The 273,703-nt window shown below is 46.7% G+C and overlaps 29 protein-coding genes and 2 long non-coding RNA genes across 57 annotated transcripts in view; 11 read left to right on the plus strand and 20 right to left on the minus strand.

The window, feature by feature from the left end:
• The first annotated feature begins 453 nt into the window (after positions 1-453).
• Positions 454-8,648, plus strand: LOC146236914 (glutathione hydrolase 5 proenzyme-like). The gene is made up of 12 exons (XM_084687199.1): positions 454-638; positions 2,929-3,056; positions 3,350-3,445; positions 3,747-3,942; positions 4,995-5,155; positions 5,382-5,528; positions 5,885-6,015; positions 6,271-6,455; positions 6,762-6,853; positions 7,511-7,623; positions 7,794-7,904; positions 8,066-8,648. Exons 1-12 carry the CDS (start codon positions 466-468, stop codon positions 8,210-8,212), a joined length of 1,680 nt encoding a protein of 559 aa, XP_084543325.1. The 5' UTR covers positions 454-465; the 3' UTR covers positions 8,213-8,648.
• Positions 8,649-10,826: 2,178 nt separating this feature from the next.
• Positions 10,827-19,223, minus strand: LOC146236915 (glutathione hydrolase 1 proenzyme-like). 2 transcript variants are annotated; one of them, XM_084687220.1, is made up of 12 exons: positions 19,057-19,223; positions 18,018-18,148; positions 17,710-17,799; positions 17,137-17,329; positions 16,656-16,816; positions 16,290-16,439; positions 14,862-14,998; positions 14,560-14,747; positions 12,613-12,740; positions 12,241-12,353; positions 11,988-12,101; positions 10,827-11,221 (listed from the first exon to the last, which is right to left on the minus strand). In XM_084687220.1, exons 1-12 carry the CDS (start codon positions 19,221-19,223, stop codon positions 11,075-11,077), a joined length of 1,719 nt encoding a protein of 572 aa, XP_084543346.1. In that variant the 3' UTR covers positions 10,827-11,074. The 2 variants fall into 2 exon arrangements, with proteins under 2 accessions (XP_084543346.1, XP_084543347.1); XM_084687221.1 differs by having other exon boundaries at positions 17,710-17,794; positions 18,013-18,148.
• Positions 19,224-23,523: 4,300 nt separating this feature from the next.
• lrrc75bb (leucine rich repeat containing 75Bb) lies at positions 23,524-47,137 on the plus strand. Its single transcript, XM_084687922.1, has 4 exons — positions 23,524-24,098; positions 29,711-29,839; positions 31,890-32,002; positions 44,891-47,137. The coding sequence occupies exons 1-4, from the start codon at positions 23,811-23,813 to the stop codon at positions 45,492-45,494; spliced, it is 1,134 nt and encodes a 377-aa protein (XP_084544048.1). The 5' UTR covers positions 23,524-23,810; the 3' UTR covers positions 45,495-47,137.
• Positions 47,138-51,788: 4,651 nt separating this feature from the next.
• Positions 51,789-64,573, plus strand: rnf34b (ring finger protein 34b). 2 transcript variants are annotated; one of them, XM_084687067.1, is made up of 8 exons: positions 51,789-51,905; positions 58,138-58,356; positions 59,930-60,409; positions 62,022-62,084; positions 62,567-62,768; positions 63,149-63,178; positions 63,649-63,690; positions 64,352-64,573. In XM_084687067.1, the coding sequence occupies exons 1-8, from the start codon at positions 51,900-51,902 to the stop codon at positions 64,534-64,536; spliced, it is 1,227 nt and encodes a 408-aa protein (XP_084543193.1). In that variant the 5' UTR covers positions 51,789-51,899; the 3' UTR covers positions 64,537-64,573. The 2 variants fall into 2 exon arrangements, with proteins under 2 accessions (XP_084543193.1, XP_084543194.1); XM_084687068.1 differs by lacking the exon at positions 63,649-63,690.
• Positions 64,574-66,625: 2,052 nt separating this feature from the next.
• On the minus strand, positions 66,626-94,093 carry kdm2bb (lysine (K)-specific demethylase 2Bb). Of its 6 annotated transcripts, none has more exons than XM_084686260.1 (21): positions 94,021-94,093; positions 92,708-92,852; positions 92,535-92,613; positions 92,354-92,400; positions 91,654-91,832; positions 91,243-91,349; positions 88,189-88,282; positions 87,196-87,349; positions 86,717-86,832; positions 84,649-84,775; positions 83,694-84,106; positions 83,494-83,580; positions 75,223-75,468; positions 74,532-74,675; positions 74,210-74,297; positions 73,604-73,995; positions 72,118-73,217; positions 71,630-71,793; positions 70,543-70,704; positions 69,535-69,753; positions 66,626-68,380 (listed from the first exon to the last, which is right to left on the minus strand). In XM_084686260.1, exons 2-21 carry the CDS (start codon positions 92,835-92,837, stop codon positions 68,199-68,201), a joined length of 4,230 nt encoding a protein of 1,409 aa, XP_084542386.1. In that variant the 5' UTR covers positions 92,838-92,852; positions 94,021-94,093; the 3' UTR covers positions 66,626-68,198. The 6 variants fall into 6 exon arrangements, with proteins under 6 accessions (XP_084542386.1, XP_084542383.1, XP_084542385.1 ...); XM_084686257.1 differs by lacking the exon at positions 94,021-94,093 and adding an exon at positions 93,455-93,622 and having other exon boundaries at positions 75,223-75,465; XM_084686259.1 differs by lacking the exon at positions 94,021-94,093 and adding an exon at positions 93,455-93,622 and having other exon boundaries at positions 73,604-73,987; positions 74,211-74,297.
• On the plus strand, positions 93,700-95,717 carry orai1b (ORAI calcium release-activated calcium modulator 1b). Its single transcript, XM_084686264.1, has 2 exons — positions 93,700-94,403; positions 94,680-95,717. The coding sequence occupies exons 1-2, from the start codon at positions 94,290-94,292 to the stop codon at positions 95,259-95,261; spliced, it is 696 nt and encodes a 231-aa protein (XP_084542390.1). The 5' UTR covers positions 93,700-94,289; the 3' UTR covers positions 95,262-95,717.
• Positions 95,673-97,848, minus strand: morn3 (MORN repeat containing 3). Its single transcript, XM_084686263.1, has 6 exons — positions 97,507-97,848; positions 97,264-97,410; positions 96,997-97,154; positions 96,710-96,869; positions 96,415-96,599; positions 95,673-96,327 (listed from the first exon to the last, which is right to left on the minus strand). Exons 2-6 carry the CDS (start codon positions 97,406-97,408, stop codon positions 96,265-96,267), a joined length of 711 nt encoding a protein of 236 aa, XP_084542389.1. The 5' UTR covers positions 97,409-97,410; positions 97,507-97,848; the 3' UTR covers positions 95,673-96,264.
• tmem120b (transmembrane protein 120B) lies at positions 97,696-103,787 on the plus strand. 2 transcript variants are annotated; one of them, XR_014740855.1, is made up of 14 exons: positions 97,696-97,753; positions 97,890-98,131; positions 98,751-98,869; positions 99,068-99,184; positions 99,288-99,347; positions 99,475-99,570; positions 99,735-99,824; positions 99,941-100,006; positions 100,112-100,173; positions 100,389-100,481; positions 100,997-101,061; positions 101,173-101,254; positions 101,672-101,740; positions 101,902-101,970. XR_014740855.1 is itself a non-coding variant. In XM_084686262.1 (13 exons), exons 2-13 carry the CDS (start codon positions 98,069-98,071, stop codon positions 102,016-102,018), a joined length of 1,017 nt encoding a protein of 338 aa, XP_084542388.1. In that variant the 5' UTR covers positions 97,696-97,753; positions 97,890-98,068; the 3' UTR covers positions 102,019-103,787. The 2 variants fall into 2 exon arrangements, 1 of the variants encoding a protein (XP_084542388.1); XM_084686262.1 differs by lacking the exon at positions 101,173-101,254 and having other exon boundaries at positions 101,902-103,787.
• Positions 103,788-104,410: 623 nt separating this feature from the next.
• Positions 104,411-108,878, minus strand: rhof (ras homolog family member F). Its single transcript, XM_084687593.1, has 5 exons — positions 108,476-108,878; positions 108,003-108,090; positions 106,467-106,576; positions 105,688-105,822; positions 104,411-105,350 (listed from the first exon to the last, which is right to left on the minus strand). The coding sequence occupies exons 1-5, from the start codon at positions 108,608-108,610 to the stop codon at positions 105,186-105,188; spliced, it is 633 nt and encodes a 210-aa protein (XP_084543719.1). The 5' UTR covers positions 108,611-108,878; the 3' UTR covers positions 104,411-105,185.
• Positions 108,879-109,448: 570 nt separating this feature from the next.
• Positions 109,449-112,492, minus strand: LOC146236923 (uncharacterized). 3 transcript variants are annotated; one of them, XR_014740903.1, is made up of 2 exons: positions 112,111-112,492; positions 109,449-110,588 (listed from the first exon to the last, which is right to left on the minus strand). It is a non-coding gene; the product is annotated as an uncharacterized LOC146236923 (long non-coding RNA). The 3 variants fall into 3 exon arrangements; XR_014740904.1 differs by lacking the exon at positions 112,111-112,492 and adding an exon at positions 111,265-111,931; XR_014740902.1 differs by lacking the exon at positions 112,111-112,492 and adding an exon at positions 111,052-111,931.
• Positions 112,493-113,907: 1,415 nt separating this feature from the next.
• Positions 113,908-131,337, plus strand: setd1ba (SET domain containing 1B, histone lysine methyltransferase a). Its single transcript, XM_084686591.1, is given in 18 exon segments — positions 113,908-114,612; positions 114,806-114,960; positions 115,278-115,376; positions 115,739-116,009; positions 117,028-117,143; positions 118,104-118,722; positions 118,725-119,191; positions 120,889-121,650; positions 122,086-122,259; positions 122,416-122,709; positions 122,884-122,956; positions 123,591-124,004; positions 124,141-125,408; positions 125,795-125,962; positions 127,393-127,518; positions 127,773-127,892; positions 128,232-128,369; positions 128,630-131,337. Coding segments are annotated over 18 exon segments (5,499 nt in total). The 5' UTR covers positions 113,908-114,551; the 3' UTR covers positions 128,804-131,337.
• A 3,264-nt stretch (positions 131,338-134,601) lies between these two features.
• car15 (carbonic anhydrase 15) lies at positions 134,602-139,145 on the minus strand. Of its 2 annotated transcripts, XM_084688031.1 has the most exons (9): positions 138,352-139,145; positions 138,220-138,246; positions 137,534-137,563; positions 137,222-137,398; positions 136,138-136,283; positions 135,866-135,958; positions 135,701-135,767; positions 135,375-135,535; positions 134,602-135,199 (listed from the first exon to the last, which is right to left on the minus strand). In XM_084688031.1, the coding sequence occupies exons 1-9, from the start codon at positions 138,404-138,406 to the stop codon at positions 134,978-134,980; spliced, it is 978 nt and encodes a 325-aa protein (XP_084544157.1). In that variant the 5' UTR covers positions 138,407-139,145; the 3' UTR covers positions 134,602-134,977. The 2 variants fall into 2 exon arrangements, with proteins under 2 accessions (XP_084544157.1, XP_084544158.1); XM_084688032.1 differs by lacking the exon at positions 138,220-138,246.
• Positions 139,146-139,242: 97 nt separating this feature from the next.
• On the minus strand, positions 139,243-149,816 carry dgcr2 (DiGeorge syndrome critical region gene 2). 5 transcript variants are annotated; one of them, XM_084687563.1, is made up of 12 exons: positions 149,657-149,816; positions 149,466-149,480; positions 148,193-148,228; positions 147,161-147,283; positions 146,375-146,461; positions 145,855-146,065; positions 145,581-145,657; positions 145,211-145,393; positions 144,454-144,657; positions 144,084-144,236; positions 143,483-143,719; positions 139,243-143,090 (listed from the first exon to the last, which is right to left on the minus strand). In XM_084687563.1, exons 4-12 carry the CDS (start codon positions 147,237-147,239, stop codon positions 142,852-142,854), a joined length of 1,470 nt encoding a protein of 489 aa, XP_084543689.1. In that variant the 5' UTR covers positions 147,240-147,283; positions 148,193-148,228; positions 149,466-149,480; positions 149,657-149,816; the 3' UTR covers positions 139,243-142,851. The 5 variants fall into 5 exon arrangements, with proteins under 5 accessions (XP_084543689.1, XP_084543688.1, XP_084543686.1 ...); XM_084687562.1 differs by lacking the exon at positions 148,193-148,228; XM_084687560.1 differs by having other exon boundaries at positions 149,466-149,816.
• A 670-nt stretch (positions 149,817-150,486) lies between these two features.
• Positions 150,487-151,552, plus strand: LOC146236927 (testis-specific serine/threonine-protein kinase 1-like). Its single transcript, XM_084687641.1, has one exon. It carries the CDS (start codon positions 150,586-150,588, stop codon positions 151,471-151,473), a length of 888 nt encoding a protein of 295 aa, XP_084543767.1. The 5' UTR covers positions 150,487-150,585; the 3' UTR covers positions 151,474-151,552.
• Positions 151,553-151,638: 86 nt separating this feature from the next.
• On the minus strand, positions 151,639-155,218 carry ess2 (ess-2 spliceosome associated protein). The gene is made up of 10 exons (XM_084687631.1): positions 154,852-155,218; positions 154,540-154,708; positions 154,350-154,439; positions 154,063-154,229; positions 153,661-153,778; positions 153,274-153,404; positions 153,004-153,106; positions 152,565-152,674; positions 152,344-152,459; positions 151,639-152,205 (listed from the first exon to the last, which is right to left on the minus strand). The coding sequence occupies exons 1-10, from the start codon at positions 154,996-154,998 to the stop codon at positions 151,926-151,928; spliced, it is 1,431 nt and encodes a 476-aa protein (XP_084543757.1). The 5' UTR covers positions 154,999-155,218; the 3' UTR covers positions 151,639-151,925.
• Positions 155,219-155,389: 171 nt separating this feature from the next.
• Positions 155,390-156,563, minus strand: LOC146236929 (uncharacterized). Its single transcript, XM_084687648.1, has 3 exons — positions 156,274-156,563; positions 155,888-156,123; positions 155,390-155,598 (listed from the first exon to the last, which is right to left on the minus strand). The coding sequence occupies exons 1-3, from the start codon at positions 156,500-156,502 to the stop codon at positions 155,521-155,523; spliced, it is 543 nt and encodes a 180-aa protein (XP_084543774.1). The 5' UTR covers positions 156,503-156,563; the 3' UTR covers positions 155,390-155,520.
• Positions 156,564-159,353: 2,790 nt separating this feature from the next.
• LOC146236930 (uncharacterized) lies at positions 159,354-160,745 on the plus strand. Its single transcript, XR_014741007.1, has 3 exons — positions 159,354-159,454; positions 159,659-159,737; positions 160,194-160,745. It is a non-coding gene; the product is annotated as an uncharacterized LOC146236930 (long non-coding RNA).
• Positions 160,746-161,198: 453 nt separating this feature from the next.
• On the plus strand, positions 161,199-162,857 carry LOC146236931 (uncharacterized). The gene is made up of 2 exons (XM_084687642.1): positions 161,199-161,376; positions 161,928-162,857. Exons 1-2 carry the CDS (start codon positions 161,247-161,249, stop codon positions 162,647-162,649), a joined length of 852 nt encoding a protein of 283 aa, XP_084543768.1. The 5' UTR covers positions 161,199-161,246; the 3' UTR covers positions 162,650-162,857.
• A 186-nt stretch (positions 162,858-163,043) lies between these two features.
• rnf185 (ring finger protein 185) lies at positions 163,044-166,556 on the minus strand. Of its 2 annotated transcripts, XM_084687645.1 has the most exons (7): positions 166,412-166,556; positions 165,728-166,007; positions 165,439-165,457; positions 165,207-165,319; positions 164,822-164,876; positions 164,157-164,274; positions 163,044-163,897 (listed from the first exon to the last, which is right to left on the minus strand). In XM_084687645.1, the coding sequence occupies exons 2-7, from the start codon at positions 165,898-165,900 to the stop codon at positions 163,800-163,802; spliced, it is 576 nt and encodes a 191-aa protein (XP_084543771.1). In that variant the 5' UTR covers positions 165,901-166,007; positions 166,412-166,556; the 3' UTR covers positions 163,044-163,799. The 2 variants fall into 2 exon arrangements, with proteins under 2 accessions (XP_084543771.1, XP_084543772.1); XM_084687646.1 differs by lacking the exon at positions 166,412-166,556 and having other exon boundaries at positions 165,728-166,393.
• A 2,358-nt stretch (positions 166,557-168,914) lies between these two features.
• LOC146236933 (chemerin-like receptor 1) lies at positions 168,915-171,001 on the minus strand. The gene is made up of 2 exons (XM_084687638.1): positions 170,785-171,001; positions 168,915-170,615 (listed from the first exon to the last, which is right to left on the minus strand). The coding sequence occupies exon 2, from the start codon at positions 170,599-170,601 to the stop codon at positions 169,585-169,587; it is 1,017 nt and encodes a 338-aa protein (XP_084543764.1). The 5' UTR covers positions 170,602-170,615; positions 170,785-171,001; the 3' UTR covers positions 168,915-169,584.
• A 940-nt stretch (positions 171,002-171,941) lies between these two features.
• Positions 171,942-175,176, plus strand: LOC146236934 (uncharacterized). Its single transcript, XM_084687647.1, has 5 exons — positions 171,942-172,106; positions 173,052-173,165; positions 173,359-173,469; positions 173,668-173,746; positions 174,536-175,176. The coding sequence occupies exons 1-5, from the start codon at positions 171,999-172,001 to the stop codon at positions 174,625-174,627; spliced, it is 504 nt and encodes a 167-aa protein (XP_084543773.1). The 5' UTR covers positions 171,942-171,998; the 3' UTR covers positions 174,628-175,176.
• Positions 175,177-175,631: 455 nt separating this feature from the next.
• On the minus strand, positions 175,632-178,893 carry tmem119b (transmembrane protein 119b). Its single transcript, XM_084687640.1, has 2 exons — positions 178,708-178,893; positions 175,632-176,899 (listed from the first exon to the last, which is right to left on the minus strand). Exons 1-2 carry the CDS (start codon positions 178,711-178,713, stop codon positions 176,009-176,011), a joined length of 897 nt encoding a protein of 298 aa, XP_084543766.1. The 5' UTR covers positions 178,714-178,893; the 3' UTR covers positions 175,632-176,008.
• Positions 178,894-181,197: 2,304 nt separating this feature from the next.
• LOC146236936 (uncharacterized) lies at positions 181,198-183,796 on the minus strand. The gene has a single exon (XM_084687632.1). It carries the CDS (start codon positions 183,794-183,796, stop codon positions 182,372-182,374), a length of 1,425 nt encoding a protein of 474 aa, XP_084543758.1. The 3' UTR covers positions 181,198-182,371.
• A 2,893-nt stretch (positions 183,797-186,689) lies between these two features.
• coro1cb (coronin, actin binding protein, 1Cb) lies at positions 186,690-203,229 on the minus strand. Of its 2 annotated transcripts, none has more exons than XM_084687624.1 (11): positions 201,499-203,229; positions 196,731-196,930; positions 192,038-192,160; positions 190,853-190,982; positions 190,448-190,629; positions 190,032-190,151; positions 189,784-189,888; positions 189,227-189,372; positions 188,804-188,861; positions 188,178-188,420; positions 186,690-187,849 (listed from the first exon to the last, which is right to left on the minus strand). In XM_084687624.1, exons 1-11 carry the CDS (start codon positions 203,180-203,182, stop codon positions 187,730-187,732), a joined length of 3,111 nt encoding a protein of 1,036 aa, XP_084543750.1. In that variant the 5' UTR covers positions 203,183-203,229; the 3' UTR covers positions 186,690-187,729. The 2 variants fall into 2 exon arrangements, with proteins under 2 accessions (XP_084543750.1, XP_084543751.1); XM_084687625.1 differs by lacking the exon at positions 201,499-203,229 and adding an exon at positions 200,203-200,341.
• Positions 203,230-210,873: 7,644 nt separating this feature from the next.
• On the minus strand, positions 210,874-225,189 carry ssh1b (slingshot protein phosphatase 1b). Its single transcript, XM_084687623.1, has 15 exons — positions 224,829-225,189; positions 223,421-223,458; positions 219,148-219,248; positions 217,604-217,668; positions 217,253-217,374; positions 217,016-217,084; positions 216,297-216,362; positions 215,653-215,847; positions 215,457-215,550; positions 215,088-215,216; positions 214,743-214,789; positions 214,296-214,442; positions 213,677-213,877; positions 212,374-213,055; positions 210,874-212,094 (listed from the first exon to the last, which is right to left on the minus strand). Exons 1-15 carry the CDS (start codon positions 224,907-224,909, stop codon positions 210,874-210,876), a joined length of 3,258 nt encoding a protein of 1,085 aa, XP_084543749.1. The 5' UTR covers positions 224,910-225,189.
• A 311-nt stretch (positions 225,190-225,500) lies between these two features.
• Positions 225,501-233,383, minus strand: svopb (SV2 related protein b). The gene is made up of 16 exons (XM_084687047.1): positions 233,322-233,383; positions 232,824-232,978; positions 231,785-231,870; positions 231,269-231,367; positions 230,623-230,694; positions 230,289-230,413; positions 229,315-229,378; positions 228,877-229,002; positions 228,111-228,239; positions 227,740-227,813; positions 227,531-227,607; positions 227,207-227,311; positions 226,693-226,804; positions 226,439-226,520; positions 226,205-226,294; positions 225,501-225,951 (listed from the first exon to the last, which is right to left on the minus strand). The coding sequence occupies exons 1-16, from the start codon at positions 233,381-233,383 to the stop codon at positions 225,718-225,720; spliced, it is 1,692 nt and encodes a 563-aa protein (XP_084543173.1). The 3' UTR covers positions 225,501-225,717.
• A 403-nt stretch (positions 233,384-233,786) lies between these two features.
• Positions 233,787-239,408, minus strand: LOC146236940 (forkhead box protein N4-like). Of its 3 annotated transcripts, none has more exons than XM_084687634.1 (9): positions 239,175-239,408; positions 237,617-237,774; positions 237,411-237,517; positions 237,205-237,285; positions 236,401-236,537; positions 236,061-236,157; positions 235,538-235,742; positions 234,997-235,338; positions 233,787-234,353 (listed from the first exon to the last, which is right to left on the minus strand). In XM_084687634.1, exons 1-9 carry the CDS (start codon positions 239,213-239,215, stop codon positions 234,130-234,132), a joined length of 1,392 nt encoding a protein of 463 aa, XP_084543760.1. In that variant the 5' UTR covers positions 239,216-239,408; the 3' UTR covers positions 233,787-234,129. The 3 variants fall into 3 exon arrangements, with proteins under 3 accessions (XP_084543760.1, XP_084543762.1, XP_084543761.1); XM_084687636.1 differs by having other exon boundaries at positions 234,997-235,308; positions 239,175-239,406; XM_084687635.1 differs by lacking the exon at positions 239,175-239,408 and adding an exon at positions 238,504-239,161.
• A 161-nt stretch (positions 239,409-239,569) lies between these two features.
• myo1hb (myosin IHb) lies at positions 239,570-258,528 on the plus strand. Of its 3 annotated transcripts, none has more exons than XM_084687626.1 (34): positions 239,570-239,801; positions 240,103-240,266; positions 240,378-240,497; positions 247,615-247,776; positions 248,958-249,073; positions 249,360-249,558; positions 249,831-249,911; positions 250,055-250,234; positions 250,450-250,548; positions 250,779-250,892; positions 251,261-251,332; positions 251,574-251,693; positions 251,854-251,921; positions 252,011-252,116; positions 252,372-252,452; positions 252,585-252,676; positions 252,828-252,922; positions 253,388-253,434; positions 253,757-253,837; positions 254,350-254,455; positions 254,702-254,819; positions 254,917-255,030; positions 255,136-255,212; positions 255,368-255,436; positions 255,535-255,619; positions 255,785-255,947; positions 256,170-256,253; positions 256,448-256,541; positions 256,640-256,695; positions 257,043-257,178; positions 257,412-257,482; positions 257,637-257,734; positions 257,830-257,929; positions 258,019-258,528. In XM_084687626.1, exons 3-34 carry the CDS (start codon positions 240,480-240,482, stop codon positions 258,043-258,045), a joined length of 3,129 nt encoding a protein of 1,042 aa, XP_084543752.1. In that variant the 5' UTR covers positions 239,570-239,801; positions 240,103-240,266; positions 240,378-240,479; the 3' UTR covers positions 258,046-258,528. The 3 variants fall into 3 exon arrangements, with proteins under 3 accessions (XP_084543752.1, XP_084543754.1, XP_084543753.1); XM_084687628.1 differs by having other exon boundaries at positions 240,127-240,266; XM_084687627.1 differs by lacking the exon at positions 239,570-239,801 and having other exon boundaries at positions 239,812-240,266.
• A 13-nt stretch (positions 258,529-258,541) lies between these two features.
• LOC146236942 (BTB/POZ domain-containing adapter for CUL3-mediated RhoA degradation protein 3-like) lies at positions 258,542-262,978 on the minus strand. The gene is made up of 7 exons (XM_084687639.1): positions 262,830-262,978; positions 262,017-262,230; positions 261,520-261,689; positions 261,239-261,325; positions 261,088-261,140; positions 260,786-260,981; positions 258,542-260,175 (listed from the first exon to the last, which is right to left on the minus strand). Exons 1-7 carry the CDS (start codon positions 262,830-262,832, stop codon positions 259,957-259,959), a joined length of 942 nt encoding a protein of 313 aa, XP_084543765.1. The 5' UTR covers positions 262,833-262,978; the 3' UTR covers positions 258,542-259,956.
• Positions 262,979-264,210: 1,232 nt separating this feature from the next.
• LOC146236943 (high choriolytic enzyme 1-like) lies at positions 264,211-265,254 on the minus strand. The gene has a single exon (XM_084687643.1). The coding sequence runs from the start codon at positions 265,169-265,171 to the stop codon at positions 264,380-264,382; it is 792 nt and encodes a 263-aa protein (XP_084543769.1). The 5' UTR covers positions 265,172-265,254; the 3' UTR covers positions 264,211-264,379.
• Positions 265,255-266,476: 1,222 nt separating this feature from the next.
• LOC146236944 (fibrosin-1-like protein) overlaps positions 266,477-273,703 on the minus strand; it is a 20,649-nt gene continuing 13,422 nt past the window's right edge. Inside the window, exons 8-19 of one of the 6 annotated variants that reach the window (XM_084687619.1) lie at positions 272,218-272,536; positions 271,549-271,769; positions 271,187-271,407; positions 270,645-270,686; positions 270,239-270,334; positions 269,866-269,922; positions 269,675-269,704; positions 269,482-269,553; positions 269,215-269,341; positions 268,715-268,783; positions 268,210-268,513; positions 266,477-268,084 (exon numbers count right to left, since the gene is read on the minus strand). In XM_084687619.1, the coding sequence (XP_084543745.1) occupies positions 267,049-268,084; positions 268,210-268,513; positions 268,715-268,783; positions 269,215-269,341; positions 269,482-269,553; positions 269,675-269,704; positions 269,866-269,922; positions 270,239-270,334; positions 270,645-270,686; positions 271,187-271,407; positions 271,549-271,769; positions 272,218-272,536 (2,594 nt within the window). In that variant the 3' untranslated portion in view covers positions 266,477-267,048. Of the gene's footprint in view, positions 268,085-268,209; positions 268,514-268,714; positions 268,784-269,214; positions 269,342-269,481; positions 269,554-269,674; positions 269,705-269,865; positions 269,923-270,238; positions 270,335-270,644; positions 270,687-271,186; positions 271,408-271,548; positions 271,773-272,217; positions 272,537-273,703 lie in introns of all 6 variants that reach the window. The other 5 variants (XM_084687617.1, XM_084687618.1, XM_084687620.1 and 2 more) reach the window with 5 other exon arrangements.

Raw genomic sequence — 273,703 nt, forward strand, 5'->3', positions numbered from 1 at the left:
TCTCGACTAGAGCCGTTGGGAAGTTAGGCCTATATCAAACCCACCAACATAAGTCAGGATGCTTTTCTCAAGCGCCTCATTTATTTAGTGACAATAGGGATTTTCCTTGTAATCATAGGCTACTGATTCCAACTTTATGTAGGCCTAGAGTTATTGTTCAGTTTGATGTAGGCTATAGCTATTCACCACTATTCATTTGTGGTTGTGTTTTTATCCACCTGCCCATCAGGGACAATAAATCTAAATTAGTTGCTAACGAACTGTGGTGGAATTAGCCTACATCACTTTTTAATTATGCGCTACTGTGTGCGCTACTCCTACGGAAAAAACCCATTGGGGGTTGGTTCTTGGTGTTGCAACACTGCCGCGCTCACTGGGAATATCCAAACTTCATCTGCGGGAGGTAAACCAACACACCATTTAGGCTACCTACCACTCCACGGAAAGTTGCTCTCCACGTAAACAATGGCCAAATATCAACCGCGGCAGATTCGATGCCTTTATGTTGTCGTTTTGTTATGTGCTGTGGCAGTTATTTGCGTGTGTGTCGGCGTTTTCCTTCACCGTGGATGTTCAGACGGTAACTTCAAGCACGCGGCGGTGGCTGCAGACTCCCAACGTTGTTCGGAAATTGGCAGGTAATATAGGCATGCATCCGTCTCCTTGCCCTGCTAATTGTAACTACATAAAAATGTTATGTTCTACCAATTTTATTTGGGAAGCACATTTTGTGTAGCCTACTTTTAGTTTAAATTTCAGATAGTGAATATGGAATATGCGTCTTTAACTGACAATAAAGTTTTGAACTTTTTGCAAGTTTGAAGAGAACTTAATAACAGACAACATCAGTGACAATTTCAGTGTCTGAGGTTTGAGATAGTAAGTTCAGTGAACAGTAGCCCATAAGTAGTTTTGAGAAATTTGAAAGACTCGCTAATAGGGATTATGTCAATGGTACAGACATATTCATTGCCTGTTAATTTACAATGGCCATACTCCTGAGTTACACAAGTAGCCTGCTGCATAGTCATTCTAATAAAAAGTACTTAATAGCCATGATATCTGCCAGCATTAAAAGCAAAAAATTTAGAATTCTAACACCTTAACCTGCTAGGGCACATTTAGTGGGTGAAACGTATAACAGACCCATTTTGTTAAATTGAGTGGAACAGATTTTTGGGCATCCCTTTACTTACACTATATAAATTGTTCATGTGAAGTGTATTGTGATTTTCAGTCAGAGCATGAAACCAGGATTGTGCAATCGTGAGCCAACCAACAGCATAGAGCCTACTTATGAAAAAAGAACAATAAAAAAAACAGGTTTCACCTTGACTTTTCATTCAGCTCAGCAAGTATCTGTGTGCTCTGGAGTTACTTTTGTCTCCTGCCAAGAACAACCACCTGTCCCATCATCCGTTATTTGAATGAAAGAGAGTGTTTACAACACATTTCTTCGTTTAGCTGACAATTCAACCCAAAGGTATGTACTGTACAAAGAGTGCACATGCAGAGGACATCAAGAAACATCAACATTCAGATGTCAGACGTGCATGCTCCAAACTGGATTTAAGGAACGGTTGTAGTTCCAGGCCCTGTGCAAAGTGAGCACATCAGTAGTAGCGGGACACATTGCGAGGGCTGTTTCCTGAGATTGACCCCCCCCCCCCCCCCCCCCATTTGGGATCAATTCTAACGCCGTCTGCAAGCCAGGTCTAATCACCCAACATCAGTGCTCAACCCCCATAATGCTCTTGTGGCTGAATGGGCACAAATTCCCACAGACACGCCGCAAAATCTTGTGGACAGCCTTCCCAGAAGAGTGGCAGTTCTTATGGTAGCAAAGGGAGGCCCATCTTCACATTAACACCCATGGTTTAGGAATGGGATGTCTAACCAGATCATAAAGGTGTGATGGTCAGGTGTCCATATAAGTTTGTGCTTAATATGTATAAGATACTATACTTTGGTTTGACTTCTCTGGAACTCAGATGCCGTCTAAAGGCCTGTAGATCTGCGTTCAGGCCAATGACTTATTTGATAGACTGGAAATTACCATTGCTCAGGCAAATAGAATTTGAGTTAATGGCTCTCTGCTTAATGACATGCTTCCTGTGTTCTGTAGTCTGTGTTTCGTGGAAAGAGGATTATTATCAAAAGTTATTCCCAGGAATTTGAATCACTTTACGGCAACCCCCCCAACCCCCCCCACCTTCCCTAAACACTCAAACACTCCTAAACGCTCACAGACACAAACACCCCACACACTCATACAAACATCCCCCACAAACTCATACACACATCCCCCTACACCCCCCCCCCACACACACTCATACACACATCCCCCCTATGTTTTAGTTTCTACTGTACAAATGACAGCTGTCTTTGGGAACCAAATTGAAACCAGAACTCTCTATCCATATGTTTCCTGTTAGCTGAACTGTGTCGTGGGGTCAAGTGCAAACTTGTATCCGGATAATGTTCAGACCCAAAATCTGTCATTCTGACACACAAATATTTCCCAGAACATCTGAAATTTCACACAGCAGAGTTTGTGTCTGTCTGCATGACCATAAACTGGAATATACTGGTTAAGTGTTCCCCAGAGCTTTTAGTCATACAGAAGACTGTTGTGTATTGTAACCCCTTGCATTGTTGCTTGCTTTTTCTACAGGTACACTCTTGCACTTCTGAAGTTCCTGTTGTTTAATTGTAACTTGTCTAACTACATGCTCTTATAGTTTTTCTCTCACGGATTTATTAGTTTTTTCACGATGTATGTTTCACGTTTTGGCTACCCGCAATGTTTAGCGCTATCTCGTTGTTATGATCAGTGACCTATGCACTTTTGTAATGCTCTCTCTTGGAAGTCGCTTTGGATGAAAGCGTCTGCTAAATGCATAAATGTAATGTATTGATTTGTTGCAGGGATATCCTGCAGCAAGGAGGATCAGCTGTAGATGGCGCCATTGCTGCTTTGTTGTGCACGGGGCTGGTCAACCCCCAGAGCATGGGTCTGGGTGGAGGGTCCATATTTACCATCATGGATAAATCTGGTATGTCTGCCTACAATATTGTCTTTACTGTATTCTATTCTGCTCATGTACCCTGTTCTATGCTGAGTCATTTAGCATACGTCCATCTACGTGCAAGTGTACATTCTCATTTAATTCATTCTACTGTATATTGTGATCAATAGAGAATCACACTATCATACCATGATCTGCCCAACCTTGTGTTCTGTACAGCAGCGGGAATGGCTGCTCTAGAGAACAGGAAAGTATTTTATTGATCCAACAGTGTCCAGTCCGCCCCCAGTCCTTTAACTCCACCTGTCTGCTGTCTCCAGGAAAGGTGAAAGTTTTCAGCTCCAGAGAGACCGTCCCTCTGGCCTTCAAAGCAGACCTGCTCAAGGACTGTCCCTCCACTCTCCAGCTGATCACAGGTACAACTGTCAGTTCATGTGTAGTCTGGAAACTGACCTGAGCTCACGCAATATCGATAATGATATATTCAGATAGCAGATGCTTTTATCTGAAAAAAGGGCATTTGAACCTGGAAATATGCAGGCAACTGCTCTAAGACTTAGTCATAATCATCATTGTGACATGAAATTCAGTTCTGGAATTCAGTCACGTATCAGATCAGTAAGACAAAGTATCTTCAATGACAACAATCAAACCTGGCCATTTCCTAGTCAGTTAGTACCGTGTCCTCACGTCTGCTCTCTCTGTCGCCCCCTGCAGGTAGTCAGTGGATCGGCGTGCCCGGGGAGCTTCGTGGGTACCAGGAAGTCCACAAGCACTACGGCCGTCTTCCCTGGGCGTCGCTGTTCAAGCCCACCATCAGACTGGCCAGGGAGGGATTCCCCATGCCGGCCTACCTGAGTCGATTCCTCTCCGTACCCATGATAGCCAGCGCGGTGAAAGCCTCGCCTCTCTGGTAGTATAATAATGACAACAATATACACACATTTACATTACATTTAGCAGACGCTCTCTTATCCAGAGCGACTTACAGTAAGTACAGGGACATTCCCCCGAGGAAAGTAGGGTGAAGTGCCTTGCCCAAGGACACAACATAATTTTGCACAGCTGGGAATCAAACCAGCAACCTTCTGATTACTAGCCCAATTCCCTAGCCACACAGCCACCTGAATCCCACACAAGGGACTCATGGGGGGGAAACGAAATGGTTTTAGGGTTCCACCTCCTTATAAGGGATCCTTGGTGTTGAAGGAGGTGCTCCTAATCTTAAACACCTGGGCTTTGCTATGCTGTAATAGCACGTCCGCGGGGCGCTAATCGACTTACATTTAGGCATCCCAGCTGCAGTCTGCATCGGTGAGCCCCCAGGACCTGTCCTCTCCTTATGGCGCCGTGACACATCAATACAGCAGATGCCATCTCTGAGCCCATCCCCGAGATTAACTTCAGAGCTTTGAAACCCCCCCGCCCCCCCATCCGGTGGTTCTTCTCCCCATCCCCTCTCCTCTGACTGGGGGCCCAGATGCCCAAGGAGAGGGTCTCCTGGCACCAGCAGATGGGGAGGGAGACTCACATAAGCGATTCCCACAGAGTCAGGGATGCGCTGCAATAAGAAATAGGTCAGGCTATACTCACACAGAGTCTTTTCCCGCCTGCTGGGGTGATGGAAGTATGCAGAGTTTAATTGGTGTGTTTGCTGTCGGTTGCTAACGACGTACTGTCACCGTAACCCACGGAGGTCACGCTGCTCCTGTTTAATACCTTCACACTGAAAACAGCTGTCTTGGTTTTTCTCTGTTGTGCGAGTTTGTGTGTGTGTGTGTGTGTGTGTATATGCGCGCGTATGCATGTGTGCATTCATGTGCAGGAATCCGTGCTTGCATGTGTGCGTGTGTTTATATGTGTGTTTGTGTGAGCATGCGTACGTGTGTGTGTGTGTATGCGTGTGTGTGTGTGGGTGGGATGTTTGTTTTAATGATTCGTTCCCCTGTGCTTGTTCTATTCTAGTGAGGTGTTCTGCAGGGAGAACAGGACGGTTCTGAAGACAGGGGACACATTGAAGTTCCCCAAGCTGGCAGAAACCATGGAAACCGTGGCAGAACAAGGAGCAGACGTCTTCTACACAGGCAACATAGGACGTGACTTGATCCATGACATTAAAGCTTTTGGTGGGTGGCTTCGAATGTGTGGAGAAAAAAGAGTGAGATTGAGAGGAAACATTGAGGTTAGAGAGAGAGAGAGAGAGAGAGAGACAAAGAGAGAGAGAGAGAGAGAGAGACAAAGAGAGAGAGATAAGAGATCTATTAAAACTGTAGGAAACTTTCCTTTACGGAAAACTTTTTCCTTGTTTTCTAACCTGGATGGTTGACTGGTATGCCTGTCTGTTTGTTACAGGTGGGAACCTCACCATGGAGGACCTGAGGTTGTTTAAAGTCAGGGAGGAGGACGCGTGGACAATTACTCTGGGAGATTACCAGATGCACATCCCCCCTCCACCAGCAGGGGGAGCCTTGCTTGCCCTCATTCTCAACATCATGAAAGGTATTTACATTTAGCAGACGCTCTTATCCAGGGCGACTTACAGGAAGTACAGAGACATTCCCCCCGAGGCAAGTAGGGTGACACAATGTCATTTGGCACGGCCAAATGACATTGTGACAAATGACATCGATCTGGCAACCTTCAGATTACTAGTCCGATTCCCTAACCGCTCAGCCATCTGACTCCCGCGTATTTGACAAGCCATATTTCTCTTTGTTATATTTACTTATATATCCACTATTATTTCTTTCTATATGCAACCACTACGTTAACGATTAGTCACAGTAGTTCCACTGTAAGGTTAAAAAGTATAAAATAGTGTTCCTGAAGAATTCTGATTGATCTCTGATTTCCAGGGTTCAATCTCACCCCAAGTTCCATGGATGGTGAGGAGAAGGCACAGTTCTACCAAAGCTACATTGAGGCGGCTAAATTTGCGAACGGCCAGCGGAGCAGCATTCGTGATCCCATCTTTGGCACTGCGGCAGTGAGTATCTCCAGCCTCTTGATAGTAACTAAGCTGCCAGAGTCTCTCTTACCCTCCTTTTCTCTTCTTCATTGCTCTCTCTCTACCTTTCTCTGTCTACCTCACCTCTTTTTCCATTCATCCGTCTGTCTCTCTCAACATTTCTCTCTCTCTCTCGTTATGCATCACCAGATCAAAGCAAATGTATTGTATCTGAAAATCTACTTGCCAATTAACATAAGTACATTAAGGTTCAGAATATCCACTTCCTTGCAGAATGCATCGTACTTGGTGAGCTCGGACTTTGCGGCACGCGTCAGGGCGAAGATAACCCAGGACGGCACCCATAACGACTCGTACTACAACGTCACGCCGTCGTCAGACCGCTACGGGACCACTCACGTGTCCGTCCTGGCTGAGGACGGCTCAGCCGTCTCCGTCACAAGCACCATCAACCACATGTGAGATGCTACCCTGAGGACAACGTGTTGCCGTGTCAAGCGTTGGCAAAGTCCAAAACACTGAAATGGACGAGTTTTGCGACACACAAGTGAACGTTCGAATTCACTTAACTCTGAATAGATAAACAAACTGATACCCACATCTCCACAAACACACATCTACACTCTTTTTGTGAAACTGAAAATAAACCCCTTTATCAAGTGGAATTGGACAATAGTTGGTACACTCAGGTCCACATGCCAGCTTGTAGCGGTTGTAGCTGTCTGCTCCTCCGTGCTAACACACGTGTTTGTCTCTACCTCAAGGTTTGGTTCGATGGTTTACTCCCCTAGGACTGGCATCATTCTCAACAACGAGCTGGCAGATTTCTGTGGAAGGGCAGACCGCTTCAGATCGGGTACCGGATAAACGCATGTCTCGTATATTAACGTACAGTAAATGTTACATGAAGATTGATACAGAACTGCGCAAAGGTTTTAAGTAAAGCAAACATGCTTTAAGAAATAACTAAATGAAAGTACTAAGCTGAAATGTTCTCATCATTGCACTTGATACTGCCGCTCCAATACAGAAGAAGGATTGCCGAAACATACTATATTGTAATTGGCTGGAAAGTAGAGGCACGCTCCCAAAATTATAAACTGACATTTCACTTGCACTGAGCTGTCTGTGATTTGTAAACAAATCTCAGGGGGCCTCATTTGCACACACAACATAGGAGATGGAACTTTTTTACTGTAAAAAACACACTTATTGTACCTTAAAGGATTGATTACCATATTGACATGCAGTAGATTATGTGTGGGATGGGTACAGCACAGCATTTGACTGCAGATCAAGAGAGCAGGTTTGAAATCTCCCTCATATATTGCTTTGGATGAAAGCTCTGGCTAAAATGAACCCTGTTATTATAATGATTACATAATTATTCTCTCACATATCCTGAGATGTTAATGAAGGGTTAGGTTTAGGGTTATCCTGAGATGTTAATGAAGGGGTCTCTCGGGGTTTTGAAAAGCTGATATCAAATTTTCACTTTTGATTATGTCCTCAGGTGAGCAGCCCCCCTCCTCCATGGCGCCTGCGATACTGAAGTCTCGGTCAGGGGACAGGACCCTTGTGATTGGTGGATCTGGGGGTAGCATGATCACCACAGCGATGGCCTTAGTGAGTGCAATTAACTGGATCCATCTCCTTGGTGTGGTCACCTCTGTTAGCAATTATGGTTGGAAACTGTTATTTCATATTATTCTCTCCTCTCTCTCTCCCTCTCTCTCTCCCTCTCTCTCTCTCTCTCCCTCTCTCTCTCTCTTTCTCTCTCTCTTTCTCTCTCTCAGTCGATTATGAACCACCTCTGGTTGGGTATGGGTCTGAAGGAAGCCATCGCTGCACCAATTGTGTTTGTAAACGGCAAGAATAAGGTCTACAAAGAATCATGGTTCGATAAGGTAATTATTCCGTCTCCTACAATCACCATGTAATCACTTCAGAGTGACGGCTTGATTGCACTAGGCTGATAAATACAGTTATTTAGCAATACTCCACTGTTTAGAACAGTTTTTCCAGACATATAATCACATTTTGAGATTTTAAGTGTTTGCATCTCCAGTCTGTTTCTGAGGTCCTAAGAAGGATTGGCCATAGAGTGGAAGACTGTGAGTTCTGCTTCAACGTTGTCAACGCTGTTGCCAAGGAGCGAGGTTGCATTTCCGCCGTGTCCGACGCCAGGAAGATGGGGCAGGCGGCAGGGTTCTGACCCGTTGGCCAACCGAACAGGAACCCAGAGTTCACCAGCTTCCTTAACGTCCCGAATGACATTCTACTGGATGTTTATGTGCACCGTTATTTACAAAGGATGGATACATGAATGTCCCTCAGTCGCATTTACATCTGAATTCAAGTGCTGTTTCGATATTTACAGCTTTGCCCTAAAAGCATGATTAAAAGAATAACATGGGCCTCATGGAACTCACAGATAGGTTATCTTTGGGGTGAAATAAAGGGGGTGCTCTAAGTTTGGCTCTGAGGGGGATGGAGTTACTAATTTTGACCAAAGTCATGACTGTCTGTTGTTGGTGAGTCATAAGACGGCACCAGCGGCGTCCTGACGGGCAGTGAGAACAGAAGGTCAGTCCAGCTTGTCAGCTGTGGTAACATTGGACTCACACCAAGACCACAGGGGGTCCATCACTTCCCGTGGGGAGGGGGGGGGGGGGGGGGTCGACTAAGAGCAGCATGATGTGCCGTGCAAGACGCTACGCTTGTGGGCGTGTGTGGGTGGAGGATGGGTGTAGCTTTGTAGCTCGGCAAGGATGAGTGTAGCTCAGTGGTTGAGTGTTTGACTGCCGATGAAGAGGTTGAAGGTTGAAATTTGTCCCTGTATGTCACTTTCGATAAAAACATGCTAACTGAATACATTATTGTTACTATATTATTATAAGAAATTATATCTTACTGGGGGCTGTGAAAATGGGATTGAGGGTTTGGGTTGTTGAGATAGTTGTTGATTCATACAGTCCGTTTTTTATACAAATGTATGTGAAATATATTTGATACACAGCATATATGAAATGTTTATAAAAATATTTTTTCAAACTTTATAAACTTTTTGTTCACACAGGTAGTGAAAGGAGATAATAGTTTGTTTGTTTTTGTAAATAAACGTTTTTTGTAAAAATGAAATTCTAAAAAAAAGTTGCCATCATTGATGAGGACTCCTGCAGGACTACTGTAGTCTAGGTTGAAAACATTTTTTCAACAAAAGTTTTGTAATGTTTGGGGGGGTTTTGTGTGAGCAGAAAAGTTTCTCAAAAAAATATTTGTGCAAATAAAAAATTAAAATAGTGAAATAAAACCACAAAAAAAGTTGCTAATTTGGACTCCAAAATCGCTAAAACGGGTTTGTCCTCCGGAGAAGCCGGCTGTGCTACTTTTTGCGCCTAGCTTCAGACCTGTCCCCTGAACCCCGGGTAAGTAACTTGACAATTGAGCAAACTAGGTCTAGCTCTACTGCTGTGTGGGATTGCTAGACCTATCCAGTACAAAAGGCGACAATACAGGGTGTTGATATAACAACCTGGAAACATAGCTAGGCTAGCTATAAGATGTTATCACCATGGCCTGTGCCTGTAGCGTTTCTGCAGCTGTCTGTTTGCAGTTTTAGCTAGCTAGCTATCTCCTAGAGGCTAATAAGCTACTGAACTGATGCCAAGTGTGATCGTTTGTCTTCTATGCTATCCTGCCATCTGCAGACAGTTAGTAATAGCATCTTCAAAAGTGAAAGAAAGTCATCTGAACCTGTACAGTTAGCAACAGACAGTAGCCTATATTTATCCATATATACCCTGACCTAACTAACAATTAGCATTGTGTTTCCTGCCCTAGATTAAAGGGATACTGTGTGCAAAGCCCTTTGAGAACAGAAACAAAGGATGGGGGTAATGAGATGGCTTTTCGTAGTGGCTCATGAATGAGTAATGATCCCTGAAGGAGATTCTGAGTAGGCCCCTTCTAGCGCTCACTGGGAATTATAAAAACATGCAAATGATGTTCTGTTTGGCGTCAGTGTTTGTTAAAGTGCCTGGAAACTACACCATGTCTGGTTTCAAGCCTTGTCAGTTTCTATGTGTTAACTTCATATTGATGTTACATGTGAACATGCAAAAGCTATTTCTTCTCATCAGTTTACAAACAACTGTCATCAACACGTGACTGTGCTCCATGGCTGTGAATAGCCCTCCAGAGTATTGTTGTATAACTTTATTGACTTTGTAGCCTGACGTGTGTGTATGTGCATGCCAGTGGGTGTGTTTGTGTGTGTGTGTGTGTGTGTGTGTGTGTGTGTGTGTGTGTAGAAGTCTCAGAAGGCTGCTATGTCACCAGGGGTGGTTGACCTTTGGAGAGCTTTTAATCCTCCAAGCATAAAGAAAGATCAACACCTCGAGTCCTTGTCTGTAGATAGAGATTTACAACCCCAACCTCATTTTTGTCACCAGCTCAGTGAACTCTTTCAGGGGCATTGTGGGATTATGAGTCTTACACTGCTATAGGACAGGACAGCCTGTTCCTGACTTATACAGCCTGTGGAACTTCTCTAACTCTATCTGATGCCACACGTGCTGTGGAAGGACTGCCTCCTTGTGACACCGTTCAAGCCATGCATAAAACGTGGCAAAGACAGTGCTGTTTTCCAGTACAGTACATGCAATACGTTTATAGCAGGCATGTGACCCGGAGAACGGCCCACTTTTAATATTTTTCTCACATGGGCTTTTTATTACCACTCCTTGGGCTTTATTGGCAAATGCACCAGTACATAATACAAACACTGAGTTGATACATTTTGTAGATATTTTTTTTCTTCTCAAAAGTTATAGGACTCTTGGTCTTTATAATAACCAATGGTCATTAATAAATAAACACTTTATTCAAAATTCGACAATGGCCAAAAAAAACAATTACTCCTGTGATTTGGAAATAAATGTTTTCCGTACAATACTTTGCTTTAAATCTTGGATGTGTTTCTCAGTGTTTTTCCATCTTTAACGTCGTGTGACACTGAATTTGAATTTATTCAATTGATTTTCAACATCCCTTATTCGATACAATGAGGTTTGTCTTAGTATCCAGCAGCGTATCCCCATTTCCTGGGGTCTGATTGGGCGTACAGTTGGTTGCCATGACGCACCACCGCCTGCACCACCGCCGCGGTGGATTTGAGTCGTTCCACCACGTGGTTCTTTGCCGCCAGGCCGTCCAGGATCCTCTGAAACCAGGAGAACACAGGAGCTGGGTCAGGCCTGCAGCCTACCTAACAAACCCTTACCCAATCACCCTTACCCAACACTCCAACCCCATCACTCTTACCCAACACTCCAACCCTATCACCCTTACCCAACACTCCTACCCCATCACTCTAACCCAACACTCCTACCCCATCACTCTAACCCAACACTCCTACCCCATAACCCTTACCCAACACTCCTACCCCATCACTCTAACCCAACACTCCTACCCCATCACTCTTACCCAATACTCCAACCCTATCACCCTTACCCAACACTCCTACCCCATAACCCTTACCCAATACTCCAACCCCATAACCCTTACCCAATACTCCAACCCTATCACCCTTACCCAATACTCCTACCCCATCACTCTAACCCAACACTCCTACCCCATAACCCTTACCCAACACTCCTACCCCATCACCCTTACCCAACACTCCTACCCCAGCGCCCTTACCCAACACTCCTACCCCATCACTCTTACCCAACACTCCTACCCCATCACCCCTACACAACACTCCTACCCCATCACCCTTACCCAACACTCCAACCCCATCACCCTTACCCAACACTCCTACCCCATCACCCTTACCCAGCACCCCAGACCTCCCCAACACCCCAATCCCAACATCCATACCTCTACCCAACAAACCTACCCAACATCTCAATGTGAACAGCCCAACACTGACAGCGTGTTCTAACCTTCTGGTGTAGAGTGTGAGGTAGCCGCTGCATGAGCCCTACCTGGTCAAAGTCCGGCTCAGCCACAGTGGTGTTGGGGTTCAGCTGGTTGTGGACTCTGGACGCGTTCACGGCTGTTTTCAGATCATACTTAAAGAACAAGGCGTTCAGAATCACCTTTAAAAAAAAACACATTTTAAATGTAAACACATGGGCATCATCAGTGGTCAGAGCATTTGGTTACATATTAAGAGGTTGCAGGTTCAACTCCCTCCCTGTACCTTGCTGTAGATAGATGGCAGATGTTGTGACTCACCTGGGCAATGGAGGTTGTGATCTTGGTTCCTCCGGAGCCCCCCACCACCATCTTCACCTTGTTGCTATTGTCAAACAGAATGGTTGGACACATGGAAGACAGGGGTCTTTTACCTGATGTGGAAATAAACCATAAAAAGCCAAGTTTAGCATAAAACCCCAGCATAGTCCAACCTCACCCTGATAACACCTCTCTTCAACACTATGCATAGTACATTATGTTGTGATGACTGGGATGAACGGTAAGTATCTTGTTACCACAGACAAATTGTCATAAGGGGTTTAGGAGAAAACCAACTGTCCCAAAATGACCAAAAGTTCAATATTACCAAGTTACTTTTTTTTAAACCAATGTACTTGGCATTTACATGACCTGGTCTGATGAAGTTGTTTGGCGAAGGCGGTACCCCATAGCCGTTGGTGATGAGTGGCGAGCTGAAGTCATCCATCTCGTTGTTGAGGAGGATCCCAGTGGAGGGGGACATGAACTTTGACCCCAGGCTGGGGAGGGACGGGGGGGGGGGGCGGGTGATCACTATCGCTTTGAATAAAACCATCTGCTGATCAGCCTGGTTGCCCACTTTGTTAAGCTAAATGAGTACGCTGTTTCACCATTTGATATGTCAAAGGTCACAGCACATCAAAGGTGACCTTTGACTTATGGAAAACATCCAAGGTGACCTTTGACTCACCCATCCAATCATGAAAGCCATCAGGTACATCCATCATTTTATCCAATAATGCTCACAAACCCATGCCCAACTACTTTTGTTCATAAGTGGTATGCATAAGTGTTTTGGGTCAGAGGATAGGTATAGGGTGTTGGGTCAGGGGGAAGGTATAGGGTGTTGGGTCAGGGGGAAGGTATAGGGTGTTGGGTCAGGGGGAAGGTATAGGGTGTTGGGTCAGGGGGAAGGTATAGGGTGTTGGGTCAGGGGGAAGGTATAGGGTGTTGGGTCAGGGGGAAGGTATAGGGGGTTGGGTCAGGGGGAAGGTATAGGGTGTTGGGTCAGGGGGAAGGTATAGGGTGTTGGGTCAGGGGGAAGGTATAGGGTGTTGGGTCAGGGGGAAGGTATAGGGTGTTGGGTCAGGGGGAAGGTATAGGGTGTTGGGTCAGGGGGAAGGTATAGGGTGTTGGCCAGGGGGTAGGTATAGGGTGTTGGGTCAGGGGGAAGGTATAGGGTGTTGGGTCAGGGGGAAGGTATAGGGTGTTGGGTCAGGGGGAAGGTATAGGGTGTTGGGTCAGGGGGAAGGTATAGGGTGTTGGGTCAGGGGGAAGGTATAGGGTGTTGGGTCAGGGGGAAGGTATAGGGTGTTGGGTCAGGGGGAAGGTATAGGGTGTTGGGTCAGGGGGAAGGTATAGGGTGTTGGGTCAGGGGGAAGGTATAGGGTGTTGGGTCAGGGGGAAGGTATAGGGTGTTGGGTCAGGGGGAAGGTATAGGGTGTTGGGTCAGGGGGAAGGTATAGGGTGTTGGGTCAGGGGGAAGGTATAGGGTGTTGGCCAGGGGGTAGGTATAGGGTGTTGGGTCAGGGGGAAGGTATAGGGTGTTGGGTCAGGGGGAAGGTATAGGGTGTTGGGTCAGGGGGAAGGTATAGGGTGTTGGGTCAGGGGGAAGGTATAGGGTGTTGGGTCAGGGGGAAGGTATAGGGTGTTGGGTCAGGGGGAAGGTATAGGGTGTTGGGTCAGGGGGAAGGTATAGGGTGTTGGGTCAGGGGGAAGGTATAGGGTGTTGGGTCAGGGGGAAGGTATAGGGTGTTGGGTCAGGGGGAAGGTATAGGGTGTTGGGTCAGGGGGAAGGTATAGGGTGTTGGGTCAGGGGGAAGGTATAGGGTGTTGGGTCAGGGGGAAGGTATAGGGTGTTGGGTCAGGGGGAAGGTATAGGGTGTTGGGTCAGGGGGAAGGTATAGGGTGTTGGGTCAGGGGGAAGGTATAGGGTGTTGGGTCAGGGGGAAGGTATAGGGTGTTGGGTCAGGGGGAAGGTATAGGGTGTTGGGTCAGGGGGAAGGTATAGGGTGTTGGGTCAGGGGGAAGGTATAGGGTGTTGGGTCAGGGGGAAGGTATAGGGTGTTGGGTCAGGGGGAAGGTATAGGGTGTTGGGTCAGGGGGAAGGTATAGGGTGTTGGCCAGGGGGTAGGTATAGGGTGTTGGGTCAGGGGGAAGGTATAGGGTGTTGGGTCAGGGGGTAGGTATAGGGTGTTGGGTTAAGGGGTAGGTAAAGGGTGTTGGGTTAGGGCAGGGGATAGGTATAGGGTGTTGGGTTAGGTCTGCTGGGTATGGGTAAGGGTGTGAAACCACAGATGGAAGCGACTTGGTTCCTACAAGTGGTTGATGGTGCTGGTGATCGCCACGGCACTGCCGTCCTCCGCCACCACGGAGGCGTGAGACGTGCCGTGGTCGTCGGGGACGAAGTACTCCGGCTCGTAGTAGCTTTCCGGCTGCGTCGTGTCGTCTGTGATCTTCTGACGGATGTTGTTGGCAAAGTAATCTGAGGTAATATTTTGGATGAACTGAGAAGGAGGTAGAGGATGAGAGTCTTAAAGCAGTATCAGAGGTTGACATAAAGAGGGAGATTTGCGGTGTCGGTGTTGACACTGAGTGTAGAGGAAGCACCCTGGACTTACATCCGTGATGTTGAGGAAACCTGGATCACCCAGAATGCTTCGCTTTGCGTAGGCGAAGCGGAAAGCCTCGACAATGCGATGGTAAGTCAGGATCTTTTTCTCATCACTTGACACACTGTCAGGGCTGAATTTGTACCCTGAGAAAAAACAACAACTTTGTATTAATTCTGTCAACAAAACCACCAAAGACCAGCTCTATAACTCTAAATTGGCTGGGGACAGAATTTCAACGTTTCAAATTGATTCAGTGGAAAAGTGCCATCTCTCTGTTAAGACTCAAAAAGACTGAGAATTGGAGCGGTTTTAGCTGAGAGCCGAAGTGGAATGAGGGTTTTGTGGGGAAGGAGCAGGAAGTGGGGGTTTGGGGGAGGGAGGGAGATTGGGGTGTAGGATTTGATGAGTTTCAGCTGACAGGCAGTAGCATGAGTCACACTGCACAAACTTGGAAGGGTCTGGGAATTCTTGCAAGCGCAAGATCCACCCGCATTCAACTGTGTCCAATTAAAGGTAGGTATTGGTCAGATTAGTCTGTTGAAGGCAGGGGGTCGCACAGAGTGGGTGTACAGACGCAGGAAAGGAACACTGACAGAGATTCATTATTCAGGAATAAAGTTATTTCTAATCCCCCAGTCCAGTGACAGACACTGTCACTGGACTGACGATTAGCAGAGAGGAACAGTCTGGGTGGTGGCAGCCGACTCACTTTCCATAAATCTACAGCCGAAACTGTATACCCATCACTCTCTCTCATGGTTCAGTAGGAATGTCATCCATAATTCATTCCCCAGACGATTTTATCCAAAGCAACATACAGGGGATATTTGAACCTGCAACCTCTTGATCTGCAGTCAAAAGCTCCAACCACTGAGCAATACTCGTCGCTAATAGAAAGACAGAGACAGACAGATTCAGCATCTTTGGGGGACGTTATGAACATGCCTCATCAGGACTAACACGGTGCACACAGCACACTGAGATGATAGGCTCAGGCAGTCCCAGAGCCAATGAGTGAGTCAGCATCATCTGCTGACATGAACCTTGCTGACAGAGCAGCGCCCCGCCGACCAGAGACAGGCTCGTGCTTGACGATGCGGAAAACAATCACCTCGGCTACTTAATTGTTTTCTTCAAGCGCAGCTGTCTCATCAGAAATCCAATCGAGAGAGAGAGAGGGGGCTTTTCCGTTCCCTGGAGTATAAGCCATTACTACCAGAATGTGTACAGGGGGCGATAGACATAGCTCAGTGGTGGAGCATTTGACTGCCAATCAAAAGGTTGCTCCCCCCCACCCCTACCTCAAACGTAATGTCTTTGGATGTCAGCTTCTCGAAAGTAAACAAATTAAGGTGTCTTCGTCAGTGCCCCCTGTGGGCCAGGTCTGCGTTTACCTTTCAGGATGTTCAAGATGAGGGCAAGGACTGCGTTTACCTTTCAGGATGTTTAAGATGAGGGCAAGGACTGGGCCACTGGCGGGCGCGTTGGGCATAAGCATGGTGTACTCCCCCACTTCCACCCTGAGGGGGTTCTCCTCCAGAAGGGGCTTGTAGTCTCTCAGGTCCTTCAGAGTGATGATCCCACCTAGAACACACACACAGAAACCAGGCAACATGTTGTGAATCATTGCTAGAGCAAAAAGGAACAGGTCTTACTTCATCTTTTATTTTACAAAACAACAAACTATCCATTCATAGATTGGCCTGGATTATCTAAATAGATTATCTTTATGGCTTTCTGATACAAAAAAGGGTTGTTATGAAAACAAAGAGGTGATTGACTGGAGGTTTGAATAAGAACCTGCTGCCTGGATCTCTCTGGTGAGGTTCTGAGCCATCTCTCCCAGGTAGAACACATCCGCACCTCCCTCTGCGATCCTCTCATAGGTGTCAGCCAGCTTGATGTACCTGATGGTCTGATTCTCTTTCAATACTTTTTTGTCGGGGCCACAAAATACCTCACTGCAAGAGAGATTGTGAGTAGTTGGGGTCAGATAGTGGTAAAGATAAACAGGAGATTAGAGAGTTAGATACCAGTGTGCTTAAAGGTTTAAGAAACGGTGCGATCTGGTATCTTGTCCAAATCGAATAAAACGTAACATACAATACAAGCACTTTTTTACAATAACAAGCAGTGTCAGTGGAGACAGATGAACAGATAGATAGATAAACAGACAGACAGATAGACAGATAGCTATGCACTTTATAGCAGTGCATCAAAACAAGTAAAATAAAAACACCATTAGCACAACCGACAGCAGTGAGGAGATCTGATCTCTCACCACAGAGCCGGGTCCCTGGCGATGGTGTTTCTGTTGCTGTTGAGGGCCGAGGCCAAGGCCCTGCCTAACGGAAACCCCTCTCGTGCCAGCTTGATGCTGGGCAGGAAAAGATCCTTCCATGGCATCTTACCATGGCGCCGGTGTGCCAGTTCGTACCCACGTATCTCCCCTGGCACAGCGATGGACAACCCTCCTGTCATACAGAGGAGAGATTGTTAGTGGTAAAAAACAATTAAAAATACTAATTTGTTCATTCAAACAAACATACCGATAAACAGCTCTTGAATAATGATAAAGAAAAACAGATGTAATCTAAAATGCTGCTCAGATACTGCTACCCACTCCTAATAAATAAATAAATAAACTCATTTATCAGATGTTATAATCCAAAGGGATATGCGGGTGTGAATTTGACTTCGACCTCTTGATCGGCAATTAAACCATCTAACCACCGAGCTACAACCATCTCCCCTCTTATCTCTGCGGCTCATGCTGAAGGCCGTCTTTTTCTCCCTTTAAGGTTACAGACGTCAAATCATCTCTTTAAGGATTATGTAACTAGTTATGCATTACCTTTCCGGGAAAGGTCAGTGCTGTTACCAAACATGTTTTCAGAGGCGTTGTGAGGAGCCGTCTCTCTGGCGTCTATGGTCTCCACCTTCCCTGTGACGTAGTCAGACACATCCACACTGTACAAGGTACCTCAACATCCTGTTGACTGTTTACATTTGATGTTTCGTTCGTTTAGCTTCGAGTTGGAGTTATCCAAAGCAACATACAAATAGAGCATATGGTGTATAGGGCTAACACTAGGCCAGTTATCTGGGTTCCAGTAGTTGAACTGGGAGGCCAGGGGTTAAAGGTGAAGGCTGAGACTGTACCAGTAGTTGCGTTGTAGATGGTAATGAAGTGTCCACCTCCTATGCCGGCGCTGTGAGCGTTCATCAGCCCCACACACAGCATGGCAGCTATGGACGCATCCACCGCTGAGCCCCCTTTCTGGAGGATGTCCCTGAGGATGGCATTGTGTACACGCACACACACACACACACACATGCAAGAAAGACACATGCACGCATACACACACACACACACACACAGAGACATAGAGCAAAGACACAAACAGAAACACATACACATACGCATACATAGAGCAAAAACACACACAGAAACACATGCACATATACATACGCACACGCACACATGCAAGAAAGACTCACACACAGAAACACATGCAGACATCCATACACACACACACACACAGAGACAAAGAGCAAAGACACACACAGAAACACATATACACACACATACATAGAGCAAAAACACACACAGAAACACATGCACGTATACATACCCACACATGCAGACATACACACACACACACACATGCAGACATACACACACACACTCGCAGACATGTACACACCGACAGTCCCACATGTACACATCCACATCCATTCAGACATGAATATCCCACACGTACACACGCCCCCACACACACAGACACAACGAAGCACACAGTTTTAATCAAGGGAAAAGGCAAGACGGTTTGCAGACTGGCTGAATTACAATAACAGAAGCTTCAATGCTGGAGAAGATGAAGCGGGGAATTTATTTGTGTACGGAAGCAAAACTACTCTCCAATTTGGCATCTGCTATTTCCGGGCCTTTTTAAGTGACACTTTGATTCTTGCATTTAATCTTAATTTTACAGGACTTTCTAATCAACTGTGTTTAAAAAAATTATGTTTATGTTAAAATAAATAAAGATATGGACTGTGTCTTTGTGCGTTCATTAGCTCAGTTACGACCTGACATAGTGTAGACTATAATATATTGTTTGTGATATATTATAGTATATTATATATATATATATATTGTCATATATGTAAACGTGTCGTGTATTATCGTAATTCTGACCTGCCTATCTCGGAACACGGGCCAGCGTCGGCGGCCACGGCCGCTCTGGAGAAGGCCTGGTCAGTGGAGGGGCTCCTGGTGTCCTCACTGAAGAACACCCCCACGAACGTGCCCACGGCCGCCGCCAGCAGCACCAGCAGACCAACCACCACAGACTTATGGACCATGTCTCTGTTAGGGCACACACCGTCAGGTCAACCTGGAGGGAGGGAACCAGGAAAAAGGTATATATTTTTTATAAAGGTGTATATATATATATATATATAATATATTTTTATATAATATGTTTGTATATATATACTAAAAATCTACACACAAAACCTACATTACTTCTGCCAGTCAAAGTGCTATATTTATCAAGTGCACAGTATAACACAATTTTGTTCTGAACAATGACATTCTTAACTCATGGCAAGCAAGCCACAGCAAAGTAGTAGGCATAAAAATACATATAAAATTGTTGAAAAGAGTCACAAGTCACAGCAAGAACAGCAAACATGTCATTAAAAACACCAGCAGCGGGTCCCACGTGCAACAGAAAAACAAGACAGTTAATAATCATCAAACAACTGCGAGGAAACTATCTCCTACTCCATAAAAGACTAGTTAAAAAGAGCTTTTATAACTGAAACGTCACGCTATCGTTATGGAGGCGCAGCGAGTTTCCTTGTGAAGGCCAGGTTCTCGGCAGAGTGAAGTTGGTATACTGCTTTCTAATCAGTTGATGAACTAATAAACCATAACGCAATAATCTGAATAGAATATTTAAATTATTATTTTAATAAAAATGATCATTGGTAAGATTACAACAGGTTATTAGCTGTTTGGGTTGTATAATACTGTTAATCGCAGATGCTGGTCTCTGCTCTTGGGACTAGAATTCCTGGTACCACAATTATAATAAGTCAGTAATCAGTAAACTATCATGGTAAGAGTGTCAGAGAAGCTACCGAAATTCACAGTGTTCCCTAGGCCTGTCGATGATTTACATATTCTATTCAACACTGTTTATTCAGATTTCAGCCTTTTGGTGCTTGTCTCTGGATCATGAAAAGTTGAGGAAGTGAAGTGACACTGCGTTCACTCAAGTCATCGTTACAAGATTCTTTGTTCCATTTGACGTTGAAGTCATTTAGCAAACACTTTTATCCAAAGTGACTTAAAAATAGTCCATGCCAGTTTCTCTAACTCACACATTGGGTATACATGTACTTCAAGTAAGACTGTGACTAACATTGAGTAGTAAATAGTAAATAATTCCCAGTGGCAGAATAAAGTTCTAAAATGATGAAACTGCTGTGGAAAGTTTCTCTAGGGAGATCAGTGCACAAGAGCTTGGATGTTCTCCGGAGAAGGATCAGGAGGCGGCATTAAAAAGCGTCTAAAGACTCTGGCAGGGGGCCCTTGTTGCCTCTGTGGCGATTTAAGAGACCGCCATTGTCCCCAGCTGATTACATCCCAATGTAGCGTGTGCACGCGAGACCACGCTAATACAACACAGTGAGCTGTGAGTCACAGCAGACCAAGCCAATCCTTAGATTAGAGAAATAAGACGAGAGCAGAGCCAGCCTGACAACGGTGCAAGGCGACCATTTTGTAATGGAAGACGTCAAAACTCCGCCATAGAACACTGAGGGAGAGAGAGAAACAGAGAGTAGTGTGGGATAGTGGATAGAATCACTTCCAGAACCCTTTGTGATGGTCACAGTCTGTACAATTGGTCTGTTCCTATTAAATTGACAATGCTCATTCACATGCTGGGGTCTGCTACTCTGCTCACATCCGACGCTTCAACAGCCAAGTCAGGAAGCAGGCAGACACACACACACACCCCCAGTCTCCCACGCACCATCCTGCCTGACTGCTTTCCTGCCAAGGGGATCTGCTGCATGCTAAATGACCATTCTGCATATCACACTACAGCACATGTAGGCATGGCAATGTGTTTCTGTGTGACGTTCGATGAGAAGAAATGCAAAGAGTTCAATATCAGAAAAGAACAGTAGGTTTCAATGCACTGTAACTAAATGTAAAATGGCTAAATTAAAAACTGAAAATGGCCGCATAGAGAGGAAAACAGGAAAGCCGGCACAGACACCTGATGAAATGCGATGTTTGTCCAATCTCAATCAATCATACACAATACTTGGATATGAACATGTCTCTCTGGTAAGCATTAACTGAATAACTGTCGGAATTTAACCATCACAAAACTGTAGAACTAACCACTCGTGATACTTGATACTTCTGCTGAACTTTCTCAGCAAACTATTTATAATTCTTTACTAAATATACACAATGTCAAATGTGACTGTTGTCAGAATGTTTCTGTTTGTGGGGATCGCGTCCTGTTCTTTGCATGGCAGCCCTACAGTGCTGGATGAGAACAGGACTTCAGTGTAGTGCAGTACGTCCTCCTGTGAAGCCTGTGCTTGCCTGCAGCAAAACTAAATTAAACCAGCAACACAAGAGACTGGAATATCTCAGCTCCACAACACATCCTCTTCCCTGGCTGCTGTTCAGATCCCCCTCTCCGCCACCCCCCCCCCTCCACCCCTGCCCTGTCCAAATCCCCCACATCAAAGCATGTAACAACACTGGACACTTCATTAGGTGTACAGCAGCACAGGTGGTCCGGATGTAAACACATGAAAAGGATCAAACAGACGGCTCTCCCCACATCCATTTTGTTTGTTGCAGGAGTAGAGTGGCCCCTTCTCCCTCAATCCCCCCCTGAATTCAAACCCCAAAACGATTGAGTCGTCCACCTGGTCGCTGCGAGAAAATGTCTCCCCTACCTTTCTGTCTCCTGGGCCTCTGCAGTAGACCGGTGTTGCTGTTAAGCTCCTCTGGTCAGGATGAGATGTACAAGATGTACAAGACGCTAAGCAATACACTGTAACTCTTAATGTGTAACTATTACAATGCCATTAATCTTTAACCTCCCGCTCCATAAACATACCTGCAGTGATCACAAGTGAAAGAAAGGAGGACAAGTGCTACTGAAGGCTGGGTGTCACCCTGCCCCCACCAGCAGGTGCCCCCAACAGCCCCCACCTGCCCCCACCTGCCCCCACCTGCCCCCACCTGCCCCCACCAGCCCCCACCCGCCCCCACCAGCCCCCACCTGCCCCCACCTGCCCCCACCTGCCCCCAACAGCCCCCACCTGCCCCCACCTGCCCCCACCAGCCCCCACCAGCCCCCACCAGCCCCCACCTGCCCCCACCTGCCCCCACCAGCCCCCACCGCTCATATGCTCAAATTGTTTGAGTTGCTGGACTTGATGGTTCTCACAACTCATTGTGTCACTTATTGTAGCATTGTTGTTTGGCCACTATTTAACACCTTACACAATTGTATTTGCTCATCACACAACACTTTCGACAGGGAGAGTTATTATCTGTGTTCATAATTATCACACCAAAAGCAAGCATGGTTTACAGTTTGAATGATAGCATGGGGTAAAATTTGAATCAATTATCTATTTTGTGTTTTTAGGGATGGTTTATCCTTAACTAAACAGTACAGAAAAAATTAAAGATTCATCCCACAGATTACTACATATGTTGGTGATGATTACACAAAAAAAGATTAACTGATAATGTTTGTTTTTTAGAAACCTGATTTGAATGTGTAGCAAGGTACCACTCTCTGTGGCTTGTGTCATGTGCTTGTGACATATCAGTCAGTCCTTGTATGAACAAATCTTGTAATGATAAATTGTTTACATTGTTGCAACATCCACCGCAGGTTAATATACAGATGTTAGAAAGATGTTTTGTTTACAAAAAAGCAACAAAGTTAAACTCCAATTCTTCTAGGCATATCTTTTTTCGTAGATGGCTTTTAAATCAAACTGCACAATCAAACTGTATGGCTGGAAATCCCCCATTAATGATGGAAGATATGGAGAGAGATATATAGCTAGATAGAGATTGAAAGAGATTAGAATGAGAATAAACCAAAATAATCCTTTTTATTTATTTTTGTTTCTATGTCACTACTCTGCCTGGTGAACTTGGAACCCATTACTTCAATGTCGATGTGTATGTGGACTCGACGAAAATGTTTCAGTCACGTTTTATAGAACATAACCATGATAGTTACACTATAAACTTGGATATGGAGTTAACGCTGTATTCATATTTCAAAGACATGAGCTGTTTCGCGAAAACATGCGAAACAGCTGGTTCAGATTGAATTGTAATGGACATTTAAAACATGATTAATTATCAAGTTATAAATTAGCTTACAGCGTTTGTTCATTAAGAGTTCCGATTGGGATCTGTTAACCCAAACCAAGTCGTATTTTAACTCCATCTCTTTGCAAAAGACAAAACCGGTCTGGGAACAGTTGTAATATGACTCTGATGTAATTGGGTCAGTGGCTGATCTGATTGGACGCAGAGAGCAGAAAGCACGCGCCTAGTGTGAGACAGTATAGTAGTACTGTAAGCTACAGCAGTGATAGCAGCACGAGCTCTGAGAGCGCATGGAGGTGGCTGCTGGAGTCTCGAGGAGCAAAATGCTGTTCTGCGCACGAAATAGGTTTTATCGTCTTTCTTTTGGAAATAAATGAATAAAATTAGGAGACTCTTCCCGCGTGTTTTCGCGAAACAGCTCATATGTCTTTGAAATATGAATACAGCGTTAACTCCATATCCAAGTTTATAGTGTAACTATCATGGTTATGTTTTATAAAACGTGACTGAAACATTTTCGTCGAGTCCACATACACATCGACATTGAAGTAATGGGTTCCAAGTTCACCAGGCAGAGTAGTGACATAGAAACAAAAATGTCTAAAAGGAGACGCCAGCGACATGACAGCTCCGGAGAAGCCGAGAGGAGTTCAGGCAGAGGCGGCAGAGACTTCTTGTTTACGTCCCTTATGCTGAAATCGGACAAGCTCCCGGGGATGCTGCGGAAAACGAACCACAGCCCTTATGTGAGACGAGTGGCGTGGATCAGGGAAATACAGAGGCTTTTCCGTGAACAGAAAGTAGAAGAAGCAACGGAAGTGCTCCAATTATTGAGAAAGGTAAGTTGTGGAATCAAGAATTGTTTCCTTAAACTTTGACATATCAGAACGTGATACTTCATGAGCCACCACAGGTGTCATTTTTTTGGGTTGCATACCTTAAGTCAATATTATTATTTTTTCCTGGTTTATTCCTCTGTTACGACATATGTCAAATGCGATGCCTTCACTTTTGCAGATCTCATAATTTAACGAAGTGTCACATAGAGACAGCCTATTTACATTCTGTGTTTTATGTGTGCTTTATTTGGCGTATGCTGCCCTGTCTCAAGATATAACATCCGCAGCAACAAAAAAAAACAAGCTCTTGTTTCCTACAACATGTGAAGACATACTGTAGCCTACATGTAGGTGCACCTGCAGCATCCTCCCGGTTCGGTTTAAATGCGAACGTCACTTTTCCCAGATTTTAATGAAACTACTGTTTAAGTGATGATTCTGTGCAGTAATGAGCGATCGTGAGTTTTCCCCTGTGCTCACGGTGCCCTTGTAACTCAGTGTATTGATCTAACAGGAAAGCCTCATGAAGTTCAGGAGAAATCGTGTCTGATTGGGAGGACTCCCCGTTGGTACGGCTCCCTCCCTCATTACCATACCCCAGAGGGGATTAGAGGTGCACTGTTGCTTCCCGTCTGAGGCAGTGCGTGACCATAGATGATCCATGTCAAAGGAAGACCTATTTCTGAGACTTGGAGGGGAAACCCTCTTTATAAAATATTTACATCTTACATAACGTTTCAAATGTGTTTGGGTAAAACATATCGGGAAAGAAAAATGCCACAACGTTTCTTATTTGATTGTTTGTGTATTTGGCAAGTTATGCACCTATAACTTCATTATCTAACCACAATTACACGACTATTCCTGAGATATTCAACATCTGTGGCATCACACGAAACCCCAGGATGTCCTCTGAATTTGAGAAAAATAAACGAATACAACAGGGGCCACAGGATAGTTTCAAAGTGACAAACCCCCAAATGGATATCCAGTAGTGGACCCCTGGAGGGTGTAACTCCATGCAGTCTGAGGCAACAGTGTGACAGTTTGGACAGGTACGACAGTCATGTCTGACATTCTGCCAGCTGAGATTGTGTTGGGTACTTCAGACTTGACAGTCCAAGAGGAGCCCCAGGAAGCCTGTGCTGGAATGAGGAGGGTCAGAATACCCAGAAGACGTTAGGGAGGAGATGTGAGACCTCTGTGTGTGATGACCTCTGACCTTAATGGTTTGGGTGGTAGCTCAGTGGTGGAGCATTTGACTGCAGATCAAGAAGGCACAATGTAGAATCCCCGTCTCCCCCTGGTCGTGATTTTACAGTTTATTCTTATAAACAGTATAATAAACACTAATGTAAGATTCAGGCTTTATCATAACACAAATCATATGTTATGCCAGCTAATTAGTTGAGACTCTAAACCGGTGGACCCTTGCCCACACACAATCCAGAGCTCATCTGGCCATGCAAATCAGTATCGTAAAGAATCATGTTGTCAGGCCAGGCAGCTGAGGTAGTTTGGATACGGGAAAATAATAATTTCCTCAAAGGGATTTCTTACCTCCAGTGCTTTCCTCAGGAGCCTTTGTTATACCGGATCCCTGCCTCGTCAACACCACGAATTAGTGCAAGAAAAATTCAGGCTTTACTCAGTTTCCAGTATTTGTCAAACTAAGTAATTCAATGTTGCAACACAGAGAGAGATAATACAAAATACAACGACTCTCTGAAGCAGTCAAGCCAAGCAAGAGGCCATGCCCTGAGAATGCTTTGTCTTATATATAGTACATCACAAGAAGAATCGAATAGTTGTGTGGTCAGATTGCTCCTACAAAAATCAAGGTTTGGCAGTGTTCAGGTTCTAGGCTTCGAGCCAAATTACAGTAGCCTATCTAATAAAATGTTTATATTTTTGTTGCACACGTCAAGGTTTTAGGTCGAGCGCAGCACTAGCTGAGAGATGACTGAAACATTCAGTTCCAGATACTATGAGTACATATCAGAGATCACAACACCACAGATAAAAGAAAACTGTAAATCTTTCGGTTTGCTTCATCCACAACTTCCTGGGCCAGATTATTCTGTTTCTGTTCTGATTCTGTTTGTGCTTGGGGTGTAAAGCAGCTTTTTTGATGCTGCGCCAGTATTAGGTTGGATGGGTAATTATCGTAATTATTTTAAGGATGTTAGTTAACACAGTCATTGCATTTATTTATGTAGTCATTTGGATTTAGCATTGTAGTCCTTCTGTAGCATTTGGACGAGCCTGCCTTCTCCAGCATACAGAAAGTCAGCATACAGGAAGTCAGCACACAGGAAGTCAGCACACAGGAAGTCAGCACACAGGAAGTCAGCACACAGGAAGTCAGCACACAGGAAGTCAGCATACAGGAAGTCAGCACACAGGAAGTCAGCACACAGGGGAGGCACAATGGAGGAAGCAACATCAGCAAACTAATATCACCATCACTAAGCCTTCTGGGAAATTTAACTACAAAGTCAATAATCTGTCTCTGAGTGTGTTTGTGTGTGTGTCTCTGAGTGTGTGTGTCTGTGGCTCGATTACTAAAGAAACGTGATTTGCATCAAGTTGTAATTCAGCAGGTGTCTTTCCCAGCACCCCAGGAAGTGTGGTGCGAGAAATGAATACAAGCGCTTTCTTCACCGCGATGAGCCACAACAAGCGATGGAGGCATGGATCTCGCAAGAACGGGCACTGCACGAGCATTCACCGCCAACAGGCTCTGCACTGACTTGCATCGCCAGCGGGCAGTGCACAAGTTACCTTGATTAGCTGGAGCCTTCTTTATTGACTCATCAGCAAACACACACACACAGCAAGCTCAAAAGGAAAATGAGGAAAATCCTGCTTTGAAAATGTGAACTGGAGTGAGGGGCAACATTACTGTGGGAGTCAGATGGCTGAGAGGTTAGGGAAATGTGGATTTAATCAGAAGGTTGACGGTTCGATTCCCGGCCGTGCAAAATGACGTTGTGTCCGTGGGCAAGGCACTTCCCCCTACTTGCCTCGGGGGGTATGTCCCTGTACTTACCGTAAGTCGCTCTGGATAAGAGCGTCTGCTAAATGACCAAATGTACTGTGAAAAGCTCCTGGAGTTGTGTTATGGATAAACCTGATGAGTTGTAGAATATGATTTCAGGTTTCCATCTCAATTGTAGTAAGACACAGTTGTAATGATATAGGAAAATAGGCTACAGTGCAATACAGTGGACTGCTTTTCCCCAAGCCTCCCCAGAAATACAGCTGAGGGTTTGCCATCACAGTGGGCTACATTGTGCTGTTCTAACACAAGTGTTTAGATCATAGTGTCCCCGTGAGTGAGATACCAATGTGGAACTATGTTGTTCTTTAGATAATATAGAGCATCACCCAGACGGAGCTGCGCTCTGTGTTGTCCTACTTGTCAACAACTCTGTTTGTGCGTTTCGTCTTGTGAACAGAGACCCTGATAGCTGGATGTGCTGTGGTTTGAATGAACAGATTTCTTAATAATCAGTGGAAGAGTGGGCTCACGTGTTCAAATGAAGACTTGTCAGTATTCACCCCTGACTTTGTTGACAAGACGGGCATCAGATGAGACACGTGGCTTCAAAGGCGAAGGAAAAGCTTTGTGACTGCAGTCTGAAGACTACTGAAACATTTCACACACCAACTGTCAGTCAGAACAAATGGAGCACCAGACTAACCCTAACTACTGAAATGTTTCACACACCAACTGTCAGTTCAGTCAAAACACTCACGTGATTGATTTCACCATTTATTCTCACACATGACAAATGGTTTCACATTGGCGGAATGGATGTACATGGGGAAGCGCTCCCCGCCTTCACTGCGTATGCAAGACATGAGGCAGGGAGCAACGAGTTCAATCCCCCACGGGGAGCACAGACAGACCACACGGGGGTGAAGGGGACGGTGGTGGGAGGCAGCAACGCAGACGGCAGGTTTGACAAAGCGTGTGCGTGCATGGAGCCACTTTATAGCGCCGCCTATCGAGCTACGCCTGTGGCCTGAGGGCACAGTGATGGGGTGGTATGACGCGCGCTGCCCCAGTGCCTTGCCTGAACCTGCTTCGCTCAACAATTGGAGCACCATACGGAGCATTCCGGAATGTGTTTGTCACTTTGATTAATCCATGCCGTACCTGCATGAAACCAAAGCAAGATGACACCAAAATCAAAATCCCACTTACCAGTGAGTTTAGAACAGGGGCAGTATTCAAGTGTAGGGGTGTGTGTGTGTGTGGGGGGGGGGGGGCTTTGTACAGTACGTGGTTATCTGAATCTCAAAGAAAAGTGATGATTGCATGTTTGATGTTGTAGATTAACCACGTTCACACCAAATCCCCCCAAAACAACGACCCGGTATGTCTACTTCCCTGCATCCCATGATGTGGCCGTGGAAAAGGGGGGTTTGTTTCCTCATCATGTGGACTAAAATGGATGCTAGACGGGGAGCCAGGGAACCCCAGAGAACTCCAGAGTCATAAATCAGCTTGAAAGCCGGAGGAGGAGAGAAAGTGCTGATGGGAGTATTTCCTCCCAGCCTTCACTGTACCTATCAGCCTGTCAAGCTGGGCTGTTTGCTTTGCATAAACGCACACAATACCATTTTCTGTTTTTCTGTTTCTCTTCACTCAGCATATAGAAGGGCTGTCTCAACCCACACAAGCATCTTGTTTGGGGGAAAAACACCTCGGGGCTTAATAAGGGAGGCTATTAGTCCGTGAAATCAAAGAGCAAACAATGCGACAAATTGACTTAATCTGAAATGAGGCATGTTTGTTCATTGATTATGGCCAATGTCAGAATGATCCAGATATGGTTTTAGTTTACTAAGTAGACGTGCTGAATGCGCAACACTGAGTTAATAAGGAGGGGAGGAGTTCTAACTCATTTTTACTTTCACCTCTTCCCAACATCAGTTTTTCATCCTGTGTGAATCCTGGGAGTTCTTAATGCTGTGTACTCTTCACCTTGCCCGCGGTCTGTTCCAGCACAGTGTATGCGTGTGTGTGTGTGTGTGTCGGTAGTTGTCATCTTGATGATCACGGTGGCGAGTGCAGGCCGCATCCAGTGCTTTTGATGTGTCTCAGAGCGTTCCATCTCAAACTGGAGGGCGTCAGTGACAGGCCCCTCCCCCTGGCAACGCTCAGAGTGCTACCTGAAGATTGCTCTAGCCTGGTGTTTTGCTCTGTCACTCCAGATAGCTCCGACCAGCCGGCGACACGAAAACAACAACCTCCAGGGAAGGTTTCTCAGTTCTCGATTTATTAAAGCAGTCTGCGCTCAACATTTTCCTGCCTCTGCAGTTGAACAATGGCAACACCATCAAACACCACTCAACACTACCCAACCGAACACCATCTGCTGGACGTGAAAATGAAGGAAGTGGAATATTATGAAAAGTATTATATAAGCCCTGACCATATATATGAATTAGGCAGGCCATGTAATGTCACCTAAAGATGGAATTTCCTTCCCGTTTTGAAGTATTATCCTTTCTTCCTCAATAATGTGACCAAGTACTCTTTCATTCTCTCTTTCTTTATTTCTCTCTCTTTCCGTCCCTCTCTAACTCCCTTCTCACAGGACTTGGGTCTTCAAGGAACGTCCCTGAACGATATCCTGTATAAGAACGCAGCCTTTCTCAACCTGGTGGACCCCATATCCCATGAGCTGCTGCTCAGCCTAGCCAAGGACATGCAGTGTCCCAAGAGGGTGAGTCCATCTGTCAGTCTGAGGTCATGAAATCACAGCTGCGATGGCTCGTAGGGATCAAACAGAGGACACTGAGTCTTCTGGATATTTGACACGCCGTTTGGTTGGGTTCTTGCCAACCCTGCCAACATCCATCAATCAAACCCACTCACCCACGTATCCATTCATGCATCCATTCATCGTCTGGTTTCCATCGATATTAATCTCGTCACCCTTATATTCTAAAGGACCGCGAAGACTGTTTTTGGTGGACGACAATTTTGAATGGTGCATTCACCGCCGGGTTTGAATGAGCGTGGCATGGTTTTTCAGGAAGGCAGACGATTCCCACGGACAAGAGAAAAGCTCCCTCGCTTAGGTAGAGAGTGGTGTGTCTGAGATCAGAGGGAGAACAGGCACACACTATCCACCCACGGCTTTCAGAGAGCGGTACAGACCCCGTCGTTAGCAAGAAAAACAAGGTTAACGTGGTTGGGTTGTGTGTTGAGGGTGGGGGTGGGGGGGGGGGGGGGTAGCAAGGAGTTGGCAAGGTTGTTAACTGGCTGGCTGGACACTCCTGGCAGAGTTTTGTGTCAAATGTGACAGGGGTTTAGAGAGTCGCTGTGCCTTGCCTGAGGCCTTTCAGCTGCTCTCTTGTCCTACACCAACGCTGTCCAATCCTGCTCCTGGAGATCTACTCTAACCTCCTATAGGTTTACACTCTGACCCTGCTCCTTGAGATCTACCCTCCTGTAGGTTTACACTCTGACCCTGCTGTATGGAGGAGACAGGCCTGTCCTACATCAAAGATGACTACGTCAGATTCATTGTTTCCTTCAACTGTTTTTCACTCCTAAAGGGTTTCCAAATACAGCCTACTGTAACTAACATTAAATACATTAGTAAATGTACGAAATCCATGTTTGGAACATGGATGTTTCTGTCTGTTGCTGTAAATCATTTGAGCATTGCATTGTGACCGCGAGATACTTCAGCATTCTGAAAACACGAGTGGAACCGTGGATTTTCGGAAAGCGTAGAGCAAATGAACATCAAACAGAATATGTTTCTCTGAGGCTACAGAGGAACCCTTTGTCTGTGCCAGCTTGTATAATGTAAACCCGTTATCATTAGGGCTTTAAGTATGGTGGGCAGCAGTGTGGTCGAGTCTGCCAAGCCACTGTCTGAAAAGAGAACAGCAGACGGTTTGAAGTATGAGCTTGTGTGTGTGTGTGTGTGTGTGTGTGTCCACAGAGTGGGAGTGGGAAGGGAGCCCTGAGGCCAGCCCTGTTTCTCTGCATTGCCTCTATCTTGTTGTTGTGTTGTACCATTAATTAGATTTGCCCAGCTCTGCTCAACCCAATCCGTTTAAAGTCTTTGACAGAGGAAGGGAGAGAGAGATAGAGATAGAGAGAGAGAGAGAGAGAGAGAGAGAGAGAGAGAGAAAAAAAGGGGAGGAGGAAGAGGAGGAGGAAGAGGAGGAGGAGGAGGAAGGGAGCAAGAGATGGAGCGAGAAGGAGGAGGCATGAGGGAAATTGACATGCGAGATGCGCGAAGTGTATTTTGATGCAGAAAAGGCTCCAGGCAAACATCATTCATGGGACGAGATGGAGGAGCCTTGAGATGATGTGAAGCCTGTTGTTCTGCTGTTGGTCAGACTATTATAAATAACCTTCACCTTTGCAACAACACAGGCACATAGACTGGGCTACAACCCCACTGAAAGCACCACTCTTGAAAATAGCACGAGCATTCTTAAGTAAAAACATGTCCAATTGAAGATTATGTCTCTCTAATTAGTTCTCGGAATGTATTTCACTTTGGTATAGTTTAACTTGTTGTGATAAATGAGTAAAAAAAAATGCTTCTTGCATTTTGTTCCCAAGAACTTGAAGAAATGTGTATATTCTATGCCACATACCTGTATTCATCTGGTACAATTGTGGCTATTTTAATCGTTATTTTTTGAGTTTGGAGCTTTATTAGTCTCCATGGAGCAATTAGTGAAATGAGCACAAGCAGACACAAGCCACTAGAAAGACAGTAATTGTGTGCTTGTGTGCGTTTACAGGAAACCGATGCCCTGAAGTCGTCAGAGAAGATCTGCAGACAGCTCACCTATCACCTGACCCCTCACTCCAAGTGGACGAGACAGAGCGTGCCCAGAAGGAAGACTCAGGCCTGGTGAGTCTGGCCCTCCCTCTGTCCCTGACACCCTCCCTGGCAGGGACATACCCTGCCGTGCAACACTCACACAGGCAGACACACGCACACATGCACACTTCCACACACACTCATACAGGCACTGTTACGTCCCAACCCCAGTGGCCCTGTGGGACGAACAAACATTCCACCTCTGACCCTAAACAACTACTTCAAACACCTTTGAAAGTACCAAATCCATGGGATTTATTAATACAACATCATTTAACAAACATAACGGTACAACAAACTCCCAGGCTAAGTGTCAGCAAGACCACGGCAGTCCCCAAGCTAGAAGCCTCCCTCTGGCAGCAGGGAACTGTAGTCTTTATCTGCTGCTCGATCACCTGGCCAGGTGCATCTCATCTGGAAGTCATGGGGGACACAACCTGGGCGGAGCTACAGAAAAGGGAAGGGAAAGGACAAACAAAGAACACAACACATGTGGCCGTAACAGGCACACACACACACGTCACAGACGGGATTGTATTGCCTGCGTGTGTGGTAGAGATTAGTCGTTTAAGACGTTTAACAGCTCTATACTTTAGGACGTGTTGGCTCCTTATGTGAGAGCAGACCAGATGCTACCAGTTATACTGTCCATGTTGTTGTATTGCCTAGACGCAAGTCATTTTGGGGGTCTGACACAGCGGCCACAAACAGCAGGCATCATGGTTGTTGTACATAATGCAGCCTTGGGGAGAAGTAAAGGTAGCCGTCAGGATAGACAGAATAGAGAGAGTTGGTCGAAATTGAAACATGAAAACACGGTCTAATAGACTCCACTGCAAGACTCCCTTGGTGTGATTGCAGAGCAGGTGCATGATGGAGGAAGGTCACTTTAGGAGGAGAAACACTGTCATGATCTTCATGGGGTCCCCTCTCCCTGAGCAATTAACCTAGTTTGTGTGGTTTTGTGACAGCAGACTGCGAACTTCCCTTCCCAGACTCCTCGCTGCCATATTTCAAAAATAAGACTCGACAATAACGAGGCAGGGTTCTCCCACTGTGTTCATTAGTGGCTCTGCTGAGACAGACTGCTGGATACAGAACCTCAATCTTCACTCCCAGCCTCCAGATGTTCTACCCTACTGACCCCAGCCTCCAGATTTTCTACCCTACTGACCCCAGCCTCCACACTATCTACCCTACTGACCCCAGCCTTCAGACGATCTACCCTACTACCCCCCACCCTCCACACTATCTACCCTACTACCCCCAGCCTCCAGACTAACTACCCTACTGCCCCCAGCCTCCACACTATCTACCCTACTGCCCCCCACCCTCCAGACTAACTACCCTACTGCCCCCCACCCTCCAGACTAACTACCCTACTGCCCCCCACCCTCCAGACTAACTACCCGGACAGCTGTAATGAAGACACAGTTGGTTTGGGCTACATGACAGAGGTTACTAATGATGTGGGTACTTGATACAGATAAAGAGATTCTCTTCCTACGTGTTTCTCATCTCAGAGTTACACAATACTCCCTCAGTATCGGAAAGGTTTCTTTCTCTTTCTCTCTCTCTTTTCCTCCACCCCTTCCTCCTATCCTTTCACTTACTCCCTCTCGGTTTCAACTATTTTACAGTTATTCTCAATTTCATAGACACATGACTTGAATGTGTACTGTGTTTTCTCCAAACTCTAAACATACATCTTTATACTTACTGTTTTGGACAAACCCTTGACTTTTTACCTAAAATCAAACATTGTTGTCAAAATCATATTATCTGTTGTATAAGCCAATCTTTGCACTCAAAATACAAACAAAGCCCTCAAATAAAATCAACCTTCTGAACACCCTTTACACACTGCTGGGAGCAATTGAAAACACTACTAATACTAATATAGACTTTGACATACAGCAATTGCATTTTGAGCTCTTGTTACTGTAGTGGTCTCAGTATACAAATAGTAGTACTGTTAGTCAACAACACAAATCTGTACATAGGTATTTCTGTCATAGTGTGGCCAAATCTAATTAGAGATTGTTGTTCTTCTTCTTCTGCCTCTTCCTCTCCCTTGTCCACCTCCTGTCATTCTGACAATTCTGCCTCTTCCTCTCCCTTGTCCACCTCCTGTCATTCTGACAATTCTGCCTCTTCCTCTGATATTGGCATCCATATGTAACCTAATATACAGTATTCAATTTGAAATATGTTGTGATTTTCTGCACAAAATGCAACCTTTACATAGACAATGTGGAGAAATACAGTAAATATTTTCAGCAGTGTGCAGTACTGGTCTTGTGTATTGTGTTTGGTCAACATATTCATGTACTTGTACGTACTCTACTGGAACAATATCTCTGACAAAATCAAGCAGGTTATATCATTAGAAAAGAATAGTTGGTGTAAAAGTGTTTTCAATTTTGCACTAGCTTGTAACTGGTTCAAACAGAGTGCAATTTCATGAACCATGTGTGTGGCATACGGTGACAGAAATGTGTTTTTTTATTCATGATTGTATAGTTTTGAACTAAGTGTTTCATTTTGCAAAAGACTGGAGGTGTTCTGCTACTTGTGTGTCTCGTTGGGTGAATTGTGTGTTGTGTTTTGACAAAGTGAGCTCTGTTTTCAAAATTGTGCTTAAGCAATTGGAAAAAACGGTATTTCAAAGTACAGGTGCGCTTACCTTTGTATTCATTCCAAACCCGATTGCTTGTTGAGTATTTTTGTTTGTTAGTGCTTACACATGGATATTTGGTTGTTAGGGGTGTTTGAATTGCGCTGGTTTGAGTTCACTTATCAAATGGCAGTGTTTTCTAAATGACATAATGGTGACGATTGTGTCTTAAAGTGAGATGTGTGTTTAGACTTTTGCAAAGAAGTGTGAATGAAGCTGAGTAATGTGTCAAAAAGGGTAAATTGTGTTTAAAGAATAGGGTTCACGGTTTTTCTGCTGGGAATTGGCTAAATGGTTTTGTGGGGATGACTTACACATACCATTTTTGTGTGTTAACAATTGAGAAAAACTGTAAGAACCTTTTTCTCTTACATCGATTATTTTTTTTCTTCTCTTGCCTCTCTTATGGGATTTTTGCTGCTTTCTTTTAAGAGTCCATTTTGTTCAACAGTTTCCTCACAGAGAGCATGGAGCTCTTCTGTGGTCTGGGTTGTCTGCTTGTCTCTGGGGAAGCCCTTCTGTCAGAGAGAGCAGGGGAGCGAGGGAAAGAGGGGGGAGGAGAGAGGAAGAAAGCTAGAGGGAGAGAGAAGGAAAGAGGAAGAAAGAGCGAAGGAGGGAGAGAGAGATGGAGAAAGGGAGGGAGATGGAGTGGGAGAGAGAGAGAGAGAGAGACAGAGAGACAGCGAGAGAGAGAGGAAAAGAAAGAGACCGTGTAGGACTGCATATTACAACAGTGTGCATCTGTTTCTCGGTCTTTGCTGCCCTGAATGCATTAGAGCTGGAAATGTGGTCTGCGCTATGTGCAGGAACAAAAATTCATATGGATGTTTTAAGCATTAGTATTTTCACAATAACCCTGTGTGTCACTTGCACAGCCTGCTTTGCAATCTAGGATTAAAAGGAGAATTATTGCCATTGAGGATTTGCAATCCCATAACACTATTGCTGCATGAGCTCATGCATAAATCATTACCAGGCCTTTATTACATCACTCTGTTCCGTTCTAGCGTAGAGCGCAGTTCTGCTCCAACTAGTGCTTTATTGTTTAGATTGTATCAGAGAGGCTTCAGGCCTCAAATTAATTTGAGAAATACCATGTTCTTGCTGCCTGAGGTGTATTTAAAGTTCCTCAGAGAGATTTGATATGGTTGTGTTTTTGTTTGTTTCCAAATCAGTATTGGATTTAGAATTCATCACCCCTGTGTGCTTTATTACCCTGATATTGATCCTCCAGCACGTTAGAAGGAGATTGTTCTCACATGGCTGCTATTCTCGCAGTACTCGTTCGATGCCCTGCTCTTCACAACCTGCTGTGCCTGAGGTCTTAGCCCTGCTCTTCACAACCTGCTGTGCCTGAGGTCTTAGCCCTGCTCTTCACAACCTGCTGTGCCTGAGGTCTTAGCCCTGCTCTTCACAACCTGCTGTGCCTGAGGTCTTAACCCTGCTCTTCACAACCTGCTGTGCCTGAGGTCTTAGCCCTGCTCTTCACAACCTGCTGTGCTTGAGGTCTTAGCCCTGCTCTTCACAACCTGCTGTGCTTGAGGTCTTAGCCCTGCTCTTCACAACCAGCCAATCACAAGACCCGTTTATGTCCTACAGAACATAGTAGCTCAGAGGAAGTATTACATTCACTCATACATCACACAGCACAAAGGTATTGTAATGTGGTTTCGAAATGCATCGTTTCAAAGAATCATATTCAACTTTATTGTGAAGCTGTGGACCAATATGTAAAGTTGTTGATTGCTAATTCTTACTTCTAAAACGTCAGCAGCTGCCAGTCAAGGACTTGAAGAATTAGTAAAGATAAATGTTGTGTGACTTGTAATGCAGACTTCTCTTAGCTGGAGGTGAGCGGGAGACCGAAAGAGGTACAGGGTGGGCGTGTTAGAAGACAGTGGGCTGTGATGCTAGCAGGTCTTATCAGGCGTGGGTGTGGGCTGTGAATATACGTCTCAACCATCTGCCTGCAGCGCGTGTCTGACCTCCCAAGCACTGGTGCAGACGAACTTAGGGCACACCCAGACCACACACAGACCTCATCCAGACCACATGTAGGATAACGCGTCTCGTAAAATCTCAAAACAACCCCCCCCCCCCCTCTCTCTCTCTTTGTTGACGGCGGGCAGAGGCTCATGTGTTTACACGTGCTCTGGCCTATTTCTAGAGAGGGAAGTTGCCCCCGGAGGTGTGGTGAGAGAAAGGTCACACAAGCTCTGACTCAGCTCCACTGACCCACTCGGCAAGTCCTGAGCTGACCCGTCGCCTCCAGGTGAGAGAGACCTGAGAGGGGCTGATGGAGGCGGGGACAAAACTCAACTGTTCAAAACAGACGACAGTGACTCATCCCTAAACCTTACACGGAATACTAACCGGAATATGAAACAAGATGTGCGAGCCACCTGCACACTTCATTAAGGTCCTGTTTCAATAGCCTGATAGATTTTTTTCTCCCTCTTTTATACTGTCTGATTGAGGATAATTGTCTCCACTTGTAGATTAAGTGATGGGACTGGATGTGTTCATTAGCTAATCCAGTCAATTATTTTCTGTCTGAGCTCCACCTCGTGGAAAGACTTAAGGACCCAGCCCTGGTCTTCATCCATTATTAATGACACACTTCCCTACAACCAGCCTGTCCAGGAGGACCAGAGATGGGGGAGGAGGCGGGATGGGAGAGGAGCAGGGATGAAGGGATGGGAGAGATGGGAGGGATAGAGGATGAGGAGGGAGGTGGAGAGATAACAGACGAGGAGGGGGGGGGGCAGAATCTGAATCACCACACATTAAAGTTCACAATAATAATTCATTAATTCAAGTATTGATCACATTAATGACCAGCAGTAAAAACTACTTTCAACGTCCCTTCCGTCAATTCCAGTCTTGGTTGGAGGAACTCTTTCATGAGGAAAAGCTCTCAGGTCTTTTGTCGTTCCTGGTTCTCCTGGTGTCGTGGGTGAAGCCAGCATGCCTCTCCCGTCTACTGCTGACTGGACCTCCAAAAGCTTTACTGATCTGAACGCTGTCGAGCTGTAGGGTTTAGGGAGGACGGTTGGAGAGGAGTGGAGGGAAGAAGGGAGGAAAAATACAACACGCACCAGGAAGACCCAAGCTGGGAAAATAATATACTTAAATCGAATAGAAATGACTAAATGAGACCTTAATCCATTTTCATTATATTTATATTTTTCTACACAATCGTAAATGAACTTGAAATATTGTTGTTATATTCATATTCTTATTAACAACATATACAGTATAACAAACACATATACAAGTCAAGTTTACTTTGTAAGTAAATAATAAGTATTCTTTAGGTGTAATATTATTTTCAAAAAATGCTTGGGGAGGTTTTTTGTTAGCGTGCCTCCTCTATAGAGTCTCCTCCAGTCTCTCTTGTCCTGCATTTTAATGCCAGTTTCATAACTGCACCGTCGTCCACGGTTACGTAACCCGGAGTGTTTTCTATGCATTATGCCTCTCCCGTCTCTTTTCTTAGAAGAACCCAGTTTGTCTGCTCAAGTCTTTGGGGCTGTTATGATGCGTACATGCACACATGTGTGTGTGTTTGTGTGTGCAGTGAGGTGTTTCTTGGCTTGGGCCGAGGGTGCATTGATCCATGGATGAGCTTCACCACAATCTTTAATATTGTTTTATTATTGGATTTTTAATAGCTCTCAGAGAAAACTGCACAGGGAAATCTATCTGGTTGGCTGTGTGGATTTAATTGCTGCTTTGTTACTTATTCTTTTTTTTAACTTTCGTTGTGTTGCTAGTTTAAAGCCTGTTCCTCATTCCCAGCCCTAGCCTCAGCCCCGCCCTAAGCCTCAGGGGTGATGTCAGGAGTGCCCTTGAGACCTGGAGTTACTGAAGGGATGCGATGAGAGTCTGTTGCCTTCCTCCCCTCCACCCCATCCCCTCCACCCTCCCCCTAGCCCCAGAGCTCTGGCTGACCTTCTCCTGGCTAATTAAAGCACCTTGACAGCAGAAACCTGGGGAGCTCGGATCACAGTGTGTGTGTGCACGCATGTGTGAGTGTGTGTCTTACTCTGACGGAAGAGCATTAGAACCCCCCACCTCCAACGCCACCTCCACCCCCACCTCCACCCTCACCTCCACCTCCACCCTCACCTCCACCCTCAGGCTCTCGGCAGGCTACGCACAGACGCTGCTGAATGTGTAATACAGACTGCCAGAGGCAGAGCAGGACGATCGATGTAGTGAATAAACAAGCCAGGACCCAAGTGTTGATGAAGCAGCCTGGGATCAGGCCTGGTTCCCCCTGGGCCAGGCTGGTTGGGAGAACGACCTGCACACCCAGCTCTCTCACAGGCTTCTGTCTCCATGTCTGTGCTGCACCACTATGTGGAGAGCTGTCCGATGTATACTGTGCACTCCAAAACAGACAGGAGGCCCATACAGTAAGCCTCACAGCCTCCCAGCCTCCATCAGCCTCCCAGCCATCCAGCCTCAGCCTCCCAGTTGTTTATAACTTCCCACAGCCTCCCAGTGTCCCACAGCCTCCATCAGCCTCCCACAGCCTCCATCAACCTCCCACAGCCTCCCACAGCCTCCATCAACCTCCCACAGCCTCCCACAGCCTCCATCAACCTCCCACAGCCTCCCACAGCCTCCATCAGCCTCCCACAGCCTCCATCAACCTCCCACAGCCTCCCACAGCCTCCATCAGCCTCCCACAGCCTCCATCAGCCTCCCACAGCCTCCATCAGCCTCCCAGCCTCCATCAGCCTCCCACAGCCTCCATCAACCTCCCACAGCCTCCCAGTGTCCCACAGCCTCCCTCAGCCTCCCACAGCCTCCATCAACCTCCCACAGCCTCCCACAGCCTCTATCAGCCTCCCACAGCCTCCATTAGCCTCCCACAGCCTCCATCAGCCTCCCAGACTCCCACAGCCTCCATCAGCCTCCCAGCCTCCATCAGCCTCCCACAGCCTCCCACAGCCTCCCTCAGCCTCCCAGCCTCCCAGCCTCCATCAGCCTCCCACAGCCTCCATCAACCTCCCTCAGCCTCCCAGCCTCCATCAGCCTTCCACAGCCTCCCAGCCTCCATGAGCCTCCCACAGCCTCCATCAGTCTCCATCAGCCTCCATCAGCCTCCCACAGCCTCCATCAGTCTCCATCAGCCTCCATCAGCCTCCCAGGCTCCCAGGGCATTACTGATTCATGAAGGGAAATGAAGGGGAACGTGTGTTCTGTGTGGGTGGACAGATTACAAGTTTCAGCCGCCACTCGCAGCGCTTTCAGCAGCGCTCACCCACCTCCGGAATATTTAGGCACAGTGTGAACTCTCTTGTAAAACCTAGCAGCGTTACCTTCCAAGAAATATGTGTTTGTGGTGGCAGCAGTATCTTGCCTGCTACACCCTGTTTGTTTAGAGACTCTGCTGTCCTGGAAGAAAAGAGAGGAGAGGAGTGGAAAGAGGGAGGTGAAGAGAACGAGATGGAGTGAGAGAAAGAGAGAGGAAGACATACCAGGAAGCTCTCTATAAGCTCAGTGTGTCTCTCACCCTCCATCCCTTCTGTCTCTCTTTCTTAGTCTCCCATCTGTCTCTCTTTCTTAGTCTCCCATCGCCTCCTTTTATGTCCTCTCCTTTCTTCTCCCCATTTCCAGCTGTTACAGCACCTGCAGAGGTTTCTTGGTATGAGTTTGATAGCAGAACAGTCTAAAAGAATCACACACACAGATTCAACAGCCACGGGTAAACAAGTGTTTGATGCCAGATAAATACTGTGCATTGTTAAAATGGCTATAAAAGTAATCACTTCACATTCCTTTAAAAAATAGTTATAGCTCTCATGTTGGCAAAAATCAAGCAATTCGTTGCAGATAACTCTGTTTTCTGTATTAGACAGTTAACTTAAAGGTGTATACACACTGTTCCCCTCTCCAGGTCCAGGAGCAGAGGTTAGATGTCAGAGACGTAAGCAGTCTCTGTTTGGAAGGATGTGTCACGGGCGGGCGGGCGGGCTTTGTGCTTCCTAGGGAAGTATGTGGACTACAGATGGCTGTTACCTTAAGCTTGTCTTTACAATCTGAACCCTGTGAAAACTAAGCTGTCTCCAAATCCCAAACCTCAGGTGACTCCCCCTCTCTCTCTCTCTCTCTCTCTCTCTCTCTCTCTCTCTCTCTCTCTCTCTCTCTCTCTCTCTCTCTGTCTCTCTCTCTCTTTCTCTCTCTCTCTCTCTTTTTCTCTCTTTCTCTCTCTCTCCCTCTCTTTCTCTCTCTCTATCTTTCTCTCTCTCTTTCTCTTTCTTTCTCTCTCTCTGAACAGACTGTTCTTACTTAAAGGCTTTAGGGAGTGACAAAGCTCTTTTTTATTAACTGAGCTCTTGCCCCTTTGACCTGTGTTGTCACTACCACACCAGTGTATTTTATGAGTCTACAGAGAAACAGAGAAGAAAGATGTTTTCCCCCAGTAGGGAAATCCTGAATAATAATGTGCTCCCTCAGAAAACAAAGTGACCAGTTAAGTAGGTAGCAAAGCCCTCAATCAAGCAACTGCTAGTCTGACTGGGGAGTCTATTCCCATGTACTGTCTGTGTCGCGATATCTGTTTTCTCCTGATGAAGTCGAAAGATATATTACTGTTGGGTCATTTGCTGCGTACGGGACACCTGAAACTGTGAGTGGCTCTGTGTTTTCATAACGCAGGCAGAAGCAGTCTGAAGTAGTCAGAAGCAGTCAGAAGCAGTATGAAGCAGTCACAAAGCAGTCAGAAGCAGTCTGAAGCAGTCTGAAGCAGTCAGAAGCAGCCTGAAGCAGTCAGAAGCAGTCTGAAGCAGTCAGAAGCAGCCTGAAGCAGTCAGATGCAGTCTAAAGCAGTCCGAAGCAGTCAGAAACAGTCTGAAGCAAGCAGGGCTCCATGTGATGGTTCTGTTTGGGGGTGAACTGCTGGTCCGGGTGGGTCTCCTGTCTGGTGACAAGACGAAAAGAGACTAAAAGTCTCCTAAAGTCTTTTTTTAAATGCTTTTCAGTTTGATGGTAACAGACTGTGGCTGAGACTGTGGTGTTAAAAAGGCCAGTGCTGCCTGTGGGTGTGTGCCTTCCCTCCCCCCCCTCCCTCCCCCCCCCCCCCCCCGTGGGTGGCTGGTTTGGGATCAGGATGGCAGTTGGAGATCGTCTTTGCTCAGTCTCATTAAAATCATATTAGAGGCTCTCTCCATCTCTCTCTCCTCCCTCCCAGCACTGCCTCTCTTTACAGGAGAAGCCTCTCTCTGCACCCTCCTCCCACACACACACACTCACGCACACACAGACACTCATACACACACACACCGAGGTGAGAGGCAGACGGCTCCAACAGGAGCCGGGAAATACCTCACCGTGCCAAAAACACGGAGACGGAAAACAAAAGTTGCTACATTCTCAGTTGTGAATTCAGCAGGTTGTGCACAACAGTAAAGCCCTACAGCCCATCTGTTTGAGAAAGAGAGAGACAGACGAGGGAGGGAGGGGGGGAGGTAGAGAGGGGAGGAAGGGAGAGAGAGGAGGGCATCGAGGGATGGAGAGAGCGAAGAGGGAGGGATGGAGAGAGGGTAGAGGGGAGGTAGAAAGAAGGAGAGCAAGATAGAGATGTAAGGAAGCAAAGGGAAGGGAAAGAGAGTAAGTCCATCTGCTAGAGAGAGAGAAGAGAGAGAGAGAGAGAGAGAGAGATAGGGAAGGGGAGGGGAAGGAGCAAGAGGGAGAGGAAGATAAATAGAGACAGAAGAGGCAAAGGGAAAGATAAATTGACATGGAGAGAGAGGATGCAGAAAGGCAAGAGAGGGGAGGGGGGAGTGCGGGTGGGCATCCCATGCAGAGAGGAGGGTTAGGTGGATAGATACTTCATGCCAGTGAGGTTCGTTCCAGTCTGTTTGGGTGGGTATTACAACCTTTTCTTCGATGTGAAAAATCATCTTGACATTTCTCTCCCAAAGGATTATAAAAGAGTTGGCTGGCAGGCTCTGGAATTAAACATAGAGGCCCCACAATATCTACAGCACAAGAGAGAGAGGAGAAAAAGAGAGCCTGGAAATGGAGGAAGGTGGAGTGGGGGAGAGAAGGGGATGGAAGGAGGGAGAGGAAAAGGCGGGCTGGCGGGGGGGGAGGGAGGGCTGAATTACAGCCCACTCGAGGAATCAATAACCACACAAATCTGAGCTCCAGTTAGCTGCAGGTCTTCCCACGTCTGCTCCCCAGCACGGAGGGTGACTGATCGCAGGACCACAGGCTGTGGATTCATGACGCTCCCACACAACCTAGGGGAGAAGGAGGGGGGGAGGGCGAGAGACAGAGAGAGAAGGGGGGAGAGAGAGAGAGAGAGAGAGAGAGAGGGAGAGGGAGAGAGATAGAGAGAGAGAGAGAGAGAGAGAGAGAGAGAGAGAGAGAGAGAGAGAGAGAGAGAGAGAGAGAGAGAGAGAGAGAGAGGAGAGAGAGAGAGAGAGAGAGAGAGAGAGAGAGAGAGAGAGAGAGGGAGAGAGAGAGAGAGGGAGAGAGAGATAGGGGTGGGTGAGAGCTTAGGGAGGGAGGGGGGGGGTGAGGGGGAGTCAGGAACAAACATCCAGCCCCTGTGGTTTATCAGTTCTCCCTCCCAGACATCTGCATTCTGCCTCTCACTTTAATCTCTGTGTCCTCCTCTGCACAGCCATGTTGCTGTACTGTGCTGTAAGAAAAGCCCCTGTTGCCTGTGGGTGTGTGGCCTCCTCACCCCCCCCCCCCAACCAGAGAACCGACAACTGTCTCCCCCCCCACCACCTCACCCATCTCCCTCAGGAGAGAGCCCTGCACCCCACCTCCCCACCTCCACCCCCCACCCCTGCCGGACTCTCACTGTTGATCCACCTTGACTACCTGTCAACTCTCTCAAAACGTAATCCCCCCCTCCGGCAGAGAAAAGGGGGTCTTGTTTTAGGTAGTCTCCTGTCTGAGCCCCCCCAGTGAGGGGGGTGAGGAGGACACACAGCGACAGCCCTCCCTCCTGGGTGGAGTCAGGGGGGTGAGGAGGACACACAGCGACAGCCCTCCCTCCTGGGTGGAGACAGGGGGGTGAGGAGGACACACAGCGACAGCCCTCCCTCCTGGGTGGAGTCAGGGGGGTGAGGAGGACACACAGCGACAGCCCTCCCTCCTGGGTGGAGACAGGGGGGTGAGGAGGACACACAGCGACAGCCCTCCCTCCTGGGTGGAGTCAGGGGGGTGAGGAGGACACACAGCGACAGCCCTCCCTCCTGGGTGGAGTCAGGGGGGTGAGGAGGACACACAGCGACAGCCCTCCCTCCTGGGTGGAGTCAGGGGGGTGAGGAGGACACACAGCGACAGCCCTCCCTCCTGGGTGGAGTCAGGGGGGTGAGGAGGACACACAGCGACAGCCCTCCCTCCTGGGTGGAGACAGGGGGGTGAGGAGGACACACAGCGACAGCCCTCCCTCCTGGGTGGAGTCAGGGGGGTGAGGAGGACACACAGCGACAGCCCTCCCTCCTGGGTGGAGTCAGGGGGGTGAGGAGGACACTGCCACTCCAGTCAGCTAGTCAGACACGGCGCCTTCCTAGCTGGTCGTCGCCCTGGTGACTCCATGTCTGCCGTCTGTTCATGCTGACAGACTTCTGGACGAGGAGTGACTCCTCGCTGGTGCCCCGTGGAGAACCACTCTTGGATTTTTGTGAAGGATTTGCTTCTCTAAGGAGAGAGAGAGAGAGGGAGAAAGAGAGAGAGAATGAACACATGAATATGCCCCCGAAATATCTCACCAGCTTGCCAAGTCCACTTGTGTTTGTGCGGTTGCTACACCAGGAAACTTGCTTCCACACTGTGCAACACAACATCCCCTGTCCCCCCGGAACAGATCCATAAACACCGGCTTTTTACATTAGGATCATTAGTTCTTACCTGACTGTCAACGCAGCTGGTCAGTCCTCAGCAAGGTTAAATAGTCATCAGGACTAGTATTCAACAGACCCAAATAGTCATTTGATCTAAATAGTTTCGTTTTTTCACAATGTATGCTTCATGTTTTGGCTGCTTGCAATGTTGGGACGACCTCGTTGTTATGATCAGTGACCTATGCTCTTTTGTAAAGCTCTCACTTGGAAGTCGCTTTGGATAAAAGCGTCTGCTAAATGCATAAATGTAAATAGTCCTCATTGGGACTAATTTGTCTTTTTCAGTGGTCATTATCAGCACTAAACAGTCACCGTCAGGACTATCTAAACTCTAACACTGTCTCCTTGCCCCCTCGCCAACAGTCTCAAGACCACCCTGAAGAAGAGGCTGTCGGGCGACGTCGTCAACCTGTCCGGGATCCCTCTCTCCTCGGGGGACGTCCACCGCGTGGCCGTCTACCTGCAGAGCAACGGCGAGGCGGTGTCGGCCGTGGACCTGAGCTTCACCCAGCTGCAGGACGACAGCCTGCGCCAGCTGCTGCCCTGCCTGGGCTCCCTGCCCAAGCTCACCACTCTGGCCGTCAACGGCAACCGGCTGACGGTGTCCGTCCTGAAGGACCTGACGGAGGTGGTGAAGGACCCGCGCCAGTTCCCCAGCCTGGGCTGGGTGGACCTGGGCAACAACGTGGACATCTACACCGTGCCCCAGCCCCTCCTGGTGGCGCTGAGGCGCCGGTTCGGCCTGAGGAGCAGCCTGCCCACCATCTACGAGTACAGCGAGGGGCAGGCCTACGGGCGCTACGCTCTGGAGAGCTCCCTGGAGGAGCCCAGCCTGTACGGGGATGGGGAGGGGGGCGCAGGGGAGGAGGAGGAGGAGGAGGAGGAGGATAAGCTGGAGCTGGCGTCGTGGGCCGTGGGAGAGCCGAGGTTCACCAAGAACGTGGCCGTGCACTACTGTGAGAGGTGACGGCTCCGAGGCCACGCCTCCAGGGTCGCCTGGACGCTCCCGAGGTATGAGACGTGACAGCCTGGCCCCACCCCTCCCCCTCCGGTTGGCCTCCGTAGCCACGCCCCCAGTCAGCATGCGTCATCATGGCATTAACGCCGAACACACCACCCTCCGAAACTCATCCCAACTCATCCCATCCGGCAGGATGAAGAACCGGGCTGTCAGAGACAGAGAGAGAGAGAGAGAGAGAGAGAGAGAGAGAGAGAGAGAGAGAGACAGAGAGAGAGAGAGACAGACAGAGAGAGAGATAGAGAGAGACAGAGAGAGAGACAGAGAGAGAGAGACAGAGAGAGAGAGACAGAGATAGAGAGAGAGAGAGAGAGAGAGAGAGAGAGAGAGAGAGAGAGAGAGAGAGAGAGAGAGAGACAGACAGACAGACAGAGAGAGAGAGAGAGAGAGAGAGAGAGAGAGAGAGAGAGAGAGAGAGAGAGAGAGAGAGAAAGAGAGATCCCACCAGCTGAAGAGTCTCATTGCTACAGGCAGCAATGATGCAGCATGACTGGTGTCGTTGATGCTGGCAAAAAGAGTTGGAAATGAGTGTTGAGCTTAAAGATGACCGAAAGAGACAGAATGGTTCCAGCTGTGTTCCGGTGTGGGGGGAGGTCTCACCGGGCTGTCAGGGTGTGAGGAACCCGGCAGTGAGGGCCTCAGAACAGACATGCTGCTGACCTACCTCACACACACACCGTTTTAATGACATATCCATCCAATTTTATTCAGTAATTTTTTTCTGTAAGCGGGGCGGCTCCAGCAAGAGTGTGCGTGCGTGCGTGTGTGTGTGTGTGTGTGTGTGTGTGTGTGATTCTGCTGATGGCTGCCTGCGTCAGGTCATGTTAGAGGTGAACAGTCACAGATGGTGAGAAGCCATCGTCTCTTAGCTAACAGTGTTACTTCCAGATTGCATCTCCAACCACGGGCTAATCATCTCTATTTGTGAGCCTGGACACAACAAACTGAAGGGCGCTCGTCCAATGCTAGGTCTAGAACAAAGAAAAATTCAGTTGGTCAAAGGGTTCTTCAAAGTGTCATTCAGGGCCTCTGTGCTGTTACAGTGTGCACATGTGACCTTTTGTTGTCAGACAGCACTTCATATGAGGCTTCACAGTAAGTGTTCTGTACAGCCATCTTCTTCTGTTATATTTCTGTGTTCTTTCTATAGTTAGAAGAGTTTACTGCAGCTTAATGAAGGGCTGCAGAGATGACCTAGTTGAACTTCATGCGATTGTGTGTGTGTGTGTGTGTGCGCACATGTGTACGTGTTCAAGAGTGTGTGAGGGTGCATTGAAATCTGAAGACCTTGGGTCTTAGAAATGAACGCTTTACTCATTTTGCACTTTAAATGCAAGTACACTCAAAGTCACAAATATTTTCCTGTACTTTCCTGTTCTGGAATGAAACTCTCTTTTAACTGTTTATCATCATCAAAGCCAGGGTCATCAAAGCCAGGGTCATCAAAGCCAGGGTCATCAAAGCATGACTGTCATGACAGAATTTTGACTTGTGTTCCTGTACCCCAAAACATTGTGGATTTCTTTCAAACTGAATACAAATGTGACTGTTCTTGCAACAAAATAAATACCAATTACAAATGTGCAGTTTAATGTGTGACTTTGTGGTTTAATGGACTGTTGTTACCAAGTGTTTCTGACCCCGCATTAAACTCTCCACACAGAGATAGTATTAATGGTTCACACATGGCACATTTCAAAATGCTAATTAACACCACCAGTACCCAGTGAGATGGACTCACAGAAACACCTGGTGTTAAATTAGCACCTCCAAACTTGCCGTGCAGAGAGAGACGGAGCTGAAGGAAGAGGGTGTGATCTGGGTCGTTCGCACCACCAGTGCAGCTCCGCTGACCCCACAACAACCAAAAATACCACGTCAGTCATGACCTCCGCCGAACCCCGGCTCTCAACCCACATCCCCCCTTCACGATCAAACACCACATCCCTCCTGATGAAGCCCTGTGAGTTATTAACTCCACTCTCTCTGCATCAGAGGGGATATCCACTTACAGCTTCGACTCCTGCACGTCACCTGGTCTGGGACGCCAGCTGTAGCGCTAGGTGTGGATGGTCCGGCCCTGTATGGGCCTGCCGGAGGAACAGTCGTCTCAGCACTGCTGTCTCCAGGGAGCAGCGCTGCCTCGGCACATCCACAGGAGGAGCGTCGTGTCGGGCCCATCCATCACAGGCTCTTATTAGACGTCGGAGGGAAACTCCAGCGACCGGTGTCGGATGACGCTGGATCTTGTGCCAATTTGTAGCTGACATTGACACAGCCTGCCACATGGTTAGCTGTTTCCTGTTCTCCCAGCAACGCTGCTTGTCACGTCGCCCAGGCGACGAGACGGAACACTGGGACACAAAGCCATCAGTGGCGCGAGCCGAGCAGGGACTTCTTCTGATTATTGTTCCAGTTCTGACAGGAATTGGGCTTCGTTTTCCAGAGCTTGTAAAAGTTTTGACACATTCTATGGTGAATGATATGAGAGAGCCTGGGATCTTGACTGTTGTGTTGGTCAGGGTGAGCTCAGGCCCAGTCTTCCGGTCAGTGGCCAGTCATCTTTGGTGCCCCGTCGGGGGGGGGGGGGGGCGTCTGGGTCTGAGGGTTAGTGAGGGCGCTGATGCATGGCAAAGCAGACAAAATGTCCTCTCTTTCTGGAGGCTGGTGCTGGGGCTGGGGCTGAGGTCAGGGTTGGAGCTGGGGCTGGAGGCTGGTGTTGGGGCTGAGGTCAGGGTTGGAGCTGGGGCTGGAGGCTGGTGTTGGAGCTGGGGATGAGGTCAGGGTTGGAGCTGGGGCTGGAGGCTGGTGTTGGGGCTGGGGCTGGGGTCAAGGTTGAAGCTGTGCAGGCATGACGTCGACCTAGAAAACTAGGAACACAGGACACAGGAAGGCTCACAGTAGAAATACTTCACTGCCTGGTTTCCTTCACACAGTGGACGTACTCCCTCTGGTGGTCACATCAGACACGACCAAGACACATGGACGCGTCCCGGACTTAGATAAGCTCGTACAATTAGGCTGTTGACAATTATCTGTCAACATCTGTGTGTGTTTGTGTATACACAAGAGGTGGCAGTGAAACTGGAACTTCAACTGGAAGTTAATACGTTTATTATTTCCAGATCAACCGTAGTTTCTCGTTGTTTTTCCCATGACAATGCTTCAAACAAAACTCCCCCCGGGGGAACTTTCTGAGCTGCAGTGTCTTAAAGAACAAACCCAAGGCGACATGCCAGCCAGCAGACGTATCTCCACATCTAGAGGAGATTTCACAAGCAAACTCAATGGGGGAATTCCAAGAAAAGACAAACGCCTATAAACCTTATACACAAGGTTTTGATTTATTTTCCTGTTCTAAAATTGAGTTTCCCCCCCCCCCCCTTCTTAAGACGTTGTCCTTTTCCCGGAAATGGTTATTCATTTAGGGGTTTTTCTCCAGATGAACAAAGATAAACATTCCCTTGGGTCACTCTATCAAGCGGAGTATAATGTTTATTATTATTAAGGTTAATAAGCCAGAATGTTTACTGCGTTTACAGCGCTGCAAGAAGATAATGGAATCAGACAGTAAAACGGATCTTCGAAATCGGAGTGGGGGTGAAGGGACGTTTTGTAGCACCTCTGGGGTGATATGTTTAATTTATCTGACGGGGACTTCCCTGAACTCGTTGGCAAAGTCCCTGAGAGGTCAAAGGTGAAGTAATGAGTTCAGGGCGAGATGTGCGCTTCTCTGGCAGGGGTCAGGGAACTGGCCGAGAGGCTGTAACTCTAGCTTGTGTTGAATTATTCCTGTGGGACGTGGACTATATACCCTCTGGAACAGGGCCAGGCCAACCCAATAAACAAACTGAACCAATCGTGGGTTCAAACCTAAATTGCGTACAAAAAAATTGCCCAATCAAAGGGCCCCCTGCACTATTTTTGTTTAGGTTCCCCAAAACCATGGGGCCGGTCCGGCTCTGCAGTGGAACTCTTTGTGCTTTCCTTTACTAAATAAGTCAAGAACATTAGCTGGCCTACGACGTCCTCTAGTGGCAGAAAAGTAGGAGGCACATGACCGCAAATCTTCGATATTAACTCCTCAAAAAAAGTTCGGAAACGTTATTTCATTCCATTATTCCTCCCCTTCAATAATACCAATTGGTACTGTATTTTATATCGTTGGAAAGCCTTACAACAAGGTACAACTTGTAAGGATCGTGGATTCGTGGAATGAGCAACACAGCTAACCGTGTGGGTAGCGGCCCCAAAAAATCCCCTGGAATATTTTTCTGTTGGTATTCACTCTCGTTTTGACTTGCTTGGTGGATTGGATTGCATAAGAATGTACAAACAGTTAACATAGGGCTTTATATACTGATTTTGCCAACCATCTTATTGTTTTTTATTGGTGTGGACCATACCTGTGAACTAATATACAATATTATTATTGCTGCACCTTGCCTGGTAAATTGAATTTGAATTAAAGTGTCTGCTAAAATAATAGTTTTTTTTCTGTACCATGGGCAGTGAGACCAGGTTCTAAACAGTGCAGTGTAGGATACATGTGACCACAATGTCAGCAGCAGGCCTGTGATTGAATAGAGATGTTGATCCGAGATGTTGATCCGAGATGTTGATCTCTCTGAGGGGTCTGCTGGAGCCTCCGGGTACACGCCCACAAACTGTCCCTGATGGGGTTAGGTTGGTTGTGTGTGTGTGTAGTTGTGGCGTGTTTTTGTGTGTGTGTGTATGGTGGTGAGGGTGGGGGGGTTGAAGGTGTGTGTGTGTGTGTGTGTGTGTGTGTGTGTGGGAGGGGGGGTGATGGTTGTGTGTGTGTATGGTTGGGGGGTGTATGGGGTGTGTGTGGAGAGTGTGTTGTGAGGTATGTGTGTGTGTATTGGATTGTGTGTGTAGTCAGATTAGACTACACACACACTGCTAGTGAAGCTCAGCTGTACACGCTCACACTTTTGTGCACAGGACAACTTCGCTCTTCTGACTCCTGACTTTCTGCCGTACTTTATGTGCATGGCGCTTGGAAGGAAATTAGCGTCTGCCAAAACGAACGAACCGTGAAATGTAAACAATCCGAATCTATTGACAGTGTTACAACGACAGTGAATGTTCATTAGTGGTGCTTGAGCGGCTGTTCTGACAGGCAATCCCGGGGTTTTCCAGCGCGTCAGTGGGTTGCACTCGGACACTGGGTCTGTCTGTCTGTGGTTCAGAGTCGGGGGTGTGTCGCTGTGTGCCAGTGCTGCCTCACAGATGGTGTAGGCGCTGGTGGTGTAAACTCAGGTCTCCAGAACATCTGTTAGGCTTTGGGCCATTTGCATTTCTTATATTCTTATTACACACTCTCTCCCCCATGCTGACCCACGACAACCACGGCAACCATATCAGATCAGCCCAAACATATCTTTGAATCATTGCCAAATAAAAACATTGTTGTAGGCCTATCTAATTGCTTCAAGGTTTATTATATTGATCTAACAGTACGGGATGATTAAGACTTTATCGAGTGACCGGATTGGATTTTACAACCTCTTTCTGAACCTTCTAAATGTTGATATAATTATATCGACTTTGCCAGAGATTCTTCAATCACCGAACATTATGAGGGGCCGTATTGGAAATACGTCAAGACTGTTGTTACACAAACACATGAAGCAGACACATTCACATGTTGAACGTTCACACGCGCATCCCACTGCACTGGAACCTCACAGATATGTGGAACGCTCGTCTGAAATACTTCCTAAACGGTCCCTCGTAGAACATAATTTGACTTGCACATGTATTGTACTGATCACACCATTAGATGGAGCACCATACTAGGAGACGGAGAGTTGTTATAGTGGTCATTCAAAACGCTTGCATTTCGTTCAAGCATTTTTTCTTCAACCCTGTGCAAGTAATCAGCAGCCACAAGTGTTTACGTAAGTGTTAGAACCACCAAATAATAGTCAAGGGATCTCGTAGCTAGTTGACTGTCACCTAAATAAAAGTATCGTTAAAGCAGTTCTTCTAAATTCACGGATTAAGAGAGAGCATTTCAACCGCGTGAATCTACGTGAATCATTCACGTTCTGTCGAAACTCAGCAAAATCCAGTCTATGAAGTGTGCGTGCCTACGCATAGCGCAGAACGCCCACTATGCTGTAATTGTAAAGGGGATTGGCTGCTAAAGATAACCGTGGCTCTATCTTTTCCGTGATTGGTCGAGGCCGAATTGTCCATTACGTTATGCTTGTTCTACAAATACACTGGGAGCTCGAGAGAGGGAAGACGTAATGGTGTTATTTCTTGTGCCCTTGCAATGGTCATCGTCCTAATATTACTTGACAATTTCCACAACCGTGATTCATCATGAAGGTACGTACAATGTTTATACCTCTGTGGAATTGTGATGTATTCAATCTGTTTTTATAAAGGTTAACTTTAATAGACTTTGCGAGCAGAAAGAAAAATAAACAGTATAATAGACGCATGCAACTGACAGTTGAGAATTCAGTATATGATGTTATTATAGCTGATTATTTCACACGATGAAGCCGACAGTGGCGTTAGAGTGGTAGATTACATTATATGTAAAAATCGTTTCTATTATAAAAATCTGAGCGCTTCCCCTAGTGGTAACTGTAAATGTAAGTGCATCGCTAAACTAGATGATAATATACGGTGTTAATGAGCTTCCTTGGGTCTTCTGATTCCCACTCCTGGATGCTTCAGTTCACTTGCACTAGAGAGTGGAGTGCAGTGCTCATTCAACCGCGAGCGAGCGTTAATCTCTAATAACATAATCAGTTTACTGCAGTCAATGAGTGAGAGAATATTTCGAGACGTCTGGTTCTAGATAATCACCTGTACCAAGTGAAGGGAAATGTGTAATCCTTACAAATCACTGCGCAGGAACGCCACATACTTAAACAGCGATGATGATGATGTTTACCATTAGTTTTTTTTTTCCAGTGAGAGGATTCCAATCTCAGTAAATAAAAGTAATGTACGTCATTTTTAACCAGTTATGTCCCTCTTTCTGACAAGATATGCATGATTAACAAGCCAGTAGATGTAAACGTAGCAGTAGACGATAAATTATCAACAGTTTATGATTGGCTCACTGCCAATAAGAATGCAGCAGCACGCAGTTTTTTTTAAACATCTGCGAAATCTTCAAATGTAAACACGAAATTGGCTTTAGCAGTCATTGTTCTTCTATTTCAGTCATTTCTGATATCCATTCAAAAATTGTAAAGGCTTTACACTGTAGCCTACCCTTTTCGCAATAAACAAGATATTATCTCGAAGACATTTAAAAGTTTAGTCAAGCTTTATTGCGTGGTGCATGGTCAAGACTGTAAGGGCCTGTGTAACGTGTGATCGGGGTCTATTAGTGACTGAAGTTGATCTCTCTCTAGAATGAAAGTATCTTGTTTCCTAGAAATGGGCTATGGAATTATATAATACATTTTATCTACTGGTTAACATCGGAAAGAAGATTTTCAGCCTGGGAACAATCCCTATCTGAAGCTCACTTCCGGTGTGAATAGTCTCTATTTCAGGCTTTGACGTTAAGGTAATGGTGATTGTCCATGAACTAGACAAATGCTTATCTTCACATCTTCATCAGAGATATCAGAGAACACAAGATATGACAAGAAAGGAGCTGCTGGAATTAGAAACTGAAATTGTACACATTGTATATATTTAGCTTCAGGAGGATTTAACCTACTTTCAGTTGTCTCCCAGCTGTTTGCCTGGCAGAGGCTCCAGAATATTTAGTAGCTTCACTGACACAACCCCCAAAAAATTGATTTAGAAATGTACGACCCTAAGTGACAGCGTGAATCTATTGGAATTAAAGACCTCGTCACCGCTGTATCAGTCTGGTTGTTGGTATTAAATGTGCCAGTCAGATTTTAATAACACAGGATCATCTTCTCTAGAGGACAAGCTTCAGTTTTATTGCTGCCCTCCGAAAAATATTCCCTCATCTGAATCCATTTTCCTTAATATTAGGCGCCTGTCCTTTTCCCACCCTGAAGGAAAGTGTTTTTTTGGGCTGGACTTCATTTCCTGACTGAGCGAACACAACCTGTATTCGCCACACTTCCAAATGTGCCAGAGATTGTCTGACGCCATGGATATGAGCTGCTTAGCTAAAACAGGCTTTTGTGTTTTTATGTGAGTAGAATCTCCCACGGTCACTTCCTGAATGCAGATCCAATGCAGATGTCCAGAATGGACATCGTGTTGATGCGTGAGGAAGAGAGGAGGAGGAGGGGAGGAAGAAAGGAGGGGAGGAAGAGAGGAGAAGAGGGGAGGAAGAGAGGAGAGGAGGGGAGGAAGAGAGGAGGGGAGGAAGAGGAAGAGGGAGGGGAGGAAGAGAGGAGGGGAGGGGAGGGGAGGAAGAGAGGAGGGGAGGAGGACTGCTGTTCAGACCCCTTTGTGTGGGGCCTGCCAATCGGAGACACTCTCGATTGGATGAGCTGGGACTTCCTGTCAGTCACTTCCTGATCCTGGTCTGGGTGGAAGTGCAGTGCTTGGAGCCGGCTGAACGCATGCCTCACTATGTCAAGACCATCTCCATGGAGATGGAGTGAGAGGAGGGGGGATGGAGGGAAAGAGAAAGCAAGAGAGGGGGAGAGCAAGGTTGAAAGAGAGAGAGTGACAGAGAGAGAGTGACAGAGAGAGAGACAGAGAGAGAGAGATACAGAGAGAGAGTGCTGGGATGGAGAGAGAATGGATGGAAGGATAAATAGAACACTAACTATGTGAATGGTGGAATATGGAATATTGAATGGTAAGAGAGGTTCACTGCTGTGGGTCAGTGTTTATACAAAAAAAAAAACGAACCGCAGACATAGAGCCTCTGTTTATATCAGTTTCATCCGATTGAATATTTGAGGCCTTTTCTCCCAAAACACAGAGGGAAGAAACAGACCCTTATCTCTCCTCAGCATCATCCAGGCTACAGGCTGACATTTATCCTGCCAAATGGCTCAAAGTTCAGCAGTATTTAGAAAGTCCTAGATGTTCATAAGGGAACCTCTGCACAGCCAAGGCACCCTGCCAAGACCCTGTCTGACAGGAGAGTGTGTCAGGATGGAGGATTGTCCTAAACCTGCTGCAAAGGAGACCAGGGAGAGACTGTCCTGAGAGGAGAGACTATCCTGAGAGAGATACTGTCCTGAGAGGAGAGACTGTGCTGAGAGGAGATACTGCGCTGAGAGGAGATACTGTCCTGAGAGGAGATACTGTCCTGAGAGGAGATACTGTCCTGAGAGGAGAGACTGTCCTGAGAGGAGAGACTGTCCTTAGAGGAGATACTGTCCTGAGAGGAGATACTGTCCTGAGAGGAGAGACTGTCCTGAGAGGAGATACTGTGCTGAGAGGAGATACTGTCCTGAGAGGAGATACTGTGCTGAGAGGAGATACTGTCCTGAGAGGAGAGACTGTCTTGAGAGGAGATACTGTCCTGAGAGGAGATACTGTCCTTAAAGGAGAGACTGTCCTGAGAGGAGATACGGTCCTGAGAGGAGAAACTGTGCTGAGAGGAGAGACTGTCCTGAGAGGAGATACTGTCCTGAGAGGAGATACTGTCCTGAGAGGAGAGACTGTCCTGAGAGGAGATACTGTCCTGAGAGGAGAGACTGTCCTGAGAGGAGATACTGTCCTGAGAGGAGAGACTGTCCTGAGAGGAGATACTGTCCTGAGAGGAGAGACTGTCCTGAGAGGAGATACTGTCCTGAGAGGAGATACTGTGCTGAGAGGAGATACTGTCCTGAGAGGAGAGACTGTCCTGAGAGGAGATACTGTCCTGAGAGGAGAGACTGTCCTGAGAGGAGAGACTGTCCTGAGAGGAGATACTGTCCTGAGAGGAGATACTGTCCTGAGAGGAGAGACTGTCTTGAGAGGAGATACTGTCCTGAGAGGAGATACTGTCCTTAAAGGAGAGACTGTCCTGAGAGGAGATACTGTCCTGAGAGGAGAGACTGTCCTGAGAGGAGATACTGTCCTGAGAGGAGATACTGTCCTGAGAGGAGAGACTGTCCTGAGAGGAGATACTGTCCTGAGAGGAGAGACTGTCCTGAGAGGAGAGACTGTCCTGAGAGGAGATACTGTCCTGAGAGGAGATACTGTGCTGAGAGGAGATACTGTCCTGAGAGGAGAGACTGTCCTGAGAGGAGATACTGTCCTGAGAGGAGATACTGTCCTGAGAGGAGATACTGTCCTGAGAGGAGAGACTGTCCTGAGAGGAGATACTGTCCTGAGAGGCTCTCCTGGTGGCGCCCTGCCAGGCAGGAGTCGTTCCAGGCTGCCTCCCTGCTCCTCGTCAGTCTAGCAGGGGACAGCTGAGGAGCTGGAGGAGGAAGAGGGGAGCATGTTAATAGGCCGCCTCCTCTCTTTTTCTCTCCTGGGTCCTAGCTCCCTCCTCTCTTTTCCTCTCCTGGGTCCTAGCTCTTACCACTCTTTCCCTGGTTCCTTTCCTCTCTTCTCAACTCCTCTGCTGGGTTCAAGTTGCCCGCCTCTCCTACCCTCTGTCCTTGAACCTTCAACCTCTTAATCTGCAGTCAAATGCTCTAACCACTGAGCTTCACCCACCCTAAACACACCTATAAACCTTTGCCAACCGTCCAACTGCAACTCTGTGTACCTCTGGTTTAGCCGGCCTTCAAGTTCACCTCCCTCTGCTCCAGCAGGCTCTCCCTCTGTAGCGCTCAGCTCCTGTGTTACGTAAGCGCTGCTTAAGCTGATAGAGGAGGTGAGATCAGAGGGGTCGTGGTGTCCCGGGTCACAGCAGACGCTGAGCCCTCTCCCTGTAAACACCAGAGCGAACCCTGCGTGAAACGGACTCTGTCTTCTTCTGCGGTGAGCCGTGGGAGACACTGTCTTCTTCTGTGGTGAGCCACGAGGCCCCAGTATATCGGGCTATAAGCTCATGTCAGCCTATTGATTCCCCAGACCCTGGAACAGAAGACGTATTCTCCTCCCTCCTCTCCTCCCCTCCTCCATCCCTCCCTTCCTCCTTCCTCCCTCTCTCCTCTCCTCATCAGTATGCTCCAAGCAGCTTCGGTTTAGATCACGCCATCTTGGCTGCCAGACCCTGGGCAGTGTTGTGGTCAGTAAACAAGAGCCGGATAGGCCTGTCACATGCAGTTCTTTTGTTCCCGCACCATGACAGATACTGGGTCAACTTTACCAGAGCACTGGTCACTCACACAATGAGCCCAGGACTGTTGAAAGTACTTCAACTGGTAAAGACCACTGAAAATCTGTTGATACAGGAGCTATGCACTCCTGATCCTAAGTCTTCCTCTGTAGTAACTAAATGCAGTATTTGTACTTAGCTTTGGAGACAAATGTTTGTGCTACTCATAATGATTGCTGGGTTGCAGACCCAGCACTCTGTCCAGCCTAATACTGAGAATAAGAATCTTCTTAATTGACTTGCCAGGTCAAATATAATACATGTTAAATAAATAAAACATGTAAAGACTGTTGTGTTCTCAGAGCGCAGGCTCTGTGCTTTTTATATAGGGAGTAGGAATAACATGTACTCATGTAGGAGACACTAAATGGTAGAGGGGTAATATGAACCTGCAACGTCTTGCTCTGCAGTCATACGCTCTAACCACTGAACTATACCTTCCCAGGACACACCGAGGACAAAACTCCAGAGAGGGAGGGATCCGCTGAAACTATTTCAAGTGCATTGTGGGAAACGGTGATGAATGACAAGTGGAGTGGCATGTTAGAGATGCCCCCTTGCCTGCTCCCAGACTCGCTCCCTTTTAAACACTGGCTGTCAAGGATTTCAAACTGTGGTTGGGCTTATTATTAATCTATGAGCTCCTTTCTGTCAAGGCACTCACATATCGATTAAGCATTTATTGACAACCATAGACGTGGAAATAGATTTAGTTTGGCGGAGTGGGTGTATCTCGGGAAAGCAGTCCCTGCCTCGAGCATTTGCAAGCAACATACATAGAATATGAAGCAGGGAGCAAGATGAGTAATATTCCCCTTGATGGATAGAAACGTAAACATGGGGGAGATGGTGGAGGGCGGCAGCAGCACAGATCATACAACACCTGGAAGTGAGTGAGTGTCCACGTGGGCCTTTTAGTGCGCCTTATCGGACATGGCCCAATGGGTTTGAGCGGGTTAACACAGGTGTAGTTAATGAGCAGATGAAGCGCGTTGCCCGAGGGCCTGAACGTGGCTTCGCTCATGTCCTACTGTAATTAGGGATTCAGATTCAGATGGCTGAGCGGTTATTGAGTCGGGCTGTTAATCAGAAGGTTGCCGGCTGTGCCAAATGATGTTGTGTCTTTGGGCAAGGCACTTCACCCTACTTGCCTCGGGGGAATGTCCCTGTACTTACTGTAAGTCGCTCTGGATGAGAGCGTCTGCTAAATGACTCAATGTAAAATGTAAATGTAATTCCTTTCTGGTCAGTTAAGGCTCTACCTTGGATGTGTTGGACACAAAAGAAGGAGGGAGAAATGTATCCAGTGTGTGTGTGTCTTTCAGTGTCTGTTTGTGTACGTCCTTGTGTGTTTTACCGTGCGTGTGTGTGTCTCCTTGCGTGTGTGCCCAGGCGGGGGCATCGTCGATGTGGGCGTCCTGCTGCGGGCTGCTGAACGAGGTGATCGGGACAGGCACGGTGCGGGCGCAGCAGCCTGGCTTCGGCGCCGGGGCGGGGCCCTTCCGCTTCGCCCCCAGCGCAGGGTACTCCACCTACCCCCCCACCAGCTCAGGGAGCGCCGGGCAGCTGTGCAAGGCCTGCGGACTGGCCTTCTCTGTGTTCAGACGCAAGGTAGGACGGGGACCTGAGGAGGAGGAGGAGGAGGGTGGTGGTGATGGTGGTGGTGATGAGGGTGGTGATGGTTGTGGTGATGAGGGTGGTGGTGATGGTGGTGGTGATGAGGGTGGTGATGGTGGTGGTGATGAGGGTGGTGGTGATGGTGGTGGTGATGAGGGTGATGGTGGTGGTGATGAGGGTGGTGGTGATGGTGGTGGTGATGAGGGTGGTGGTGATGGTGGTGGTGATGAGGGTGGTGGTGGTGATGAGGGTGGTGGTGATGGTGGTGGTGATGAGGGTGGTGGTGGTGATGAGGGTGGTGGTGATGAGGGAGGTGGTGGTGATGACGGTGGTGGTGATGAGGGTGGTGGTGGTGATGAGGGTGGTGGTGATGAGGGTGGTGGTGATGAGGGAGGTGGTGGTGATGAGGGTGGTGGTGGTGATGAGGGTGGTGGTGATGAGGGAGGTGGTGGTGATGAGGGTGGTGGTGATGATGACAGTAAAGGTAACGGAGGTGCTGATACGAGAAGGTCATTGGGGATTTTCAAGATGTCTGTTCCCACTCCATGCTTCCTTATCCCAGGGTGTCCAGCTGAGACCACAGGTCACCAGCAGAGTGCCTCTCACTGGTGTTCCTGGCATCAGTGCCTACTGGGACCCAGATGAGAGCTCTGGGGGTCTCCTGACAGCTCCCAGCCCCCAGCTTAGATAGCTCTATCATCACAGCCACACCTGTAGCCAGGCTTAAACCCCCGAATACACACCCGTGTGTGTCCCAGCTTGGTATTTCCGTCATGAAAGGAGGGACACTGGAGGAGGTCTGCACACAGGGGCTGAAGAATGGATCTGTCGCCGTGGAAATGGCCTCTTTCTGGACTGGAACACGTTTGCACACCAATGATATGGAAATGATTCCCGGTGCATCCAATCGTATTCTCTGCCCGCTCAGGGGTAGTTAATTTGTCTGTCTATCATCAGTACACTGAGATAAGGCTGGAAATGTCATAAATAAACATAAATATTATGCATGGGTAATTTGGATTGTAGTTTTTTTTTTTTTTTTTTACCTTTTTAGAATGTCATGACATCTTCAGTGAGGGACACAGAAAAGTAGTTTGGTAGTGCTGATGTGCAATGTCCCTCTCATTAACCGTATTGAATACAAAGTCTGGATAATTGAAAGGCTCAATTGACTCAATGATGGAAGTAAAGAATTCTGCTGGGTGATTAAGTGCTAATGAGGAAGGTGTGGCGAATTACCATCAGCAAGAACAGGATCATCTCTCTCTCTTTCCTCCCTCCCTTGACACCTCCCCCCCCTCCCTAAATGTCTCCACCCCACCCCCTGTCACACCCTGCCCTCTGCCCTTCCTCACCCTCCTACCCCCCAACCCCTCCTCTTCCTCACCCTCCTACCTCAACCCCTCCCCTTCCTCACCCTCCTACCCCAACCCCTCCCCTTCCTCACCCTCCTACCCCAACCCCTCCCCTTTCTCACCCTCCTACCCCAACCCCTCCCCTTCCTCACCCTCCTACCCCAACCCCTCCCCTTCCTCACCCTGTCACACACCCCCTCCCCTCCACGCAGCACGTGTGCTCAGACTGCAAGAGGAGCTTCTGCGCTCTGTGCTCGGTGCCGCAGGAGGACCTGCGCTGCTGCACCACTTGCCACCTGCTCCGCGCCACCTGCTTCCAGCGGCCGCGCCTCATGCAGCTGCGCGTCAAAGACCTGCGCCAGTACCTGCTCCTGCGCAACATTCCCACGGACACCTGCCGGGAGAAGGAGGACCTGGTGGACCTGGTGCTCTGCCACCAGGGGGCCGCGGGCACTCCTCGACCCCTGGGGGCCAACCCGGAGGAGGAGGAGGAGGGGGAGGAGCTGGAGGCGGAGGAGGGGGAGGAGCTTGAGGAGGAAGGGCCGGCTGATACGGACAGTCTTCACTCGCCGGCTCACTCGCTCCAGGCCACGCCCCCGTCCCCCGTACGCTCCCCGTCAGAACTGTCGGTGGTGTCTGCTTCTCAGGAAGACGCACTCAGCCGGAGTGACAGCTCAGGGACCCCTAGTCAGGTGCGTACACACACACACATGCTGACACACACACACAGACTGAACGTACACATAACACACACACACACATGCTCACACACGTTGGCTAATACACACACGCAGGCAAAATATCTCTACAGAATCCTTATCACGGGAGATTATGGGTTTTAAGTGGTCGGTTGTGGCATAGCTCTGTGGTAGAGTAATGCTGATCAAGAGATTGCAGGTTCAAATCCCCTCCCCGTACGTTGCTCTGGACAAAATCGCCTGCTAAATGAATACATTCCATTAAACGCGCTGTGAGATGGAGAGACCAAGGCGATGTTCAATTCAGTGAGCGCAGGTTCTCCGAGGTCTCCTGGTGGTGTGGCTGTGGGACGTGAACGAGCTGGCGACGTGTGTTCCCTTCCTTCTGCACCTCATCGTCCTCTCGAGAACAACCCTTAGGTCCACGTGACAGCAGGAAACAGCTGCACTCAGAGTGTGTTTGTGTGCAAGGTCCTGGGAGAAGCCAGCGACAGCCAGGGATTAAGCAATTTGCCTTTTTTATTTTTTTAGGGGGTCTGTTGTGCGAAGCCTGTTACATAACGCTCGCTCTCTCTCTTTCTATCTCTCATTCGCACACACACACACACACACACACACACACACACACACACACACACACACACACACACACACAGGTTATCGTATGAATCCCCTCCAGCCCCACAGTTGTGTTTTCAGAGAGAGAGAGAAGGGGCATCACAATATCACGCTACACTCTGTCCCTGCCAGTGTTCTTTTGGCAGCCTCAACGTCAGCGGTTCACATCCTGGTGGGTCGTCAAGGTTTCAGAACCCGACGAGAAGAAGCTCGTCCCGTCGTGGGTCTGGCCGGAGAGAGCGGATTCTAGAAGTAGAGAGAGTCGAGGTGTAGCTTGACAGTAGGAATGGGAGGGACGACGCCACCGGATCCACTCATGCATTCATTATGAACACAGGTGCATTGTGGGAGGCCGTGTCTGATTGGTCTGGTGGAATGTGGCTGACCCCCCCCACAGACACGCACACTCCATTCCTCATTGTGACATCACACAGGAAGAGCTGCCTGCAACCATTAGCTAATTGCCTTTTTGTGCTGTGGGGGAGGGAGGGGGGGGGGGGGAGGGGATTAGAGAGGGGTTAGAGGGAGGGGTGGTACTCTTATGACCATTTCTGTTTTATGACTTTTCTTCATTGCACATAAATGGGTTGCCTTAATGCAGCAATGTGCCACATGCTGGGAGCACTTCTGCTGGCTGCAGCCATCGTGAGCCACTCCAATTATAACCACCGGCTTCAAAGGGAATTATTCACTGCAGAGTTGAGATAAGAAGTTGCAATGTTACTGAATAGTTAATGTAAAATACATATATATATATGGTCCTGAGAGGACGTTGTTTAAGTTACTTTGCTGTTATAAAACGTCTGAAGAGAGAGGTTTTCCCTGTGTTTGATTTGTCTTCTTGTGTTCTTCATGCGAGGGGCAAGGGCTGTTTTGTCGTCTGTGAAGAGACTGAGCATGCTGGGGCTGCAGCTTCCCCTGTGGTTATCCAGCAAACTGCAGGTTGTTACATTTCTTAAATCCTTCTGTGCGCTGTTTTGACTCTCAGGACCACGTGGAGATTCCGACTGTGTCGCTCCTGAACCTGGAACCCGTTGAGAACATCCCAGAGGTGAGGAGACCCCGCCCCAAGCCCTCTCTGCCGTAGAAGTCCTGACACTGTCTTCAAATCCCTCTGATGTGTTGTGTAAAGTACTGTCTGAGTACAGCAGTGATGGGCATAGCTCAGGTGTAGAGCGTTGCACTGCAGATCTTAAGGTTGCAGGTTCAAATCCCCATCTATACATCGCTCAGGAGGAAAGCATCTGAATAAAAAGACGTCAGTAGTAGTAACACTTACCCGCTCTCTTCCTGAGTTGTGCTGAGTGCTACAACAGAAGAGAAGATGTTTATTGATCCCTGGGGGAAGCTGCTGTGTAATAGTAGCAAAATGTACAGTGGGGATTGAATCCAGGTCAGCTGAATAGTGGGGGCAGTGATTCTCACCTCTACACCACCAGCACTAGAGGAACTGAAGCTGTCTGAGGTGGGATGGCTGGCGTGGGATAGTTAGTTTTGTCAGAAGTGAAGTCTTCAATGTGTGGTCTCCTCCAGGTCAGCCCGGCCACTCAGAGGAGGGTGCGTGCCTCTCTCTCCGACCTGGAGCACGAAGGAGACATCAAGAACCTGTCTGTCCGCCAGCTCAAAGAGATCCTGGCCAGGAACTTTGTGAACTACTCGGGCTGCTGTGAGAAGTGGGAGCTGATGGAGAGGGTGCATCGCCTCTACCGGGAGAACGAGCACAACAGGAAGTCCAGTAAGCCTTGTTATGACATCATGCCCTTGATTGTGACATCGTATCAATTATGACAGTGAAGGTAAAACGTTTTCAAATAAATAAATAGTGAAGTACTGATACCAGAAAATGGTAATAAAGTAAATATGGTAATAAAATATTTGTACTTCATTACTTCCCATCTGCGCAACAGTGAAATCACAGTGTAATAACAGTGTAACAACAGGGCAACAATGGTATAATAACAGTAATCACAGTGTAATGACAACATAATAATGTAATGTCAGATTGATCATGCCACCAAATAAAGATTAAAACTAAAAACGTAAACTTTTCACACTGACCTGTGCTGATTTTGCAGTATCATTAACAATGTGTTTTTTTGTTTGTTTTTATTCTAGTGGAAAATGTCAGCCACAGCATAACAGCAGGTGAGACAACATGATCACGAGAAATGTTTTTATATTTACGCCGGATGTTTCCATTCTACCTGAGGAGAATCCTAATGTAGCTCCGCGTGGCGTTTTGCACTGTGCACATTCTGTTATGTCTGACATACAGTTATATGTGAATAGCATGTATTGAATGGGCATAGCCACAATACATTTAAAAAATCTTAAAATGAGGGTGCAAAAAAAAAATGGATACCAACTTTCTCATATATATATATATACATCCCCCCCAAAATTGTGAGGGGCTGACATGTAAATGACGGGGCCTAGGCAACATTACTGATCTAGCCCTTAAACTGTGCTAGTCTCGCTGGCAATACAGTTACCATACGAGTAATCTGAGACCATTTTACTTCACAGCTTCACAACTTCAAATTTATAATGATTTAAACTAGATTGTTTTGAGTCACTAATAGATGTTTTGTCACCGCCCCTTTTTGTAACTAAAGTGGTGGCGTATCCTCGTCCAGGGTGTAATGGCGGGGTCGGAGGTAAGATGGCCGCCTGAAGGCATGTCCACCTCCACCATCTTCCCAGTCTCTAACTGTTCATTACAGACTGTATCCCCCATTGCTGTGTCATGCTAGCATGCTATCTTGATAGCCCGCTGCTCCAGCTTTCACTGCAGGGCCAAGCTAGCATGCTAGCATGCTTCTACAGCTCTGCGTGCAGAGTCATAAAGCATGCTAGCACACTGCTGCAGCTCTGAGTGCTCATTCCCCCCACGTCATTGCACACACACACACAAGTCCCATCTCCTCCGCCTCGCTCCATTACATTTTCCACATTTTTCTCCTCTTATCTCTTTCCTCATCCTGCTTGCCTCTGGTGGCTTGTCTCTCATCTTGACGCTGATGTGGTCCCTAAGAGCTTTTCCCTCTTTATGACATATCATATTCTTTTAATAGCAGCGCCCTCATCAGGTTTAATTACATTTACCAGGTTGCGTTTTCGCGGACACGCTCGCTAACAGACAGGGCTGGAGAGCAAGCCTGCTTGATACTCTGTAAAGTGTAGCTCAGGGCAGACCCTGGCTCATGTTGCGGTCGAAACCAGTTCTGTGTCCCACGTCATGTGACTCAACCACCAGCAAGCTGTCTCGTGTTTCTAACCTTTGAACCCCGTTCGCCCGCGCGCTCTCTCTTTTCCCAGACGGCACGAGGACGCAGCTGGCGCTGGACGACAACCTGTGCCGCATCTGCATGGACGCCGTCATCGACTGCGTGCTCCTGGAGTGCGGTCACATGGTCACGTGCACCAAGTGCGGCAAGAGGATGAGCGAGTGCCCCATCTGCCGGCAGTACGTGGTGAGGGCCGTGCACGTCTTCAAGTCCTAGCTCTGCCGAAGGGCGCGGATGGAGAGGACGGGGGCGGGGCGGGACGGGGGGGTGGACGGAGGAGCGTGCACGTGCCAGACTCGGTAGCGGGTTCGGACAGGCTGAGGCCGTGCACGTCGGCAAGACCCCTCCCTCGTCCTGATGGTCCTCACGGACAACTCATTGTGGTACTGACCCCTGCCCCGCCCCCCCCCCCCCCCCCTCACTGCTGCCGCACACACACACACTCCGCCCGGACGGCGTTCCTCTCAGCCAGGATCCAAAAAACAACCACCACCTGTTTTTCTTTTGCACAGCTCTTCACCTCATGTAGTAGCGTTGTGTACACGCGCGGAGAGCTAATGGGTCTCACGAATACTTGAAGAGGTTTGGTCGTGCTCAGTGTCGGTCTGTAGAGGGTTAGGGGGGGGCTGACGGAGGAGAAGCAGAATTCCCAGGTTAGAGTCACTATGGTTTACACACTCATTTCCTGTCCAGCCACACCGCACGTCCCCTCTGTGTTCTTTACTATGTGCAATATGAGAAGAGAAAGATGCTTTTGTTGTGAGTTTTCCGTGACGTTTGTGTGACTGAAGATCTGACTGTCCATATGGCCCTATCAGGCTGCATATGTCTAGACAGATTTAACGGTGTGGTGTTCTAAACAAAGACTATACACACACATATATATTTAGACACACACACACACATATATACACACACACAATGGTGTACAAGGTGCCAAACCTCATTCCACTTGTGCAGAAAGTTCTAGAACACCTTGTCATGCTGCCATGTGTCAGCACCCACCTGGGAGGAGCCTAAAGTGAAACATCCGGAACAGACAACTCCAGGGATTGTCTGGATTTGAGCCTACATTAACCCATATTAGCACACATTAGCATACTGTATAACCACTGCAGATGCAGACCTGCACTTGACAACAATCCCACCCTCTGAGAAAGCCAAGAGAAAGGCCATTCAACATCGGCAAGTCTCGTTCAGCTTGGAAAAGTCTCGTGTGGCGTCGTTGGTGTTTCGCAGTGTTTCCTGTGTTATTTGTACGTGTGTCTTTTGTTTTGAAGTCTGACTAGTTGTGTGATTCAGCTGTTTAACTCAAGCAATATCATACCACTTCCTGTCCACTTCCTGTCCACTTCCTGTCCCCCAGGTGTTCGTCCGCTTGTGCTACCCATCCACTGTGTCATACCTTTCATGAAGTAGGTATCAGGTGCTAATTCCCATTTTTCAGCTTTGGTTGTTCACATATATTTGATCATGTTGTGGATGTATCTTTTGATATGCACATTTTAAGAAGAGGATACCTATTCTCAATCTGTTTAAATTATTTTTGTTTAATTCTACACTGCTCAACTGTCTGTAAAGTATCTACTTATGCCTGTTAACATAGAGAAAAAGCTTACTGCTGTAAATGAATTGCGTATGATAGCTAATATTGTTGTTTGCCAATATTTAATAAGTTATTGAATGATAAATGTATATTTTTCCATTTGCTTTGGAAGACTCAATATACTTTATTAGCATTAGAGGTTTCAAATGCAGTTCCAGAATGTAAAATGCCCTTATTTGGTCAGAGAAATATGACTCAACCAATCAAACGCCAGAGAGCTGTCTGATCATGTGACATCTCACAATTAAAGCGTCAATTTTCCTTTGAAGCATTTTCTGTCGTCACCTGCTAGATATCACTATACCCGACACAAGGTAGCAAACGTCTATGTGTATACATGTATGTCATGCTGCTATTTCTTAAAAACATGTCACTTGTGGGCAGCTATATCTACGTTCAATGAGTTCATGTGCACTCCATGAAACTGGGATCTTTGTATTTTGGAATGTTAAACTTTTTATTTTGGTAACTAAAATAAAATAATTTACTAGATTTAATAAAATACTGTGCATTAAACCAGTAAGCTAAAATCTTGCTCTTTTGATTTCATGCTCACCTCCAGTTTGGATATCCTGTCCATGAAAGTACAAAGCAAATTATTGTATATTATTTTGCATATATAGTGCCTATGTAACTCAAATTAAAGTCAGTGCTAAGTAGCTAACAATATTCACCCATATTTCAGCAACGCATTCAATATAATTCTTAACGTATTTATTTCAGTGTAAAAAACAGTAATATATATTCCAACATACAAACTTATTTCCCAGGTTGTTAACATATTGCACAGAATGCTTAAAACAAAGGACTAACATGACAACAAATGACAAAATGTAGAGTTTAACACTGAGATTAAAAGTCACATTCAATTTTTTCAACTTACACATTATTGTAAATACTATTAAAACCAGTCACTAGTACTAAAATATAACAGTAAAGGTTAGACATAATGACTGAGATTCTAATATAAAACATAGCTTTATCAAATCTTTGATACATTTCAACCCCGATCCATACATTTCTACAGCATCATATCCATTTATGTAAATTACACTAGTACTTGGAGGGAGAACTGAATAGAAGCATAGGTATGATGGTATGAAGGATAACTCTTTGTGATATCCTTCAAGGTATGAATGATAACTGTGATATCCTTCATGGTATGAAGGATAACTGTGATATCCTTCATAGTATGAAGGATAACTGTGATATCCTTCATGGTATGAAGGATAACTTTTTGTGATATCCTTCATGGTATGAAGGATAACTGTGATATCCTTCATGGTATGAAGGATAACTGTGATATCCTTCATGGTATGAAGGATAACTGTGATATCCTTCATGGTATGAATGATGATGAGGCAGGATGCTCCACTGCAGCATGCACGGGGTTGTCCAATCACTTCCGGAAAGAACTTACAAACACATTGTGTTGGGAATTTAAATTCACTGAACAATTTCCGTTTGCTATAGACACATGGCATTATGGCTACTGTAGAAAAACAACAGCATCTATGCATGTCAAACAGTGCAAAACGTGTTTTCGGATATTATGAAACCAAAGTGATAATAGTTGTACAGAACATAGTCCTATGTAAAAGCATTAAGTACCTGTGTACAAAAACATCAACTTCAAACGAATTATCACAAATAAATAAAATGTAAAACACTCAAATGCACAAGCTATGAGTTGAATTGGTATAAACCTGTGGAGGGCGTTTGCATGAGAGGGATCAAGAGTAAACAGAGATGCTGATATAGAATATTGTAAAATGTTACAGTACTGTACATTGGTGCATTCAACGCTGCACATAAAAGTATGAAACACTTTCTGATACAAAAATATTTCAGTATAATGCATTAAGACTGCATTTTAACATAGGGAACATGAACCACCAAAACATAAATCCTGTGTCTACACACATTTCGTTAAACAGTCCGTTAGGTACAAAAACAATAGCTTTAAATGGTGCAAATGAGGGGGGAAAAAACCACACTGAAACATGCTTTGTCAAATTTCACATAAGGCCGGATGTCAAAACTGCCTTCCTGGCTGAAAATGTTGTTTTGGAGGAAAAAATTGTATTTTTACTTGAGCAGCATGTGAACTCTATTATGACACAGCACATTCTACAGCAACATCCACTTCCGGTTTCCTCAGTTCTCCAAGATTCCAAGGTGAGTTTGTTTTGTGACACTTTACATCCACAAAGGTAACCCCAGCAGGATGGAGTCGAGCCAGTGCTTACAGTGATCCAGTCCTGGCTGTCCACTAGTTGAGCTTCTGCAACAGTTTCTCCTCCAGCAATCCGAACTGCACGCTCACAGACATCTCTGCTATGAACTGTTCACAGCCCTCCCTGGTCACCTGCTTGCAGTAGCGCAGGTCAATGTGACAGATGCTGCCACAGCGCTTGAAGTAGGTCAGAGATTGGTCCGTAACGCGGTTACACACTGCAGAGAGAGAGACAGGTGGAGGTTAACACTGCAGAGAGAGAGAGAGAGAGAGAGAGAGAGAGAGAGAGAGAGAGAGAGAGAGAGAGAGAGAGAGAGAGAGAGAGAGAGAGAGAGAGAGAGAGAGAGGGAGGACTAGGCTCAGACAGCAGCACAGACAAACAGCAGACATCGAACAAAATGGCTCTTAAACAGTGTTCATTGATCCTTCATATGATACACAGGATGTAAGACTCAAAGACCTCGCTAAGCATGTCGGGATCTTGTTCATCCAGGGGTCACCTCCAGCCCCACCTCCAGGCCCACCTCCAGGCCCACCTCCAGCCCCACCTCCAGCCCCTCCACCAGGCCCACCTCCAGCCCCACCTCGAAGTTCTCGGTTCAGTGAGTGACAGCGAGGCCTTGTTCGTGGAACTGCCACAGCGCTCCATCCCACCATGGGTCTGATGTTTATTGATCCAACCTCTACCACCACGGCGGCGCCTTGAGAGACGAACAAGAGTTTTCATGCTCCCTGGAGAGTAGCAGTGCCGGGGCGATTCACTGTCAGCTCAATTTTTTACTTAATCCCAGGACTCCCCCGACAGCGTAACGCAAACAGATACGACAAGCTTCTTATTGGTATCCCGGGGACTGCTTTACCAGTTCATAGGAAGCACACATTTCCCCCGAGGGCGCGATTTGATATTCATAAAAACCCCTAAGCCCATGTGATGTTGTTAACACGTTTAAAGACTGCTTCATTCGGAATGCAGACATACCAGCTAAATGGGTTAGAGATGTATAAAGCAATTACGAAGGAGCAAAATATAAAGAAAAACAATTATATTACAAGTACTATTTTAGTGAATTAATACAGTTGTGAAGACATGTGTGTGTGTGTGTGTGTGTGTATGTATATATATATATCTGTGTGTGTGTGTGTGTGTGTGTGTGTGTGTGTGTGTATGTATATATATATATATAAATCTGTGTGTGTGTGTATATGTATATATATATATATCTGTGTGTGTGTGTGTGTGTGTGTATGTATATATATATATAAATCTGTGTGTGTGTGTATATATCTGTGTGTGTGTGTGTGTGTATGTATGTATATGTATATATATATACATATATCTGTGTGTGTGTGTGCAGCTTGTCTGGTCCCTCACCTGACAAGTTGACGTCCGTGAGCGAGTCCCGGGTGGTAGTTCCGGCGGTGGTCAGCAGGTTGACCGACTGGTCCGTCACGTGGTTACAGTAGCTGAGGTCCAGCCGGGAGAGCAGGGGCATGGAGCGGATCAGGAGGTGCAGGGACGCGTCCGTGATGTCCAGCCCCGACAGGCGGAGGTCCACCACGTTCCGCAGCTTACTCCTGTTGTCCAGCTGACCTGCGAGAGGGGGAGAGAGAGAGAGAGAGAGAGAGAGAGCAGGAGAGAGAGGAGGGGAGAAAGAGAGAGAGGGGGAGAGAGAGGAGGGGAGAAAGAGAGAGAGGGGGAGAGAGAGGAGGGGAGAAAGAGAGAGAGCGGGAGAGAGAGGAGGGGAGAAAGAGAGAGAGGGGGAGAGAGAGGAGGGGAGAAAGAGAGAGAGGAGCAGAGAGAAAAGTAGAGAAGGAGAACAGAGGGATAGAGAGGGAGTAAGAACAATGGGGAAAGACAGATGGGGGAGAAAGAAAAAGACGAGAGTGAAAAAGACAAAGATGGAAAACGACAGAAAGAGAGAGGGGGGGGGGGAGTAAGAGAGACATAAGGAGAGGACGCTCGTTTAAGATCTCTTGATATGAATTACTATAAGTCACAAATGGCAAGTAGGAATCCTTCACCAGCATGTCTTCATGGTTATCTCCTTAGGCAGCCTACTTCATTACTCATGGTTGAAAATGAAGCGTGTACCTCAAGTAGAGCTTTGTACACAGGGGGGCACCAGAGAGCCTGATTACAGTGTTCATCCAGTATCCACGCTGAGTCCAGGTATAGGGAGTGGGGGTGTGAGGGGGTTGTGTGAGGGGGAGTGGGGGGGGGGGTTGTGAGGGGGAGGGGGGGGTGTGAGGGGGAGGGGGGTGTGAGGGGGAGGGGGGGGGAGGTTGTGAGGGGGAGGGGAGGTTGTGAGGGGGAGGTGGGTGTGAGGGGGAGGGGGGGGGCTGTGAGGAAGTGGGGGGAGGGGGGGTGAGGGGGGGGTACCTGGCCTGTGGTCTGTCGGGGGGGAAAGCAGGTCTCTCATCTGGGCGTCTTTGAGCCCCTCCACCCACTGGACGTCCAGGGTGCGGAGCAGAGGGCAGCTGGAGGTGCACAGGGCCGACACGGCCACCCAGGAGCAGCCTGACAGCAGCAGCACCCTCAGACCTGACACACACACACACACACACACACACGAGGAAGGAAGCATGCACACACACACAAGCATGTACGCACACACACAAACACATTTTCATTAATTTAGGTGCTTTCATCCTAAAGCAACATGAAACAGCTGAAAGCAACATACAACATAAGAAAATCCAAAGATCAGTGGTCTGCACTTTACCAGCCACAGTGGAACGGTAACAGCAATCACATCTCAACTACAGTGCAACAATATCAACTTACAGACACACACAAGGCCAGCTGATACAGCCTCTGTAGTGGCCGTGAACCCTTCCACTACAGCCCTACAGCTCTGAGAGAGCCTAACCTTAAACAGGTGAACTGGCCGCACCTTCTGGCACCTCTCTCTAAGAAGCTGTAAACACCACACCTCCTTATTAATGTCAAACACCCTTTAATTAACCTGAGGGTGCGAAACAAACAAACAACAGCATTAACTATGCAAATGTAATTTGAGTCACAGCAGAATCCTGGGTGGAGATAGATAAGTGACAAAAGAAATGGTCTTTCAGACTCGGATGTCCCTGGGGATGTCATTATCTGTGCTGAAAGCCTTCGCTGAAAGCAGCTCCACTACGCTCAGCTGAGACATGAGAACCATACATTCCAATTTCATTAACCTCATATATGAAATATCTTTATATTATACGCTTTAGAATAAATAATACATTATGACTTGTGTATAAATAAATACATATATATACACATATATATATCATAATCACATGAATGAATATAAACACAATGTGCGTATAACAAAAAAAAATATATATATATATATATACACACATAGTGTGTGTATAAATATGTAAATATACAGTGTGTGTGTGTGTGTGTATTTATTCATGTGATTATGTTGATGGACCAGGCTGGTAGGACTTGCAGGGTCGGGACCAGAACCCACCTGGCAGCCTGTTGATAATCCAGCTCAGCTGTTTCTTCGAGATGTTGGTCCAGCTGAGGTCCAGAACCACCGGCTGCCTCCGGATGATTCCGCTCAGCATCAGAGGGGTGATGGACTTGCAACGGCTGAGGTCGATGCGCTTCCACAACCTCTTGTCACAGCACCTGGGAGAGGCAGGGTCACACACCATCACATCAGTGACAGACAATGTTACACACACACACACACGCACACACACTACAGACATCAACATCATCCACACCACCACTTCTACAGACACCATCACCCACATTACTTTATCTGTAATTAGACAAATAAGTCAACTTTCTACATGCACTACTTGTATGACACGTTGGATAAAAGCTCAATTAATAAAAACGGAAATGCATTGTGATCAGACGAATCAGGAATTCAGTACAGTATTCCATCCGAACGTGTCATATAAGGTCGCAGGCCTCGGCCAATGAGAACTGCCGTGTCACACTCACCATCTGTTCCAGGTCTTGCAGATGCACATGCAGACACACAGGTCTCTGTGGCTCAGCTGAGCAAACACCGCCATCCACACCTCCCTGCTCATCACATGGGTCTGTCCGTCATCCAGCGGCAGCCTATCAGGAGGAGGGCTGATGGGAGGGGGCCGGATCACATGGCGTTCCATCTGGATGCACTTGGGGGGCGAGCGACATGGGGGTGGTCGGGGGCATATGGGGGTGATCGGGGGACTGCGGTTCCACCCCAATGGGGAGAGCTCGTGGGGGGTCCCGTTGACCCCCCGACCCCTAGGGTGGAGCCAATCTCCGAGGTCGCTGCTGCCGTTGTTGAGCGGCCTCCTGGGTTTAGGCTCCTCCCCCTCGCTCTCCGGCTCTATCTTCACAGGCCTGTGGTTCTGATTGGCCGGACGATCATCAGTCTTCAGAGGCCGACGAATTGGATTGGCCAGGCCATCCTCAGTCTTTAGCAACCTGCGATTGTGATTGGTGCTCGAGTCTTCTGTTTTGAGCGGTCGACGATTCTGATTGGCCGGTGAGTCCTCCGTCTTTGGCGGTCTTCGGTTGTGATTGGCCGGGCTGTCCTCTGTCTTAAGAGGCCTGCGGTTCTGATTGGCCAAACAGTTCTCGGTCTTCTGGATCTCCAGGTTGAGCTCCTTGCTCAGCTCCTTGCTCAGCTCCTTGTTGGGGAGACGTCGCCGTTGCTGTCGAGCCTTCAGCTGGGCGGGGCTCTTCTCCTGGGCATCGCTCGATTCGCTGCTCGGTCCGGCGCGAGGAGAGCTAGAAGATGATTGGTCGCTTTCCCTGGTCGCAGAGGTTCTGAGTAGGGGATTCAAAACAGTCTTGGCTTTCTCCTCTACTCCTCTGTCTTTCTCTGGTGCTGTTTCTTCCTCTTCCTCCTCCTCCTCCTCTTCCTCCTCTTCTTCCTCCTCTGGTTCCTCCTCATTGTCCCCCTCTTCCTCCTCTGGTTGATCCTTGATGGCTAACCTTCCCAGAGTAAACCTGTCCTCCTCTTCATCGTCTTCATCTTCCATCTCTGTCTTGATTGGCCGGTGCATTTTGGCAGATAAAGGATCCTCAGGTTTTATAGGCTTCTTCTGTGAAGGAACATGAAGCACAAATGACTATTGAGTGGAATAAATCATGCATTGAATATTCCAATAAAATTGGTAAATAATAGAATAATAAAAAAAGAAAAGATCAGAATATACACACACATACAGCTTGGAAAATCCAAAAGATGAAAGACTGCACCTTTTTCTTTCCTTTCCAAAAACTTTGAGGAGGAACCTTTTGAGTGAGGAACAGAAGGGTTCAATTTAAGAGGTCACTGCAAGTTGAACCGTTCTGTTCCTCACTCAAAACTTTCCTTATCTAATGATTCGGAAAGGAAAGAAAAAGGTAGTCTTTCATCTCTTAATTTATTCCAGAGCTGTATGTCTAGTCAAATCTAACAAGTACACCTTTTTCAGGGACTTCCTACCTTTTTCTTTACGACGACAGGTTCGTCGTTGATGTCAAACAGTTTCCTCTTCTTCCTTAAGGGGTTGTCCTCGGGCTTGGTCCGGGGCATACCATCGAGACACAGCTTGGTCCGGGGCATACCATCCAGACACAGCTTGGTCCGGGGCATACCATCCAGACACAGCATGGGGGGCCGTTTCTTGGGGGGCTCCTCCGCCAACTTCCTCTTGGGGGCTTCCTCCCGCTCCAGCTTCCTCTTGGCGGCTATCGCAGCGTTACCAGTCGGCGGCGCGGGCGCCGCGGGCTGGTCAGGCTCCTCCTTGATGTCACGGGCCAGCCGGGGCTCCTTGAGCAGAGACCCTGGAAGGTTGGACGCGTATTTGAACCCTGGTCCTCTTTTTTGCTTGACAGCCAAGAGGGGAGAAACAAGGAGAGACAACTTTATACCTTTTGCCATTTGGTTTTCGGGACACTGTTGCCATTGCTAATAGCTTGGTAGGCTGGCCAACCATGAGCTATTAAAAACAAGGTAGGCTAGCCAACCGTGAGCTATTAACCTTAAGTGTTTCAGCCCAGTGAACAGGTGGTATGCTACTCTGTGAATAGACAACCACGTAGATGCTTACTTTCCCTGTTTTCCCTGCATGGTTGCACTTTGGACACTCCCAGCAGTTTGGCAACTCATCGTTGACGACTCCACCAGAGTCTTTCACCTGTGGAGACCAAGAGAGCAGAGAGTCTAAATGAGGGCATAGAAGAGATGAAGAGAAACTCAAAACAAAACATTTCTAGTTTCTGGAATCAAAATTCATGCAGGCCTTTTTTTTTTTTTTTTTTTTTTTTGAGGGATGTCAGAGAGCTTCACAGCTACCCACAGAACAACGTGGAAAATACGGAGACTAAATATATATTTAAAAAAAAAACGTTAAAAAAACACTTCATTTGACCTTGATGCAGGCAGGATGGACGATCTCGTTGCAGATGGAGCACTCCATGAGCATGAGGTTAAACTTGTCGTCCTCGTCCTCCACCGTGTCCTCCTTCCCGGCCTCCCCACAGACGAGGCAGACGGCTGTGTGGGGCAGCACCGGCTGGGGGGGCAAGACACAGGGCAACCGCACATCAGCACTGCCAGCCTCACCTACACTTTTACAAACACCGGTGTTCCTCCACACTTCATGTTGATAATCTAAGTACTCTTGAACCCTACACACACACACACACACACACACAGGATGCATTCCAATACCCATACTACCTGGTAGGTCTCAAATATATTCTGTCTGTCCCATACTACCATACTATTTAGTATGCCTCAAAAAGATACATAGGACTTCAAGATCTAATACCAGTATATGGTTTGTCTAATACAGTGCACCAACAATACCAGGATATCTTACTAGTGTGTCTTACTACAGGAATCAGGTGGCTGAGAGGTTAGGGAATCGGGCTAGTAATCAGAAGGTTGCTGGTTTGATTCCCAGCTGTGCCAAATGACGTTGTGTCCTTGGGCAAGGCACTTCACCCTACTTGTCTCGGGGGTAATGTCCTTGTACTTACTGTAAGTCGCTCTGGATAAGAGCGTCTGCTAAAATGACTAAAATATAGAATATTTCATAGTGCCCCTTGGGGACCTACCGCGATGCACTGTCTCATGATGCAGGACTGCTTCATTCGCCCGGGCCCTCCGAACTTCTTCATGTCTTTGCAGAAGTGGCATTCTCCGCACTCGGTCCTCAGACACGCCTCGCACTTCCTGCAGCGCGTCCTCCTCCGCCGGGCGCCAGACGTGCTGCGGCTGGCCGACAGCTTCACCGCCGCCGCCGCCGCCGACGAGGCGGGGGACGCTGCCATCTTGGGTTTGGGCCGGTTGACAGGCCGCTGCTGAGAGGACAGGAAGGGGAAGAGGACAGGAAGGGGAAGAGGACAGGAAGGGGAAGAGGACAGGAAGGGGAAAAGGACAGGAAGGTGAAGAGGACAGGAAGGGGAAGAGGACAGGAAGGGGAAGAGGACAGGAAGGGGAAGAGGACAGGAAGGGGAAGAGGACAGGAAGGGGAAGAGGACAGGAAGGGGAAGAGGACAGGAAGGGGAAGAGGACAGGAAGGGGAAGAGGACAGGAAGGGGAAGCAGGACAGGAAGGGGAAGCAGGAACGGTTAGGCGTCTGGAAGGATTGGGTGAAACTCGGTGGTAGAGCTTTTGCATTTACGTTTCTTAATTTCGCTTTTATCCAAAGCGATTTCCAAGAGAGCTTTATAAAAAGTGCATAGGTCAATGATCACAAACAACAAGATAGCCCCAAAAAACATTGCGGGAAGCCAAAACATGAAGCATAGATTGTGATAAGCAACCAAGTGCCAATGGGAAGAAACATAAGAGCAAGTAGTTAAACAAGTTACAAATTAAATGTTACAAATTACTGGGTTTTTTTCCCAGCAGATCAAGAGGTCCCCCGGTTCAAAGCCCTGCCCCTTGGATTAAGTAAATTGCTAAATGAATACATTGTCGATTATAACGCGACAGAAGAGTTGGTTGGCGGGACGACCATGACTCTCGGACGGCTGTGGTTGTTATCTCCTGTTTAGAAGACACTGGTCACACTTGTCAAAACAGGCGACAACCTCTATGTGTTGGCTTCTGAGGAAAATCATTTTGTTGAGTCTGCCGCACAAACGGTGCCTGGTTTGTCAAATAGGACTGCGGCCATTTTGGATGGGCTTCACTGGCGTCACAATTTGCCTTCGACTTATCGGCTATCAGACATCTAATTGAACATTGTCTAAACAGAAGACGTTGTGAGTGTATTAGCGTCAACAGAGCCACGGCGTTGCTGCCCAGGGAGATCAGAGAGCCCGAGGTAGCATTGCTGCCAGAACGCCCTCCTTCCTCAGGAAAACATCTACACAACCAAACAGGACATCTGCACTGCATTAAGAACATGCCATTTTTCAAACACAAATCATCCACAACTTAAGCATCTTAGAAGCTCAGCTAAAGAGTAACTTGCTGCGTTTCCTTAGCAACGTGTACTGTGTACGTCCAAACATTAACCACTTGAAGGCGTCGTTATGCAACGGAGAGAGGGCATATGTTGAGAATGGGCTGTGAAATCCGATTGGAGGTCGGTGAGAGAGTTGTGAGGGAGAGGGGTGTCTTTGATGTTGATGCTTCCCATGTTTCAGTCTATTTCCTCCTGACAAAGTTTATTTTCCACCCTGATATTCTTGGCTCCAGGCCACAGGCTCAAACAATGGCTGTGTGTATCCTTGGAACAAACACAAACACACACACATACTGCACCAACACTCACGCACAAACACATCACAGCTTATCAAGATGTAAAGTGCAGGAACAGGAACATTATGCATGGCCACCAAGAGCCAGAGGCAACTACCCACTGAGGCAAGCTGGTCTATATATGAACTCAACTCACCATCAGAGGGGACGATTCTCACACACTCCTACCCTAAACACACACACTCCTACCCCAAAACACACACACACACACCTACCCATACACACACACACACTCCTACCCATACACACACACTCCTACCCATAAACACACACACACACTCCTACCCATACACAGACACCCCTACACACACACTCCTACCCATACACACACACACCCCTGCCCCTACACACACACCAAAGTGTAACTATGGTAATGAGCTCCTGACTGAAGCACCAACCTGTCCATAGGACACAGGTCACACTGTTCACTGCCAAGAAACTACAGTGGACAGCGCCTGTACCTCAGGAGGACGAGGCACACAGACAGTCGACCAAACCGTAGCTAACTTTGCAGAGCTGTTTCCATGGCAATCGCCAAGGAGGGTATGTGTTCCAGAGAGAGAGAGAGAGAGAGAGACAGAGAGAGAGGAGGGAGAAAGAGAGAGGAGGGGAGAAAGAGAGAGGAGGGAGAAAGAGAGAGGAGGGGAGAAAGAGAGAGGAGGGGAGAAAGAGAGAGGAGGGGAGAAAGAGAGAGGAGGGGAGAAAGAGAGAGAGAGAGAGAGAGAGAGAGAGAGAGAGAGAGAGAGAGAGAGAGAGAGAGAGAGAGAGAGAGAGAGAGAGAGAGAGAGAGAGAGAGAGAGAGAGAGAGAGAGAGAGAGAGAGAGAGAGAGAGAGAGAGAGAGAGAGAGAGAGAGAGAGAGAGAGAGAGAGAGAGAGAGAGAGAGAGAGAGAGAGAGAGAGAGAGAGAGAGAGAGAGAGAGAGAGAGAGAGAGAGAATGCTTTGCTATTGAGAACCCTGAAATATATCAACTGGTATCCAGTTCTAGTGTGCATGGTTTGCTGCAGGGACAAAGTGTTTTTCATCTCTCTCCTCCCTGCTCCTTCGCTCTCCCTGCACCAACAGGAGGAGCAGGTTCTGTCACGGCCAAAGCAAAAACCCTTAAGGTAATGAGAATGATACCAATATCTCAGGTGAGATGAGGAGGCGTTGTGAAATAAGTAGAATAGTGACGTCATCTCATACTCCACAGAGAAAGAGACGTTTGATGGAAATAAAAGAACAACGTGATCACTACAGTACTAGATTACTACAGGACACTACTACTGCTAAGTGAATACATAAATAAAATGTAATCTAGTGTTGGTTACAGTAGTGAAGTGCAAGGTTAGATATTTCAGTACAGTACCAAGTTAGATATTCCAGTATAGTACTAGATTAAATATTTCAGTACAGAACTGTACTAGGTAAGATAATAAAGAAAATAGAGTACAGTACTAGGTTAGATATTCCAGTACAGTGCTAGGTAAGATAATACAGAACAGTATAGTCCAATACTGATTTAGACATTACAGTACAGGAAGTACTGGCTACACTGCAGGCTGACAGCAAAAGTCCGATGAGCTTCCTGTAGCAATATCAGCACCGCAGATTCCTCTAACATCGGCATAGCAACAGCACCACTGTTGGCTCCTCTGACACACACAGGAGTGGAACCAATAGGAGCTCCAAATACACATTCAGCCCAAGCCAGAGGAGGATGCCCTCCAACAGGACACCTCTGGACCCATCAGGACCTCTCAGGGAAGTCTTCACAGTGGTGAGTGGACACCAGGCGGAGTGGAGGGACTGGGGGAGGGGGGTTGGGGAGATCCAGACCAGACAGATTAAAGGGTTATTGGGGGCGGGCGAGGGTAATCTGGGAGGGAGGGGGAGGTTCTGGGGGTCTCTGTTGGGATTACAGACTGACAAGTCTGAAGAGAGCCAGCGAGAAAAAAAGCAAAACAAAAACAAACTAGGTAGTCTGTTGTTGTTGTTGTTGTTGCTTGTTTCTCTTGACCTCCTGAACCTTCAGGTTCACCAGAGGCCTTCTGGAGGAGCTCTGTAGGACCCTGGGAGCTACAGAGCCAGCATGACGACACATTTATACACACAGCCCCAAATCCATCCTCCCCTCCCCCACAACTTAAAAGCACGCACCTCCATGCCTGCACCGCCCTGCCCTGCCCGCACCGCACCGCCCTGCCCGCACCGCCCTGCCCGCACCACCCTGCCAGCACCGCCATGCCGCCCCCACCCATGTCTGTGTCTCATATTAGGATGGCACCATGGTTCAGGGAGAGAGAAGGCCTCACCCCTCACCATTCGGCACTTCCAGGACCTCAATTTACTTAGTATGTACTCTGAGTTAACCTTCCTCATGCCAATTACGGGAGAGTCATAGCGCGCACTTGGGATTTATATTCGATTCTACCTCACCGATTGAGACTCAAGGCTATCTCCATAAGGCAGTGGTGTGGTCTAGTATGAAGTAGGGAACACGCGGTCTGTTCACCATGTCCTCCTCCTCCCCCCTGCGCCAGCCCATACCCCTTATATATAATAACTGCTCCTTTTACAGCAGGCATACGTGAAATACTCGTCCGTTTACAACATATACCTGCGTATCATGTAAAGTAAATTAAGCTAAGCCGTAGATGAAAGGACCATGGTGGCATCAAGCTGGTGTGTGGTAAGGGTCTTCTGAAAGGACCGCGGTGGCATCAAGCTGGTGTGTGGTAGTGGTCTTCTGAAAGGACCGCAGTGGCAGCAAGCTGGTGTGTGGTAGTGGTCTTCTGAAAGGGCCGCAGTGGCAGCAAGCTGGTGTGTGGTAGTGGTCTTCTGAAAGGACCGCAGTGGCAGCAAGCTGGTGTGTGGTAGTGGTCTTCTGAAAAGACCGCAGTGGCAGCAAGCTGGTGTGTGGTAGTGGTCTTCTGAAAGGACCGCAGTGGCAGCAAGCTGGTGTGTGGTAGTGGTCTTCTGAAAGGGCCGCAGTGGCAGCAAGCTGGTGTGTGGTAGTGGTCTTCTGAAAGGACCGCAGTGGCAGCAAGCTGGTGTGTGGTAGTGGTCTTCTGAAAAGACCGCAGTGGCAGCAAGCTGGTGTGTGGTAGTGGTCTTCTGAAAGGACCGCAGTGGCAGCAAGCTGGTGTGTGGTAGTGGTCTTCTGAAAGGACCGCAGTGGCAGCAAGCTGGTGTGTGGTAGTGGTCTTCTGAAAAGACCGCAGTGGCAGCAAGCTGGTGTGTGGTAGTGGTCTTCTGCGTATAAGACTCAGTGTGGTGTTCATGTACCAGAGCTTTGAGACCACTGCAGAGGGTGCCCGACTGGCAGAACACAGCCTGCTACAGGAGAAGCTGTGCTGTCGTCAGCTGGATCAGCACCACAGATCCACTGGGACTCTGGAACACCTCAACCGCAGAACATATCAGCCCATAATAACCCACAGAAGGGGGGGGGGGGGGGGAGAATGTGTCGCTTTGTTTTAGCTTCACCCAACGCGACGTACGTGGAGGCGTTTCGAACCTGCGACCTCTTGATCTGCAGCCAGAGGCCCTAACACTGAGCTATTACTCAAAATATCACTGAACATACCATCAAAACCCATGGTAATGCAGAGAGCCTGGTGAAGAAAACAGGTGAATTACAGCTGAGTCCAGAACTGATATATTCACACTCAGAGAGGAATAGCAGAACCTCTGAGCAGAGAACTAGAAAAACCTGATCCAGGGACGGAATTTAATATATTAAATGTATTTTTATTAAATGCAGAAGGACTAAGCATCAAGTACACTCTCCTTGTATTTTTTTTATATTAAATTAAGGATGGAAAAAAAATATGGATGCACTTCTCGTCCTTGACTACCTGCCATACTTTGGATATGCTTGGATAAAAGCTTGTGCTAAATGAACCGAGTGTAAATGTTAGGACAAGGGGATCCACATATGAAACACCCAGATTGGGTCTAAGAGAGAGCAGTGACCAACAACAATATTTTTTGTGCTCCTTTTCTGTCTTCATTTAGAAGAAGCTTTTAACCAAAGAAACTTACAAGAGGGGATTTGAACCTGTGACCTATTGATCTGCAGTCAAATTCTGTACCATTGAACTATACTGTACTCCAGCCATCATCCCCCATCTGCAGAGCAGAAACCTCCAGAACCGGGCCAACGTTATCCTGCTAGGGCATCAGTCTGGTGATCAGACACACACCAGCCAGCCATGCAGAGGAAATATCAAAACAGTGGAGAGCATTCACATTCCCAGCAGTAAGGATAGCGACTGTATAATGATACAAATGTTGATCATATTTCATCATAATAATTTCGAGTCTCACATATTCATTTAGCAGACGCTTTTATCCATAGCCACGTAGAGCAGAGGGGGATTTGAACCTGTGACCTCTTAATCTGCAGTCAAATGTTCTAACCATTTGCAGCTACACCTTCCCTTGTCTCACTAGCTTGTTCTCCTGAGGGATCAACAAGCACCAGCAGGAGTTGTGTTTCTATGTGACACACAGCTGTCTGTGTGGTTGTGGATGGAGGTGTGGCGTTCTGACTACTACGGTTCTAAACAAACACAATCCTCCCTGTCACCTCTCACTCTTCGTTTGTATCACAAACAAGCTTCTCTTCTACCATCTAGATACGACACATTTATTTATTCGGCTTTCAAAACACTCGACAGACGAACATGGAGAGGGTAGATCAAAGACAACCAAAGCCCATGCTCATAATACCATCGTAATGCATCTGTGCATCAGCCAACCTATCAAAAATTCATAACTGATTTGTAAGGCTTTGAAGATTTTGCAAACAGAATTCAATTCTCTCTGGTCCAAGGGTTCTGGAGTGTTCGAAAGAGAACCTTCTCCCACTGAGGGGCTTCTAGAACTATCTTAACAGAACATGAGGGCTTTAGAACTATCCAAACAAAACCTTACTTCCCCCTGAGGGATTCTAGAACTATCTATTCAGAACCTTCTCCCACCTGGACCTGGCGCACAACCAAGCACAGACTGTTTACCAATCGACAAATGAACAAAAAAAACGTACTGAAAAAATAAAGAAAAACAGAAACACACATGGGAGGAAACCAGCCTTTTCCTCTCAGATGATTTATTTCCTCTCTTTCCCTGGCTCTGTTCCAAGCTGCTGAACCCCCCCCCCACCCCACCCCCCCCAGCCTCCAGCTCACCAACGGAGGATCAGCATGCTAACCTGCTCAGCCTCCGAGTCGTAGTCCTCATCGTCGGCGCTCAGCGACATGGCCATGGCTGTGGCTTCTCACACGGCGTTCAGAGAGCAGCACAGTGACATGGCTGCAGCCCCAGCCCCAGCATCAGCCCCAGCCCCAGCCCCAGCCTCAACCCTAGCCTCCTTCTGCTAATGCCACTACTGCTGTGTGCTGCTGCCTATTCTCCCCTCCAGCTCCTCCGCCTCGCAGTCAGAGGCGACACACACACACGGCGCGGCAGAGCAGGCTGTCTCATGAATATGGACCTATAAGCTCTGAGGGGGGGAGGGGCTTGGGGGAGGGAACGGTGGGAGGCGCCAGAGCCAATAAGAATGCTAAACATGTACGAGAATACAGGAGTGGGTGCGGAATCCCTCCAATGAGCAGAGAGAATGCACAGACAGGGCGGAGAAATTCATGAGAATGAAGCCAATGGAAATCCAGATGGAGGTTTATTACAATCAGGACACAGAGGGTACAGCTGGTGTTAAAATGGTGGGGCGGGGTGGGGGCACAGTTCTACTCTTAAAACCAAACACAAAAGAGACCTGCTATTGTGTCTCAGTCCCTGCTCTGTGTGGGACTAATCTGGTCTTCTGCCATCTGTTTACAGTATCTGGACTCCATTGCTCTGCCTTTGCTCTGAGCAGTACTCCCAGCTGCATTGTGGCTCCCCAGAGTCTACAAGTGTAGCAATTCAGACAGTACCAGACAATCCAAGAGCCTCACACTCATGGGATCATCAAACAACAATGACAGATTCATCAAAGCTACCAGTCGTAAACATGACCCATCTGACCCATAAACAATACCCACATGAGCTATAATATACATTCCAGTGGTTTATGTAACACTTCCCTATAATAGCACTGTGGGACCTTGACTTGGAGATAATATGGAAAGTCCATATTATGAGCTCTGGGGTGATAAGAGTGCTCAAGTGATAAGACCTTCAGCTGGATCTCTCTGTTAATGATCAACCTCCTAACAAGCTGGAGGATGTCCAGCTGTGACGCCGAGGAGAGGAGGAGAGGACAGAGGAGGAGAGGAGAAGACAGGAGAGGAACGCCGCCAAGAAATGAACTGTATCTTATTATCCCCCCACACTCCCCCACACCCCCACCTTGTTAGTCAGCACTGCAGTCACTCTCATTCTGCAAATAAACCAACCTGGAGCTGAACAATAGACAGGGAGAGGATAGGTGTGAGGAAAGGAAAGAGGCATGGCACTCGTACAGAAAGACAGGAAGAAATTGAAAGAACACAGCAGAGCCCCTTGAAGACTGACCAAGGCCGTTCAGAGGAGAAACACAGGACGCGTGAAAGGCCTTCCCCAGAACCTCTCTCAGGTAGGTACTGTTACAGTGCAGATACAACCAGCTAGGTCCATGACCGGATCTCACCTTGACACACTTCTTGGGCCAGCACACCACAGGAACTCCCGTGACGGCCATTTTGGGGTCATCGTCCGCATGTTCTTTCAGCACGACCTGGCAGGGAGAGAGATGCGAGGTTCTGTTAGAGAAAGGTCGAACAGAAGCATATACACAGACAAGTGTACTGTGGACTCCCTGGAGCCCATAGGAAAGAGTGCGGTGTTCACCTTCATGTCATCCAGCAGGGCTTGTGGGTCCTCTATTCCCTCCGGGACACACTTCCTGTTCTCTGGAAGAGCCTCCAACTTCTCCACCAGGGCCCTCAGGCCCTTGAGCTCAAACTCTGTCAGGTGAGTCCACTTACTGGGGGACTCGGGCCCCGGGGAGCCCGAGGGGGTTTTGGGAGGCTCCGGAGGCTGGGCTGAGGGGACACAACTGTCATCACAGTCACCGGACGACACGGTTGCTTTGAAGGGCTGAGGGCTGTTGGAGTCGTTCGGTTTACACTTCCCGTTGTCGGGAGAGCAGGGGTCATCTGGGGCGGACTCGTCCCGGGCCGGCGTCTCGTACGAGTCCTCGTCCAGGTCCTGGAGGGGCGAGGTTGAGAAGGGACTGTCCATCCCCGTCTTGGGCTCCAAGTCTGTGGAGAGGAGCAGGTACACGGTCAGCAGGGTGGCCCCGTTCCACTGCTGCCCTGTGGCGTTAGCAGTTAGCATTCTCGCATTAGCATTCCTCCAGCCCGCCTCACGCATCATCAGTTCCCGTCACACCGGGGCGCTGTGAACGTCTGTGAGCAATGCAGCCTCAATGACTCCAGTCACAGGTACTGTTACTCTTAAACGGTTCAACAATAACATTCAATGACAGTAACATGGACAGTGATACCCAGCAATGGGGACAGTGCTTAAACAGCTCCATAGCGTTCTGTAACCGTTTAGGTTAGATTGTAAATTATGGCTACTAATATTTTATTGTTTATTTTTTATTCCCCTTAGTATTAGCTAGACCCCCCCCTTAGACTTTGCTCCTTTTGTATAGTTAGTCCACACATTTAAGTTTCAAGATTCCTATTATGTTTCATGTATGCACCTCCCTGCCAAAGTAAATTCCTTGTTTGTGCAAACATTCATGGCGAATAAAATCCCTTCTGATTCTGATTCCGTAGCGTTAGCCTCCTCTCACCCGTTAGCGGCGGCTGTCTGCGTAGCTCCTGGGAGAGGTGGGAGCGTTGGGTCAGGCAGGACACGTACCTCTCCAGCACGTACCAGCACATCTCATGGTAGAACGGATAGCGGAACTTGGAGTGAACCTGAAACCATGGAAACCATCCAAATCATAACAGAAGGCTTTTAAGTCGTGGTTTAATATAAATAAACACATGTCGTCTTCAAGGAGGCTTTAAGAGGAGGATACGTGCTTATTTTGCTGGGATGAATGGCTTGGCGGGATTAAATGAGAATTGCAGAAAAACGCTTACAGAGTCACTAAGACCACCATATCAGACAAAGGTCACATGACGAATGAAAAGAAGGTGCTCTTTCACCCACTTATACACGTACACACAGACAGATGACTCTTCAGGGACATCATCTTCAGAGGGAGCCTTGATATCTCTGAGATACCTACAGTAGCATGATCTAGTTCTCTCTTTCAGTTGCAGAAACTGGAGCTATATTTACTTCACTAACATGATTTCACACAGATCAACACTTTCCAGAGTGATGATCCCTTTCTCTGGAGCGCCATCTCTGTCTGCGGGTGTAAAAATAGGTCTCTCTCTCTCTCACACACACACACACACACACACACGCACACACACGCACACACACGCACACATACACACACACACCGCCCTAGGGACCACATGTTCCTTTCATGCTTCTCTTCCTCAAGAATCTAAAATAGTGCAGAGATGGGTGCAAAGTTGACACTTGGCATCAGCTATTTATCATAGCTCAGAAAAGCTCTATGCAAATTAGAGCTTTGAATACGTGCCTCCATCGCACTGAAATGATTTCCCTCCACTTGTTACCGGGTAAGATGGCCTCTGTTGCTGTTGTTGCTACTGTCAGTGACTTGCCAATGCACATCAACATTTACCTTCTGTGATGAGACAGCACACAGACTGTTGTGCCAAATGGACACATCATATGAACATCAACTGACAGTCAGTAACAATATTTTTATATTTATTATATTAAAAGTACTCTCCCTTACTGAAGCTAAACATCCAGCTCATACCACCTAAGACTGACTCTCCTTAGCTGGTGGAAACAAGACAAACAAATAGGTTCTGAATCCATGCTAGTAATAGTAATGCATTCACTTACAAGATGCTTTTATCCAAAGCAACGTGCGGGGGTGGATTTGAACCTGCCACGTCTTGATCTGCAGTAAATGCTCCACCAACAAGCTGCAAGTCCTCACTGAGCTATACTCATCCTCACTGAGCTATATCCATCCTCACTGAGCTATACCCATCCTCACTGAGCTATACCCATCCTCACTGAGCTATACCCATCCTCATTGAGCTTTACCCATCCTCACTGAGCTATACCCATCCTCACTGAGCTATACCCATCCTCACTGAGCTATACCCATCCTCATTGAGCTTTACCCATCCTCACTGAGCTATACCCATCCTCACTGAGCTATACCCATCCTCACTGAGTAAGAATTTTAGAATTTCTTTCCTGTGGGATGTTGTTCAGACAGGAGCGGCCGATAATGAGACAGCGGCTCTCGTGATCCTCAGCCCTCGTAGCTCAGACAGGAACAACAACACCAGCATCCCCAGAACAACTTGTCCTTCAACATGAATATGGATTGGCCTCTTTAATAAAAGCTGGCGAGCGCAAATCCTACCTCGCTCAGCCATTTGCATTCAGAGTGCGTCTCTCTCTATTGCGCGCTAATGCAAATGACGGCGCTCTGGGCACTAGGCCTATTTCTGAGGAAAACCCATTAGGCCTGCCTGCCTCACCACCAAGAGGCTCTCGGCTTCTGAAGGACAGGTGATGGGTGAGGGGAGGACAGCCTGGGGCTAGGATGGGGTCTATGGGGGCAGCAAGGGATGGGTGAGGGGAGGGGAGGACAGCCCGGGGCTAGGATGGGGTCTATGGGGGCAGCAAGGGATGGGTGAGGGGAGGGGAGGACAGCCCGGGGCTAGGATGGGGTCTATGGGGGCAGCAAGGGATGGGTGAGGGGAGGACAGCCTGGGGGTAGGGGCAGCAGGTGGGACAGCACCTACCTTGGTCCTGTTCTCTATCTCATAGATGCTAAGCTGCATGGGGATGTTGAAGCTGTGCAGTATGTTTCCTCCAAACACCAGCGTGTCTTCGGGGGTGTAGACGGCATGGATCCAGCCTGCAACAGGTACAATACATTTACATTTAGTCATTTAGCAGACGCTCTTATCCAGAGCGACTTACAGTAAGTACAGGGACATTCCCCCCGAGGCGAGTAGTCATTTGGCACGGCCGGGAATCGATCTGGCAACCTTCAGATTACTAGCCCGATTCCCTCACCGGTCAGCCACCTGACTCCCTGCACGACACAGAACAAGTTCAGAGGCAACGCCCATTAAACACACCCACACTCAGCCTGTCAGACACTGCGGGTGCTGACACGTTAGGCTGGACCTGACAGTCTTCAGTCAGCTACTGAGCTGACAGTAGCTATACCCAGTCGCTAGTCACCCCCCCCTGAAGAACCCCCATGTGGTCTCACCTGAGGGGATGAAGAAGGTGTAGCCCTGCTTGAGTTCCACTCTCTGGCATCCGTCAGCACGGTCTCCCAGGAAGACGTCGCTCTGTTTGCCAGACAGGGCCCAGTCCTCATACAGTGCAAGGTTGTGAGCCGTGGGGGGCACCAGCCAAAACACCTAGCACAGAACACAGGAACCTCATGAGCACAGATAGAAGGGGTGGGAATCTTTTGGTACCTCACCATTTGATTCAAATTGATTCTTGGGGTTCAAGATTCGATACAAAAAATCGATTCACAAGATTTTTGGGAATAAAATCAACAACAAAAAACATTATAAAAAAATTGTTTCACATCAATTTGGGAATTGATCTGAATTGCTAGCAGACTGAATCGCGATTCAAATGTGAATCTATTTTTTCCCCCACCCCTAACAGATAGCTGCCTCGGGAGAATCTCTTAATCTTACCGCGCAGGGACAGCAGTTGGTTCAGAAACAGCTCGAGTCATTCAGATAACAAGTCTTGCCGTCCTAACTTTTATTTGCCTCATCCATCCCTGACGTTCGCTGATGTTGTGATGTTTCTGCCTCTCTGTTTCTATTTGGTTTATGTTTATTTAGTTTATTCCTTTGAGCAGACGGTTTTATCCAAAGTGACACGCAAATGGTGAGTATAGAAATCCCAGCAGAAAAATCTAAGATTCAAAGTAAGATTCAGAGTCAAGGTGTTTATTATTTACCAGGTGCAGTGCAGAGTCACCACAAGCTAGAATCATGCAGTCTGTGGAAGTCTCACACACAAAGAGCAGCAAGAGTCCTGCTCCATGACCGCCTACCCCCCCCCCCCCCCCCCCCCCCCCACACACACACACACCCCCACACACACACATGCGCGCATACGGCAAACAAAAAGCCAGCGCAGATGAAAAAAACCTGTATTGGAGAACCCATTCCTCAAACCAGCTTGGAGAGAGAGCACGACAAGGGAAGGACATCCAGGAGCGACAGCAACTCACCTTCCCTCCCTTGAAAACGTGATACCAGACTGACGTGCCGCCGAAGTCGATGTGGAAGTCCGTGTAGCAGCCCTTGACGCTCATCAAGCAGTACCTACGGTACCGGAACAGCACCGGGACAGGGCGGAGAAGGAACGTGAGAGAGAACGTGAGTCACTATGAGCCCCACCCCAAGGAACCGAATCATCTGGGTTTGTCCACAGATCCACATCTGTGCTAAGTGGAACTGAAGGAAAGCAGAGACAGAAGGATGAGTAGGCCTTCTATGTCACTGGCTGTATGGGTTGGATTATTCTTTTCTTTTTTTTTTGCTGATGCTTTTATCCACAGCTACATACAAATAGTGCATATACAAAGTACAGTAGGAGATCACGGATCAGAAGTGCAGGGATCAAAGTTATTTCCTGTGATTTAGGGAGTGGTCTGTATTTACTAGCCACAGCGCTGAGTATCCACATCTCAACTACCGAGCACAAGGTGAATATAATAATAATAATAATAATAATAAATTGACTACAGTGCAACAATAACATCTTAACGACAATAGTGCAAAGTGAAGTAAGCCCAACATCATGGTATTCATTCCACAGTCACTTCCTGAGGCAAACAGCAGTAGCCTGTTCCATCTTCAAGCCTCATGTAGAGACTATTTTCATGGGAGAATGTACTCGTTATCAATTCATCACAGACTAGACCAATTTAAAACTGCCAGCCACACACTCACAGGGTGAAATATTCTAGTATCCGCTCTATTAGTCAGAACTCTTTTTTTTTTTCTTCCTATAAAATAAAAAAGAATTAAGAGAAAAAAAGAAAAAAAAAAGCCCCGCAGATGACGAGAGAACGGCTTGCAACAAGCCTTCTCTTCTTTGGAAATGAATTGAGGGATGATTAAGGCTCAGCGGGAAATAAATCATTCAGCAATTCAGCTACATAGCTAGGATGGAGACCAGCACTAGCCTATTTATAGACCCCAGTCCCAGCTATGAGCTACAGATCTTGATGGAGGAGACAGAGGAGCAGACAGTCATTAATCTACGAGCTAAAGAGACAGTGTGTGCCTTGCAACAAGGTGAATTTGTTTTGGTTTCTTGTTCCTGTCTTCTTTGTAGTTGGTTCAGACTTGCACTTACAGTCAAATGGGAAGTGTGCTAACCTTGGCTGAGGTAGGCTTATCACCCATGATGGTTAGTATATATCAGCGCTATAGCAAGCATTTTTACAGCAGACACAAGGAGATTAACGCTTTCTTAATCCCCGAGGAGAAATTGCACTGCAGAAATTGCAAAATAATCACAATGCAAAATATGCTAAGTCAATTTAGATAGCATCACATAAATCAGGCGTGGAACGGTGGCATTTCTCCATCCCTCCTACCGACTCAGGCTGAAGGCGATGTGAGGTCAGAGGAAGTGGTCATTCCCAGCAGTAGCCTATTAACTTCCCTGTTCCTTCCCTAGCCTGCGGACACGCGAGGGACCACTACAATGACCGAAGGATGACCTTGGCTGAGGTAAGTGACAGAAACTGCAAACTCAGCACAACAGGAAGCAGGTCCTCGCGCTGCTGGAGAAACCTTACCCTTCAGCCACCCTGACAGGCTGTCACAAACAGAGTGCACACTGCACACAGTAACACAACGGTGGAGCACTTAGCATTCTCTGTTATTGCCTGACGTCCTCATCGACAATCTGTTAATTCCCCACAAACATGGACAGGCACATATGAACTCACATTGTAAAAGAGGTGTTTGAGTGTCGTGACACCTTTATGTACTAAGTTTGTGTAACCTTCATAGACCTCTATTTTATAAAGCCGTCAGCAGTCAAAGGTATTTGCATAATAACAACACACATTTTTGCTACTATACTGTAGACAAAGCTCCTAGCAACATAGCAGTCACGCGGAGAGAGTTCTGCATAGGCTAAGAAGCCCAACTCCCCTCTGCAGATACAACTCACACAAACATTACATCAGCCTCCAGTTCTGCATGATTACAATCCAAGTCAGATGGCGTCACAGTACTACTACCTCAGCAGTGTCTACATCCCAGCAGCATTCCTCAGAGAGAGCCAGAGACAAGCCCAACAGCCACTTCTCTGAGCCTCCTAGCTCAGGACCAACCCCCTGCCCCACACTGGTCACTAGGAGACAACTGCTCTGGCCAGACTGACAACCCTGCCTCTAAGGAAAACTCCACTGAGTACAGAGAGAGAGAGAGAGAGAGAGAGAGAGAGAGAGAGAGAGAGAGAGAGAGACAGAGAGACAGAGAGACAGAGAGAGAGAGAGAGAGAGAGAGAGAGAGAGAGAGAGAGAGAGAGAGAGAGAGAAAGGGAGCAAATGAGGGGGGAGAGAAGGAACAGAAGGGAGAGGTGCATGGGATATCTGAGGGTGAAGGAGAGGGCACATTTTGGTTCTATAGTGCAGGCTATTTCCTAATGCCAACAGCTGATTGGCTGAGGAAGGTTCCATGCAGTCAATACTGCAGCCTCGGGAGGACCACCCTCCTTCATGAAACGGTTGCCTAGCAACCACCTGGAACCATTGTAGGAAGTGAAGTAGAGCGGCAGTGTGTAGCTCAGCAGGGAGGGAGGGAAGGAGAGAGGGAGGGAGGAAAAGAAGGAGAGAGGGCGGGAGGGAAGGAAGACAGAAGGAGAGGGGAATGGAGAGAGGGGTAGAAGGAAAGAGGGAGGGAGGAAAGGATAATAGCGAGGGAGGGAGCAACTCAAAAATGGATCAAAGTTGGTCTTGTACAAATGACACTACCGACTTACTAGAACAGTGGTTCTCAACCGTGGTCCTCAAGTACCCCCGTCCTGAACATTTTATGTTTCCCTGCTCCAACACACCTGATTCAAATGAATGGTCATTAACAGGCTTCTGCATAACTAGATAACGACCCATTAATTTGAATCAGGTGTGTTGGAGCAGGGAAACATCTAAAACGTGCAGGACAGGGGGTCCCTGAGGACCGCTGTACTGGAGGACCAGCACCAGCTGAGCCCACACACACACACACACACACACACAGGAAACAACATAGCTAGGACTCACCTCTGTACTTTGGGGTACTTCATCTCTGAGATGACGTTGGTTGCCTCAGTTTGTCTCTTCTTCAGGTTAGAGGGCCACATGTTATCCACCCAGTCCACTAGGTCAACCTGAGGACGAGGGAGCCCCACCATCCCAGCACATCACAACTGGTGGCTGGGACAATCGCCATTCATCGTCATCATCACTCTTCATCATCCCTCACCATCTTCATATTCTTTGTTTTTCCCACCCCGTCTTTATCACCCTTATAACCCCTCCCACTAATCCTCACCATCCGACTCGTCATCAACGTCATCATCCCTTCCCTCACCCTTCGTCCTCATCATCATCACCATCCTCGTGATCATCCTCCCCCCTTACTCCTTATCTTCATCATCCTTCCTCATCCCCCGGCCGGCAAAGTGACCTCACCACGGTGGGCCTCTTGATGAGGTTCTCCAGTTTGGTGTGGCTGAACTCCAGGCTGATGACGTTGAAGAGCTTGTCCCGCTCTTCCTCGGGCGTCTCGTAGTAGCGAACAAACTGAGCCATGCTCATCTCTGAGCCCTTCTGAGTGCTCACGTCCATCACATCCACCGAGCGCCGACTGCCTGGGAACACCGGGGGAGGGGGGGCGGGGGGTGACAGAAAGGTGACCACGGAGACCAACAGTCAAGTCAGGACTCAGTTTGGAAACCACATCCTGTATCATCAGGATATGTTATGGCCTCAGTTTGTGTAAGGGCAAATTGAATGGTGAGAGATGGTTAGCAATCACTCACAAAGCAGAGTTGATAAGTCAAGTGGGGGACAATCATGCGTTTTCAGGAAGGGAGAGCTCTCTAAATACAAGCTGTTTCTTACAGTTTACCACCAGGTGGAGTACACACACACTCACATACGTTCTGCTTAAAAGCCATATCAACATTAGGTACACTACACATAATAAGACTGAAGACAAATATGTCTATAATAGTGTAATATTAAAACATCAAAGCAATTAAACAATAAAGTTAGTCATTGAATATTCTGTTCTATTAGAATGATAAGCCGCTATACATAAAAGGATGTGCATTCCCCTCAACTCCCACACACATTACTCACTGCTGGAAAATGTCATCACAGTACTTACCGACCAGACCTTTAATCTCACTGACAGTGAACTCAGGATCTGGCATTCTACATTTTTGAAAAATACAAAAGATGGTTTGTTTTACATTTTCCAATGATTTGTCAGACAGTTCAATAGTCAAGTTAAGAACAGCATAAGAAATTATACATTGTTTTATGGAAATAATAAGCGAAACTCTCACCTGATTCCCAGGCCATCTTTGACTTTGAAAATTAGAGGCACCTTTAATGCCTCTCTCTGAGCGTACTCATAAGTGAAATCTGCAAAGCAAGACGATGAAAGAGAAACGTGTGTGAAATTGCTTTATGACAGTAAACAACTTAAATCATGTAAATGTGTAATCCGTAGACCTACCTTTACCGTCCATCAACTGGACAAAATTTGCGTTGTAATCATCACTAGCAAGTTTCTGTTCCAGATTAAAGCCCCTAATATTGGCAATTTCCTCTACGTCAGAAAAGTCCTCATCTTCATCATACATCATCCGGCATACAGGGCGCTACATAATTCAAAACAAACATTAGCATGTTTGGGTAGCTTGATAAAGTGGTCCTAAATAAATATTTAAGCATGACACTTCGTTGATGAAATTATTAGAGGGCACCACTAATTCTGTTTTCAAAACATGGAGTGAGAAACGCCACAACAACAACAGAAAATCACAAAAGCACGTGCTACACACGGTTCTGCTAAGCTAGCTATTACTGTGCACTGGGCTGCAGCTGCAAGGCTACGAGTTGATGTAAACCAACAACCACAGGGATATGACCCACAAATGAGTTACATATTGCAAGAAAATAAACCCAATCTATAGAGAATCACTACTTTATACCACAACAAATGAGCAATAACGGGCATATGCTCCAATGTTGCACGAACGTGTGGCCTCCTGCAAGCATGTGTGTGTAAGAAAACGTGAGAATAAAACGTTAAATGTGATTGACGCTATGTCTTATTAGATTAGCTAGCTAGCCGTTTGCTAACATAGCAGTTTCTTAGTGATACAGTGAAATGCCTGCAACTAGCAAGCTAGCTAAGCAGATCAGTCTCGCCCTGCCTGTTTTTTTGTGTGCAAGAACAGTGAAGCATGCTGCTACACACCAGCCTGCGTCCAGATTCAGAACTCCCTTCCATGGTCTGAGCCATCGCCTTAGGTATTCCTTCAACCCTTCATTTTGTTGAGAAGATACTAAAATTCAGAGCAACTATCACTTTGAGCTTCGAGTCAAAACAAAGTGGGAACCATTTGTGTGTTGAATTACGTCACCACTAGAGAATCAAAACATTGTTGAACAACGTCATGCGTCATTATCAACGCTAAAACCGTTCGGTGCGCAGGGTCATACGTTGTACATTCGAACATGTGCATCTGGCATGGACTGTATACACAGATCTTAAGCAGTTTAACTATGAAGTTATATTTGCAAGCAAAGACCTTAAAATCACGTCCGCAACGTGTTCGTCGTTAGTTATCAGTAGCTGCAGCCGTTGGCGTTGATTGAACCTATTGCAGGTTGAACGCTTTTTATGAGCCTTATGAATATGCGTGTAGCGTACTTGACTACCGAACGTCGCCTGGCTATTTCTGAGCAATTCAGTAGCCATCTTAACGACTCCCTTAGAACATACGTTTTGGTAGTTACAAAGTAGGTAGATAAACAGTTTACCAAGGCGAATAGTGGTAATTCCCTCTGGAGGTAGGTCTTCAAAGTGTCACTTTTAACAGCGGTTCATTTTGGCGCAACGGCTTCTGGGTAAATTTCGGGTGCAGCTTGCAGTATAACGAGTGTCTCTGACCAGGAACTTCGATTTGCTCTTCTTGAACCGCAGTATCTCAAACCTGGAAAACAAAATCTGTTTCTTTTTGGTTCGCTTATTGGTTGAGAGATTTAACCAAATTTAACCCAGCGACACAACTCTTTAGAATATTATAGGTATGAGTTTAAACGAACATTCACTCCAAGCCCTGTCTTGGAGGAAGCTTTATTTGAGCCGAGCTAAACTCAAGGCATCAAGTAGAACGTCGGCTTTGCTGTCTGGATTCGCTATGGTAAGCGAAGGCAATACATTGTGAACTAATCTCTGTAAAAAAACCAAAATCATGACGCCAACCGGACATACTGCAATTGACTTGTGTTATTGACTGTCAGTATGACAGCGGACCGCAACGCTTTTTTAGACCTCATGCCAAGGAAGCAACACCGCATGTTGGTCATTTATTTCCTTGCCTCCTAATAATAGAACGATCGCTCTTCCTTGCTCTTACACTAGATCTACTGTGCAATGTAATCCTCCCATTCTTATGTGACTGTCGCGTCTTTTCCAGGTGGCGATGGTGGAGGTGCAGTTGGATACCACTTATCCTTACCCCCCTGGTCTGCTGATTGCCTTCAGTGCCTGCACCACTGTGCTGGTGGCTGTTCACCTTTTCGCTCTAATGGTCAGCACTTGCATTCTTCCCAATATAGAAGCTGTCAGTAACGTCCACAACCTCAACTCTGTGAAGGAGTCTCCCCACGAACGTATGCACCGCCACATTGAGCTGGCCTGGGCGTTCTCCACTGTGATTGGTACTTTGCTGTTCCTGGCGGAGGTAGTGCTCCTGTGTTGGGTCAAGTTTCTGCCCGTGAAACCCAGCAAGCCGGTGACACCCAGCAAGGCTAGCAACGAAACCTCGGAGATGTCTGCCGGAGTAGCTGCCGCCATCACCTCCACTTCCATCATGGTGCCCTTCGGTCTGGTGTTCATCGTTTTCGCTGTGCACTTCTACCGATCCCTGGTCAGCCACAAAACAGACCGGCAGTTTCAGGAGCTGGAAGAGCTGTCCAACCTCACCAGGCTTCAGAACGAGCTCGACCACAGAGGAGAACCGTCGCTCATGCAGCCCCCCGGCTCCCACTTCCCTTGAAGAGGAACCCGAAACCTACTGTATGCCACGAAGAACTTTGACATTTATGGAAGTTTCAGAGCTATGCATTCCAGTGGCTATTATTTTCATTATCTCCATCGAGACAATTCATTACATTTCTATTACGAGCGTGTTCCAATCCACACTTAATGGTCACCATTTTATAGATTTTTTTAGGCTTTTATAATTGATGGATGTAATATGTATTACATATTTAACTGTGAAGGCATGCATGCTTCTTGATGCATGATATTAGATAGAAAACAATGTTTTCTTGACACAGGAACTGTATTGTTTCATAATTTGCCTCGTGGGTTCTGGAAGACGGAAGGAAGAGACTTCTATAAAATAAAGAAGTGCTAGTAAGCTGTACTGACATCTACGATACTGTAGCAGTGACCTGACCCAGTGTGTCACTTGAGCTCTTTATTGTCTTAGGGTTGTATGCTTCATATGCTGCCACAAACCTCATGCTCTGATTTGCTGTATTAACTGGTGTGTGACCATATGTCTGCTTATTAAGCTTTTTTTAGAATCTTGCCAAATGTTTTCATAAACTGTTAAAAAAAAAACGTGTATTATGTATACTGACTACTGTGTTCAGTACCAGTAATAACTGGTAATACAAATATATTTTGGACCATATGGATTATGAAAGGTTTGCACTGCACTTAAGGTGAAATAAATGAAATACTTTGCAATCTCTGTTTTTCTTTCTAATCCTTAACATAAGACTTGTTTGAAGAGCCATACTGTCCTCTCTACTGTGGTAATGTGATGATACAGAATTTACTACTTCATTGCAGCCGAACGACCCAAAACACACATGACCCACCACATGACTCCTAGTGTGCGTGCTTCATTTGTTTCATGGTGTACAGTTGCATTCAGCTCATGGCAGGGCACTCGTATGCAAATATGCTAACACGATGCGACTTTGTAGTTTGGTGTTTTGTAGCGAAGATGCCTTCTGTATTGTCGTCCTCCTCGTGTTCCTTGTGTCTTACTCTTCCTGGTATTTTGATATAGAATCCATCAAAACAGATGCCTCGTCCATTAGATGGACCTTAAACAATTGAGAGTTACACGATTATTAATGGGTATTCCAATTCATAATTGGATTTCCAGATCCCACCCGGAATGAGAAACAGACCTTTGGAATGGGACACAGAGTGGGCATTGGGGATTCTTCTCTTCCGAAATCGGACACAGCTCCGCATTTGGCCACACCATCCACCCAGAAGCCGTCATACAGCTGCCCCTTGTCCAGATAGAAGAACTTCCCATGTCCACTCTTCTTCCCATCCTTCCAGGTCCCTTCATACCTGTTTTCATTGGCTTAAAAAACAAACAGGGAAATCTCTTAATATCCGACATGCGGTTATTTTATAGATCTCGACTAACGGACATTTTGTGTGGACAATTTAACATTAAAAGCATGCCCTTACAGAGACGAAGCATGCCCTGTCCGTGATGTTGATCCTTCAGCCATTCTCCCTCGTATATGTCGCCATTGGCATAGTACATCCTGCCCCAGCCACTTCTCTGGCCCTCGCTCCACTCACCCTCGTAGGAGGAAGAGTGGCTGTAAAAATGTGTTCCAAACCCCTGGGGAATATCAAGATATGAAAAAGACAGCCTGTATTGAATGTCAAATCAATATCATGTGTGCTGCCAGTGTGCCATATACACCGATAAAAGCTCTATTTTACACCTTGTGAATGTGCATACATACATGTTTCTTGTCATTTTTCCATCCACCTGAGTATTCCCTTGCATATTCGTTCGTTTTGGGGCATATCCTGCTGTAAGTACCGTATCCTTCACGCTTGCCACATTTCCAGTCCCCATCATAAATGGCACCACCTGTTTTCCAAATTTGAGTCCCTTTCCCTAGAAAAAGAGGGAGTCAATATTTCACACCACAAATGGGGGTTCTTCATCAGACATGAGTTTTAATTTTCGAACATTAATCCTACAGAGACTATTGTTACTTTCTCACCATGCTTCTTGTTGTCTAGCCATTCCCCTGTGTATTGATCTCCGTTTACAGAGAACACTGTATGACGCAGTCCACTTTTCTGTGCTTTTCTGTCCCATATTTTAGAAAGTGGCTCCTGTTTTGGGGGTTTCTTCAGATGAGGCATATCTTGCAATAAGGAAAAAATAGGCTTCAGTACAATTTTATGGTAATTAGATGGTAATTTTAAAACGATTTAAAAACGATGTGAATGTTTTGCGTTACCTTTTGTATTCAAGCGAACGACTCCCTATGGCTCAATCCGCATTAGAACTTTAATAGTGAAAAGTGCACTTCAAACCCAAGGTCACTGACTTTCTGGCAGGGTCAAATCCACAGCTAGCCTAGCTAGCTAGCAAAATAGATTTGCATGAATGTGACAGTAATGAGTGGCTAAACAAGCGTTCTTCGTAACTTAGCAACTGATAAACACAAGCCTTGACCCGGTAATCATTTATAAATTATAGATACGGTAGGATCTATTAACCTTATCACGTTTATAGTGTTATTGCTTGCGGCTTTATAATTGTCTCAAATGTGTCTTATGTGACTTAAACCAACGTTATTCAGTTGTGATTCTTTTTAATTTTACACGTTTTTGTCCCAAGGCACGCACAGGTTGCGTTTCTGTTGTGCATATTTCTGCAGCCTGGATCTTGTTGAATCAGGAGAAGTTCAGGAGATCGAGCACAATGCGCCTGCGTCTGGATGGAAGAATCGTGAACAGTGGTAGCTCACTGATTGTCTGTCTCTTTTGATAAGCTAAGTTGTGTTAATAACTGGAACAATGTCACTGCAAAGATGCCAAACTGAATGGGAAGAAATTGACCAAGAATATCAACAATTACAGGTAAACAAGCAGATAAGAAATCAGTTGACAGTGGGCTTGGCAAGGTGCTTTGCTATGATGACCTGGCTGGCGTGGACGACCGCAAATTGATGTGCGTGTAATTGTCAGCTTTGCGTAGCTTGCTAGCTAGCCCCCACTTAGCAATTGTAATGAATGATATAACTAGTTACTGTAATTGCATCATGCATCTTAGTTAATATGTTTTTGTCAAAAGGTTGAAAGGTGTTCTTATGTGGCGTTCATGTGAGTCCTGCAGTTCCTGTTAACGTTACTTTTAAGAGTGTATAACTAAAGATAGTACCTTCTTGATAGCTAGCAAGCTAACAGTTAGATAGCTAGTTGGATTACCTTGCTACTTCACTTGTTTACATCTAGCCAACACAGTAGCTCCACCATAATGTAATAATGTAATTCACGATAATAAAAAAAAAAAAGCTCCATCACTCGAAGATGTAGCGGTCTAGACAGCTGGCTAATTAAAGTGCATCTGCTGGGGATTTCATTTGAGTTCCTACATCAAGTCAGTTTTACAACCGTAACTGATTTTCTGTACACTTGTGTGCGATGTACATGCCACGTTCAGTGTCCGTTGTCCACCATACGTGTTTCTGTTATCCAGGAAACTCACAAAGTGTACAGACAGAAACTTGAGGAGCTTACTAACCTTCAATCGACATGTAGCAGTGCCATTGGCAAACAGAGGAAGGGTCTGAAGGACTTGAGTCAAAGTCTAAAAAGGTCAGTACAAGCTGTTGTGGCTCTTGACCAAGGATTATCTTGTGGGAATAAACTACAATATTTGTTTTTGCGTTTCATCTTGTGAAAAAAAAAAAAAAAAGTGAAGAAAAAAAGTGTCAAATAACCATGCAGCCCACATAAAGACATTTGACGTCATGTCCTACTGTTAAGAATCACTCATTCATCTGGTTTCTGTAGGTGTGCGAAAACATGTGACGACAAAGAATCAGAGCTGATAAAAGATATCCAAGTTCAAATTAAAGAGAAAGAAAACTTCTTCTTTGACATGGAAGCGTATTTGCCAAAGAAAAATGGGTCAGTATATTGAATTTATCTGTCATCATTTCTAGCTACCATAACTGAACAGTGAATTACTTAATCCTGAGTTGTCTGCAAATGTCTTCCTTTCTTTTCTTAGATTGTATCTAAATTTAGTCCTGGGCAATGTAAATGTGACACTTCTCAGCAACCAGGCAAAGTAAGTATGTTTCTGAACTTAGATTGCAATGTGTTGTTGTGGTGTGCACTACGGAAAAGGATATAGATGGAATAGAATGTTGATTTACAGAACCCTGTCACTAATGTTCTTATGATCCGTTGTTCAGATTTGCCTACAAAGATGAATATGAGAAGTTCAAGCTCTGCATGACTATTATCCTGATGTTTGGTGCCATAACCTGTCTTTTCTTATTAAATTACCGGTGAGTTTCAGTCAGAATGATTTGATCAGTAGTTTGTTCCCTGTTTTTTTTCTCTCCAGAAATGCGAATATCATCATTGTAATATTGTCAAAAAAATCTATCTATAATATAGATTCAAAACGGTAATAGAAATGGAAGGCTTCTTGTGTGTGTTTGGTTTGCAGTGTCACAGATGAAATCTTTAACTTCTTGCTGGTGTGGTACTACTGCACATTGACAATCAGGGAGAGCATTCTAATGAGCAATGGGTCCAGGTAAGCTGCTACGCTTTGACCATGTAGTCTAATCAGGATAGTAGCAGAAATATAGTCCAGTCATGGTACCGTATACTATTTATACCATTGACATAGTGCTTCGTGTTTGCTTCCAGGATTAAAGGATGGTGGGTCTCCCATCACTATGTATCTACCTTTCTGTCTGGTGTCATGCTTACCTGGTAAGTTGTTAAGAAATCTCCATCGATTCGATGCAACCATATCATTGACTTGACGTTGATGTTTGACTTGATCCAGCTGTATTGACCCTCTGTGTGTCCTGACAGGCCTGAAGGGCCAATGTACCAGATGTTCAGAAGTCAGTTCCTGGCCTTCTCCATTTATCAGAGTAAACCCCGGTCTTTTCTAGATTATCCTGATCACAGTGTATTCAGGGCAAAAGGGCAAATTGGACCATTTGATTTATGCACTACTATAATTTCGCTAAATTTCAATTTGTATTTTTACAACGGCTATAATCAGGCCTACTTTGAAATGTAGCTTTAGTGTATACAGTACCAGAATATGTGATGACTGTGATAATTCATTGTGATCTTGTTTTAGGCTTTGTACAGTTTCTACAATACTACTACCAGAGTGGCTGCTTGTACAGATTACGAGCTTTGGGGGAAAGAAGTCAGTTGGACCTTACTGTAGGTAAGTTCACTTTTTGGTAAATATTCATTGGATATTCCATTGTCTTATTTTACCCTCCAAACAAGCATTGTAAAGTTTCATGTCACAGATGGAATACGGTAGTAGCACAGTTACGACCAGGGCAGAGTCACAGGTCACAGTGTGCTTTGAGTGAGTCTTTGGTGTGCACACACATAAGTTACTGTGTCAATGGCCTGTCTTTTACTTGTAAACAGGGTTGGGACTCTTGTGCAACTTGTTTTGTATCATTGATTAGAACAGTTGCCCATACCACTTGAATAAATACAATATTATAGCATTTGTATGTTGTCTTTTTTATCAACTATGTCACAAATGGGTTTACAGTTGGCCAACAAGTATCTTATGTAGCACCTGTATGTTTTTTTTTGTGTATTTAATTTGATCAGTAGCACAGTGCAGGCCCCTTACATGGTACAGAGTGTGTCAGAATGTGAAAATATTGTTATTTTCAAATGATACAAATGTCACGTGGGTGTTTTCTGCCTGTGTTCCAGAGGGCTTCCAGTCCTGGATGTGGAGAGGCCTCACCTTCCTCCTCCCGTGTCTCTTCTTTGGTCATGTGAGTCCAAACCCTCAGCTACCACACACAGCTGGAGGTGATAGATGGTCATATGTTCTAAGATGCCTGCTATGCTGATTTATACATAAACAACTTTTCACTGCTGACTAGGGGCTGTTTGAGTGAGGGAGAGGAAGTTAACAGGGAGATGGAATGGTCACATCTCTTGTGTTGCTCAAGATAACCTACACAGGTTCTTCAAAATTATTCTATTATTAAAAAAACAAGTTTTTTTAATTGTCAGATGCACAGAACAACACAGGGTCAGACTGGGCACTGAAATTCATAGGACAAGACAACGCAAAGCAACCTGGCATAACATATATGAATACAGAACATAGATTACATCTATGATAAGCTCAAATATAGTAAACCTCCTAATATACAAATAATATACAATATTCAATACAGTATACTAAACCTCTAATACACATAATAACCTAAACTAACCTTATAACCTATACTAACCTAAGACAAATAGTGCAATATTGCTGATAGTGCAACCAGTAGCAATGAAGAGTGATCAATTCTCTTTTTTTGTTGAACTAATGCAGGCTTAATGCCGTAGTTGTGTTCTTGGATAAACGTTTTTCTGTCGCATCTCCTCTAGTTCTGGCAGCTGTACAACGCTTGGACCCTGTTTCGGTTGGCAGGGCGTGATGACTGCAAGGAGTGGCAGGTATGGATGATAGCACCCTTAGCTGCAAAAAACGGTTTCAATCACCTATATCTCCCTCTTCTTGAGGAAGAAAACAAACTGGTTTTGTGTGTGTGACATTTTTTTTAATCAAAGTTCTTTCCTTCATTCTTACTTACTGTTTTGTTTCCTGTCTTTTAAAGGTATTCATGTTGGCACTAACATTCCTCATCCTGTTCCTGGGTAACTTCCTCACCACGGTGAAAGTCGTCCACCAAAAGGTGCAGACAAACAAAGAGGAGGTACAAAAGAATGACTGAGAACGATGCTGAGAGCAGCTCAGATTACCAAGTAGCCAGTAACAATGGAGTGAAACGGGACGATGTCACAGACACAATCAATGGAGGGTTTGACTTCTGGAACTCCAGAAGAGTGAGACCCAGGCGCCAACTAGCGGACCATGCTTGCAGCAGCAGCAGCAGAAACCACAATTATCAAAGGCAGTTTTAACGGGCTTTGTGTTTGTACTGAGTCGTTGAGGTCCTTGTTACATGTGTAGATGTGACAGTCACCTGCCAAACGAACCACTGAGGGGATAGACCTTGTACAGTTGTGTTGTTTTTGAGCTGACTGCAGTTAGTTTTAACGTTTTATATGTATGTGTGCGTGTCTGTGCATGAACATGTAAAGAGAGACTTTTCGTCAAATAATATGCAACTTTAAAGGGTAAGTAGTAGCATTAAGTCATCAGAAAAGTCAGTTTTTGTGTCCTTAGAGGATTTCACAAGGCCTATGGAGTTGTAGAAGTCATACTGTCTCTCTGGGTAATTCATGTATGGAAACATTCAAGGCAAACTGTCCCATTATTCAATTGGTGTGTTTATGCTGTGTGACCCGCAGGTCTTCAGTTCTTCTGGTAGTGATTCACCCACTGGTGGGCCTTTTCAAACCTGTGTTTCTTTTGGGGCCCACTGTGTATGCATCCAGCTTCCTGTCTTATTTGAGTAAGCTGACACTTTGGGGATACATAAAAACAGGATTGTCAACCATCTTTCAAACAATGTCCCGGTTGTTTGGAGTGTTTCAATGACCCCAATCCGCTTCAATCAAATGGTCCTAGTTTTCAATCGCCTCAGTCCTGAACAACATGGACACAACCATTATAGTCATTCTGCTGTTGCTGCCTGTCATTGGATTTTGGTCAAACCAGTAGCCGTTATTCAGACTGCTACTTTCAGAGTTCAAAGAATACTTATTGAGAATAGTGAGTTACCTCCACCTACCTCAGTCTTAACCTACAGGCTGATTGTGAATCTTTGATACAAGTGATTTACAATCATATGGGAAGAGTCCAGCTCAGTTCAGGTTGTTAAAGTTCTGATAGTATCATATTTCAATATCAAGCTTTAACATGGTTACTCTAAAGAAATGCTGCTTAGAGCACTTTAACTGTGAACATACTATTGGGAATAATGTCACAAGCAATTGAGCAATTGTGATCAAATGTGTAATGGAACAACAACGTGATATAGACTAATGTATGAACTGTAGATGGTGATCTTGCCTGGTTACATGGTGGAGAGCGATTGCTATTTGTACTGTACCATAGTACATTTTGAACAAATGTATGTGCATCGCTGTAGTTACGTAGTGACAGGCCCTGAATGCCTTATTCTTCCTGTAGCCTGTCACAACGGGTCGTTTAGGTTCCTGTCTTTCAATCAAGTGTCCTGTCAAGTTAAGAAATACCTTGTGTAGGAAGCAGTGGGTTTCAGAGAAACACGCGGCTCTAAGGGAATTGTTGTTAAGTGTTTGTCGGGTTTACTGTAAGCTCGTTATTAACTAAACCAAGATGTTACATTATTATATTTACATTATAAATTTCTGAGCCGTTATGGTGTGCATCATGTCCTCGTCCGATACCTGAACGTCGTAAAATCAAGTCATGTCTCGTACTGCCCTCACAGTAACCTTTGCCTGAGCGTGCCCAGCTACGAGATGACTGACCAAGCGTTTCCTTTATGAAAAGTTTGGTGTTGGATGTTGAAACTGTAAATCGCTGTACATTAAACATGAGAATTGAACATGGTTTTGTCTCCTGATTTATAATCATATTAACATATGTTGGAGTATTACCAATACATACACTACACGCGTTTGCATTTGGTAGAAACCAACCAACACACATAAGTAACTGCAAGTTCTACTCTGCGACATATGTTTACACACCCAAATAAAATGGATTTGCCCGAGCAAGGAATATTCATCCGAAACCACCACTAGGGGTCACTGTCGCCAAAGATTGAAGGACAGCTTGTTGCACCAGCTCAGAAGTGGAGCGGGAAGGAAATCAGCTCGTCTGTCGAGTAGAAGTGGGTTGTTTGTTTCCCTTACTAAAACAGTGTCATTGCAGACGGTAAGAAGGACTTGTGTGGAAATAGTTTGTCATCTTTTTTGTGTTTGTTGGGATGTAACTGCAGTTAAAATAAGTAGCGATAGTAAAAATAGCATTCAGGTCGGTGTCGTATTTCTTTCTCCCTGACCCTGTAGGCTTAGTGCTTTTTGTGGATCTTATGGTTCATTCGCACAGGGACAAAACGTACAGGTAACCTTCCCTTGGGCATACGTCCCATCGCGTAGTTTATACCTGTTAAACACTCTTGGTTAGGAAAGGGTGCAACCTCATGTATATTTGCATTAGAGAAGCATTACTTGATCAGGCAGGCTAGAGATTTATTTTACTGTGTTATTTTCTTTGGCACCGTTCATGGTTCCCTTGTCGACCTGTGGCGTTTGTTTTTTCAATAAATACTCAGTGTCCACAACACAGACAGTGTTAAATTGTCCTTCCCACCCTGAACATAACTTAACCCAAACTCCACAGACATAGAAACATCTGAGTTAAAGACATCAAGGACAGCTGTTTGCCGGTCGCTGCTGGTTTCTGCTGTTGAAAGGATGACAAGACAAGGAGGCATGGATAGAGAGATCACTGACAAAGGGTGCCTTTAGTACAAAACAATCATATGAAGAACCTTATCTGAAAATGGATATTTGAGACCAAAGAGTAATGTGCCTCCCACCCATTCTTACATATGAGCACTGTATTTACTAGAAGGAAGCAGACTTGTCTCATACTCTCAGTCGAGTCCGGTCTACGAGTCAAATTTAACTGTAGCCTCAAAGCCCTCCCTCGCTACGAGCTACCAAACGTCTCTGGTACATCCATCCAGTCTTCAGTTTCTCTAGCCAGATGAGAGAGGAGTTGGGGGGGGGGGGGGGGTAGTTCTGTTGATTGTTAAGTCAACTCAGTGGAAGGTTGTGTCATTGAGGATGACGTCACCAGGGAAAGAAAAACGCAGGTCAGTGCTCCTCTGAAATCCGTCCTCAGCAGACCGCTGAGACTCTGTCCCCTTCCAGAATGTCCCCTTCCAGAATGTCCCCTTCCAGAATGTCCCCTTCCTGGGGCCACCGTACCAGTGTCCCCTCACAGGAGCACACAGTTCCTCTTCCTCGTTCGGTGTCTCGCTCTGCGACTGGCAGCCAGGGCTCGCTTGGTGGCCTCTCTGAAAATGTCCTCCACGTTCTCCCGATATTTGGCTGAGCACTCCAGGTACAGATCTGCATTCATCTGCTTCTTGGTTTCATCACCCTGTTCACCCACACATCCAGCATTCACAAGAGGGAGACGGGGTCAGAATATCTGACTGCCATTTGCACAATATTAAATATATTTCCTGAGCCTGAGGGGAAAAAAAAGCTTCTAAAATGTTTTACGTAATCTAAGCGTTCAGGTTTCGCTGATAAACACAATTGTAAGGAAATAAAGGGTCTCAGGAAGATGTAAATATGTACAGTACCAGTCAAAAGTTTGGACACATATATGCAATATATCTAATGGAGTATATAAAAGATACTGAATTTAAAGCTAGCTCGTTGACATCACAGTGTCAGTGGTGGAACCCATGAAGTCACTCCTCTGTCCTCACCTGAATGTAGGTGATAGGAGCCTGGTCCAAGGCTTTCAACTTCCTGGTACGCTCCTTGTCCTTCCTGAGGTCAGTCTTACAACCAATCAGGATGACAGGAACATCCTGACAGAAGTGGTTGATCTCTGGGTACCACTGGGGGAGAGAAGGGGGGGAGAGAGAGAGAGAGAGAGAGAGCATGAGCTGGGTTAGGGCTACTCTGCCACACGTTAAAACGTATTATTCCCCCCTCCAACCCCCCCCCCCCCCCCAAGCAGGGCCTGCCTCTGCACATGCAGTAGGAGTGTTTCTTTCGTGTGCTGGTAAGCACAATGTCTCTTCGTGACTGCGTTCTCCTCGCCCTTTATCCGTCTGTTTACATTCATGTCTGTGTGTTGACTTTTCACCACTCATCGAGGGGTGGTTTCCAGCACAATCTCTCTTTCGAGCTGATCCACAGGGGTCAAAGTTCATTTAAACTGACTGCGCTGGTTGGACTTTCAGAACAATGTAGACAATACATTTCGAAGTCAATCATTTATGAGGCAGGATTCTTGTCATGGTGTCTGTACAGAAACTGCTGATAAGATGTGATCTCATAAAATTCCTTCCCCAACTTTTGTGGTGTTGTCACAATCAGATACACATCAACTATGACGTCACACTCAGGACTTGTGTGGCCCAGATTTTTCGACGTGTCCTCATGTTTTCTCTGTATATATAAGTATAGTCCTCATGTTTCTAATGAGGGAAGCTGCGGGTGTGTGTGGTGTCTTGGGGTTGTTGTTGGATGACGGTACCTTGATCAACACATTCTCAAAGCTTGTGGGGTTGGTGACGTCATAACACACCAGCACAAGGTTAGCATTTTGGTAGGACAAGGGCCTCAATCGGTCATAGTCATCCTGACCTAAAGAACACACGGAAACACACAGACACATACATCAACTCCCAATATACATCTATAAAAACAAATTGTACCTTAGAACAAATATACATTTTTTTTTTACTCAAATGTACCTTAGAAACAAATTATTATGAATTTGTTGTTTCATTTGAACAACTATTGAATGCTTTGGGAGACGCCATTAAACCTGTTTTTCATTTCACATTGTGACCTCTAAGTATTGCATGGTCTGATACTAAGTCTTACTGGGGGAGAGGTAAAACCACTTCCTGCATTCAACTTCCGTTTCCTGTGAAACATGAGTGTCTCAGCAGCAGTTATACTAAGATAAACTGACAATTTATGATGGGGACATTGCTAGGACATGGTGATGGCTTTCCTTATAAAAACTGAATTCCTCTACAAGCCTGTATATTCCGACATATATCTGGTGGCCATCGTGTTCTTTAAATTGAAATCTGTTCCATCTTACATTCTTACTAACACACATAACACAAATGTACTCTGTGCACTGATTATTCAAGAACAGTTCAACCATAATGAAACACAACTGGTTGAGTTTCTGTGTGATTAAGACTCATTGCAACTCCATGTCTTATCCACTGTTCAGTGAGGAAGAATTACACTTGATACCCCGAGGTGCTATTTTGTAGATCGACCTTTCACCACATCCTCTGTCTAAGCACCAGAGCTTACAGGAAGAAAGTCACTTTGCTGCTAGACTATGCTGCACCCCCTCATCTTATATGAAGTAATGCCTGGTGTTAGGCAAACAGCTAGATACTAACGCCTTGCACAGAAATGCAAAGGCCTAGGGCAAGATTTAGAGAGGGTGTGCCATTGGAACATTTGGCTGCTTTTTTTTCCCTCTAATCATTTAACCCTCACCTATTTTTTTATCTCTTCATCTGCATTGTCATCGATGGGTGTCAACGTTTCCCCATCAGAATGACTTCCCTTAACCATGAGAGGCTAGATGTGTCACCATCTCTCAAACACCCCTAAAACACCCAGGCTCCACACCCCTTGGTTCTTCCGCATACCTGTCTACTGTGACTGGACTGAACTGATACATCTGAAAACAACCGATCATAATCAGGGCGGTAGATAAGGAGAAACAAGATATCTATGAAAGGTATAGCTCAGTGGTTGGAGCATTTGGTCAAAAGGTCGCAGGTTCAAACTCTCCACCCCCTTGTATGTGTAGGTAGTCGGGTGGCTGAGCGGTTAGGGAATCGGACCGGTTCGATTCCCGGCCGTGCAAAAATGATGTTGTGTCCTTGGGCAAGGCACTTTACCCTACTTGCCTCAAGGGAATGTCCCTGTACTTCCTGTAAGTCGCTCTGGATAAGAGCGTCTGCTAAATGACTAATGTAAATATGTTTGCTGAGGATGAAAGGTAAATGTCATCAATGAAAATGAACTTTACCCGCTGTGTCGTAGAGGTTGAGCACAATCTCCTTCCCTCCATAAGAGATGGTGGTGACGTACTTCTCAAATACAGACGGTGCATATTTCTGGTTTGTAGATATGACACACCAAAACAATTATATCATTATAGTTGATGTTAGTACACGACCAGGAAACGTGTAAAATCCAATGACAGTTTACAGAACACTAAGTCCTGTTTGTTTCTGTGACACCCTTTGCTGTACCTGGTGGAGATTCCCTCATTTAACTGTCTCCCCTTTCATTCAGCTTTAAGTTTATTAAGTAATAAATAAACCAATAAAAAATTCAGCTCCATATCAAAGTTAATGTACAATTTTGTGAGCAACTGACAGATCCATTCTTACAGAAATAAAGAGCACAATGAAAGGTCAGACAAACACACTAAACTTCCTTTTTTCGACTGTCCAACATTTCAATGAGGTTGGTTCTAAAAATGTTAGTTCCCCTTACCTCTGGAAAGTCTCCTTTGGCATACACCATGAGGAGCGATGTTTTCCCACACCCGCCATCTCCAACGATGACAATTTTGAGATCTTCACCTTTTTTTGCAGTGCCATTGCTTGTCAGAGCACCGTTTTGAGTCATATCTCCTCAGGAGACTCTAGACCGGTCGATGTCAGTTGAATGAATCAGTCCCTCAGAAGTGAGGCTAAGTTCGTGGCAAATCCAGCGCCGGTTATCAGATGAAACAGAGCATGGCTTGTGTTCATAAGACTAAGGACCAAACCAAAGTCTCCAGCAGGTGTCTTGTTCTAGTCACAACTTCCTCTTAAAAAAATAGATGTTTTAGTGGATTTCTCAGATGGACACCGTCTTCACCGGAAACATCTATTTGGCAAGACCTTTTTGTAACAGTGTAACTGCTTTCTCTCCTCTATCCTCTCTCTCTCTGTTCCTTACCCCCACCCTCCTCTCTCTCCCCCGCCCTTTCCCTCCCACCCTTGTAATGAGTCCGTTCCATCACTGAGCGGATGCACACACTTCTGAGGGTACGGCCTCCATTCATTGAGGTAGGAGTGTCTGTGTGCATGTGGTCTGTTCTCGTAGCTCTCCATCTCAAGCTAAATAACTGTTAGAGAAAATAGTTATCAAAGGAATGGGGGGCCCCTGTTATTAGCGAGGGGTTCATGTTTATGTGATAGGGCCGACCCAACCGCACTTCATCATAGTGGGTTCCACTGGAGAGGAACTAACATGGGGTCTAAGACAGGTCAACTAACCTTTGACCCGCAGCAAGGATCTCAGATCTTCATGCTGTTGACTATAAGGTGACACTTGCATCCCTGAATAAGCCAAGTAAACATCAGATGCTTGGAACCCACAAGTTGGACAACATAGGATCCTATATCCACACTAAAGCTAGTTATTTTAACTACACTGATTTTTCCAATCACTTTCCCATATCAAGAAAATAGGCAACATATACTTTCTTGATACATGTATGTTTATTTGTACATGCTATGACAACAATAATACGTACAACACAATTGTAAACAGCAAAAGAAGTGAAGAGTAAATCAGCAAAAGATACAGATTCACAGTAATTGATCTTTTCAACAAGGCGCCGCCTATTGTCGCTACAGGCCAGGTCATCCTTGGCGACTCAACATTTTATAAAAAGCTTTGTTGTCTGTTTAACTTCTGATTTTATGGAACGAACAAACGCACATTTGCCATGTGCAAACTTAATAGCATGCCTACATTGCCTAAATATTGAAACCATTATACAATCATTGGATATTTGCCATAAATCTCAAAAAAATTACAACAATCACAATGCAAAACACCAAGAACGGTAAAACAATGCACAATAATATACAGTTATTTGCATAGGATATTATGACTTTGGTAGTTTAGACAGTTAAAATTATATACAAATACTTAGCCTGCTAATATATAAATATATATGACTATGAATCCATAAGACGTTTCCCAATTCAATACGGTGAAATACTGAAATAGCCTAACAGTTATGATTAGACATTGGACAAAAATTTTGGTGAAGCATTTATGCCTGTCCAATCTGAATTGCATCAGACCCCACAGCCCGGGGAAGCCGCTTAATGCACTCCAAATGTAGGCCTGTATGGGTTGATTCCAATGACCAAACTGTATTTATAGTGTAAAATGTTTTTATGACGACTAATTGTTAACCCAACTATACTCGAGTTGTGAGATTTTAAATAGACCTTGTTAGTTGGCCTCGGTAAAACCTGACTAGAGTCTATTTGAACTAGGAATTACAAACGAAGGAAAATGGCAACTGGACAACACCTCTTTTAGTCTAAAATGGCACGTTTTAAATAACATTGAGTAATTTTGCTACAGAAATAGACTACAATTGATGTTCTATCGTGGGTACGATAATCATTTATAAAAGGCATGATAAAGCGAAAAAAATTGCTTGACTACCCAACTTCTGTTGGCTCCGGATTTCTGTCCTCAATGTTGAACAAAATGGAGCGAGTACATGGTCTGCTTAAAGAGTAAGGCCTTACCTTCAGCACACTGCGTGCCTTCATGGTAGCCATGCCTGCCTGCCTCCTTATCCCCGTGCGTAAAACTGTAGAAATGGCGCAAACGAGAAATGTACAATGAAGTAACTGTTGAACGATCATCCGTGAATTCTTTTTTGGTAAAAAATAACAATTGACGCATTCATGCGTCTAACATTCCGTTCCTTCCCCAGAGTAAACACGGCCTTACGACCTTACTGGTTGGAATAGATTATTGTGTGAGCTAAAACCAGGCCTCTTGATCCGTGGTAGGTTATCTACAAATACAACTTTACTGGAGAGGACAAAAAGGCCTGTGTGTATTTTAGTTGCTGAAAAGACCTTTAATTCAACATGCATTTGAACATTCGTGAAATATTTGACCACAGTGCGCTTAAAAAATAAACTAGACGTTTTAATTCAAAAGGCAGGTTGCCTAAATGTTGAATATCTTTTCCGTCAATGTGAAACTACACGGATTACATATGGTCGCAGAAGAAAAACACAGCCTAATTAAATTAGTCTACTCACAGCACGCAAGGCAACCATACCCTGTCGCTCTCGCCTAGAGACCTTCTTAAACCCTACCACGCATGTACGTGCAAAGAAATACACAACCTTCATTCAGCTTTTCTCCTTTATACTTATTGGACGGATTTGTAGGCTATATCTGGCTGACACCTCAGTAGGCTATAGCCCATCTTCTGAGCAGCTAATCAACACCTTGAAATACCAAACCATTACCTGCAAAGAGAAAAGAAAGAGCGTGTAGAAGCCTGAAATCCTTTGAGTTTCCTGAGAGAAATACCAGACAATGTTCGAATATCGTGCCTCTTGACCTTATATGGCAGTGTGGGTGCAGCGCTCGCAGTCGCTTGGCGACTGACCAGAATCTCAGATTACTTGTGGCTGCCAAGACCTTTCTAGATCCGTCAGCTCAGCTGCTGGTCTGCAACCAGGCTACGGGTCTAAATGCGCAATGCAATGTCACTACATTCTGAGAATAACAAGATTTTTTTTTTTCTCCATTTCGGCTTTCACCCACAACGTACACCTACACCAGTCGAAGCAATTTATCATCGTGTATCCATTACATTCGAAATACTTTATGAGCAAACAAAGACCTGAAGGGGGAAACGCAGCACTCTTTTTCGAGTGACTGAATCCTCGCCCAGCTATGGCGCAGTTACTTTACCAACACACAGTACTCCCCTTTGTCTGTGAAGAAGCCATTTTGAAGCTGCGAGCAGCAGAGAAGCCATTAAACGACAGTAGCCTACTTTAAGTACTTTTTTGGACAAAGCGTGGCAGAGACATGTCTACGAGATTAATTTGATCCTGAAATGTACTTCACTGTTCTCAGTTAAGATAACACTTTTGGATTACATTTAGTAATTCGTTGTAAGTTACCAATAATAATGTTATTGAAATAACACATACTAAAATGTACAAAAGACTATTCAATAGTATGAACGTTTTTGTTGAGAAATCTTACAATTTGCTAATCCAGTTGTGGTTAATTCCTGACAATAAGACCATGTTCAATCTTTCCAAAAAACGAATGCTGTCAATCAGGTTAAAATGCATTACCTTAGAAAAGGCAGGCTTTCTGTTGCAGTGGCCTATTTTAAATAAAGTAGCCTCACTGTTAGAATCTTGAAATTTAACGAAGGTTAAGAATTTGACTGCAATCCTGTCTTCAGGAAGAGAGGTGATTTGCTTATGTTCTCTCTCTCTCTCAGATGCCTCTTGAAGATGTTCAGAATTTTGTTATTCGTTGATAAAGTAAGTTTAAAGTCCAAAGAGAAGAGGTTTCTGGCTAACTGTTTTCTCACTCTTTAGGAGATGTCACCCCACTCCACCTTAAAGACATTAATAGACGATCCGAAGATGGGAGTTAATACGTTCCTTTTTCCTCTGCATTTAGGCCTGATGTATGTATTACATCAAAGCAAGGTAAATATTTTCATTAGTTTTCTCCATGCTCCCGTGGAAACTGTCAATACTTTGAGCCTTAGTAGCCAGTTGAAATGAAGTGTGACTGTATTTGCAGAGAAACTGAAATATGCCCTTGAAGCAAGGTCATTTTATTTTTCATAAGCGTTTATAACTCCACATTGCATTTATCCAGGCAACCCCTCCACATCCCCTTTCCCTTATCATTAACATACACAAAACGTGTCATCTACATTTTGTAGCCTGTGGTCATCCTTTGACACAAGAATACTTACTGACTTTCAGGGTATTATAAACGTCCCTGTTGTGTAACCATGGTGTATCATGTGAAAAAATATCATGTGTAGAAGTTACAAGTCTGGAATGTAGAAAAACTATCAAAGGGGGGTTAGTCAGGAATCAACTGCCAATTTCCAGTCAACATGATTAAGCATTGCTGTTAAGGGCCATTGCTATCTCTGTCTGGCCTGCTTTCCTTGCAGACGTTAGAGGAGCATTGAATCTAGCCTCAAATGTCATTACCAGTGAGGATCTATACAGCATGCCAATGAAGGTTTTGAATAGTCAAGTTGGCATTTATACTTATATCATTGTTCCTACATGAGGCATTTGATATAAGTTAATGAGGTTAAAAAATATGGTATTTTAATTACAGTACTGAATATTTGATACAGCTTTTCTACAAATAGAAATTAATAAAATTTTGAACTTACTCATTGCTAAATCTTACAAGGCCAAAACAGTGCAATGTCAGTTATATGCCATTACACACTTTAATTATATCTGTGCTTTTTTTCTCAACAACACCTTCAATCAAGCTTTTTATTCACTATACTTTTTTTTTTCTTTTTACTTTAGAAACACATACTATTTTTATGGGTGTGCCATGACCTAGTTAAGACAAAGATGGATTCCAGGCAGAGGAAAAAAAAAGATTCAAAATGTCAAAGGGATAACATCCAGTACTTTATCTTCCTTCTTCTCAATCCTTTCAATGAGGAATCATTGTAATTTATCATATAGTCCATTGAGAGATGAGGAAATCAAGTATAAGATCCCTTTTGGAACAAAGGAAACCCATATTGGCCTCAGAGTCCCTTTTCAGGAAAATGGCCGCTGAGAGCGCACAGCCCCCTCTCTCTGCTCTCTGTTGAAGGATTCCTCAACTGTGCCTCTAATAGCTGAAGCCGAAATGGTGCTTGGATCTGATTGGCCGGCGGAACAGCTACTGTTAACCAGCCAATTGCCCAAGCACTGCAAAATATCAAGCATAATGTGCGAGGGCACAACAATTCACACAAAAGCTAAATAGGACATACGGATTATTTATACAAATTGCAATGAGAATGAAACAGGTAATGATGGTAATAATCAATAGGCTATATCAGCTTTTGCATATAGCCTGTGTATAGGCTATAATATTAACGAGTTGCAAATCACCGTGCAGGCTACTCAAAGAATAATCTCTTAAATAAAAAATAACGAACACGTTTACTTATAGGTGGTGTATGAAGCGATATTTGGCGATGTTTTTCGAGATATTAATGAGCTATGAATGGGAAGCAATCCCTTAACAACAGTATTCGGATCAGATCTTAATGCAACCGCGCGTGGAAGCAGAAAATACAAGCAGACCTCAGATCGGCGCGTAACCTAAAAAGGAGCCCTCTGGATCCATCTTGTGTTTGCCGCTGAAGTAAATGCAAGAAGTAGATTCGACACTTACTACAGATTCCTTGTTCAAGCTACAGGGCCATAAAATATATCTTTTTAAATATGCAGGCATAATATATTTTTATAGTGATAAATAATTTTCGTATGGTTTGTAGTAGCTTGCCAATATTAAAGACAGTAGACATAGCCAAATAACTTGGTATCGAAAGTGCGACTGGAATGAGGGGTTGCCAAGCTCAATAGTGGTGTATTGTGGGAGAGACAGAAACCCCAGACTAGAGGCACACAATATGTGTTGGCTCGCAAAAAGGAGGCAGTATCCTTTAAATCATGTAATGTAATCAGCGAAAGGTGAACGATCTTGCCGTTTGATTAATTAAAAACAGTCGATCGGGCAAATCATGTCCAAGCCAGGGGAAAGAAACAGAGTAAACGAAGACCATGGCAGAAAGCTGAGTTCAAGTAAGCTTGCTCTTTTTTTCTCCCTTCTGTAATGTCTGTTTCGATAGGGTATCTGGGATATGCTTCTCCCCCATTTTCCTCCTGTTAGTATTTGCAAATTCTAGAATGCAGACGCTTTTAACAGAACGTGTAGCAATGTGATTTCTGGACGTTCGCGAGACCGTGTTGCCCTCATGTCAATGTGTCTTTTCAGGTTTGGCGAACGGCATGGACAACAGCCATCCCGTTTGCAGTTCGGGGGAGAAAAGAAGTCACCATTGGAAAAGTTACAAGTTGATTATTGACCCAGCGTTCCAGAAAGGATCGCCAAAACTGTATCGCTACGATGGACAGACTTTTAGTATGCCCGTACGTTGATCACTAACATCCGCCTTTGAAGTGACGAGTTAGCCTCGTTACAATTGTAACAGAGTACCCCAACGATTGATACATTGTGGACCGTGTAAACGCTTGTATCTGCACCTGACACTGTGCATCACAATTGACAATATTCCAATAACAACTTGGAGAACGGCACATCTTTCCGAAATATAGAACCGAGCTCTTTCCAACTGTAGTTTAAAAATCAGCATTTTGAACTAAACTTTTTTCAATTCAGTGTATGATATTCTCCCAGTGTGTTTTTAAGTTCTAGAATGGTAGGTAACACTCTGCTCTCTATACAGAACCCTGGAATGTCACCGGTGGATAGCGTTCGAGACCCTAGAATCGGTCGCCACTGGTCCAAGTACAAGGAGACTGATCTCCCGGTTCCGAAATTTAAGGTAGGTTATTCTTGAGAAGAAATGTCCTCTTCAACTTTATTTGGGGTCTGAACTTGTGTGCGTGGTTGTCAGACACACCCCCTCACTGATCTTGACAGAACGGCTCGTGCCTTTTCGGATTTTTGGATTAAGACATAAGACTTACATTAAGACATTATTAGGCAATGCATTGTCCCTTTACACCTTCTCTAAAGCTATATTAATAATGTATTACTTTGGTTCTTTGTTGGCACCCGGTTCACCAAAGTAGCGTTTTGCATGAAAGATGTCATACAATTTTATTATGAAATATATATCGACAACGATGTCTAGGCTACCGGTTAGCCAATGATGTTGATTACCTTTTATATTTTTGTTTACAGATTGACGAATGTTACATCGGCCGCGTGCCTCCAAAGGAGGTTACATTCGCGAAGCTGAACGATAACATCAGAGAGTCGTTTTTAACCGACATGTGTAAGAAATTTGGAGATTTAGAAGAGGTGGAAATTCTGTACAACCCGAAGAACAAAAAACACTTGGGAATTGCCAAGGTCGTTTTCGGAACGGTGAAATCAGCTAAGGAGGCCGTCCAGAGTCTAAACAACACGTCTGTCATGGGCAACAAAATCCACGTGGAGCTTGACCCTAAAGGTAAATGGCATACTTTATTAATATAAATTACGTAGGCTATACGCAATTATTTTCCCGTATAAAAAATAACATGTGGCGTGCACATTTACTATGACCCTTCCCTAAATTGATCTGTCAGTTGCTAAGATGTTTGAGGGCAGTTATCACGTGTAGACGATACATTTACATTGGTTGCTTGGTAACGTAATTGAACCTCAGTGAGCGCGCAGGACTCCCATGGGACAAAACTAAACTCTTTTTAGCTTGTGCAAATTTCACGTAATTATCTACACAATTAAAAATTGTGTTTAAAAAGTAAGTCCTGTTTAGTTTGGTTTTGTGATCTATCTTTGTACGTTTGCAATTTTTACATATTTGTATAATTGGTTTAGAATATTGTCTCAAAAGTTAGGTTGCAGGAAATAATGGAGCAATTCTTATTAAAACATACCAGAAGATAGAGTAGTTTCTGTGCTGCTGGCACTCATTTATCATAGGATAGTCACAATGCAGAGCAAGGCATGAAGGATTTAAATCAAGATATTTATTTGACTTTGTGTGTGTGTTTGGCTATACTTGTGTGTGTGTGTGTGTTTTGCTGTATAACATTTGATAGACTTTTGTCTTTCTTTGATAAACATATTTATCAAAAATAAATCTCTAAATTATCTGACCAATTTACTGGATTCCGCTTTCCATGGCCTTACCAGGGTTGCTTAGATTTTCCTCATGGATCGTTTTTTTTCTACCTCGAAACTGTCTTCTGCTCTTTTAAAGAGACAGTGCGTATTTTGATTCACACTCAGCAGGATGGCATGTTTATAGATCAGAGCGATGACCAACCTTCCCCAGACACTGATTTGACCAGACCTCACATGTTCAAACTCCTTTCCAGTCAACTGGTTAATATAGGGGGGGTCTCTGTGTTGGCTGACCTTAATGAAGACCTTTTTTTTTTTTGTTCCTCCTCTATTAAACAATCCATTGAATCCTCGCCGAAATTCACCCACTTAACAAATGTCTGTTCCCATGGCTGTAGGGGAGAGGCGACTGAAGTTCTTTCATCTCCTGATGGACGGTAGCTACACGCCCCAGACCCTGCCCGTGGGTGAAGAAGTCCGTCTGTCACCTCGCAGCCTGGCCGAGGCTCTCATGGTAAGATCTCCGTCACCCGCTCCTCCCCACCGGACACATCTGATCCTCGGGGCTCCTGCTGTACTCTCTGCAGGCACCGTTTGTGTTTTTCTTGAGAGAAAAGCGGCGTTGTTTTCTGGACAAAAGCATGATCGTGAAAATGAATCAAATGATGTCCTACTGAGTGTTCACTGCCTCCGGTATCCCCCCAAAACCAGGATCCCAATCAGTTTGACCCTCTAACATGCTACTTTATGTACTTTTTAAATACTTGTTGAACTTGGGTGACCCAGGTCACTGGAAATACATTTCAGATCGGAAACTAAGCAGTTGAAAGGTTTGAAAGGTGACTTTGTTGAGCCCGTGCTTTGTTCATTGTTACAGCCAGGCTTCACGGACTAGCAGTCGATCCCTGGCCAATCCAAGCTGACATCTTTTATCTTTAATCCATTTTATCAGTGCAGCAGGTGGTAAAATGAGGCCCTGGAAGGAATGTAGTCCATTCCCTGTCTGTAGAGGAAGGGGCAAGCCCTTGAAACCTGCTGTACTTTGAGCCAGACTCCTTTAAGAGGAGGCCTCCCTCCCTCCCTCCCTCCCTCCCTCCCTCCCTCCCTCCCTCCCTCCCTCCCTCCCTCCCTCCCTCCCTCCCTCCCTCCCTCCCTCCCTCCCTCCCTCCCTCCCTCCCTCCCTCCCTCCCTCCCTCCCTCCCTCCCTCCCTCCCTCCCTCCCTCCCTCCCTCCCTCCCTCCCTCCCTCCCTCCCTCCCTCCTCCGACATGCTTCTCAAACTCTTGAACTGTGATTGGACTAGTTGGTATAAACAGAGGTGGGCAGAAGTTATTATAACTGGATATATCTGGAGTGACTCCCATGTCTGCTAATGTTTTACAGAGCGCGTCAGTTGAGTCTGTGTCTGGCATTTTTATGCAGTGCCTTGAGTAAGTGTGTGCCACCTCACCCGAGTGTGTGTGTGTGTCTTCCAGGCGTGCGAACCTCTCCGCAGGCTCTCGGAGGGCAGCTCCTCGGCCGCGGGAGGACCCTCGACCCCCTCGACCACCACCCCCCTCTCGGTGGACACGGCCTACTCCAGCGTCCGGCAGGACACGCCCCAGTCCCAGGGGACACCTCGACAGACGGGCACCCCCTTCTCTCAGGACTCCAGCTACTCCAGCAGGCAGAACACGCCGGCCTACCAGTCTAGCCGAGCTGAAGGCTCCAGCGGCGGCTACAAGCCCCGCCGCCACGAGACCAAGTTCCAGGACGCTTACAACCGGCGACCAGAAAGGCGCTACGTCCACGCCACCGGTAGCTCCTCCTCCTCCTCCACATCCTCCTCCTACCGAGGCAATGGCTCCGACGCAGCCCCCTTCAAGCAGAATCAGCCACCCCCACCCGAACCCCCGCCCAGTGCTTCATCCTTCGCCCACACGCCGCCTCCCCCGGGCAACTTCAAGTCAGCCTACTCTCCGTACCTGGCCCCCATGCCCCCCGCGTTCCCCGCCTCCAAACCTCCGTTCCACCAGCCCGCTCAGAGAGAAGCCGAGTACCCCCGCCCCCCACAGCCTCCTCCTGTCGCCGCCACCGACAAGCCCGAGACCCCCCCATCCCGGAGCCCCCCCCGGAGCCCTCCTCCCACCCCAGCACCCCCCCGCCTCGGACCCCAGAGCGCTGCCCCTCTCCCAGCACCCCCACCCTGGACTCGGAGCGGCACAGCCTGGACTCGCGCATCGAGATGCTCCTGAAGCGCAAGCTGCCCTTCTTGGCCGAGCGCGACTCGGACACCGAGGTGAAGATGGAAGGTAGCCCCATCTCGTCCTCGTCCTCCCAGCTGTCCCCCATCCCCCCCTACGTGGGCGGGCCCCCTGGCCCCCAGCGCCCCTCCAGACCCTCCAGCACCGGCCTGGAGGACATCAGCCCCACGCCGCTGCCCGAGTCCGACGACGAGGAGGTCATCCCTGGGACCGCACCGCTGCTCAAGAGGGCAAGCTCTCCAGGCCCGGAGAAGTCCGTTTCCGACGACCTCAAAGACGGTCGTCTTGGAAACCACACCCCCACGGACAAAATGGACACGGTAAGTTTGGGCGGGGGGGGGGGCGGCAGTCCTATCGAAAACTTCCACCGTGTGTGTGTGTCGTTTGACCCTGATCGTGGAGGACGGGTGAGAGCGGGTCTGAGTCTGGTCGTGACATCTTGTCACACTGCTGAGCGTGACAGTTGAGCACGGCTAAGGTGGAGTTAGGTTTGTGAACACGCTGTGGAGCAGAGAAGCTGTTGTCGATGAAGGGACAGAGGGGAACTCATGGGCGGTGACGATTTGGAGAAATGATTTCATCGATACATTTCACAACCTCAACGGAAGTCACACTGACCTTTTTTTCTTCTTCACTTTTCTTAAAAAGTGAACTGACCTAAAACTAGCTACTTTTTTTCCCACCAACATGGGGTTGTTTTGGCTGAGTGGTGGAGTTAGAGGTTGCAGGTTCAAATCTCTCTCTGTACATCCCTTTGGATGAAAGCATCTGCTAAATTCACACGCAGTAGATTGTGAATCGCGTGAAGGAATCACCCTGAGATCCCTAAACTGCCCAGTGGTTCTGCGTCAGTGTGGACCCGACCGGGATTCATATTGTGTTTACAGTGAGGGTCATGTGACCGCGGCAGGTTCCGGAAGCAGCCCTGGGGCCCCTGAGGGTAAGGGTCGCAGACACACTTTCCCTCTCACGCAGCCTCACTGGGGCAGAGGCAACGCTTCATTCCGGTTTCACTGCCTCCGATTCATAAAAGTAGCAGTCGGAGCGGTTTGTTTCAATTGATAGACCCAGCTAATGTTTTTGTTCCAGCAGGATTGGGGTATTTTCTATGCTGTGTTTCTTTTGCTTATCCCAATCCAGCTAACCTAGTTTCATGATTTTCTTGTATACAAACCTGAACCTAGTACTGCCAGCTGAACAAGACTGACATGTTCTGCCTATGGAGCAGAGAGTACTTTCACTTCCTGTTGGTGAAATACTCACGAGACATGCAAACAGGAAGGAGAAGCAGGTTATAACCGTTGGCTCCCTTTCATGCCTCACTTCCTGGTTGGCCCGAGCCAGACTGTCAAGATTGGCTGTGGTGTAGTTCTTGTCTCACCTTTCACACTATCACAAAGTAAACAATGGCACATGCTCACTGGGTACACACGACACTCCCCTATCCTTCCCCCCTCACTTTTGTCCTCCAATCTCATTGTCCCACTTCCTCACTGAATTGATTCTCGTTCAAAGGATTCCGTGAACGCCGTCGATTCTTAATGCCCTGCGTAATGTTTGTCGTTTCAGGTTGGTCTATTGTTGGTTGCGTAGTTGTAAGAGGTGTGTTGAATGAACGGCTGGGCTCGGAAGTTGGCGCTTCTGAAAAGTCGCAGGGCGGTTTGGTGACTGCAGCCAGACTGGGCTTCAATGTCATGTCTGTGTCTTGTTTTGAAGGATTAGGAATTAATGACACGCTGCATACGGCAAGTGGTGTTCTTCCCAACCTCTAATGTCAAGGTTGGAGCTGGGGAGTTGTAGGTGATGGAGAGTGATGAAAGTGATAGGTGGGAGGTGTCTGGTTATAGTTGGATACTGAGCCCGAACTTAAAAACCAACCCAAAACACTTCAGGTTAGTCACTGCGATGAGATGCATTCACTGCCCGTCCAAAGACCGGTTTCAGCGGGGGGCCGTGCCGTCCCTGGAGTGGGGGGAGTGCGAGAGGGTGCTGATCTCTTGTCTCCTTTCTCACACAGAGCAACCACTCCTCAGGGGAGGACATGGAGATCTCCGACGAGGAGATGCCCGGCTCGCCCGTCGCCAGCGGGGACTGCGCCAAGGGCATCGTGGTCAACTCTGCCGTGTCGCCCATGCACCCCCAGTCCATCTCCATCCCTCCCCCGGGCTTCCCCCCTCTGCCCCCCCAGGCTGGCTTCCCCCTGCCGCCCCCGCACCTGCCCCCCCACTCCTCGGTCCCCGGGCCCCACCCTCCTCACATGGCCGGCCCTGGGGTGCCCCACCCCATGCTGCCCCACCTGCCCTACCCCCCGGGCATGGTGCCCATGATGCAGATGGACCTCATCAGCTGCCTCCCCCAGTGGAGCAGCGTCCACATGTCCTTCCAGATGCAGACCCAGATGCTGAGTCGCATGGCCCAAAGCCAGAGGCCATACCCCTATCCCCACTTCATGGGGGCGGCCGCGGCCGGGGCGGGCGCCATGGCCTTCGGCGGCCCCTACCAGCCCCTGGCCATGGGGGCCAGCCCTGCGGCCAACGCGGCTGCGCCGGGGCAACCCTGGCCACTTCCCAGCATGCCAAAGTTCAACCCGTCGGTTCCCCCTCCCGGCTACGAGGCTAAGAAGGAGGACCCGCACAAAGCCACGGTGGACGGCGTGCTGCTGGTCATCATGAAGGAGCTCAAGGCCATCATGAAGAGGGACCTGAACCGCAAGATGGTGGAGGTGGTGGCCTTCAGGGCCTTCGACGAGTGGTGGGACAAGAAGGAACACTCGGCCAAGGTTGGTGTCCCCAGAAGTCACAGCACAAGGGCAGCACAACAGCTTTACATTCATACAGTGGTAGAATATGACCGTTGTTGCCTGGATACCAAAGAATGCCTGGATACCAAAGAATGTTTATCTAAAGAAGCCACATTTGAAATCAGTAGTTTGTTTCAAATGACCAAAAACTAATTTGTCTTGAGCTTTGATGGGAGAGGGTGATTGTGAGCAGAGTTTGTTGGAAATCGTCTAATGTGTTTTATGTCGTGGAGAGCTGCGATAGCATGGTAGGCAGGGAGTTGATTTATATGACAGCAGATTTAATATAGCTATTTAGCTTGTTCACAAATTTAGGGCTAAGTTTCACTTTCATTTCAGTAATGACAAAGACTAGTTTGTACAGGGCTGAGCTGTCTAAAGTAGACTCATGCTACGGCTGTTGTTGTTCTCCAGGCATCTTTAACCCCGGTGAAGGCCGGGGAGGGGAAGGAGGAGGACAAACCCAAGCCCAAAGAGACGATGGGCTCCAGCCTGCTGGAGAACTGGAACAAGGGCGAGGGCCTGGGCTACGAGGGCATGGGACTGGGCATCGGCCTCCGAGGGGCCATCCGCCTGCCTTCCTTCAAGGTACCGCCGTCGCGGGAGTTATTTCACGAATTGCTAGCGGCTGTGTGTGCGTCTTTGTGTGTTTAGTGTGCCAGTGTGTGCGCTACGGTGTGCTTGTTTGCACACCCTTTTGTTTCCCTGCGCCCTGACGCCCCCCTTCCCCCCCCCCCCCCTCAGGTGAAGAGGAAGGACCCCCCAGAGGCGTCGTCCACGGGCGACACCAAGCGGGCAAGGCCGTCCACGCCGGCGGACGACGAGCTGGAGGACGACGGCCAGACCGACCTGCCGGCCGACGGCTCCAAGCTGGACGGGGACAGCGCGGCGGCGCGGCGCCGACACGCCCGGCCTCTGGAGCTGGACAGCGAGGGCGAGGAGGAGGAGACCTCGGGGAAGGAGGAGGAGGAGTCTCTGTCGGAGAGGGAGGAGGAGCCCGACGAGACGGAGGTCTCCGAGAGGCTGTCGTCGGGCAAGGTGAGCTGTCCGCCATCACACGGCAACGGAGGCGAGATTGAAGACTTGATCGACTGGTATAGATACAGAGGGACACCCACAGACTGGTGGGGTTTCATACACACATCTGTAGTTGTGCGTCTGGGTATCTGTTATGAGCTCGGTGTTTAAGTCAGATCTTGACGGGTCTTTTAGGAGAGTGGTGAAGAAGATGGGGCGGACTCTTCCAGTGACTCGCGTCCAGGATCATCCGATTCTTCAGACGAAGGTAACCCTACGTTTTATTACTCTAATACACACAATATACCTGTTGTAATTTGTACATAATCCTCCATAAGATAAATATTATCATAACTCAACTGTAGTGGTAACCTTCTAAGTCAGTGTCCCATCTCCATAGATGCAGCTAGCTCTGTGACATGCTAACTCATAGTGTCCTGCCTCTCCATAGATGCAGCTAGCTCTGTGACATGCTAACTCATAGTGTCCTGCCTCTCCATAGATGCAGCTAGCTCTGTGACATGCTAACTCATCATGTCCTGCCTCTCCATAGATGCAGCAAGCTCTGTGACATGCTAACTCATAGTGTCCTGCCATCTCCATAGATGCAGATAGCTCTGTGACATGCTAACTCATAGTGTCCTGCCTCTCCATAGATGCAGCTAGCTCTGTGACATGCTAACTCATGTCCTGCCTCTCCATAGATGCAGCTAGCTCTGTGACATGCTAACTCATGTCCTGCCTCTCCATAGATGCAGCTAGCTCTGTGACATGCTAACTCATAGTGTCCTGCCTCTCCATAGATGCAGCTAGCTCTGTGACATGCTAACTCATGTCCTGCCTCTCCATAGATGCAGCTAGCTCTGTGACATGCTAACTCATAGTGTCCTGCCTCTCCATAGATGCAGTTAGCTCTGCCTCGGGCAAGGCAGACTCTGACTCGTCAGCAGAGAGCGGAGACTCGTCGGACTACGAGTCGAGCTCGGAGGAAGAGGAGGAGGACGAGATGGCGTTGGATGTGGAGTCTGAGAAAGGAGAGGACCGGCTTCGGTCCTCGTCCTCCTCCTCCTCTTCCTCGTCCTCCTCCGACGAGGAGGCGGAAGAGGAGGAGGAGGTGGTGTCCAAGGCTCCCAGCACGCCCACGGGCCCACCGCCCAAGGAGGAGCCGTGTGTTTTGGAAGACCAGAGTCCGGGCAAGGGAGCGGGCCGCAAGGTCAAGCCCAACCACGTGGCCCTGGTCGAGGGGCAGGAGGCGGCAGGGTCTGGCCGGACCACCCTGGAGGACGTCTGGCCACTGTCGCCCAAGGGAGTCCCAGGTTTGAACTTCTTCTGCTTGGTCTTGACATTTTAAAATTAAATTTGACGCGAAATAGTTTTTGTTTTTCCTACAAGTGCCTCTATGTGACACTGGGTATGTTGTGAATGGAGATGTCGTATTTTCTTGTTTTGCAGTCGAAGAGCCAGATCTGGATCTTGAAGCCAGCATTCCTGTACCTGCGTCCGAACCCCACGAGGACGTTGGGAACGTACGTCCACCCACTCCCACGGGTTCCCTCGCCGACAGCGACCAGGACACTCGGCCCAAGCCCCGCCCGCAGGACGAGGACCTACCCTGCACCACCGCCCCTAAAACCCTCTCCGTCCCCTCCATGCACCTCCCTCCTACCCCCACCCTGGAAGCTCGCTCCCTGCCCCTGCCACCGCCCGGCCCCCTGTCCGAACTCCTCCTGCCCCGGCCTCGGCTGCCTACGGACGAGGACACCCCCCGCACCCCCGGCCGGGACCTGATGGAGCGGGCGCAGGGCCTGGGGAAGTCCCAGAGCACAGAAACGGTGCCCAACACGCCCGGCAGCGAGACCCCGCTCACGGGCAACAGCCTGACGCTCAGCTCGCCCCAAGTCCTGGGCAGCCCCTTCTATTACCCGGCCCAGTCGCCCGTCCTGAGCGCGGGCATCCCCCGCACCCCCGGGAGAGACTTCACCTTCGCCCCCACGTTCCCCGACCCGGCGGCGCTGGCCGCCAGTCTGGCCAGAAAGGCCTCCTCCGAGAGCCTGGACGAGCGGCCTGTCTTCAAGGAGCCCCCCCTGGGCACGCTGTTGCCCAGCCTGCCTCCGTCTGTCCCCTCCCTGCAGGAGCCCCCCCACGGCCCCCCCACAGCCGAGCCCCCGCCCGTCCCCGACGCCACCCCACCCAAGCGCAAACCCGGCAGACCCAAGAACAAGAAGACGCCGGCGCCGGCGCCCCCTGCCGTGACCTCGGAGCTGCCGCTGGGCTCCATGCCCCCCTCCCTGCCCCCCGTCACCCAGGCCCTGGCCAACGCAGCCCTTCCGGACGCCGTCAGCCGCGCCGGCCTGGACGCCACCGCCAAGGGGCTGGACTTCCGGGAAGCGGAGGCGGAGCCTCAGATGACGACGGTTGTGAAGTGCGAGGACGGCATCCTGCCCTACGAGGACGAGGAGACCCTCATCAAGCAGCGGCGGCCGCGGCCGCGGAGGGGGTGGGAGGAGCTTCTGCTGGACAGCCTGTCCCCCGCCACCACGCCCTCGCGGCCCTGCTTCGCCCCGCGCTCCGAGTTTGAGGAGATGACCATCCTGTACGACATCTGGAATGACGGTATCGACGACGAGGACATCCGCCACCTGCAGGTGACCTACGACAAGATGCTGCAGCAGGATATCGGCAACGACTGGCTCAACGACACCCTGTGGGTCCAGCACCCTCATATCCTTTACTGCTAACCCTCACCCCAGACCCCCCCTCCCCCCAACTAATGGGCTGCTGCTGTTATTCAGAACGATCACCTTCCAAGTTACTGTGACACACTGCGCCCTCTGGTGTCTACGTATTGTAATTACACTCAAGAATAGTGAATGGAATACTTTTCTAACTAAAATTTGAAGTGAATGAAATATGTTTCATGCACTGGTGCAGGTAAATGTTGGGCAGTTCCCACACAAATTGTTCACTTCTGCATATATGACAGCTGACAACTGCAGAAGCGTAAATCAAGTAAAAAAAGAAAGTGAGGTAAGGTTTCAAGTCAGGTAAAAAATGAACTGTAGTCGACTCAAACATTTTCCGTTGCGTTGCCCTTGACTCCTGTGTACCTACCAACATCCCGGGGACAAAGAAGAAGAGGCGAGACGATGGCATGAGGGATCACATGACCGGCTGTGCGCGTAGCGAGGGCTACTACAAGATTGACAAGAAGGACAAGATCAAATACCTCCAGAGCACCCGCCTGCTCTCCGACGAGCCCCCTGTCGACACCCAGGTGTGTGTGTGTGTGTATTTGTCTGAGTGTGTCTGTGTGACAGAGACGTAGTCTCTGCCTTACAGCTTGGCCTTTTGTGACCATTTTATTCTTCTGTACCCTCCCTTCTCCCACACCCACCTACCTCTCCTCTCTTCTGCTCCACCTTCCTCTCCTCGCTCTCCTCCCTTCTCCCTCTCTCTCCTCCCTTCTCCACCTCTCCTCTCTCTCTCCTCTCTCCCTCTCCTCTCTGTCTCCCTCTCTCCCTCTCCTCTCTCTCCCCTCTTTCTCCTCTCTCCCTCCTCTCTCTGTCTCTCTCTCCTCTCCTCCTCTTTCTCTCTCTCTGTCTCTCTCCTCCCTCTCCTCTCTCTCTCTCCTCCCTCTCCTCTCTCTCTCCTCCCTCTCCTCTCTCTCTCCTCCCTCTCCTCTCTCTCCTCCCTCTCCCTCTCCTCTCTCTCTCTCCTCCCTCTCCCTCTCCTCTCTCTCTCTTCCCTCTCCTCCGTCTCTCCTCTCTCCCTCTCCTCTCTCCCTCTCCTCTCTCCCTCTCCTCTCTCTCTCCTCTCTCTCTCTCCTCCCTCTCCCTCTCCCTCTCCTCTCTCTCTCTCCTCCCTTCTCCACCTCTCCTCTCTCTCTCCTCTCTCCCTCTCCTCTCTGTCTCCCTCCTCTCTCCCTCTTTCTCCTCTCTCCCTCCTCTCTCTCTGTCTCTCTCCTCCTCTCTCTCCTCTGTCCCTCTCCTCTCTCCCTCTCCTCTCTCTCTCTCTTCCTCTGTCCCTCTCCTCTCTCCCTTTCCTTTCTCTCTGTCTCTCTCTCCTCCCTCTCCTCTCTCCCTCTCCTCTCTCCTCTCTCTCTCTCCTCTCTCCCTCTCCTCTCTCTCTCTCCTCCCTTCTCCACCTCTCCTCTCTCTCTCCTCTCTCCCTCTCCTCTCTGTCTCCCTCCTCTCTCTCCCTCTTTCTCCTCTCTCCCTCCTCTCTCTCTGTCTCTCTCCCTCCCTCTCCTCTGTCCCTCTCCTCTCTCCCTCTCCTCTCTCTCTCTCTCTTCCTCTGTCCCTCTCCTCTCTCCCTTTCCTTTCTCTCTGTCTCTCTCTCCTCCCTCTCCTCTCTCCCTCTCCTCTCTCCTCTCTCTCTCTCCTCTCTCCCTCTCCTTTTCTCTGTCTCTCTCTCCTCCCTCTCTCTCTCTCCCTCTCCTCTCTCCTCTCTCTCTCTCCTCTCTCCCTCTCCTTTCTCTCTGTCTCTCTCTCCTCCCTCTCCTCTCTCCCTCTCCTCTCTCTCTGTCTCTCTCTCCTCCGTCTCTCCCTCTCTCTCTCTCTCTCTCTCTCTCTCTCTCTCTCTCTCTCTCTCTCTCTCTCTCTCCTCCCTCTCTCCTCTTTCCCTCTCCTCTCTCTGTCTCTCTCTCCTCTCCTCCTCTCTCCCTCTCTCCTCTCTCTCTGTCTCTCTCTCCTCCCTCCCCTCCAGGGGATGAGCATCCCTCCCCAGGTCCACGCCTCCACCCGGGCCGGCTCGGAGCGCCGCTCAGAACAGCGTCGCCTGCTGTCCTCCTTCAGCTGCGACAGTGACCTGCTCAAGTTCAACCAGCTCAAGGTACACCGAGCCTGCAGGACCACCTGCCAGCCATCCAACGCAGCGCCGGTCTACCATGACAATCAGTCTGTCTGCAACCCTGTTTCACCTGATGTCTCTCTCTTCTACCCCTTTCTCCCTTTTTCTCCTCCTCTCTTTCTTCTTCTCTACCTCCTTCCTCTCCGTCCTTCCTTCTCCCATCCCTACTTCTTCTCTCTCTCTCTTCTTCTCTCCATTCCATCCCTCCGCCTTTCGTTCCCTCCTTCCTCTTCTAGTTCCGCAAGAAGAAGATTCGCTTCTGTAAGTCGGGCATCCACGACTGGGGCCTGTTTGCCTTGGAGCCCATCGCTGCTGACGAGATGGTGATTGAGTACGTCGGCCAGAACATCAGACAGGTGAGATCTGGGGAGACATGAGGAGGAATACCACAGGGGCCACGCGCTGGGAGTCCCAGACCATAGGCTTGTAACTGTGGTTTTTGATTATGGGCTGTAGCATCTGTTGAATACATAAAATGTCAAACGGTAGTAGGTTCCTTGCCAAATGACGTTGTGTCCTATGGGCAAGGCACTTCACCCTACTTGCCTCGGGGGGAATGTCCCTGTAATTACTGTAAGTCGCTCTGGATAAGAGCGTCTGCTAAATGACTACATGAACATGTAGTTTCAGTCCCAGACCACAGGCTCATGGACAGTCCCAGTGCATTAACGGCTCCTCCTTGCCGTCTGCTACAGGTGATCGCTGACATGAGGGAGAAGCGCTACGAGGAGGAGGGCATTGGGAGCAGCTACATGTTCCGCGTGGACCACGACACCATCATAGACGCCACCAAGTGTGGCAACTTTGCCCGCTTCATCAACCACAGCTGCAACGTAAGAGAACTTCCTGAGAGACCCGGGTCAGGTCGGGTCTCACAGGGCTCCTACTTGTTTCCTGCAGACAACAAGAAAAATTGAGGATTTGTTAGCAGTGGCAACACAAGCTAGAGTTGTGATGCTAACACTGTTACTTCCACCATTCCTCTCCCTCATCCATACTGCTACGCTAATCTAGCATAGGCATGCTAACAGGGTTGCTTACGTCACGCTAAGCTAGCGCCGCGGTGCTAATGTTGTTGTTCCATTCCCCTCAGCCCAACTGCTACGCGAAGGTGATCACCGTGGAGTCCCAGAAGAAGATCGTCATCTACTCCCGCCAGCCCATCAATGTGAACGAGGAGATCACCTACGACTACAAGTTCCCCATCGAGGATGAAAAGATCCCCTGTTTGTGCGGAGCAGAGAACTGCAGGGGCACGCTGAACTAGAGCAGAGACGCTTCCAGCAACAAAGAGCACTGTCCCTAAACATGGCCGACCACGCTACCCTGGACGACGCACACGGAGACTCCATGCCAAAAAGTCGACACGGTGATGGAAGATGGGGGAGGAAACGGCTGAAGTACCCGGGTTCGAAGACCTGCAAGTCATCTGGGTTCAGTGCAGTTTTCCTATCTGGGACTCTTATATACACACATTCACTCAAGATTGTTTACGATTTCAGGTGCTTCTTCAACAGACACGTACTCTGTCAGTGACCCGGACAATACTAAGCACTGTACCGACGGACTTCCTGGTCCGGCAACTCTAAACCTTCCCTCTTCCGATGTGTATGTTCGACTTGGTTCCACTTCGGCTCTCGTCCTGGGTTTGTTTCCCCTACTCTCACTTTCCTCATAAGCTTTATGGCGTACATGTGTGGTACGTGACCCCCCCCCCCCCCCCTTAACACACTTACACATATATACATACATACATACATACATACATACATACATACACGTGTACATGCACACACCCAACCCTCCCTCCGAGCTGCTCATTGATACTATAAACACGCACAAGGAAAACACTTCCCTCGATTTAGGAGGGGCCCGTCACACTATTCCCCCCCCCCCCCCCCCCCAGAGGTCAGGTTCCTGACACCTGTCGGGACATCAGCTGACACGAGTGCTTTCGTAGCAGATGCAGATTTGAGGCGCACACAACGGTTGCTTCTGCCACGTGTTCACAAATCTGGTTTGTGTGGAGGCCGTCGTCCCATCGCTCTACACACACACACAGAGACACACCCCTCTTACCAGCAAATACCATATCATGCTGCTGCCTGTGACTTTATGCAAATTCTAGGTATATGGATTCAAAGATTTACAAATGGTATTAACGCTCTTGCTGTATTTTTCCACTCTTTTTGCTCTCGCTCTCCTCTTGTCTCTTCTAAGACACTTTAGTGTGTGTGTGTTTTCTGTGAGTGCACATGAAAGCAAAATATGTGTGTGCTGCCCTCTATAGGCATACTTTAGAATAGTCAATTACACACACACACACTTAAAATGGGTACATCGAAGAACTGAAGGTTTAACCATGCATCACAAGTGTTAAGTCCTTGGAAAGGCATAGCTCACTGTGTTTTCATGGAGGGTTAAGTCTCGTTGAACCCAAACTCAATGTAACCCCAGCCAGTGTCCCATCTCAAACTGTCGTCTGTCACGTAACACTGACTTTGGGGCCGGGTCTGGCTGTGGCACAATCAAAGGTGGGCATCATGATGACGACGACAATGATAATGACGGTCATGCATAGAAGCAGTATTCTAAGTGCCATATGCATGGATACCTTCCAGAGTTCTGAAACAGGGATGGCTCTGAAAGCTGAGTGTTGCTGTTGTGTTTACACATTACACACAGTGAAATGACAAGAAAGGGTTAAAAAAATATATATATATATTTTAACCTGTGAGCGAATGTGTTTGTACTGGATGAGTGTCTGTGTGTGCATGTTTGCTTTTGTAACTGTCGGTTTCCTTTGCTTGCGACGGCGAGGGCGATGAGTCCCCCCCCTCCCCCCCATAAGTCTCGTTGTGTCTCAGCTCTTAGGCCCCTCCCACCCCAGTATTGTACCTAGCTTACACCAGTGTTCCTGAAAGGTCGCTTAGCACCTCGTTCTCTTTGCTTCTTGCCCCCCCCCCCCCCAGGCTCCAGTCCACAGTTAGTCTTGTCCACCTGTGGTCACGTGGTCTCTGTCATTCGCAGGATGTGAACACCGTCTTCAATGCATCAGAGGCTTGCACTTCCTGTATCGCTCTTGTCTCCCCAGCCAATCCAGAATCCTCCAAGACCAAGTCAGTCATTGCTTCCTGTTCATTGTGATGTCATGCTTTGAAGGATGTTTTTTTAACGGCAGTGGTGTTAATGATGTACAGGCTCACTTGTAAATCAGATCGGAAGCTTCTTTTTTTATCACAACAGGGGAGTACTTATGATGCATCTTTCCTTTTTTATTAAACAAAAAATGAGTATTTAAGAAGATATTTTCAGGGATCTGTGAAAAGGAATTTCTAAAGTTAAACAAGGGTTGAAATTGTTTATTTAAAGCAAAGGTCCATCTTGTACAGACAGAAAGCTCCTCTTCCCTTTTGAAAGATCGTTTCTTGTAGAAACTTCTTCATTTTCTGCCCATTTCCTTTGTAATCTTATTAAAATGTGTAAATACTTTAACTGTGAATATATATATTTTTGTTTTGGGGGATTTGCTACATAAACACAGCTCAGAGAAATATGTATTAATTTGAGTGTGCTTTGAGCTGGTGGCAGTATTTTCAGCTTGTGTCAAGCTTTATTTTTTATTTTGTGTTGTAAATTCTATGAAAACTTGTTTGCAGTGTGAGTGACAGATACAATGATGTTGCAGAAATGGTATGGGAAAGGGGTGGAGCCACCAGCCTGCTTCTCATGTCTATTTATTACACAACAAATGTATGAAAAAGAAAACCATGGAAAATAAAGGCATTTTTTTTCAAGCGACTGGATTCTTGAGACAAGCTTCTTTTAACTGGCCCAGTGATGTGATTGGTTAAAACAGATGAATGGTCGTTAACAGGCTTCTGCAGAGCTGGATAACGACCGAGTCATTTGAATCACATTTACATTTAGTAATTTAGCCGATGCTCTTCTCCAGAGTTTATCCAGAGGTGAATCAGGTGTGTTGGAGCAAGGAAACATCTAAAACATGCAGGACAGGGGGTTCCAAGGACCAGGGTTGGGAACCACTGAGTCAAGAGGTCATTTAGGAGCTGGTTGAGATATTGTTGAATACAAATTAAATTCAGGTGATCTCATCACAACTGCCATCTTGGCCACACAACTGATGACTATATCAATCAGTTACATACTTGATGACCATATAAATACATTCACAATAATGTCTCAATATCACGTATCAGCAGCAACATATCGAGAGGGATTTGTACCTGCAACCACAATCTGCAGCCAAACGCTCTAACCACTGGGCTATACTGAGCTATCTTGTATACATTTCCACTTATCTGTCAGAGGTGTGCTTATACGCCTGTGTGTCATCACCTTGACCCTGCAGCAATGTCTCCATTTAAGAGACCTTCACCTCGACCCTGCAGCAATGTCTCTATTTAAGAGACCTGGACTCAGTCGCCACACCCCCTAGAGCAGGCTTCTCCAATCCTGGTCCTCGAGGGCCTCTGTCCCGCATTTCCCTGATCCCGCCCACCTGTTTCAAATATATTGGGTCATTTTCTAGCTCTGTAGAAGCCTGGTAACGAGCATGCATTTGAATCAGGTGTGTTGGAGCCTAGAAACATCCAAAACATGCAGGACAGCGGTTCCCTGAGGACAGGATTAAGAACCACTGACCTAGAGCATCTTGGAAGCTTCATTCATCAAAGCATTCATTAGTTTGTCCATCAGAGATGGGAAGAGAAGCATTGATGAAACAATGCTCTCCTGTTTGTGTGTGTGTGTGTGTGTGTGTGTGTGTGTGTGTGTGTGTGTGTGTGTGTGTGTGTGTGTGTGTGTGTGTGTGTGTGTGTGTGTGTGTGTGTGTGTGTGTGTGTGTGTGCAGTCTACGGTTTGAACCAGCGCCGTGCCGTGAGTTGGAGGAGAAATCAATGGATTTACCATTTGTCTTAGTCCCAATCAGCAGTACTGAAAAATAATAACTGATATCATATAACTCACCGTCATGTTCCTGGTGTTGTTCGCCGTATTTCTTTGTATTCCTTAACTTTAGTTACAGAAGGGAAGTTGTGGAGGACAGGTCATCGTGTCGTTACCACGTGCAACATAACAGCATACCAGTTAAATATCCGAGACCATCTATGGGCCAGACTGAGCCTGGCACCGGAGTCGTCTTGACCCAGTCAGGGGTGTTTGGGGTCAGCCTGACCCGGTCAGGGGTGTTTGGGGTCTGAGACAGAAGGATATCTGATAGGGAGAACCTTATGGACACATGATAACTGTCTTGTCTGGGATTGAGAGTTTGCCTTCTTTTTGTTGAACACTTGTTGATATTTATTGTGGTCCTTGAATTCCCATTTAAAAATAACATTCTCTGATCTTCCATGTCTCAGAGAGATTTGGCAGCAGACCATGTTTGTGTGTTTGATTCATTCGTGATTCTGGAGTACAGTTCTAGAGATGCTACACTATTATCCACTAGTAAGGGTTTTGTACACCTCTTTGAGTCGTGTCCACCCAATAAAAGTTGCAGTGAGTCATGTATCTCTAGGCTACATACTATACTATACACTATACTATATAATAGAATACATACTGATATACAGGCTGCAGAGAAACATGTCCACTAGAATGCATGCTATACACTCCTGTATTATACACTACTATATTATATTGTACTATGTTTTACAGACAGGCTGCAGTGACTCATATGTCCACTAGGCTGCAGGGAGCGGACTGTTGAGCTGTTGCCAGACTGACCTCATCCTCTGGCTCCTGAAATCGACACCATCTGTAGCGGGATGAGGCAGACAGAAAGAGCTCTGTCTGTGTTCCCTCCACCACTGTGACACTGTGGCTGGAGGAGGGTGGTGTGACATGAGTAGAGTGATGGAGGGAGGGAGATGGAAATAGGGAGAGCGATATATAGGGAGAGAGACGGGAATGGGGGAGAGAGAAATAGGGAGGGAAGGAGAGACACGGAGAGAGTGAGAAATTTAGAAAAAAGGGGAGAGAGAAAAATACAGAGAGACTTCTCATTGTCTGTCACGCGTCTACCATTCGGAACCCGTTGCAGCTTGGAGGTTAAAGTTCACCCACCCTGACTGAAGTGAGAGGGTGGAGATGTCACCCCAGGAACACATGTGACACGAGGCAATACCCTTCTCACACTGTTCCTGGTAGCTGAGATGTGGTTATTATACACTGTGTCTGATAAACACAGCACATTTTCTTGACCCAGCACACCAAACTCTGGTTAGAAATATACACTACTGAGCCTTGATTCTCTGCTGGATGTTCTAAATTCACTATGTATATGACACTGCGTGTCCTGAATGAATAAAATGTCAAATGTGTCACCTCTGAACTGTGTCTGCCCCTCAGAGGATCCAGTGGAGGTCTCCAGGAGATTGTTTACAAATAAAAAAACACTAAAAGCTAGTGAGTGATATTGGAGAAATGAGAGGTTTCGTATGTGCTGATGTTAATCACAATAACCTGATTAGCTTCTCCCTTATTATCTGTTCATTTATCCTGTTTTACGGTTCATTCATGTGTTCATGTGATGACAGAGTGTTCATGTGATGACAGTGTGTTCATGTGTTCATGTGATGACAGAGTGTTCATGTGATGACAGTGTGTTCATGTGATGACAGTGTGTTCATGTGTTCATGTGATGACAGTGACTCTGCTAGTAGCACTGTATGTCCAAACGGGTCATATTCATGTTGACGTGTTTGTTAAACTCTGTCTCCAATCAGACGGTTGTTAAGACTTAGGTTTAGAAACTAAACCGATTACTCCATTCCAGAAGACATACAGATCTCATCCACAATGAAAATTGAATCAGGAATGTAAACACAAGGGCACTGATAAGCTGCACTTTACTTTTCCACCACTATTTAAAAAATAAGTTTAAACTGTTAAAAAAGAGATTATATATTCATACAGGCATATTGGTGAACACCTACAGTACAGTACTCAAACAGTAGTCTTTGTGGAAGAAACTAAAGGATTTTCCATGGCATGTTAATCCTAATAAGTCTTACCTTATGTTACCTTATCAATACCTTATAATACAATGAGTGCAATATTATACAATGTAATGTATTCATCAGATATACGAACACATCATGCACATTAATGTAATGTGTTAATTTAAATCTATCACATTATAACATAGTCTAATACTTCATAATATAAGATATTAATATCGTCACATACAGTAGGATAAGATTTGGCCTACCGATTAGGATTAACATGAGACAATGGAAATCCTTTAATTTATCCTATAAATTATTCACAGTATTGTATATTTTCTGGGCTCTACCACACCTGATTCTAATAATTAACTGGATGATGTGTTGAATCTGATTAGTTACTACTGAGGTTGGACCTACAAGAGGGTAGCTCCCCAAGGAGCCCTGGGCTAGGACATTAGACACCAAACGAGTCAACACATGATACAGATGAATAAGGCAAGCTGAAGCAGTAGAATGGACAGCGCTGGTTGGTGAAGATGAGGGGGGGCTGTCGCGGCAAGTCTCTTGGCGTCTTTGGACGCATAGACGTCACGACTGAAGGTCGGATGGACGTGTCGAAAGTTGTTTCGGAGGTTTTTGACGAGGTCTGCGTCTTCCTCTGTGGAGAATATCCCCGAAGCAAACTGTCTGACCTGGGAGAGTTAATTCAACAGATGGTTAGCTCAGCTCAGTGGTAGAACACTTGGGGTGCAGATCAAGAGGTCTTAAGTTCAAATCCCCCCCTCCCGTCTGTGTGTCACATTGAAGAAAAACATCAGCTGAATGAGCACATTATTTATACACGGTGACTGAGTGAATCTGACAGACCTGAGAGTATGATAAGGAGATGGGAACTTCATAAACGGACCATACCACCACCGGGGAACAAGGAGGGGTGGTGAGGCTGCCATGGTAACGGTAGTACTGGCCCATGTTGTTTTCAGGTAATAGGCCAATCAGAGGGAAAGGTTTGACCGATGCCGTATGCCCTTGAGGGATGGAGGGATGCATGACCATAATGATGAAGAGAAGACATTCATAATGACTACACAGGCTTTGACCCTTATAATACTACACAGGCTTTTATCTTTATAACACAAGTGGGAATGATTAGATACCAATTGAGAAAGATTGAAACGTTGCTTGATACAGACCTTTATAAGCAACTAAAGAAAGTAATCGGGATATCTGACTGAATGGGACATGGTCTGCATAAACAACCTGTGAAACGATAATTAAAGAATGTACAGTATGTATTAATATACAAACATCACACGGTCCAAAAAGCATAAACTACAAAACTACTAAACAAAGTTTACATCAATGAAGACCCCCAGCACGGCCAAACCAGTCGGGTCATCAAAGGCAGCTGTGAGGTTGGGATGGATCGACTTCATGTTAACGATGTGCATCTGTAAAGAAAAACACAAAAACCGAAGAAAAAAAAAAAACCTCTGCTTCACCTTTTTAACCTACCATAGCAGAATTAGGACAAAGCTTTTAAGTTAACACATTTTTTTGCCCCAACTCCCCCACCACCCCCTTGGGTTCAAACCAACACCCCCAGTACAGCCAGCATCCCTCCTCTCACCTCCATGGGGTAGCGGCGCCCGTTCATCGTGTGCTCCGAGCCGTTGGAGGAGGTGCTTCCCCAGTGGAAATGCAGCTGGACGGTGTGATACACCCCTGGAAGACCTCCTCCGCTCACCGACATCCCGCTCCCCACCTCCAGAACAACTGCACACGGCACACACACAGTCCCTCAGACCTGACAGGGATGCATCGCACACGGCACACAGAGCCACACCCTCGCAGAGAGCCTGTGGACCGTGTCACGGGTAGTTGTTTCACGATACGGTACATTTCGTTGTTCGTTTGGCGGATACTTTTATTCAAAGCGACAAACTCGAGGATGAGAAGGGTTCTGAGTCGTTCTGTGTTTTGGTGGCCAGTCAAGAAATGGTCTGTATTTACTCGCCACATTACAAAGGAATCCCAACATCTCAGCTATACCAGGCATAGTGTCTCAGCGCTAGGTTGTACTTGCTCCATGCCTATGAAAGTACAGCCAAAGGCGTCATCACGTTTGCGGGTGACACCACAGTGATTGGTCTGATCTCCTCCAGGGATTTCAGGGAATTGGCTGACAGGGGAGAGGTGTCAAACCTAGTAGCCTGGTGTCAGGAGAGCAACCTGGCCTTGAACACCAGCAAGACAAAGGTGATGATTGTTGATGACATTTACATTTAGTCATTTAGCAGACGCTCTTATCCAGAGCGACTTACAGTAAGTACAGGGTCATTCCCCCCGAGGCAAGTAGGGTGAAGTGCCTTGCCCAATGTCATTTGGCATGGCCGGGAATCGATCTGGCAACCTTCAGATTACTAGTCTGATTCCCTAACCGCTCAGCCATCCGACTCCCTATGACGAACTGGTTCCACGACAACATCTTCCCCCAGACGGTGGCATACTCAACGGGTAGTTATCCATGGAGCTCCCTTGTCTGGCCCACCCTCCAGAACCTCCTCCCCCTGAAGTATCTGCCTCCATACTGGACTATATCCATACCAACACCCCTCACCTCTGTTACCCAGCCCCTGAACATTCTGCCCCCCTCCCCCCCCACCCACCCCAAACCATCTGCCCCCCATACCTGACTCGTAGGGTAAACTCACTGGAATGTCCATTGTTCTTCAGTTTCCAGCGTCCTGATTGGACAGTGTCGAAGCCTTCCAGCTCTAGGGCCTCCAGAGTGTTGTTTCTAGTCATGTGATGATCCAGGTTGATGGGAGAGTGGTGCTCGTCCAGCAAGGGGTGGCAGGAAGAGTATATTTCACCCCAGGCATAGGGGTCTGAGTGGGGCAAACTACACTGAACTTAAGGTATTCAAAGGATAACAGGTTCTATACTAAATGAATGTGAGGTTATTTAATTCTCTCTGTGTCATCTTATGCTCATAAACAAAAAATGAAAATGTTATGACTTACCACAGTGATTCTCCTCATAACAGAAATCATCTAATGAGTAATGAGTAGAATGATTAACTTTAATTCACAATTTAAGTTCACAAAAGTAGCCTACTAATGAGCAGGCCTACAAATAATTATACTTGCAGTGTGTGCTATGTATTTACCCCTAAGGAGTAGCGTCAGGAGAGCATTTGAAAGTTGGAGACACAGAGTAAAGTTGCATAATGTGATTTGAACATTCCAGTTTAATATTTTCCGATAGAAAAAAAACTAAGCAACAGCCTCTTTAGTATGGCCTCATAAAGTACAAATTGGCAGGTAACATTGGCAGGTAACACTAGCATAGTAGTAGCATTGCTACGGCTGGACTATAATGCTAACGCTAGGTAACTTAGCGCGGCAGTTAACGCTAGTCTAACTAAGCTAGCTAGCTTAGCTAGACAACTGTTAGGGAAAATAACTTGCGCTGTGGGGACAGTTGGAAATATTTGGAACTCACTCTTTAAAAGGTTATTAGAGGGAAATACTATAGAAATATTCTCAACATGTATCTGCAGGATTTTTAAATTATATAAAAGTCTATTGATTTAGTTATCTATGGAGGAAGTTATTAATTTCTTAAATCGTGTACATGACAAAATTAGCCTAATCAAAATAAAAAGTGACAAAAAAAGTGACAATAAAAAATCTAATTTTACACTTACCGCAATGACCATCATCACAGAAGTCATCTAAAAGAACCGTTCATTAGATAATCTGCACAAATAGCCTATTTAGCCTAATTATTTGTCAAATAGTTTCTTTAAAAAAATGATTAGCTTCGGTGTGCTGCTTACCCGTGTATGAGCCATAGACAATCATCATCAGGAGGAAAGTGATCGCAAAAATCATCCTGTTTAAATGGAGGTACACAGACCTAATATTTGTCTAATTATGTATTTTCAAGGAGAGAAGCCAAGTCGGTGCTTATGGATCTGCGCATGCCAACCTTTTAACAGGACTTGCGGGGACAGAGTGAACCCCCACCCCTCGTCTGGTCAATGGAGTGTGTCATTATAGTGCCCTTTGCTGTTAACGCGCACCAGGCGTGGAGAGACGCCCGCCCTCGTTTAGCATAATACATGAGATAAGGGTTTACGTATCGAACTTGCAGGATATTGATTGAGATTTAATTAAAGTATTAAGCAGGGTGGACAATAGAACCATAATGCTTTAACCTTTAGCTTCAGGTCCTGTGACGATATTACACGGAGATTGTGTTAATGGAGAATGCAACCCATACCGTTGTTGGCTCGTGGATTTTCATAGGTGATTAGAAGTCCGTCTCATCCAAGTAAGACACGTCACACAACAGCTAGGCCATAACACAGCAGTACAAGGCATCGTCTTTGGTCCTAAAAGGGTATCACTATGGGGCTTTCTATAAAGAATCTCCATCTATTAGCCAAAGGACAGAAACTCCCTGGGCAGTAGCCTACTCTATCAGCAACACACTGTGTCGCTGTTCCGGGATTTCCCATTTCTCACCTTAATCCTCTTGACATTTGGTCACAGAGACGCCGAGATTGAGGGATTTCCTTGAAAATTCAGAAGGGTCCTCACAGACCGCCAAATGCCAAGTCCAGTGAACCATATTAGCCCATTGTGACTGAGCCCTCCCCTCCCGCTCGCCCATGTTAAGATAGGCCTATTTATAATATTATTTTAAATGAGTCATTCAACAAAAGTTATTCATGATGGACTTTATTTGGCATTTGATTAGATGTCTACCTCAGAAAAAAAACACAAAGCCCCCTGCAAATGAAGCATCATTTCGGGTTAAAAGCTATAAAATATAGCAAAATGTAGGCTATTAAATGTTGCATTTTACGTAAAACATTTTAAACCCATTTAAAAGTATTTTCACACCACCATAGCTCATCAACAACATTAATGGATTCCTCTTTTAAAGATACAATAGGTAAGATTATTTCAGTAAAAAAAAAAAAACATAAAATGAGGCCGTCTTAATCATTTAGCAACACAAGCAACCCTGTGCCAGTGGAATGTCAATTTCTAATTTTGGAGACTGGCTACTTTCGGGGCCAATTATGTTCCAGCAATCCTGTTCCAGCCAATCACCTTCAGCAAGATGGGCTTTCCTCTTTGGCTTATTTTGTTAAACCACTGTCAATCAAACTCGAGCTACAGCAAAGCAACAGTTTAGACAATTTGGGGCGCTGTTTTTCATATTTGAATTGAATAATTTTACCTATTGCAGCTTTAAGAAATAGGCCCACATTAGCAGTTTCACCTCTGTTATTCATTTTTCAATTATTGTGCATTTCGGTAGAGCGACAATACCGCCATATGGAGGCCAGCAGCCAAATATTGGATGCAGGATTGACTTATTTCACTGTAGGTAAGCTTTAAAATCAGTTTCTCACTGAAACAGGTGGTTTTGTAGAAGTTAGCCTACACAAACTGTGGATATCGCTGCAGTGCACTGCCATCCACTAGGGGTGCAATTTCTGCCTAGTTTAGCCAAACTCCATTTCAGCCTCATCCAACCATTCATATTTTCAAGAAACGTTCTGGTTTTAAGTATTAATATCCTACACAATCCCTTTCTGGGATGTCATTGTTAGTACCTGTCGGTATTTTCACTGCCAAATAAATCAATAGTACTTACGACAAATATCCAGTGATGAGGGTAATATAACCTCCTCAACCTGCCAAAAATATTAAAACTCCAAAATACAGTAGCCTGATACGTTCAAGAGGTGTCACCTGATGGTTGACATGCCAACGGTAAATAATCCTAACTGAAAGACCTAAGGAAGTGTTCAGCATCTTTTCTAAGATGTTCCACAGTTTTAAAAGACAGAACCACTGTACAGAGAATGCAGAAGTTGGGGCATGTACGGGGGGGGGGGGGGGGGGGGGTTGGGGTTCCAAAACATACAGAACAGAGACCTGTAGCCAAGCATCTGAGGTCTGCGCCTGGACCAAGACGAGCAGAGAACGTTCTATTTAAAGTAACAGGCCTACAATTTTAACAATGTTCTCTTAGCATGCCCAATTTTTTTTTTTTCGTAAAGCATGCACTGTAGGTCTGAAAATAGCTGGAAAACACACAAACCAGAAAACAGCGATCCAACTCTGAAGAGACACACCCCTGTACACACATGCACACACTACTTTTCCCACGATAGAGAACACGTGATTTCCTTAATTAATCCACAACGGATTGTCTATGCTGGAGAAAAAAAAAAAAAAAAAAACATTGTTACAATGAAGACCTACTAGATAAACTAAAAATGATGATGTCACATACCATACACATTCCAACATACACACACACAGATGCAGTTCTCAAAGCTGATCTGAAACCATTTTAGTGTTGGTGGCGATGCAACAAAGCATACAGGAGACATGAGGTGTATAATGAGGGTCCTCTACACAGCTGGCTTGAAAACCACCCTGTTATGAGCCTTTGTGCTTATACAGGCCTGGCATTGAGACCTTTCTGCTTCTTTGACCTTTCAACTTCACAGGTGAAAAAGCACAACTAAGTAGCTAAACCAAATCTCTTTGCGTCCCAAGAGTATCAAGTGATTGTCAAAATAGGGTTAAATTAAGTAACTTCAATACATTCTCTGTAGTTTGGAACCAAGTCATCTCTTGGGGGGGGGGGGGGGGGTGTAATGTGCATCACTATGAAGCAAAGAAAAAAGGAAAACAGACAAATGCCAGGCCATTTTTACCAGACAATATAAAAAATGAAAGCAGGTACAATCTTAAACCAGGTTTCATAACCTTTGGGAAATAAAGAAAACACACAATGGATCATGGAACTTACATTTCAGTGGAACTATCTTTTTCCATTTCAGTTCAAAAACATGTATTTAAAAATACCGTCACTCAATCGGTATTCTCAAATACAAAAAAGCAATAATGCCACATCTAAATCATGAGATGTGTAACATGTTTCACCATACAAAAAGTTGTTGATACCAGACTATGCATACTTAGACTTATGCACAAATAATCAACAGGCGATCAATATTCAATACAATTTATCAAGAGAAATACTGATTAGAAAATGTAAATGCCATGATGTGATATTAACTGTAAAGTATCTCTTATTAGAAGCTATATTTGCATTGCCTGCTACCATATTCCTTCGTGTGTAATCAAACTACGCTCAAATCCAACAACAAACACCACAACCTACCCTATTAAATAAAAGTATACAAAAATCAACTTTACCTTAAAACTCACAATAGCTCAGGTTTCACATACTTTTGTTTTGTCGCAACATTAGGGTACAATGTCGCATGTCATAAAAAGACTGAACTGTGAAGTAGAGGTCTGTGTTTGGGATGGTTTCTGTATCACTCATGTTTGATAACTCTTCTTTTCCCTGCTCTATTGAAAAACATTATTATTATTATTATTATTATTGCTGGTCTTGTGTGCACAGCACTGTCGCCTGACCGACCCAGCTGTTGAGGAGTGTCACCCCCCGCCCCCCCCCCTCCGTACCTCATGACTTCTGCAAGGTCAACAAACCTTGTAGCAAAACCCCTTCAATCCAAGTTTTGTGAATAAACCCGGAAGACCACTACAAAGCATTAGTGAGGAAAGGGAACTTTTTCAAAAGGGGTACAGGAAAAATGCATGGTCTTTCCCTTCTCTGTTAGAGAGAAGATGCTCGTCCAAAAACGTTTGTCCTATAACGACGCAAAGCAAAATGTCACAAAAGCTGGTGTGGATTCTTCTGCCGTCATTTCTTTTTACCAGGCACAGACCTGAGGAAGTATTTACAGCTGGGAACCTTGTACATTAGGCTAAAACTCAAACTCTGAGTCCAATTTAAACTAGAACATGAAGCGTAAGCTTCATAACCTGGTATAGTGTTAAGTCTTCTCTGTGCAGAAGCAATCCTCCCTGCCCCTCATTCCTCTTCCATTGACTTCCAGTCCGTAGAGAACTTGGAGGGTCTGCTCCAAACTCCAGGTTAAGACAACCAGTCATCCAGGTCACCTGTAGCTGGTGAGCGTCAGGAAACACCACAAAGCCTCCTTCAGTCCAGCCATAAAAAAGACAGAGAACCAGTTTGTCGAGAGCAGTAGACTGGTCCATCTTCAGCCGTGGTCAAAACAGTTGAACCACCACCTCTTAGTCCCTCATCCACACCTCCTAGTCCCTCATTCACACCTCCTAGTCCCTCATCCACACCTCCTAGTCCCTCGTCCACACCTTCCCTAGATAAAAGGACTGTTTCTGCCCTGCAGCTGCATGGCGGGCCGGTCTGTCACCTCTCCGTCTGCCCAGCCCCCCCTACCCCGCTCCTATACCACAGTGCTGAGGGAGGAGATGCTGCTACAGTCTGCAGGCCTGCAGTCAGGGGCGTGTCCGTCGGTGGGTGTGTCCGGACCCACCAGGAGGGTGCTGCTGTCGATGGAGTCCTCCCGCACCTGGGTGGACGGCGCCGGGGACGCCTCGGGGACGGAGGCGTCGGGGACGTTTGTTTGGAGGACCTCCCCCATGGTGCTCATCTGGCCGGGCACCATGGGAACCACGGTACGGCCTGGGGGACGGACAACAATACTGAGGAGGCGGAGCCAATGAGGAGGTTAGGTTCTATGGGTGGGGGGGTTAATGTAATAAGGGGGAGGAGCCTAGGAGAGGTTTCAACGTGAGAAGGAGAAGCCTAGCTGTATTATACCCTGAGAAGGCGGAATCTGGGAGGGGTTATGGCCTGAGGGGGAGGGGCCTAAGAGAGATTAGGCCAGAAACGGAAGAGCCTGAGAGGGGTTCCACAAAAAGTTTCATGTAAAACATTAGTTTTGTAGGACTGTTGCTCATTCTTTGTCCAAGTAAACTTTATGTGTATAGCACTTTTGAGAATTGTGTAACAAAGTGTTTTGCAATAATCAAATGAACTAAAAGCCAACTGTATAAAGTGAAGAGTGGTCTTACCCAAGTCCACATAGAGGATACGATCTGGGTTGATGGACGCTTCGTAGGGGGGCGGAGGGTCGTCTGGGTGTTGGATGTCGGGGTATTTGTAGGCTGCGTAGGGTGGGGGAGGCTCCTGGAAGTGAAAGGCCCCTCCTTCCCCATCGTCTGAGAGGTGCAGAGGGGTCAGGCCCGTGCCAAATGCATCAGGGCCGTAGTCGAACCCTGGGACTCTCCGGCCCAGGTTGAAATGATGCACTGTGGAGGAAGAGGGAGGCAGAGATGAGAAACTACCAACGCAAAACAGAACGTACGCATACGTTCAGTTATTCGCACAGCGATATCAAGTGAGACATCGACCATAAGATGTAACATCATACGAGATATCACCACAACACATAAGATATCCTGAACTGACAGGCCAAGGTGGAGCAGAGGAGATTTCCCAATAGTTCTTCTCAAGTAATCAAATGACAATGCACTTCTTCTTCTTCTTGTTATAAAGAGGCCCACGGGGCAACACTGACTTCCAACAGAACACCTTCCGAGGTGACTGCAGACCCCCCCCCCCTTCCCAGTCTACAGCGTTGAGGAGGGGGGGGGGGGTGGAGGGTGCACTCACGGTTCCCTCCGATCAGCGTCTCGATGCGTTCCCGGCGGCGCTGCCGCAGCCTGTGCACCATGAAGAGCAGGAGGGAGAGGATGAGGAAGGACGAGATGCAGCTGACTATCAGACGCATCCCACTGGCCATGGAGTCAAACAGACTGCTCCCATCTGCAGCGGGGAGGGGGAGAGGAAAGGGAGAGAGCGAGAGATGGCGGAGGGAGGTAAGAGAGAAGGGGAGAGGGAGGATACAGGGAGAAGGCAGGGAAAGGGGAGACGGGGAAAAAAAAAAAAAAAAACACTAAGTACAACCCTGGCAACGTTCCAATGAGTCCATTCACACGGCGTCCACCATGACCCCTCCCGAGCCAGGAGCATCTGGCTGTACCTGGGTCCAGGCAGGTGAACTTGCAGCACTCCTTGGGGTCCTTGCGGAAGTGCTGACAGCCCTGAGGCCTTTCGCACAGCGCTGCCACGCACATCTCCGGCTCCCCGTCGTGACACGTGCAGCTCAGGCAGGGGTCGTCCCCCTTGGGGGTGAAGTAGTAGCCCTCGTTCACCACGTTGTCCTTGATGTCCACGCACGTCTGCCCTGCGTGGACGCACGGTGGAGACGAGCACGCGTGAAAGAAAATATTTTTTTAATTTTACAAAAACATTTTTTTACTGTTGCTTGGTTTTCTACAGGTACACTTGCACCGATTCATGTTGTTTAATTGTAACTTGTTTAACTACATGCTCTTCTGGTTCTTCCCTTTGGCACTTATTTCTGTTGTTTACAATGTGTGCTTCTTGTTTTGGCTACCCGCAATGTATTTGGGGCTATCTTGTTGTTATTATCAGTGACCTATGCACTTTGTAAAGCTCTCTCTTGGAAGTTGCTTTGGATAAAAGCATCTGTTAAATGAGTAAGGAAGAAGTAACTCAGTATCAAACGTCACACTGGTGGCTGTTTTAAATTGCAGACATTTAGCTATGAGGATGCGTTAGTCATTGCTAGATAGCTAAGGGGCCTGTATTTGTCAGAGACAGCTAGCTATGCCTCTACATTTGTTGAAGCTAGCAATCTATGGGGATGCATTTGACAGGGCTAGCTAGATATCTTGCTCTGGGGATAAATGTGTGTGAGAGGTGTGAGCACGTACTCCTTTTGCAGAGGAAGGGGAACTTCTTGTAGCAGTTCTCAGCGTGCCAGCTATGCAAGCCCCGTTCATTCATGTTCTTGATCTGGAAGCGCTGAAGCTGGGCACAGAACACGTTGTCCTGAGTGGGGGACGCGTCCTCGAAGTTGGCCAGCCCCTCCGGAGGCAAGAACACTTGCATGGAGCCTGTGCAGGGGGCCAAGAGGACAGAAAGCCATGAGCTTCACAACTAATGCAGATGCAGACACTGCTAACAGGGAGTAAAGAGTTTCAACTATTTTAACACATACGATCACTGTATAAATATTGAGTGGCCCCAGCAGCATACAATGACATATACGAATAGATAGAGACAAATCAAGTTCGCACCCACCTTTATATGCCACCTCCCATTTGCCCTCCAGAGAATGGTTCCGATTGGTGATGACATACTGATAGCCCACCCAGAACCTGAACCACAAAGATCGAAAGTAAATAAGATTAAAACAGAGCACACAAACATCTGGTGAGTCCAAACAGATTTGCAGATGTAACCGAGTTGAATGGGTTTGAGTTTGCACCCCGGTGTGGACAAGAGATGGAGGAAAAGATGCTGATAAGCCAAGCCATGAAACCTGTGACTCAGACAAAGCGGACAGGGCACTCACTTGCACTGGTCCCTTCGCTCGCACACTTTCTCGTCAAAGTCCACCTCGATCTTGAGGATGAACTGAAGTTCCTCATTGGTGACGAAGGTAGCCAGCGAGCCGTTGACTTTATGGCAGGTTTCCACTGCCTGCCAGTAGTTCTCATTCTTCAGGTAGACCTTGTAGCAGCTGGCGGTCTTCTCATAGTGGTGCCAGCCGGTGGGGCACTTCTCTGTGGAGCAAAAACAAGAGTTAAGTCTAGCTCAGTGGAAGAGCACTTCACTGTAAATCAAGATGTTGCAGGTTCAAATACTCCCCTTTGTGTATTTTTGGATTATAGCGGCCGCTTTATGAAGATTAGATTTCGAATGAAAGAACTAACAAAAAAAGCACTCAAGAATAAATGTTATCTTGTTTATCCACATGTGTAAGTGCTTGAAAAAAGCCACTAGCTGCCGTTCTGATTGGACGGAAGATTGTCTTATTATAGGTAAATGTGTTTTTTATAGCTGGACGTCTCATAAAAGGAAGGGAATCTTACTGTTGAAGCGCACAGGCTGGGCCACACCAATGACATCTTCAACCTGGTCGAAGCCGTTTCCAAAACGAAACCTCTCCTCCTTTATGGCTGTCAGGGGAGATATGGAAGGAAAGGGAGAGAGAAAAGAGAAAGGTGAGTGTGGGGGGATGGGGATGATAGCGGAGAGACATAAATAGTCAACATTCAGGACCTTGTTATTTGGTTGTATATGTATGGACTTTGGTACCATTTCCAAAAGGTTACCTAAAAAAAATCACGAAACTGACAAGTACAGTGTAGACTACACACACACACACACAAATCAAAAGCAAACTAAAACGGTGGCCAAGGCAACCTACATCAACAAACATAGTCATGATAAACATGTAAAAATTCAAGGGACAAAAAAAAACTATCTAGCAGTCCAACCTGGAGGGTTGTGTGAGTAAGAGTCAGACAGACAGACAATTCAATTTGAATAGAGCTTCAAAAAGAACTTAGGGTTAACAGCATGCGATGACAAATGAAAGCCAATCGTGTCCAGCCCTGTGTTTGGATGGCCGGCTTAGGGGCGAGGGCTGAGGCCACGCTCGAGAGGTCATGTAGTTAGGTAGTCAGGTGGCCGGTTAGGGAATTGGACTAGTAATCCAAAGGTTGCTGGTTTGATTCCCGGCTGTGCCATATGACGTTGGGCAAGGCACTTCACCCTACTTTCCTCTGGGAGAATGTCCCTGTACCAACTGCAAGTCGCTCTGGATAAGAGCGTCTGCTAAATAACTGAATGTAAATGTAGTTTGTGTTACTCACGGGGACAGTCCACCTCGTCACTCTTGTCCTCGCAGGCCGTCCAGCCGTCACACTGCCAGGCCATAGGGATACACTGCATCTTTCCACTCCGGCAGGCGAACTGGCCAGGGTTGCAGCGGAGCTCTGGAACACACACACACACACACACACACAGAGAGCCAGGTGAGACGTATCTCACAACCCACAGCCTGTCACGCAGACACACAGCAGTACGAATCTATCCGTCGGTCTGTCAATCCATCTATTTGTCCCTGTCCTTCCATCTATCCGTCTGTCTATTTGTCCTTTCATCCATCTTTTTATCTGTCTGTCTATGTTTCCTGTCTATCTAGCTATACTGTTATCTAGCATTTCTTCTCCCCGATAGAAAAAGCCTTAGTTTACAGTTTACTTTACCAGCAAGAATATCCTTACATGACAGAAATGCAGTGATAGTGTATCTCAATAATATCCTCATAAACAAACGTTGACCCAAAGCTACAGGCCCTGATGATGACTGGCTAATAGGCTGGTAAAACAGTGCGGTAATAATGCTGTAATAAGTCAAGTCATTTTGATATTGTACTTTAAAATCTTTATCACACACAGAAAAACAGAACATCCACAATAGTAAGTTCTCTGATCCATGCTGGAGCTTTAGAAAGACCCAGACTCCAGAACATTAAACCCCAAAATTCTGCTCCATCACGAGGCCAAGATCAAAACCTTCCGCCTGGCATTCTCATGTCGTCCTTGACGACATACAGTAACACAAGAGCAGTGCTAAGTGGGTCAGAGTCTCTATGCCATGTGTGATGAGCATGAGCCCAGCCACAGGGATGGGACCAGGCTCAGGGCTTTCACCTGCAAAGCCCAACAGCGGGGCTAGCAGAGGCGACCCTTCACATTCTCGCCTTAAAAAAAGTGGTCAAGGCCCAGAGGCATCAGCAGTACCCCGAATGAGGCTACCCTAAATATCACTGGAGATTGTCCTCACGCGACGCCTAACCCACGAGCAGACTGCTAACATCAAAAGCTCGTTGTGCGGCTTACCTGGCGATAATCTTGTTGCCAGAGCTAACCATGGACCTGAAACAAAATCGAAATCAATTTGAAAAGAAAAAGCAAGATGAAGTCATCTCAGCATAGCCCACTGCCTCTGTGAATAGCATGCTGGGGTAACCCTAACCGAAACATATGGTATGATGTTGACGTCTGTGATTTACACTGACTGTATACTTTAAAACAGGAAGGGATTTTGATTTCCAAGTGTTACAGAAAGGGTCCCTCCTTCCGGTGTGGAAGCTTCCCTCTGTTCACCAGTGGATAATGGTGACTGGGGGAATGTGTCTAGCCTGGGGGAGAGCCATCTGTCCAAGGTGGTTGACTTAAACCAAATGGGGCTAGGACCACCCACTATTCTAGGTGCTTCTAAATGTAAAATCTATTCTATTTGGGTCTCCTATTTATGTTTGTCAACAGATGGCCTCTGGGAATGTTGTCAGTAATTTATCAATACCGACGGACTTGTGAGCTTGTTGACATAATTGAGGGGTATGTCAAAATTCCCGTTGATATACATCATATTGTATATCAGCTGAATTTGCTTTTGTTGTAAAATAGAACCAGATTTCTAACCTGCTGGATTAGGACGGTCATAAAATGCCAGGCCTGCGTCTGTGACTTTTTCCCTTAGACGCCAGTGAAATGCCATCAAGTCTGACCCCTAATAGCTTGGGACTACTTGGCTAACTAAAGACGTTAAATCCCGCTTGGACATTAGAGCACCTGTTCTAACAAACAGCATTAATCTCTCGTACACGAACAGTGAAACAGACACTTTGTTAAATTGTCTGGGTCCAAGAAATCTCTCCCACAACAAGTTATTAAAATGGCCTTCTTTGCCTGATTGTTATTGTTGACTGACAAGCTAACTGGACATTTCTAGTATTAGAATTTCCAACCAGGGTTGACGGGGATAGCAATTATGCAAAAGCTCAAATCCGTTCACTGCACTGTTATACTAGGTACCTAGTGCAGCCGTACAGCAAAATGATGAATACACTGACTGTCACTCATAATATGATGCCATAAAAAATACTGGCAATGCATGCATAATTTATTGTGCTTAATCCACAAAGCTAAGTGTAAGAGCCCGCGCATAGACCAGAATTACCAACGGACGAACAAAATGTGTACCGTGTATGCAGATGCCGAGAAGAGACAACAGAGCTAAGAAGCAGGCCTTGCAAACGCAGCTAGCTTAGCTAATGGCTATGTAACTATTTCAACATTTTTAGATGCAATTGCATTATGGCAATCTTACCTGTCCGTGGTGGATCTGTTACAGTGAGGACGAAGAGGAGAGAGAGAATGACGAAACTACTGCTGTCCGCCTTTGGCAACATTTATCCTCCATTCATAATAACTCTCTACTCAGAAATAAATATACCCAAGGTTTGAACCAGAGTTGGCTTGCAACCCTAGCAGCGCTAAAAATAGTATCTAACCACTCACATTCATTACTGTAAGAGCGTTGGCAACACTCAACCAAATTACGTAATTAATGTAATCATCAGACACCAAACTCCATTCTTAATATTGACTCTATCCCCAATCTTGTGGTTCGGCCTGTCCCCTAGTTCCACAGCGGATCTGAAACAAGATGGCTTCGTCCTCCCAGCTAAACCACAACAATCCCAAACACGCAACATAGCCTATGAACGGAGGGTTCGGGGGCGGGGTTTGTGCAAGGCAAAATGTTGGCAATATTCGCTCTCATTCAGTTATTATCATACAGTCACAAACATGGGACCTAATAAAAGTTATAGAACATTCGTAGAGGAAGATGGCTCGCATTTATTCATTAATTGCATTTTTTTGTTTTGAAAAACGATAAATAGCAATAATAATAGGCTATAGTGATCTGGAAAAAAATTGCCTGTGAATTAACTTGTATTTTACATTGCATTAAGTAAGCAAATTACAAGCATTGTAAGCAGGCCAAGCCTAATGCGATATATACACGTATATTATGTGAAGAAATCAATAAATAAAACCATGGGATGTGTGGTCAAAATATGGTCATTAAAATAACTAACTTTTAGAAACAAATAGGCTATGACACTATAGCCTACTACAAGTGGATGACACTATTTCGCTTAAGGTAAACGTGTGTAATGGTGTGGTATCCATTCACTATGGGCTTGATAATGCAATGGTAAAATAAAACGCCTTGGGTCAAAATTGATATATGCCTGCTATTTAATGTGTTTCACTGTGACGCAATAAATATGCAAGGGAAAGCTCACGTCGTAATATGTCATAAATTACCATTAAGTGTAGAATGAACATTTGCTTGATCAACTTGTAACCTGCCAAGTTTGACATGGGGTCAAGCACAATGGTGAAGTAGAATCAATTGTCAACACAATAAATAATTGACAATGGACGATTCCTGGGTCCTGAGGAAAAGAGGATATACATTGGGCATCAGTCTGGGCGAGGGGTCATATGCAAAAGTCAAATCGGCTTATTCTGAGCGCTTGAAGACGAATGTTGCCATCAAAATTATCAACAAAAAGAAAGCGCCGTCTGATTTCTTGGCAAAATTCTTACCACGGGAACTCGAGATCCTTGCGTCTCTGGACCACTGCAACATTGTCAAAACCTTTGAGATCTTTGATACTTGCCATGGGAAGGTGTACATGATTATGGAGCTTGGTGTGCAGGGGGACCTGTTGGAGTTAATCAAATTTAGAGGCAGTCTACCTGAAGAATTCTGCAAGAAACTATTCCGACAGCTGTCACAGGCGATCAAGTTCCTGCACGACCTAGATGTTGTCCACAGAGACCTGAAATGTGAAAACCTGCTGTTGGACAAGAACTTCAACCTCAAAGTTTCTGACTTTGGTTTCAGCAGGAGGCTCGGTTACGACGGGGATGGACGAATGGTTCTGAGCGAAACTTTTTGCGGCTCTGCGGCATACGCTGCCCCCGAGGTACTAGAGGGAACCCCATACAACCCCAAGGTCTGTGACGTTTGGAGTATGGGAGTCGTTCTGTTCGTCATGATCTGTGGGTCTATGCCCTTCGACGACTCTAACATGAAGAAGATGTTGAGGATTCAGAAGGAGCACCGCGTTGTAGTTCCACGCAGCCAAACCGTCCCGGCAGAGTGCATAGACCTAATATCTCGGCTGCTTAACCCGGACGTGGCCAGGCGAATAGAGATCAATGATATTATTGAGCACCAATGGCTGCAAGACAAATGCAAAGCACAAGGAAGTAAGAAATCATCGGATTTACCCTCTACGTCTAAGGGAGCCGCCTAGGCAGGTACGATACCTCAGCGGCTTCATGATGCAAAAATGACGACCAGGTCTAAACGTAAAATAAAGAAATTACATCTTTGTGAACATCGAGGGCCAACATCTTGACAATGTTCTGTTCAAACTGTAAACTGGTTCAGGTGTTGGGATAGAGTTGTATAACTTGGCAACATGTAAAGACCATTTTAATGGAAAATGCATAGAACAATGACAAAACTAATTTGATAAAGGGCTGTATTTACAAAACAAAATATTGTGCGAAATCCTCATCATAGTTACAGGTTCTTACCAAATCAGTATATATACAGTTAAGGGATATTTCAAATCTTTACACTGAGAACTTACACATGATTTAAAATTAAATTTGAATAATTGAACAATGGCCTTTTAACATATACCTAAAATGGGATCTTGGGTCATTGCTTCAAATCAGTCCTTTTAGCAACAGTTTAACCCTAGAAGAAGTCTGAGGCTTTCCTTCTCTTTGGGAGTTGCAGCAGGTCGTCTGTGATGGAGGCGGGGTCCTGAGAGGCAGGGGTCCTTGCCTTGCCCGGTGTCGGAGTTCCAGAGGGGGTGGAGGGGTCACCCAGGGGGGTCTTGCAGCCTGTGCTGCTGTGGGAGGGCGATGGGGTGTAGCTTGCCCGGAGAGCTTTATCTGTGTATTTGCTTGAGGTCCGGTTTACAAGCCGCTGCAGGGCAGGGGTCAGAGCTGGGCTCAGACCTTTAGGGGTAAGACTGGGAGAGAAAGTTGTGGTTGTTAGGCAACACTACAGCATATAACTACATATTTTCTAAAACAAAAGCTTCATTTTCCAATGGATAATGGCCTTGTTGTGATGGTCTTTTGAAAACGTATCCAGATATATTTCCTACCTGGCCAGGTTCTCTGTGACCTTTCGTAACGCTTCCTGCTTCTTCGCTCTGTTTTTGGCCGCAGCCTCGTTCGCCATTTTCAAACCCAATCTCTCTCTTCTTCCTGGTTCAGGAATCTGTGTGCCCCCCCCCCCAAAAAAAGTTTCATCATGTTAAGTCGTGGTTCCATTACATGTGAGCAACAGCAATAAAGAAAAGAAAGCGTGGGCAAGTAGGCCCACCTTGAAGCATGGCCCGTGGTTTCTCTCTGTAAACGGAGTGTCGGAGCCGTCCAAGCGGAAGGGGGTGCTCTCGATCTCACCCCAGGTCATCAGAGGGGAGTCTGCTACACCTGAGTGCACCACATCAGATCATATTTTTGTATTACAGGGGAGTACAGGTACAGGGGAGTCATATGGCTGAGCGGCGAGGCAGTCGGCCTAGTAATCAGAAGGTTGCCGGATCGATTCCCCGCCGTGCCAAATGACGTTGTGTCCTTGGGCAAGGCACTTCACCCTACTTGCCTACGTACTGTAAGTCGCTCTGGATAAGAGCGTCTGCTAAATGACTAAATGTAAATTATATATTAGACACAGAGTTATAGATACACAAATTACACTGATACTAGGTTATTATCAGGATTCGCCAGGAAATGAGGTGCTAAACAACATGGATCCTCACCTGGTCCCGGGGAGGGAGAGCCTTCGTAGCCGTACCCGTTCACCGTAGGGCCCTCGTGGGGGATGAGTTCTTTGCCATCCGGACCGACTTTACCCTGTTTGAACTGGAGAAGACATTTTTGGAAATGAGATACGTTTTACTTTAATCAGTTAAGCTGGCTTCTTTAAATCTTTACATTTTACACATGCCATTTTGGAAACTACTGGAATGTATGCAGCAAAATAATAGTACAAATAATTACAATTAAACCATAAAAAAAACGAATCTTACCTGTGCATTGAGAGCGGCTGCCTGCTGAATCTGACACTTGTTGAGAGCTTTGCTGAAGGGGTCTCCAATGAAGCGCGTGTTCTTGTGCATTACTTCCCTCGGCTTCTTAAAGAAGTTGTCATCTTTAACACCTGATTAAATAGATCATACACGTCAAAACTCTCAAGTATATTTTTGAAACCATCTTGATGCAACTACCGTTTAATCCCACGTCTTTATTAGTCTTTTATGTGTATATTTCAGTTGTGGGTTTGGCTTCGCCACACTTCTATCCAGCGATATATGACATTGAATAAATACTTATACACACACACACAGATATATATTCATCCGACAGGGAGAATCTCTTTGCAGTAAAATAAATCCTACTAACTCTGCGGTACTCACCCTGTGGGTAGTACATGAGTGCATTCTTGGCTTTGTATTCCCAGGTTTCCAGTCCAGCTTTCACACACTCCAAGGCCTGCTTTTCCGACGAGGGCAGCGCCAAGTTCTCTTCACGTCTCTACATGCAGGAAGAATCAAGACATGTCAACAAGATTAATCCACATACCGGAGGTGAATTATTTAAACCCAATCGTCAATATGAATACAGCCCACGCGTACCACCTTTGGTAGCTAAAATAGAGTTTATGAGGGGTTGTTGGGTTATGTTTCAGATTCAGAGGACGTTCAAAACCCTAGGCAAGCATGGGTGGAAGCAGTACTGATAAGTATACTGACCCCTGTAACACTTGCAAGAAGCTTTTGCAAGTGTTCTCTTGGACAAAAAACTGCAGAGTAACCTACCTGTTTGTATTCAGCTTCAGCCTCATACAACCATGAATGTCTCGCCTTCTCCTTGTCATCCGCAAGCTCCATGATCTGCTCGAACGATGCGTTATCCTCGCTGGTGTTCTTGGCCAGGAAACGATCTAGGCAGGGTAGCTCCTTCTCCTCGCCTTCCTCCTTGTTCACTGCCATTCAAAGACATATACAAAGCAAAGTTTTTTTAATCAAATCATACGACATGTAAAAGTTTACAATCGAAGGCACAGGTTATATGATTCCACCGTAATTTGAGGGTAGACTCTTACCCCCATCTCCTCCTTTCGTTCCAGTCCTGTGTTTTGCAGATGGAGTTGCTGGTCGAATTTCAGGTGTTTCAAAGCTTGAGGGAGTAACGTCTGAAAAGGCAAGTTGTTCATCAGTTTTCTGGGACGGGGGGGAAATGTAAAGTTTAGCAAGCTAGTTTGGGTAACAGTCACTTGTCATAGGTAAACGTACATGGCGCAGTGGAACGGGGTGTAGATTTGGCCATAGATGAACCATATCGGATGGATATTTCTCTCATCTTCTCGAGGTCCCCGCATTCCTCCGCTTCAAGGTAGTCCTTTTGGGCTTGCAGTTTTGTCACGTCGGGGAAAAAGTCTCTCTGAATGATCTTTTCAAGGCTCTGTGCAAGGATATAAACACAATTAGCAAGGGAGTAGTTAGCTTGATACTCGTAGCTACGTAGGTTAGGTCGGTGACACCATATTGACTATCACAACAATTGAGCATGGATGGTTACGTTACGGTCTGGTGGCGTTTAGTTACCTCAATGTAACCTTCTTCATCGAGAACTTTTCGGTTTGACTTATTCTCTTGTTCGTCCTCGGCTTGCTGTCGAACAGCAACTGTTGTGACTGTATTTGATATAACAAGTGGTCCCGACATCAACGTCTTTCTCACACTCCCGTCCATTATCGCCGTTGACTAGGTTAGCTAGGTAGCTAGTTAGCTTACAACAGTAGGCAGCTAAGACTGAGAAAGGCTAGTCTTGATCTCGAGGCCTGGCTCCTATTAAACAACTGAAAAACTGAATTTTCGTTTGTAAATTATAAATCCCCTAAACGCGTGGAAGTGTAGCTAAATGACTTGGATCAAGCTACCGATCTACAATGGTAAGATGTCGATGTTTTGCTGGAACTCATGCGAACAACGTAGACAAGACGACGACTTGACGTCACCGGACCTTGTCGTACGTGACAAAAAAAACTGATACAAAAAAAGAACTGACCGACTTCACGTGCTTCACTTCAAAACAGGGAGGATTGATTGGATAAAAACAGGAGATTTACATTTAAATAGCCTACCTTATGCTTTAAACGCAGTAGTCTTTAATTTTCTCTGATCAAAATCGACTAACGTGTTGACTATATATGTAAATTAACACACTATTTTCTTGAATTCTCCATTGGTGTTGATATTTGGAAATCAAGATGATTAATTTTCTATGTATTTCACATCAAATGTCAGTCTTTTTTGACGTCTCCACTTGGCCCTTCGGTTTTTAAACCACACCTAAAAATGAGATAAATATCGTCAGTCTTATTTAGAATGATTGTGAGAGATAGCTACAGGGAGGTTTTTTACAAACAACATTACTTTTCTTTTCATAAAAATACACATTTGGCCTATTTTGCTTATTTTCCTAGACATCAAGGGCTGTTTGCACAAAACACGTAAAAATGTTCCTGAAAGAAATTAAGCCTTGAGTAATATTTAAGGGGGAACGTGTGTTGTGCAACCGGCCTCTGTGTCCTCTCTCGTGGGAAAACCTCTACTAACGTGGCTGTTGCAAAATCCTCACCTCCACTCTCTCCTCCCGTAAACGTGTGCGCAAAGCTAGTTTTTCTCTGGCGTTGACATCTGGGTATTGGTTCTGAAGAAACAGCTCCTCCAGCGCATCCAACTGGTCCTCGGTGAATATGGTGCGGTGACGACGGGTCCGTCTCTGAATCTGACTGAAAGAATGCTCATCTCTGGAATTGTCTTCGATTCTGCCCGCGTCCAAAAACCTTCGTCTGGACAACGCATACTGGCATGCTAAATTGAAGAAAAAATAGGTTGCCTATATGTCAAACTAAGAAAAATGGGTCAAACTAATATGCCAGTCACACAGTCAATCTTACATGCAATCATTGTAAACAATAATTGTTTGAGTTTGTAGGCTTTAACTATATTTTCTGATCTTACTTTCAGGTAGAAAATCAGGTTGAAACACTTCTCCACAGTGAGAACAGTAACAGCAGTAGAGACAGCTATGCTGACCAGCTTCCTGGCTTCCGGACGCAGCGCTGTCACATTTGTCCGCCTCCCCCCCATGTCCTGTCTTGGAGAGGGTCACACCCGAATGCTCGTCGCTACTGTTTGGAAACGTGTTTAGAATGTTGTCAATGGTGAATGGAACCTTGTGTCTTTCCATCTTTGCCGATCAACCTTCAACTTTAAAAGCAAGCTATCTGATAAAAAAACATTCCAGCAGTTTTCAGGATGGATGGACTTTTATGTCCCTTTTCCTCTGTGCACATCACTATACTGAGTCTCTGGCTCCTATTTTATAAGTGAAATTAGCAGGAAAAAAGATCCACATCGTAATCCCCCATATATGGACCATACACATAAAATGGCAGAAACTTAATTCTCAGCTAATCTGGGCAGTTTTGTGAGAGGGTTAGGAAGGATGGAGGGATTCGGCTAATCTTTCGTTGTTGCTTTCTCAAAAAGAAATCAGATTTCACTGCATTAAATGAGGGGTAGAGAGCTTCTAAGATCCTCATTGTTGTGGTTTTAGAGAAAAGGGGATTGCTTGGCATTAGAAACCTGGGCTTAAAGATGAACCCTTTGGTGTGACCAAGGACCTATTCGGTTTTCTTGAGGATTAGCCCTTAACGGCGTTTCTTCACAGGACATAACTGTTCCAGTCAGGTTATATGCCAACAGAATATGTTCCTTACTATTTACCAAAATCTGAAACCATGAAGGACCTCACAATACAAATAGGCCGAAGGCTACTGCACATACCGTCTGACATACATCATTTATACAGTACGGAATGACAGCTGCAATGTATTTGAATCTGAACATCAGAATGTAGAAGTGATAGCATGGTGCTCCTCCTAAAGTGCAGTTGCTTTTTTTCATTAAGTGCAGTCATTCAGAAAAATGTTTCTGACATTGTATAATGTTGAGGTGAAGCTATTATTTATTTATTCCTGGTCAAATCCTTGGATTTTATACAAGGCACTATACCTTTTTTTTTTATCAAAGAATTAATGGATTTTCAAAATCTGTCTTAAGCTTTCGAGATAAGAGCTTTCCAAGAAAGAATAAACAGCCCTCATCCCTTTCAGTGGGATTTAATAGCTTACAGATTGTTGATGTATCTTTTTTTTTTTGCTGCTGTTAAGATAGTTATCTTTGGTCTTTGTGCTTCTCAGTAAAAGGTAGGCCTATTGTATACCATTCAGACTGGTCCCATGTGCAAGATTCATTACTGGGGATTAGTATGGAAGAGAGTAGGATTGTTGCAATAAAGTAACCTACTGCAATTTAATGGTTTAGAACTTTAATTTAATTTGGATGATTAGAAAGGCATATAATTTAACTTTCAGTTAATCTCCAAATATTATTACATACTATATGCTACTATGTTGTAGTCTCTCCCATTATTTAAATAAAAATGCTTAACCTATACAAAACCTGAGCATCATATCTACTCAACTAGGCCTAATTAAATATCACAGCTAAAAGTATTACATTGTCTACAACTGACATAGGCCTATTGAATTATTGAATACACTCTTCCACAGAAGGCGTCGAAATTCCGGTATAGCCAACGAACTTTACACATTACAATGTCAAAAGCGCTGCGGGACCCCAACCCACATTTTCTATACACTCCCTGACTGTATGCAGTCCTCCCAATTGGTTACCAGGTTACAGCACAATCAAGCTGTTAAAGTGTACAATATCCATGTTGTTTAAGCAGGGACATGAAGTCATTTTGAACATTTTACTCTTAAGCCAAGTAAATGTTTACAATGATACATGTGAAAAATTAAAATGGAATCAGCGGTTCTACTGAACGTTTGTGAAGACTGCACAACCCAAAAGCAAGATAAGAGTGCTTCACGAGACAGCGGAGGAATAACTCTCAAGCAGAAATGCTCAGGTCAACTTTCTCCTGTACCGTCAACTACTGTGCTCCCATACGTGGAATGTCTTTTTGGACTGCATATATGTTGCTATTCACCGCACTCTCTGGGACATCAAGTTTTCAAGGTAAAAAAGAAAAGAAAAAATATGAAATGTTAAACAACTTTGTGTATTGTGTTAACATGAGATGACAACGCTTGTTTAGATCTTTTTAAAGATCAGTACGTAAATTAGGCCTGATAAGTGCATCTGTCATTAGAATGTCCCCCTTTAAACGGGGTACAAACTAAAGGCGAGCAGCAGTTATCCGTCACCGGCCAGAGGTGCATCAACATGGCTGCACGCGACCAGCAGACTCAATTCATCGATATATTCGGACACTGAATTAGGTAAATATTTAGTGTATCACATGTGCAAGACAGATTGGCAAATATATATATATATGGTCATATATTTTCTTTTTACTATGAACTTTGTGGAATTTAGTGCCTAATGTGTTGCCTGCATTCAGCTGTTTATTACTTTAATGCTCACCACATGCAAGCAGGGTTGCCAATTTGTCGCTTTTTTCTGTATAAACCTGTGGTGAATCACTGGAATGTACAGGGGAGGTGTGAACTCTAGAGAGGAGTTCTGTTTCTCTGTACACTGCTTAATGTCAACAAAGGGCCGTTGTGAGCCAATCCCTCTTTGGAATATATATACACTGTATATATTTATTTTTTACAAATAAAGAAATAAAATATTTATTGAAAATATAAAAATGAGGTAAAAACACTTACTGTAAATATTATATTATTAATCTATATTTAGATTTTCGTTTTATTTTTCTTAACTGCAGGAGTTTGGAATCACAGTTATTGCCGCAACTCAGATGATTCAGAGATCCTGTGGTGCTATGTCCTGACCCAAGATGGAAGCCTACAGAAGCAACACTGTCACAGAGACAAATGCACAGGTTGGTTACGCCCATACAAATCTGATGGCCTGGATTATGGTGAAGTTTTCAACCTGTGGCTGTCTCTTTTATGTCCCTCAGTATTCATACATTTTGTTTTAAAGTCATTCACACCTGTCAAAATGTATTCTCTCACAAAACAGTAGTAATGACCTCATTGAGAACACACAGATACGGTCCAGAGTCCAGCCAATCCAGACACAGGGATCAGCAGGCCGGTTCGACAGGGGCCAAAGAAGAAGAGGGACTTGGGAGTGCTGGGTAGGCTATATCCTGTTTTATTTACTTTATTCCAATATTCCAAATATTCCACAGTTCCAGTGTTCTAATGTTCCGGTGATGGTTCCTTGTTTGTGAAGTATCAGGATAAAGTACACATTGAAGTCCACCCACCTTACAAGCAGAGCTTCCAAAAAGACAGCGTTGCTGTCAACATTGTTGTAACTGGTCTATTTTGTCTTCCAGGTTATGTCATGGGATCCTTGCTAGTGGCCGTCTCAATACTGCTGGCATCTGGCATAGTAATCGGCTACTTTTATAAAAAGTCAGTGGCAGAACAAATGCTTTAGGCCTAATGTTAATCTAAGCATTACACTTACACAGCACACATGGTTCTTTGACTCTGACCACAGAAATACTGTTTGAACTAATGCACTTCTGATTGTTGACTTTTCAGACATTCTATTTGCACTACTTCTACGTTGCTTTGGATCAAAGTGTCTGCTAAACGAATAACATGTAAATGTGTAACCATGCATCAAGGTAAACACACACATGTAGTCATTTAGCAGATGCTCTTATCCAGAGTGACTTACAGTGAGTACAGGCACATTCCCCCCGAGGCAAGTAGGGTGAAGGGCCATGCCCAAGGATACAACGTCATTTGGCATGGCCGGGAGTCGAACCGGCGACCTTCTGATTAATAGCCAGACTCCTTAACCGCTCAGCCATCTGAATCATACCTGTAAAACATCCTCTTCTAATACCACTTTCTCCTCAGAGGCCGTAGCCTGATGAGGGAGCAGGAGCGTGAGGCTGGTGAGAGGGAGACGCAGAGAAACAACCTCCCTCTCTCCGCCTTCTCCAACCTTGCCTGCAACCTGCTGGACGAGAACACCGCATCTGCTAATGGCCAGGAGAGGACTGAGGCCATGGGGGAGGAGAGGGAGGGGGAGAGGGAGGAAGACAAGGAGGGTTGTTCTGGTCACCAGACATCAGATCCATCTGAAATATAATGCTAAACATTTATCTTGTTGTTATTATCAGTGACCGATGCACTTTGTAAAGCTCTCTCCTGGAAGTCGCTTTGGATAAAAGCGTCTGCTAAATGAATAAATGTAAATGTAAACAGAATAGAATAAAGCGTTGTAGTAATAATTCTAATTTTATACTCCTTTATAAGTCTGACTTTTTGACATGGTCTCTTCTTTGAGCCTTTTATGATAATGTGTAATACTTCTTTGGGAAGGCTGGGCAAAACGTTCTCTTCCTGCATGATTTGCCCTTCCAACCGCATCTAAAATAAATGCAAAATAAATGCAAATAAATGCAATGTATTTGCAATGGAAACTATGTCGTTTTTTTGGTTGATTGATTACTCTGCTATTTTTTCATTCAATAAGTGCATTCTTCGGAAACCTCATAAACATCTCTGGACTGTGTGACCAGATGCTATGTATGCGCTAATGGCCATCTTTTTTGCATTTTTTCTTTTATAGACACTCACATTTAACCAAAATGTAACTTCTTAATGCAGTGTGACACTGAAGTAATAGGCTACTCAAATTAGGCTACTAATGCATCCCCCAAATTTAGTCGTTTGTCAATGTAAAAATGTCCTCAGTCTAGTAAGTCATTAACTATTAGACAGATTAGTGTGCCCTCTTGTGGTAAACGTAGGAAACAAACAGCAATAGTCATACAATACAAGCGGCAAAGCGCGGTAAAGAGCGAAGCTGCTCGCGCCTCGTGATCGTTGCATACGTAATCATACACCACACAAGCGGAAAGACCAGAGGTAGTCGCTTCCGCTGCCGCGCACCATTGAGGCAAGATGGACGAAAAGTTGATATTGACTGTGTTTAATTTTCCTGAGCTGTACAATGTAACGCTTCCAAATTATCGGAGCGGAGATAGTAGGTCTCATGCTTGGACAAGAATCAGCGCATTGACAGGTCTTCAACGTAAGTGTTGTTTTATTTAGCTGGCTAGTTGTATATCCACGTTGATAACGGGAACGCGCGCACAATCACAGCGGTAGCTTCATCGAATTCGTTGATGCGCAGCACAACGGCGAGTAGCGCGCAGTGAGCTAAAAATCCCACCAACCCAACAAACTCATGCTGACCGTGTTTTTGGCGTCAACCACGAATTATACTCGGTGATGCTAAATAAGAACTACTTTGGAAGCGAATTTTGCCACTTGCGAGCCATTTGAGAGGTTGAAAACCCAAAAGTAACAGAGTCCATTTGTACCTGTAGAACTGACTAACTTGACGAACATGGGCGCAAGGACATGTGCCTTTGCACCTGTCTTTAACTACTAAACTGTAACTTGATCTATCCCGATATTTCTATTAATTGACGTATAGCCTTAAATAATTCCAATGCGATATAGATTTTGCCTCTGTGGTAAAAATGCTCTTTAAACGTGTATTTAAATGGCATTCGCTATTCACCAAAGTTGATTCATGTCCTGTCCTCCTTGGTGATAACTTTTCTTTCGTTTCTCTAGTTGATGAGTGCAAAAGGAAATGGAAGAACCTAAGGGATAGATACCTGAAAGAAGTACGACAAGAGAACAGAACTAAGGAGCAGGGAGAGCTTGTACCGAGTCGCTGGAAATTCCGCCAACTGCTGAATTTTCTAGCACCTTTCTCAAAATCAAGAAACGGCACCGTGTCACGTGACGACGACGACCCTGACAGCCCTGGCGACGTCTCTGAGACCACAGAAGGAGACGTCAAACCTGTTGAAATGCTCAAAGTATCTCAGTCGGCCATAACACCGACCACGCAGGCCAGCACCATGTCCCAGCTAGCCTTTGTGACCCAGCTGTCCCCAGTGTCCCAAGGCCCACAGATGGCACAGCTGGCTTTCCTGGCAAAGTTACCGCCAGGCGCTCAGATATCTCCAGTACCCCAGCAGTCTTCCGGACGGAAACGAAGTCAGCCGAGAGAGATAGAGTCCCCTGCATCACCGTGCTCATCTAGCACTTCAGCCAAGTTACCAATCAAGACTAAGAGACTGGTCAAGGATGTTGACGCCACACACACCAGATCGCGCGATGGGGATGAAGACGAGTTGTTTCTCTTGAGCTTTGTTCCAGCTTTGAAGAGGCTCGCTCCACAGAAGAGGTGCGAGACCAAGATGAAAATCCAACAGATTTTGTACGAGGCTGAGTTTAGTGTGGCATCCTTGTGTGACACCCAGGACCACCCGGATCCAGAGGCCTAGTTTCATGTTTCATACAAAGCCATTTATTTTCGGTTGAAAGTTTAAAGATCCAAATATATTTCTTTTATAATTTCCCCTCCACAATTGTTTGCTCGAGGTGCGATTCTAGTTTTTTAAAAGATGCATTTGGTTACCTAAGGATGGTATTTTCTATTTTTGACAATGATTAACCCAGAACATTAAAACATGTTGGATGTAAATTGTGAAAGTGTTTTTTGGTTTTCCATTTGAAAGTCTGTACAATACAAAAGTGAAATCTACTAACATGGCATTCAAAGTTTAATGTTTACTATGAAATATTTTCTAAAATCCTTTCCTCTTCATTATGAAGAGTCCAGGCAGTACGCAGTCTATACAGAATTGTATTTGTAAGTTAGAATGAAATGCGAAAATGTTGATATTTAAACAGTTTATTTATAGCCATCTTAATATTTTACAGTATTTACTTACAATAAAGTACAGAAAGAGGTTAATTATTTCAGTTAACCGGACAAAAATAATTTGAATTGAATTTCAAACAAGAGAAAACGGTATAATACATTTCAGCTAATGGTATCCTGCTTCACGCCCCAAAGAATTGTTATTTTATCTAAACACATGTCAAGGACTCCACAATCTGCGTCAACTGACATAGGAAGTGTCACTAAACAACATAACCTCATATTCACTGCAGTCAGAATTGTTTATGTTTCTTGATTCATTGATAACTGTAAGAGGGACTAGTAATATCAGACATCAGACCAGTGGTATAAGGAATCAATGGCATCTCTAAAAGACAGTTGTACAATTTATCAAATCAAATGTTTAACCTATATTGCAACACTGTTTTTCATTCAGTTATTTCATGGTCATTTCATACATGTTATCTCATAGTCAGAAACTAGTGCAACATGTAAATATTTTTCCAATTAAAAACATACTGACCTCGACAATAGGATTACACAATTTGGTGATTCAAGCCAGCAAATTCTATAGCATAAGACTTCCATCAGTGTCACAGAGTATGTCTACACTTTAAATCCCTGAAGTTAGATCAAGGACTTTGCTGGGTCAATACTTTACATTGACACTTGGGATGACATCACAATGCCAGTGTCTCTTTTTGATTTGAACTGTCGAGCATGAGCCTCTTTCCTTCCTTTAAAGTCATTCAGGCAATGAGGAGCCAGAACATGATGACCAGGGCCACAAACAGGAAGAGGCGGGACAGGAACTGTTCGTCGGTGTGCTGGGGGGTCCCAGGCGCAGCTGTGAGGACCGATATTACTGTACAATCAGACTGATGCGTACACAATGGGCAACAGTTAAATGGTTTCAGATCATAGTTTATATTAGTTGATAAGAGACTAGGCAGTATTTCCTCATGTACAGATACATATGCTGAGGTGAAAGAAGAACATTGGCAACCTTAAGGTCATGGGACAAACAATAAGGCACTATTGACATAATTGTATTTGTAGTACACAGGGTTAAAATATATTCACAGTTGGTTAATAGTAAATACTACCTGGAGGGGGCCTTCCATCATTGATGTTAAAAGCAGTGGCAAAAATGCCAAATGGAAAGGCACCGATGCCAAAGGACATCTGAAATCCACCATCTCCGAATCCAAACCCTTGGAACCCCTGGAAACAAAAAAAATCAATCAATAAATATAGGTAAGAAGTGTGTCTTAAAATATATACTAAGTTTCAGACGTCAAGTGTGATGCAATGGCCAATGCAGCATGTTGTCATTCTCCAGGGGCTACAAAAAACGAAGAGACTCAGGTTTAACCCCTTAGAGACAATGTTTAATAGGACCCGTTGGGAGAGGAAATTTAGCAAATGAATTACATGCAGCTTAGCCCTGACGACAACCACACAATCCCATGTAACAGTTTCATCATATGTGAATTCTGTAGCAAAGCAGCAGAAATTTCCAACCAAAATGTGTAAACAAGTTGAATCCGTTGATTTCAAGCTATTGGAAAGATATGTTTTGAAACAGTCTGTATGTGTTTTAAGCACTGTAGACATGTGAAATGCCAAGATCATGTGTACGTTGTTGTTTCTGTTTCTCCTCGTTAACTATTTTATTTTACATGGACCTTTGTGTCAGAAATAAAGTTAATTTGTTAGATGAAGAAAGTCTACATGAGGTTACTGACAACGAGGTGCAAGCTGTACTTACGCCTCGATTCTCCGGTTCTGGTCTCTGTCCTTGAGGTCGAGGGGGAGTTCGTTCTCTGTAACAAAATAAACAATATTGTACGCAGCACTGGCATGGAATACATTTACATTTATTCATTTAGCAGATGCTTTTATCCAAGAGAGAGCTTTACAAAAGTGCATAGGTCACTGATCATAACAACGAGATACCCCCAAAACATTACGGGTAGCCAAAACATGAAGCATACATTATAAAAAATCAAATAAGTGCCAATGGGAAGAAACATAAGAGCATGTAGTTAAACAAGTTACAATCAAACAACATGACTGAAAAAGTCACAGCTGCTGGTTAAATGTGAAATGTCTTTCAATGCACCTTACTTCCTGTTTTTAGTAAGTTCACCTACCTCGGGTCCTGCTGGCCTGTACTCCCTCTGCCATACAAGGGGATGACTTTGTCACGGCTGATGCCAGCCTTGCACACTGGACACACCTGTCTGTTGGGTCTGGTCTCCAGCCACTGTTTAAAAGGGAGGAACAACAGCCTTCAGAGATTGCATCCATGACAAACCGAAGAACACATCAAGGCCCCTCAAGGGCAAAATCTAAGTCTGGGGAAAAAAGTTGGGGTAGACTTACCTGATGCAAGCAGGGCCAACTGTATCAGCGATTAATCAGCGAAGTCATTTGAGCGTTTGGGGGAGGAAGAAAAGTAATGTCAGCAAATATGTACACAGTGACTAGCGCCATCAAATAGCTAAAACTTCTAAAACATAATTCTAATTCTATAATGTTACTACATTATAACCTTCTTCTATAGATAGAATGTTTAGGCTTGAGTTGGCACGACTATTACAGCTTAATCTCCTGCACTAGCTAAGGACACGCCACTACAACCCGATGATAAGGTATTTAAGAGAGCGCTTACCAGAAAAGGTGTCCACACAGACTGATCACAGCGTCCTTAGACGTGTCCAGGCAGATGTTACATTCGAAGGTGCTGTCTTGATTACCACCTTCTCCTGCTGTCGAGCTGCTAGCGCTGGGGTTGAGATTTTCTGTGGCTGCAGAGCCAGCGGTTGGAGGTGCGGCGCTGGCCATTGCGTCTCCAGATTCAGAGCCGCAGAGTGTCGTGACGATAAAGCGAGTTAGCTTAGCAGCTTGCCTAACACCCAGGTCTGCCCATCAGATCATATCCATCGGTAAAACTAAAATAAAGTTAATGTTAAGAGTGAGCGTGTAAACGTTGATAAGTGTCCTACAAAGCTAAAATACTAAATAAACCTCTTACTTTATGAGCTAAGCTACTCTGACGTTAACTACAATTTAAATGTAAACGATAAACACGCGTTGATAGCTATATAGTAACTATCTACTGTATAGCGAGCTAGTAGTTTGGCTAGCTAAGAAGCGAACTTGTTTTGTTTGTTGACGAAAGTGCTAGTCGAAGCTATCTATTCAGACTAAGCTAACAAGCTAACGTTGAAGAAGCAATCTTAAATGAGCAAAACTGACAAACGTCACTTCAGTAAAGTAGCACATCTAACAGCTACCTAGCTCGTTATTTCGTATGTAAAATGACTTGATCGGCGATATCTCAGTAAACATTTACCTTATTCATAAAAGCTGCCAAGTTATATAGCCTATGTTTAGTTTTAGTTGATTCAATGATTGCATCATAGCTACTGCGTCCGGAAGTCGTACGGGGATTCCTAGTGTAAGGATTGGTTGTCCAAGCCGGTACAGGATTGGTCCGAGGCAGAGCCACGGAAGTGAAATTCCCATTTTCAACACAAGAGGTTCCCCAATCAGCAAGGTTTGGGGATTTAGGATGCGATTTAATATCCATACTATAGTACAATTTAGTTTGCCAGAAAAAAGTTTGTTTGTCAAATGCAGTGTGCCAAAATTACCAGGATGTCCTATTGCATCCGGTCACATTTTTCTGTATGCAAAGCAGTCTGTTTTTCTGAGTACTTGCTATTTACTTTTACATTACATTTATTCATTTAGCAGACGCTTTTATCCAAAGCGACTTCCAAGAGAGAGCTTTACAAAGTGCATAGGTCACTGATAATAACTACAAGATCACCCCAAAACATTGCGAGTAGCCAAAAACATGAAGCACAAATTGTGAACAGCCAAAATAAGTGCCAAAGGGAAGAACCACAAGAGCAAGTAGTTAAACAAGTTACAATTAAACAACATGAACCACAATAAGTACAAGTGTACCTGTGGAAAAACAAGCAACATTAAAACAATATGTCACAGCGAGTACACAAATGTAACTTAGTTACCACTAACCACAAGAGCAACAAGTCTCTAAGCAAAGTCATTGTGATCCTTGAAGAAACTAACAATCGGGTCAAGCAAACCATTCCTGAGTACCGTTGTGCTCCCGGAACAAGTACGTCTTGAGCCTTTTCTTGAAGGTGGAGAGACAGTCAGTGTCTCTGATGGACGTGGGGAGTTGATTCCACCACTGGGGGGCCAGACAAGAGAAGAGCTTGTGTTGAGACCGGGCGGTCTTGAGCGGTGGGACCACCAGGCGGTTGTCTGAAGAAGAGGGGGTGTAAGGCTGCAGGAGAGACTTGATGTAGTCGGGTGCAGTCCCGTTCACTGCTCGGAAGGTCAGTACCAGGGTCTTGAATCTGATACGGGTCGTGATGGGTAGCCAGTGGAGAGAGATGAGGAGCGTGATAACATGGGAACATCAGTGTAGATTGTAGACCAGGCGGGCCGCTGCATTCTGAATCCTCTGGAGAGGGCTGGTTGCGCATGCTGCAAGACCAGCGAGCAGCGAGTTGCAGTAGTCCAACTTGGAGAGGACAAGTGCTTGGACTAGCAGCTGGGTGGAGTGCTCAGACAGGTATCTCCTGATCTTCCGGATGTTGTAGAGGGTGAATCTACACGACCGTGAGACCGCAGCAATGTGGGCCGTGAGGGAGAGCTCGTCATCCATGGTGACCCCAAGGTTCCTGGCAGAGGATGAAGGGTCACCGTCGCAGATCCCAGGGTGATTGAGAGATCGTGGGAGATGGAGGTTTTAGCCGGGATGATGAGAAGTTTTGTTTTGGCGAGGTTCAGCTGGAGGTGGTGCTCGTTCATCTAGGCTGAGATGTCTGCGAGGCAGGCCTCAATCCAAGCTGAGATCCCCGGATCGGTCGGGGGGAACGACAGGTAAAGCTGCGTGTCGTCAGCGTAGCAGTGGTAAGAGAAGCCATGGGAGGTGATGATTGGTCCAAGTGAGGTGGTGTACAGAGCGAAGAGGAGGGGTCCGAGGACGGAGCCCTGTGGGACACCAGTGGAGAGCTGGCAGGGGCCTGACAGTTTGCCTCCCCAGGAGAACTGGTAGGATCTTCCCGACAGGTAGGATGAGATCCACTGGAGTGCAGTGCCAGTGATGCCCACCTCAGAAAGTCTGAAGAGCAGGATCTGGTGTTTAATCGTATCAAGCGCTGCCGAAAAGTCCTGCAGAATGATGACGGATGACCTGGAAGCTGCTCTGGTTTTGGTGTTGTTTGAATGTAGAGCCTTATTTGTATTTTCACTCAAGGAAAAACATCTGACCCACAATCCTCTACACAGCGGAGGATATTTCTCATCGATTAAACTCTCGTGACTCACAAATTCGAACAATAAAAAAAAAAGAAAAAGTAAATCTACCCTGGTGAACTTTCAGTTCTTCAAACGTTATTCAAAGTGGAAGTTTGACATTTGCTCTTCCTCTTTTGTGTTTGTGTAGGCTACTTCTGAGAAGTGTCTGCTGCAGAGCATTCAAGTGTCACGCATTCGCCGTGAGACTCACGCAGAGTAGGCTACCGTAACGGAAACAATTCCTGAGTACCGTTGTGCTCCCGGAACAAGTGCGTCTTGAGCCTTTTCTTGAAGGTGGAGAGACAGTCAGTGTCTCTGATGGACGTGGGGAGTTGATTCCACCACTGGGGGAATCCCCCCCACCCCACACATGTAAGGGATGATGTATTGTCCGGCGGTCATTATCCAAAGATAAATCCCAACGGGACGAACAGAACCCCGACGCAATCAACTGAACTTTTTGGAACATTCTGAAGAGCCGTAGAGATGCAAGATATCGAAACTCAACTTTTCTTTTGACGGAAATTTATTCAATCAGAAAAAACAGCTCAAATAGAGAACAAATGTATTCCAACAGAAAAATAACATATCAAACAGCTCAAACAGAACACAACAACATAACAAATATGCCTACATATAGTCGATACACCGGTAGACAACTTTATACACATGTGCGCGTCGTTTAGCAAATCTGTGTGCAAGTCTTTAACCACACTCTTTACATCTAAACTGCGCGCACGTTTATTCTCTATACTAAGGATGGCCATCTTGTGTTTTGATCAGTTTTAGCTTGGAAAATTACTTTGACTGCCCAACAATAACACCAGTCCGCGTGGCAGAATCCGAGCTAAGCTACAGTTAGCTACCTATTTGCTGCGGGCTCGCCGATCTGTGTGACCATCTGACCTATTTCGTCACGTCACTACATTGCTAACAAAGACAGCACAATTAAATATACTCTTCTTCATTGTTATATCAACTCTGGAAACACAGACAAGACCATTCAAATTGGATTAAAAAAAAACATTTCCAGCATTTTAACAATTTCATGCACCAAGGAAAAGCCAAAGGGAATTGGCTGGAAAAGAATTGCTGGAAAAGAATTGGTTGGAAAATTACACAAAACAATTGGATAATCCTGTTTGTGTTCCTATTAACAACGGTGTTAAGATGACATACGTGTGAGTCTCAAACAAAGGGGATGGATTTGCCTAGACTTTCCATAGATTTTGAAGGGTTACGAGCATCTGTGCGAGCATCTTCTGCCATTGCATTTTCTATCCTCCACAAAACAGACCTCTTCAGGGTGCGCCTAAAGTCATTGCCTATGAACACGTATAATATGGGGTTCAGAAAGCTGTTTGCTGAGGCTAAAGTGCCCCCCAATTTCAGCCCAGTCTGGATGGCCTCCACTGTGACAATCTCCAGGTGTAACTCCAGCAGAACAAAGGTGTGAAACGGCATCCAGCACACAAAGAAGGCAAAGACCAGGCCCGCGATGACCTTGAAAGGTTTCTTCGATTTCAGAGTCAGACTTCTCAACTTTGTAAACAGAATAATGCAGCAGCAGAGAATTACCAGAAAAGGAATTAAGAAACCGCATACAAATCGTGTCACAGCCACCGTGCTGTGACTCAACCCGTAGTCCGTGTGGCACTCCGTGGCCGTGCCCACAGTCTTGATTTGTCGGTGGACCAGCGAGGGGACGGTCAGGGCAGCTGAGAGGACCCACATTAGGACCACCGCCACCACGGCCTTCGGAACAGTCCGGTGGTTCTGTGACCAGACTGGGAATACGATAATCACACAGCGATCGACACTTATCAGAACCAGAAGGAAGACACTACTGAACATGTTAAGGAACAGGGCAGAGGAGGCTAGTTTGCACATGGCCAGTCCAAAGGGCCAGTGCAAGGTGGCTGTGTAAAATATGTTGAAGGGCAGACAGGCACAGAATAGGAAGTCAGAGATGGCCAGGCTGAGGTACCAGGTGGTGTTGACAGTTTTTTTCATCTTGTAACCAGAAATCCAGATGACAATACCATTTCCGATGAGTCCCACCAGGCATATCATGATGTTTATTGTCACTAGAGTTTCCATCAGAAAAGACTTGGGGTGACTAAATGTCACTGGAGCAGCAGTGAATGTCTCATTCGTCCCATTGTATGCAGTATAATCCCCATAAGGTTCGTACTCAAAATCCATTATGTTAAAACGTCCTGTTTAATTGGGGAGGAAAACATTTTCATTTTGTCAAACACAGATCATGCCTATCATAGCCCACAAAAAATCGAGACTCTGAAGCCTATTTTTTCTAAATAGTATTTATCTATGCTGATAAATCATTAGAACAAGGTAAGATTTAAGATGTTGAAAGAAGAGACTCACCATGAAATGTAGAACACAATATTATCAGAACTGTTCCCTTGGCTTGCCTTTGTTTCTGTAAACGTTACTTCCTTAAAATGTTCTCAGCAGTGGAATTTTCTGATGACATTCTTTTTTTTGTGTGTGTGTCAATTTATCAAGTGCTGCAATAGGGGTGGTGTAAACAGGAATAGTGAAGAAGTGCCGGTTACTGACACATTTTATCACCCGACAATTAAACCCCTGATGCCCCAAAAACCCAAGACCAATTTTAAATGACTCAATTTGCATTAAAGTACATGGCACATTTATCATATTCCATGTGGAGATTAGCACTGAAATTTAAGTACGTTTACATTAGGCTACGAGTAGCCTAGTCTATATGCTCATTGTCTGAGACACATCTTGCTAGCTCGTTGAATTTTAAATTGCACCAAAGAGTGAACTTTGAATCAAAGATGATACTTTTCCAAAGAAGATTGCACGTTTTTCTTGATTGGACACATAAGTTTGGAGATGATTGGCTAGCAGTACACAGTGTTGCCAACAGGGGCGATTCTAGGATCAGACCTTCAGGGGTGCTCAGCCCCCAATGAGAATGTGACATGAATACAGTGCCTTGCAAAAGTGTTAAACCCCCTTGCTAATAAATCCCTAATTTCAATGGATACAAATTAGTACATGTATTTATTATTATGCAAAATATTGAATGAATGAAAACTAAGGATGTCCCTTTCTTCATGAACTACCAGCATCAAATGATAATAAACAATAATTTGTATTTTTTTATTATTATAAATTTTAGGGGTGCTATGATGAAATGTAGGGGTGCTGGAGCAACCCTAAAAAGGGTCTAAAATCGCCACTGGTTGCCAATTTAACGACTTTGTGATCTAAATCAATACATTGTAACTTCCTAGAGAAGTTTCTTTTGTCTATTCATCGAACATGTATAAGTCCCCCCCCCCCCCCCCAACAAAAAACAAACAAACAAAGAAAAAAAATACAACGGTATTTGTCCGAACAGTCTGTTTCAGAAAACTATATTCCTAGACAGAGCTTATCGGAACATTAATATATAACAGTAAAAAAACAAAAGTGTCGCCCTTAAATGTAGGACTGTAAACCTGTGAAGATTTATGAAAACAATTCTAGCTAAGCGCCTCCTACACTGTCATGCGCTTTAAGGCAGTACTGCCTTGCTGGTCTGTTTTCTACCAAGTGCGTCATTCGCTATGAACATGGCGGGTACAATGGCAAAGAAGTGCATCGCTCCTCTCGTTTTAGTCAACAGAAGACTTTCTGCTCCAGAATTTATTATTCAGTCTTCATATCACAAGAAGGTAATGTCTAGCTGTCTGGCTACGTGTAAGCTAAATGCTAAATTAAATGCTAAATGCTAAACTAAATTATGTAAGGGTTATGTCGCCATGTCAATGTTTTGACTTAAACAGCTAGCCAGTGTGGGACTGTTAGGAAACAAGTACGAGGGCTAGCTAGCTAGCTAAAGTTAGCTGTTTCATAACTGTTGTCACTGATTCAGTCATGTGTTTATAATTTTATAAATCTGTTATTTTGTATGTTTTTACCATCACACTCAATATCCAAACAAGGCGTTACATTGGGAATTTGTGTTAGGCATCATGAAAATGAAGTAAAACGAAGGCTATATCCAGCCAACTAAACGCAATAAAAATGGCTAACAAGAAATAACTAGGCTTGCTGCTGTAACGTACCTGTTTGGCTTTAGTCTAGCCTCCCTATGTACCCGTAGATTAATCTCTAGGCAGCTCATTTGGTTATTTCTTCATGTGCGCAGTTATCTATATTATGTAGCAAGGGTTAAATACTTAAACAGCTAGAGGTCACTGGCTAGGAATGTATTGTTGGAAAGACACGAAGGAATGGCGTAAAGGTAAATTAGTGCTTGGTCAGTTGCTAAGGCCCATTACCACGATTTCATTTACTGATGAAGGCTATCAGCTGCGTCATTAATCTTGTTAACTATTTAAATTAATTCCTCAGCGGTAACTAGAGAATGACTCAGCATGGGAAATAAACGAAGGGGGAAGGAGGGAGCTTCCGGAATTAACTGTTGTTGACGGTGCAGTCCTGCCCTAATCTGTTTATTTTGATTGTCCTGACATAACGTTGCAACTCCCCCTTGCATAACAGCAATTCAAGGGGCCTTGGAGTGGCCATGAATCCTGTTTCTCGGGATGCCCTTCAAAACGGGGAGGAGGAGACGGGAAGTACATTCCGTTGATCATTAATCTGCTTTGCCCTAGGTGGTAGACCACTATGAGAACCCAAGAAATGTTGGGTCCTTGGACAAGAACTCCAGGAAAGTGGGGACAGGTTTGGTGGGCGCCCCTGCGTGTGGTGATGTCATGAAGCTCCAGGTAGGTGTGACCTCACGCTCAACCAGCCTGGATGTGTTAGTGGTCAGAGTCATTCTTTGACTGAAATTGCTGACTCATTCTGAGATGGCAAATCCACTGCGTATGCTTGGGTTTTACTCAGACGGATGAAGACTATTTATCACCCATACACACACACAGGCGTTCTGTAAAATAGCTCTCCTCTAATCGTCAGATTGAGGTGGACGACCAGGGGAAGATTGTGGATGCTAGGTTCAAGACGTTTGGCTGTGGCTCTGCCATTGCCTCCAGCTCCCTGGCGACAGAGTGGGTGAAGGGTAAATCTGTGAGTAAACACATTTCCCTTCCTTCTCCACTTCCTGTTTGGGTGTTCAGGTCCAGAGTTTGTTGAATGTTTTGGATCCAAAATCACTTCCACTGCCATGTTTCCCCTCTGCCCTCTAATCTCTTCCTCCTTCAGTGCTATGATGCTAGAATGGATCCCAAGCAATGGAATACAAGTGTTTTGTTCTCCTTATGCTAGGTTGATGAAGCCCTGACGATTAAGAACACGGATATTGCTAAGGAGCTCAGTCTTCCTCCAGTCAAGCTCCACTGTTCCAGTGAGTCCACGTGTCAGCCTGACATCTGGGGCATTCTATTGAGCCCAGGGCATTCTATTAAGCCCAGGGCATTCTATTAAGCCCAGGGCATTCTATTGAGCCCAGGGCATTCTATTAAGCCCAGGGCATTCTATTGAGCCCAGGGCATTCTATTAAGCCCAGGGCATTCTATTGAGCCCAGGGCATTCTATTAAGCCCAGGGCATTCTATTGAGCCCAGGGCATTCTATTAAGCCCAGGGCATTCTATTGAGCCCAGGGCATTCTATTAAGCCCAGGGCATTCTATTAAGCCCAGGGCATTCTATTGAGCCCAGGGCATTCTATTAAGCCCAGGGCGTTCTATTGAGCCCAGGGCGTTCTATTGAGCCCAGGGCATTCTATTGAGCCCAGGGCATTCTATTAAGCCCAGGGCATTCTATTGAGCCCAGGGCATTCTATTGAGCCCAGGGCGTTCTATTGAGCCCAGGGCGTTCTATTGAGCCCAGGGCGTTCTATTGAGCCCAGGGCGTTCTATTGAGCCCAGGGCATTCTATTGAGCCCAGGGCATTCTATTGAGCCCAGGGCATTCTATTGAGCCCAGGGCATTCTATTGAGCCCAGGGCATTCTATTGAGCCCAGGGCATTCTATTGAGCCCAGGGCATTCTATTGAGCCTAGCATAATCTATTTAGTCCTGTACATTCTATTTACCCCAGTGCATTCTACTACATTCTTCAAAAATACTTTGTGGCACCTTTACCATTCCATTGCCGTTGCTGACTTCTCCCTTTGACCCCCCCTTCCCACCCAGTGCTGGCTGAAGATGCCATCAAGGCCGCCCTGGCAGACTACCGTCTCAAACAGAAGGACGACCAGAAGGAGGCCATCAAAGCCAGCAACTAGAGCCTTTCCTCCTCCTGTCCTGGACGTCTCCTCTACTTCCTGTATGCTACTACAGGGGACATGTAGTCCCCCCACATCACCTGCAGTATAGCTAATGCCGGGGCACCCCCTGAGTCCAGGACACCCTCAGGCCTACTTGGACAAGGCTTCACCCGGCCCTGTTACAGTGACCCTTTCTCTAGCCTGTCACGTTAACGCACAACGTAAACACTGATTGGTGTGATTGGTACAAGTTCAGCCTTATTTGCAGTGAGAAATATAGATCCGAGCGTAGGGGAGTTAGACTTGGTGTTTTGTTCTTTTTACAGTGTTGGATATTTGTCATGAAGTGGTGCTGCTTGAAGCAGAGGCCGAGTTATTGATCATGACCTTTAAGGTTGTCTGTCCAATCAACGTCCATGAAACGTATTGTTTTGAAGATAATTATGGAATGCTATGCAGTGTATGTCAGATGCTTGCAAACTATCCAAATGTTTATTAATTTGTTTGTGGTAGTATTTCAGACATGCTTCCTGATCATATCTCAATAAAATATATTCAGTAACACAATGTTGTTGCTTATTTTTTTAATGCAGTGTACTGCATGTATATACTATCGTGAGAAAGTGGTGGGAGGGATTTTAGGGCGACAATTGTTTTGCAATTAGCTCAAGAATTGGGTACTGTGCAAAGTTGTACTTTTTCATGTGTCTGTTTCTGAACCCAAGGACGTGTGGTGCCATGTAAGACGTTTGGATAAGCACTTAGAGCAAATGTATATATTTCAAGACTATTCAGACTCAGTTCCGTTGTTATGAAAGCGCTGTTCTATAATTGGCCACAAGGTGGCATTGTTACCATGGTATGCCAAGCCTACCAACACACGCTTATCGAGCCAAACCAAAGTTTTCATCTTATTTTCCACTTGTACAACATTTGTGTGTGCATTTTTCATTTATTTAGGTGCAGCCTTATATCTACCAAATGCACTTGGCAGCAACTGAACATGAAATACAAAAATATACTTTAAACCAGTAAGGTATAATTGTATTAAAATACAAGCAATTGTGATGTTGAGCTTCATTAAACAGCATTGTGGCAAAATCTTCTGAGCAAAACTTTTTGTCAGCCATCTCCACACAGCCAGTATTACTTTTGTCAATTTCAAAGTAAATGCTTTTATACAAACAAGTCTTAAAATGTGTTCATCAGGGAATTATAAAACATCCTATTGGGTTCTAATCGCCCTCTCCTGACAGAGACTTCTGCAGAGTATTTGTGCTTCAAAATAAACTAGCTCTTCAAGAAAAGTGTTGCAGGTCACAAAGCTGAAGGCTTAGGATTGTCACTCGAGGGGTTCAAAAAGTAGCAAACCGCAAAAGATCTTTCATGCTCAGTCTTACTAAAAGGCAGTTTTTTCTCCAGTAATCATCTGGACGCTTGCTGATGAGTCATTTTCTGTGTCTGGAGAGGAAGACCTCTCCTGCCTGGCTGGTGAATTTGGCCTTCCAGAAGGAGGCTTTGCTGAGTCGTCGTGTTCCTGGAGGTCTGGCTGCTCAGCCGGTATCACAGCCGGCATCTGAGCCGGGATCACAGCCGGCATCACAGCCGGCTCTGGGCTGCTGCTCAGTTGGCCCTCGCCCTCCGATGGCTCCTCTGGATCCTCTGGGTCACACGGCTCTGACTCCTCGCTGTCTGGGATGCTTTCCTCCTCTGCCCGAGGAGGAAGACCGACCTCCGGACTCCTGCCAACCGCCGCCTGGTTGAGTGGAGCCTTGGTGGGAGTGCGAAGGTTTTTCACGGCCTTCATGATGTCAGCCTGGAGCTGCTTGCTGGAATCCACCGGCTCACCGGGCGGCGTGTCGGAGGGCTGCTCAGGCACTTCGCTGAAGGGCCTGGTGCCCCCGCTCTTATCCTTCTGGTCCACGTACATCTTGGGAGGGAAGGAGGAAGGGTAGTAGGCGTTACCCTTCCTCCTGTGGCTCATCATGGCCGCGCAGCAGACAACGAGGACGACGATGGTCAGGAGGGAGGAGCTGACGAGGACGAGGAGAAGGTTCTCCTGCAGGAACTGCACCATGTGACTGAGGAAGGCGGAGCCATCCAGGGTGGGCGGGAACTCGGTGCCGGGTTCATCTGTTCCTGGTAAGAAAAAGGTGGGGACCAGAGCTCCTGGCTCCTCCACCTCTGCGCTGCCCTCCAGTGACAAGTTGAACGGGAGGGGTGTGGCCAGACAGCTGCTCCACCACGTCAAGGCAGACACGGCCGCGAGCAGCATCATCTCTGGCAGGCCCTGTGGGCGACATCACAAATGGGGACGGGGATGGGTATAGCTCAGTGATGGGTTAGGGTTAGGGTTAGTGATAGAGTGAATAGGGTTAGGGTTAGTGATAGAGTGAATAGGGTTAGGGTTAGTGATAGAGTGAATAGCTCAGTGATAGAGTGTTTACCTGCAGATCAAGATGGCGCAGGTTGAAACGCTTTGCACAAGAGCTGTTGCTAAATTTATACATGATTATCATTACATTATTTTAATCACAAAAGTCAAAACTGACAGATATGAATAGAAATTCAATTTGATGTTATATTGGTATGATATTTCACCCCAGGACTGTTAGAGACTTGACCAATGGCTGTTTTAATATCTAGTTTTGTGGATCGTGAATTGGGTTTTAATATTTTATGCCATATGTTGCACGTATCTGGGTAATTTCTGAGTTTAACATTGTTTAAATATAACAGTGGGGCCCAGCTGGTTCTGTGTTTGGCATGTTGACATTGAGACAACAGCTGAATGCTGAGGGCCGGATTAGAAAGCCTGGATTCCAATCATATCCTTTCCACCCAAAAAAACCAACACACAAACGAGTTGACTTAATTTGCAAATTACACAAACTAAACACATTCATTTTCTGTGACATGAGCAGAAATACATGACTACAAGGATTAAACCCATCTTAAAATCGATTGCTGCATTGGCTGTCTTCCTAAATAGGCTTGAGGGCAATGAGGTTGTTTTAAAAACCACAATGTCTCCTTGTCGTGAATTTGACCTAAATCAAGAGCATGCCTGTTCTCCTCAGATTTAATTTGAGGCATCCAACAGCCCAGACAGTAGCAGCGACTAGAAGGACCCTGTCTCTCTCTCTCTCTCTCTCTCTCTCTCTCTCTCTCTCTCTCTCTCTCTCTCTCTCTCTCTCTCTCTCTCTCTCTCTCTCTTCTCTCCCGGCTCCCTCAGGTCAGGGGCAGAGCTGAAACCCTCCTGTTGTGGAAGTGGATCCTTTATTGAAAACATGACAGACGGGTGGGTCAGATGGCTGAACGGTTAGGGAATCGGGCTATTAATCAGAAGGTTGCTGGTTCGATTTCCAGCCAAGCCAAATGACGTTATGTCCTTGGGCAAGGCACTTCACCCTACTTGCCTCGGGGGGTATGTCCCTGTACTTACTGTAAGTCGCTCTGGATAAGAGCGTCTGCTAAATGACTCAATGAGTGGGCTGCAAACAAGGTTTGCTCTCCCGATGGATCCTCTGGGTTAGGGTTGGGGTTATCTCCTGATGGATCGTCTGCTGTAGAGCAGACGTGGAAAGCTCCCTCCCCCCCCCCTCTCTCTCTCCCTCTCGCTCTCTCCCTTCCTCTCTCTTTTCCACTCCATCTGTGTGCAAGCTGGGCCACATGAGGTACTGAACTCATCAGGACATGGGGGGATGGGCACATTCATGTTCAATGTATCAGTCATTCACCCCCTAGCACACCTATAGTTGCGCGTGCACACACACACACACACACACACACACACACACTCATCACACATATGGTACATGCAAAGCTGTGACATAGAACATTTATGATTGTGATTTGGGGGCCTCTTACTTTTAGCTGGGGCGCAAGTATTCCCCTAAACAGGAAGTTATCCTGAGGGAGTCATGATGCTGTCACAATTGTTTACAACACTCATGTGAGTGCTGGTGTTTAGTAAAACTGTGTAAAAGGGGCTGCTCTCTGCATGGTTTAGAGGAATATTTTCTTCAGGAAACATACTCTGAACTGACAAGTAAAAAGTGGAGAAATTAGGTTTAAATGGAAGAGAAAAATACTCACCGTCATAGAAGTGGTCACACTGAAAAGACTCCCTTTGGAACCACGGGGGACAGAGCAGGAGTGAAATTTAGTCCAGAAGCGAAAAGGCGACTCGGAGAGAGAGAGAGACACGTCTGTGCTCCTCACCTAAGACTTTCAACTTCTACAGTTTCAGATTTCAGCCCGGAGAGTTCTCTGACCGGCACAGAAAAAAACCCTGAAACTTCTTGGCCATCAGGACAAATCCCTCCCTCCATCCCCCCCTCCATCAACACCCCCCCTCCACCCCCCCCCCCCTGTGCCTGGCTTCCCAGTAGGGACTGGGCTCAGACCTCTACACAGATTGTTCTTGTTAAGCAGTAGTTTATAAATCGCTGTGGGGGCAGGGGTCTGTCCTCCTGTCCCAGGTCTAGTATTACATGTCCTGGACAGTTAGCACTGCAGCAACGCAAGCTATCGGAGGGACTCGCACAACACTTGGAAATAGAACCGCCAGACAAAGAACAGCCTAAAATACACTGCATATCTAAGTATGTCAGGTTGCTGTGTCTCCGTATTCACTACCTCTGCATTTATTTATTATATATATATATACATTTATTTATACTTCCTGCTTGGTCCCTGGGATCAGTTTATAACATACTATAAGGTCAGATATATTGTACTCAGCCTTTTTGGTCATTCTCCTTGGCTCCCAACATGCATGTTGACTGCTTCTCTCAGGGTTAGGAGTGGGACTTAAGCCTCAGCCAACCAGGGCTGGCCCACACAGCAGCTGAGCCATGGTAAAATACTTTGCTCTGGAAGGGGGCGATCATGTCTCCACAGGAAGGGGTTAATGTTTCCTGAGTGGTGAGTGCAGTTATAACAGCCATTGAAGGAAGGGGGGGGGGCAGGGGGGGGGGGGAGGCAAGTGCTGGGGACCTGAGAAACAATGAATATGGTGTTGGTGGAGAGAGGCCCATACAGAAAGAGAGAGTCAGAGAGAGAGAGTATGTATTTTTCTACGTTTGTGTGTGTGTGTTTGTTTGTATATGTGTTTGTGAGTGGGTTTATGTTTGTCTAAATGTGTGAGTTTACGTGTGTCTATGTGTGTGTGTGTGTGTGTGTGTGTGTATGTGTGTCAGCAGACACACAGGCATGCAGATGTATCACAACCAGCCTGGAGTCGGAGCACATCAGTTCAGATTGCGAGTGTTTGGCCAGCTGATGATGTGTAAGATTCATCTGCACCAGACCAACACCAGACTATCTTTATATGGTCATACACAGCAATGCGTTCCAAACCTCATGCTCTAAGCTCTGTCTCTCAGATATTGGTGTCAGACTTCCCCCCCTCCCATGCGTATTGTGTGTGTGCGTGTTTATATAGCAGACGCTTTCATCCAAAGCGACATGCAGAATTGGACTCGCAAACTTCATCTGGGGTCTGTAAACGAGGAATGCGGCTGTACAACAATGTCAGCCCTGCTTTCAGTCTCTGCTTTTACTCTCTCTAACTTACAGTGGAGAGGCCTGTTGCATGAATGTGAAAGCCAACTGGCCCTGACATTTCATCGGCGTGTTTGCATTCATAAGCTACTGCTGCTCTCACCGTAAACCAGGGGACAGTAAATGTTGGGACGGACAATAAGAGTGTTATGAAGTCAAGTACGAACCTGACGGGGGTCAGGTGGCTGAGAGGTTAGGGAGTCGTGCTATTGATCAGAAGGTTGCCGGTTCGATTCCCAGCCGTGCAAAATGATGTTGTGTCCTTGGGCAAGGCACTTCGCCCTACTTGCCTCAGGGAGAATGTCCCTGTACTTACTGTAAATGGCTCTGCATAAGAGCGTCTGCTAAATGTAAATGTACAAATGCTAAGATCCACCTGGCTTTAATCACCTTGACATTTATTTATGTGATTGTTTTGATCTGTTACCCCATCCAACACTTTAAACCCTGGCTGTGTAGACTGGGGTGGAGCTGTACTGTGTCTTGATTGCACTGATGGACGGAACTTGGCTCGGTCACAAACAGAGATGTAGCCTCTGGCTGAGGAACCCTGAGACCAGAGCCCTCTTTTCCCCTCGTGTCGAACGAATGGAATATTAAAAAGAGAAGGGGTAGAGAAGAGATCTCAGTCCGACATCTGAGTGCTCAGGTTTGAAGGGGGGAAGGAGCTTCTGCCATCTCTGTGTAATGACTTCTCATAGACAAACAACGACCGGGAAATAACCGAAACACCAGCCTCGCCTTCTAGAGGTTCTAGAACTCCAAAGAAAACCATACCAAAGATTACTGCTTTATCACACGCCTTGAAACTTACATGTCGCTAATATTGATTTATTACCCTCTGGTGCACACTGCTACACAATCAAATCTTAGATCTTGAGGATTTGAAACCCAGAAAAAAATACTCATCATAACCAGAAACTTTTCAAAGGAATTAAAGATATAAGGCTTTTTGGAAGCTTTTCTGAAATGGGGTTATAGTTAAATTTTGTGGGATGGGATGACATTGTGATACCAAACTTTGAAAATGCAGACCACAAGACCCCTGAATTAAATGTTTATTGCTGATGCCTAGGATTATACACAACTCGGTCAACAGATGCATGTTCAGAAATGGCTCTACACTCTTGCTTTGCCATCTGTCAAATTGAGGTCTTCGACTGTAACTGAAAGCAATTCTCGAATGAAACTCGAACCTCAGTTTCAGATCCATAAATCACTCGTAGGTTTTAAATGTCTCCTGTAAACTGTGTTTTGCGCTGGGAGTCTTTGTTAAAACAGGCCTGTTGGTAAGTGAAACACCAGCAAGGTTTCTGACATTTTTCACATCGCTGTTCTCATCCCAACCCCACTGTTACATACCTTTTTTCAAAAATTTATGTTGAGAGGGTTCAGAAAAAATACTGGACAAATCTATAAATTACTGCATGAACTCTGCAGAGACCCCCATTAGTTTGGAATTGGTATATAAGAATGCTTTATGAGACAAGTTTTCACCACCTGACTTCCTCAAACAAGGGAAGTCCGTTTCACGGTAATGTGTCATGAAATGGTTCTCTGGTTCTGCATTTGAGTGTTCATTGTCTACTCCTCTGACTGAAAGGCGGATGCAGTGATGCCAGACCGTTGACTTCAAAGAGGAAGCTGTAATCTGTAGACCTTAAAGCAACAGTTGGTTCCACGTTCACAGCAGTCAACCAGACATCAAGTCTTCATCCAACTGAGGACATCTTCAAACACATTTTGAAAATAGAAGATATTTTTGTACTCCTCTCACATCCTGCTGCTGTATGCACACATATGTCCTTTTTTATGACCAGGAAAAGGCATAAGCCAGACACAAACAAAGCAAGTTTCTTTCAAGCCTGGTGATGTGCTGAATACTAACATGGCCACCAGTTTTCAGGCAAACTTAAGTTTGAAATTGAACTACATTTGGTCATTTATCAGACACTTTTATCCAGAGCGACTTACAGTAAGTACAGGGACATTCCCCGAGAGGCAAGAAAGGGTGAAGTGCCTTGCCCAAGGACACAACGTCATTTTTGGCACGGCCGTGAATCGAACCGGCAACCAGAGTAATAGCCTGATTCCCTAACCGCCCAGCCATCTGACTCCCAACTAGTCCAACCAGGCTGGTGTTCCCCCGTCACAACAACGAGTGACAACAAACATTCCTCTTCTAGTCCCACGTCTACACGACACGGTCGTTGTCGGGGAGGAAACTGTGGAGAGTCACGTCGTCGCCTCCGTCGTTGTCACTGTCCAGCTCACCACCGTTGAGAATCCCTCGGTTGCCGTTGTGAATGCGAGACCTTCCGAGAACCTCCCGGTTGATTTCAGGCAGCAGCGCGGAGATACACGTCATCTCTGTGCCCCGCTGTCCCTCTCTCATCTTGTACATGCGCTGCCTGGACGAGAGCTTGGTGCAGAGGATGATGGTGGTGACCATGAAGATGGTAGCTAGTCCTGCCAGCGAAGCGATGGCGATCAGACACATGCTTACTAGGCCTCCTCTTCGGTTTGTGGGGCAGGATAGGACCCCGTCTCCTTCTGCGCGGCCCTTGTCCTGGTCGGGCCTCTTGGTGGACGTGGTTGTCGATGGGGGATACACGTTGTTCCTCTTGGGAACCTTTGGAATCAGGACCCCTGAAGAGTTGGTAGAGTTGGCTGTGGTGACAATGGCTACTGTGGTGGAGACATTGTTATGGGTAGAGATAGGTCCTATGGCTGTGGTGGATTCAGTCGAGGTATGGTTAGAGATGGCAGAGGTGGACTCATTGGTAGAGATAGGGCCTGTAGTGGAGGTGAACTTAATGGTAGAAATAGGGCCCATGGTGGAGATGGACTCATTGGTAGCGATAGGGCCTACGGTGGAGGTGAACTTCATGGTAGAAATAGGGCCCATGGTGGAGATGGACTCATTGGTAGAGATAGGGCCCACGGTGGAGGAAAAGGGTCCAGGGGTGGCAGTGAGCTCCAGAATGGCGGAATGTGTTGTCGAAGAGCTGAGAGTGGTGGTAGCTAGTTCACGAGACGATGGGCCCAGGGCCGTGGAAGGTGTTTCAGTTGGTTGTTCTGTTTCTGAGGTAATACTCACAGGGGAGAGAGGAGGTGGAGGAACACCTGGCAAAGTTGTCAGCACAGAAGGAGTAAAGTTCTGACCAGATGATGGACCTGGGCTGGTCACCCGAGGCTGTGAGAGGTTCTCACCCTCGTCACTGGTGCTGGTGATGGGCTCCAGGCCTTGGGTGTTTCTAAAGTCTGTCTTTTCATCTTCACTTCCTGTCGCTGATGAAGTACTGTTTCGAGTTGCCTCTGTACGCGTTCTCAGATCCACCGGCTGGTCCAGAGGCTGTCGGGTCACCGCTATCAGGTGGCCCATGATGTGCGTGGGTTGTGAGGACCCAGGTGCGGAGACGTTGTCTGGCTCCTGTTGAGCCGGGGGAGCTTGGGAGGAAACAGAGCTGTGTGGCTCAGTGGAGGCCTGGGAGGGGATGAGAGCGGACTCACTGCTGTTGCTACTGTGCAATGGGGTAAACATATCCTGAGTTTCCACAGAAGACAGCAGGAAGATACTCCAGAACAGAAGATACTCTGTATGCTTCCTGAAGGCCATGATGCCAATTCTGAAACGGCAAAGGCAAGGCTTGATCAATGTTCATGTTAAGACATGCTTGTTGCAATTACAGGAAATATGTCAACACAGTAAATAGAGAGATATGCAGATAAATGGACTGATAGATGGTGTGTGTCTGCGGAAAACTGTTGTGTGTTACAAAGCATCCTGTGACTGAAGAGGCTTGTGGCAAAGTATGGAACAGCTAGTCACAAACCATTTGACCGCAGAATCAGGAACTTGATTCAAAACTTTTGTCATGACATGAGTGTGTTCTGCCCAAACTAACAGCAAACATCAACCAAAGTATTTCTTTAGGAAGGAATTACATTTTTTGATTATTTTAACTTTTAAACCAACATAAACTTGAGGGTTGGATCTTTCCGGAACTATGCACTTGAAAATGTTAAGCAGGTATTGAGTCACGGCAATCCTTCGAACACAACATGGAATCACCTGGACAGCAACAGAGTAGCCAGACCGTCCCCAAATATCAGACAGACACCTCATCGCTTTTCTTACCTGACCCGAGGAGATGGAGAAGGAAGGGAAGGCCGATGGAGCTTGAGTCGAAGATGCTGGAGCTCAGAGCATGTCTGCGTGCGTTGATGAGCAAAATGAAGAGACCAACAGGGCAGAGTCTCTACCTGCTATGGGGAAACAGGAAGTGAGCAATGCAGCAGATGTTAAAGCAACACTGACGCAAGTGTGAGGAAAGATGGCAGAGTTTAGAGCTAGCAAGTATAGACAAAGGGGATTTTGCCAGAACGTGCATCAAAACATGTGTCTGGATGAGTTCAGGAAGAAGGGAGTTGCTCAGATGGGTAGGTGACTCCAACCACACTCACCTCACAACACTAACACTGCACTACTTTTTGTTTTGATGTGTTTTTCTTTAACATTAGACAAATATTGTAAATTGTTTACATTGCAATGGGTTAAATGGTTTTGTATTTTACATCTTGCAGTTTTTAAGTCTAACTTCATCCGCACTGTTGGGGAAGCCTGACAATTAAATATTTAATTGCTGATAAGAACTTTGGTCATGTGCACACAACAACATACTTGAACTAAGAATAGTATGTAATCAGTCTAAACAGAGGTAAGACATGGACCTGAGCAGCACTCAGAGTGCTTTCTGTGATGTGTAACAGCAGATGTAGTCATCCAAAGTAACAAAAGAGGGATCTGAATCTGGGATCTGCTGATCCATAAAAAATGCTCTACCACTGAGCTCCATCCTTTCACAGCGATTGGATTACAGCCTCCAGGAGAGCTGTTTATATTTAGATATATACTTATTATGTTATGCCAGGCTAATTTCTATACAGTGAGGGAATGGAAATGTGTCAAGTATCAAAACCCGTACCCATGGAAACAACAGTTTCCTATTCTGATGAGTCATCCTGGGTGAGATGCTTGGCGAGGGGTAGCTGTAATACAGGAAGTTACAAGACGTTAGCTTGTCTCCTCTCACCCACCCACCCGTTGACAACACAGAAAGCGATTAGAAAGTGAGCCACTTTCTGATGGTAATGATACAGTTTAGACTTGTGAAAGAGGAGACAGAACATGGATGTCTGATTGAAACATACTTATTAATTCAGGGTGCATCGTGCACCTCTACTTCAGGACTGGTTTCCAGCTTCTCTTTTTTGTCTTTCACAGCTTCATAACCCTGTGCAGGACTGTTCTCCAAACAAAACAGAACCTTTTTCTTCTGACAAGAAATAAAACATTGAAACAATAGAAACTTTTGTATGTCCACAAATTTCTTTCCTAAGGTTAAATTATTTTAAAAAAAGGTTTAAAACACACTATTTTTTTCATACGAAAGGTTTAAAAAAGCAAAACTGTGGCACAGCACAGAGGGAACCTTGTGTGACAGACACCAAGTGACAAATCTTCTCCTCTGAACATTACTGCACATTTCTGCACAACACCATCTTATCTATTCGGATAACCACTGATAATAAAGAACTGAGGGTCAAACACAACGCCTGAAAATGTTTTGGCAAGAGATTCTGACACGGACATGGTACCAGATAAAAGCAAACCAGTTTCAGACAAAATAGACAAAAGAGGGGATTTATCCCACACAGCGACCTTCAAACTGGCGTTTTTCCCAGCTAAGGCGTTTAATATGTGGGTGGTCGAGATAGGGGGGAAGAGAGAGGCAGAAGGCGTTGTCAAACTAGAATGAGGAAGAGACGGGCTAAAACCTTTCTAGAAAACTCTCACGTAAGTAAACAAATGACCAGCTAAGAACTTATCTGCTTGTTAAAGGACCACATCCTGACAAGCTAGTAAATGCTTCACTGTATATCTGCTCTCATCTTCCTCTGAAGCAACTACAGAGCCAGCCTATCACCGACCCTCTGGCTCCAGAGCCAGCCTATCAGAGGCCTGCACACTTTAACACCAGCCTGTCAGAGTTCTATAACCTCTAGAGACAGCCTATCAGAGACCTTCAGCATGGCTAGAACATGAGTTTAGCCTCTAGAGGCCCTCAGCCTCTGTCAGTCTGGACAGGAAGTCAGGAGCAGAGAGGTTCGTTTAATAGGCTCACCATGGCAACGGCAACCGTGGCTACGTGCTTTTTCTGTTTGTTTTAAAAGCACATCTGGATGTGACTCTGCTGGGAGCTAGGGAACATCTCTCCTTACGGAGTATCCTTTTACACGCCATAGTAATGGGTCTCGTGATAACATGTACACATCTGTCCTTAGACACAGCCTGTATGAAAACAGTCTTCCGAGTCATCCAGCTGATTTAAGCAGTTCTTTGAAACAACAGTCTGCTCGTTAAACTGGTGGGATTTGGGTTAGCTAAAAGACACACTGGCCACGGTCCTTTTTGAACCACACACAAAACAGTCATTCAAAGAGAGAAGTCAGAACAAAGGGATTTATTGTGGAGAAGACATCTGCATGAGTAAAATCTTTATTGCATGCACAGGACTATTTGTCAGAGGGTTCAGTGAAACAGGTGCTGAGAGAGGGGTCCCTTTACAGACAGCAGGGAGGCCTACCTCAGCTTGACCCTTAATACCAGTCACAGAGTGACAGAGGCATCACTACATTTACACAACATTTACACCAGAGCGCCACGGTTCTCCTAACCGCCTCCAAAAACGCCCTCCCCCCCCCACCCTCCACCCTCCCCCCCACAGTTAAAATCTAAAGCCCATAAAGAGCAGGTGCTAAAAGTAGCCGAAGGAGCCCCTTCACATTCACCCACCTGATGCTTATGAACACGAGCTGTGGGCAGAAAATCGTGTTTCTCACTCGTCAGCAACAGTGTAACAGCTATAGTTTGGAGAGAGAGAGAGAACAAAAACCCAGTTCTTCTCGTTGACTAATTCATTTCTATGAGAGCCTGTGGAATGTACAACAGGAGAGAGAAGACACACAAAGAAATGAAGGATTTAGGAGTGCATGGACAGGCGCGCACACACACACACACACACACACACAGTTTAAATTTGGCAGCACGAAAATCAAGGGAATATGGCAATACTGATGGTTTACATAAAATCATTGATATTATCGCAGTAAGTACAAACTTCACAATCAGAATGTCCTTGACCACAATTTCAAACAATAACAAAACCAAAAAAATAATTAAGACTTCAACAAAACCATCAACAAAAATGGCAGTTATACGTTTTATCCCCGGTAAAAAGGTGGACGATGGATCGCAAGAGTTTTTTTTCTTTGTCAGTGTTTTAAGAGGAAGGAGTGAGAGGGTTGGCATGATGAGAAAAAAAAACGTCTTGGAATGTGTGCTTGGGATTGTCACTGGGAAAACACCAAGCGGAATGATGAAGCCGAATTTTCAATTTGGCAGTGACTGGCCCCGCCCACGTGACTCTCTCCAAACCGAGGATTGGTCCTGAGAAGGGGGAGGGGGTGGGGTTGGGGGGGGCGTTTCCTACATGGCAACCTTGGCGACCTGGTCCTCCAGTTTGGCGATTCTGCGATCCTGTAGGGTCACGAGGTCGCGCAGAGACTTGACCTCTCGGAGCAACTCCTCCAACTTACCCTCGTTTTTCTGTAGGGAGGTAAGAGGACATCACCATCATCATCACCATCACCATCACCATTATCACCATCACCATCACCATCACCATCATCATCATCACCACCACCATCACCACCATCATCATCACCACCACACTCACAACACATCGTCAGAACCCTCAGACAGACATCTCACAACTCGTCTCCACTTACAAATACTAAATCAATCTGAAAACACTTAGCATCGCTCCTTCCAACGGTCATCCACATCTGCTGTAGTAGTGTGTTATTTCTCTCAAGCTAGCCTTCCCTGTAAATGCGGTCGGCTTGTCAACTTGTCTAGTCCCACTCCTGCTTACTATTGAGGGCTGTGGAGAGGCCTGTTTCTGGGCCGGTGAGGTGTGCTCTGCTTTCGTAGCCGGTTTGCTCTCCAGAACGTTCTTCTTGACCACCTTCAGGTCCCGGTTCTTGCCGGGCGCGTAGCCGTTCTTCAGGGAGATGAGGATGGGCTCGCCATTCTTCCCCTCGAACCACTCCTCCGCCTCCAGGGCGCAGTCCGGCCCCGCCGTGTCCGGGTACAGGTCGTCCTGGAACAGGTCCGACTGCGTGCGTGTGGAGGAGAGAGGATGGAGGTGGAGGAGAGAAGATGGAGAAGAGAAGATGGAGGTGGAGGGAGAAAAGATGGAGGTGGAGGAGAGAAGATGGAGGTGGAGGAGGAGAGGATGGAGGTGGGGAGGAGAGAGGATGGAGGTGGGGAGGAAAGAGGATGGAGGTGGAGGAGGAGAAAGGATGGAGAGAGTGAGAGGCGGAAGGAGATGGTGAGGGAGGGAGAGGATAGAGGAAGCGAGAAAGAGAGAGCACAGGGAGTCAGACGGTACAGGTCTATTTTGTGAATATCATACTGTGTCATTAAAGTCCTGTTACATTTGAATCAGGTTTGATGTTGCAGTTAACGTCTGGTAACAAGAGCAGGAAAATGACCAACCTTCCGGGGAACAGTCATGATGATTGGCTCACACTTTCTCTCATGCAGTTTATAAAACCTAGAGGAAACACATGGAAGTATGCATCTTCATTGAAGGCAGAGGCATGGGTTCAATTCCACCCCGGGTCATTTCCTGTTTGTACCCCCCTCCCCTCTCTTTTCGCCAAAATGTCCTGTCACTCTACTATATATCTATATCATGAAAGAAGAAATTCCTTAATCTTTAGAAAAAAAAGATTCAAGTATTCATCTAGCACACCCTTTTATCCAAAGTGCATATAGAACAGGGAGGATTTGACCTCTTGTTCTGCAGTCAAATGCTCTTAACCCAGACACATTCGATCCCCATCGCCCTCTAGTGGACCAAACGAGTATAAACATCCGATTCACTCGTCTAGAATGGCTGGCGGCCGCTTCGAGTACCTGGCGATCTCGCATTTGTTGACATCCAGCCCTCTCTTGGGCATGTAGCCCATGCCCCGCTGAGGCTCCTTGCTGCTGAAGGTGTTGAGGTAGTGCACAAAGGGAGCCTCGTCCGTGATCTCAAAGTAGCGGATGCTGCTGTCGCCCTGCAGGGGGAAAGGACGGACGATGGACAGGGAGAGAAAGGAATAGGGAAACGGGAGAGAGACAGACAAGGACAGAGAAGGAGACAAAGAGAGAGACAAGGAGATGGAGGGAGACAAAGAGAGAGACAAGGAGATGGAGGGAGACAAAGAGAGAGACAGAGACAGACACAGAGAGAGACAAGGAGATGGAGGGAGACGGGGAGAGAGAGAGACAGAGACAGACAAAGAGAGAGAGACATGGAGAGGGTTGGAGAGGAAGAAAGAAGAGAACGTCAGCTCTGGTGAGTGTCCTGATCCTACACTTCAGATCCTAGTTCTTCTTAATCTTTTGTTATTAAACTACCAGAGGAAAGCCAAATCTGCCAAAGGGGACGTTCCTGCTGAGGGGGGCGGAGCCAGCAGCAGACATACCTTGCCACACAGGTAGACCACGTTGGTGTCGGGGTCGTAGAAGGGCAGGAGGACTCCGTTGCTGGTGTCCATCTCGTGGACTGATATCGGCTCATCCATGCTTTTCTGTTAGAAGAGAAGGATTGTGGTCTGGTAAGATCTGTCTGTTTTTGTGTGTGTGGTGAGGTAGCAAGGGTTAGTGTATGTTGTTTATGCATGGTGAGGGGACCAACAGGGTTAAGGATAGTGTGTGTGTGTGTGAGACCTACAGGGTTCCACAGGGCCAGCTGCCGTTCGCTCATGCGGCTGAAGCCAGTGGTGAAGATGTTGCCGTCGGCGAGGAAGATGGCTCTCATTGGTCGAGCCCCCTCGTGGGCCTTGTCCTTCTCCTGGAAGAGAGACAGCACGGCCTTGAGACAGCGGCTGACAGTGTGTGTGTGTGTCTGTCTGTGTGTGTGTCTAGGTGGACTGTGTGTCTGTCTGTGTGTGTGTGTGTCTAGGTGGACTGTGTGTCTGTCTGTGTGTGTGTGTCTAGGTGGACTGTGTGTCTGTCTGTGTGTGTGTGTGTCTAGGTGGACTGTCTGTCTGTGTGTGAGTGTGTGTGTGTGAGTGTGTATCTGCACGTGTGCTCCTCCATGTGGTGTAAACACAGCTCCCCGCTGGTCCTGGTCCCCCCCCCCCTCACCGCCACCAGCTTCTCCTTGCGCGGGTCGATGACGCGGATCTTCTTGTCCTTGCAGGCGGTGCAGATGAGGCTGCCGTTGCGGCTCCAGCAGGCGCTGAAGATCACGTCAGGGTGCATGTCCTCCAGCGTGATCATGGCCTCGCCCGTGCCCACGTTCCACACGATGATCTGGTTGTCGCAGCCTGAGTGGAGGGAGGGGGGTTAGCATCAACAAGGTTAGCATCGACGGGGTTAGCATCAACAAGGTTAGCATCGACGGGGTTAGCATCAACGGGGTTAGCATCGACGGGGTTAGCATCAACAAGGTTAGCATCGACGGGGTTAGCATCAACGGGGTTAGCATCAACAACCAAGGACCGAGGTAGGATCAGGACCAGGGGTATGGGAGTCTGGTGGGGCCCCTACCTGCACTGAGGAGTACGTTGCGGGCGGTGGGGTGCCAGGTTACGATGCCAACCCTCTTGGAGTGTCCCTCCAGCACGACCACGGGCTCCGACAGGGCAACCGTCAGGCCGTTCTCAGGGATCTGCCACACCTGCACACACACAAAGTATCTTGAGAACTTGTAACAAAACAAGTTCTGGGATGTCATCGAGTCAAACCTTTAGACACAATATCCCTCATTATCAGCCCTATACAGGATGGGAGGGCCTATGGGTAATAGTTCCGTGGTAGAGCTTTTGACTGCATATCAAGGTTCAAATCTCCCTCTGCTAATTGCTTTGGAATGAAATTGTCTGATAAATGAATGCATTAGCCTACATTACACATGGCACTGTGTGAACAGGGTGTGTTGGCTAGGAGCAGCCTGCAGAGGGCAGCAGTGTGCTTCTCAGGGGAAAAGGCCCCATCAGAACAGTAAGAGAAGAATCAAGTTGGCATGACAACATGCCTGTGTTTTCACCAGATTTAGGATTGAAACGAAAGACTTGACATACACAGCAGTTGATATCATCACTGGTCATCCACTCCTGAGCAAAGCCTTCATGTAAACAATGACTTAAGAGTTTGAGTTATATAAGGCTTAATCCATTAACGGCAACATCCACACATGCAGATTATAATATCTACTTATGCAGTCATAACAAATCATACTTAGCCAAGATTGTTTTATGAACTTGTTTAGTTGACGTCTTCTCCAGCTCAGGCCTACGTGCTGCTGATTGGGCCTGGGCAGAGAGCATTTATCCTTGTTGCATTTCAGAAGACCAAATACGTCTAAATAGCACAACCTTTTATGAGGTTGGTCGGGTGAGGTCATTCTATCCAAGTATCTGATTTCTGTCTTGAAGACACACAGAGCCTGTGTAGCTCACCAGCGGAGGCGGTAGAATTACAACTCTCACTCAGTGTTCTCACACTGAACCACTTAGGACCAGTTAACCCCATACTAAACGTCTCCTACGGTTTAAAATAAAATGTAAAACATTTTTCTGTATTTTTTTTTACCGGGGGGATTATTTCCCCTTGGTGCTGCTCTGTGGGCATACGAATCCTTCTGTGACAGTGGCTTGTGGGGGGAAAAAAAGCTATACAAACTAAAATAAGTCAAAGTGGTCCTCGAGGTGAAAGGGGCCCTGGGGTCCGTACCATGACGGTGCAGTCCTCTGAGCCGCTGGCGATGACGTGGTCGTTGTGAGGGCACCAGTCAATGTCCAGCACAGGCCCCGTGTGACCACAGACGGTCGGGTAGGTCTTGTCTATGCGACCAGTCTGGGGAGAGAGAGAGAGACAAGTTAGTGTGGTAGGTCTTGTCTATGCGACCAGTCTGGGGAGAGAGAGAGAGAGAGAGAGAGAGAGAGAGAGAGAGAGAGAGAGAGAGAGAGAGAGACAGGTTAGTGTGGTAGGTCTTGTCTATGCGACCAGTCTGGGCAGAGAGAGAGAGAGAGACAGGTTAGTGTGGTAGGTCTTGTCTATGAGACCAGTCTGGGGAGAGAGAGAGAGACAGGTTAGTGTGGTAGGTCTTGTCTATGCGACCAGTCTGGGGAGAGAGAGAGAGAGCGAGACAGGTTAGTGTGGTAGGTCTTGTCTATGCGACCAGTCTGGGGAGAGAGAGAGAGACAGGTTAGTGTGGTAGGTCTTGTCTATGCGACCAGTCTGGGGAGAGAGAGAGAGACAGGTTAGTGTGGTAGGTCTTGTCTATGCGACCAGTCTGGGGAGAGAGAGAGAGAGCGAGACAGGTTAGTGTGGTAGGTCTTGTCTTTGGGACCAGTTTGTGGACAGACAGACAAACAGAAGGTGAGTGGGAGGACTGGAGAGAGATAATGAAGGGGGGGGGGGGGGGGGGGCTGGTGAGAGAGAGAGACAGAGAGAGAGTGGGGGTTCTTGAGGACGGCTTGGTAGAACCAGCTGGTGGAGAAGGTGAAGAGATGCTCATTCATGTCACTTTAGCTCCCATGTCCGTCTGAACATATGGTGCCAGTCCTGAGTTCATGGAGATAACGCTCGTCTCCACAAACACTTCTCTTCACTTTTCTTTTCTTTCCCGACCAAGCGTCCCCCCTGACACCGGATTAAACATTTAAAAGCATTTTTAAAAGCGTGGACGGGCTGAAATTCCCAACAAAAGCTAATTCAGCCAATCAGTGCTCCTCCAGATGACATCATGCACCCAGAGGTCAAGCAGTGACCTCTGGTTGTCCCCCGGATCAATGACGGATGAGGACAGGCCAGGGACACTCCTTTATTCTCTCTGGGTAATCCTGTCGGACAGACCGGCAGAGGCAGACAGACAGAGAGGGCAAAGAGGAGGGCAGACAGACAGGCAGGCGGCAGGCAGGCAGGCAGGCAGGGCAAAGAGAAGGGCAGACAGACAGGCAGGCAGGGAAAAGAGGAGGGCAGACAGACAGACAGAGAGACAGGCAGGCAGGCAGGCAAAGCAGGTCTCAGCCTTCTGCCTGAATTCATTCCAGGCCTTTGTGTTAGCCAGCTCTCCACCCCTCTCTCTTTCTGTCCCCCCCCCCCCACTATATCTCTGTGTTCCCCCCCCCCTCCCCTTCTGTTCCTCCCCCCCACACTCTCTCTCTCTCTCTTTCTGTTCCCCCCCCCACTCTCTCCCTCTCCGCCCCCCCTCTCTCTCTTCCTCTGTTCACAAGTTGTTGGGCCTGTGGTGATGTCAGTGACCTCAGCATCTCTACATTTCACACTGATAAAGAGGACTGCTTTTAACTCTCAGAGTCAGAGCTGTGGCATGTGTGCCAGCCCACCTCATAGCAGCCCGACGTCTTCAGGAGAGAACCCAGCATTTTTGCCTGCAGCAAATAGTTGCTGAACTTGGAGTTCTCCCCCCAAAACTTGTACTTGTCTCTCAACCCCCCCCCCCTCGCTCTTTTTCTCTCTCTCCACCCCTGTCTCTCTCTCCCTATCACACCATTGTAATCAATGCACATAGCAGGAAGCACCAGGACTGTTAATGAAATGCAGTGGGGAGGGGGGGTGGGGTGGGGCAGTGAGGGGGAGAAGGGAGGGGGAGTGAAGGAGTAGCTATCTGATCACATGCCCCATGGGGCTACACTCCCTGCCATTACCTCAGTTGTCACGGTAACAACTAGCCAGGAGGGAGGGCAGGAACAGTCATTTTGATTTCTGCTCCCAAAGTGAAGAGGACAGGGGCTGGAGGGGAGGGAGGAGGGGGGGAGGGAGTAGAGGGGAGATATTGTGGGGGGAGAGGGCTCTGTTTGTCCAAGGCTTTCAGCAGACATGTAGTATTTAGGATGAATGCTCACACACAGCTGCTGCTCTGTTCACCATCTTGTCTTCCCCAGAGTTAGAATGAAGGGTGTAGATCAGAGGTAGACCGACTGACTGCACGTCGACGACGTTGTTTGGATAAAAGCATATGCTAAATGAATATTTGTTTTGTTACGTGTAAGATAGGACACACTAACCTGACTGGCTGGATAACCTAAGCCTACCTGGCTGTTATGGGACTGATTAGAGAACTAACTTTATAACAGCCTTGTTTAAACCCGTTTGTTCAGAAGCGACCCCTCATATTAAGCTCCTATCAACCTCACCGCTCTCAGGGAAGATACTGACGAGCAGCTGGCACATAGTTTACAAACGTTAGTTTACGTCAACAGCATCAAGATAAATCCAAAATAAATTAACAAATGTTTTCCTGTAAATATCCCCTCAGGGAGAGAGAGAGAGAGTGTAAGAGAGAGCGTGAGAGAGCGAGAAAGAGAGAGCGAAAGTGTGACGGCAAGAGGGGGTTGAAAAGTGATTAAAACAAAGAAAAAGAAAGATACAAATACATATAGAGGAAGAGAGATAGAGAGAACAGGAAACAGAGGGATAAAGAGAGATAGAAAAGGTTTGAGAGAGGATGGGAGACTGAGCGAAACAAAGACCGATATATAGATAGAAAGAGAGGGATGGACAGAGAAGAGTTAGGGGTTGAAGACGGGTCACTAACTAGGCTAATCATACGGGCCAGAGGACTGCAGGCACAAAGCTATATGCTATTGACAGATGCACTACATTCAAATCCTCTACACACCTCTGCAGGCGTTGCCTGGCTTATATCCCAGCCTTATACCCCAGCCTTGTACCCCAGCCTTACACCCCTAACCCATAACGTGCCTTCTCACTCTTTTGTAATAACATTCATTAGACCTTATTGTAAATATAATGACGTTGGCACTTAGGAATTGCTATGTAATTAAATCGGTACTATGTACCTACAATGTTACTATAGGTATTCAGGGGCTCAGATAGCTGAGCGTGGGCTGAGCGGTTAGGGAGTCGGGCTATTGATCAGAAGGTTGCCGGTTCGATTACCGGCCGTGCAAAATGATATTGTGTCCTTGGGCAAGGCACTTCACCCTACTTGTCTCGGGGAGAATGTCCCTGTACTTACTGTAAGTCGCTCTGGAAAAGAGCGTCTGCTAAATGACTAAATATTGCTATGTAGTTACATGGTAGTTCATATAACCTTACTGTAATGTGTAACTATGATGTTGTTACTGTAAATGTTGCTATGTCGTAGTTCCATGGTAACTTGTGTAGCAGGGTAGCTGAAGTCCAGGGTGAGTGACAGAAACAGATGTTCCACCAGATGTTTGAGAGTACCAACCCAGGAGCATCCAACCGACCCAGTCAGCATTTTCATCAGTCCCACATAATGCATGTCAAAATGACTCATGCTAATATTATGGCAAACTGGTGCCAATTATAAGGGGAGTCTTCTAAGGTCTGGGTATAGCTCAGCGCTAGTGCATTGTGAGAGGTTGCAGGTTCAAATCCCCCTGAACTGTATGAGGCTTTGGATAAAAACCTCTGCTTAATTAATACGGTATCATCATCATCATCATCATCATCAAGCTTCAGGTCTGCAAACCTCGTATTTCAGCTTCTGTTGTTGCCACGCTAGCTGGACCATCATGTTGCTATAGCTTATATTTACTGATCAACCATGTGGCCCATTTGTCTCTGCTGCCCCTCCCCCAGTCAGTGTCCCAGGGTCAGCCAGGCAAGCCTACTAGTGGGCGGGGGTGCGTGAAATAGCTGTAATATCACACTGATTAAAGGGCCATGCATCGTATCTGTGGTTCACACCGGCACCAGGATGTGACACGGGGCGGTGACATGGAGACAGGATAACAACTTGTCAATCCTAATTCATTCATTTTGTTTGTGTCACTATTGAAACTTCCTCTGTATTTCTCAGGACAAAAAAAATAAATAAAAAATCACTCAGAATCACTGAAAGTGAAGTATTTTGCTTTACGTCCTCATTTACTGGGAGAAGACAAGGTTTCACGAGGAAAGATTCCCTCTCAAAAATTCAACCCTCTGTCCCAGAATCCACTAGGCAACACATGAATTCAGCCAATGGGGAGAGAGAGGAAATGGTCCTCTCGGCTGACATGCAAAGAACTGGACTTCCATATATGGTCATGTCTGCTGACAGTAGGCGGGCTATCCTTGAAGGGGGCAGGGGAGGAGGAAGAGAAACACAGGCTGTTGCAGCACGCACGCTTCTCCCTGCAGACAAGCCGCTTGCTCTCTAAAGCCATAACGATGAGAGCATTGCTGTATTTCTCTCTCTCTTTTTGCTACTACATTTTCTTCCGTAATCTTTCACAGATAACGTTACTGAACGTGGAGTGTTAGCATGGACGAACATACCAAATAGAGTACCATCCTCTTGTTTGATGGAGAGGAGGAACACAGGAAGGAGAGGAAAAGAGGGAAAGGAGGAAGAGGAGGAAGAGGAGAGGAGGAGGAAGAGGAGGAAGGAGAGAGGACACAAACAGAGACACCTGACGGCGGCGGTCACCTTCTGTAGAGGGAGGACGAGGAAGGCCCCGCCCCCGCTGGCCTCGATGATGAGGGCGACGAACTTGGGGTTGACGGCGCAAAACGAGCTGTCCCATGTGACCCGGGAGACGCGGATGTCGTCATAGCACTGGTCGTTCTTCACCGCCTGGCCGAAGACGTGACGGAACTTACTCTGTCGCACGACTCGCCTGAACATGTCTGCCATCAGAGAGAGAGAAGAAAGAAAAAGAAAAAAAAGAGAGGGATGGAAATCGGGAGAAGGAGAGAGAAGAGAGAAAGGTGTCATAATTACAACTAAGTTCAGCGTTATTCAGGGCTGGCGTTTCCACTTACGAAACCACAGTGGTTCTGGCCTGCCAGCCCATGTCATCGTTCAGATGACTGCAGCGCACACTGAGACACTTACGCAGGACTAAGTGAATGTCCCTGTGAAGTCTCACAAAACCAGATTTACTCCCCAGTCCAGCTGGCCCTGACCAGGGGATAGAGTTGCCTCACCATCACCCCCCCCCCCCCTTCCACCCCCCCTCCCCTTCCACCACCCCCACAAGCCTACACCCCCCCCCCTCCATTCTTTGCAGGCTGGTATCTGATTACCCAGCGTGTTCAAGGCACATCTCTCCTCCTTGCTAGACTGGTTTACCAGGCCTTTGCGTCGGCAAGCCCTGAGTCCGAGCGAGCAAACCCGAACCGGGGTGGGGCTGGACCAGGAGAGGCTGGAACAGGAGAGTCTGGGCTGAGATGGGGGGGGGGGGGGCTGGTAGAACAGGAGAGTCTGGGCTGAGATGGGGGGGGGGCTGGTAGAACAGGAGAGTCTGGGCTGAGATGGGGGGGGGGCTGGTAGAACAGGAGAGTCTGGGCTGAGATGGGGGGGGGGCTGGTAGAACAGGAGAGTCTGGGTTGAGATGGGGGGGGGGGCTGGTAGAACAGGAGAGTCTGGGCTCGTGATCATGGTCTTCGTCCACTCAGACTCTCGACCCAAATGACACCGATACCACTTAACAGGCTCACGTCACAATAACAGCTAACCACTGCACAGTCCAACATAGCGTGGTCATCTTTTGCTGACTCTGTTTCCTGTCGAAGCAGAAGAAGACCATCTGCAGGAAGTGGAGACGAAACTCCGATCTGCCCGTCACATGGCAACAAGCACCCACCCCCCAGCCGTTGACTGTTGACTGCAGATCACGAGTTTGCAGGTTCAAAACACCCCTTCCCAACCCCCCCTCCACACATCGATTTTGATAAATTACATGAATTATTACAAATTGCCGTTCAGCCTTGTTCAGCAAAGAATGTGAGAAAGGCCCGTCTACAGTGGGTTGATAAATGGGTTTCAATCAGGGGCGTTTTCAGGGAGCTGGGACATATCACCGTGCTGTTCCGTCGTTCCATCGAAGGTGTGTGAACGAGAAGTGGAGGTTCTGTGTGACATTCTAGCAGCCGTGCCGAAGCACGCCCACTAGCCATCTCCTGCCATGACTGCAGACCTTGAGACTGATTACTGGAGCTCAGATATGTTCAGAGAGCATTTAGTGCTCATTGCTGCTTTCCTCTCCTGCTCCCTTCTCCTCCCTTCTCTTCTCTCCTCCCTTCTCCTCTCCTCCCCTTTCCTCCCTTCCCCTCTCCTCCCCTTTCCTCCCTTCCCCTCTCCTCCCTTTTCCTCCCCTTTCCTCCCTTCCCCTCTCCTCCCCTTTCCTCCCTTCCCCTCTCCTCCCCTCTCCTCCCTTCCCTTCCCTTCTCCTCCCTCCCCTCCCCTCCCCTCTCCTCCCTTCCCCTCTCCTCTCCTCTCCCCTCTCCTCCCTTCTCCTCTCCTCTCCTCAGTACAGGCCAGGGTGTTGTTTCTGTACCAGGCCCTCTCTCCACTCAGATATCCCCCTGGGTGGGATCTTTCAGCAGAGGGCACAGGCTATTCTGATCCATCAGAAACACTCAGTCAAGGCTGCATTACCAGCTCAGGATGTAGCTGGAGGTTCTTCTGACTGGGGTCAGAATGCTTAAATAGTTTTAATAATAATGTAGCAGACGTTTTTATCCAAAAGCAAAACAGGGTGTAGGATTCAAACGATCTGCAGTTAAATGCTCTACCCCTGAGCTATTCCCGGTGACAACGGGTGTTAAAGTGTAGAAGATCAGGTCTGAGGATCAGATTGCACCATCCATGGTGATGGACAATATAGGGATGTAGCTTAGTGGTACTGTTTGACCGCAAATCAAGAAGTTTCAGGTTCAACCCCCCCCCCCCCCTGCTGTACGTTGCTTTGGGTGAAAGCGTCTGCTAAATAAAACACCCTGCATGAGTTCTACATGTTCCAGAGGGCTGAACAGGCCCCAGGTCTGGTCTCCTGCACTGACAGACTCTGGGAATGTCGGGCCAGAACAGTTTGTTCTTTTGATGGTTTTGCGGCTCGGTGGCTGATTTGGGCCACTGACGAGGCTTTCGCACAGAGCCCTCCTGGTCTGCGACTTTCTCCTGCTCTGTGCAACGCATGGGTTATTAGTTTCCACATGCTGACCTACTTTCCCCCTCAACATGGCATAGGACATGACAGGGGCTCTTCAGCCAGGCTGTCTTGACATCAACCACGTACGTTAAAGAGAACAAGAGATATCTATGCTAGGAACACAGCTGGGATTCCAGATTTGGGTATTATTGTGTCAGTTCCGCAGCATCTTACAAACTCATAAATTGCAGAATGACGGTACAATGGGCAAATCTAACAGATGTAATGCACATCCATCTAATCTCTGAACAGCTGGTTAATATTACTGGCCTCTAGCACCAGTGAGCTCTGCTCCTCCAGAAGACGCAAATTAATCATTTCCTGACCTTTGTGAGCCAGCATCATTGAGTGCACATCATTGGAAGCATCATTGATAGCCAAAGAGCAATTACAAAAGCAGTTAGATGAATGGGCATTGAAAGTGACGTGTATGCCATAGATTCCTCGAATTCTACCATTGATACACATGAAGTTATGAATGGCGATATATTGGGACGCAATAATGTGGCATGTGCAGACAAACAATCAATGGGCTCGGTCACACAAGCAATTGTGTAGTGTTTCTTGCTAGTTAGCCTCCCTTGCTAGCTAGCGATGTGCTAATGATAGCTAGATAGCCATTTCCTTAGCTATCTTTGTGCTTTCCCATTTTTTGGAAAACACTTCACCAGCCAATGAGCATACATGAACCTAGGCTAGAAGTCAAAATCCAGATTTCTGCACGAAGATGTCCATATAAACACAGCTAGGTTGATGGATAGTATGCAAACCAGCTAACACGCTAGCTGCGCTGATTTGGAGAATAGACCACCGCCAGCGAGCTATTATGACGCAAGTGCAGATTGTATCCATGGTTCTTCTGGTTTCTCCCATTCATATCAGCTAGCTAAATGGTGCGCAGCCCTACACGCAAGATGTTCACGCAAGATGTTCAATGCAAAATCGAGACCGGTGAATTTTACTTACCTCCTAAATCTATGCAAGGTTTTCACTCGAACGCGAGGTAATCAATCTGAAAACATGAATATAGGTGATCCCTTATCCGTTTGGATGTCCCTTCTCTCAACAATCGTTTGTCCGTTCTTTCCCTCCTGACTGCAAGTCTATGAACCGGAAGCAACGCCCAGTTTCATCCCCACCTATTTCATTTAAGGCATGAGGATCTTAGCATCCCCAGGATCCTAAAATCATATAATGAGTACTTTCATAAAATGCTGATAATACAAATTATACAAACATTAATAATAATAATCAACTTCACAACAATGACCTAATTTCAACGAAACCATGGAAATATGCATATCATGATGATGACTCTTAATCATAATCATTGTTCTAACACCGCAACCCAGGGTTTTAAATGTGATATTCGTGTTAAGGTTTCTGCACCTGCAATGGACAAATGACTGTATTTATTCAGTGTTATAGGAGAAAATTATTTTCAAAAGATAGTGTGAAAATTGAAGTAACCTCCTTGATTTTTGTCAAATATCTACACAGTAAAATAATAAAACTAAAATCGAATAAAAACACCAGTACATCAAGCCATCCACTACTCCAGACTGCTTTCCATCGTTCCAGGATTTTTTTTAACCGTTTATTTGCTAAGCTCAAGCGACCTCAAGTGGTGATTACTGAGTATCTCATCTTTACCGTATGAGCTCGTATGACGGACTTCAGCTTACTGTAATCAAGTTCCGATCACATCAACTGCACAGAGGAGCACATTAGTAAACTTAACTAAAACGAATACTTATGATGATTCCCCCAATGTGCATATGTCTATTTTCAAATTTATTCCACGTACGTTTTCAGTTCCGAGCCATTGAACAGTTGTGCTTAAATGCGAAATGTGACAAAAATAGCTCCTTTACAACACAGGGTTCTCAGGTGTCAGTGGGTATCTGTAAGGCAGTGAGATACAAGGATTGATTTATCTTTCTTTATGTGTATATTTAGAGACAGACATAGTGAGAGCAAATGAGAGAGTGAGACAAAAAGAAAAACTGAGATAGAAGGGAGGGAGGTAGAGTTTGAGAGAGATATATATATATAGAGAGAGAGATAGATAGAGAGTGAGGGAGAGAGAGATATATAGATAGATAGATAGATAGAGAGTGAGGGAGAGAGAGATATATAGATAGATAGATAGATAGAGAGTGAGGGAGGGTGAGAGAGAGAGATAGATAGAGAGTGAGGGAGAGACTGAGGGAGAGAGATAGACAGTGGAGCAAGAGGAGAGCACGTCAATAAAGCCTCTACCTTTCTTGGGCGGAGGCTTGGACTCTGGTGGCCTCTCCGCGGGTTTCTTCGTGGCGTCGAAAGTCTTCTTCATCTGGGACACCTTGAGGCTGGATCCCTGTTCGCTTGGCCCGCCTTCGGGCCTGGTGTCTGGGCCTCTGAACGAGTCCCTGTGACGTCTGACCTTCTGGTGCATCTGGTTGGTCTCCTTAATGAGCTCAGACACAGGCTTGTAGCGAGACACCTCGCTCTCCTCCACAGCCTCGCTATCGCTACCCTCCTCTTCATAGCTCGCTTCTCGGCGGTTGCCGTAGTCACAGGAGTCCCTCCAGCTGACCCGGTCAGGTCGGAGGTTGTCCTCCACCCTGGTCCTCCACACGACGGGTTCCACTTCCTGGTGGTCATCGTCTGTAGGGCCAGCTGTGACCTCTGACCCAGGAAACTCACCTGAAGACGCAAATGGGTTTTTGGGTTTCTTAGGTATTGGAGGAGGTGGACCCTTAGATTTGACCTGCGTTTCAACGGGAGGTCTCACTTGCAACATGTCTAGGTTTTTCAGCTCCTCATCCCGGGAGCGTTTCACCATACGCGCCCAGGCGTCGAAATCGATAATATTTCTGTACTGATCCTCCCTGTGAACTTCTCTTCTGCCCTGGGAGAAATCATCCACAGGATCTACATCCGGGGACACGTTGCCCTCGGAGGACACGGGGCACGTCGCTCTCTCGTCCCAGAACAGAGACGGGTTCTGGCAGGGGAGGACGAGGTCCCTGGTGTTCTCTCTGTTCAGCTGGCCGTGCCTCCTCCTCTCCTTCTCCCTGTGAGGGTGAACACCTCCTTTGCTCTTCTTCTCCTCGGAAAGCTTGGCCCACATCTTACTGAAGGCGTTTTTGGGCTTCTTGGGTACAGGCGGCGGCGGTCCCTTCTTCCTGGCCCTCCCCTCTGGGTTGGATTCCGTCTCAGCCTGCACGTCAGCCGTGTCACCGCTGGGCTGGGCCTCTCTCTCGGGCAACAGGTGACTGACGGGTGGGAGGGTGGTGACGGCGCTGAAACAGACCAACTCTCTCTCTCTCTGCACGGCGGCAACCTGTCGCTCTCCGTCAAGGTCCCCCGGGACGGCCAGGGGGAGGGGAGGGGAGGGAGCCAGGTGGCATTGCTCCATCGAGCAGAAGGCCTTTTGGAGGTGTGGTAGCTTGGAGGCCGGAGAGAGAGCAGACGTGTCGCGTTCTGAGGGTCCCCTCTTCTTGTCTGGAACGCTGCGACTCTGAACCTTCGGTGGGGAAGAGGCGGCCGCCATCTTGAACCCGGGCTCCTCCTCCTCTACCTTCGCACACAGGCCAACGTCAGCCCCAACTCCCTTGGTTCTCTCGGTGACACACTCAACAGCGTTTATGGGATGCGCGGTGTCCCTGGTTACGTTGTTGCCAGGGAGTCTGTCAGTTTCACCGTCCATGTTCAGTCTGACCAAATGATCCTTCACGCTGTCATGATTAGTGTTTCCTTCGCTGACTTGATGATTGTCCAGTGCACGCCCATCCCTTGTCTTCATCCATGAGTCACCTGTCAGGTGTGAGGACGAGGGTAAGGATCTTTCATCTAGATGATCCGGAACCCCCATTCCATCACAAACGTCCCCAACCTCATCAGCCTGTGTCCAACGTTCATCCTGCCGAGATGGAATTCCGTTATGATTGGCCGCGAGCATCCGTTCGCCGTCTCTACCGGCGTCTCCGTGACCCGCCTGTGGTTCCCTCGCCCCTCGCCCCCCCGTGGCAGATCCGCTCCGACTCTCTGCCATGGTCTCACTCTCTGCGTCTTCCTCTTCCTGTGCGGTGGGCTCCGAGCGCTGTCTCCTCTCCTGTGGGCTCGGGGTTGTTTCTGGCTCGGCGTTACATGTGACAGCATTGCCCTCTCCGTCCCCTCCCCCGTTCCCTCCCTCTTCCCCCGCCGCCCCCCTCTCCGAGCCCAAAGCAGGGCTCATTGGCTCCCCCCGAGGGGTGTCTGCCAGGGGGGCTGGGAGATCATCTAACTGCTCTGTTTGGCTGCAGACGCTAAGCCAGTCTGTGCTCCCGTTGCCCCCAGTGCTCCCAGTGCTGTCAATGCTGCTGGCCTGGTCTTCAGGTTCAGACGAGGGCTCGGATCCCGCCTCCCTCTGCCCCTGCCCCCCATGGCCTGGGTCTCCCTCCTTCTCCAGCGGCTTGTCTTGCTTCTGGCCCATGGTTTATCTCTCCCGCTGTGACGAGAGAAGAACACAGAAAGACACAAGTAGTGGGTCAGCGCACAAACCCACCGAGATTTATAAATGTGAGGCGTCATAGTGGCATAGGCCTCGCGTCAAACCTATCCCACTCCAACACCAGCTCTCTATCTCTTCCACCAAACTCTCTCTATTTCCATCCCTCTTTTTCCCTCCCACCCTCTCTCTGACCTCCCTGTCCCACCTCATTCTGTCTGTGTGGAATGCTAGGCTATAATTATAGCGGGTCTTACTGCAGCCAGTGAGTCAGAGGACTGGGGAGGAAATGAGACAACAAGGATAATGAATCAGTCACCAGTTGCCAAGGTCAAAACCAACCCATTCGGAGTCGATCCCCTCGAGACGTGACAATATCGGGGTATCATTCTTGCATGTCAGTACCTGATTGGAGTGGGTTAGCAAGTCCGAAACACACCAAAGACGTGTTGACTCGAGGTTGGAAGTCGAATGATTCATCCTGCACATATCTACACAAGCAGCCGCAACAGGCCTGTCAGCATCCCAGAACGAGCGGTCATTAACCGTGTCTGTCCTGCGTCCTTCCCTCCTAAAGCCATCCCGTGTTTACCTTTGCTTTGACAACAGGGACCACATAAAGGCCGTCTGGAAACATGGATCAGAGTCACAAGGGCTGTGGCCTTTGAACTGGATTGTTGGAAAGTGTGTGCGAGAGACCCGGCTTCAACATGTGACATGATAGCTTGGAGAGATTATGCAAGAGACCGCAAGATCAACAGGCTTTGAATTGGTAGGAATCGGCACGCGTGTTCTTGGTAGTTGTGGGAGCTATGTGTGAGGGTGTAGCTCAGTGGTTAGAGCACTTGACTGCAGATCAAGAGGTCACACGTTTGAATCCCCCCTGTACTGGATGCCCTTCAGATAAAGTGTCTGCTAAATGAACAGTGCCATTATTATTGTCTAGCAAACAAACAACATTGTCCACTACGACCTTACAGATCCCACTCACATATCAAACACCATGAAAGATTTGTTGATGGATGTTGGAAGACGTTTGTGAATTTGTTAAGAGGAGGGTTAAGGGATGAGTATAGCTTAGGAGAGCAGAGCATTTGACTGACAAACAAGCGGTTATAAGCTCAAATCCTTCCCTTTGCGTCGCTTTGGATGAAAAATTCTGCTAAACGAATCCATCACATGATTGGGTTAGTGGATGTTAGCATGTGGATACAGTTTAAACGTGTTGACAGGAAAACTAAAGGTTGAATGGAATATCTGCTGTGTTCCCAGGGTGCCAGGTGATTGAGGACAGACAGGTGATGGAACCTCTTGACCCTGCTTCTCTAATCCCGCTCCGAGCCGCAGACGCTATTTCAGGCTTAAGTGGTGCTGAGAGGTGTTCGCTAGTCAAGGTTTTTTTTTTTTTCTCTCCCCCAAACTCATCTATTTGGTTGTCCTAAAAAGCTTATACATGAACCGATATCTGTACAAACCTAGATTCAATAAATCCAGTCTCATGGAGGTTAATAAGATCTATCTCTTGGCTGACTTGAAAGGCCTATGAACATGTAATAAATATTTAGAAACAAGACTTCAGTTTCAGTCAATCAAAAACTTTACAATGGAACAAGCCCAATTGAGAACCATCGACACAGACATTGTTGCTGAGCGAACCTCTATTTCCCCAATGCTGGGGTGATGTTGGAGCTATAAGATAATGTTACAGTGGTATGCCACTGCATGGCTCCACAGTGCTGTATCTGAGGGGTTATTCTGGGATGGATGTGTGCAGGGTCTTATAATGGCAGCAGCTGGCACTGCAGTTGTGATGAGCCTCACCCAAATATTCCCTCCCTTACTCCCTCTCCTTCTGTCTCTCTCTCTGTTCCTCCCTCCTTGTTTCTTTCTCTCCCCCCTTCCTCTTTCTCTGTTCCCCTCTCTCTCTACCTCTCTCTCTCTTTGTGATAACCACCCATGTCCCCTCCCTCCCTCCTGCCCTCCCTCCCTCTCTCTTTCTCCATCTATTTTTCTCCCTTTCTCACTCTCCAAATAACATTGACCATTAATGGGAGGCTTGTGACTCACAGAACAGCAAACTATTAGCAGCTCTGAAGGACCTCACACAGGATGCTGTTAAGACGAAAACATCACCAGGATTACCGAGGACACAACTTCCAGGACTCATAACTTCCAGAGTTAGAGAAAGGCTCAAGACCGGCCAGGGATAGAAAGGCTCTGGATCAACCTTAGACAGAGTTTGTTCTAGAGAACATGGCACAGGTTGACCTAAGGTCATTATAAGAGATAACTAAACAAATGCCTTTGCTAACTGTTGTAGATGACATCACCACAGAGGTACAGACAGAGAGGGTTTAATATAGCTCTGAACCCTCACTGTCACGGGAGGAATGGAATGCTTCAGTGTCTACTTCTTGTCCCTAAAGCTCACATACACAATGGAGGCACATGCAGTTCTCCGACAAACACGTGAGCGCACCTATTGCTTAAACAGACCATCAAATGACAAGCTCCTGCAATTGATTTCCCAAGATACAATGTATCGCTTCGAATTTAGATTTCGAAGCGAAGCAAAGTAAGATCATTCGGGCTTCCTGGATGGAACCCATTACCAATAAAACTAAAAAAGCTCACTAACTTTGTCATTGTCAAACCTCTCGCAATGCACACTTCTCAAAATGTTCCCGACTAAAGACGAAGGTGAGAGGATCTGCTAGCTGAATGTCTCTAATTCTGTGAGTCAACTGAGGACAGGAAAATCACAGAGGCAGAAAGAGAGACTACCTACCCCAGCCCGAGTTTGTCGACACCCCTGGCTGGCCTGCTTGTTGACCTGCAGTACCACAGAGTCTGTTTGCTGCTAGAAGTCTCTCTGCCACTGTACCCAGTGCTCTTCCCCCGTGATGTCAGAGTGACTTCATTTGACTAATGCAATAAGACTTCTCACTGCCTTGTGCGTCTTGCCAATAAACCCTTAGTGAGGAGGCCCACAGACAGATACTGCAGCTCTGTTGGAGAACTGAGAGGCTTCTATCTGCTGTCCAGCCCCGTGAAACAAAACAGACGACTAAAAGAGTTTTCTGTATTTCTCACGCAGATCTCTACTGTCATTCATAATGTGCCTGTGTGTTCCTCCATCCTCTGTGTGTTTGTGCACGTTACTGGAACACCCTGACGTCCTCCATCGACTGGGAACGATACGATGCGTCACAACCGTGAGCTCTGTTGTGTTATCCTGTGTTGTGTTATCCTGTGTCGTGTTATCCTGTGTGGTGTTATCCTGTGTGGTGCTATCCTATGTTGTGTTATCCTGTGTGGTGTTATCCTGTGTTGTGTTGTCCTGTGTGGTGTTATCCTGTGTGGTGTTATCCTGTGTTGTGTTATCCTGTGTGGTGTTATCCTGTGTGGTGTTATCCTGTGTTGTGTTATCCTGTGTGGTGTTATCCTGTGTGGTGTTATCCTGTGTTGTGTTATCCTGTGTGGTGTTATCCTGTGTTGTGTTATCCTGTGTGGTGTTATCCTGTGTGGTGTTATCCTGTGTTGTGTTATCCTGTGTGGTGTTATCCTGTGTTGTGTTATCCTGTGTGGTGTTATCCTGTGTGGTGTTATCCTGTGTTTCCTAACGCGTGGGGCTTGCATCCACCTCATGTTGTTAGTCCAAGATTGGACAGATAAGCTGTTGACTCCCACACAAACTAGATGAACGGAATAAGGAAACATTTCACGCCACTTAAATACATTATGCAGACAAGTAATGCTTTACTTACATGATACACATCGACTCAACAGTTTGACAAAATGCAATAAAAAAAGAAAAAAAAGTGCTTTACACATTAACATTGTAAATGTACAGTACAGTGCAAACGATACTTAACCCCCTGCACCCCTGATAAAAGATAAAAGAATGTTATCAAAAACAACCAATGTAACAAAAAACGTCCTCCTTATGTGATTGTGTTGGAGGACCTGCACTCATACACGCCATGTTTGCAAAACATCTCACCAGACTCCTCACCACTGGGGACACCTAACCATGGCAACTGGGACTCCTGAAACAACTGTATGTCTAGACTCTTTCTGTCTGTCATTCTCTCCCTCTCTCTGAGGAACAGTGTCCAGTAGGATTGTCGTGTTGTGAGAGTTCATAAACTGGTAGTCCACATGCATCTCTGTTCAATTGAGATAAACATACACTATTCTAGAAACTAATGGCTGTCAATGACGTGTGCGGGTCAGAACTTATGGTGTCTGAGAGTCTTGTCTATGTATGCATATGTCTACGTGGATGTCCTGGGCTTAAGGGGTTTCATGTTCATGCTCTTCAGGGACAGATGTGTTGATGTGTGGCGTAAGAGGGGGAAGTCCTTGGCTTTACTCGTTCTCCAGTGTGTCTGTTAAGGCCGCCGTGCAGCGGAACAGACCCAAGGCCAGGGGAGTTAAGGCACTTATGCAGAAACACAACACAAATCCAAAACTTGTTATGCAAAACAACTGAAACGCATTGCGTCGGTTCGGACGACGACGTTGCCGACGGCGACGGGAGTCACGGAAGGTTCCGGAGCCTTCCGTCCGGTGGTCTTTTTTCGTCTTCCACCGTCGCGAGCGGCCGTCGAGAGACCCAAGCCTGCGTTGTCACGGCAACGCTGAAGGTCGGAGTCCCGGGTCTGGAGTCGGCCCGGTGATGCTTTGGGGATGGAGGGCTGTTGTGCTGTAAACCTGTGCGTCCGTGGTTACGCCCTGCCCCTCACAGCCCCGCGAGGGTCACGTGACAGCGAGGGGCAAATGAAGTGCTGACACTAAATAAAGCCAGCAACTGATCTAAGGGTCAGTGTTTGGAGGAGAGAAGGGGTTAGACACCAGTCAAGAAAAGAAGAAAAAAAACAGGTTGAGAAGCAGTTTTCCACAACCAATACAAAGCCCAAATATGATTTATTACTGGATCAGTCCACAGTCTCACCTACTTTAATATAGGATATGCATCGGTGACATGTTGTATTTTCTGAATGGCTAAAGATATACGTCTCAGTCCTTTGCATGTGTACCAGTGTCCTCATCATCCCACGGTGCTCCCAAGCGTTCTAGCTCTGTCATGTGTGTGCCTGCACACTCTCCAGCCAGCTCCACTTCATCCCTGCCCAGTGAACAAGCCCAGCGAACAAGCACAGTGCAGCTCATTAGAACAAAACAAAAAGTCTCGAAACCAAAACGCCCTGGGATCAATCAACGTTTAAGCTGGCACTGAGTGATTCGACCACCTGACGTGCATCAGGTGCCGTATTGTAGAATAAGAACACGTAAAAATATAAATAACGCAACTGATAAATACAAAATAAAAAAAAAAGGGACGAGAATGAATTTGGGGAAGCGTCGTTCGAGGGGCGTGGAGGGGTTAGGGTTCATGAGGCTGTCATGGCCGCCTTTAGCTTGGGTGTTTGCGTTTCGGCTGTAAACATAACATCACATCTCCAGTCACTCCTACGGAGCGCAGAACAACACGCAGGTAAACAAGCGCTTCTTCCGGGAGTTACCATCCGTGTCTCGGTGTCCTCGTCTGACTCCGGTCTCAGTCCCGTCCACGTCACGAGTCAGAGAGTCAGAGAGAAGCTTGGTCTCCTCTCAGCCCCAAACAGCTTGAGCCTAATCACATTAATCTTCTGTTCCGCTCACAGGCAGCGCCGGAACACCACTTTATCCACAACACAGTGTAAACTGGCTTTGCTCAGATGCAGTACAGGTGGGCAGAGTGGAGACGCTGTACCCGACACGTAGTGTTAGTTCTGCCTCCTCCTCCTCCTCTCCTCGGTCTTTTATAGTGTTAATTTAACACAAATTCGCTGTGTGCTGAGGTGTGGTGCTTTGCTCGAAAGCTGTGTTCTGCAACTCATGTGACTAAGCAAATCAATCTGGTGAACAACCACAGGACAAGTTATTCAAGGCTGCCGGGCCTCCGGACCCATGGCACGTTGGCAACACATTACAGCAGGAAGTCTGACGCAATTGGCTCATACCCTGGGAGGGGGTGGGGTCATAGTCGAGCTATGCTGTAGGAGTGCACCAATAAAATAAATCCTAGCGTTCAGCAAAGGCTTCACAGGGAGTCGGGATCTGTCGAATATTTGTTGAGATGGGAGGCTTGAGACCTGGTAGAGGAGTTTGGCTTCCATTAGTAGTTTCCATGAGGCCTTGCAGTGGGCCAGTCTAGAGTCACAGCTCACAGCAACTCTGAAAGAAGCTTGAGGATTATAAACAGAGACGAAAGCCATTCTTTCACTCTGTTACACAGCATTAAGTGCTTGTGAGTCCAGCTGAGGCTAAAATAGAGCTAGCGCGCTCTCTAGCTAGCCGTCTGTGCGCATGACCCAAACGATATCTCAAGGATATGAAAAAGCAAAAAAAAAAGAAAAAAAGATTTAATTCAAATAAAGTAAACCAGAGGATGTTGTTTTAGAACATCCCTTCTTTGTCCCTCTTCCAAACATCCATAACATGCGTGATGCGTGTGCAACAAGGGAATGAGTTGTGTAACACAAATGTAAAGACGAAACTGACCACTTGAAGATGTGATTACGTGAAGTACCTCGATGGAGGAGGTCAGGCAGGCCCTGACATTGAGGGGACAGGTCAACAGAACAGGTCTTTGGACTGAAACTGTCAGAGGTGCCTGTGGTTGAGGCACACGCACACAGAGAGGCTCAGGGGTCACCCAGGGGTCACCCGGGGGTCACCCGGGGGTCACCCGGGGGTCACAAGAGGTCACCCCGTGACCTGCAAGCAGTCGGGGAGACGATGGATCCAGAGAGGATTTCCTATCCGATGATCGATAAACAGTCTCGAATCACACAGAGGGGCCGTGTGATTGAACGAATGGGAAACGTGCGCTCATTGGTCCACATTCACCGATCTCCACCAGTCGGCTCGATTCACATACAGGAAACAGGAAGTTGGAGTTATGTCACGTTCTGCTCCATCCTCCCGGCAACCGTCCCATGACCCCCAGGAGTTTTTAGTCCAGGTGTGTCTCTGCTAGGAGAGGGGGCCATCCTGGTAGACACCCCCCCCCCACTCCAGCCTGGTTCTCTCTGGAGGAGACCTGATGGGGGGGGGGGGGGGGTCAGTCTTCTGGGGGCGGGACGGGGAGTGTGAGGGGAAGTTCCAGCATTCAGTCACCTCCAGGGGGCAGCGACAGGGGCCGGGGAGGGCTCCCCCGGGGTGGAGGAAGGGTCGGCGGGGGGCGGGGAGGGGGAGGGCGGGGGGTCTTGGGAGAAGCTGGCGCTGGCGGACGGGGTGAGATCCTCCGTGGATAGGGTGAGGCCTCCCAGCTTGGCCAGGGAGCTGGAGCGTTTGAGGCGGGAGGGCATGGTGAGGCCGGCCAGCCTCATGTGGCTCTCGATCTCCAGGGCCCGCTGGCGGACCAGGCCGGGCTGGCCCCCGCGGAGGCTGTGGAGGCTGTCGCTGCTGGAGCTGCGAGTGAGGCTGGAGGAGCCGTGGGGAGAGGAGAGAGGAGTCCGGGTGAAGGTGGCGCCCGGGGGGGAGGTCACGTGGGCTGGGGGGTGCTCCTGGGCCGAGACGGTTGGGGAAGAGGTCCGGGGCTCGGAGGGGAGCTCCAAATCTCCCTCCACCTCCATATCCTCCAGCACCCCTGCCCCCAGCCCCACGTCCATCTGCTCGGGCAGGGCCCCGGCCGAGAGCTGCCCCTCCGCGGCCAGGCTGGCCAGCCTCTCCAGCTGCTCCGCTCTCTGCCTCACCACGCCCGCCCCCAGGCGTGTCCTCTGCAGCGCCGCCAGGGCTTCCCGACGCAGCGCCGCCTCCCCACCAGGGGGCGTCTCCTCCAGGGCCAGCCGGAACGCCACCCCTTCCCCTGGGGCGGCCGCGGGGGGCCTCTCCCCCTCCAGGCTCAGCTCCAGCAGGGTGAGCTCGGTCACGGCTCCGCAGCCGGCCTCCCGGCCCGGCTCCTCCTCCTCCTCCTCCTCCTCCTCCTGCAGCTCGTCCATGTCCTCCGTCTCCAGCGAGCAGCGGTCGCGGGGCAGCTCCTCGCAGCTCATGGGCGACACCAGGCGCTGGCGGTACGCCTCCAGGCGCGCCACCGGGGCCGGCAGGGCGCAGGGGGCCCCCGGGCAGCACAGACGCCCGCAGGGCTGCACCAGGGTGGGGGGCACTGGCGGCGCGGGGGCCGGGGCGGAGGGAGGGGTCGGCGTGGGGGCGAAGTGCGTCCCCGGGGGGTCGATGGAGATGGTGGGGATGCTGCAGAGGCGGGCGGGGTTAAGGCGGTGGGGGCGGCCCCCGGCTGGGCGCTCGCAGCGGCGGCTCTGGGGCAGGCGGAGGCAGTCTGTACACGTCTGGTAGGACGGCTTCACCTTGGAAGGGTTTCCTGTGCTAGCACTGTCCTAAACAGAGGAAACAGACAGGCAGGATACGTGGTCAGACACGAGATGACTCTGCACGTCGAGGAGAAGTTCAACCCTTAAAAAAAACTAAAAAACAACTTTATTTATGCAGTCTTCGTGTGTTGTTTTGGATATAAGTGTCTGTTAAATAAACCAAAAAAATGAGTAAAATATACAACATTCTCACAAAACATACAACATCGCAATCCCTTTAGTAATACAATGTTTGGTACATAGGATCGCTGCTATGTCGGGCGGGTTCTAGACTGTTCCACTCACGTCAAAAGCAGCCGGGCAGCTGCGCTTGGCCGCCAGACGGTTACTGTTGTTGGTGTTGAGGTTGGCCAGGCCTAACCGGCTCTCCTCCTTCCTGTCCCCCGCCTCCCCCTCTCCCCCCTCCTCCCCCCCCCGCCGCCTCTCCTCCCCCCCGGCGGGCCGGGCCAGGGCGGCCATCTCCGCCTCCTCCTTCTGCGCCTCCTCCTCGTCCTCCTCCTCCACCGTGCTGAACTCCAGACGCAGGCGCGTCTCCTCCAGGGGCTCCAGACGGCCGCACGTCTGGGCGCCGGCCGCCTCGCCCGGCAGCGCCAGCTGGGCCATGGGGAACCCCTCGTCCTCCAGGAGGGCGTCGCGCTCCACGTCCTCGATCTGGATGAACACCCTCTCCATGCCCAGCAGGGGCGGGCCGCGCACCGGCGTCGAGGGCTCGCTGTCCAGCGCCGTGTCCGACAGGCGGCGGAAGTAGTAGTTGTAGTTGAGCGGGTCCAGTGGCTCCACCTCCAGGCCCCTGCAGGGGGAGCCGCCGCAGACGCCTCGCCCCCAGACGTCCTCCTCCTCCAGGGAAGAGGCTCGCAGCCCCGGGGGGTCCTCTCCGGGGACCTCCAGGCCGCAGCCGTGCCCGGACGCCTCGTCGCCCCCGTCCTCGTCCCCTTCAGGCCTCCACAGCTTGTTGTGCCGCTGCTTGCTGGGGGGGCGGGAAAACACAGTCGTGGTCAGTTAAAGGGCCATGAAGCAGGGGGTCTCTAACCCTGTTCCTGGACAAGTTCCTTCCTGTAGGGTTTGACTCCAAACCCAGTTGTGACTAACCTGATTCAACATGTCAACCGGCTAGCCGTTAGAATCAGGTTGGCTTGATTAGTGCTGGAGAAAAAAAACCTGCAAGACGTTTGGTCTGCAGAAACAGGGTTGGAGACCCCTGCCTCAGTCAGACAAGATTTAAAATACCTTCACTAGCCGACTCAAAGCTACCATAGTCCATAAGAATCTTGGCCTATGACCTTATAATCCACCTTTATGGGTACACCCACTACTAATGCTGTGTTCACACCAAACGTGAAGTGAATTATTCGCCAGTCAAGATGACATGAAAAGTCAATGCAAACACTCAAATTTGCGAGAATGACGCAAATTTGTCAGTGACACCTCAACATTGATAAACTTTTGCGACACAAATATGAATTTATATCAAAGTAAAAATTCAAGGTTTTTGAAATCCAGGTTGCTGAAAAGGTTACCCGACATAACCCTCAGAGAACCTGTGGTTCCAGACAGCAGAGGTAGGGGGGGGTGGACCCGGCCGGCTCACCTGGCGTCCAGGATGCCCTCGTACTCGGCCAGCTGCCTCATGAAACCGGCGTTGGGACGCGCCACGCTCCTCTTCTGCTTGACGAAGCTGAACGCTCGCTCCAGCGACCAGCCGTACTCCTTCATGGCGTAGGCGATCACCGTGGACGCCGAGCGACTCACCCCCATCTTACAGTGGACCAGACACTTCGACTGGTTCCTCCTGATGGTCAATCACAACACAAACAGAAAATGACAGAATGCTTTATTTATTTATTTTATTTTTTCATCAAAATAATTACGGAGTCAGTTGGCTGAGTGGTTAAGGATTCGGGCTAGTAACCTGAAGGTTGCCAGTTCAATTCCCGGCCATGCAAAATGACGTTGTGTCCTTGGGTAAGGCACACCACCGTACTTGCCTCGGGGGAATGTCCCTGTTCTTACTGTCAGTCGCTCTGGATAAGAGCATCTGCTAAATGACTACATGTAAATTAACATCAGCCTACTGAAACTAAAAGAATAAGCAGCAGTCAACGATAAGATGTGATATTTGGAGCGTTTTATGGTATATATATATATATATATATATATATATGTGTGTGTGTGTGTGTGTGTGTTCTAGCAGAGGCTGCCGGTCTCACTTGGCTCTGAGGATGAAGTTGTAGGTGTCGTTCCAGTGAGCCAGGAGGTCCGTGGTCTCCTCATCGTACACACGGATGTTGTGGTAGGAGAACGTCCCTGGGAAAAAGTTATCAATCTCCCTGGTCACGTTCAGGATATAACCAATCCTGTATCAAATACAAAACACTGTGATGAATCTCTGGCGGAAGAAAAAAAAATAACTACATGTTGTTCAGTGAGTTTTTTTTTGTCAAAAAACTCCTAAATTCATGACTAATAAATTGAATTCAATCACTCGTTCAGCAAGAAAAATTGACACAGATTTCATAACCATTCATTCGAAAACTGTATTTTTCTCCGCTACAGACGTTTTATATATTCATGACTACTGTAGAATAACGGGCTTTGGCATTGTGGCTCAGGACTTTTATATAAGAAATCCATCTGATGTGTTTGTAAACACTCACCCGCAGTCTCGCAGCTCCTCCAAGTTAGACGCGTTCCACTCAGAGCCCTGGGGTCGTCATGGGCAACGAATATCATGTTGGTCAGGGTTAAAGGTCACAGCCTAACCCGCTGAGGTTAAGTTCATGTTCAAAGCTAAGATGCTAAGTGTGTGGGTGACTGAGGACTGGATGAGGGGATTAGGTAGAGGATTACGGCAGGTTGACATGTGGTCAGTGTGTACTTTAGACTAGTAAATACAGACTCTAACCACCAAAATACTGTTTAAACTACTATTTGTTTGTCACTTTGGATAAAAGCATCTGCTGAATGACTCTGATGTGGTGTAGGAGGGCCAGCGGTGTTACCAGGTAGAGGTGGTCGAAGATGAGGGTGGCCTTGTCCATCTGGCCCAGGATCAGCAGCATCTCGTTGTCGATGAACTCCTTGAACTCCTTCAGGTTACAGCTCATGTGGTGCTCCAGCTCTGTACGGATCTGATACCCACACACACAGACACACACAAAGACACACACACACACACACAGACACAGACACACACAGACACACAGACACACACAGACACCCACACACACAGACACACACACAGACACACACACACAGACACCCACACACACATTGCTTGTGTAATAAATCTATCTATAAGACCACCAATAAACTACACGTCCCTGTTGCTGTGGCATTCACGATGAGAACGTCCGGCCGTGGAACCGTACCTCCTTAGACGTGACGTTCTCCAGGTCCTGGAACATCATGATGCTGCGCAGCTTGGCTCTGATCTGGCCCTCGGTCCTCTCTCTCTCCGTGGGCCTGCCAGTGCAGCAGCAGCAGCAGCAGCACAGCGTTACCCTTCTGATCTTACACTGTGCTAAGCGTATTCACAAGCGTTCATTGACGTGGCGAAGGTCTCACCGGTCCACGAACATGGCGGGGGAGTCTGGCCTGGGCGTCTCCAGGTCGCTCATGGCGTTCCACTCGTTGATGCAGCTCTGCTCCGAGGAGACGCAGCTCTCGTAGAAGCCCGTCCAGGTGAGCGCCATGCCCCCGGGGAAGTAGTTGTACCTGCGGGACACCTCGCACGCCTTGTGGAGGATCTGGAGAGCAGACCTGAACACACACACACACACGCAGACACACACAGACACACGCATGCACATTCACACATTTTTATCCAGGGGTTCCCCATTTTCATCAAAACTGCATCGTATTTCAGTGGTCTGAATGAAGGTACGGTCCTCGTTTAGCAGACACTGTGCAAGGTAATCGCTTCTCAGCTATGATGAACAATGACAACTCTACTACACTGCAACCATCCCTACATTATTACTTAGTACAGTGCTTTTAAAGTGCAGTAATGTCTCTCTTGACCACTAGATGGTGCTCAACCTAATCTGCTGATTAGGCAGGATAATGTCATGATTTTTCATCCTTCCTTTCAATACATTCCAGTACAAACAACAACTGAATCGTTTCCCTCTGTGATGTAAGTACACCAGCTGAGGGGGTCAAGCTGCAGTACAGACACACATGAAGTCACACCTCCACCCCACACTCACCACATGGCCTGCACAGAAACAGGCTTGAAAACATGTGCCCTTCCTGCCGTAGTCACACTGAACCCCCTGAGAAGAGAAGACGAGAGGAAGATGAAACGTTAGTCCATGGGAAAGGAGAAGAGGTGGAGATATGGAGGCATAAGAGCTGTCCTCCCACACACACAGCTGAACGGGCCCATGGGACTATTCACTGACACTAACCAGTGGAACATTCCACTCACAGCGGGACTTAACAGGTCAGCAAGAACTCCACTTCCAGGGATGGAGTGAACTGGCCTGCAGTGGACAGTACTGTCCACTAGGGGGCAGGGGAACCCAGTGTGTCTGCGAGGAGCGGCGCATTTTGCAACGATGCATCTTGAAGGCAGGTTCACATACTAGCTTTGCGGACCTATATGCAGAGGGTGGGCTTAGCGAGATGTGTTCGTTTGCACCCAGAGAAAGGCTATTTAGAAATATCTGAGTTCCGATTGGTCATTCGCATCCATCTGGACCTAAAAGTTGAAAGTGAATTTTCGTATTTTTGCGAGGAGAAACCCGCCGCAGCCATCTTGAAAATGTACAGAGTTTAAAAAAAAGAGTTTAAACATAGAAACTCTCAATGAAACTCAGCAGCCTTGCTACACCTGCACAGGGAGGCGTGTTCATTCTGTTCACACTGACAGACCACGGAACACAATAACATACTTTAAGTCTTTATCTGCTCAGTAGGAACTCACCCATCTCCATCTAGATGTATCTTTGTGTCGCTCCACAGTGGCAGCACCATCCCGATCGAGCAACTTTTACTGAAAAAGGACAAAGTAAGAGTTAAACACAAAACGTTAAATTTTCAAGCACCTGTGTTACAGAGAGAGAGATGCCATCGTCTGGGTAGGGTTCAGGTGTCTCACGCCAACACCTGGCCCCACTTCCTGTTTCCGGTGAGGGAAACAGGAAGTGGGAGGCTTGTGTACCTGTCCTTGTCGGTAAAGTCCATCCCCAGCAGGAGGTTCTCCTCCGTATCCTGGCGACCGTTGGTGTAGACCACAACCATGTACCGCAAGCGCTCAGACCACCCGCTCTCTAACCGGACAGCCTGGGAGGGCGAGATACAGGGTGTACTTACAACATGGGGAGTGTGTGTGCGTGTGTTAAAGAGTGTAAATGTGCGTGACCGTGTGTGTGAATGAGGGAGTGAGTGTGTGTGTGTCTGAGTGAGTCTGTGTGTGTCTGAGTGTGTGTGTGTGTGTCTGCCTGTTTGTGACCGAGCGAGTGAGCGAGTGTGTCACTGCAGGGGTGGTTGAGAGTGCTGTGCTGCTACTGACCAGCTTGATGCGGTCCTCTGAGCGGAGCGTGTTGATCATGATCTGAAGGTGCTGAGGAAGATCTCCTGAGAGACAGAACACAGAAGGGGTTAGCCAGAGATCTAGAACACAGAAGGGGTTAGCCAGAGATCTAGAACACAGTCCTGTCTGCACGTCACTTTAAAGAAAAGTGTCCGCTAAATCACCACATTGCATTCATCTTATTATTATTATTATGATGATGATAAACGCAGAAACAAGACATTCAAACGTCAAAAAGCAGTGCTAACACACGGCTCAGCTGCAGGTGATCAACCCTGAGCTCTGCTTTCCAGCTGTCCTCGCTGCAGATCGTGTCTTGAGATCAGGACCACCACCGCCCCCCCCCCCCCCCGATTCCGCACATCTCCTTCCCTCAGACCTGCACCTGTCATGACTAGAGCTGGACAGCGTTCCCCAAAAGATCTCATCTTATCTGAGGAACACGGTCCCTGACAGGAAGAGGAGAACATGCCGGAACACACGGTCTGGACACAGATGTAAACGGGCAGTCTGGAGATGTACAGGTAGATAGATACATACCAGGATTATCACTGCGCTAAATCCTCTGGAGGAAAACATCAACTTAAACGCCTGATGACTGAATGTGATCGACGTGTGTGTGTCAACAACATAATTGCCATTAGACTCTTTGTACCTCAACATTTTCCGTAAGTACACACATACAGACCTAATACACGCGTGTGCATGCACAAACACAAACAGAAAGAAAAGCATGCCCACGGCTGAGGTAACAGCGGAGCGCTGCTGGTTCCAGCTGGTGACATTACGCAACACCTCGATGGGAAATTCAAACATAGCCGATCTACAAAGCCTTATCTTGTTTAGTCTGCCTTCTCTCTTTTCACCAGTGAAGGACTGAACAGGTCCGTCAGCCCTCACAGAAGCTCCGGGGACAGACACTCCCCTAACCCCGCCCCTTTAGAGTCAGCACTCCCCTAACCCCGCCCCTTTAGAGTCAGCATGCCCCTAACTCCGCCCTTTTAGAGTCAGCACTCCCCTAACCCCGCCCCTTTAGAGTCAGCACGCCCCTAACTCCGCCCTTTTAGAGTCGGCACTCTCCTAACCCCGCCCCTTTAGAACCGCCACTCCCCTAACCCCGCCCCTTTAGAACCGCCACTCCCCTAACCCCGCCCCTTTAGAACCGCCACTCTCCTAACCCCGCCCCTTTAGAACCGCCACTCTCCTAACCCCGCCTCATTAGGATAGCCAGATCAGTGTAGTGTGTGTGTTTGTGCAAGTGGTTTGTCTCTGAGGCTCCCTGTCGGTGTCACCGCTTGGTCACCCTTCACTGCCCCCAGGCTGCACACAAGTTAGTGGTGTGTGTGTACCTGCGTGCTGGTGGTGTGTGTGTAGTACCTGCGTGCTGGTGGTGTGTGTGTGTGTGTGTAGTACCTGCGTGCTGGTGGTGTGTGTGTGTGTATGTGTGTGTGTACCTGCGTGCTGGTGGTGTGTGTGTGTGTGTGTATTACCTGCGTGCTGGTGGTGTGTGTGTGTGTGTGTACCTGCGTGCTGGTGGTGTGTGGGGGTCTTGGGGCCCTGAGGACTGCTGCCCTGCTGCAGGAAGAGAGCTGCTCCTTTGACCATGAAGAAGCTCTCGCTGAGGCTGAAACACAGAGAGGAAGAGGAGGGAGAGATTTCATCATCAGCATCATCATCCTCCAAGTCCCCCCTGAAGGTGCCACATGGAGAATAAGGAGTAAATCGGACTCAGCAGAAAGAAAAGGTTTCACAGCAATGGAACTGAGATCAGCATAATATAATTTGGATGTTTTAGCCAGTTGTCCTTCCAGCAGCAAAGTGAATGGATGCCTAAAATAGTTTTTCCATAGGTGTTTTGTCCATTCCTTCCATTTGTTATATTTGTTTCCATATACAGCTGTACGCTGACATCCCATACTGTCTGACAGCTGTTACCATAACAACCCTGCAACATCCCATAATGCATTTGTTGTCGCCTGTGTTCTACCGTGGCTCCTCCCTCCCTCCCTCCCTCCCTCCCTCCCTCCCTCCCTCCCTCCCTCCCTCCCTCCCTCCCTCCCTCCCTCCCTCCCTCCCTCCCTCCCTCCCTCCCTCCCTCCCTCCCTCTCTCCCTCTCTCTCTCTCTCTCTCTCTCTCTCTCTCTCTCTCTCTCTCTCTCTCTCTCTCTCTCTCTCTCTCTCTCTCTGAGAATGAGAAACCGACAACATGGAGATGTGGTTCTGCTCAGAGATGTCAGGGCTGCTTATTGCGTTCTAAAGGTTCAGCGAGCAGGAAAGGGCGTGGGGAGATCTTCAGGGAGACTGTCAGCAGCCTGTGCTGCGAGCGAGACCTTTCCTAAATGAAATACATCTTTGCAGATACAGACCCGACGCTGCTTGATTGGCTTCACTGACCTTTGGCAAAGGATCAGCAATGCAGCTTTCGGTCTGTCCTTCTAGCTTTCTCTCTATATTATATATGATATAGATATTATATATAGATATTATATATATATATGACTGAGTGTACTGAGTATATATATGTATGTATATATATATATAGATATATGACTGAGTATATCACACTCAGTCATATATTCTTTCCATATATTCTGTCTGTCTGTCTCTCTCCATCATTCTGTCTCACTATCCCCATCGCCGTTATTGTTTGCTTTGTTCAGTAACATCCTTATCTTCCCTCTCCCTTCTCCCTTCTCTTCTCTGGCCCAAGTCTGCTGACTGTCCCTAAGGTTCACTCGCCTAGCCTCCCCTGGCCTCTCATGGAGGTCGGCCTCCCCTGGCCTCCCCCGGCCTCATCCCTGAGGTCCAGTAGCTATGAGGCTTTTGGCTCGGACAGCGCTGGAGAGAAACAGAGTGTGGCTTTGTTTGGAGAAGGCTAGCTGCCCTCTCTGCCACCAAACACAAAGCCTGCTGTGACGGGCTGGGGCCATCGCAGGACCTTGTGTTCCAGCTACTCTGTTACGTGGTTGTCATTGTTTCTGGACAGGTTTCTACTGACAAAGTAGAAACGAATGATCAGATCCCAGGTTGACAGAATGACAATGACAATGAGAGAGAGAGAGAGAGAGAGAGAGAGAGAGAGACAGACAGAGAGACAGAGAGGGAGAGAGAGAGAGAGAGAGAGAGAGAGAGAGAGAGAGAGAGAGAGAGAGAGAGAGAGAGAGAGAGAGAGAGAGAGAGAGAGAGAGAGAGAGAGAGAGAGAGAGAGAGAGAGAGAGAGAGAGAGAGAGAGAGAGAGAGAGAGAGAGAGAGAGAGAGAGAGAGAGAGAGAGAGAGAGAGAGAGAGAGAGAGAGAGAGAGAGAGAGAGAGAGTGAGTGAGTGAGAGAGTACACAGTAGCAGGGTACAGTATACACTAATAACTTTGTAGTTGAGTGTCTTTGAAATGACTTGACTGGTGATAAGTCCACCAGAGTGACGAGGAACAATGTGAGTCTGTTCCTACCACAAGTAAAAAGACCTTCAAAAACCAACAGACGAAAAATTCCGAAAAAATACATTGTTTTCCTCTCGTGAATTCCAGAACACTGCCCCTCTGAACACAAACGCATTCTCTGTACACATTCCTCGTGTCTTCTTCCTCAAGACCAAATAAGACCCGAAAAGCGATCTCAGAACCAAAACACAGAATCTCAGAACACCAACGTCGTCGCGCTCATCACCGATCTGAACCCTGCTGCCTCCGAGGTGCCGTTCGGACGAGAGCACGGCGAGACGATGACTCACATGCGGTAGATGTCTCTGGGAGTCAGCACGGCGTTCTCCACAAAGTGGGGCAGCATGGTCAGCATGGCTTCCTGGCAGGGGGACGCCACCAGATGCATCCTGTGGACTGCCGAGGACCGCAGCCTGCCCCAGACCAGACCTCCCCAGACCAGACCTCCCCAGACCAGACCTCTTCTTCTATGGTCCCCTCCGCTGATCTCCTCACCCCTGTGCTTCCTCCTCACCTCTCACAGCCAGTCCAAGGGGAAACACTCCCCGGCATCGGACATCTCCAAAGCAGCTTGTCCGTAAACCCGTCTGTCTGTTTTGGTGTTCTTAAAAAGACATTTCCTTTTCTCTGTGTTCCAGCGAAGAGCACAAGTGAGGTTGACCAGACACAAGCTATGCGTGTCCAGTTATGATTACTGTCCTGCTCTCTCTCTCTCTCTCTCTCTCTCTCTCTCTCTCTCTGGTTGCCGTGGCAGACGATCGTACTGTCGACCCCACCGCCGTCCTCATCCGTCTGACGCCCGTCCGCTCGGCCCTGCCTGCCCCCCGCCCCCCCCCCCCCCCCGCCCACGAGCGGCTGCTTATCTCCTCCTCGGAGCGCGCGCTCCGGCAATCAGCGCCCCCCCCCCCCTCCCCCTCCACAAAAGCGCCATTCAGGCGCGGCGGTCAGATCGGGTGGCAGGGAGAATCTGCGTCTCGACTCGGTTCACAAAGCAGACGTCTGGAGATGAGGACGGACATGAGGCGTCCCGCGCACATAAGCTCCATGCCGAGTCACCGAGCAGGGAGGAAGCGCTCCGCTCGCTGGAGCGCTTCACACAAAAGCATGACGAGACACATTAAACTCTGCGTGACCCGAGATATTCAACAAGTTATGCGACGCCTTGCAGGCATAACTCACACACATACAGAAATACACACACACACATACGCACACACACATACACACACATACCTCCAGTCATGAGGTTGGCCCTTTCAAGGCTGTTGTGTAAGCCTGTCTACTGCTAGGTTTTCCTGCTGAGAACCAAGGACTGCTGGAGGGTACAGTGTGGATTAGGTTTCTGTCTGACTGCTACAGTAAGGGCCATAGAGGTCTGGCTGACACCAGACTCGTGGCACTATGGTTTGAAGAACAGAACTGAGTGTGCAGCTAGGACTGGGCTGTATAACAACAACAACAACAACATGAGCACACACGTCTTATCACCTTCGCCACCACGCTACACAGACAGTCTAATCTAGAACACTATAAGTATCAACAGAATGTCATTCTTTGACTGGACGTGGGTTCTGTGCAGTCCACCACCAGCTCTTTAACAAAGATAGATGAAGCTTGATTACCATCAATATTCGTATTTGTTCTGTCTTCTTGGATATATGAATGACACCGAAAACATGCCAGCCTAAAGCTGAAGGGAAATGATATTGGTGACGCTGGTGAACCTAAGAGATGTTTTATGTCCTTAGGCATCTTATCACGATGACAGTACTGTAAATGATTATGAGAGGGCAGGATGTGATGTTCAGAACAGCTTCCATGCCTCTATCTACATCTCGTCTCTGTTTCCTGTAACTTAGAGCCAGGGCTTCAGCGAGCGAGGAAGGGGGCAGGGGGTCAAAGTTCATAGGGCTTGGGAAACACACTCAGTGATTTCCCAGCGATGTAATGCACACCCCCTCACTCCCAAGAGAGCACAGCAGATCATTATTTTACATTACCCTCATCTATGTGCATTCTCAGCGATTAAGGGAAACATAAGAGTTGAAACTCTAGACCTCAGGCTGGACACAGTCTTTCACTGCTGCCGTTACACTCCACATTGAGGGGGAACAAGAATGCATTCTAACACAATAAAACATTCTAGGAGAAGACAGTATTCTAGAACAAGAAGGAGTTCTAGATTGAGAACGCATTTTCAGAACAAGAATGCATTGTGACATTGAGACAGCATTCTAGAACGAGGAGTTCTAGTCTGTTTTGCACATTGCTCTTTGGCCGTTTACACCACACCGCATTTGATTCCATCCCACAGCTTTCATTTCAAGTCTTCCTCTTTTAGAGCAGAAGAGGAAGTTCTCACCTTTGGTTGGTCCTCCGGTCATCGTCACTCCCAACGTCCTGAAACAGAATGAAAGACAATCAGGCTGTAAGTCAGTCGGACCTCAATGTGTCTCCAGTCCTGCCAGGCTTCCTCAGCTTCCTAAACCAGCAACACAGTATACCAGCCATACCCTTACACTGACCTTACACTGTGATGTCATCATCCTCATCATCATTCACTCGCGGACCTTACAAGACTTGTCTAAGTCTCTGTAATGGTGGACCTCTATGCTTTGAAGATGTGGGCAGACTATCACTAACTGGTCGACGCAGCTTGGATATCTCTGGGGATGTGTAACTCTAGATAGAGATGAGCGCGTTGGCAGCCTTACTATAACGCAGAGCATATTGGTGTCGTAAGTGGTTTGCCGATGCCCAAACCACCCCCAAAGCATCATCTTTGTGAAAGATCAAATATTAAGAGGTTTTGGCCACTTATCAAATGTAAGATCACGTCTGCAAAGCTGTTTTTAATGATGTGATTAGTATGACATCATTCCTGCAGCAGTATGTGGTGGTTTTTTTATGTGGTGGTGGTTCAAGATGCTGTGACTTTCCTGACACTATACAACGTTTTTAACAAACAACCAAAGACCACCATTTTAAGTGAGAGAGCAAGTGGAATTTAAAGAGACCTCCAATGTCTTCACTATGCATTTCATGTTCTCCTACGCCCGAGAAAGGTGTACCACACAAAAGCAGACGGGTGGCTTCGGTGAGAGTACAATAGGGTACCAGCACCCCCTACTGTTCATACTTTGTAACTATGATCTCATCTATGTTTTGAAACGTCGCACACCTGCCACACAGTCAGTTTTTGAAACAGTATTTGACAGTCATAACACAAAAAAACAACCCCGCGGGAGGTGACTAAGCACAACACCCGCAGGTCTTTTCCAACAGGCAACACATCTAGCTACCGTGCGTACTAAAGAAAGTGTTGAAGAATTCCCATACACAGCTAGCAAGAGACGATTTGGGGAAAATCAAACGCACTTTCTAAACTTGCGTTTATGTTTGTTTGGTTACAGTCGGAATAATGCCGCGTTCTGACTGGGAACAACACTGACGAAAACGACTACTGCCCCAAATGAATGCTTTGTTCTACACCTAATCCCTAGCTGAGATTTTGTTTACGAGCTCTTGCGAGCCAGGATCATTTATGTTCAAGTATTCCGTTAGGTAATCACTACATTATTCTTTGACAATGACTGGCGTAACGATATTATGAATCAGAACACCGCAACTGAAATTCTTTGACAGTTTCAAGTGCCATCTGCAACACCGGGCCTAGCGGATTTGGAGCATCGCTACATCGGTAGCATCCCCGGTTTTTCCTCCAGCGTTGCCTACCGCAACACCCCCGGTGCTAGTCGGGTTCCACTTACCTCCCCAGCGTTGGTGGTGGCGGTGCTGGCGGAGGATGCTGCGCTGGGGGTGGGAGAGCGCTGCAGAGTAACCAGGGCCATGTCTGGATACTGTCGCTAGGAGAAGACAGTCCTTGGAAGGGAAATCTCTCGGACAAGATACGCCGAGATTTTCCCTGTCCACCACCAGGGACAAAATACTCAAGATCGCATTAAATATTTTTTGCATCTGATTTCACACCCCGTAGAAAACCATTCGTCAGCTTCCCCCTAGCCCATCCTGCACAGTTCATTCTGGAATAGTCTCGGATGTATTGTAAATAAGCAACGAATCTCCCCCGTCTGTGTTATTTGCCATGGTCTCGCGCACACAAACACCAAATTGCAGGTTGCATGCGGGGCAGAAATGAATTGCAGCGTTACTTCTCTCCCGGCTGCTGTGATTGGCTGTTCCATAATGCGTGTGCTCTGTCATTGGGGCAAATGTCGTCAAGGTGACTCTGGCTAGACTGAAAACTCGCATCCTTCCCATAAAACAATAACGTAGTAGTGTGTAAGTGATGACATATGGTCATTCACCCTCATGTATCATGCATTGGACGAAATTCGTCACACTGTCTATAGTTATAATAGCAGCATAGTACATGCCCACTCAACAGTAAAAATGCCAAAGATGAAAATGTCTAGTGCCTTTAAATAATAATATTTTTAATAGTATTTTATATTAACACTATAGTACAAAATCTTAATGTTGCCCTCTGTACAAATAGGAAGCGTATGAAAGAAACACTGTAGTGTAGCTCTTGCCATGGCAATATAGCTTGTGAAACCCCAAACATGCAAACACGCAATGAGGCATCCACTGGTCCACTCAAGTCTTTCAGTCCAGAGACGTCTGCAGTTGTCCAGTTTATTTCTTTACTTCCTCGTTTCTTGTCTGTAGTTCTTCCTGGTCACGTGACCCGTAGTCAGCGAGCGCTGTGGCCTGAGCGTGGCTGCTCTCTGGGTCTGTGGTGAGGTGGCTGGACTCCTGCAGGACCCTGCCTGTGGTCTCTATGGGGAGGGCCAGAGTGGCTCCCGTGGCCAGCAGGCAGCACACACAGTACACACTCAGAGTCAGAAACACCGACGTCCGAAGCAACACCTGCATTGTGGAAGGATGTAGGTCATTTTCAGGACAGTTAAAAGTCAGTTTGTTGAAAAAGGAAATGACTGTTGGTCGTGTTCTGGGAATTCCGTATGCACTGTTCTCAGATCAGGAAGTGAAACACTTCTGATTCTAAGAACTTGTAGCAGGTCATTATCAAAAACTAACATTGTGTTGTCATTGTAATGTAAGTTGTCATAGGGTAATGTTACACATAAGTTTCAATGCAATCCCAGGTACAGCCACACACCTGTGCTACAAAAGGTGTTAGTAGGGCTCCAATTCTTGCCATTCCACTGCAAGTTCCAATTCCAAGAGCTCTGACTGATGTTGGATAAACCTCAAGTACCAGGATTGGAGAAACATGAATTAATACAAATCTAACTAATAAATACACTATAATAACAACAAAGATAAAACAATAATAAAACATCGCATGGTAACATGCTGTACATGACTAAAATGATGACTACGTTTCCGATACCTCTGGTGTGTAAAGATAAGCTACTTGGAATCCTCCACTGATGAAGGCTCTGGCTATGAAGATGAAGATGGTGAGCGCTATCCTGGAGAAAGGAAGAAAGAAAAAGAGAGAGAGGGAGATAAAGATAGAAAGAAAGTGATGAAAAGAGAGGGAGAAAGAGAGACACAGGGAGAAAGAGAGAGGTAAGATGATGGAGGACTTCAGCGTTCTCCACCCAACCTTGATAGAGCGAGGAGTCGACCCAGAGCACTCACCTCCCAATGCAAGCGTAGAGGGGCAGGAGAGACAGAGAGAATATGAGGAAGGACAACGCCATGGTCTTCTTCCTGCCTATCCTCTCGATCACACACAGTGTTAAGAGGAGTCCTGCAGACGAAACACAACAGTGCTGCAGTACATGCATGTCCTTCTCAGACCCGTACAAACACACAAGTGTTTGGGTTTGGGTAGTCAACATATTGTGAGGGGGAAATAAATGTCACAACAGCTTATTTGTTATCGTTAAGCTAACATGTCTTTTCCTGAAGTAGTTTACACATTGACATTGGAAAATGACATTGGAAAGAAAGCCCAAAATGTCCTCAGCCGGACAAAAGTAATAAACACTAATGGCAGTATGGTTGCAAAGTTAATCACCCAAAACCAATGTCCACTATACTGGATGTGAATGAATTGCTGGGACTCAACCGCAGCACTGAGACAGTCACATGAGTTGTGATGGAAACATGTTGATGCTATTCTAGCTAGCTGGTTGAGTCTGTGGTTTACCTGGAAACTCTGCCAACGTGGTCCAGAGGAGGTCTTTGTAGTCATCTGCCGTTAAGGTTTGGCACTCCAGTTCACACACAGGCTCAATCTTGGCACCTTGGTCCACTGTTCGAATGAAAGAAACTATTTTCTCATCAGGCGCTCACAAACTGGAGGTAAGGATTTTTTGCTCTGGATTAAAGCGTCTGCAAAATGACTACAGTTATTCACATGCATAAACTTGACTATGCGCAATAATAGCTGCTGTTCAGGGATGTTGACAAGTAAATCAATACTTTTTAAAAAGGATCTTTAAAAAAATCTTTTAAAAATCTTTTGACTTACTACCGCACACATCTCCTGCTTGGAACAGCTCAGTGGTCAAGAGGACTAGGCCGTAGTAGGAGAAGGCAGAGGCAAACCTGGGGTTGAGATAACACACGCACACAACAGGTTTCAATCACACCCTCACAGTGCTCTGAACCAATGCTGCGTCAGGGTGGTGAACATGTGACCAAGGGAGAACAGGAAGTGGATGCAGGTGTACGCCTCACCATATGAACCACAAGAGAAGGGTTGTTTTCCAGTACTGAGGCGTGAAGAGATCTTTGATCTTCCCTCGGTCTTCCTGACGCACAGATAAAGGGAACAAAACAAAATCATTTCTGACATTGTTGTGAGATGGAACTCTTAATGTAGCCATTGAGTAGATGCTTTAATCCAATGCAATTTACAGGGGGGATTTGAATTTACAACTTATTGTTTGACAGTCTAAATCCTTACCGCTGAGCAAAACCAATCACAATGTTCAATATGTTATCCTGGAGATAGATTTACTTGACATCGGCCCTTAGTGCTATCATCTTACACGGCACACACCTTAAACAAACACACACACAGCGGACTAGCTTTACAGCAGTCTGACCTGCTTGTTGGCAATGAGTTTTCCCTTGGGCATGGTCTTGCCGTTGTCCGCGGCCATACGACTTAAGGTTGCCAAGGCGTTGTCTGTGTTCCCTGACAGCACGTCAAAACGGGCGCTTTCAGGCAGCCACTGTCACGCAGCAGATAGAAATATAATTCAACACAGGATACTAACTCAATATATTGTACATACTGCAGTATATTACACAGGAAAGTTATATACAGTATATAGAAATACATAACAATATTATAGTATACTGTCTGTCAGTGCAAGTTATGCTGTATGTCAAATGTATTACAGTTTAAAGACTCATTATACCGTAAACTTTATATAATATGGAGTATTACATTTTTACATTTTTAGTCATTTAGCAGACGCTCTTATCCAGAGTGCCTTGCCCAAGGACACAACGTCATGTGGCCCAGCCGGGAATCGAACTGGCGACCTTCTGATTACTAGCCCGACTCCCTCACCGTTCAGCCACCTGACTCCACCGTATTACAGTGTTCTAGTTATTAGTATCATGCCCATGGGTGTGAACCATTCATTGTGAATTGTTTCAGGCAAAGCCCTAATCATCATATTCAAATCTGGTCAAAATGTCCCCCCCCCCCCCCCCAATATATTGATATAAAAATATAAATGTGCTACGCTACGACAGGCAACCACGCACGCTGTCCGAAATGATCATAAACATTTGATTTTGTCCCCCCCAATGTTGACCCCATGGCTACGGCCTTGGTTTCAGGCGTTCAGCACTACGTACGTAACAGAGGGCCACGAAGACGGCCAGGGGGACGGCGGAGAGGGCCAGCAGCCAGCGCCAGCCCTGGGCGGGCATCAGCACCATGGCCAGGAGGACCTCAAACACAGCCCCGAGCGCCCAGAACACCTGACGCGTGGACAGCAACACACGCACGCACGCACAAACAGACACACACACAGATAAACACACACAGAAACACACACAAACAGACACACACACGCGCGCGCACGCACAAACAGACACACACACAAGCGCGCAAGCACCCAGACACACACACAGACACACACACATGCAGACACACACAGACAAACACACACACACACACCAGTGAACAAAGACCCGATGGGATTATTCTCCACGGGGTGTGGGCAGCAGCTGAAACATGTGACACTTGAGCGAGATGAAAGAAATGTCAGGGATGAACACACAGCAGGTTACCTCAATCAGAAGAATGCAAGTGGCCCTCGATCTCTTCGGGAGGAATTCTGTGTACAGTGTCACCCTGAAAGACAAACAGAGAGACAAACACATTACTACATTTCCAACCAAACTTGGTGTTTTGTACAGAATATGTTTTCATAGATGCATTTAATAATAAATAAAACTAGGATTATGGTTTTATTATGTGTCAACCATCTGTGAAAGCTTCTGTGACATTGCTTGTGATTTTTATCAAATCAATATTTTTAATTACTTGTTTGGTTTAATCAAGTTTTGCCCCTCAAGGGTTATGTCAAATACACATGTTTTTTTCCCAGGTTGGACCATTGCTGTTGTTCACATGCTTGTCTCAGGAGGTCTGTAATGTGTTACAATAACACTGTGTTGTTCATTCAGCCTGACTGCCTCTAAATATCTGACGAGACCTGTAAACACATGGACATACAGTATATATCTGTACACAGGTGGGAGTCAGGTGGCTGAGCGGTTAGGGAATCGGGCTAGTAATCAGAAGGTTGCCGGTTAGATTCCCCGGCCGTGCCAAATGACGCTGTGTCCTTGGGCAAGGCACTTCACCCTACTTGCCTCGGGGGTATGTCCCTGTACTTACTGTAAGTCGCTCTGGATAAGAGCGTCTGCTAAATGACTACATGTAAATGTACACAGGTGTTTCATCCATGAAGCTTTCAAATGATGTCCTACTATAACTATGTATTCGTTTAGCACATGCTTTTAGCCAAAGTAGGGGAGATTTGAACTTGTGACCTTTTGATTTGGAGGCAAATGCTCCATCCCTGAGCTACAGTCATCCTTCCTGAGCGATATATCCCCAAAAAACTGTTCAGCAGTGAGGTCACCAGGTTCTTCTGAGGTGAACTCAGGCCCGGGGGACTAGCAGGTTCTGTGTGCCTACGGAGGACCCTCACGACCGGGGGACTAGCAGGTTCTGTGTGCCTACGGAGGACACTCACGACTGGGGGACTCCTCCGATGCCGAAGCCCACCAGGCCCCGGAGGACCAGGATCCAGCCGTAGAACGGAGCGAAGACGCTCAGGACACCGTAGTACAGGCTCCACAGCATGCACATGGTCAGGGACTGCGGAACACACACACAGACACACAGGCACGCACACACACACACACACACAGGCATGAACACACACACAAAGACATGTGCACGCACACACACAGACAAACACAGACACACACACCAGTTTTATATTTACAGTATAAATTATTTTCTGTATTAAGAGCACTGAACAAATAATCTGCGCCTCGGCTGAAAGTAAATATAGGGAGACATACTACTTTTCTGCCGTATTTGTCCGCTACATTGCCCCACAGAGAAGAGCTGACCATCATGCCAATGAACACCGCCTAAGATCAACAGTGAGTACACACACCATACAGAGTTATAATAGATACTACTGTGGAAGTTAAGGATTCTGTTGCTTGCAGAGAGAGAGAGATACACAGAGAGAGAGAGCAGACAGTGAGATAGAAAGAGAAAGACAGAGAGAGAGATATATTTACAGACAGATATAGAGATATATACAGAGAAAGAAACAGAGAGAGTGAGAGAGAGACAGAGAAAGTGAGTGAGTGAGTGCGTGAAAGAGACAGAGAGAGTGAGTGAGAGAGAGAGAGAGAGAGAGAGAGAGAGAGAGAGAGAGAGAGAGAGAGAGAGAGAGAGAGAGAGAGAGAGAGAAAGAGACAGAGAGAGAGTGAGTGACTGAGAGAGAAAGAAAGAGACAGAAAGTGATTGAGTGAAAGAGAGAGTGAGTGAGTGAGAGAGACAGAGAGTGAGTGAGTAAAAGAGAGAGTGAGTGAGTGAGAGAGACAGAGAGTGAGTGAGTGAAAGAGAGAGTGAGTGAGTGAGAGAGACAGAGAGTGAGTGAGTGAAAGAGAGAGTGAGTGAGAGAGACAGAGAGTGAGTGAGTGAGAGACTGACCGATGTTATGAATGCCACCTGATAGCTGGGCAGCCTCCACTCACAGTGCAGCTGAGGAGACAGGATACTGAGAACCATCATCTCCATGGCATCAGCCATCTGCAGTCAAACAACCCACCAGGAAGTCTTACAGTCTACCTTTTACTATAGCCTAATTCAATGCAACCTACCAGGAACACTTTGGGATCCTACATATCTGATATTATTATTATATATTAATCCCAAAGGAAATTCAAGTAAAATCAACAGACTGGTAAAACCATAGGCCATAATTACTCGAAACCAGAGATGGCAAAAGTACACACATTGTTCACTCAAGTAAAAGTACAGATACTCATGTTTAAAAAGACTCACATCATATTAATACAGTAATACAAAAACACACTATAAAAGATTATTTGTGTAACCCCCCCCCCCCCCACACACACACACACACACACACATGGGGGGAGAGGAGAGAGGAAAGGAGAACAGAGAAGTCTAAAACTGACAATGTCCACACACCCACTCACTCACCCATGACAGGCCAGTAAGCATGGAGAGCTTCCACTGAAACCACCCAAAGCCAATGCTCTCCACCGCATCCTCCACTGTAAACGTATCTGGAGGAGAGACAAGACAAAAGGAACAGGCTGAGCAAGGTTAGCAGGCTGACCAGGAAGAGCAGGCTGACCAGGAAGAGCAGGCTGACCAGGAAGAGCAGGCTGAGCAAGGTTAGCAGGCTGACCAGGAAGAGCAGGCTGACCAGGAAGAGTAGGCTGACCAGGAAGAGCAGGCTGAGCAAGGTTAGCAGGCTGACCAGGAAGAGTAGGCTGACCAGGAAGAGCAGGCTGACCAGGAAGAGTAGGCTGACCAGGAAGAGCAGGCTGACCAGGAAGAGTAGGCTGACCAGGAAGAGCAGGCTGACCAGGAAGAGCAGGCTGACCAGGAAGAGTAGGCTGAGCAAGGTTAGCAGGCTGACCAGGAAGAGCAGGCTGACCAGGAAGATCAGGCTGACCAGGGTGAGCTTTTAGACACAAACATACCCGTATATAGATGTTTCATTACATCAAAAAAGAAGAGAAAAGGAAGAGTTGCTGAATCGTGTACATTTTGATCAAAAACTGTTATCACAAGACATCGAATGATATGAGCTGACAGGCTGGCACAACACTAGCTGTTCACATGTTGTTCTTCACATGGTGTCCAATTGGGGTTAATTACATGAGGGACTGGGCAGCATTCAAGATCGCGAGGTGTCCGTGAATGTTAGAAAATGTGTCGGCCCGATCATTGTATACAGCACATGAAAAGAACATCAACATGAAAACAATTATTGGTATAAGCTTGTGTACATTATTCATGGAAACTTCTATATCATTCGATACTCACATGATCACACCTGTTTATCTCAAATAGTTATTTTTGCTGGAAAAAAACCAGACCTTCCCTTGACACTAACCACCACAATACTGTTAGAACCCTGCACTTCTGATCCAGGATTTGACGCTATTCTTTCTAAACACACTATTTGCATGTTGCTTTGGATACAACGGAAACAGATTCATCTCCAGACCTTCAGCCGGCCGTTCAAGTTCGGATCCACGTGGTGCAGGGGTGTTGACGTCTTGACTCGCGGCCGTCCTAGCGGAGGAACAGAGCTCGTAGTCTGCACACTGATCCTCATCCGTGTGACGGAGGCTGTCCCCGTCCCCTCTGAATGTCACCACGCTGCAACCAAACAGTCATCATCAGGAAATACCATTCATCAGACACTTTTATCCAGAGCATCGAACACGAGGTGGATTTGAACCTGTGATCACTTGGCCGGCTCTCACGTGCTTAACCACTGGGCTACACCAACTTGGTGTCTTGTTGATGTCAATTTAATCCAACATACAAAAGCATCTATCACAGGAATGTTGTTTATTTTCCCCCAAGGCACTTGTCACTGACAGGCGGAGCTCTAAATTAAGAGGTTATTAACCTACAGAAAGCACAATGTATAACTTTGTCTCGCCATCAATTATGAATCCCTAAATAAAAACAAATCTGGTGTAGGTAGGTATCGTACCTGATTTGAGGGTCTCTCCATTTCTTGTAAGCGACAGTGGAAGTTTTCCCCCAGTTGTTCATGTCTCTGCGTCTGTGAACAACTGAAGGTTGGTCAAACCTGCTCTGGCATTGAGATCCAGTTTCACTGCAACTTCTACTAAAAACAGCCCTAAAGTGAAGGAGAGGGTGTGGTTAAAGCCACTGTAAACAAACCCTTCACTGAGTCACTATGTGGAGCTAAAGAAAGGGTAAGGTGTTTGTTGGAATAAAAGGGTGTCCACTTACAGATTTGCACAATCTTCCAGGGCCAAAATCAGATTTCCTCCAGTCTTGGCATTAGATAGTCGTGGCAGGAATATGACACGTCTTGTCATGTTTTAAAGATATTTTAAATGATAATTTGCCTTAGACTGTTCATAATTGACTATTAATAGTTAAATGATGTGAGAAAGCAAACACAAAATGATGAGATTTTCTTGTTTTCTTCCAGTTGAGTTCCAGTTTAATCGTTTTGAGGCAGATTTGTAATTTCATGAAAGATTTAATCCAAACTCCAGTGTTTGGGTGTGTGTTGTAATACCCTGAGCTGTCACTAGGTGGTACCCTTTCATCAAACTGTTTCCTGCAGACAGTATGAACATGAAGATTCCAGTTTGCATGACCAACCACATGGTGTGTCTCTACTCAATTTAATTGCGGAATATAACTGTACAACATTGAACAAAGCTAACTAACGTATAAACACATCCTATCAAAATGTTTTAGAGTGGGCGATAAACACATTTAAATATCTTCAGTTCCACAGTGTTAAAAGATTCCCCCGGAAGTCAGAGCAGGACCATGGACTGTCCCGCGTCCTGTGTGGTGATGTAGGGAGAGGGGACAGCGGTCGCCATGGCCAGCGTGGTGTAAAGGTCCTCCATGTGCCTGTCCTCCTGCTGGGCCAGGGGGACGCCCAGCTCACGCTCAGACACACACAGTGGGGAGCCGCTGAACAGGCCCACCGTGTCCAGGTCGTAACCCTCCTCCCTCATCTCCTCCCACAGACAACCTGAGACAGAGAGACAGAGAGAGAGAGCAAGCAAGAGAGAGGGAGAGAGACAGACAGATCGAGACAGAGAGAGCAAGAGAGAGAGAGACAGAGAGAGAGACAGAGAGAGACAGAGAGAGAGACAGAGAGAGACAGAGAGAGACAGAGAGAGACAGAGAGAGACAGAGAGAGACAGAGAGAGAGACAGAGAGACAGAGAGAGACAGACAGACAGAGACAGAGAGAGACAGACAGAGACAGAGAGAGACAGAGACAGAGAGAGAGACAGGGAGAGACAGGGGGAGAGACAGAGAGAGACAGAGAGAGACAAAGACAGAGAGAGAGACAGTGAAAATGTGCTTTACCACAAACCTGAATTACGTGTTCATTTACCCGACGCTTTCATCCACTTCAAAGTGCAATTTGACCCTGCAACCTCTTAACCTGCGGTCTTAAGCTCAAGCCCTGTGCCATACCCATTCTCATGAAACAATGTTAACAATACAATAATCCAAAATGTATGATAAACTAGCAGTGTACAAACCGAGTCTCACAGTAATTTCCATTCCAAACACAGGAACCTCACATAAAAAACAGACCAACAAAAGTGTACAGAAAGGACTTACATAATCATTTTCATCCTCCTATCACCTCCCTTTCCTCACCTGCAAAATCTACGAAGCTGGTGTCCACCTCGACCATGTAGTCTGGGTGATGGTTGAGCAGAGCGTGGGGGCTCTGGTAGGGGTCCTGAGTGGCCAGGGGGCTGTGGGAGAAGTCTAGGCCAGGGTGGAGAGGGGGTGTCTGGGCAGGAAGAGGGGAGCCAGCGTGAGCCTGGAGGTAGAAGGGAGCCCCAGGCAGGCGGCCTGAGAGGGGAGGACCGCGGGGCCTGCAGGGGACACAGTTCATCCTGGGGTCCCAGCATGCCCTTCCCCGAGAGCCTTCTGGACGCTCTGACATCAGCTTCTCCAGTTCGTCTACGACACAAGAGTTGGGGGTTTTAATTCCTGGAGAAAAAAAAAAAGATTGTCTACGTTGTTGTGTTTGTGTCTTAATCTCTGAAGGCCCCGGGGGGTGATAAAAGTTAACTTAACAGGAAGGTTTGTCTTAAATAAGCCTATTTTAAGGAAAATAAATGTTTGTTATGTTTGTTTGTTATGTTATTTGTTATAGTTATGCATCTACAACTGTATGAACTAGTCTCACCAGGGTTGGCCATACTGCGGCGGATGGCCACAGGGTCTTTACGTTTCCACTTCTGGATCTCCTCCTCCATCTTGTTGACCTTGGTGGGGTTGAGGGACCAGAGACAGCCCTTCCCAGAGCTCCCCTGCTTCACCTCCACCTTCTGGAAACACTTATTCAGGGACAGGTTGTGCCTGACTGAGTTCTTCCAGCCATCCGGGGCTGTCTGTAGAGAAGGAACATATCATATATAATATATACTGCATATTGTATACTGTATATCAACTGTATATGTGGTTATCATTATACTATATATCAACCACATGTGAGGTACCCAAAGTTCAGACCATGGTAATAAAAACAACCAATTGTTTATTTCGATATCTCCCAGCTTCTGATACATAAATATGATAAAACATCCAGAGAGCTGTGATTAACAACTGTGGTTTGTGACACTAAAACTCAAAACGCTGGTTACGGGCCTGTGTCTGAGGAAAGGATGGGCGTGCTGTAGTCCTCGGTGTAAGGCCAACGTCTCCCTCACCTTGAAGTAAGGAAAGTGCTCCCTCATGAATCCGTAGATCTCACTGACCGGCAGGCTGCCTGTCTGGCTGTTATTCAGAGCCATGGCTATCAAGCAGCTGCAAAAGTAAACAACAAATCATCGCCCTTTTTTCAAACTGAAAAATACGTCAACTTACAGAAACACAGTACTGTTAAAACGATGCACTTTTGATCCTTGATCTTCTGGCTGTGGCTTCTACGTGAACTATTTGTCCGTCGCTTGGGATCAAAGCCTCTGCTAAATGAAGCAAGAACTTGACAGCTCTAAGTCAACCTTTTGAATGTGTTTAGTGTTGATGACACCCTGACAGGTTTGTTACCTGTAGGAGTACATAGGTTTGGGGAAGGGCCTGGTGTGATGCTGGTCCTGGTCCTGGTTACTGTAGAGACTGCGACCATGCTGCTGCTCACACGGGCCCAGGTCAAGGCCTCCACTGCAGAGAGGAGAGGGGGAAGTCTGGGTAGAAGGATGACAAGAAGCAGATGCTAAAGCCAACATCCGGATGGAGTCACAGATGTTTGCAGGATTCTGTATCGGAGGAATCTACCTCTGTGTATTCACACTCAAGCAAAGAAACAGAGACACACACAGCCCAACACACACAGACATACAACACAACAAACACACACTCAAACACGCACTCTTGTTTTAGAGGTGTCTACGGCAGACATCCCCAATATTTTCCACTTGCATAGCTCAAATATGTTTGCGACCCACTAACACCACGTTACGTTATGCCAGGTTGCTTTGCGTTGTCTTGTCCTAACAATTTCAGTGCCCAGTCTGACCCTGTGTTGTTCTGTGCATCTGACAATAAAAGACTTGAACCGTTCACTTAATTTATCACACATGCAATTACCAGCCTGCAGATTGTGAATCACTGGTCTACGGTATAAGCATGGTGGCAGTGTTTGTGCCTGTTTGTTAGGCGAACTGGAGTACTTTTATACACAGAACAATTTAAATTCTTCTTTGCAAGAAGGCTCTAAATGAAAGGGTCCAAATAGATAGAACAAAATCAATCAATCGATCGAACAATCGATCTACTATAGATATCGGTATTGAGGCTATAAATATGCATTATACAGTATATACATATTGAAATACATCTGAATACATTCACCTCCTGTGATGGGCTGCAGACCAGTTGTGGTGAGAAGTCATAGAGGTCTGAGGTGTACTGGAATCCTGGATACTCAGTCATCTGGGAGATGGGGACACTAGTTAACAACATCCTGGAATGACCAAACTGTACACCTGAATTATGATTGAACCTCATTTAACATTTGTAGCCCCCAAACAACGTGGATATACTGAAAATATACTTACTTCTCCGTTCTGAGTGTTGTGTGAGTTCACGTCCATGTAAATGCTCCGTGTGTCGCTGTAAGGACACAGTATGGTGCCCTGTGCTGTTCTCATGCTGCTGCTTGTGTCTAGAGAAAAAAAAACCCACAAGGTGCATTTGTACGTGACGGGCGTGTGAGTGTGTGAATGAGGATGTTACAGTAGAACACAGGGGAGTTCCTTCTCACCAGAATCCTGCAGGCAGTCCTGACGTTCCGTGCTGGAAGTCAGCCTGCTGCAAGCCCTTTGCTGCAGGGAGGGAACATCCACAGTGGTGAGCCAGGACAGAGAGGGCAGGTCCCCCGCCAGCCCCTCACACTGCTGGGATGAATCTGTGGAGAGCAGCCTGACACACATGGAGGGGGTTAGAAGTAGAATGTGCCAGAACGTACTGTGATTCTTATTCACACTCTAACACTGCTGAGTGTCGGTTAGAATGTCTTGATTAGAATGTTCCGGAATGTACTGTACTACTTATAATCAGTCAAATAAGAATCACAAGCACAACTTTGCAGCGCCTGCCAAAAGCAGCTTTTCAGTTAACTTTATTGGTGGCCACATTGTAAACAAACTGTTGCTAGGGGATCCAGAGTGATAATTTCCTTGTTCATGAAACAGAAAGGCATGTATAATGATGACTAAGCAATAACATGGCACTTACATGTAGGGTTAATTGTCTGGTTTCAAAGATTTCAGATATATTAGATTAAATATTTGTTTCAGATATAGTATTTTAGATAAGTAAAAAATTGTATGCACCCTTAACAATCTGACTGAAACAACAGAGATTTCTGAAACATGCTCACATTTCAATTAAGCTACACTGAATTAGATAAAACAACCTGACTGTTATTTTAGGATATTATGTCCCAAACTGAATTGTCTGACTGTTTGTTAATTAACCAGAGTAATATATTAAACAATGAATGACTGGCTGAATCAATGCATGGTCTGTTTCACATATAGTAGGTTTTAAACTAAGCTAATATGGCAGTAATGTCACTGTATATATTTAGAAATATATATATATGTAGAAAACGTATCTGTATTACTGTTATAAATCTAAATCACCAACCTGTTTGAGGGAAACATCAATAAACCAGGGTCACACAAATGCTCTTCAGTTCAAGCCTCTTTGATCTGGTTAAGATTTCCTCTACTTAAGTCCTACCTCCCTGTCAACAATGTCGCTAGGTGAAGAAGCATAAAATGCTAATTTGAACGAATGAAACCTGGTCTATTGAACTGAGCAATAATACCGAGGAGCGGAGCCAAAAACGTATCATTTCTTCCCAAAATGTGGGCTACAATCTTACTATTTTGAGGTGTCCTTCTCTAACTATTGGGGATCCAACCCATCTGGACAATTAAATAAATCTAGAATTAATTGTATTACAGGCCCAGTCTGTCCTGGCCCCAATAGAGGGACAGACCGATACTGTTCACTCTACACTAACACATTTTTGTCTAGGAGAAAGTGGGGGCCAAAACCCCATTCAATCGAAAAAAGGAGGACAACTCCACAGCCCAAACTAGTACGCTTCTGTCTTTGCCCCAAATCTCAGCGGGCCAGGGTTATGCCGCTTTGAAACTATAAACTGAGGTGGTTTTCAATCTCAACTCGATCTGATCCCTCACAAATCAGTAGCCTAACGTTTTAATAATACGTGTTTGGCAGAAAGTCACTAATTGGCACAACACCCGTCAAGGCTAGCTCTAGGCAGTAAAGAAGCTGAACCAATGTACCTGAAATCCTGATGATGATTTGAGTGAGAATACCCCGTCATTCCGGATGTTATCTACAACAGTAGCCTAGGCAACTGTCATCTCATAAAATAAAATGTGATGACGATGATGTCAACTCCAATATTTTGGTTATTGATTGCAATACAGAAAACGGTCTCACTCTACATAAATGTCTACTTTCGTGTTGTTCAGGTTCCAATAACTTAGCTAGACTAACAATGTGCAAACCAGCCGTTAAGAAGGTAATTTGAAATTTGACGCTTCCATGCCCGCGCCGTTTGACAGGCGCAGCGGGAAAGTGCTTGCAGAGCGCGAGATGCGTGACGAGCATAATGGAGCATAGTAAACTTGGCACATTCAGTGTACTATTTCACCGTACTGCTGAGTCAGATGAGATAGGACATGTGTGATTGAACTTAAGGAAAAAGAAATGGCCATAAAATACTTTGACGTAAACCATTAAATAGCCTATAATGAATGAGGCATTTTGTTTGCTAGCCCAAGCTGTTGACAGGCCAGCGTTCACTTGGCCTAAATTAACTGTTGTTATCTACACAACACCAAATAACAACGTTATAACTCGGAGATGGAGCCATTAGCCTCATACAGACTTGACCAATTTGCCAGGTAGGCCGAAGCTCATCTGTTGTCCCTCTTTGCATCATCTCAGTTGTAGGCCTACTGTCTCTTGCAGTGAAAAGTGTCAATACCCTGCTTCATTGTAAAGTTTTGACTGTTTTTTAAAAATTATCTTATTTTTTCTTAGTCAAGGTTTGAAAGGTGAAATGATTCAGAAACAGGCAGGGGATTTACACACAATACACTACACTGTAGTACATCTCCTTCACATCTTACTGTGCCGTGAGTTATCACAGACAATGTGTGTGGTACAACTGTTCTCTTTTGATGGGCTACATTCTCACATCAGGGATTTCTGCTTGCGATCTGCTAGAGGCACTGTGTCGACTGCAAAGCGCAACAGGGAATGAGGCCAATCCTTAAAAAAAACGGAAGAAAATTAGGACATCAGGATACTGTTTGCTGCGGCGAAGCTGTTGCATTATGGGATGTCCGTAACTCCAGGTGCTGTAGGTAAGGAGCTGTCCTGATACTGTAACTCTGTGCAGAGCTGCTAACTCTCCCATCACTCTCACTTTGTAGTATGAGCGTGTAGGATACCAGGCTTCTGTCTGTCCCAACTAGATTCAGCAGGACAAGACCTATCGGACTGACTGGACCCACCAGAACTATAACAGAACCTCACAAGAACCCAAATCTACTGTTTTATGCACATCGGATATCAAGATGTATATGTACTCAAAGGTAGGTGTTTTCTCATTCAGTTGTGGCTTCGTAAGGAGTTTTTCATGTTGATTGTATGGTTTTCCGATTACTAGATTCAACGTCCTAGTATAAACTTTTGGCCACAGTTTGTTATTGTGGTATAGCTAATTATTTTCATATGATTGTATTGTAATATTGACTGGAGACGTCATTCTGTTTGTGACCCAGTTTGGCCTAGTTAAACAATACAATGTCCTGTATGTCACCGATGACTGAAAGAGTTTTATGATATTATTAGATGTAGCTGTGTCTGAGATTGGATCCTAACCAGGAGGTTTGTGCTTAAGGCTACTGAATAAGGAATGTCCGAGATATCCCATCCATCCTGCTGGTCATGACCTTCAAAGGTTTGACCTGTCCTAAGCTACTTGTTTCTATAAATAAAGAATCAGTTGAATGTTCACTTGTTTGGGGCGAGTTAATGAAGCCAGTGAATATTCATTGGATATCCTGTGATACATAGCCTTCAAAGTAGATAGGGTTGCGAGTGCTGCGTGTCCTGAGACTTGTCATCTGCACCGACTGACCATTCTGTTGCAGGGTGGTTGTTATGGATACGGGAGAAACGGGGGTATGGATGGAGATCTTCACACTAGGGAATTTCACCATGACTAAGTGTTACCTTAAGTGGTAAACAACTTACTGGTAATTATATGGTGGAAAGTCTAATTGAAAATAGAATAATCAATTTGGATTATTTAGCGTCTACAGTTCAGTTTTCCAATGACCGAACGAGACAAGTATCAGAGAACATATCTTTTGATAATAAAGATATTAACTTGAATGCTTGACTAGAGAAGTATCATCTCACAGATGACTCAGGAAAACCTCTCCTTGTTCCGTTGCCCTCCCACTACAGGACCATTATGTTTGGGAGCGAGGGAGGGAGGGATGGAGGAAGGGAGGGAGCGAGGGATGGAGGAAGGGAGGGAGGATTTATGTGAGACAGGGAGGCAAAGGGAGGCACCATCGCAGACATGAAGTTTATTATAGCCTTCACACTCAGCATGAAAACTTTAATGGGAAAATCAAACCCCTGAGTCTAGTGTAATTGGATTCCGCAGGACAGAGATAAATCTAAAAAAACTGTGGGTAAGAGCAGAGCCAGCGAAGGCTGGCCAGTCCCAGGATCTGTTGGCTGGACTGGGACATGTCACATGACCCGTGGTCTCCAAGCTAAAGAGGACAGCGATATTACATTTACATTACATTACATTTATGCATTTAGCAGACGCTTTTATCCAAAGCGACTTCCAAAAGAGAGCTTTACAAAAGTGCATAGATTACTGACCATAACAACCAAACATTACTGTTGGCAAAACATGAAGCATACACTGTGAAAACTAAGTCCCAAAGGGAAGAACCATGAGAGCATGTGGTTGAACCAGTTACAATTAAACAATTTAACAACATAAACCTCAAAAAAGTGCAAGGGTGTACCTGTGGGGAAAAGAACAAGCAGCAAAAATATATTACACAGCAAGTACACTTAGTTTTAAGTCAGTTACAACTAACCAACAAGAGCAACAAGTTTCTCATTAAGAGTCATTGTGATCCTGGAAGGATATTAAGTCAAAATCTTAAGTCTTTCGTTGATCAAATTTACAGAGTGGCAAAGTCATCTGGACAATGACATGCTTAACACGATAAAGCTAAAGACACTTCACGTGACTGAAATATGAACTTACCGTATATCCCAGCTGTCTCACTGACTGTAAGACTGCAACAAGAGGTTTGTGTTGTGGCTGGTCCCGTTTAACGTTATTTGACTGTAGGAGATTAAGGCAGGATTTATTGAGTTTCTTTAGATGTTTGATCATCTAAAACTTACAGTATAATAACGTTTTTTTTGTGTGATCAATTTATAATTTCTTATTTTCCCCCTTATTAAGTGAGGTGGTAATGCAAGATCCATTTATCAATGATTACGTGATGCTCAACTTTAAACTTTACACAGACTAAATGAGAGAGCAGAGTTCCGCTTCCTGCAGTCTTGTAACAACTCAGACTTCATTACACACACTGAAGCCACACCCCACAAGATAGACAACTGAACCTAGTTTTTATTTCTATTATAAACTGTTTTAAAAGACAACAATGGTACACAACTAATAACTACAATAGCTAACTTTGAAGCGAGGTCGCCAACAATTCCAAATCAATTCCAGCACACCAACGGTCAACGATTGGGCTGAATCTATATTACAAACAAGTGTATAAACCACCGACGGTTGAAGGACTCGCTTCTAAGGTTTTGTCGGCGCAGGACAGTGTGTCCTTCTCATGAAAGGCCGGTGTTGACGGCCACTTTAGGATGCACTGAAAAGGGCCGTGCCTTCCTCCGCAAAAGACGTGATAGGCTTACTGTAACCTGGCTTTGACGAGGGGTTTGTAATTATTCAGAAATGTATCTGGCTAATCAGTGATCAGTAGCAGGACACATGAGCTGTAATTTTAAGCAAGGAGGATGAGGAGGGGAATTAAGAGAGAATCGAGTTACCACATCCTTGTGTTACATACCTGTACTATGCACACTGGCACTTACACACACCACACACACCACACACACTTACACACACCACACACACTTACACACGCCACACACACCACACACACACACACACCACACACACTTACAAACACCACACACACTTGCACACACCACACACACTTACACACACCACACACACGTTTACACTCACACACTCAACTGGTGTAGGTGCATGGACACCCAGGTGAAGCGCTGAATGAGACTTTCCTGCCGGACTCTTATGAATGATTTACCACGTAAGGGCTCCCAGAGCCAGAGAGGTCATTACTGGATCATTACCGACAGCGCAGGATCTCCGCTCCAGCAGGAAGTATCAGTCGTAGCCGTATTGCTCCCCTCCACCCCTCCGCCCCTCCGCCCCAGAACCAGGCCTCGTTTGTGGTAGAGCATGTGAGACGGAGTGAGGCCAGAGCAGCTGCGAGAACAGGAGTGAGCTTGGTGTTGATAGAGAGGGGGCCAGCGTAGCTGTGTGTCTGAGCTGAAGACGATCTGGGACGGAAGAGCTGGTTGGTTGCTAGAGACACACCTGGATAAGCACCTGTATCACTCATCTGGGGACAAGAGGTGGGATTCCATCTGGTCCCGTAGAAGACTGATTCCACCATGACTCACTTGGCTTTGGAAATGACGGAGGTATGACACAGTGTGTTAGTACGCAAGTGAATATGCGTGTCTTTGTTTGTTTTGAGACACACCTGAACAATAGTAATGGCAACAGTAATAGCAATGGCTATTTTTTTATGTTATCTCGTGGTAGGGATAGAAACATACAATGAAGTTCATTATTTTGTAACACTACCCAAAATAATTGTTTTTTTGCCCAGGCTTTGAATTGAACCTCCTTTATGCTGACGGAATACAGTTTTATCAACATAAACTGAAGTAAAACCATTTTGTCATACATTTACATTGATATATTGATGTCACAAGGGGCACTTGAGATCATATGGAAGCTGGATCTATATATAGCAGGTGCTGGACAGTGAGGTAGGTCCAGGAGCCTGTGTCCACCATCCTGACAAGAGGCACTCGGGTTTCTCTAGACACCTGGAGCCCCCTAAACGTGTGTTGCCCTGGGTGACGTGTAGCGAGGAGCGCTATCTCTTTCAGGAGCCTAACGGCCACTTTGTGTCCGGGTAACAGGATCCTGGGCTTCAGTGTAGGGACTTGGACAAAGGAGGGCCCTCTCGGGTGAAGGCCTCTGGGTCAGATAGACTTTCCTGTTCCGCTTTAGCCTGCTGTCAAAATCTGGGTATCTGGTTTCTCATTTTCCACCTTTGTTGTTGTTTTCTCAGCCCCTTACCATTTGTCTCACTCTTCCTTCGGTCGGTCCGTCTCTCTATGTCCGTGTGTGGTTCTTCAGAGACTTCTCCCATCTCTCCTCTCGTCTCTCTCGCTCCCTCTCTTTTTCGAGTATCACAAGCGTTTCCCTCGTTCCTCGAGGTCCCCCTCTCCTTCCGACATCGCGTGTTTCCTGATCCCACAGACTGTCATCTGCAGTGTCTCTCAGCGTAGAGGCGCTGGAGCCAGATTGCCCATCTCATCATGGCCTGGTGTTGTTTTCCTCCAGTGTCTTCTTCCACTGATTGGATTCCCTCTGTGCCCGTAATCTCTGCCCTGCTCTCTGAGGCATGGCACCAGCCTACCCGCACTGATGCCAGCGGAGCGCCAACTGCCAAAGCGCGGGCACAAGTCCAGGGGCCAGGCTGGCGTGTGGGTTGGCGAACAGGCACCCTCACTCTAAGCAATTGCCTGTTCGTCTCCATAGGCTTTTACTGCTCTGATCTGATCACCTCTGGTTTTTTACAACGGGGCCTCTTCGATGACATCGCTGGCATTGGTTTACTGTGGTGACAGCATGAAGGTGTCTGAATTGTGCTTGTTAAGGGAAAAATATTCTAATTAGTACAGTTACAAAGTTCCAACATGTCTACATATATTGAAGTTGTCAATGCATATGTGAGTAACACAAAATGTGTACTTCCAATTGTATGAAGTGAAGAAAGAGATAAATGCATTGAAGCTGTCATTTAAAACATTCAAGTTCGATTTAGGTAAACTCTTTTTCCGCTTGGGTTTTCCGATCAGGCTCATTCCACTGTCTGTGACTCATGCCTCTTGCTCTGGATACCTTATACTCCCACTACAATGCTAGACTTGATTGTAGATCTAGTTACTAGATTGAAACTTACTTTGCGACGCTTCATGTACAGTATTGTCTCTTTCCTTCTCTTTCCTCCTCTACTTATCTATCACGTTGGTTTGTGAAGGGTGTATGTGTATTAAGTGCAGAGAAAAAAAACATGTCCTTCGTGTAATCTCCTGGGAAAGCAAGATGGCCACAGTGAGAAGTGATGAATTGCCCGCGGCGCCCTTGGCCCATCTTCCTCTCTGGAGCTGGCGAGGGAAGTGCTTTCCTGTAACCAAGGCTGAAAATAGTCTCCTTTCCACTAAAACGAAGAGAATAGGGAGGGTAATTGGCTTCTACTGAGGTTTGCTGAGTAAGGTTGGATTTGACTGGTCATTTTGTTGGATTTAAAGAGTGCGGTAGACAACAGTTTGATAATCGGTTAATTATCGTCTTGGTGATGGTCATGGTTTGATTAGGTAGACCCCATTCTTACTTTCTTACTCTCTCTCTCTCTCTCTCTCTCTCTCTCTCTCTCTCTCTCTCTCTCTCTCTCTCTCTCTCTCTCTCTCACACACACACACACACACTCAAACACACTCCTACACACGTTAACTACTTCTACTTCCTTTGTCGCTAACTTTATTGATGGTTTCCTATTAGCGGAAACGGTGTGGGCGATATGTCAATGTTTCCTGTCATACTGCCAATCCCCTTAAATAAACCCAGATGCACAGAGCAAAATGGCATTGGTGCACAAACACTACAGACAGAGGAGAGCATTGTCATTCAAGGTAGGGAATTGCATTTTTTTATTCCTCAAGAATCGATTGCAAGTATCTGTGGAAACTTTGGGCTAAGCTAATCTTGGGGTTGTGAGTGTCAGTTACAATAACAAGGAATGTTGGCCACAGGTGAGCTTGGCAAAGACCCAAGCCAGACTAGGGAGGCATTGACAGTATGATGCTGTCATAGCACTGTAATTAAAGTGAGCAACTCTGGCCAGTAATGTCACCTGATATTTCCCACAGGAGCGATAATTCACCAGCAGTTTTTTCTGCAAATGAGTTGTTATGATTTTAACTATGGTTCATTTGAGGACTTTAATGTCAATAGTCTGACTAGTCAGTCATCGAAAGATACTTTTATTTCATTAGCTGTGTGGGCTTTGTCATGTTTTCTGTATTGTTACTGACAGGAGTGGAGGTTGAGGTACACAGGGGCACATTCGGGACATCTTTCATGGGGGTGGAGGGGGGGGAGGGAGGGGTGGCAGGGGGGGGGCGGGGAGGAGGAGGTAGGGCCGGGGAGGGGGGGGGAGGGGAGGGGGGGGGGGCGGGCAGAGGCGGGGAGGGGAGGGGGGAGAAGGAGGCAGGGGCAGGGCAGTGGCAGATGTGTCCAGTAGTTATTTTGGGGTGACACATTTCCTGTCATCACTGACCTTGCAAAGTGTGTGTAACTGCTGAATGTGGGTGTTTTGTTAAAGCTAAAAGTTTGGAATCAATGTATGTATGTGTTTGTGTGTGTGTGTGTAAGGGGGGGGGGGGCGTGGGGTGGCCCCCCCTGGTAACACCCACTGCAACACATGTCTCTGTCACTGATAAAAGTGACTGATGGAGGAGACATGGAGGCTGAAGTAGATTAGATAGTGATGGCTCTACTGAGGTCTGTCATGCGCTAAGAGGATGTGCCCAAGGGCACCAGTCACACCAACTGGAAGTGCCAGATACAGCCTGAGGACTAAGAGGAAGTTGGCTGTTTTGGGGCAACAATGTTTGTGGGTGTGTGTTTGCAAGCGTTTCTGAGTACGTGTGTGTGTAAGTCTGTATGTGCTTGTGCACAGATGACTATGTAGGAGTGTCTGCATGTGTTTGTGCATGTGTGTGTGTCAGTGTGTTTGTATGCGTATGTGTGTGTGTTTGCGGGTGACATTCCTGTAACTGATAACTCGTGGAAAACAGGAAGCAGAGGAACATTGCATCATCAGGCAAGGAGAGGTTCCATGACTTATCAAAGTCACCAATTCAAAATAAGTATCTGTGAGGGAAGACCCAAAATAATGATACTATGTCATTCTAAACACTGAGGGCCAGTTTCCCAGACATGAATGAAACCTAGTCCTGAAGTATTAGAAATCTCCAATGAAGATCTCCATTGAAAAAGTTCTAGGAGGTCTCAGTGAGACTTGACATCTCTTTCAGCTCCATATAAATAACAGAACGCTTCTCGCTGTCCTCGGTCACCGACTGAACTTCAACAGCAACAACAGCAACAACAACAGGCGTTAGCTGTGTAACTAAGATATAAGATGTAATCAAGCAGTCTTCCGTGGTCAGGAATGGGGTTTCCTTGTCTTGTTTTGTTGCGGTTGTTGTTGATGTTGTTGTTGACACCGATCTGGGGTGTGCTTGTTTCAGAGCCTGGAGGAGCGCTGTAACCGGATCCTGAGGAACATGGAGGGTTCCCTGACGGCGCGGGACCGCGTGGGCATCCAGGACTTTGTCCTGCTCGACGCCTACACCAGCGAGAGCGCCTTCCTGGACAACCTGAGGAAACGCTTCCACGAAAACCTCATTTATGTGAGTGATCCTCCACCCTGATCTCCTCCACCCTGATCTTCTCCACCCTGATCTTCTCCACCCTGTTCTCTGCTCACATAAAGAAGCTTGTCTCACGCTCTGTCTTTCTCTCTCTGCCCAAACACCTTTTGAAACCTTGTTTACGTGAATAGTTCTCCACCCTGCTTACTGCTCACATGAAGAAGATAATCTCACGCTCTCTCTCTCTGTCCAAACACCTTCCAAACTTCATTTGTGCGACTGGTCCACGGTCTCTCTCTGCCTATATTCTCTGACCTCAACAGTGTTACAAAGAAGAAAAAAACTGGGAGAGACATAACTAAAGAGAGAGACACAAAGAGAGAGAGAGAGACACAAAGAGAGAGAGAGAGACACAAAGAGAGAGAGAGAGACACAAAGAGAGAGAGAGAGACACAAAGAGAGAGAGATAGACACAAAGAGAGAGAGATAGACAGATAGAGAGAGACACAAAGAGAGAGAGAGAGACACAAAGAGAGAGAGATAGACAGATAGAGAGAGACACAAAGAGAGAGAGAGAGACACAAAGAGAGAGAGATAGACAGATAGAGAGAGACACAAAGAGAGAGAGAGAGACACAAAGAGAGAGAGAGAGACACAAAGAGAGAGAGAGAGACAGATAGAGAGAGACACAAAGAGAGAGAGAGCTGGGGGCTGCAGTTTCTCTCTCTTCCCCAAACCTGGCACCCAGCTCTGCTGAACCAGCAGCCGTGTGACTGTGTCTGCCTCTCTAGGTGGTGCTGTGTGGTGAACCTTCTCTTCTGAGGTCGCTGAGGTCATTTGCAGTGATTAAACCTACTCGTTATTAAATACAGGATGTTCTGTACGCTTCCTCTGAACCCAGCAAGGCGTGAAAGTCTATTTTCTCATTGCTCTTCAACAGCTTTAATCTAATCTTACCTTGTACAGTCAGAATATATATATATATATATATATATATATTCTGACTGTTGAAAAAAACAACAATCATCATTTCTCTGAATCATCAACCGTCTCTGGAGGTGTGGAGGAGTTTTTTCTTGTCTTCCTCCACAGTTTAGGTTGGATACAGGTGCCGACCTATGGGCGTCTGTGAAGTCCTCTGTGATATTTGCTTGCAAAAGGGGCCATTGAAATAACATTTAAAATGATAAAGTGACATGACATGATTCTGTTTTCCACAGACCTATATTGGCACACTCCTTGTCTCTGTCAACCCCTACAAAGAACTGGACATCTACTCAAAGAAGCAGATGGACATATACATGGGCGTCAACTTTTTTGAGCTCCCGCCACACATGTAAGATCCATGTCATTTGTGGTGCATGCCTGGGAGATAAACTAAAGAATGACGTGCATCTTTAATAGTATAATAAAATAAAACATGTATATGTATAACATTAGATTCTATATTTTTATACATATAAAATGTGCACCTATATAAATATTCGATAAATGTGTCATAAACCGCGCAATTGAAGATATATTCATGTCAGTTGCATAATATAAATCCTATAATTAAAGATAAATGAGCTTCTTTTCTGTATAATATACAGAGCAGTAAAGTGTGTTGCCCACCTTTCCAGCTACGCCCTGGCGGATAACGTGTACCGCACCATGTTGTCGGAGTTCAATCACCACTTCATCCTCATCTCAGGGGAGAGTGGGGCTGGGAAGACGGAAGCCTCCAAGAAGATCCTCCAGTTCTACGCCGTCAGCTGCCCCAGCACCAAACTGCTGGACAACGTCCGAGACCGCCTGCTTCTCTCCAACCCCGTCCTCGAGGTCAATACCGGTGACCACGTTCGAAAAGGTGGCAGGAGTTGTGTGTGTTAGGGGGTAGGATGTAACTGTTCCAGGGTGTGTGTGTGCTTCGTCAGCTCTTCATCACTGCCCACACGGCACATTTCAAAGTGTTCAGTGAAGACCATGAGTGTTCATTTTACTCGGTGAGTGTTTTATGTAGGTCCACTCTTATGAGACGGACCTAAGTCAACTGCCCGGGTGTTAAAGGGACAGTTTGAAATTTGCTGTGTGCGTTTCAATCCCTCTCGCAGGCTTTCGGAAATGCCAAAACCCTGAAGAACGACAACTCGAGTCGCTTTGGGAAGTACATGGATATCCAGTTTGACCATCAGGTATTATGTTGACTATTATCTTTACAATATCGACCTCCAGCAAAACATCATGGGGGACCTCACACTCCAGAGGAAATGGTTTGAATGTAGAACGCGAGTGTACGCCGTCACCTTTACATGCTGTGACGATGCTCTCGTCTAAGGGGGCTGCGGTTGGAGGCCACATTCTGAGTTACCTTCTGGAAAAGTCCAGGGTTGTCCATCAAAACCATGGAGAGAGGAACTTCCATATTTTCTACCAGCTGGTGGAGGGAGGTGAGGAGGAACTGCTGCGCTGGCTGGGCCTGCAGAGGAACTGTCAGCTGTACAGTTACCTGGTACAGGTGAGACTGAAACAGTCCTTCATGGTTTGTTCTCATCTACTGTAACTACTTGACTTGGACTTGACCCTAAAAGACGAGAGTCTTGGACTTGACCCTAAAAGACGTGAGTCTTGGACTTGATCGTAAAAGACTTTAGACTTGACTTGATCCTGGCCCCAAAAGACTTGTGAGCAAATCATGCTGACTCCACTTGAACTTATGCCTCCTGTTTTCAGGGGGATTGTGCCAAAGTGAGCTCCATCAACGATAAGACTGACTGGAAGACTGTGAGGAAAGCCCTTGACGTCATAGATTTCAGTGAGAGCAACATAGAGGTGAGGCTTCGTCATTCACGACAGTATGTGTCTAAGATGAGTACATGCATGGCTATACAGCGGAGGACGGACGGATGGCTGAATGGGTGGGTGTATGGATGGATGGGTGAATATTACAGCAGTCGATCAAAACAAGTTATGCACAAATATATCAGAAATGTAGATTGTCATTACAGATTACCCATTTCAAGGATCTCAGTTGATCAAGACTCTTTGGTTCCTTGCTACAGAACTTGTTTGGAATCATCGCTAGTGTTCTCCACCTGGGAAATGTCAAGTTTGAGGCAGACCCCAGGGGGTACGCAGTCCTGAACAACAGTCCAGAGATACACTGGCTGTCAAAGGTGAGACTGGATAGAGGTCTACTCTGAAATAAAGTCGAGCTAAAGAACTATCAACCTACTAACTCACTTACTGAGTCACTATCAACTTACAAAGTAGCTGTTAAAGGCACTATCAGCTTACTAACTCACTAAGAGACTATTAGCATACTAATGCACTAAGTCACTATCAACTTAATAAGTAGGCAAACTGTCTAGGTCACGATCAATATACTAACTCACTAAGTCTATCAACCTGCTAACACACTGAGTCATTCAATGTATTAAATAAAGAGTCTGTGCGGCCATGTCGAACATTTAACTTTCCCCTCATGATGCTTCTCTTTCCACTACAATGCTGTGGTCGGTTGTTCCTCTGGTTTCCTGGTCAGTTGCTGGGTATTCCCGCCCAGGTGCTGCAGAAGGGCTTGACCCACCGGAAGATCGAGGCCAAAACAGAGGAGGTGAGAGCTGACATCCTGTATAATCAAATTCAAAATCGAATCAAAATTAAAACGTGTTGCCCTTTTTTTTACAAGCGATGTCACCGAGAGTTTCACATAGGTCCATAGAACTGCACCAAAACCAACTTAATACCTTTACCATCTTTATCAACTGTAGAATCATCTAGATGAGCTGGAATCTTTTCCAGTGTGTGTTTTGGTTGTTGATGTTTGTGGGGGGCTTGTGTGCCGGGTTGTGCAGGTGTTGAGTCCCTTCACAGTGGAACATGCAGTGTATGCCAGGGACGCCCTAGCCAAAGCAATCTATGGCCGGACCTTCACCTGGCTGGTGAACAAGATTAACGAATCCTTGGCGAACAAGGTGAGTTTATACAGTGCCACTTACCCACCACCTTTGTGTTCTCTGGAAGTACCTTCCAGAGAACACAAAGGGTCAGTAAAGTCTGGGAGAATGAAATCCACATGAACCCCAAATATTCTCACGAATTTAAAATAAAGTGCTGCTTCTTTGACAACTGTAGGACTCGTCAAGGAAAACGGTCATTGGACTTCTTGACATCTATGGTTTTGAAGTCTTCCACGTAAACAGGTAACAACATCACAGGCACACTGCTTGTTTCTGCAGTCTCACCCCTCAATGACATAGATACTACAGTGACTGTCTTTGATATGTTTCAGTTTTGAGCAGTTTTGCATCAACTACTGCAACGAGAAACTGCAGCAGCTCTTCATAGAGCTGACTCTTAAGTCCGAACAGGAGGAGTACGAGATGGAGGGGATTGAAGTAAACAGTTTGTCCTTCCTTAATTCTGTTTTGATATTTGATATGCAGTGCTATTGACTGTTCGGTAGAGTGATAAAAATCGGTAGTCATGTGTAATATTATTGTGTTGGGTAGAGTGATATGGAATATTAGAATGGAGTAGAGTTATAGGCAATATTACAGTTGGGGAGAGTGGGGTTAAGGGTGAAGGTGACATGCATTACAAAAGTTCTCAAGCATCACAAAAGTGAAACCATTTTGTGTGTATCATTCCAGTGGGAACCAGTGCCATACTTCAATAACAAGATCATCTGTGACTTAGTCGAGGAAAAACACAGAGGCATCATCTCAATACTAGTGAGTAAACAATAAGACTTTCCTGGTGGACAGAACAAACCTCCAGACAAGCAGTGGATACAGTACGACACGGAGGATTAGTGTGAGTTGTTATTATTGTCACACGTGTCACCTGTTGTTTGCTATTTGGAGGATGAGGAGTGTTTACGCCCAGGAGAAGCCACAGACCTCACCTTCCTGGAGAAGCTGGAGGGGACCATGGGAGGGCACCCGCATTTTGTCACGTGAGTCTCTCCCCGAGAAACTATTGAGCACGTCTCACATGACGTGCCCTATCAAAACGGGACAAAGGTCAAGTTTAAGGTCAAAGGTCAATGTTCACCACTGTCACGCCAGAGCAAAGCATCCCTTTCCCTCTTCCTGCGCATCCTGCAGACACAAGCTGGCCGACCAGAAGACCAGGAAGACGCTGGAGCGAGGAGACTTCCGTCTACTGCACTACGCAGGGGAAGTCACATACTGTGTGGTCGGTGAGAGAGGATTTCCTCTGGGTCACCCTCGTCTTTCTCTTTCTTCCTCTAACTCTCTCTCTCTCTCTCTCTCTCTCTCTGTCTCTCTCTCTCTCTCTAGCTCTCACTCTCTTTCTCACTCTGTTTCTCTCTCATTCACTCACTCACTCACTCACTCACTCACTCACTCACTCACTCACTCACCCTCCCTCCCTCCCTCCCTCCCTCCCTCCCTCCCTCCCTCCCTCCCTCCCTCCCTCCCTCCCTCCCTCCCTCCCTCCCTCCCTCCCTCCCTCCCTCCCTCCCTCCCTCCCTCCCTCCCTCCCTCCCTCCCTCCCTCCCTCCCTCCCTCCCTCTATCCTTCTCTCCCTCACTCGTCCCATGGTCCTTGTTTGGGTCGTTTTAATACAGTTCAACAGTTCCTTCATATTCCAACTCCATCTCTCCAGTCCCCATCTCTTAACCACTCTCCTCTGCTTTTCCCAGGGTTCCTGGACAAGAATAACGATCTCCTGTACCGGAACATTAAGGAGGTACGTGCGCCCACTGGCCAGGGCTGCCCAGGGCTCTGTCTCCTACTATCTGCTTCCTGGCAAGCCGCTCAATAATTCATTATCAAGCACACCTGTGAATTATAGATAGCAGATTGTTAAGCATTGCTTTAGAATAAACCAACAGTGCTGTTAAGGAGAACCATTGTCTGTGATCATGCTGCCAGCAGCGGCCCTTTGAAAAGACTCAGGCGTGGCAGAGAGTCTTCCACGCTTAGCTGGGATGTCGTGAGATGTCATCACAGCCTCGGAGAGATGGATCAGCGGCGTCTTAATCCGTGCGTGTTATTCGTCTGACCCTCAGGTCATGCGTCAGTCTAAGAACGCCATCGTGAAACACTGCTTCCCCTCGTCGGAGCCGGACAGCAAGCGGAGGCCTGAGACGGTGAGGACGTTCTCTCTGACCACGGGCGACCTGACATCCCCTCACTGCTGCTTCTGTTCTGATATTTCTTGTAAAAAAAGGCGATATGAACAAAACTTTCATAAGATTCACATTTTACATTTTGCCTCTAGAAAGTTCAGCAAAAATAAATAAATCAAGGATCATAAGTACCTAGTTCTAACTAGTTCGGTAGTTCAGGAACTACCTGTCTTTTACTAGGCACAGTGCAACACCTCAACTACAAGAATACAGTGCAACAGCATCTCATCTTTAATACAACATTAATGTCTACTCCGTGATGTAATAACTTAGAAAAGACTTCCCTCCAAAGCAACACAGAGTTGGAGAGGCCACAACCTCTTTATCTACCGTCTAATGCTTTGCCGCTGAGCTACACCCACCCCCAACAGTCCAGACAGTGCTTCTGTTCCACCTTGGGCTGACCAGGTGTGCGCTATCCCCATCCCATCCCCGCCCCCCTGATCCTGGGTGCGTTTGATGTGACTCTCCAGGTGGCAACCCAGTTCAAGGCCAGTCTGGTGGGTCTGGCTGAGATCCTCATGGCCAAGGAGCCGTGGTATGTACGCTGCCTGAAGCCCAACGACGGCAAGCAGCCAGGTGGGTACCTCACACACACACACACACACATTCTGTAGATGACCCCATACCCTGCGGAGAACTACTGTATCTGCTGTATGTTGTGTTAGTGCATCACAACAGTAACATTCATTTAGCAAACACTTTTAATCAATGTGCGGTACTGGGGGGTATTTGAACCAGCGACCTCTTAACTTGCAGTCAAATACTGCACCAGTGAGCTCTACCCCTCCCCCTGCCCCTGCCCCGTGTCCCTACCCCCTACAGGGCGCTTTGATGACGTGCTAGTGAGGCACCAGGTGAAGTACCTGGGCCTGATGGAACACCTCAGGGTCAGACGAGCCGGCTTTGCCTACCGACGGAGATATGAAGTCTTCCTCCAGAGGTAGGAGCTGTCAGACCTACACCATTTCATTGAAACTTCTAGCAAGACCTTTTAACTACATGTGTGTGTGTGTGTGTGTGTGTGTGGTCCATCTCAGGTACAAGCCCCTGTGTCCAGACACCTGGCCCAACTGGAAGGGCACGGCAGCAGAGGGGGTGGAGCTCTTGGTCAAACACCTGGGCTATAAACCCAATGAGTACAAGCTGGGCAGGTCAGCTGCAAGTACAAGCTTGGCAGGGGGGGGGGGGGGGGGGTTGAGCTGGAGACACACCCCGGCAGTCTCACTGTTCTTGTTGACCTTGTGTGTCTCTTAAAGGACCAAAATCTTCATACGCCACCCCAGAACGCTGTTTGCCACTGAAGACGCCTTTGAGATCTGCAAGCATGAGCTGGGTGGGTTTCTGTATGAGATATTCAATTCAGATGACAGTACGTGTATGTCGAAACATTTCTCAATCAGAGCTTACTTGATGGAATGGAACCATACACTAAAACATCTTCAGTAACCACTTTTGTCTAGAAGTGACTTTTAGGTGTTTCTGTTACAGCAACAAGGATCCAGGCAAAATACAAGGGCTACAGGGAGAAGGGAAACTTCCTGAAACAGAAGGAAGCAGGTAAGTGCTTGTCCAGTTGTGGACTGTTGAGAATGGTAGTGTTACATAAAACAATCAAATCTCTACATCAGCTCTACTAACTGGCTTTGTGTTGTTAGCCACTAAGATAGAAAACTGCTGGAGAGGTTTGAAAGCCAGGAAAGAGCGGGAAAAGAGAGCCTGGGCTGTGAAAGTTATTAAGAGGTGAGGTAAAAAAAAACATGCAACGAAAACAATAATGAATCGATACGGCAAACACCAGAGCGAGTGATTTGAACCTGTGACGACACCCATTCATGAATCATCCACACTAAACAAACAAAAGCTGTCTCTACATTGAGACTATGTTTTTTTCTTTTTCTTGGGAAGGTTCATCAAAGGCTTCATGACCAGAAACCAGCCTGCATGCCTGGACAACTCGGAATACCTGGCGTTCGTCAGGCAGAACTACCTTACAAGACTCAAGGACAATCTACCCAAATCCGTTCTGGACCAGAACACCTGGCTGACTCCACCCCCTATTATGCAGGAAGTGAGTCTGAACACATTTAAAGGTTGATATTTTTTTATGATTAAGCAGACACTTTTATCCAAAGTGACACTCAAAAAGTGCATACAGAAAGTAAAGCAGAGAATCAAATGTGCACAGTTCCAATATTGCTTTGTTTCACCTTACTGGACATCTTCCTGTTTAAATATGCACTTGGTACCATTCAGCTTTGTATCGAGCCCTTCTTGCTCTTTGCCCCTGCAGACGTCTCAGCTGCTGAAGGCCCTGTACACTCGTCACATGGTACGGAAGTATGTGCGGGGAGTCACACCACAAAAGAAGATGCAGGTAGGAAGCACGGTCACTGTCACCCCCTGCTCCGTCCCCCCTCCTCAACACGCCCTCCTGGAAGTCACACGGCTCCTGGCGTATAGTAACAAACACGCAAAACACTTTTTCTATGTTTTATTAGTATTCATGCCCAAAAATACATGAGGGGGATGTGTATTATCTAAAACAGTACCTTGTGTCATATTTTCTAGCTTCAGTTGAAAGGACTGACCAGTTCCATGTTCAAAGGGAGGAAAGAGAACTACCCTTACAGTGTGTGCAGACCTTTCCTGGACACCAGGATAAGTAAGACACCTTCTCCGAACCCCGGACACAATCTAATATCATCCTATATCTTGGAGGTATGCTGCTGTGATGATTTCCCGTGACACTGTTATGTTCAGGTGAGGAGGACATCCACGTCAAAGTCCTGCAGACCATAAGGCATGAGCGCATCAAGGTACACAAAACCCCAACCCCCTCGCCTTGAACCTTTAACTGTGACAACACTGTCGTACATGTCTGAGGACACATGGAGCTATCTCCTCTGGCTTCCCTCCCTCCCTCCCTCCCTCCCTCCCTCCCTCCCTCCCTCCCTCCCTCCCTCCCTCCCTCCCTCCCTCCCTCCCTCCCTCCCTCCCTCCCTCCCTCCCTCCCTCCCTCCCTCCCTCCCCTCCCTCCCTCCCTCCCTCCCTCCCTCCCTCCCTCCCTCCCTCCCTCCCTCCCTCCCTCCCTCCCTCCCTCCCTCCCTCCCTCCCTCCCTCCCTCCCTCCCTCCCTCCCTCCCTCCCTCCCTCCCCGTACACAGTACAGCGCTCCAGTGGTCAAGTATGACAGGAACGGTTTCCGGACTCGCTTCAGGCAGCTCATCTTCACCCAGGCAGCTGCCTATCTGGTGGAGGAGGCCAAGGTGAAGCAGAGGGTGGAGTACAACGCCCTCAAAGGTTGGTAGCGGCCGCGCTGATGAGGGAGACAGTCTCTAGTCTGCATAGGTGTAGTTGATCTGTGGGCATCTGTAAAGCCCTCCGGGATTGGCTTGTAAAAAGGGCCATACGAATAACATTTGATTTGATCAAGTTGCGAGAAGCTATACAAAAATCAAAGATCAAATATTGATTTGATTTGTAGTCTTTCACAGGTGATTGTCTGTTACTTACCTCGGCTGTGTGATCCGTAGGTGTGTCGGTCAGCAATCTGAGTGACAACTTCTTAATCCTCCATGTCACCTGTGAGGACATCAAGAAAAAGGTTTGATTCTCAACTGGTTGCGTGTAGAGATGGACCATTTACAGTTACACAAATAATACTTTGTATACAAAATATACAAATATAATATACACAAATACATAACTGAACAGCAAAGACCTCTCAGTCTGACATCAAAAGTATTTCATCTTCTCAGGGGGACTTGGTGCTGCAGTGTGACTTCCTGTTTGAGGCCTTGACTAAGCTGTGTGTGGTGGCCAATAAGCAGAACTGCATCAAAGTAGTTCAAGGGAGGTAATGAAATAATCCTTATATTTCTTAAAAATTGTAAAATTATCTTATTGAATTCTTATGTGAGGTACTGACCGTGCGTTTGTGTTTCTCTGTAGTGTTAGGTTTGATATCCAGCCAGGCAGAGAAGGGTTTGTTGACTTCAAGAGTGGACAGGAGTTCATGGTGTACAGAGCTAAAAACGGGCATTTGATGGTGGTAAGACTGACTACTCTGAATTCTCGTGAAACAGGTAACGAGTACAGTATAAAAGCAAAAATGAACTCACTAAACATCATTACATTCAGGAATCAACAAAGGCCAAATCAAGATGATGACCTCACACGGATGGGGTTGTGACGAGCCAGGCCTTTCCCTCACAAGGACTGCACACAACCGAGATTCTTTCCAGTTGAAAACGTTGATTTTTTTCTCTGTGAAGTTTAACTAAACAACACCAACATGGTCACATACCTACAAGAAGCTGCAATATCCAAGTGAGATTTAAGTCTCTATTCATACTGTAGTCTTTTACATCAATAAATAGTACTTATATCCAACTCTTATGCATATTTTGGTGAGCTGTAAATCAGATGCCTGGACAACTTTGTCAGACTATGGCTGTTAACATGTTACTGTTTCATTTGTAAATAATGACATACATTTTTGGTATTATTTTCAGTAGATTTCATTATCCCATTTTATAGAGATTAGTAATATACAAAATGGATGGTCCAAAGGCTGTGATTACAAAAGCCATGTGTCAATTTTTATAGTTTATCCCAGGGATGCGATACCATATTCACAATAAAAAATATATAACCACATGTGTACTCATAAAAATCTTTATTTCTAGAAAAGTTGATAAATACAGTGCAAAAGACAGTTCTACATGTGAAATGATTAACATTCTCTGATAAGAAATGATCTACCTTCCACTTATCATGTTTGTTCAATGATTTCACCTTCAGTAGTGCCAGCGATCAGCATTTTCACAAAAGAAAAACTGATATTCATTCACCTGCATCTAAAAAAATCATCAAGAAGGCTACATGTCACTAGAACACAGTGTTAACACGACTCAGCACTCCTCATTTAGAACACTCACATTACAGGAATGGTCAACCCTGTTCCTGGAGATCTACTGGTCTAAACTGTTGGTTTTCACTCCAATCCAAATTTACCATAGCTTACTTTCATAATTCACTTTAATAATTCACTTGTTGACAAGCTGAATTGGGTTACACACAACAGGGTAAGACTACAGGAGGGTCGCTCTGCAGAAACAAGGTTGGCCAAGACTGACATCAGGAATATATTGTAGTTGTGGCCACAGTACGCCCTCTGCTGGAGTAATGTAGCATACACACAAAACCTCCTTGGTTTGACCCATGATTTGATCAGCTGGTGTTTTTTGTAACAAGAGCAATACTAATACAGTACATATACTCATATTCATACTATCAATATAATTTCACTATAGAAAAATATGTTTTAAAAAGAACTGGAAGATTAATGGTTGGAGTGTAGCATCTTTACACAATATGTATAATAACTAAAATACAATCGATAAAATATACGCCTGTGGAACATTTTAAAGCAATGTAAAGTGTCTGGATAGATAGTACTTCAATGCAAACACATAAGGCACAACTTCCTGGGTGAAGACAACGTGATGAATCCTAAAGACAAAACTCATCCCTGACTGGGAGCCCAGGACCGAGGTGGTTTGTCAAGACCGTTGAGTTTGGTTCATTAGCAAGTCCTGAGAGGGGCTTCTGGAAAGATCAACACTGATGTGGTCTGATGATGTTATTAGAACGCACCATGGAGTTCTAATCATACAGTACTAACGAGAGATACAGGTGACCAGTGTTCTAGTGAGGGCACTAGAGGTCCAGTAGTCATGGGGTAAAGTGTGACTGTGTCAAAAAATCTTTGGTAACAGCGATAGATATGCCCCCTGGTGGTGGTGTTAAGTATTTAGCGTAAAGGTTAGTGGGTGTGGTCACAGGAGTTGGGTGTGTTTACAGGTCATGTATTTGAGTGATGACTAGCCGTCATGGTTACTGGTGGTGGGTAGTGCAGTGACTGGCTGTTGCAGTGGTTACTGGTTGTCGTGGCTGCAGGCGGTGATGGGTGCGGTTACCGGCCGTTGTCGTGGTTACTGACGGTGATGGGTGCGGTCACCGGCCGTCGACGTGGTTACTGACGGTGATGGGTGCGGTCACCGGCCGTCGACGTGGTTACTGGTGGTGGTGGGTGCGGTCATCCGGCCGTTTGATGTGAATGCGTCGGATCCTCTCGATGCGTTCCCGCTCCTCGTCCTCGTCCAGGTGGTGGGAGCGGCCCGCGGCGCCCCCCGTGGCCTCCAGCAGAGCGTTGTCAGGGCCACGCCCATCCTGGGACTCATACAGGAGGATGTTGAGGGTCTCCTCATAGATACGGGCCTCTGGAAACTCCACCTGAGGGTAGAGGATCGGCCTTACAGTACACCCGGCTCTGGTAGACACTGGGATGTCCTAAGACAGTGGTTCTCAACCCTGTCTTCAGGGACCCCCTGTCCTGCATGTTTTAGATGTTTCCCTGCTCCAACACACCTGATTCCAATAAAAGGGTCGTTATCTAGCTCTGTAGAAGCCTTGTAACAAACATGCATTTGAATCAGGTGTGTTGGAGCAGGGAAACATCTGAAACAAGCAGGACAGGGGGTCCCTGAGGACAGGGTTGAGAACCACTGTCCTAAGATGTTTGTTTGTTTCCATTCTGACTAACAAGGGTGTCAAGCATTAGGAACACCAGTGAGCCGGGCATGACACCAGGCACTGGGAACACTACAACAACTATTCCCATGATCAGGGGGGAAAGTGGGACTGACTACCCAGGGCTCCAAAAGAGGGAAGGGCTCTCAAAGTTTGGAATGAGGACAGGAATAACCAAAATAGGGAGGAGGGGGGCCAAATTTGAGGGTTAGGGTCTCTTCATGGGTCCCCATTGTAACGAATGAGAGTGTTAAAAGGTTTATATTTATATACGGTTTTGTATGTTAAGGCTTGCTCTTGTTCTGGCAGTTACCTTGGTCTGTTTCTTCTCCGTGGCGTAGACGATGGAGGTGCAGCACACCTCGGCGATCTTGCGGCCCTGACCGTAGAACGACCAGCAGCAGATCTCGTCTCCGATCACGTCCTTGATGAACAGCACACGGCCGTTGAAGCGAAGGGAGAGCTTGTCGAACAGCTCAATGTTCTTCAGCATGTTGTCATCAGAGTTGCTAGGAGACGGAACGGAATCCATTTGTTAATTATTTCCATACACGCCTGCCTCAGGCTATGGCATTGTGATGGAGAGAATGTTTGAACTCTACTCGGGACTTTCACCTGGTGTATGAGTACTTGTTGTTGCTTCGGTTGTACAACAGTTTGACCGTAGGCTACAAAACATTGAGAAAATGAGTTATACATTCTGAATTAAAAATGGCATGCGACTTCAACGCTTGTCATTAGTGACGTTGCCATGACGGTAGTCCACCTTGTTGGAAGTAGTGATGAGTCTCTGCTCCTCCTTGGATGATGTCACCAGGGGAACTTTACAGAACGGCTCGTAGGTGTCCTTGTTCTGGAGACACCGGGAACAGAAATGACAGGGACTGACATAGTAGTTAAAGTGCCACACACACACACGTAAGTGCTTTAATTACAGCCCTCGGACATTCCCCAAGCTGAAGGTGGTGTTTGTTGGCGCCACAAGAGTTGCAGTTCATATTGAATTTTCTTCAAGATTAATTAAGTACATTTCATTCAATTAAACACCTGTAAGGCTGCGTGACACTCGTCTGACAAGCCCTGCACCAGATAGTACTTGGCTTCAGCCAGAAGCTCCTCCACCTCCCGTCTGATGTCGGGTAAGGGCACCGCGCCATCACGCAGGTAATTCAGGATGGTTCCGAAGTGCTTCCCACATCTGTCAATCAAAATCCAGCCTGTAGGAAAAACGCAGCCCAGAGTTCGATCAATCACCAACTGCCATCGATCGAGCGTGAGCTTTGTTGTGCGAGTGTACAGCAAAAACAAACAAACAAATGGAGTTAGAACTACACATTTCTTATTTTCCGCTCTGCTTTTATACACTTTTTGTATCTCGCTTCGGATAAAAACGTCAGATAGATGATTCAAATTTTAAATGGCCTGCAACTGGGCAGTAATTAGTAATGTTGTTGAGAAGCACTTTTTGTCATATTGGCTGAAACAAACATCACATCCTAATCCTGACATATGGTTCGGAAGGAATCACATAGATTCACCAGTACCTTCACTGTCCGTGAGAACTTCCATTCTGCCACTGAACATGGCCTTGAGCATGGTATCCTGTTTAGTCAAGGTTTGCATTGTAGTGTAGTAGAGCGCACCACCCACATTTAGCTTCACATATTTGGAACTCGGACAGGAACCCTTGAACGAGGTGGTACGAGTTGTAGCCGCTGGAAGCGGCGAGTTCACCGCACTCACTCCTGACATCTCTTCCTGTATGAAAACACAATCAGTGTCACTGTGGTTAAAGGAACTGGTATTGCCATGTTAGTGTGGGTTAGTAGCTATTTATAACCCGTAGCCAATTATGACAGAATTACAAGAATTGCTGATCTTAAAAGTTGCAGTTCAGTATCGGGTCCCGACAGTACTGCAGAGCCTGGGGTTGATTGCTTGTCAGCCTAATGCCGTTAGCTAACAAGCTAGACATTGCGAAATCTAACCTTACTAAGAAGTCTTATTATCTTTCCCAAAAATATATTTAAACAACGCAGTGGTTTGCTTGTTGCCTATTAAACAGGTAATTGAGATAGTTAGCTACAGTCCAAAACACCGTGGAAGTGAAAAAACAGCTTTTCTTGCGAGCAACTAGCTAACTTGTATTGTAGTAATGTGTACTAGCCATGATGGTTGGAAAACTAGTGCCTGTATGACATGACGCCAGACTATCTTTCTGAACAGATCTGAACACAAAAACATACTATACGACACAATATCACAATTTGGCTTTGTACGTGTAACCACGGGCTTGACCTCCGGAGCCTATTATATATTTAACCCAAAATTACGTAGTTAACGGGAACGCGACTTACCATAGGACCCTTGGTCAGTCAGCCTTGAATAACAAAGTTGGCAATCCAGAACGTTTCCGTTTGAAGCAGCCCAGATGACGTTTTCATAAAGGAATGCTCACGTTTAACCCTCCTGTTGTGTTCGTTTCTTGTTCACTACTTTTGTGTTCCCGGTCAAAAGTGACCGCCCCATTATAGCTGACTATAATCCCATAATAATACATATATTATCAACGAATGTTGTGTTAGATCTTTTTAGCAACTTAAGTTCTTGCAAACATTACACGTTTTAAACTTCTGTTTGCCATTTATGGCCTGTAGGCCTCAGTGACACAAGTGTATGATACTCGTTTTTGTGAAATAAGCATATGGATTATTTTGAATATGTACGCTTGGATGTTGGTCTGGTCTATCTCCTTCCAGTTGTCTTTGTAAACACATCTACCCTTCAAGTCATGTTTATGGCTATGGTTTCAATGGACTCTGTCAGGAACAGTTTGAAGTAGGATTTTATGTCACCAACCCGGGAGATGGCATATCTGGTTGGTCCTGGGGTCATTTCAGTCGAAAGTCGACTTCTCCACTCAACAGGGGGTTTAGCACTTTTGCAAGTCACTGTATTCATGTCACATTCTCATTGGGCGATGAGCACCCCTAAAGGTCTGATCTTTGAATCGCCCCTGCCAACAGGTCATAAACGCTGTAAATGCTGAATTAAATAAGAGGTGCCTTAGTAAGAGTCGTTCTGATGAACGCTGTCAAACCATTAGCCATTTCACATACAATCAGATTCTGCGGACTGTAGCTTTTTTTCATCGACCGGTCTCCCTCATTGACATAACAGGTCTCCCTCACGGAGAAACCTTCCCGTTTCCAGATTGTTGTTAGAAACTGAGAAAGACATGCTACATTACATTATCCACAGAACAATTATGACAGACCAATTATTCATGTGAGTTAACATTAACGATTAGCGAGCAAACTCACTGATAATTGAGTACATTATAATGTAGCAAAAGATTGTTAGCTATAGCTAGCCTAGCTAACGTTAAAGCTCAAATCCTAGATAGCTAGAGCTAGTCTAGCTAGCTACTTTTACAGTGTAAGTTAGATTGCTAAACCTTACATTTGTAATTGTACATGTAGCTCGAAAAGTACAATTTTAACCCCTTTTCCTTCATGCTTTAAGGGCAGCAACACTATGCCCATCGTTAATTGTCATTTTGGAAAGGCAACCCAAACTCCTCTATAAAAAGGCATTTTGTGTTTGAGAACTAACACACTGCTAGCTACCGGAAGTTGTTGCCTTGGCTTATGCAATAATCGGAAGTGATGCATGCATAGTGGATTGAAGTGGGTGTATGCAAGTTAAAGGCAATGAACTGACATTGAAACATGTTAGCTTTTCTGATGTACGTTTTATTTATACTATTTTAATTCTGTAATAAGATGAAGGTAACCTTCAACCACAAATCAAAACCCATGAAAGTAATGAAGACATTGAAAACACTGTTGTGCCTCTGCTTCAAAGTATCTTCATCATTCTCTTGTTCTCTGACCCTGTCTTCGTCTTAGCACTTATATAGTCGATTGAGCCTCTCGATATCAATTCTTGAGAATGTGGTTGCCAGTCCAATAGCAACGTTAGGATTGGGGATAGGTACAATGACGTCAACGTTAGGGTTGATGGCAAAACCTCGTCTTGGATACTGCATGATTGAGGCGTAGTCATAGGTTGTGCCAAGATTGTTGGTGTCTGTTTTGGCAAAGTTATACTTCATGGCTGGATCAATGTTGGCAAAGTTGATCTTGACGTACTGGTCACGGTCACTCCTGGTGTGCTCGTGCTGGAAGCCCAGGGCGTGAAGGGTCTCATGTTGAATGATTTTGTTTTCCATACAACCGCGGTTGTTGATAGAGAGCACCTGTGGACCCCCCTGTCTCCCAAGAGAGGAGAAGCAGCCGTCCTGGCTCACAACGCGGATGTAGTCGGTCTCCCGTGTGCGGGGCACAAAGCGAAGGCAGGAAACAGGAGTAAATGATCTCAGGGCAGTTTCAATGATCTCCCTTTCTCTGCCAGAGTACTCACTGCCGATTGTGTAGGCTATCACCACCTGACCATTTGAGGATTTCTTCCACTTGCATGAGTCCCCTTGATAGCACCTCATGGCATTTCTGTTTCTTGGTGCCACCAGGTCTCCCTCCAGAAGAAGCTCACTGGATTGGTTATTTGTGGCCAGAATGCCGCCGGCGGACTTACGTAAATGTTCATTGGTGTCTTCTCCATCTTTATCGATGGGATTGGCTTGGGAGAGTCCCAACAGCAGCAGCATTAGGAGAGACAAAGAGGTGCTGATCTCCATCTTCAGGGTCTGGAGGTTCAATCTGACTCTGGATAGGAAGTTTTCTTGGTCTGGTCTCCTTGGAGATGCTTTGCTCCTTTTGGCTGGATGTCTGAGTCTGGTGAGTCCTGGTGTTTTATACTCTCCTCTACAGGTGTGTCTGCACGGGGGATTAGGGCTTTGGGTTGTGGCTGATTGTCCTTATAATCATTTGAGGACACAGCAAAACCAGCATCGCAACACCCTGCAACTCCCTGTCCATTAGGGGAAAAGACAGGTTTGCTGGAAGTAAGTTTACTTATCTCAACCTGGATTCCTTGAATGAATGAATTATTAAGACAGTGTCAAGTATGTCCTAGTGGTAAATGACTACATCCACTCATTATCAAAGTTTAAAGGTATCGCACCCTTTCAATGTAATTATATAGTAGCTGGTACTAGGTTTGTTGATTTAGGAAATGATTCATCAGATATATGTCTGTATTTATGTATTTTTTTTAAATTAAGTATAAAAAAACGTGCATGGCAGTAACATTAAGGCACAGAATGTACAATTTTTCATTCTTTATCTGAACCTGCCGTTTTTATTAGAGAACTAGCATCATAAACCATATTTTCTGATTTCATACTTTTCAGAAAAAGGCATTGGTTGGCTCAATTTGACCATATAATGCACTCAGGACCCTCTGAACATGATATTGTAATGGTCTTTTCCCTTCATGGTCAGGGAGTGCAAGCAATGCTGATTGTGTACTCAAGATGCTTATGTAGATCAGCCACAACCCAAAGCCCTAATCCCCTGTGCAGACACACCTGTAGAGGAGAGTGTAAAAAAACAGGACTTCAATTGATTCCTGGTTCAGGACTAATATTAATCATTCCTTACTCTTTGAAATGTTTGAACATGTGGTCAATAAGTAGAGGGTACACTATTCAGAAAAAGCTGAATACTGTTCTATACACAATGCCCTTTGGTTTAGAAGATAGAGCATGCTTTGAAAAACTTTAGTTTTACTGTTTGAATTAACCACCTTATTAGGTACACCAGTTCAACTGCTCGTTACACAAATATCTAATCAACCATTTACATGGCAGAAACTCAATGCATGTAGACATGTAGACATAGTCAAGACAATCTTCTGAAGTTCAAACGGAGCATTACAATGGGCAAGACAGGTGATTTAAAGGCCAACAGGTCATAAATGCAGTAAATGCTGAATGAGGTGCCTTAGTAAGAGTCGATCTAATGAACTCCGTCAAACCATTGGCCATTTACATTACAAGTGCTGTGGAATGTAGCAGCTTAAAAAAAAACTCAACTCTGTATTTCTTTTAAATAGACATACTTTAAAAACAAAGGACACGTTATATGTACACGTACAGAGTTGTAATTAACAGTATTTAAGCATGAATAACAGTTAAATTAATTTGAACTAATTTAGGGCGAATATAACATATTGTCTACTAGTTGATAAATAATTTACTTTGGGTGTTAAAATACACAAAAATAAAAGGCATTGTTTTCAACAACATCAAAATGTACAAATTCATACAATTCATAAAATCTACTTATTTACACAGAAAAGGCATAAAAATCTTATAAACATAAAAACATCATATATTACTATCAAATACCAATATATTTTAACATAAAACATTATAAGAACTCTACTTATTCAACAGGCTTAAAGTAGAACTACTTCAGAGATTTCACTTGCTGTAATTTGCGGTTCTACATTATGCTATTTCTACGTAGCTTTTGGAGTCTTTAACCCAATGATCTCAGCAGGTGATGTGTGTGTGTGTGTGTGTATGGACATATGTGTATGTACAGTATGTATTTATGTGTGTGTGCATGAGAGAATCCCAGTCTCATCAGTAATGTCTCGACTGCCTTTCTACTGCGCCTCCACCTGCTTGGCCGTGCCCGACGGAGCAAGCTCCCCAGAGGCGGGCGTGCCTCCTGTCGGCGTGGTCTTCCTGGGCGTTGCCGGTCCCCCCCCCACCGCGGGCGCTGCTGTAGAAACCAGAGGCGGCGGAGGCGGCGGCGGAGCGCTGAGGGTAGCGGTGGGGGGAGTCCTGTTCAGGTGTCCGCTGTGCGGCGCGGAGGGGCTGAGACGAGGGTACACGGCCCCGCCCAAGGAGGACATGAATGTGGGCGTGTGGGCAAGGTGACCCTCCATGGGAGAGCCTTGGAGCTGGTGCAGCCTGGCCCTCTCCTCCGCCTGCCGGTGCCTGTCCTGGATGTGGTGCTGGGCCTCTCGCTGCCTGTGGCCCCGGGCGGGGTCAAAGGTCAAGTGAGGTTGCTGGCTCTGCAGGTAGAGCCCTCTGTACGGGTCGCGGAGGGGCTCCCACTGGGCCGGGAGGTGCGAGGGCACCCGCTCTCGGGCCTCCATGAAGGGCTGAACCCGCGCTCTCTCCAGTGCACTCAGACTACTGATTGAGTGCAAGGGACCCATGGAGAGGGGCAGAGAGTGAGGTAGGTGGCTGCCCTGAAACATGCCTGAATTGGGGTAGGAGTTGCGCCTCGAAGGGTGCGGAACCTGGGAGTGGGGATGAGCCAAGACGGCTGGAACCGAGGGCAGCAAGAGGGTCATGTTAGACGTCCCTGCCATTAGCTCCAGCTCTTCTCTACGTTCCTGCTTTATATTTACAGAGCCCCTCAGAGGGGGTGTGGCCTCGCAGGGAAACTGGCGCTTGACTGTGGGGGTCGTGGAGGGGTCAGGATGCCCTCGACTCTGCGCTTCTGGCCCCGGAGAGGAGCTCTGCTTAATCTGGACCTTCCCCAGCGATTTCATCACTCTCTCCGCCTGAGGGCCTTGGTCCAGGCTGCTCTTCTTCTTGTCTGAGCTGTTTCCACCAATCAGACTGCTGATCTGGTAGCTGGTGAAGGACGATTGGTTGGGCTGAGATTTTCTTTCCTGTGAGGACCTACTGGGTGGAACAGAGAGATTCTGGCTGAGATTCAAATCGAGATATAGTGTTTAGATAAACATTAGACAAAGATAACAAGCTCCTGAATGCCTTCTTTGGTGAAATCCCCTAAGAACCTCACTGACCTGTCTCTGCTGGACTCCTCTCTGGTAGCGGTAAAATCCCTTTTCTTGGCTTCCCGCTGCTCGCTGTTGGTCCCTGCTGACTTGCGTTCCGAGTCCGAAGGCCTGGACAGCGTTGGTGGAGTGGGGAAGGAGGGTGGTGTGCGATGCAGTCGGTTCCAGCCATCATGAGGGGGGGCGTTAAAACCTGGCAACCCATGGCCTTGCCTTTCTCCATAGGGGCTACTTGATGGGGCCCCCAGCCCCCCAAAGGCATTGCCTGCCACGTTCCCAAAGCCTCCATAGGTACTGGGCCGTCCGAAGGGATCTGAGGGGAGGCAGAATATTTATGTTTTCTAAAAGTGTATATCTGTATCTTCTCCTAAATGCGTGCGATGGTAAGTACATGGACGGACTGATGAATCACATCCTGAGATAAGTCTTCAGCCTAAAAATGGACATCATTCTGATGGACCATGAACTTCCTGATTACTTGACCTCAGCACATTTGAGTTCCTTTAGCACTTACCGGGCAGATGACTTGTAGACAGGTCGTGAGGGGGGAACGGACTGCTGAACGGGGACATGGGAAAGAGACCTGAGGAGGAGAGGACGCGTCAGTCAGCAGAGCAGCAGTCAGCAGAGCAGCAGTCAGTAGAGCAGCAGAGCAGCAGTCAGTAGAGCAGCAGTCAGCAGAGCAGCAGTCAGCAGAGCAGCAGTCAGCAGAGCAGCAGTCAGTAGAGCAGCAGAGCAGCAGTCAGTAGAGCAGCAGAGCAGCAGTCAGTAGAGCAGCAGTCAGCAGAGCAGCGTGGGACTCATTTCCCGTAGTTGTGCTAAAACATGAACTTTCATCCCTGCACTTCAGCTGGGATTCAGCCCCGTACAAGTTCAGATTTGATGAATTTCTGCATTTTTGCAATGTATGATTTTATGATATGGTATATTACTATACCATTTGTGATTTATGATCTAGCGCCTTTCCGATTCACAAAATGCTTGCTCGTGGGCATGTGGAGGAGGGGGACTGACCTGAGGAGGGGAGCAGGGGTCGGGTCATCTCCTGGGGATAGGGAAGCCCTGGAGGTGGGCCAGCTGCCGCCGGCCGGCTGAACAGGTCCAGCTTCACACTCATCTTCCCAGGATCAAAGCGCATGTGCTGTTGGTCAACAAGGAAGCGAGAAGGCAAGGAAGTGAGGTTTGAAGTTGTCATTCATTGGGATGATAACGGGACAATGGAATAGAGGAAATAGAATCATACAGTAGGTTCTAGAATTCTAGTCAGAGCAGAAAGATTACCCTCATCCGCTGCTGCTGCTGGTGGATCTGCCAGGCCAGCTGGCCGTGCATTGCACACCACTTCCCAGGCTTCTGCAAGATCATACAACTGAATGAAGATACAAACTCATACCATCTACTTTATTATTAAATATGCGGCAACAATTGCATGTATATTATATATATATATATATATATATATATGTTGTCTCACCCAGCTTGAGGCTCTGAATGGATCAGATATCTGTGAGAAAGAGTGATAAGAGATAAGAGAGAGGACATAAACCATTGCACCTTATCTACTGTAATAATAAAACAATAAGGCAGGACATTAGGTTCAATATTTTATTTTAAAAAACTGGTGTACAGTAGATAAGACATTCGCAGGGGCGGAAGAACACCTACTCTAGGAAGAGTTTGAGGCATCTCTCCTGGTCTCAGCACTACGTCCAGAGGATTAGCCTACATGGAGACACATGAAGGTCACATGTTTATGATGCTGCTGTCGTGGTATTTTCTTTATAACCAGTAGAACATGGTAAACATTAGACCAATGGTTCCAAACACCGGGGAGAGGGGTCTGCTCTACCGACTCTGGGGGGGAGATATAACTACCAAAGATATCTTAATTTGGGGGTGGGGGGGGGGGGGGGTGGTGGCACAAAAACTTTTGTCCCCCCAAAGAGATAGACCCGACTGCAATAACTACCGCTTCAGACAGCAAAGGCCCACGGGGTCACAGACAGACAAGGACACGGAAGGAATGAGAGGCTAGGACCTTGGGCTGGAAGGCTCCTTGCAGAGAGCTGAAAGGTGCCGTGTGATGGAGCAGGGCGGGCATGCCTGCCGTCCCCGGGGGGTAGGGAGGGAAGAGCTAGACAAGACCACACCAAGGGTTAGCTAGGATGCACCACAGGAAGTCATACTGGAGTACGCTCAACACTTCGGATAGGTCGGGTCAGAGGTCAGCTGATACCCTAAACCATGTGCAAGTAAATGTTTAAGTTTATGAGTATTTATAGTTTTTTAAATTTGATTTATTTTGATTTTCCGGCTTCCCCAACAGTGCAGACAAGTAGACTAGACGATACGAGATATAAAATGAAACAATTGAACCTATAGTTTAACCTTGAATATGTGAACAAATGGGGGCAGCTTAACAAGGAAACAACATGTGCACTTACATTTGAATACGGGCTTTCCAGTTTGACGGGATACTTTTCCAACTGTCGGACAATAACCACAAAGAGTGCAGTTCTAAGTACTTGGCTCAAGCCCTGCCAAAGCCTGCATAGTCTCGCACGAGCAATTACCCACCATCAAAAGAACCCTAACGACCTAGGCCCTTCTCCTGCACCAGATTTGTTTAGTCAGACGGCAGCTTTGAGTGTGTCAAAACTCCATTTACACAACCTGTGCTCAGCTGTCTGTGGAAGTGTCGTGTCATAGCTGTTACAGTGTCTCGCTCTTTCCTTAGAAAAGCTTTTACAAGTCCCCTGGTGGGTGGAAATAAGCTTTCATAGACCCCCAGACGTGTCTGTGAGGAAGGAGACATTACATCTGATATGTTGAAATACGGCACTGAAAAAACGTGTCGAAACACGACGACATAACATCATTTCTCCTGCAGCCCTCAAGTAAAACCTCAACTCTCTAGTTTTTCCCCCAAACTAAATCCCTGGAAAACCCAAACGTGAGATGGGAAGGTGATCCACAGGCTACTTACATTGAGAGTGGTGGTACGACCCATGGTTGGGGCGGAGGGCGTGCCCAGAATGCCAGGAGGGGGTCCGCAGGGGGGGTAGGGCGTGAAGGTGTGCTGGTGCTGGTGCTGGTGACTGTGCTGGTGGTACTCGGCCTTCACAGGCCCCGGTATGGGACCGCCTCCTCGCTCGGCACTCTGCGCCAGGAAACGGTTGTTCAGCTCCTGGCGCAGGAGGTCATGCTCTGCGGGAGGGGGGGGGGGGGGGGCAAGGGGAGAGGCGGAAGGGTTAAAGATCAAGCAAACAGTGAATGCCTCAAATCAGCACAGGTGACCCCACACCACCCCACCCTGCCCACCCTCCCATAGCCATGCACGCTTCCTACCAGAGTAGCCACTGCCAGTCGGGTTTCCACCGATGCCATTGGTTGGGAGGGACAAAGGACTGGGAAACATGGCCGCCGCCATCCGCCGATGGCCCGGGCCGGACAGGAAGTAGTGCGGGGCGGGAAGCTCAGAGATGGCCAGGGGCAGGGCGGGAGAGGGGGAGGAGTGGCGTCCGAGGTGAGGGGACCGAGGGTGCGGCCTCTTACGGGAGCCCTCCAAACTGCTGCCGAGACAGGAAAGAGATGGCACACAGTCCACTGTGACACCTGTCACACTACACACAGTGCAACATGACACCTGTCACACTACACACAGTGCAACATGACACCTGTCACACTACACACAGTGCAACATGACACCTGTCACACTACACACAGTCCACTGTGACACCTGTCACTACACACAGTGCAACATGACACCTGTCACACTACACACAGTCCACTGTGACACCTGTCACACTGCACACAGTCCACTGTGACACCTGTCACACTGCACACAGTCCACTGTGACACCTGTCACACTACACACAGTCCACCATCAAATCCAGTCAAAATTCATTTGTTTGGCCCTTTTTTATAAACAATGTCAGAGTGGCCTTCACGTACCCCTATGCGTCTATGACACCTGTCACACTGCAGGCGGCACCAGTGAGACCCTGCACAAGTTACCTGCTGTGGAGGCCAGAGAACAGGGCCTGCGGATGGGAAAAGGGGACCTGAGGTTCTCTCTTGATCTGGGCGAGGCCTGGCAGGGTCTGGAGGGGGGTGGGGACATTGGGGGAGGAGCGCTCCTTCTTCACGCACACAGGCAGCGGGGGAGGGGTGCGAGGGGCCGCGGGGGTGCCGGGAGGCTGGGGGCCGGGGCTGGGCGCGGGGCGGGCGAAGGGAGTGTCGTTGCTCTGCTCCTGGCTGCGCTGCAGGCCCGACACCCTGGAGGAGGCGGTGGTGCTGGACACCTCTGGTGTCTGCTGGAGGTCAGCTGGAGACTCTGAGACAGAGGGGGCGGGGGTGGGGTGACAGAGAGAGAGGGGAGGAGAGAGAGAAGGAGATAGAGAGAAAGACGAATGGGGGTGACAGAGAGAGACAGAGGGGGGAGAGAGTGAGACAGAGAAAAAGAGGGGGGGGAGAAGGAGAGAGTGAGACAGAGAAAAAGAGGGGGGGAGAAGGAGAGAGTGAGACAGAGAAAAAGAGGGGGGGAGAGAAGGAGAGAGTGAGACAGAGAAAAAGAGAGGGGGGGGAGAAGGAGAGAGTGAGACAGAGAAAAAGAGGGGGGAGAAGGAGAGAGTGAGACAGAGAAAAAGAGGGGGGGGAGAAGGAGAGAGTGAGACAGATAAAAAGAGGGGGGAGAAGGAGAGAGTGAGACAGAGAAAAAGAGGGGGGGGAGAGAAGGAGAGAGTGAGACAGAGAAAAAGAGGGGGGGGGAGAGAAGGAGAGAGTGAGACAGAGAAGACAGAGAGTTATTAACCAATCTCTACCACAATTGAAAATAAATGCTCTATTTTTGAAGAAAACAAAGCCAGTTGAAAACTTTAGTGGTCTTAGTGGTATGGGCAAGGGGTTGTTGGCAAGGGAGAGTCGTGTGTTCAGCATATTGCCATAACGCTCAAACTGCCTGAATGCCAGTCAGCTTCCAGCTGAATCAATAGAAGACTCCCTAAAACAAATGCCTCTCTCATAAGCCCACCACAAGCAGTTTGAGGACAGGAAGAGTTAACAGAAACCTTCTAATCGCTTTCACAAGGCACATTAAACCCCTGGCTCAGCTTGAAAAGATTCTCACCGCCATTGGGATTAGCGTATGTGTGTGTGGTGTGTGTGTGTGTGTCTGTGAGGTTGTGTGTGTGCGTGCATACGCCCATCAGGGATGGTTATGCAGGTCAAATGAAGTGAAATGTGACCACATAGTCCAAACAGGCTTCGGGTTGAAGATGTAGTGCTTTTGAAGACAGTGGGAATGATCCGCTGCCCTTACAAGGCAACACCTCAGCAATGTGAACTCCACAGCATGTCACTCTGCCTAGCTCACTCACATTTCATGTTAACATTTCAGCTTCATTTACAATACATCATACAGCAAACAATAACAGGTCTCTAAACTTGCATCCGTGTCGGGACAAAATTAAATAGCAGCATATCTTACGTATCTACGGTTGCA

Source organism: Hypomesus nipponensis, chromosome 22 (assembly GCF_054491055.1).
Source record: "Hypomesus nipponensis isolate SF chromosome 22, ASM5449105v1, whole genome shotgun sequence".
NCBI lineage: Eukaryota > Metazoa > Chordata > Actinopteri > Osmeriformes > Osmeridae > Hypomesus > Hypomesus nipponensis.

What these genes read in the sequence shown, in the direction of transcription:
- LOC146236934 (XM_084687647.1), top strand. Translation starts at nt 171,999, where the DNA reads ATGAACATGGCGGGTACAATGGCAAAGAAGTGCATCGCTCCTCTCGTT. An exon ending in GTGATGTCATGAAGCTCCAG is followed by an intron (nt 173,166 to 173,358) that starts GTAGGTGTGACC and finishes TCTAATCGTCAG; the next exon opens with ATTGAGGTGGACGACCAGGG. An exon ending in AGTGGGTGAAGGGTAAATCT is followed by an intron (nt 173,470 to 173,667) that starts GTGAGTAAACAC and finishes TCCTTATGCTAG; the next exon opens with GTTGATGAAGCCCTGACGAT.
- ssh1b (XM_084687623.1), bottom strand. Translation starts at nt 224,909, where the DNA reads ATGGCCCTGGTTACTCTGCAGCGCTCTCCCACCCCCAGCGCAGCATCC. An exon ending in GTTTCTGTGCAGGCCATGTG is followed by an intron (nt 215,848 to 216,296) that starts GTGAGTGTGGGG and finishes GTGTGTGTTCAG; the next exon opens with GTCTGCTCTCCAGATCCTCC. An exon ending in TCTTCGACCACCTCTACCTG is followed by an intron (nt 214,790 to 215,087) that starts GTAACACCGCTG and finishes TGACGACCCCAG; the next exon opens with GGCTCTGAGTGGAACGCGTC.
- LOC146236915 (XM_084687220.1), bottom strand. Translation starts at nt 19,223, where the DNA reads ATGGTCCATAAGTCTGTGGTGGTTGGTCTGCTGGTGCTGCTGGCGGCG. An exon ending in GTTTCCTCAACATCACGGAT is followed by an intron (nt 14,748 to 14,861) that starts GTAAGTCCAGGG and finishes CCTCCTTCTCAG; the next exon opens with TTCATCCAAAATATTACCTC. An exon ending in TCACAACCTCCATTGCCCAG is followed by an intron (nt 12,102 to 12,240) that starts GTGAGTCACAAC and finishes TTTTTTTTAAAG; the next exon opens with GTGATTCTGAACGCCTTGTT.
- LOC146236936 (XM_084687632.1), bottom strand. Translation starts at nt 183,796, where the DNA reads ATGGCCTTCAGGAAGCATACAGAGTATCTTCTGTTCTGGAGTATCTTC.
- orai1b (XM_084686264.1), top strand. Translation starts at nt 94,290, where the DNA reads ATGAGTTTAAACGAACATTCACTCCAAGCCCTGTCTTGGAGGAAGCTT. An exon ending in TGCTGTCTGGATTCGCTATG is followed by an intron (nt 94,404 to 94,679) that starts GTAAGCGAAGGC and finishes CGTCTTTTCCAG; the next exon opens with GTGGCGATGGTGGAGGTGCA.
- LOC146236933 (XM_084687638.1), bottom strand. Translation starts at nt 170,601, where the DNA reads ATGGATTTTGAGTACGAACCTTATGGGGATTATACTGCATACAATGGG.
- LOC146236914 (XM_084687199.1), top strand. Translation starts at nt 466, where the DNA reads ATGGCCAAATATCAACCGCGGCAGATTCGATGCCTTTATGTTGTCGTT. An exon ending in CACTCTCCAGCTGATCACAG is followed by an intron (nt 3,446 to 3,746) that starts GTACAACTGTCA and finishes CGCCCCCTGCAG; the next exon opens with GTAGTCAGTGGATCGGCGTG. An exon ending in TCACCACAGCGATGGCCTTA is followed by an intron (nt 7,624 to 7,793) that starts GTGAGTGCAATT and finishes TCTCTCTCTCAG; the next exon opens with TCGATTATGAACCACCTCTG.
- morn3 (XM_084686263.1), bottom strand. Translation starts at nt 97,408, where the DNA reads ATGCCTCATCTGAAGAAACCCCCAAAACAGGAGCCACTTTCTAAAATA. An exon ending in GGAAAAATGACAAGAAACAT is followed by an intron (nt 96,870 to 96,996) that starts GTATGTATGCAC and finishes GATATTCCCCAG; the next exon opens with GGGTTTGGAACACATTTTTA. An exon ending in ACAGGGCATGCTTCGTCTCT is followed by an intron (nt 96,600 to 96,709) that starts GTAAGGGCATGC and finishes TTGTTTTTTAAG; the next exon opens with CCAATGAAAACAGGTATGAA.
- LOC146236943 (XM_084687643.1), bottom strand. Translation starts at nt 265,171, where the DNA reads ATGGAGATCAGCACCTCTTTGTCTCTCCTAATGCTGCTGCTGTTGGGA.
- lrrc75bb (XM_084687922.1), top strand. Translation starts at nt 23,811, where the DNA reads ATGGGTTCCAAGTTCACCAGGCAGAGTAGTGACATAGAAACAAAAATG. An exon ending in ACATGCAGTGTCCCAAGAGG is followed by an intron (nt 29,840 to 31,889) that starts GTGAGTCCATCT and finishes GTGCGTTTACAG; the next exon opens with GAAACCGATGCCCTGAAGTC. An exon ending in AGAAGGAAGACTCAGGCCTG is followed by an intron (nt 32,003 to 44,890) that starts GTGAGTCTGGCC and finishes CCTCGCCAACAG; the next exon opens with TCTCAAGACCACCCTGAAGA.
- LOC146236940 (XM_084687634.1), bottom strand. Translation starts at nt 239,215, where the DNA reads ATGACGGGGTATTCTCACTCAAATCATCATCAGGATTTCAG. An exon ending in AGCACTTTCCTTACTTCAAG is followed by an intron (nt 235,743 to 236,060) that starts GTGAGGGAGACG and finishes CCTTCTCTACAG; the next exon opens with ACAGCCCCGGATGGCTGGAA. An exon ending in CAGCTTCGTAGATTTTGCAG is followed by an intron (nt 234,354 to 234,996) that starts GTGAGGAAAGGG and finishes TCTCTGTCTCAG; the next exon opens with GTTGTCTGTGGGAGGAGATG.
- rnf185 (XM_084687645.1), bottom strand. Translation starts at nt 165,900, where the DNA reads ATGGCCAGCGCCGCACCTCCAACCGCTGGCTCTGCAGCCACAGAAAAT. An exon ending in CAGAACCGGAGAATCGAGGC is followed by an intron (nt 164,275 to 164,821) that starts GTAAGTACAGCT and finishes TTTTGTTTCCAG; the next exon opens with GGGTTCCAAGGGTTTGGATT. An exon ending in TGATGGAAGGCCCCCTCCAG is followed by an intron (nt 163,898 to 164,156) that starts GTAGTATTTACT and finishes CGGTCCTCACAG; the next exon opens with CTGCGCCTGGGACCCCCCAG.
- kdm2bb (XM_084686256.1), bottom strand. Translation starts at nt 93,499, where the DNA reads ATGGCTCAGACCATGGAAGGGAGTTCTGAATCTGGACGCAGGCTG. An exon ending in CTGAATCTGGACGCAGGCTG is followed by an intron (nt 92,853 to 93,454) that starts GTGTGTAGCAGC and finishes TGAATTATGTAG; the next exon opens with CGCCCTGTATGCCGGATGAT. An exon ending in CACCTTCTTCATCCCCTCAG is followed by an intron (nt 86,833 to 87,195) that starts GTGAGACCACAT and finishes TACCTGTTGCAG; the next exon opens with GCTGGATCCATGCCGTCTAC.
- LOC146236931 (XM_084687642.1), top strand. Translation starts at nt 161,247, where the DNA reads ATGGACGAAAAGTTGATATTGACTGTGTTTAATTTTCCTGAGCTGTAC. An exon ending in CGCATTGACAGGTCTTCAAC is followed by an intron (nt 161,377 to 161,927) that starts GTAAGTGTTGTT and finishes TCGTTTCTCTAG; the next exon opens with TTGATGAGTGCAAAAGGAAA.
- rnf34b (XM_084687067.1), top strand. An exon ending in TCTCTGTGTTCAGACGCAAG is followed by an intron (nt 58,357 to 59,929) that starts GTAGGACGGGGA and finishes CCCTCCACGCAG; the next exon opens with CACGTGTGCTCAGACTGCAA. An exon ending in GCTCAGGGACCCCTAGTCAG is followed by an intron (nt 60,410 to 62,021) that starts GTGCGTACACAC and finishes TTTGACTCTCAG; the next exon opens with GACCACGTGGAGATTCCGAC.
- tmem120b (XM_084686262.1), top strand. Translation starts at nt 98,069, where the DNA reads ATGTCACTGCAAAGATGCCAAACTGAATGGGAAGAAATTGACCAAGAA. An exon ending in TTGAGTCAAAGTCTAAAAAG is followed by an intron (nt 98,870 to 99,067) that starts GTCAGTACAAGC and finishes TGGTTTCTGTAG; the next exon opens with GTGTGCGAAAACATGTGACG. An exon ending in CTTCTCAGCAACCAGGCAAA is followed by an intron (nt 99,348 to 99,474) that starts GTAAGTATGTTT and finishes TCCGTTGTTCAG; the next exon opens with ATTTGCCTACAAAGATGAAT.
- LOC146236927 (XM_084687641.1), top strand. Translation starts at nt 150,586, where the DNA reads ATGGACGATTCCTGGGTCCTGAGGAAAAGAGGATATACATTGGGCATC.
- svopb (XM_084687047.1), bottom strand. Translation starts at nt 233,383, where the DNA reads ATGAACAACTGGGGGAAAACTTCCACTGTCGCTTACAAGAAATGGAGA. An exon ending in TCTTCGTGGCCCTCTGTTAC is followed by an intron (nt 228,240 to 228,876) that starts GTACGTAGTGCT and finishes GCTGCGTGACAG; the next exon opens with TGGCTGCCTGAAAGCGCCCG. An exon ending in AACTCATTGCCAACAAGCAG is followed by an intron (nt 227,814 to 228,110) that starts GTCAGACTGCTG and finishes TCTGTGCGTCAG; the next exon opens with GAAGACCGAGGGAAGATCAA.
- coro1cb (XM_084687624.1), bottom strand. Translation starts at nt 203,182, where the DNA reads ATGCTCGCGGCCAATCATAACGGAATTCCATCTCGGCAGGATGAACGT. An exon ending in TCATGACTGTTCCCCGGAAG is followed by an intron (nt 188,421 to 188,803) that starts GTTGGTCATTTT and finishes ACACGCACGCAG; the next exon opens with TCGGACCTGTTCCAGGACGA. An exon ending in CCTCTCCACAGCCCTCAATA is followed by an intron (nt 187,850 to 188,177) that starts GTAAGCAGGAGT and finishes ACCTCCCTACAG; the next exon opens with AAAAACGAGGGTAAGTTGGA.
- myo1hb (XM_084687626.1), top strand. An exon ending in AGTCACATACTGTGTGGTCG is followed by an intron (nt 252,923 to 253,387) that starts GTGAGAGAGGAT and finishes TGCTTTTCCCAG; the next exon opens with GGTTCCTGGACAAGAATAAC. An exon ending in CACCCCCTATTATGCAGGAA is followed by an intron (nt 255,948 to 256,169) that starts GTGAGTCTGAAC and finishes TTGCCCCTGCAG; the next exon opens with ACGTCTCAGCTGCTGAAGGC.
- ess2 (XM_084687631.1), bottom strand. Translation starts at nt 154,998, where the DNA reads ATGGACGGGAGTGTGAGAAAGACGTTGATGTCGGGACCACTTGTTATA. An exon ending in ACCCCGTTCCACTGCGCCAT is followed by an intron (nt 154,440 to 154,539) that starts GTACGTTTACCT and finishes TTGCCTTTTCAG; the next exon opens with ACGTTACTCCCTCAAGCTTT. An exon ending in AACGAAAGGAGGAGATGGGG is followed by an intron (nt 154,230 to 154,349) that starts GTAAGAGTCTAC and finishes TTTGAATGGCAG; the next exon opens with TGAACAAGGAGGAAGGCGAG.
- dgcr2 (XM_084687560.1), bottom strand. Translation starts at nt 149,547, where the DNA reads ATGTTGCCAAAGGCGGACAGCAGTAGTTTCGTCATTCTCTCTCTCCTC. An exon ending in GGCAACAAGATTATCGCCAG is followed by an intron (nt 147,284 to 148,192) that starts GTAAGCCGCACA and finishes TGTGTGTTCCAG; the next exon opens with AGCTCCGCTGCAACCCTGGC. An exon ending in TATCCTCTATGTGGACTTGG is followed by an intron (nt 143,091 to 143,482) that starts GTAAGACCACTC and finishes TCCGTCCCCCAG; the next exon opens with GCCGTACCGTGGTTCCCATG.
- LOC146236942 (XM_084687639.1), bottom strand. An exon ending in AGTGTCACGCAGCCTTACAG is followed by an intron (nt 261,326 to 261,519) that starts GTGTTTAATTGA and finishes CGGTGTCTCCAG; the next exon opens with AACAAGGACACCTACGAGCC. An exon ending in CGGAGAAGAAACAGACCAAG is followed by an intron (nt 260,176 to 260,785) that starts GTAACTGCCAGA and finishes CTCTACCCTCAG; the next exon opens with GTGGAGTTTCCAGAGGCCCG.
- rhof (XM_084687593.1), bottom strand. Translation starts at nt 108,610, where the DNA reads ATGACTCAAAACGGTGCTCTGACAAGCAATGGCACTGCAAAAAAAGGT. An exon ending in CCAAAGGAGACTTTCCAGAG is followed by an intron (nt 108,091 to 108,475) that starts GTAAGGGGAACT and finishes TCTACAAACCAG; the next exon opens with AAATATGCACCGTCTGTATT. An exon ending in TTGAGAATGTGTTGATCAAG is followed by an intron (nt 105,823 to 106,466) that starts GTACCGTCATCC and finishes TCTCTCCCCCAG; the next exon opens with TGGTACCCAGAGATCAACCA.
- car15 (XM_084688031.1), bottom strand. Translation starts at nt 138,406, where the DNA reads ATGATTTTTGCGATCACTTTCCTCCTGATGATGATTGTCTATGGCTCA. An exon ending in TGTCTATGGCTCATACACGG is followed by an intron (nt 138,247 to 138,351) that starts GTAAGCAGCACA and finishes CGGTTCTTTTAG; the next exon opens with ATGACTTCTGTGATGATGGT. An exon ending in GAAGAACAATGGACATTCCA is followed by an intron (nt 136,284 to 137,221) that starts GTGAGTTTACCC and finishes TGCCGTGTGCAG; the next exon opens with TTGTTCTGGAGGTGGGGAGC.
- LOC146236929 (XM_084687648.1), bottom strand. Translation starts at nt 156,502, where the DNA reads ATGGAAAGACACAAGGTTCCATTCACCATTGACAACATTCTAAACACG. An exon ending in ACCTGATTTTCTACCTGAAA is followed by an intron (nt 156,124 to 156,273) that starts GTAAGATCAGAA and finishes TCTTCAATTTAG; the next exon opens with CATGCCAGTATGCGTTGTCC. An exon ending in TACGGGAGGAGAGAGTGGAG is followed by an intron (nt 155,599 to 155,887) that starts GTGAGGATTTTG and finishes TCTCATTTTTAG; the next exon opens with GTGTGGTTTAAAAACCGAAG.